The 288,358-nt window shown below is 41.3% G+C and overlaps 3 protein-coding genes across 10 annotated transcripts; all 3 read right to left on the minus strand.

Moving 5' to 3' along the window:
- Window positions 1-11,808: 11,808 nt before the first annotated feature.
- si:ch211-214j24.10 (uncharacterized protein LOC558894 homolog) lies at window positions 11,809-17,481 on the minus strand. Its single transcript, XM_044022753.1, has 4 exons — window positions 17,339-17,481; window positions 14,356-15,144; window positions 13,487-13,519; window positions 11,809-12,628 (listed from the first exon to the last, which is right to left on the minus strand). Exons 1-4 carry the CDS (start codon window positions 17,352-17,354, stop codon window positions 12,579-12,581), a joined length of 888 nt encoding a protein of 295 aa, XP_043878688.1. The 5' UTR covers window positions 17,355-17,481; the 3' UTR covers window positions 11,809-12,578.
- Window positions 17,482-18,430: 949 nt separating this feature from the next.
- LOC122766911 (zinc finger protein 2 homolog) lies at window positions 18,431-27,379 on the minus strand. 3 transcript variants are annotated; one of them, XM_044022149.1, is made up of 8 exons: window positions 27,181-27,379; window positions 23,625-24,712; window positions 22,518-22,720; window positions 22,221-22,313; window positions 21,591-21,686; window positions 21,362-21,472; window positions 20,517-20,640; window positions 18,431-20,108 (listed from the first exon to the last, which is right to left on the minus strand). In XM_044022149.1, exons 2-8 carry the CDS (start codon window positions 23,752-23,754, stop codon window positions 18,622-18,624), a joined length of 2,244 nt encoding a protein of 747 aa, XP_043878084.1. In that variant the 5' UTR covers window positions 23,755-24,712; window positions 27,181-27,379; the 3' UTR covers window positions 18,431-18,621. The 3 variants fall into 3 exon arrangements, with proteins under 3 accessions (XP_043878084.1, XP_043878085.1, XP_043878086.1); XM_044022150.1 differs by lacking the exon at window positions 21,591-21,686 and having other exon boundaries at window positions 18,432-20,108; XM_044022151.1 differs by lacking the exon at window positions 22,518-22,720 and having other exon boundaries at window positions 18,435-20,108.
- A 744-nt stretch (window positions 27,380-28,123) lies between these two features.
- Window positions 28,124-179,571, minus strand: nav3 (neuron navigator 3). 6 transcript variants are annotated; one of them, XM_044020827.1, is made up of 41 exons: window positions 179,250-179,571; window positions 133,074-133,191; window positions 131,147-131,199; window positions 115,790-115,862; window positions 111,060-111,240; window positions 104,747-104,815; window positions 98,809-98,951; window positions 94,149-95,259; window positions 90,672-90,787; window positions 81,654-81,762; window positions 75,718-76,125; window positions 73,748-73,867; window positions 61,206-61,329; window positions 60,112-60,421; window positions 58,899-59,625; window positions 57,333-57,758; window positions 56,491-56,532; window positions 54,695-54,852; window positions 54,245-54,439; window positions 53,748-53,800; window positions 52,722-52,745; window positions 51,348-51,371; window positions 51,106-51,183; window positions 46,417-46,500; window positions 45,296-45,407; window positions 44,941-45,065; window positions 42,404-42,427; window positions 41,805-41,971; window positions 41,495-41,581; window positions 40,501-40,654; window positions 39,273-39,459; window positions 37,444-37,541; window positions 37,255-37,347; window positions 36,603-36,771; window positions 36,120-36,355; window positions 35,694-35,848; window positions 35,319-35,390; window positions 34,632-34,828; window positions 34,358-34,476; window positions 33,318-33,521; window positions 28,124-32,058 (listed from the first exon to the last, which is right to left on the minus strand). In XM_044020827.1, the coding sequence occupies exons 1-41, from the start codon at window positions 179,505-179,507 to the stop codon at window positions 31,939-31,941; spliced, it is 7,323 nt and encodes a 2,440-aa protein (XP_043876762.1). In that variant the 5' UTR covers window positions 179,508-179,571; the 3' UTR covers window positions 28,124-31,938. The 6 variants fall into 6 exon arrangements, with proteins under 6 accessions (XP_043876762.1, XP_043876766.1, XP_043876764.1 ...); XM_044020831.1 differs by lacking the exon at window positions 41,495-41,581 and having other exon boundaries at window positions 75,892-76,125; window positions 179,250-179,570; XM_044020829.1 differs by lacking the exon at window positions 41,495-41,581 and having other exon boundaries at window positions 179,250-179,570.
- Window positions 179,572-288,358: the final 108,787 nt, after the last annotated feature.

The raw sequence follows: 288,358 nt of genomic DNA on the forward strand, positions 1-288,358 counted from the left end.
ATTGAATATTGGATTTTAACTGAATATTATTCAAACTAAATTTAATCTCTGAGTTGGGGATTAGGTAAATTGGATGCTCTAAATTGACTATAGGTGTGAGTATGAGAGTGAGTGGTTGTTTGTCTATATGTAACCCAGCGATGGACTGACTGTCCATGGTGTACCTATCGCCTATGTCAGCTCAGATTGGGACAGCATCTCTGAGATCCTCACGTGGAGGATGGAGCAGTGAAAATGGATGGATTGTTTCTGAATCAGTATTTGTGTTGACATGTATTAAATCTCCTAAAGGTAACTAAGAAACGAAACAACATGTGAAAGTATCTATCATATCATATTCAAAGTCAAGGTTTGGTTTAAGAGAAGTGATGCAATATTGACAACCAAGTTAAATGAAATGAGTACTAACACTACACTGAATTGAACGTATGTGGAGTCATTGCATGCTAATTCACACCAGAGCTAATGCTGCATGAAATGCTAACAGGTCGACCTATGCTAATATTGCTGCTGCATTGTTTTTAGCAAATAACCCACATTAGCTGACTGCCCTCCATAGTCTTGTCTGTAGGTCTGTTTTCTTTCAGAAAAGATGGTGGTTTCCTTGCTCGAGACAAGGAAGTTGAGTGACTCAAGCTGTCTGTGAACCCATGCGCCAGAAGGGGGTTCAAAGAGAAGTGGAGATGAGCCAGTGAAAGAAGAATCCTGTACTGTGATGAGACCAACATCATCAGCAATCCAGGCTAAAGAAGCATGCCATGGCGTCAATCGAACAAACTGGTTGGAATGTTCTTTTAGGGAACATCTTCAAGTACAAGGGAGCAACAGCTCAAAACAGCAGCAAAGGAAAGGATGGACTGTGGACCATGAAGAGGACAATAACGGGATACACTAATTCAATATGGACATTGCATTGTATTACATTGTATTAGGAGGCAACACTACTGAAGTTTGAAGTTCAAATAACACATGGAATGATATGATTGTGAATGGTTTACATACAGAAAAGTGTTTGTGATATAATCTCTGACATTGATATAGATGTTTGAAATCTTTTTCTTGTGCATCAATATTACTGTTTGATAACATCGATAGAGAAAATGTGAATTATCTGACCAATTGGCAAAGGATCATAAAATTAGATGGTAATTGTTAAAATTTTAATGGAGACTTCTTGTCCCAATTGGCTCAAGGATGGGAGTTTCTCCAATTTTATTCTAGAAAAGGTTTCCTAGTCTTTTTCCCACCTTTTAGGAGGGGTGGTTTTTCTGATTGGGAGATAACAGCTGATCCTAGGTTCCCTTACACCTACACTTAAAGAGTATTTGTCTTAAAGAAGTGTGGCTGGAAGGAGATCGACGGATGTGGCTAAGTGTAGCCGAATTTGATTTAAGTAAGATAGATGATTAGTTTACCTAGTCTAAAATAGTTAAAATAATGTGCAAATAGGACATCAAATAGAATATTACTCAATTAGCTGATCCTAAAATTGAAGTTTCAAACTGTTCCTCAAGTTAGATAAAAGACTGAATGAAGGGAATTTTGTTGAAGCAAGCAGGCAAGCGTTATTATGTTGAAGCAACTAAGCAACATAGTTGTGTTAATTATTCTGCATTTTCGAGACTTTACGGAGTCTCGAAGGGGGGAATGAAGTATATGAACTAAGAAGAACACATTAACACAACTAATGTTTAATACTTAAACGTATTAAAGATTTACATTAATAAGTAAACATGAGACAAGAGGATCTCTTGGACACATGACAAGTCAGACCATACGTTGTACAATAGGCATCCTGTATAGGACAAGAAGCTTGAGGGTCTGTCTTGGATATGGTTCGTTAGGAAAATAGATGTCTCTTGTTTGATTAAATGGTGATATTGTCCAAGGTAAAGATCATGGGACAGTATGGCATATCTGGACCCAACTTGTTTTCCAAGTTGTTGTATTATGGAAACAGGAGAAAGGCGGGTGGCGAAACATGTGATGCCTGCAAATAGGAGTGTTAGAGAATCTATATAGTGTTGGTTTTGCTTTTCTGAGGCAGAATTGTTCGGAGATTCGGCAGGAGCACATTCTCCCAAGCTGCTGTGGCAGCTTGGTTCTGACGCCTGACTTGTAACTAAATAAAATCCCTTTGTTCAGTACAAGTCCTGTGTCAGCGAGGTCTTTTTCTGCATCATCAACTCATCACCTATCGTTCAGAAGAAGAAGGAAGCCTGACAAAAACGACAGAGTGGTAAAAAAAGTTTACAAAATCATAAAGTATGTCTTACTAGGGCAGCCAAGTGGAAAGGTAACTTGACTTGTAACCCGAGGGCAGCCGGTTCAAATCCCCACCCGGCCAAAAAGAGCTGGGGTACCCCTGAGCAAGGTACCCACTGCTCCTAATTCTAGTAAAGGACAAATGCAGAGGAATACTTTCCCCAAGGGGATTAATTACATTACATGTCATTTAGCAGACGCTTTTATCCAAAACGACTTACAATGGAATTAAGTACAATCAGCCAGGGGTGGGATCGAACTTGCGACCATGATGTCTTTTCGCACACAGGGTAGGGTCTTAACGACTGAGCCACTCCACCCCACATTAATAAAATTAAATTCTTACTTTTGACGTTCTGTGGTCAAAAGTCCTGCACGAAAAAAACGCAGCTAATGTCAACCCCTACATGATATTGGTGCTTCCCACTGTTATGGGAATTATGTACCTCATGTAATACATGAAGACAAATGTTCAATGCCAAATCATAACATACATTATCTCAAGGCACTGTACATAGACAACATCAAGGAGAGCAGAGAACCCCAATAGTTCACAAAATGAGCAAGCACTAGGCATCAGTGGAGAGAAAAAGCTCCCTCTTAACAGGAAGAAATCTCTGACAGAACCAGGCTCAGAGATGTGCGGTCATCTGCCTCAACTGGTTGGGGTGAAAGGAAAAATGGGGGACAGTGGAGAGGTGGGGGACAGAAAATGGGGGGAGAGAAAGGACAAGAGGGAGATGAGGGAGAGACAGACGAGAGAGAGGGAGACCAGCACCAGATACACAACAACTGTATCAGGTTACAAGTTTATACAGTTACTGATATCGACTTTTTAATTACAACATAATAATAATGGTAACGAAAGCGTAGCCTCGGAAACTGGATCTTGATCCTGCAACCTGCATGATGAGAATACAGAGAGAGAGAGAGGGAAGGAAGGAAGGGAAGACACAAACTAGGGCGAGAAAGAGACAAGGTTAATGACATATAAAAAGTCATAATCAAATCCTGAGTGTGAGAGAGTGAATGTGCGTGTACCACAGGAAAATCCCCCAGCAGTTTAGTTCTATAGCAGCATAACTAAGAGATGGTCCAGGTTTCCCTGAACCAGCTCTAACTATAAACTTTATCAAAAAGGAAAGTTTTAAGTTTAACTTTAAATAGAGAGAGAGTGTCCACCTCCCGAACTATCATTGGAAGCTGGTTCCACAGGAGAGGAGCCTGGTAACTAAAGGCTCTGCCTCCCATTCTACTCTTACAGACTCTGGGAACCACAAGTAAACCTGTATTTTGTGACCTAAGTGGTCTATTAGGGTGATAGGGTAAGACTAGGTCTTTCAGGTATGAAGGGGCCTGACCATTAAGTGCTTTGTACGTGAGGAGGAGGATTTTAAATTTAATTCTAAACTGTACGGGGAGCCAGTGTAGAGAAGCTAACACTGGAGTTATATGGTCTCTCTTTCTAGTTCCTGTCAGAACTCGTGCTGCAGCATTTTGAATTAACTGAAGGATTCTAACAGACTTGTTAGAACATCCTGATAATAAGGAGTTACAGTAATCTAATCTAGATGTAACAAAAGCATGAACTAGTTTTTCAGCATCCTGTAAAGACAGAATGTTTCTAATTTTGGAAATTAGTTTTATGTGTGAATCAAAAGACATTTCCTGGTCAAAAGTAATTTCAAGGTTCCTCACAGTGGAACTGGAAGCCAGGGTTTAATAACTGCTACTTTAAACTTTTGGGGCACATATCCAGTTAATAAGGATAGATTAATTTGAGTTGTTAATTAAAGGAAACACATCTTTAAACATTTTGATGGTGATAGGATCTAACTGACAGGTTGATGGCTTAGATGATGAAACTAATGATGTTAACTCAGGGAGATCTATAGGGGAGAAACTGTCTAACTGTGCACCTGGTGCTTCTAAAGCTATTGTGCTAGAAGATGAGTCAGTCCCAATATGAGGGAGGAGATGATCATTTTTTTCTCTAATTGATGTTATTTTATTCACAAAAAGTTCATAAAGTGATCACTGCTCAGTGTTAAAGGAATAGATGGTTCAGTGGAGCTGTGGCTCTGTGTCCGCCTGGCTACAGTGCTGAAAAGAAATCTATGATTATTTTCTTCAATTAGAGAAGAATAATAGGCAACTCTAGCTTTGTGTAGGGCTTTTTTGTAAGCTACAAAACCATCTTTCCAGGCTATATGAAGTTCCTCTAGGTTACTGGAACGCCATTTTCTTTCTAATCTACATAACGTCTGTTTAAGAGCACAAGTATTGGAGTTAAACCATGGTGCTTGTCTCATCTGATTCACTACTTTCTTTTTCAGAGGGGCAACACAATCTAATGCAGTACGCAGTGAGGCTGCTGTACTATTAACAAGGTTATCTATGAGGGCGGGAGTAAAATCACAAAAGGTACCTTCAGATGTACTGACATATGGCACTGAGTTAAATAAAGGTTGCGCTGTCTCTTTGAATGTATTAATATTATTATCAGACAGGCACCAGCTGTAGCTGTATTTCCTATTTATGTTATTGTAGTTCATTATTGAACAATTAAATGTAAGTAAATAATGATCAGTAAGGAGAGGGTTTTGAGGAACTATGTTTAAGTTATCAATATCAATACCATAAGTTAAAACAAGGTCGAGGGTGTGATTAAGGCAATGAGTTGGTTTATTAACGTGTTGAATAAAACCTATTGATTCCAACAGCGAGTTAAATGCGCAGCTAAGACTATCACGGTCAACATCTACATGGATGGATATGAACTCTGAATAAGGTGCAGGTGGACGATAAACTATGACTATTATAATTGGTTTCTGTGATTTACAACTAGGATGAGATAGATTAAGAATAAGGCTTTCGAACGATGAATATCCTGGTTTGGGTTTGGGATTGATTAATAATCTAGTGTAAAAATGGCTGCTACTCCTCCTCCACGGCCTGAGCTTCTAGGAATATGGGTATTAGCATGAGTGGGTGGAGTTGATTCATTTAGACTGACATAATCGTCTTTATGTAACCAAGTTTCAGTTACACAGAATAAATCAATACAATTGTCAGAAATTAGATCATTTATTAAAACAGATTTTGAGGAGAGAGACCTTATATTTAATAGTCCACATTTGAAAGTGGTATTATTTGACTCTTTATTAAGTTAGAATGTCTAACTCCTCTTCTGTTTGTTATTGGTTTATTTACTTTAGTTTTTGACCAGAGAAGATTACGCTGTCAGACATAGATTGTGCGTACCTACACACAGACTTAACATTAACTGAAAACTATTTTGGCTGGTATGGAAACTTTGTGGGGTAGATAACCGCTGCTGTATGTCCGGCTAGAACATAATATAACCAGTCCAACTTGTCATTAACTTGTTTACTTCGAACATGTGTGGTTTCTGCAAATACAAATACAGACAGAAAATAAACTAAATATGACATGCAGGTGTCTCTTCTGTGCTATGCAAATTAGCTGAGGTTATAATATAAAATAAGTTCAAAAGACGACAATTAGCATCATTCATAACACACATAAACACCCTATGATCACAAATAAGTATTCATATTAAGACACTTACTTAGTAATGCACGCACACATAAGGATTAACAATTGAGAGGGAGAACTTGAACAAAATCCCGTTTTTCTTAACATCCAATAGAGGCATGGGTCCTAGCTTTAGGTGGCCATAAACATGCCTGATTAAAACTAACAGTATTTATGAACTGGTCACAAGGGGGTGCCAAAACTGCACAAACAGAAACAGCCTGGCCTTTTTAACAGCCGCCCCCAAATCTGTGGAGCAGATTTGTGTTCATTAGGCCAGTCGGGAATCTTCGTCTCGTGAGAAGGCAGGTAATTTTATGAGGCGAGCCACCGGTCTGACGAACGTTTTGTCCTTAACTTGAACCTCTGCAGCTCTGACCTTGTCATCACTCCCCCGTAGTATTTTCTTGACAGTTCCGACAGGCCAGAGGGCTCTTGGAGATTGTGGATCGGCCAGCATGACCACAGTTCCAATCTTGAGATCTTCCTTGTCCTCTGTCCACTTGCTACGAGTTTGCAGAGCAGGTAAGTAGTTCTGTGTGAAGCGTCTCCAAAATTGATCACTGAGGATCTGGCTATGTCTCCAGCGTTTTCTACTCAGAAGGTCGGATTCAGGATACACAACCTGCGGTAAAGCAGAATCATGCCGCCCCATCAAGAGTGTGTTTGGTGTGATAGGATCTGGATCTGCGATATCCGATGACACATAACCCAGAGGTTTAGAATTCAATATTCCTTCTATCTCCACTAGCACCGTTCTCAGCACCTCTTCAGGGACAACTTGCACTCCCAGAGTGGTACGGAGGGCGGATTTTATGGATCTTATCTCCCTCTCCCACACTCCTCCAAAGTGTGGGGCCTTTGGAGGGTTAAAGTGAAAGTCGATCTGTTGTGAGGCCAACTGGGTTTTGAGAAGGGGGGCTAGTTCCATGTAGGCCTGCTCTAGCTCTGTAATACCTCCCTTGAAATTTGTGCCTTGATCGGAGTAAACTTCATGGGGTTTGCCTCTCCTGGCAATGAGTCTGTGCAAAGACATCAAGAAGGCATCGCTGTCGAGACTACTGAGGATATCAATGTATACAGCCCTGGTCGTTAGACATTTAAACAGGATGCCCCAGCGTTTCTCAGTCCTTCTTCCCACCTTGACCTCTAGGGGGCCAAAGCAATCCATCCCAGTGGAAAAGAATGCTGGATGGTGGAGTCTGAGGCGGGCTGGAGGCAGGTCAGCCATTTTGGGTACCTCTGATTTAGCTCTCCATCTTTGACATTCCGGACATTCATGCTGAAGCTTGCGCACCGCTTGCCGGCCTCTCAGAATCCAATAGCGCCTGCGTATATCCGCAAAGACTCGCTCAGGTCCTGGATGGTGTAACTGCTCATCGTGGGCCTTTATGATGAGTTTAGTGATGTGATGTGCTGGATCAAGTACGATTGGATGAAGTGTATCTGGATTCAGGTTACAGTGGCGGAGACGACCACCAACTCTTATCAGCTCCCTTTCTTGATCCCACTCAGGCGATAGTTTCAGGAGGCGACTGTCAGAGCGTACAGGTTTAACAGCCTTCAGGTGTTCCACTTCTGTGGAAGCTGTCACTTTGTGCCCTTCTGAGAGCGGCTAGTTCAGCCTGACGGAAATCTTCCGCTGAATGGCTGTCATCTCCCTTGGCCGCCCCGTGGGAATTATGCACCATGGCCTCCAGCAACTCTTGGAAGTGACTGAACTGGTGTGGGTCAGGCACTGGTGGAATTGTGCTGTCTGAAATCTGTCCACAGAATACAGATCTTCTCATCTCCTCAGAAATGTCCTTACTTGCAGCATCTGGTTTGACTGGCCAAATTAATGGGTGTTGCCTTAGGAACTCTGGGCCTTGACTCCAGTGATTGTTCTTTTTGAGGTAAACAAGAGTCTTTCCACGTGTGATGTCATCTGCTGGGTTGTTTTGTGAGTCCACATAGCGCCATGACTGGGGATTGGTGAGCTCTTGTATTTCCTCTATCCTGGTTCCCACAAACACTTTGTACTTACAGGATTCTGACTGCAGCCAAGTAAGAACTGTTGTGGAGTCGGTCCAATAGATGTAGTCGTGTATTTTGAGAGTGAGCTCCTTCTTCAGCACTGCCGCAAGTTGAGCTCCAGTTAGAGCAGCACAAAGCTCTAGCCTGGGCATCGAAAGCTGTTTTTTCGGGGCCACACGTGATCTAGCTGCTAGGAAGGATACTTGTGTACCGCCTTCTTCAGAACTTGTGCAGAGGTAGCTCAATGACCCATATGCTTGCTCTGAAGCATCACTGAAGATGTGAATTATCCTGTTGCAGGTGGAAGGGTTGGAGTTTAAGTTAGTGTAGCACCTGGGAAAAGTGATCTCAGTGAGCTGGGAAAGTTCATCTTCCCAGCGTGTCCACGCTTTGAGCAGGTCCTCGGGTAAGTCAGGGTCATCCCATCCCCGTTTTTTCATCCAGAGTTTCTGCACCAAGATCTTGGCTCTGGTGATATATGGGCTGATATATCCTAATGGGTCAAATTGACTGGCGAGAACTTTGTATATAACTCTCATTGTTGGCTGCTCCCTGACTGAAGGAGCCGGTTTATAGCTCAAAGTATCTGAACGGCAATGCCACACGAGCCCTAGGGCCAACTCTTGTGGGTCATGACTGTTCTGGGTAAACCAGAGTTTTGCACTCTCTGATGTGCAATCAATCGGTAGATGTTCAATCACCTCGGGGTGGCTGGTTGCCCACTGACGGAGTTCAAATCCACCTTCTGCTAGTAGACCCCGTAGCTTGTTGGCTAGTGACTTGGCCTGTTCAACTGAAGGCAGACTTTGCAGCCAGTTGTCCACATAGAAGCAACGTTCAACTGCTGTTTGCACGTCTTCATTGGGCTGACTGTTGTTTGTCACATGGGTTTGCAAAGCGAACGTTGCACAGCAGGGGCTTGAGACCGTTCCGAATGGCAGGACTAACCACTGGTACACTTCGGGGGATTCAGTGTTAGCATTCCGCCAGAGAAACCTGAGGTACGGCTGGTCTTCAGGCAAGAGACGTACCTGGTGGAACATCCCCTTTATGTCGCTACTGATGGCCACCACATTCTCTCTGAATCGCAGCAAGACTCCCAAAAGACTTGAGCTTAGTGTAGGGCCAGGGAGCAGGTGCTCGTTCAATGACAGTCCTTTGTACTTGAATGAACAGTTGAACACTACTCGGTTTTTGCTATTGTGGGTTACCATGTGATGAGGAATGTACCACCCTGGACTGGTATCAGCTTCAGCCAGTTTGATCCTCTTGACATATCCTGAGGTGAGAAGCTTGTTGATTTCAACTTTGTAAGCTGCGGTCCTGCATGTGTCATTTGAGAACCTTTTTTCTGTACTGCGTAAATGGGGAAGTACAGCTTCTTTGGGTGATTTCAGCTGAGGCAGGTTCCCTTTCCACAGCAGTGGTGTGGCGTATCTTTGAACACCATCCACTTCGACCCTTACAGTTTTCCCTGCCAATGTCTTGAGCGCTTCTGAGTCATCTCTTGACCTGGTAACAACCTTCTCGCTACGATACGGCAAAATGTCCTGCTGCCATAAACGTTCGACGTGAGTGAAGAGATCGACTTGAGGCGAGTGAGCGGCGGTGAATAAGCATTGTGAAGAGGGGAGAGAATGCATTAGGTACCTTGATGGGCCTTGTAGAGTCCAGCCCATTTCCGTCTTGACTGCAGCCGGACCATCTAGCGGACCACATCGGACTGGCTCTGTTGGGAGAATGAGGTGTGGATGGTCGGCCCCTATTAGAAGCAGTGGTTGGGCATGATTAATGGCAGGGATGGGCAAGTATCTGAGGTGATGGTATTTTCTTTTGAGAGCAGCTACTGGATAGGAGTGACTTCCTAGAGCTAGCTCTTTAGCTGTAAAAGCATGCTGTATTTGGTAGCTGTGATTGGGACTGGTAGCAGAGGACACCATGAATGACACAGATGCCCCATGAATAGTACAGGCGTCTTGTCGCACAGTGCGCAGATGTAAGTTCTCTGGGCTGCCATGGAGTCCTAAAGCCTGAGCTGCCTCGTGAAGTAGAATGGTGCGCTCCGATCCATCATCGAGCACAGCGTAGGTATTGACTGATGAGTCACCATTTTTCAGGATGACTCGAATGACTTTGAGCAGTACTTTGTTGCTGCTAGTAGGTCTGTCCACGTACAGTGCTTCAGCTGTAGAATTGACTGCAGGGGTACTGTCGGCAGAGACTAGACGGCTGGGTGTGGGGGTAAAGTCTTGACTTGCGTTTACCTCATGCAGCACCTCTAAATGCTTTCCTTTGCATTTCTTACATCTTGCCTTTAGAGTGCATTGTGATGATAAATGCTCGCGACCACACCTCCAGCATCTCTTGTTTGAACGAATCCAGTTATCTATTTGCTCCATTGTGAGGATTTTAAAGTTAGTGCACTGGTTAAGAAAATGCTGAGTTGTGTTGCAGAATGGGCAGAAGTTAGTTGGTTCTCTCATATTTCCCTTGAATTCGCAATTTACTGGTTTCCTCTCTGTCTGCTTCTGCTCACTGCCATGGAGTATGAACGTACTTTTGGGCCGGGCTCCACGTGCTTGCTCCTTCCTAGCAGTAGGATGGTCTCTGCTGGCACTGTTGGTGAACTGTGGGTTATCCTCTTGCACCCTGACTTCATACTCCAGCCATTCTGACAAGTGCACTAAAGTTGGAATGGGTGTCCTGAGAGGGTTAATGTATCTCTTAAAATCTGCTCTGAGATGGTGTGGCAACTTGGTTAATATTCTGGAGACATGTGATCCACATCTTAATTCTGTTTGGCCAATATCACCCAACTGATTGAGCATTCCCACCAGAGCACGTACCTTTAAAGCAAACTTCCTAAACGACTTGGTATCTCCACTTTTGATGTTCGGTTCATCCATGAGCTGAGCAATACGCTTCAGTGCTAATTGGTGTGGCTGACCGTATTGTTCATTAAGAGCGTACATAGTGTCACTGTAAGGGTAAGGGCTGCTGCAGTATGAATCAGCTATTAGTAGAGCCTCCTCCAGTTTCAGATGATCCAGTAGAATCTGATATTTGAACTGTTGTGTAGCATCCCGTGGCAGAAGGTTATCAAGTGCAATCTTAAGACGAGTGAACTCTCGTGGATCTTCATTCACAAAATAGGGAATGGTTGGAGTCGGCCCTCGATATGTCCGTTCACTGCGGGATGGTGAGAACATACGGTGTTGGCTGTATCTAGGGGATTCATATCTGTTGGCAGGTCTATCATTATGTTGATAGTAATTTGAATGTCTGTCATCGGAGTAGGTGGACATGGGTCTTATGTGGTCATCTGTCTGATAGTAATAGTAGTCAGAAGAATAATAACGACTGTTATGACGCTGTGGTGAGGACTCACGGTAGCAGCGTGGACTTAGAGACTCACGGCGGCGTTGTCGTGGACTGCTATACTATGACATTTTGGTGTCATTTTGGACGACATACTAAACTATGACATTTTGGTGTCATTTTGGACGACATACTAAACTATGCCTTTTTTGAGTGATTTTGGACGACATCATTCATATAACATTTCAGTGATGAGGTTTTTCTTGCCTTTTTGTGTCATCAAACCTTTTTTCCTGTTGTAGGTACAGAACTGATGAAGTGGAGGTGACGTGGCGAGACTGACAGACCTCTCGACATAATGGCTTGGAGCTAAAATAAAAAAAGGACACCTCGACTGTGCTGCATTTAGCCTTTTCATAACCAGATATCTGATTTGCTACGGTCATAAGTACTGCAAGATTAAGACTACTGGAGTTTTTTGTGGGAGTCTTGCTTTCTTTCGGGTTGAGGGGGCCAAGCTTACACTTTTTGAGATTATATTTACCCACCTTTGCTAAACACCGTTTTGGAAACATGAACAGAAACTGTTTTTGACTTTCAGCCTGTACAGCAGAAATTAAGATTTCACATGTTCAAATAAAAAGGATGATGGACAATTTTATTCATTTTTATTGAGCAATACCGTTCATTTACATTTCCTCATTCTCCAGTGTAAATTTTCTTCTTCAATAAATTTTCTTTTCAAAAAAATCAACATACTGGACATGGTGACATATCTTATTTCATGAGTAACATTCACCCAATTAAGGAATGAAATTAAAACAAAAAGGAACACAGCATTAAGATCTGATGGGATAAAGGGTGAAATCTACTGTGCCATTGACTACACCCTTCTGTAAACTGAAGACATGGCTACAGAAGTCCTCTGCATACATAAACCATAAAACTCAAGCAGGTACAAGACATTCTGTTCATCATTAACAGGGATAAATTACTCTCATGAGGGTTTCTGCCACAGAAATTGGTCACAACAGATTTTTAACAAAGTGCTTGATTGACCACTTGCTTTACAAAAGGACCATATTTTGATAAAACTGCAGCTTTTTGGGAGGGGGGGGGGATTAAGTTATAGCCTCAGAGATTTAAAAAAAAAAGAAAAAAAGGACCAGCTCTAAACAAATAAGCTAAGATAGCAATGAAAACATCGGATTAATTAAGGCAGGCTCTGTAAGGCATTAAAAAAAGTCCAATGTTGCAAGATCTCAGAGGAGTTAGTCCAAAGTGTCTCAGTGTGGTTTCGTGTGAAGACATCATCCTGAGTGCAGTGTGTGAGAGAATGGGACTCAAAAGTTGTCCGTCTTTTTATGTTTTCGTGTGCATGTCGGCGTGTGTTGTGTGTTGGCTTTGGGTTTCTGGCGCTGCTAGGCTGGGTGCTCCTGGGTGTCCTTGTACCAGATGATCCTTTTTGGATCTGGAAAACAACCAAACAAAAGGAAAATATTACAATTAATGTCAACTCAATCAGGACTTGTGCCTTGCTGTTCACTCTCTAAAAAAGGAACACCTGTTCCACTGCTCATTAACACACATATCTGATCGGTCGTGGTTTGGTAAGACACGATCAGGGTCACGATGCAGACAAGATTTCACTAATAACTTGAAAAATACTTAAAAACGGGATAAAATGTAACATTTTTAAAATTGTGACAGGATACATTTCCTTCAAGTCAGGCTAGATTTCAAGGTGGAAAAGTTGAACATTTGTGTGTATTTACAGTAACTTGTAGTGCCACCACCTCATGGCCTGGAGTGTGGATCAATAGAAGGCAAAAAAATCTTTTTAATGACGAGATGTCGATTCACCTCATCACACCCCTACTAATAAGCCAAATGCTTGGCAGCAACTTGATGCCTTTAGGCTTGATCAAGACAAGCTGCTTAAGTTCAAACACAGAATCAGAGCAGGGGGAAAAAACATGCTGATCTACTGGGACTTTAATGCACTGCCATCTTTAGGGTTTACAGAGAATGTCCACATGAGCAGCAGTCTGAAAAGCTTGTTGACACATTTTGGTTTTTTACAATCAAGTGTAAATGAGACCCCCACCTAGCTGACGTTTTCATGGACCAGAGTTTTGTGAAACAATGTCTGTGTTAAAAATGACTATGTAGTTTGCAAAATCACAACACTGCTGTGGCATGTTGAGGTGTTTCTAAAGAATTAAAGCCCATTACAAAACACAAATCTCCACTGTGGCAGTCTTGAATGACTCTGCTCATGTTTGTCAGCCCCTCATCACCTAAAAATTAACTCTTCATATCAACTCACCTTTTTTCTGTCTGTTACAGGTAGAATTCCATTCTGAGGAGGAAAGAAAATAAGAATTATTAGTAGAGACAATATCAAACTAAAAAGTCAACCTTGCATTGTGTGGTCAAAGCATAGACTATATTAAAAAAAAAAAAAAAGAACTCCCACTGTGAGGCCTCAACTTTTCTGATTCGACCACTGCTATGTCAAAAATTCACAGGCGTTAGCTTCAATCACACTGGAGTTTAACTCATAATATGACATGTGATATGCTTTTTCCACTTAATGAGAAGAATTATTCACAAAACTGACATGTTCTTTTACATGTAAAAAAAGGGCCAGATTAAATAATGTGAAGCTGTCTGGGGGCCAATGGTCACTTGAGACCTTTTTTAACAGTGACTTTACATACAAATGTACTGTTTAATTAAAATCAATTTCCATTGTTAAATGGCAATGTAACCACACAGGAGTGAAAAAATTAAAGAAAAAGAAAATAAATCTGACCGCTACGGGTGGGTTTCGAACCCAGGACAGTGGTTCCAAAGCGCAACTCCTTTGTGAAAGTCCCTCCCTGGCCATAAATAATACATTATAAAACCAAAGCCGGACAAAATCTTACTGAGGAGCCATGATTGGTCCATGTGCTGGACTTTGGAAATGCCTGTTTTAAATGAAACTAGTGATTGAGGCCATTCACTCCTCAGGAAAATGTTTACTGACATTATAAATCAAGTCAAATGAGTAGTAAGCTCATTTTACAATGGACTTCCATTTAAACATTGGAGTTGTTCCCTTGGGGCCAACTGCTGCCCCTTATCCCACTTTTCAGACTTTGTCCATTTTTTGTACATAGTCTATTCTTCAGAGCTCGTCTTACTACTCACCCCTATTGTGATAGTTCAAAGCTTCTACTAGATGGCGACAGCTCAGCAGCAGCTTCCCGTTGCTCTCTTCCACCTCTGGGCGCGTGTTTGGGGTGATGGAGGTAGTGACTGGAACTGGTGTTTCTTGAGGAGCCTGGACTGTGGCTGCTGTATGGATCTGTGGGTCTTGTGACTGTTTAGCGTCTGTGGGCTGTGGTGGGAGGGCAGTGGGGTGAGGGCTGGTGCCCTCTGTGACGGGCCTCGTCTCACTGATGAAACTGAGACCCCACTGGTTCTGTAGCAGTACACCGATGAGGGGGCGGTCCTCCTCCAGCGCTCCAACTGCTGCTCCTGCTTTCACCTTGGAAGCGTAGCTGACAGCAGGCTGCAGCTTGGCGGGACTGTCCTGCACAGGGAAGGCAGGTGGGGGTTTGAGCAGTGACAGACTGTCCTCCACCCACCTCTCTTTTTGGTTAACCTTCTGTGGCCGCTCGCTAACTCGGCTGACTCCCTTTTGACTCTCCCTACGGAGGCTGCGCCCTTTGTGCTGCTGACCCTTGCGGTCCTTTTCCCTGCGGAAGGTGAAGCCGTGCGTGTGACTGGGTCCAATCAGGACACCCTCGGGCGAGAGCTGCCGGGGCTGTTGGTCACCTCCAGAGATGCAACCACCACCACCACCTCCGCAATTTCCTGAGCCAGGGGATAGGCGGCGGTTACGAATGTGGGGCTCTGAGTTAGCGGCTGAAACGAGGACGGCTGGGTCACACAGGTTATCGGACTCACACACAGTGTTGCTGGCTTCCCATGTACCTGAAATAAGCATAACATGTTGGTCACACATCTGCAGTTTTCAAAAGTTGACACGATAGATTACTGCTTGAACTGCTTTGTGTTTCTTAACAATGTTTTCTCAATATGATAACCTAACATTATTTAATTAAATACCCTCATACATTAACTACTTGGTGGGCAGAGAACTTGTTAGATACTTGCAAGACAATGCAGTTGGATTTAAATTATATTTACATTCATTGAACGGTTACTTTAAGGCATTAAAATGTATTTTTTTTCCATTTAAAAACATTAAAAATACAGTTAATTTTTCAATTCAGACTGTACAGTAGGCTCATGATCTTAAGAAAATTAAGAGATCCACAGAAAAACAACACAATGTATAGAATCTGAAATGTATTTACTTTTAATTTAGAGATGTATTAAGTAAACAACTAAATTTAAACCTGCAACTCCTTTAGAGTATTGAGCTGCACAGACGCAAAAGCATCCAGGTCTGTTAGAGTAAAATTCCCAGAGCACCAATTACAGCACCTGTAGTCTGTGCAATGTCTTGTATGTTAGACCAGAATTTCACAACATAAATAAAAGACTATTGTTTTCTTACACGTGAAGACATCTTTTATTTACCAAAGAAACACATCATCTAAATTGTATGCAAAACAGATCATAAATTGCTTTAGAGGATAAATAAGATGAATACTGCAACTAACGATTATTTTAATAATCAAGTAATCTGTTGATCAGTGTCACTCAAACCTGGAAAGGACATTGTCCTGAAATGTCTTGTTTAACCCTAACGAACCAGTTTTAATTATTTCTTTGTTATATAAAACAAAGAAACCCGAAAACATTCACATTTAAGAAACTACAAAAAAAACAGGTTTTAATTCCTTAAACCACTTAAACTTATTAGTCGATTATCAAAATAATTGATTAATTTAGTAAATGGTTAATAATTGATTCATTGTTTCAGCACTAATCTAAAATTATATTTTGACACATTTTGGCTTTAATTTGCAGCCCATATTGTGATTTCAATATAATTTCAATTAATTGTTCAACTCTACTTTAAACTAAACTATGCTACATATATTGGGGCATTCTCCTAGTATAGTGTATGTATATATATATATATATATATATATATATATATATATATATATACACACACATATACACATATACATACATATATATATATATATATATATATATACACACACACACACACACACACATATATATACATATATGTATATATGAAAGAACTTAGCATAAAAAAAGAAATAAGGAGAATTAAAACAACTGCAATGAGAGACTACAGCAGTTGGATTCGTACTATACTGACCTGGATTCAAAACCGTTGTGAATTTTAATGCTTTTATTTCAACAATCCACCTACTGAGCAACGTTTTCATTGTCCTGGTCCTCAGTCAGAAGAGAACCCAAAGCAGGAAACCGGTAATGCTGTCATATCGTAATCGCATTATTCAACGACGTTATCACATGCTTTCCTTATATAGTGTTGCCTCAATAAAAAGTATCATTATACTAGCAAAAATGTCATGTCACGAAAAACAGAATTGTCGTATTCTTTGGGGGGCCGTGATCTTGTCGGGGTGATAAAGATGAAGCGGGGACATAATTCACATGTTACATGAGTACAGTTGGCCTGACCAGCGTCCCGCTCCTCATTAGCACCACATTTCTATGAACGGGTTAGGTAGTTGTCCAGGTTAACAGGCCCATCTCAACATACAAAGATAATTATCCGATTTCAATCTTACACCCACCACAGTCTCTGATTTGACGAGTAACTTTGCTGCCATTTCACGGGATTCTTACGGTTTGTAGCTGCGGAGCTAGCAGCCAGTACCGGAGTTAGCAAACTTTAATTAGCAGCGTCACTGTGCAGCGAATTAAACTGGACTGCTTTAATGGGCGCCATTGCGTTATATGTAGTATAGTTCAAACATGTCCTGAGAGTGGCTACCGTCGACGAAGTGGCTTTATTTGCCGCGTATTAAGAACTCCGATGCTAGCTAGCTCGTTGGCCGAAGCCAAAGTTTCGTAACCCCCATTCAAAGCGGTGAGCAGCCTGCTATCGACAACGCTAGCAAGGTAGCTAACATCGTAGCGGGACAACAAAAAACACCAATGAAAGTAAAGAGTTTCGGTCATGTGTATCAGAAAAGTTGTACAAACTTACCTGTCTTGATATGCATGTCTTTTCGTCGGATGTGTCGTGGGAGCTGAACCGTTTACTAACTTTTGTTTACAGCGTTGGGAGAACGACAACTCGCTGGATGAGTCTTGACTGGCCACCCGGAAGCGACACGAGAATGTGGGTGGAACAGGAAGTCCCTGTAGATAAGCAGTCCGGCGGGAAACGTGGAGGGAAGTGAAATATTTAGCTTGCGTTATAATTACAATCCACGATAACATTGGTCCTTATAGATTTTTCTTTAGGCTCAAACGTCTCAAGTTAGTACTCGTTTTTTGATTGTATGAATTGTATGAATACAGCTACACATCTTTTGTATACTGCTTTTTAAATGTCGGTTGTTTACATTTACACACGCAATACAATGTTCTGTTTTGAACGCCACATCGTTAAATACGTTGTGTTAGAAATGATAATTAACCCAAATTCATACAAATGAGATTGGGATTAAAATTAAAATGTTGGGATTACTATACTAAAGACTTGTTCGCATAACAGCATGACATGAAACCCAACAGCCCGGTAATCTGCCTATTGATGAGTTAAAAGTAAAAGTGGCTAAAAGTACAAATCATCCTCAGTGTGATAATTTAAGTTTTTGGTTTTTTTAAGGGGAAAAGGCGTGTTCTGTAGTCAAGACTACATCAAAGGGGTCACAGGAAGCATCTAAATATTTGCCACTGCTTAAATTGATGTAAGCAATAAAGTAAGAACACCAGGCACACAAGGTTCTCTACAGACTGAAAAGAATATAAAGCAATAGCTGAAACTGTTTAACTGCTTTGGAGGAGACTTCAATGAGTTGTGACTGAACCTTGAGCAAGGTTCACTTTACATACAGGAGTCTTTGTTCTGATGTCCTAAAAGGCCAGATGACCTAAGTATTGACCTAAACAGGAATAACATGCTTAACAATAGTCACAGTGTGAAGAGATAAAGAAGTGGACGGTTGGCCTTCATGTTTCTGGAAGACCACAATGAGTGAACCCAAGTGATGTTGAAAAGGACTGAAGTGGTGCAAGGATCAGGACATCAGCTCTGCTTCATAATGATCAGGAGCCATTTATTTAAACAAGTTTATGATATTTTAGAAAAAAAGTAAAAAAAGGGACAAAAGGCATCACAAATGATTACATTTTAAATCTTCAATATTGTAACTGTTTTAAATTTGAGGTCATAAAGATTGATAACTCATGACAAATAATACATTTAAAGGGTCACAAGCCAAGGAAAAGGCATTAAATTACAAGAATCATGCTCTTGGCAGCTCAAATATTAAATGACTCCACAGCTATGCCTTTGTCTATGTGTGTGCGCATGTGTCTCTTCAGCCTTGTAGATGTAGAGAAGGCTTTCTTACAGAAAAGACAGCTGTGTGGCTTCTCCCCAGTATGTGTCCTGATGTGCATGTTGAGGTCAGAGGAGCATCTGAACCTCCTCTCACAGTAGGAGCAGGGATAAGGCCTTTCTCCTGTGTGGATACGCTTGTGGAGGAGGAGCTCACCAGAAGTGAGAAAAGACTTTCCGCAGTGAGGGCATTGGTGGGGTCGCTCTCCTGTGTGAGTCAGGTTATGCCGGACGAGCGAGGTGGACTTGGCAAACGTCTTTCCACAGTGTGCGCATGCGAAGGGCCGCTCACCCGTGTGTGTATTGAGGTGTTCACTTTGAGCACGCTTAGTTTTAAAGCTCTTGGGGCACTGTGAGCAGCTGAATGGCCTGAAGTTGCTGTGGCTGCGCTGGTGTCGGCCCAGCTCTCCATGAGTGAGGAATGTCTTCTCACAGGTGCTGCAGATGTATGGCCTCTCACCTGTGTGGGTTCTCTCATGGCGTTTGAGGCTGGCCAATTGAGTGAAGCTCTTCTCACAGTAGGAGCACTGGAAAGGCCGCTGGCCGTTGTGGGTTAGCAGGTGCCTGTTGAGTATCTGGAGCTGTGTGAAGCTCTTCCCACACTCTGTGCACGGGTATGGACGGTCCCTGCTATGGATCTGCTGGTGCTTATTTAGAAGCCATACATGGGTGAAGCTTTTGCCACACTCACAGGCAAATGGTCGCTCACCTGTGTGCTTCATCTGGTGTCTCTTTAAATCTGAAGCTCTGCTGTAGATCTTCTCACACAGTGAGCATTTGTATTGTCTGCGTGCCACATGGCCCTGCCTGTGCCTCAGCCGCTCCAGGATGCTACTGAAGCTCTCCCCACATTTCTGACATTTGTACAGACCATCATCTTTCTCTAAAGTCTCATCTGCTACTACAACCTCTGTAGTTAAGTCTAGCGGAGGGTCACATGTCTGGCCACAAGTGGTTCGCTCAAAGTGCAGTTTGAGCAGACCCATCTGTGTGAAGCGTTTGCCACACTGGGAACAGAGGAAGGGCCGCTCTCCGGTGTGAATGCGCTGGTGTCTAGTCAGATCCCAAGAGTTCCTGAAGCCCTTCTTACACTCCTCGCAGGTGTAAGGCCGCTCACCTGTGTGCGTCCGCTGATGACGAGTCACATCTGAGGCACGGGTGAAAGTTTTGCCACATTCCTGACACATGTGAGGGTCAGGTCTAACGTGGATGGGGAAAGGCTTTGGGAACTCAGGGTACTGGAACCTCTTCTTTGGGGCCTCAGTTGTCTCTGCAGTTGTCTCTTGGACTTTGCCAAAGTGCTCTGGGTGACTGTGCTCAATGTGCTGCAGCAGGTATGACTCCTGCATGTGGAAGAATGGACAATAGGAGCAGGCAAAGACCTGCATGGACATCTCCACAGATGTACCTATACAGAACAGAGAATATGCAGAATGTTTTACGTTCGCTGTGTTGCCGCATAAAACCTTGCCACTAGGGATGCAACCAACAATTATTTTCTTGATTAGCTCTTTAGTCAACAAAATGTGAGAAATGTTGATCCGCGTTTCCCAAACTTGAAATGATTATGTTCACAAATGTCTTGTTTTGTCTTCAGACTAAAATTATTAAAATGATTATTTAGTTTTTTTGTTATCTGGAGCAAACAAACTGGAACATTTTCAAATTTAAGAAGCTGGAAAATCTGAGAACCTGTTTTAATGATTAAAAAAAAAACGATTAATTGATTATTAAAAATAAATCGTTGCAGACTAGAGACATTATTTAGTTGGCAAAAACTTTGGATCCCAGATCACACTGCCTCTGGTTTTCTTACCTTGAGTGCCAAGGTGTTCCAGGCATTTATGGTGTTTCAGTAAAGACCTCAGGTCATCAGGATTGGAAAGTGCCTGCAGGCAGTCCTTCAGTACAGAGGGTGCAGAGGTCAGCCATGAAACAGTCTATTTTGACAATAAAAACAAGAATGAGACAGTGAACATGTGATGAAATGTAACTCAATAAAACTTATTTCACATCTACAGTACTGTGCAAAGGTCTCAGGGTACCACCAGCTGTCTGTAATTCTGTGATCACTGGCATTTGGATTGGAAGGATGTGACTGAAAGTTGGTCTTACATACTATCAAGCTGTTAATGAGTTGAGTTGAACTCATACACCATGTGTATATAATGCTCAAGCATGTCTTGAATCAACCTGGTGTAATAGACCTTTTTGTATTTGTTAACATGAAATAGTTGGGCAAACACAGGTTTTACCACTAACATTAATTAAGGTTCCACTCCAGGTTTAAGAGAATCAGAGTCAAGTTATTGTTCAAGTGTAAGGATAGGTCACACTAAATCGTGACACTTTTTTTTAAACTGCATAAATGTTTCTGGATGTGTTCCAATAAGGTGATAATTATATTGTATGGTCATTATAGCATTGCTATAATAACATGATGACAAGATCACCACCATATTGCTTAGAACTCAAAATAGTCACTAATGTTGTTGCCAGTACAACCTGACTATCTGACTGCTTGATGTTTAAGGTAGTATATATATTCAATATTTTGAATATAAGGACAATGGCAGTGACCAGTCAATCAGGTCAAACACAATCCTCAGGAGTTAGTTATGCTACAATAATGATAGCACAAGCTGTACTGTAATTTCCCACCTGGCCGAGGTCAGGTACTGGCAGGAGTTTCTCCATTTTGGAAAGAAGCTCCCACACAAGCAGCTGCGTGTCTGTATCATAGTTGGAACCATACTCTGTAGGGAAAACCTCCTGAGAAGAACAAAGGAAAAAGTGTTAGTTTAAAATCCAGCTATGCACACAGTATAATTACAGAAAACAATTAAGTGCACAAAAAAAAATCAGTGTGGGATTTGTGAAGCTGTTTTGCCTGATAAAAGTGCTCCCTCTCTGCTGGGTCTTTGACGAGTGTTAGGATGAGCTCCATGAAAATTGCCTCCTCAGCATCCACCTCTGCATCTCCGCTCTGAGTATACAGTGACTGGTACTCAATCATCTCCAAACAACATAAGCATATTAATCTGGCTGATGGTTACAGGTTATGTTAAGACCCTGTCCAGACTTGGTATTAAAATCTGTCATGAATGATCCGATCACAAGTGGACAGTCCTAAGTACAGGTCTGAACACACCAAACCAAACTCTGACTGCATCTTAAGATCTGATCACAAAAACCACATTCCGATGTGGTTCAGCTGATGTCCTCTGACCTGCTGCAGTTTCAGTGTTTTTACATTTCACAGTGCCCATATATTGATTTATAGCCATCAGTGCACTACAACATATACAGTAAATGTCCTTTTTTTAATTGTTTAAATCTTCCATGTTACAGCAGCTGGAGAAGGGCTTTGATTCACTCAGCTCCCCCCAACATGTTTTCTCTCTCTCACCTCACACATAAACACATAGAAAACAAACACATCTGTGCAATCAGACTCAAAATCAGACGTAAAAACATCATTTTGTGCAGTCATAGTTTGCATTATCCACTTGTGACTTACCCCTGTGTATCCTGGTGGGCGGATTTGTTCTAAATAAGGCTGTATACACAACATGTTGGCTGTTTTCTCATCCCTGCATAGCTCAAGAATAATCTGAGGAGAGAGACACAAAGATAAGCGGGACTTTTAACATGTCTATCACCGGATCTCTTTTTCATCTGAAGCCCAGTAATTAAAGCCCCATTTCCGCCAAGTGGTCAAGTTTGGTTTAATAGCCCAGGGGTATCAGGGATCCCCTCCTATGGAGTGGAGATATACACTAGACACACAGCAGTCTCTCCGTTGGTCAACTCTTACTCTGGCTCGCAGTCGGAGGAGTAGTCTGCCTCGTTGCTTTGGACTGAGCAGGTCTGGAACTGTGGCTGTTACCAGCGAAACAAACTCGTCCAGCTTTTCATAATCAAGAATGTCTCTCCGCTGAGCCACCTGCCACATGGCTGCAGACAGCAACCTCAGAGGAGGGATAAGCAACCTCAGTGATGACAACGGCAGGAACACATCTGTACAAACACAGGCGTGAGGTGAACAGGGTCATGACAAGCCTCTGTGAAGTGACAGGTCATATTTCTCCCCCCTTTTTTTTATCCTCCAACAAGGCCACATTTGTCTGTGAACTCCAAAATGACAGGACAGATTTTGATTAAATTTTCTGGGGATGCAGGCCATGGTCAGAGGAAGAAATTATGAAAAAGGATATATATGTTCAGCTAAAAATTTCAGTTTTGCTTGGGGAAAAACATTTAACAGTACCTCATATGTCTGCGTTACTGTGTAATTGAATCGAAATCCAAGGGACACTGTGGAAAACTGAAAACTACACTTTAGAGTGATTTCTCTAAGTCAATATATGGTATGAACGAGAACATAACATTGATATTAAGCTGGTACTTCATTGCTGCTCACCGACTAAACCTTATCCATCTCCTTTTGTCAAGGTTATTTAAAATAATTAAGAGAATCAGTCAGGGTTGTTGCAGTGGTGCAGGCAGCTACCAAATTTTACAGAATGACAACGGCACTTAAAATCCTGTACTGTAGTGATTATAAACTCAGCTCTTCCATTTTTCTACACACACATACAGCCGTTCAACATTATATTCTGCATCAATTACATTCTCTCACTCACCAGGAGCTCATAAACAATAACTCATTTAGCTTAAGTTCGCAACTTGGCATAACGATGAGCATTGTAGCATAGGCACTGGCTCAAAGACAAAGATAGTGATAAAACGACATAAAGTGTTTTATTTACTTAACACAATATTTAAAAACAGTGACTGTTTTTTAGGCTTTCACGTTTCAATGTTTATATTGGTATACGTTAGCTAGAATCACTGGTGTTGGCGGGGGAAACATGCTAACGACACAACGTGAGAAAGCTAGTTAAGGTTAGCAGCGACAGACCTGTGTTTTCCAGCTGATACGAACTGACAGACGTGTCCATCATTGACACAACACATACAAACACGTTTACTCGAGTCTCCTCCAAACTAATGGTTACGTTTGTCAGCTGCGCCTGCCGAAGCGGAAACATGCCTACCTCTTTTCAAAATAAAAGTCTTCAAAATACCGAGCAAGCCTGAAGCCAACGAAATGAGAAAGATAACTCTTTACCTGATCAAAATCGAAAAGCAAAGCTATACTTTATATTTTCTTTATGTTATCGCTATATAAAGCAAATGTATGTCGGTAGCCGTCTACAGGATTTAGCTTGTGGCAACTGTGTGAGCATCAACACAGTGATCACCGAATTATATTGTATTGCGTGTATCTGAATCAATCCTTTCATTTACTGTTCAGTTAAAGAGAGAGACACATCTGGTTGAAAACACAAACTCTTTGCATAAAGTGATCACTGTACTGTTGGAGTGTATGTGATAATAACTTATGTTCTGAACTGTGAGCAACTGTGAAGCCTTAAAGTGCTTCAGATGGAATAGTCACCATTCAGCAGGTAGACAGAATCACTTTAATTCCAGTATTTTTCAGGTGCAAACTGTCATTACATTGTTTTTAAATGTTTTCAAAGCAAGTACAATGATATCACTTATCCAATGCTTTGTATTATTTTTTTCCAAAACAGCTCTTCTCTTTCCAGGAGTTAATTGTTGGTGCTGTGGTCTGATATATTTATAATGATAATACTTAAAATAGCATTTTAGTGATATTATAGATACATTTTACAAGTCTTCATGGTGCAATTGCCACTCTTCAATATATAAATATTTCATTTTCCCCCCTCCTTCCCCATGGTAACAACATGATGCAGTCCAGGAAGAAGCAGCAGCTGGCACAGGGTCAGAAGGGGAAGGCATTTTGTGGTTCAAATCTCTGATATGAAAGCAGGATGCCATGGTTTCATGGTCCAAGGCGTGGAAGCTTGAGATGTTATGTCAGATAATGCAACGTTCAGTTCAGTCAAAGCTCGGTTTGCATTCCAGACTAAAGGGCGGGGGCCAGCATGTCCTCAGGCTCCAAAATCCAGGAGACAACTTTAAAAAGAGGGACAAAAATAAAATGGTAAAATCCATGAAGCCTGATTAAAAACAAGTGGCAGACAGTTCAAAATATAGAAAAATGTTACTGATTATAAAATAAAGTAATGAAGTAGTGAATGACAGCAATTTGAACTGAACAGGTTTAGTACATTCATGAGTTGTATAATTTAAGGTCAGCGTTAGTGAAAAATCGCAATCACAGGAAGTTTATCAGCTGACCATTAGATTGTTTGACTGACAAAAATTGAGTCGCAACGTTTTATCAGTTTTCTAGGCAAACAAGCACAATAAATGCTGGTGCCATTTCCTTACACTGTATGTATGATTAAAAATAAACTATTTTGCAACTCAGGTTAAACAGGAAGTGCTACTTCTCTTGTAGCTTTATACATCCAGTAAAAAATATTGGTAAAATTGTTATTGGTTAAGATGTATGTGACTACAGGCCTGTATGTGCTGTTCAACTTAAATACAGCAGAGAAAATCAGGTTAGACGGATGAAATATACTGCTGAGTTCAATGGAAAGTTATTAATTAATTAAGATTAACCTCTCTTCTACATGCATGTTATTATGTGAGCACTCCAACTGATGTACAGTGCATGTACATATATATATACATATATATATATTATATATATATACATATATATATATTATATATATACACATACATATATACACACATATAGATAAATATACGTATAGATGTGTGTTTTTTAAACAGTAGTCCAGTGTTGATAATAAGCTTTCTGAGGCTATTCCATGATAAAATCAATTAAATTATATTTTATGAAAAATTTATCCATTGCGTTCACAAATGTATCTTAACATGACAGATCTTTAAATTCAAATTTGATCCCTGATTTGTGACTTCATTCAATCTATGAGCTTGGTCTGTTCTTAAACTTTTATTATTTAACAGAGTCTGGTCCTCAACTTCTGTTTAGTTGTTATATGCCAATTTATTACCTGTGGCAAGGAGATTTTTTGTTTTCAGTCTCATCTGTCTGTCTGTGAGCAGAAACTCAAAAATAAAGCAGAATTCTGAGAATGTAGGTTAAGGCCAAAGAAAGAAATTGTTGGGTTTAGGTGATGATCCAGGTATGGATCCAGATTAAATTAAAAATGTTAATGTTATGAGGTAGGGGAGTGTATTGACATTGTAGATATCTTTTTACTTGTATGTAGTACTATGATACTATATAATACTATATATATATATATGTATATATATGTATATATACATATATACATATATATACACACATATACACATACATACATACATACATATATATACAATATATATATTGTAAGTCGCTTTGGATAAAAGCGTCTTCTAAATGACATGTAATAAAATATAATAATATGTAATATAATAATATACATATATATATACACACACACACACACATAGAGTATAGATATATATTACAGTACTGTGCTGAAGTCTTAGGCCATTAGATTTGTTGTTTTAGCAATGCTATAATTATTTCTATTTCACTTTAATGGAACACATCCAGAAAATATGTATGCAGGTTTTTGTTATTTAAAAAAAACAAAAACAAAAAAAATTCAGAAAAAACAAAAAAAACATCCTCTTCAGGTGTCAAGTATTTAGCGTGATCTACCCTTACACTTGAACAATAACACAGCTCTGTTAATACTGGAGTGGAACCTTAATTAATGTTACTGGTAAATCCTGCGTTTGTCCTACTACTTCATTTAAAGAAATATCTGCTGTAAAATCATAATCTATTACCCCAGGGTTATTCAAGGCATGCTTGAGCTCATACACATGTTGCATGAGTTAAACTCATTGACAGCTCGCTAATATATAAGACGCATCACTTCATTCCAAATTCCAATAGAAAGACAAATAGATAGATATATAGATACTTTATCGATCCGAGGGAAATTCAAGCATCAAATAGCAGTAACATACATTAGAGTTCACTATATAAACTATATTAAAAATGTAAAGTGACAGTAGAAGTAGAAGTGTTTATACAAATATGACAAGATCATATAATACATATACATATATATATTATAATGATCACAGAATTTGACAACACTTGTGTCTGTCGACTCTATGTATACAAGTAAACACTGTTTTAAATAGTTGTACATATTGTGACTAACATCTCCTGCCATGACATTATAAAATACATCAATACAAACAGACAAGCTTCGACGAATGTGTTGCGAATTGGGACAAACTTCCGGGCTTTGGAAAGTTTAAATTAAATTAAATTAAATTAAATTAAATTAAATTAAATTAAATAAAAAAAAAAAAATTGACAATGATATTCATTGTGTCGTTGTGTCAATAATACTTTTGTAAGTCGCTTTGGATAAAAGCGTCTGCTAAATGACATGTAATGTAATAATGACTAGTAGTTAGTTAATTCATCCTGAAACTTCCGTAACCGCCCTCGGCTAACTAGTGCCACTCACCTTTTCACGGGACTATGAAATACATGACGAGGAAAAACACGATATCAAAGAGCACGAACAGCCAGAAGTCAAACCAGTAAGAGTGTTTCGGCAAAGACACCGCCGCGGATTTAGATTTAAACATTTTAACATCTTCCTCGGATTCTGTTGCAGGAGCTGCGCCGAGTCCCATGTTTGCTTCCGTTTGAGCTGCGAGCCACCCCGGAAACACGTGACCTTATTCTTGACGTTGTTTCCGGCAGAAGAGACACTGCATTGCTGCCCCCCAATGTTCGGAGTTTACATTACAGTTTGTTATAGCCTGTATTTCAAGTAACACTATTCCTATTCTCTTAGTCATTTCTTCTTTAAAATCTCCCAGTATCGCTTTCAGACAGAATATTTTAACGCCAACATTTTCCAGCTTTATGAATAAAGCTCTAATTCCTGCAAAAAATAAACAATGCGCCAGTCCAATACACGTTTCACCACATACATGTTTTTGTCATCGTTATGCTTTCATCAGTCCAGTTGCCAGGTCACAGTGGCCATAGCAAGACAACGACCCCAAACACACAGCCATTGTAATTAAAAATTATCCTCAGTGTAAAGATCAAGGAGACCTGGAAGTGAAGGTATGGCCCCCACCCTGATGTCAACATCATCGAGTTTGTCTGGGATCAAATGAAGAGACATTTGTGTATAAATAGAGATGATTACACTCCACTGTTGCATTGTGTGTGAACATACTAGTGCCATGTTTTGGGACGATCTCAAAGCACTGGGAAACTATTACATGTTGACCCATGCAATAACTCACCACACAATTAATGTACATACTATTTTCTTCTTTCTTTACTTTGGCAGTTTATGGCAACCCAACTCTGATGATCTCACCCCACCCCTGATATACAGATCTCACCGGTTCATCTCACATGGACACAAAAGACAGAAACTCAGCGTGTTGTTTGCTTGTGTGACACCAAATACCATTTATTAGGGCTTTACAAAGACTACAAAATCCTCCAGATGAGTTAAATCACTGTCTCTGTCTATTTACATGATATGTTACATACAAATGTACAAAATATAAAACATTTAAGGACAAATGTTTCACCCAGAAAAGAAGAAAACTTTCTCTCAAACCAGAGTAAATGCTATGGTTTTCAACTGAGATGTAACTGCAAAGGTGTAAGTGGGGAAAAATGTTACCGGTTAATCATCAGCACGACGGTGTACACTGTTAACGGCGTCCAAGCTCTGAACTAATGGCCTACAACAGGAGTGTAGAGTAGCTGAGAGGTTAAATGTGGGATAGCTAAGCTCAGGTTTGATACATAGGTGTAAGTCAAGTTAAGGAGCCACCTGTTACTATGGTAACTGCTCCCTTAGCATGCAACCACACACCCTTGCAGACACAAGGACGGTGAAGTTGGCAACATATATTGTACTGAAATGTGCGAACCATCAGAGGCTTGGCTGTCGAGACACGTGAAGCTAAACACAGGTAGGATTGTATAGGATTGGATTGTCCTGAGGTTGTGACAATGTGACTCGTTGGTCTCTGGTGGGCTTTGACTGACAAGTAGCACCGGTTGGTTGTTGGTAAGTGTATACAGTACGGTGTCAGGTCAGCTTCAGTGCCTCAAACAGCGAACAAGCCCAACGTGGCGGTAAGCTTGGGTTAAAATGTCCACAGAGAAGTGCTTTTAAGAAACAACAGGCATTCATATAGACAGAGAGGATCCAGAAGAGATTATGGCAGGATGCGGGAAAACTGGAAAAGTGCCTATTTTTTTCTTTTCTTTTTTTTGTTCTCAGTCTGTGATGTCAGTGAGTCAACAAACAGTTCACTAACTTTACACCGTTGGCCTCCTGCATAGGCGAAACATCCAATCACTACAAGACACATACCTGTTTCTGACAGCGTGTTGAGTTTTTGCCTTCCTTTTTTCCCCTCCCCTCTGTTTTCAAAGTACAATAATTTACTCAGCGGGATAAGCATATTGTAACATCAACAGAGCAGAATGCATCTTTGATTCACTGTGCAAGACTTAAGTATTTACAACCCACCCCCAACCTCAAAGTGTGCAAAACCAACCCACTCGATAAACAAAGAGAGGACAATCAAAATTTAAAATGGCTTCCGTCCAATACGCATACATAAAGGTAAAGGTCTCTTCTCAATGCATCCCCTTTAAAAAGCTTTAAAACATGCTCATCAGGCTAGAAAACCCAAAACAGTTTGGTTGTGCTCCTGTCTGTTCAAGTGAGCCCAGCTCAACTGGGCGCAAAACAACAACTAAAAAAATACCCCGTCCCTTTTAAATGTTTTTACAATATTGGTCAGTTTTTGAATTCAAATGACAGCAATGACTCTTTTATACTTCAACTGTCAGGAACAAGAAGAAGCGGAGGGTGGGATGAGAGAGCGACCACACACAAGAAGCTGTTTTTCAAGCTACAAGCAGCATCTTCATCATCATCATCGTCCATCAACCTCCCAAACGTTTGCACATTTAAGGCAGTGAGAAAGCACCAGCACCACTGTTCTCATATACAGATACTGAGCTGATCTCTTTAATTTGCATTTCAAAACACTACTGATAGTTCTTTTTTTTTTGGTACCTCATGGATCCCAGATGAACTGCAGACTCTCACATGAGTGCCAGAGATTTCCAAGCAAGACGCAGCCATTTTATATCGTCAATTTTTATAATGATCAATATTTTGAAGTGATAAAACAGTGTCACAGCTCTGTCAGGTGACACCAGTTAATTATCCAGCCTACTGTTGTCCTGTTACTGTCTGAAATTCCCCCATTTTCTACTTAGATCACAACAAGAATTAAACTATTTTCAAAGGACTATCTGCTAAGACCCACCCCCTTTATACACTGTACACTATGCCAGTCAAGCTTTACATTTTCCAGCTCATTCGTTATAATAACAACTGTCTCCTAAAATTGGTCTTTGGCACTTTGACAGCGACATACATTACGTAATACTTTTTGTTCTCGAAAAGTCCATTTGCAACAATGGATTTATATATTTTAAAGCTTATTAGACATCAAAACAGCAAAGTCTTACAGTTTGTATCTGGAGAGTGATCATGGGTCACAACTAGCGCTGCTAAATCTAGTCCTTGCTACAGGAAAGGCTTCAATCAACACCAGCCTTTTTTTTTTTTCAACACTGAGTATCTGAATGTAAGAGCTCAGGAGGAGAAATCCAAAGCTTGACGGACATGAGCGGACAGTCACTGCTTAGGGGAGGAGTTTAGCAAATGATCAGCTGATGCTGTTGTGCGCTGTAACAACATGCTTCAGATGTAAAGAAAGCAGAAAAAAGAACTAAATCTAAGTCCACAAATGGGCAGCTTTGCATTGTGGTGGGAAGTGTTTGGTTATGTGTGTGTGTGTGTGTGTGTGTGTAGATTTGGCAGTAAATCAAAGGGAAACATTGGCACTTGTCCATATTTTGCTTCACAGTAACGATGTGGCCGATGACACGGACAATGAGCTGTCATTGTGCTGGTTGGCATGCAGGGCAGAGAGGAGTGACATGGCAGTGCCTGACACTGATGATGAGGTTCAGGGCAGGAGAGAAGCACCGTGAGGCTCAAGTCATGACTGAGCGTGTGTGTGTCCAGGTGTAGAGGCTGTGCCACCACGGACTGGCCCGACTGAATGTTTAAAAAGGTAATGACAAATGTCAGTGACACAGAGGTAAACAACTAGACAGAAAGTGTCCTGTAGCCCTGAACCTGATTCTAAAAAAGAGTAACTGTCAGCTGTGAGTTCAGCTCAAACAACAAATCTAAACTAACATTACTGAAACTCAGAATCAATTCGATGAATCTGTAACGGCTCCAATTTGTATGTGAAGGATCAACATTCAGCGTTAGAGCTACGAGCCTCAAGTGAAGCCACCAGAGGGCATCGCACCTTCCCTAAAACCAAGCCACAGCGTTGTCCTCCTCCCTGCCTTTCTCAGATTGGACATCACGTACCTCAGAGGTGGTGGAGACACCATGCCTTGCTCAAGGACACTTTGGCAGGCTGCATTGTTGATCAAATGCATGAACTGGTTTAAGCCACGGATTAAAAGGAAACTCCTGCTGCCTATGTGTAAGTGCATTTATATGGGTGTGTGTTTGTGAGAAGCACCTCTGTAAACAAGGAAATACGTGTAAAAAAAACCCCGAAACACAATAACCCCCGCCCCCGCTTGTAAACATCTGAAGATATAACTGGGTTTTAAAAAACAAAAATCCAGTTTTATCATGTCAACCTTTCGCGCTCTCTCTCTCTCATGTTGTAACTCTCTGGCGATTGACGTCTCAAAAGGAAAGTGTGGCTCATCCTAGCTGAGCACAGACTGTGGTTTATGTCTTGAAAGTCAACTGAAGAGGAACATCCTGCCCACACACATATATGAAAAGTTGTATTGTTAAAATGTTATAGATCCAATAAAACTCACTCGCTAACTTAAATATTTCACGTCGGCAAAATAGAAGTGATCCAACTCATATGATTGTTTGTCATTGTAATCAAGTTGGAAACTGCTCTTTAAAACATAGACTTTTGATTTAATATTGCACCATCATTATGTCAAAAATAGGAGTTTACTTTGAAATGGTGGATATACCATTTAGGATAATAAAACTTTTCATATATCATACGTCTATAGAGGTCATGTCTTATAGTGATGGAGGTTTATGTGTTCCCTGGTTCAAGGAGTCCAAGGATCCGTTTGTCCTCAAACGCTGCGCTTGCTCTTATAGCGCCGACTCAAGGGAGGAGTCCAGCTGGTCGTCATGGTGACTGGTGCTGTCACTGTCGCAGCTCTGTGTGCTGGAGTAGTTCGCTGCCTCCTGCAGCCGTAGCAGCATATTCATCTGCAAACACAGCACAGCAAACAATGTGATAACAGACTGTGGGTGGGGGAAACTACAACATGTTAGACACTAAACACAAACACTGATTGGAATTAGTAAAACTAACCAAAGTCACATGCAGAGTATGTCATTTCTGCTGCTCGGTGACGCTCAGTAAAAACATAAAGACTTAGTCTGATGACAGCGGGGAAGCAGGGGAGCGGCGGGGGATCATGGGAAGACAGAAGGAGCTTTGGTGGCAGAATGTGTCCTGATCCATTAGTGACAAACACACACAACTAAAGTACAATAAACTGGCTAATTAGTAGTCCTGAATATTTTCTCGCTCACTTGGACATTTCATAATGTGTTTGCACCAGAGGTTGAACAGAAATACAGCTCTCTATGGATTTTAGCAGTGTGTGTCTTGTAGTTTTTTTGAGAAATATTTTAGCTGACTTGTGGCTATAGCAAGTGGTACAGCTTTCGTATTCTGTTTTGTCTTCACCATCTGCAGTCATTTTGTCTGTAAAAACAAAATGAAAGTCAAATGAACATCATCATTATCTTTTTTAAAATGCTGTTTTTGGGATGAAAGCACTTTACAGAGCTCACAGTGAAGCGCCACAATAAAACTGCAGAAACCTCTCATCCCTGGAAAAGAGCTCATTGTCTCAATAATGCATCTGGTGCATGGCTTCAAGTGTTTCTCAAACCAGTCTTGGCAACACCTGTGCTCATCGTACACACACACACACTCACACACACACACACGCACACACACACACACACACACACACACACACACACACACACACACACACACACACACACACAAGTCCACTTGCTAAATCAAGTCAATTGTTCTTGGATGACTAGCCTTTAAGTCCTCTTAGGCTCTAATAACCCTGCAAATGAAAATTAATTCTCTCTTTCCACCCATTTGCCTTCTCCTCTCTCCCCTCCCCTCAATAGTTGATCCTACAAAGTGTGTGTGTGTGTTCTGTGCTTCTTGTTTTGCAAAAGCCAATGCAACACTTGTGAGATGTTTCTATGGAAACCAGCAATAAATGAGTAACCATGAATTTGCACCATGTACACATTTGCTCTATTGAAGGTAGACATTTGTCGTCATAGCACCTCATGTTCCGCACTTTCTAATGTAATTGCTATTCCACATTATTTTTGTCATCTCTCTGTGAACTTAACTCTCCTTAACAGGCTCTTTAATGGCACAGATAAGTGTGTGTGTGTGTGTGTGTGTCGTGTGTCCTCCTCACCAGTGGGTCTCCCTCAGTGTCACTCTGAGACACTTGCTTGGACGAGGCTCCCTCCTTGGAGGAGTTGTAGCTGTCGTATCCCACGTCCTCCGGCCTCAGCTGCAGCAGTGACTGGCCGTCCTGCTGCAGAGAGGCGGCGTTCCACGGATACGTGTCGTTCACCCACTTGGACGGATCCTCCCATGCTGCTCTTTTGCCGTACAGCTGCAAAGTGGTCAAAGGACAGGGGGAAAGAGGAATGAAGAATGACTCGATTATTAATTGCCAACTATTTTGATCATCGAGGAATCGGTTTGAAGCTTTTTTCATAAATTAAAACAAGATTTCTCATTGTTTCAGCTTCTTAAATGTGAACATTTTCTGATTTCTTTGCTCCACATAACAAAGAAATCCTTAAAACCGGATCACTTTGGTATGAGGACAAAAACAAGACATTCGAGAACATCATTGTTTCCAGGTCTGACTAACAGGGACGACATTTTTCAACATTTTCTGACATTTCATGGACCAAACGATTACTCGATTAATTGAGTATGAAAATAATCGTTAGCCACAGCTGTAGTAATTACACATAAAAGTGTTTGGTGATGTTATATAGGGAGTCATATAGGGACACATCATTTCAGTTTTTGCATCTTAGGTCAATAAAATGTTAATTAATATGACCAATAAAACAGGGACACACTTCCATGTCCCGCCTCACCTGCTACGTTTCATTTGTATATGAGAATTGTGTGTAACTTGCATTATGGAGTGAAATAAAAATGACAGTCACCATGTTTTTACTCTTGTAACCCGACAGGAGAGCAAACAAATGGTAGCGCAACAGAAAACAATATACTCGGTTAATTTTGAAGCCTTTGTTACATGAGAAAAAGTAATTTTTCTTATTGATATTTTTGAAATGAAGTCTCTGAAGAAACAACTGTGCATGTGTTGAAAACAAAGCAGCTTTATAACACAGCTTGTCTTTGATTTCAAATCCTATATTTCTTACAGATCCTGCAGCAGACTAAGCAGAAAGCTCATTTCTGACATACCTGGAGCCCTTCTCGCACGGCTTCCAGCAGATACGGCACCAGAGAGTAGTTCCACAGGTCCGTGAACCAAACACGAGAGCCTTCTACATCCATGGGACAGGACAGGAAGAGACGGGGGCCTGCGGGCACAATGAGTGTTTGTTGAATGGAAAAATAGAACGACCAAAGTCATTGATGATTGGAGCTGAAGTTATGATCATAATATTTAAAGATTGCATTCTGCAGAGCTAGCTCAAATATGAGCCATGCAGTGTGTCCGTATGCGTGAACTGACCTATGGTGACATCGGAGGAACTGTGTGCTTCCAGGAAGCCGTTGAGATGCTGCCAGATCTTTGGGATCCAGTCGATAATCTTTATCAAGTCATTGCTGCGCATGTTTTTATTGATCTCAGTCTCCACCAGCTTCCTGCGCAGGAAACGGCCCAGGAACCCTTTGATTGGCTCAGTGTGGTTGGTGCACAGCACCCACCTGTGACAGAAGGGATCATCAGTGAGGAAACAAAGTGGGAGACTCATCTTGGATGTGCTTGACTTTTTTTTATAGTTTGATTTATTATGTATTTAAGTTTTTTTGCCTAATGACTTCACGTTTGCAAAATCATCAGCTCGTCAAACATAGCAACCACAAATAACTCAGCACCATATTCCCTTTAATTAAAAAGTCTAATTATCTGAGAGATGTAATTATATCACTCCCTGTGGAAAATGGCCTTTAGTTGACAATCTGAGAACTAACACGCTGCTCGGAAATTGAAATCAAACACACTGTGTGAGAGGCGAGATTTAATCAAATCGAGTAAACCCAACCGGTGTCATTTGTACACATCACACAGACCTACACAATATGTACAACAACACAATCAGTTTTTCCCCCCACAAAAAATAAACCACTAATACCACAATGATCTGAACTCAAATAAAGATATTTCAGTGTGGGTCAAAGCTTTGGTGTCACAAACCTGAAGTTGTGGTGTAACTCGAGGTTAGGAGACGAGGAAACTCCTTGATTCATGGTCCCAATAACATACGGACTATAGGAGACGAGGAACAAACAAAACACGCAATTAGTTATTAGTTACCAGGGTGGCTTCTCTGTGAATCCCTGTCTGCTGTGAACCACTCATCAAAGTACGTTAGAATGAGTGACATCTATTGATGACACTGCAAACCAACATTTATGCACGTGCAAAAAAAACGTATAGTTAATATATTCAACTCCTGCCAATAAACCCTCCTAAATATTACAAAATGGAACTTTAATTATAAACTTACAAGCGTACCATTGCACCACAGCTCTGCCTAAATAAAAAAAGCCAGGGAGAGTTCTGCCTCACCATTTATGGTACTTGCAGTTGAGGAAACCGTTGAATATGTCACTGAGTGAGCCGATGTGGTGGAGGTTGTCCAGGACGACCACAGTGGGGAGCTCTGTGTCCGTCTCCTCAGAGTTGCACTGCTCTGCCAGGTTGGACAGGTACTGACGCAAATCCTGGAGGGAGGAGGCATGTGAGGCAGTGTTGGTCACAGTTTCAGTCTCCACTATTATATCTATTATTTTTAGCTTAAACTCTAGTCATTTCAATGAAAGCTGAAGCTAACAAAGAATAGACAGATTTGTAGAAAATCCTTTTTTTCCTCTGGACACATTTTAAGAGGCTTCTTCAGCTCTGGTTCAGTTACGGTAGAGAAGGCTCAGAGACCACACACACACACACACACCACCACCACGACAACATATGACTTGTGTGTGTTCTTTCTACCTTGCTGGAGTTCTGGTCCACGTTGAAGCTGGCCACGTTGTGCTCAGTCACCTCCTGCCCCATTTGGGAAATGATGTACTCGGCCAGCTTGACAGCCAGGAAGGACTTGCCAGTGCCGCTGGGTCCTGAGAGGATGATGCGACGGTGCTCCATCAGCAGGTTGAGGTACCGCTGGATGATGGGTTTTGGGATGAGCGTGTCAAACACCAGACTGTCTATACTGTTGTCCTTCACTCCTGAGAAGATGAAGGAAGGAAAATGAAGGTTTATCGTATAATTAAATAAAGTTCAAGTAAAACCAAGGAGACATTCTTGTGTGCAAACAGTCGATAAATAATTTAAACGTTCACACTGAATTGAAACAACACAGCGATTAGAGCAATAATGGTGTATTTCTCCTCTGTCAAACACTTTCTATGGGACTCAGCTGCATTATTTGCAGCCATCCTTGAATAGAAACTCCTCGCTTCCTCGCTGCCACACCTTTGAGGTTGACCTTGATGATGTTGTTGTCGCCCACCAGGTAGCCGCAGGGCAGCAGCTCAGGCACTTCGGAGGCGTGGGCGCGAACCACCCCCCCCATCCTGTAGCAGACGATGCTGTCTGAGTTGAGACCCAGGGTGGTCAGAGGGTCCACGCGAAAGACGTACTCCTGCAGGGAGGACAGAGGGAGATGAGGGGGCTGCGACGTCGATAGCGCTTAAAATATGTTGCGACTCCAACGAGATCACAACCACTTCACCTCAGTCGGGGAAGCTTACACAGTCAGTCAGTCAGTCAGTCAGTCAGTCAGTCAGAGACAACACTAGCTGGAGGAGTGATTTTTGCACCACATCAAGGCTCAGCAAACCAAGATGGAAAGAAGGAAAAAAAAAATCTAGTCTTTGATAATGAAAACACAAATGCATAGCGAGTCACCTTTTTAGAGGAATCGGAGATAATTGTTAAAGCTACATACAGTTCAAATATTACTTGATAAGACGAAGGTGAGTTTTAGCTTTCTTTTAATGATGAAATACTACATGATTCACTGACAATCACCAGCAACGAAAAGCTACAAGGAACGCCTGTGCTTTTAAAAATGAAACAAAAAAACTGCATCTGTATTTAAGAGCAAAGACTTGTGTTGTTTTACCTTGAAGAGGCGCCGGATGACGCCGTCCAGGACGTCCCACTTGGTTTTTCCACTCACGCCTATCGACCCAATCAGGTACTGGCTCTGTGTGTCCTAAAATGTAGTGCAATGAATAAAAATCACATCACTGATTTCATTGGTTTAAGCTGGAGGACAGTTGAAATGAACGTAAAAATGTCATTCACTGACCTTAGTTTTATTTGGCCCGCTGTTGATGTTAACCACTATACGCACACTCCGGCCCTCTTTGCGTAGATTGCCCTCATAGCTGTCATCTAGCAGAATATCTGGAAGAAAAACTTTCTATTACGAAACACATCAAACTTTATTTAATCAGACTCTTGATTAATTTCCGAAACAAACTTTCTCCCCACCAGCAAATTATAGCTATACATGGACAGAGTCCCAAGAAAAAGGAAGCAAATTTGTTTCTTTCATGTGATAATTACTTTTACATTTAATCATGGTTTTCATCTCGACGGCTCTGTAGTGTTTGTGCTGAATGATAATGACAATATGAGTCAGCATCATACAGTCAGAACCCAAATATTATAACGGAAACATTTCCTGAAATACCACAGGTTTGGGGATCCACAGTGCAGAATGTGATCATAACACAAACCTAACCCTGACACACTGTTAAATGTGTTCTCTAACAAATCCATCCATCCATCCATCCATTCTGTACTGCTTTACCCTCTAGATGAGGAACGTGGGGGGAGCTGGAGCCAATCCCAGCTGAGATAAACCCATGACACATTGACCAGTCACTCTCATATTCACACCTACGATGAATTTAGAGTGTCCAATGAATCTAATCCCTAAATGTGCATGTTTTAGAACTGTGGGAGGAAGTCTGGTACCCAGAGACGTGCAAACTCCACACAGGCAATTGGTCAAACCTGGATCTGAACTTGACTATAAAGACAGGCTATGAAGGTGATTAGATTATTTGTCATGTTTAGGTCCTGACAACCTCAGCAGTCACACTTACTCTAGTTTAAGCAGGCTGTAGCTTTATACTGTATGAAGTGCGTTGTAGGTGTTTAACCAAAACACTTTGAAAAAAACACCAGTATAGTAACTAATGAGTAAACTCAAACATTCCTCGATCTGACCAGTGGTGAATCTTCATCAGCTGCTGCCGTCCGGCCAAAAATAACAAACAACATAAAACTGAAGGCGATGAAGTATTCTCCAATTTTAGTGAGGCTGTGATTTCTTTAATCTTTGATCACAAACCATTAACAAACCAAAGCATAAACCTCTATCCTCTTTTCCTGGGCTCCATTTCCGTGCGGGAACGTTGGTGCATTTTATTCTCAAACCAGAGCAGGCGGAGATTTAACATGTTGATGTTTGTGTGTGTGTGTGTGTGTGTGCATTAGACTCCTGCTGTATGGCAAGCCCTCACAGATGAGAGAGGAGCTGTTTCTACTGTTTCTACTACAGCCAGTACAGAGAGAGCTCATCCATCGTGATGCCACATGAAAACAAACTTCTGTTCTCAGACCTGAGCATATTTGAGAATCTGTTTTGTTGATTTATCTTTCTTTCTCTGGCCTCTCCTGAATATACCTGAACTGTTTCCTCTTGTGTGGACATTAGCTCTCTCCAGAGCTACAAACAGGTAATGGACATTGAAAATTGGGGACAGAATAAAAACATTCTGTGTCTTGCATCTGTGTTATACATATGCACTTATCTGCAGCCCAAAATAAATATATTAGTTTTTTCACATCACAGGTGCATAAAGGCCATTGCACTGCCATGGTAGCGGTTTAATTCTTTAATATATTGAATACACCACCTTTTTGAGAAAACATCCCATTGTGAAACAGCTTTTCTGCGTCATGTTTGACCAATAACACAGGGTGTTATTTTCTGCTTCACTGCCTCCAATCACTCTCACACTTACTGTGGTCATAACCCAGGCCAAACTGCAGACTGTGAACACTGATCGGTGCAGACACTTGAGATGGATGCACTGCAGACAGCGGCACTGACACTGAACTGACCTGACATGATGGTGTCAGTGATGTTGAGGTTATTTAGCGACAACCCCAAGGACTGACGCGAAGAGGACGAGGAGGTGCTGGAGGTCTCAGAAGGCGGCCGGGCGGTTTTGACGGGCGTGGCCGCGGGCGTCGCGTTGCTGCTGGATTTGAGGCGGTCGTTCTCCGCTTTCAGCATCTCTATCTCGTTCTGGTCAGAGAGAAAAGACAGAACAGTGTAGAAAATGGTCTCAGCTTCACATTAACATGCTGCTCACACTGTTTGACCACGGTTGAATCAGTATTGTTTGAGTTTCGGGCTGTAAGCAGCTGTCTAATCTTCAAGGGTCTCTTTGTAGAGAAGGCTAGGAGTCAGACGAGGAGCCTTACATGATCCCTAGATCTGAGCTGAGAAGAGACTATAGGCTTCTACAGACAAGGCGAACCACATCCAAAAAGATCCACTTCACTCAGACTTTTATCGTGATGGTGTTTGAACATGTGCTTCTTTTAAAGATGGCAAAGCATTTCTGAAGATTTCCTTTGAAACGATGGGTTCAGTCATTTATATGATGTGCTTTATTCAGCTTCATGGACAATTAAACAATTTCACTGGATGAAGTGCTGCTCACCTTGACAATGCATTAAGAAAGTCTGTTATTTCACGGAGCTGGAGGAAAACCAGTCAACAAGCTGCGGTTTTCTTTTTTTTCCCCACAATATTTGGATTCACAGAGTCATGTATGGTATTACTCTTTGAAGTTTGACCTTTAGACTGAAAGAAATAGTCCAATATTTTTGGTACAGACACTTTCTTGCTGTAGACATTAGCGTTAATTTATACCTCAGGTTTTTTGACAATAAAAAACAAGATACAACCTGTCAACTTGTTAGAAATGCTTAAAAATGGGATTTTGTTACCTATAGAAAGGTAGGTGCCTTCATCCCTCCTTCTGCCCTGTCAGTAACTCAACTTCCTGAGTGGTACATTAGCTGCATGCACTACTTTAGCCCAATTAGATTAGACAGAAGAGGGAAATGTAGCACTACAAAAGGTCATTTCTGTCTCTATAAGTCTCCATCTGGGCCTTTGATTTTCCTGCAATAGTATAACAAGACTTTAAAGAAGAAAAAAACAGTTTGAATACAAAGTTTTATAAAAAAAATGTACCAACCGATTCTCCTGGCAATTATTCATGTTGCTCTAGTTTATCAAGTGTCAAGCACAAACAGACCCTACAGGTGAAAGTACCTGCATGCGGTTCATGGCCTCTCGGATCTGGTCAAGGTGGTGCGCAGAACTGAGCGCCTCCAAGCGTATATCTGTCAACTTGAGCTCCTTCTCTCTTAACTCATTCTTCAGCTGGAGGATGATTTCGGCCTCTGCCTCGGTGCATTCACACAACCTGCAACCGGGATTACACACAGGGAGTAGCACGGGGTCACCTTGAGGGTTTCACCAAAACACAAAACCCAACCATAGAAACACACACACTGTACACACTTCATAGAAGTGCTGAGAGAGCTAAGGTTTGAAGCTCAAACGAAGACTGTAAAAAAACTGTACAGGCAGGTGCAACATGAAGGTGAAAAAGGAAGTGTGGCATTTGGGACAGCAAATCCTTCACAGTAACAAAACTCCCTCATATTTTCTTATTTAAGCCGGAGACTTTCATAGGTGAAAATTTTGCAGCTGTGATCCCAGCATGCACAGTGTTTTCTTTCTGACTCATACTTATGTGATACTGTATGTACAGTACAGAGATAAAGTTACTTTACTTTTCAGCAGGCAGAGATGTGAAATCCTAACTTCCTAACTATGCTCATGTGCTAAGCTAAAAACACATCCTTCATGGATCACTGTCATTCGAGGCTCAAACACGTCCACATGCCCTGCCCTGCAAACAGAGGTGATCTCACCAGCTCCCAAACAGCACAGCAGATGTGCGCCGTATACTTGCATGGCTTACTGGTTTGATTGCACAGAGCCAATTTGCACTGACGTGAATATGAGACTTGTCACTGCTTCTTCTTATCATTTTAAACCATTAATCCAAATGAATGCCTCTTGTTCTTCACTAAGAGCTGGACACTCTCGAGTTCCAGGTCCAGTTCATGAGCCACTGAAGCCTATCGCCGCTCACATGCCGAGGTTTTTTCGCAGCATTGAGATGCAAAATTAGGTCACACCAAAACACGCCACTCCACATTCAGTCAATGGGAGCATGCCACACAGCGCCTGTTACCGAGATCTGTGCTTGTAGACCACATGACCATTTTGCTTTTTCTTTGGTGTCCAAATAGGGGAGGACTTGCTATCGCAAATGCACTTGCTACGGTGGGTGGAGAGACGTCACAGAAAATGATGAACAGAAGGACAGAGGAAAGGACATAAAAGAAAAAGGGAGGAGTGGTTTAAAAGAAAAAACAAAAATAATAAGGATTCAGACAGTCAACATGTCTACAGTATATATAAGTTTCAACTTAAATGTTACTGACAGAATGGATCAATATATACAAGAATGTGCGCATGTAAGGGGCGGCGTGAGTACTCACTCTGTCGTGGAGGGGGAAGAATGCAACGTGGCGATGCTGCCTTGCCTGTTGTCATGCTGCAGTTTGGGTGAGGATGGCAGTGAGTCTGTCATCTCCTCTGTCTCGTCATGTGCTGACTGGGATTTGGTTTTCTTCTTGCTGAAGGCCTGCTTAAAGGAGCTGCGCAACTGCAAGACCCAAAACACAAACACACAGAGGCAGAGGTGTCAATACTGCCACGCGCCTCTCCTGTCAATTATGGAGAGATGCGTTCACATCTCGCCAGATCAGGAAATCACTCCGCACTGTTTCCAAGCAATGGTCACTGTCTAGACTAAGTAAAGTGGGAAGCAAGGCCGTAAGTAGAGAAAGTACGAGATGGCAAAGGGGAGATGAGGCTTTTTAATGACCCTAGAAATTAGGGCTAAGCAGGCAATCAAAATGAGTGGGGGGCATCAAAGAAGGGGAAGGGAAGGGTAGCTGTTTCCATGCCGACGTTTCCAGAAAGAGAAAGAAGAGCTTGCTCTGAGAGGGAGAAACTAATAGGGATGCGAAGGAAGCTAAGGGAGGGGAGAAATAATCACTGCAAACATACAGAAGACACTCTGGAAGCCACTGACCTGAGCTGGGATGGAATCAGCCACCTGAAGATGCAGAGTACACTCAGCGTTAAGTCACACTAACACACACACACTCCCGCTCGCTTCACCCATCAACATCAAACCCTCTGCTGATTAAAGCTAATTGCCGCGTATGTGTGTGTGTTTTTACTGAGCATCTGTGCAACTTTGTCCTGATGATGTACAATTATTACTTTGGCACGGATGCTGATGATAATGATGATTAGTGTTATTATAATTACATTCACGACATCCTATGCATTTTCACCCTCCTACTAACCCGTGTTTATCGCTTGGATTTTTGATGGCTGCTGATGCAGAATGGTGACTCACATGACAAGGGAGCACAGACTAGATAAACCTCTTCAAATCATAGCGAGCAGCTTTGCATGCTAGTGGCTTCAAATGGCAGGGAAACGCTTTCTTTTTCATACCATATCAGCAGTGCATGGTACCAAACATGGCTTTACAATATAAATACAACGCCTGTATTACAAGATATTCAGGAGAGCCGGAATTAAATGAATCCTAATTATACAATAACAAAACACACAAATATGGCGCATGAATTAAATAATGTATGCTATAGCACCACTAACAACACCTAGTGAATTATGGAAAAGGCTCCAGTCTCAAATGGACAGTCATCATGGTTCTCTTAAATAAGGTTTTAATATTTATGTGTATGCTGGACAATAACAACATGCATTACGAGTCTCTGTGGGGACATTTAGGTTTTTCTTTTTTACTATCTTCCACGGTGACATCAGATATAATCTGAACCATAGACGTTATATGAAAATAGTCCTCCAGTTGCAAAACGAACGTCCCTTTGTCACGGCAAGAACCAGTTACAGACGTCAACTGCATCCAGTCCCACTTACGCCTGTTTTATCATCTATTTAACTCTAAATAGGAACATCTTTTTTTAAAAAAAAAAAATTCTCATGAAGATTAGTGATCGAGAACATTAACTCCTCATGAAAATGTTTACTGATATTACAAATCAAGTGACAAGTAGTCTGATTTTACCATAGACTTCAATTTAAATGGAGTTTTTTTTAATTTCTCCCTTGTGGCTTCCTGGGCTTCACTTTTCAAACCAGACTATGTCCAATTTTGCATACTGTCCTCTCAACTAACCGTGAGTCAAGGCCAGAAGTTTGCTTACAACCTTACTAAAAAGTAGTCGACTGTATATAGTCATTATAGTGTATATTACACGCTTTTCTGCTTACTTTACCTCATACTACCTTGGGTTCAGCTCTGTCTTTTTCAACCACATGTGCAGCAAAGCAAAAATGTATGCAAATGAATAATTAATAGCTGCTTAAATAAGGGACTGATTTGTATTCATGAGCCCGTATTCAATCTTTTTTTGGGTGTCACTTAACATAGTGGGCTAGGATGTCACACTGTGTGGTGAACTTTTGGACTGTTTGTGTGCATTTAATTTCAAGGGCAGGTGCTCTGCATTGCAGCCGACTGAAAACTGGCTCTGGGCCTGGGTGTTTTTGGATGAGATGAAACTTCCAATATGTCATCGGTCCAATTCAGTGAACTGCAGCAAAAATGCTCTCAGGGACACTGCGTTGATAGTGTAGAGCAAAGCAAAGAGCGGCGATGTTGAAGATGGGGACAGAGGCTTGATTTATGGTTATTTGTGGACTAATTTCTCAGAGGAATAGGACATAAAAAAGATGGGTACTGCACTAAGCAAAGGTCCTCTTTGTCTCAAAGGTGTAAGTAGATCAAGGACATTGTAGCAAACTGAGACACCAAAAAAAAACAACAACACCATTTTAGCTTTCAAGAGACCAGTGAGAGTAAACTTTGTGTTGGACTTGTGGTAGAGAAATAGAAACATATCTGTGCTGTTTGACTAAGTGTAGTTGAGTAAGTGAGGGACTGAGAGCGCTTCTGTTGAGACAGCTAGATATTTCACATCTGCTGAGACTTTCCCACTTGTCACAGCAATTCAGTCAACTCTTCCCCAACCTCTGGGCAAATAGCACCCTGGTTTTAAGCTGAACACCAGTATCTGTGATGTTACTTCCCACTTTATCATCTTACCAAACCAATTTGCATGTTGTTGGCTCTGAATATGCCATTTTATGTGCTTCTTGAACGATAAATGCAGGGGGGTTGACTCTACTGCTTGACCTTGTGTCCGTCCTCACCACAGGATGATACCTTGGGTACTCAAGCTGATACCAACTCAAAATGGTAACCTAGCAACCGTGACATGATGGATGGCGACGTTAATATCATTTGACCTATGGGAATCTGAGCACACTATGCACTCTCCAACCTCAGGAACAGAGAATGTTTGCACTACCTCACCTATCCCCCCCAAGTAATGAAGATTTTGCAATAAATCTAACATTGATAAGTGAACTCAATGAACTAATGCCACAGTATGAGATAATTGTGAAAAGAAAACATAGGATGACTTTTCTTCTGACATGTTTTTTTGTATGTGGAATTCAGTTTTTGCTTCACAGAGATATGTCCTCATCTTTGTTATCTCCACCTACCCAGCTCTTCTTCTTCTTCTTCTTGTCCTCGGCATCCTTGCCCAAGCTGCCCATGCTGGAGTGACTGGCTGCACTGTTGATGCTGGACATGCTTTCAGACGACTGCTGCCGTCTTATCCGCAGATCTGGGAAAAAGACAGGCTGGTCAGTTGGTTGATTTCCAGCATTTTTTTTTTTTACTGTTCTGCTCGATTTGATTCAGCTGGGCTTGAATAAGCATAGCATTTTTTAAAAAAAGGTGGATTTAACTTATATTACTGCTATTTTTGCGATTGCATTGGCCCATGAACCACTTTTTCAAACATCAGATCATTTTAGATTCTGGTCCAATGTCCCCTGCTGGTTCCTTCATTACCTTTGTGGAAATGATCAGGACCGTTGAGAGCCACCTGAATGGCCGTCTGTGCGTCTGTGTTCTGGGTCTTCAGCGTCTCTATGGTCTCCCGCAACTCAACTAACTCAGACTCCTGAAGAAAGAGAGAACACAAACATTATTGTGTGTGTGTGTTTGCGAGAAAGAGAGAGAGAGGGGTGGGTGGGCGTAACCTTTGTAGTCAGTAATAAAACAGATGGAACATTTATTTATGAGCAGAACTAGTTATTTTTAAAAAGGATGACACACAATTTGTTGGAATGAACCAATTAGCTTTGTCACCAGAAACAAATTATTAAAATTTTGATTTGGCTTTGCTTTCAGAGGTTGAGAATGAGGGGCAAAAAACAGGGGATGCTATTTTGGTGAAGATAGGAGATTCACAGTGGATTTGCCCCAAAGCCAACACCACCTGCTTAGAATAAATAAAAATAAAGCTCTTCTGTCTGTTAAACAAACACAATCAGATAGAGGGAGTCTCATACTATGCCTTTCCTGAAAACCTACTGAGGGCTGCAGATAGGGTTTCTGCTTTAATTAAAAGTTGGGATGGCCTTGTTTGACAAAGACATCCCACCAGATCCCACTCTGCTTTCATTTATAGGGGATTTAAAAGGTGCCAGGGCTCATCAGTGTGGGTATGTGTGTGCGTGGGTATATGCAAACAGAGGGAAGAATTCACTATATACTGGATGTAACTTTGAACATATTGCAGCTGCTAATCTGCGTTCATGAGTATCTCACCTCCATAAAAGCTAGAAACCAAAGAAGAAGAAAAAGAAAAGCTCACGCTAGTAAAAAGAACATCAATTTGTAAGGAAATGGAGAAATTGGAGGTGGGAGCAGATAAATACTGGAGGATTTCTGCCGAAGACATTGGTTGTAAATGGGGTTTTTAGCCTTTAGGTTTATGAAATGTGTAAACTTTAGGAGAAAGTTTTAGGAAAACTCTTATACGGGTCAGGAACGGAACCTTCAAGGTAAGAAAATCCATTATTCCTCAAACGCTGACCTCAAAATGGGCGGCAGGCGCCGCCTCGTTCTGTGCATGTGGAGTTCACGCACATGCACTATATTTCACATTCAGGACTAAGCCTTTGTACCTTTTGTTCAGCAGTCATGGTGAGACTCTGCAGGCGGCAGGTCATGTTGCTCAAGCTCTTTTCAAAGGCTGCCACCAGGTGAGCCTGTAGAAACACACAGAGACACAGGGATCCAGAGTAACACGTCAATACATTGCTGTAACAACGGGTCTGGGGTAAAGGAATCAGGATATTTGTCAGATCAGAGTTCTTTACCCTCTGGAAAAGAGTTAATCTATTATCTATTAAGAATCTCTTTTGATGATTAAAATGACAAAGTAAACACATACATCTAAAAGTGGCTAAAAATGACGATCAAACGCTGCTGTCACTGTTAATACTAGTGCCATGAACCTGAACTAATACCATGAGGAAAACTCTCAGCAGTGAGAGAAGGATGTTAATATCACAGAGGCACAGGATGCTTCCCCTGACTTCATCTCTCACCTGAAGATGCAGCAACATCAAGCCATCTGCTCTACTGACCCTGTCTTTCGCTTGGGAATAGATTTGTTTGAGTGTGTGTGTGTGTGTGTGTGTACGGCAAACGTAACGTCCCATCCCGAGACACCTGTCAGTCCTGGTGTGTCACACAGAGGTGGGCGTTCTGCCCAGACCGATCACAGACTCTCTGCTCTACACACCCAAACACACATTTGTTACACTATACGTACGAGGATTTTCATTTACAGAATATAGCAGCATATATCTATGCCGAAACAGCTCTGTGCCTGGGAAAATCTAATATAAAAGCTCTTTTACATCAGTTCAGACATCCATTTAAGCAGCATGCACACCACTGTAATGGAGCAAATACATAGAAATGTAGGTTGTATAACGGAAGTACATTTTTTCTCACATATGGATATACTGTATGAAAATAGAAGAATTGAATAGAAATACTGTTAAACTGTGGGGGCTACACTTGCTTTAGTATTAATGATTTAACACATACTAAATAACTGTGGACATAATAATAATAATAATAATAAACAGTATAAGTAGAAGCAGGGTTACAGAAGACATGAGACCAAGACAGCAGGTAAGACACAAATCATTTCTTTATATTCTACTCACTCGCTCAAACTCACAGGACACCAACATTACTCCCTGAGGCACTCCACTCTGCATTTTTTTTTTACTGTGAATCCACCAATACTGTTGCCTAAAGCATCATATAGGCAACACACAGTATGAGCTACACTGAACCAATGAATATGCAACAACAGACCCTGAATATTCTTCTTCTCAATCTTCAGTTTGTACACACACACACGCACACATGCAGTAGCACCCTGTGCCTGTTCTCCTCTGTGTCCCTGGCTGAATCTCAGAGGATCTTGACCTTTAGAAATGCCATCTGCTCCAACACATCTCTCCAATGCCTCATCACTTTCCAGCTCCCCCTGTGAGCTCCAGCCCCCAAACAGCCCACCTGTCCTCCCTGAAGTAACTCTAATGTGTCCTGGTGTTCATGGCTGAACCATCTGTGCAGCAACCGGGACCCGGCAAAATCCTGTTTTCATGATTTTGAGGTCCAGGGTAAAGACGGTCAATCAAACCAGAGAACCGGGAAAGAAAAGAAATCACTGCTTGATGCTACTCTACATTTTGAGGTTCAGTTGGGAGTAGTAGACATTGTCTACTGCCCTTAAACACTACAGCAAGAAGAGGAGGGGACAATAGTAAGGTTGAAAATGAGGGAGGAGGAGAAGAAAAGCAGAGGTAACCTCCTTCGACGTAAACAGGAAGGTAGAAGAGGCAGGGTGACAACAGGGAAAGGTCAGCAGTAAGAGGGATGAGATTAAGAGGGGAGGAAATCTGTGTCCCTCTATGTTGGTTTTGCTAAATAGCTTTTCTTTTAGAAATAGACACAAAGAGGTGGTTCATTAAAGTAACACCAGGAAAGTGTACCAAACAAATATGTTTTTAATGCTCAATGCTCAACTCATTCATACGAGAGCACACAGGATGACAGTAATAAGATTTGTTTATAATTATAGTAATAAGGATGCAATCATAAGATTTGTTTTAAGATCCAATTTCCTGAACAAAACAGAGACCAAGGTTATTAATAATAATAATAATAATAATAATAATAAGTAATTGCATATGCTGTGGCAGAGCAAATGAGATGAGTACAAGATCAGATGACCTCAATCACTGCACATTTCCTCTCATGAGAGAGAAAACAATGATGCATTCAGCCACTGGAGGTTAAGACTGTTTAGAGGATTTAATCCTTAAAATAATACATTTATTTTGCTTCCATATGTACGCACACAAACTGGAAGAAAAAAAAAGAGCATGAAATGAGCGGCAGAAGGATTTTAGTGAGTTAGCCTCGCTAAATGCTTTTAAACTCCCGACAATGTCGCTGATTTTAGTCAAACTATTATACAAATACTATACTATATAAATATTTTAATGCGGCGTTTTCTTGTGTGCTGCTGCCTGTCCTGGACTGGTCTCCCTTGAAAAGGAGATGGGACTTTTCCCTGGTGAAATAAAGAGACATTTATTTTGTATATTTTGACCATTTCAACGTTGGTTGAGTTCAGAATTGTTAAAGGGTTATTTGTTCCCCTGTAGCTTGAAACAGGAAAAAAGGTTGAGGCCCATTTTTATGACACATTTTACGATACACATGTTAGGTGTATCCATACAATAATATACGTCAGAGAGATTAATGTAACAATCACAATCAAATGTAGTTTCTCGTGGACAGATTACCTGTAAGTACATATGCTTTGAAAGTATTTGTCGTGGCGACACTGTGAGATGAAACAACTTCACAGTGATCTGCCTGTTTGCAGGTTTATTTGTGTAAATGTGTGTCTACTGTGTGTGGGTGTGTGTGTGTGTGCAGGAATAGAGATGATTAAAGTGTGTTTCTGGCATGTATTACACGTGCAAACTCACAATCTCACACACACACACACACACACACACATGCTTTGGACTGTAGGTGGAGAGCATGTGAGGGCCACTGGCTGACATTTCCACAGTCACACTCCCCACTGGGAGGATAAGATGAGCTTATAGCACCAACAGCCCACCATGCTGTCATGTACATGTAGATATTGTATGATTCAGTCCCAGTCAGACAGAAACTAAAATGGGAGATATAAAGCACATTGGTATGGGTTGTACGTTTACATATGGCCCGGCACTGTAACCTTTTTTATTGTTTTGATGTTTGCTGACCCTGCAGAAAGCAGATATGATGAGACACTTTTGGCAATATCATATATCCCAATATATTCATATTTTCCTACACAAACCTTACGCAATGCAATCTACTATATATATCAGTCATGGAATACAGTAAAATAAACCACCAAACATTTGATGCTGCAGAATTCAAATTCACGTATTCATACCCTGATTTGCCGTGGAATCATTTATTACGCTTCTGATCTCGTCTCTAAATGTAAAAGTGCGTTAGTGTCTCTTAATTATCTCGCTAAATATTCATAATAAGCTGCATGTGATGTGATGCTAATAATAAAGTATAATCACGCGATTACTTTACTATTGTCAAACTAAACTGAATAAAGGATGAGACGTATTTATTGTGGGTACAAACAACTCAATACATGATTTTATGATGGGGAATAGTGATAGTGCGTTCTTCCCTTTAAAGTACTAACCTGTTTTCATAAATGTACCACGGTGTCAAGTTGAGACACGGCTGAGTAAAAACTGAACTAAATATTGGAGTTATTTTGATCACACTGCCAATCTCCGCAAACACACACTTGAGTCATTACATATGACTATTAGCAATGCAATTAAACACTATTTTGCTAATCCCTTGAGAGCAAAGTAATCGCATTGTTAAGTAACACTGTCAAGCTGGTGAGGCTGGTTCTTCTTTTTCTCTCCACTGACGCATGTACCTGCTCACTGTGTGAACTGTTGGGTTTCTTTTCCTTCTAAAATATTGTCAATGTTGTGATTTGGTGCTATTTAAATGAAAATGTCAAAGCTGCCTTTGAAAGCAACAGAGTTACCACTTCATTATCATGTAGGTAGGACAGACCAGGAAGAATAGTAATCATGTCAAATATTTTGACGACAGAGAGGACGCCGTATCTAATGGTGGAGCTATTTGACTGTTCTTACTTAACTCCTCTATTAACATGCATTGAGTTTCCTCTCTGTGCAACTTTGTGATCAAAGTGTTGGGTCAAAGTTTCAAATGATAGTATTTGTTGATCTGTTGATCTCTGAAGCTCAGCCCAAAGACAGCTGTGAGCCGTGGGTTGGATGGGGTTTCTCACTATTTCACCAAAACATGATGCACTGCAGCCTTGTCAGTTATCCTCATCCCCCTGTTCTCTTTCTGTGCCTGTCTGTCTCGGCTTGATCCTCTCCGCTTGGCTGAATTTGAGAGCGGCTCCAGTTCTTGTTGAAACCCCACAGAAGAGACAAAAGCAAAGATAGTCGATTTGCACTGCATGGTAGACACCCAAACACTATGTATGGAGAAGCACGCAAACACACACACCTCAACCAAATCAAAACACACCGAAGCTGCACAGCCGCTTCAAACACAGAGAAAGGGATTTAGTGGGCGTCTTAAAGATTTATATTCTCTCCACAGCTTTGATAGGAAACAGTTACCATAAAAGCCCTAAGACAGCAGGTTATCATGCAAATGAGCCGGGCTGTTTTCACCCCGTCTTTTGAAGTAAACAAACTCACATTGGCAGACAGCTGAGACGTCAAGGTCGCCACCTTCTCCTGAGAGGCGTCCAGCTCCCGACGCAGTTTTCTGATTTGCTGGTCGGGGAAAGAAAAGAAAGGAAGTGAACACAGAGTTGATGCTCCTGAAAAGAGGTGTTGAACTTGCAACGCCCGTGTAGATAATTTTCGAAGCTGCAATTACAAGATCAACACTGTAAAGACACTGGGGTGAAATGTGAACATAAAGTGAGGGGGATTACCGTGGAATTTTGGACTGTTTGGCCCTTGATTGAAAAGAGAAGAGTATAAATTAACACTATGTTGCATGCCTTCATCAAACAGCATGTGGCCGGAGAGACAGAGGTTTGCACAAGCCACGGCACTGGTTTGCTTTGGGTTAGACTGTGAGCAGCGAAGCAGGAGCTACAGGTAAGTAATCCCTTACCTGGGTCAAATAGTATTGGCAAATACCTGATATTGTTCCTTATATCATGAACAAAAACCATATGTGTCAGTTTACACACAAGGACAACACAAGTACGGAGGTACTCGTATATAGTCTTTTTGATAAATTATGTATGAAATGTCCTTTAATCTTGACACTTTGTGGCATCGGATTTAGATTTCTACTTTGTTTTTTGGAGATTGTTGTTTCTAAACCTCCTTGTTAACAGTGTGTAGTCAAGTCACTGTTCCAACACCATTATAATTAATGTCTCATGGGGATGAAGACAAATACAGTTAATGTACAGGCTACCTGTCACTGACATAAGTCGGATTTAATAGGAAAACAGACCTAAATGGTACTGCAGTGTACAGTCACTGCAATCCATGAGAGAGTTGTCATGAAATGCCACCTATCTGACATGATCTGAACATAGACTACGATGAATTTGCCGTTACTGTTTGATCCAAACTTGAGCTTGAGACACGGATAAACATGAGCACACCAAAGGAAGTTGAACTCGAAAAAAACTCCAAAGATAAAACTGGAAAATCAAAGAATAATCAGTGATAAAATGTCGAATGAGGGCAAATAAAGAAGCCAGATGGCAGGGCATGCATTAGATATGTGAAGTGTAAGTTTCTGTATTAATCAAACTGAAAGACTTATTTATGACCAAGATGAAATAAATGCACAAAGCAATGCAACATAGGGTTAAACCGCTTTAATGTAGAACTTGAAAACCATTTTTTTCCACCATCACTTTCTTCATGTGTTTTTTTTTTACTTCAAAAGATGATCAATGATCCCGGAGGCTTTGAATTAAGATAAACAAATATCACTGTTTGTGCTTTGATTGATACTGTTTTTGACCTCAGATGCTGTGCAAAAAAAAAAAAGGCACACAGATATAAAGACACACAACCAGCAGTCGCCAGAAGGCAGACAAACATGCATGTGATATGAGGTTGTAGGACTCAATCCCACACAGAACTAAATGGAATCTGCTAAGTGAAAAGCTATCTTCAGTGTGCACACAGGAAGGCACCTCACCGCCCACCCCCACCTACAGTGCAGCCACTGAGCAGCTTCATGGTGCAAATATCTGTGACCGCACTGATGTAAAGCAGAGATGTGCTAGAGGGAAACATGCAGACAGACAGGGAAACACATCGTTACCCATCCTTACCTCTGAGTGTGCTTTCTCCTCTGTCTGTAAGAAAGTAGCAAAACAATCTTTCAGAAAACCTTGAACGTTGGCTCTATATCATGTGTTCAGTGGATTAGAACATACACCATGAAAAGCATGTTCATGCCGAAGTTAGGAAGACAAAATGGCTAAAGCAGAGATGAAGAGAAGTAAAACAAATCTTCAATTAAAGAGACATTAAAATGCATAAAAAGAAAACAAAATGACTGAAAATTTACAGAACCAAGACTTGAGTTTGAGCAGAAGGAAAACTTGGACCTTTCCTCTGCAACCTAGTGCAATTAGAAACAGGCTGAAGTGGAAAGCAATCCATTCTTCTCCTTAAAACTAATCTATTACTGCCTCAGCGATTGTGACAAATCCAGAACTGCACGAGTTCTTAGAAATCCAACACTTGTCCACAGTCGTAGGTGCCAAAGTTACTTTAAAAGAAACCATGGATTGATGTTTTTCCAATTCAAAAACTCAAGGTACAACATATTGGAAGAACAAGCATGTGAAATTTAATGCAACACTATAAGGAGCTGGAGGATTTCATGTGGCACTATCAAAAAAGAAAAAGATATGGACCAAAATGAACCTGGAGTTGGAGTTTCTGGTCACCAGGTGGATTTAAATTCAATATTTGCTTTCATTTTAGTAATGTTTTCTTCTCAACCAACAACGTGGGATTTATTTGGGTGCTAAAATGCTCAATTATGTTTCACAGGCTTGCTGTAAACTTTATGGTTCGGTGCTGGAGACGGAGCACACACTGGGCTTTTTCTGAGCGTTTCTCTGAAAACAGCTGCTTGTTGTCTGGAAAAGACTCAACCAGAACACAAAATGTTGCAGGCAGGAAAAGAAAACAGCGAGCGGAACAAGAGTAAAAAATAAACAAACTGTTGATTGGAGCAGCTTTAACTAAGCATTTATACAACAGTTTACCAGTCACAGATAAGTGTGGAAGTGCTAATGTGGAAGTGCTGAGATTTAAAAAGGAGAAGAAGCTGTTCAGCTACTTACTGCAGAGTAGAGTGAAGATGTGCTGGAGACCAGTGACAATGACGAGCCATGGACTGTGACAGCGAGAGAGAGAGAGAGAGTGAGAGAGAGAGAGAGTAATGAGTGTCTACATTTTAAAAACAACAGGGGGAAATGCCACAGATAATATGAAGACATGATATTTGCAATATTTTCCAGTTGAATGAGCACTGTATATGCTAAGCCCCTCTGATGATGTTAAATTAAAAAAAGGCAGAAAAAGCCATGATTTGGCCATTTGACCTCTTTATGGAGGCAACCACCGTCTCTTCAATCGCACATAAAAGCATCAGCACGGAGCAAGTGTCACTCAAGTCACTCACAGCAAACAGCGAGAGCTTATTAAATCGGATATTTAAGTACTTGATAAATGGGTACTTTGCTCGAGTGCCCTTTATGGACCATAAATTATTTTTAAAGGTATGTTAGCGTTGGAGCTTTATTTTGGAACACATTCATTCATTTTCAGCGCCTCCCACCTTCGTCAGTGCTGTCCCTGAAGGAGCCGGAGCGGCTGATGGCCCGCGGGCGATCTTCTAAGGAGGTCGCGCTGCCACCCAGTGGGTGACCCTCTCCATACAGGTCAAACGAGTCCTGGGCAGGGATGCTGTTGGAACGGCTCATGCTGGTGTTGTTTGGTGGCAGGTTATACTGGCTGTTGTTGGTGGGACTCACTGCACAGAGGATAGAAAGAAGATCAAGGTGAGTGTCAAGGTGAATTTGTCATGTATAATTTCAAATGTCACATTTCTGACAAGCTTCATTTTCAAACAAAGTACTCTGTTTAAAATCTGCATTAGGAATTAAGCAATGTTTTGTGCCATGTATGTTTCTTTAGGTGTCCTGTGATGTTTAGGTTGTTTAAATCAAGCACTTGTCAATAATAACAATACATATGCTACAATTAGACTTTATTTCTATAGACTTACACAGGTTTGAGTAGTGGTATTTTCCAATTGCGGTGCAGGTAGCTCCTGGAGGAGACAGTGGGGACTGGCTGCCTGTGTCCTGAAGCCCCCCTGTTGAATGGGACCTCAGCCATTCCTTCCCTTCGTCATTTGAAGTCTGCCGAGAGGACGCCGGGTACCTGAAACCCCCAAAGAAAGTGTAAACCTGTAGCATTTCCAGTGGCATACACATGGATATGTGGAAGTCCAGTGAATTTGATGGAATAATTATGATGCTGATACTAGACACAAGTGAGAATATGCTTATAATAAAGCATGCAGGCTCATCAGAGTGGCGTTCACATGCTTACGTGCACACACTCTCATACACAGTATGATGTAATATATAAAAACACCCTTGTTGCTCAACGCTGCCAAACGCAAAGACACACACTGCTGCTCGCTGTTCACTTCTTCTCTCCCCAGCTCTAAAGTGGCTTGGCAGCAGACGGCCCTTATCACACACATGACAATCCGCCATATTTAATCCTCTGAGGATGATAATTGAGTTTGCACTCATCCCTTTTCAGCAGCGTCTTCCTTCATGCGACCCCATTACTACACTTGTCACATCTGACTCTAATGCCGCGCCTATACTGTATTCTTTCCCTCCAGGGATTGGACGGTGCTAAGAGTGTGCTGACTGGACGACAAAGGAGCATTCATCCCTCGCTTAAGTTGAAATGGTATTGACTGGAAAATTCAGAGGTCAGTCAGTGTTTGACTCAGTATATTTATTGCTGGACACATATTTACATGTCTAAAGGGGGCGATCACTAGTCTAAGCTGTGCAGACAATTTGACCAGACCATTAGAAGGAGAAAAGACGTAAGTTTCTTGAAATTCAACAGGTTTGGTACTGATTCCTGCAGAGGTTTTACATTCAACTCACTTGCCTCTGCTGCTGCAAGAGGAAATGTTATCAGGGGATTTAGGCTGTTTTACGGAGCTGAGGAGGAGGAACCTCCCTGACATAGTCACTGCTTTTTCTGCATTTCTAGTGATGCTTGAGATGACGGATGGGGATGAGGATGCACACAGAGAAGCAGACAGGCAAACAGACAAGCATGCACCTGTGTGTGCTCATTTGAGGCAGTGTTCATACTGCATTACAATTTACTTCCTCACTCTGAGACATCATTATTAAGATAAAACAATTGGCAGAGAAATACCTCGGGGTTTTGGAAAGATGTTTCAATTACATCAAGAAATAACCATATTTCTTTCTACAAAAATAAATTCTGCAAAATCTGTCACTCTGCATAAGATACTGACAAGACTATTTTATGGATGAGTGGATCCAAACCTGCACTAATAGAGCATGGCAAACTGCTCATTTATTACTTTTTCATTACATTAATATCACACAAACGTTTGTCTAACATGGATTACAATAAGTGACTTGCTGAATAGGCTATTTTCTAACTACAAATAAAGCTAGCTTTCAATTTTTTATGGGTCAAGTTGGGTATACTTCAGTTTTAATGACAAGTTTAATATTGTTAATTTGTCACTTATTTATTATTTACTATACTCAACAATCTTTTTATGCTATTGCAATCGAGAAGCCACATGCAGTCGCACAGCTGAGGTAGAGCTACTTCTGATGGGGACTCACTGGTGTAGATCAAGTGTAGGTGCCACACATACTGTGCGACAACACGAACATAAACTTGATACAGCTTGTAATTTGCAAGTGCATGCAGGCTTATGTTATCAGTGTGAATGTGTGGAAGAACAACATGTTACAGAGAGGTCTGACTACACATGTGTTGTACCTCAGTCCTTTTTTGGGGAGTGTGTTTCTGTCAAGAGGCATGCTGTTAAAACACAGAGGATGAGCGGATTAGATGAACACCAGAAAACAACTCTTTCTGTATGGGCTAACAAAAGTAAGTACTAAAAAGTATGCCATATTTTACAACGTTGACCTCAGACATATACATACACATACACAATATGTAAATGGATGTATTCTACGGAAACAACATTAAAGACGCAAGCTAACTCATCACTGTACAACAGACAACAAATATAAACACAAGGGATTTTCAATTGTTTCATTTTTGAGACACTAAACTGATAAGGAAAAATAGACTTGTGCCTCATTTACTGTGTGCACAGTGTGTGGACAAAACAGTTAGAGTTCTTCATTTGGGAATGTGTATCTGAAAGAATCTGAATTACTTCTCAGGAATAGTTGCAAGTGACACTGTCTTAGACTATCTGACAGCAGATGACATTTACGATGCTTCAGTTACCAAATTAAGATTGCTAACGGGTCAACATGCTAGAACTAATCATGATTACTAGCATTTGTTAACATTATGATATATTATAAGGGAATGCCATTGATTCTGTTTCCCTGACATTACATTTGACTTAAGTGAATTACACGTTGTATGTATTCTGGTACTGTTCTAGTTGAAAATACCAAACATAAATCTTCAATAAACTGTGTGCTGGATGAGCGATTTCCCTCAATTATCTTTATTGCTGTTATTATTCAGGTTTACTTGATGGTATGTTTATATTGAAGGTGAGGAGATGTGCTTTTTGTCTCTGTTCTCAAATGAAACAATGAATACGATTCAGCCCAATTGAATTTCCTGTTACTCACCCCTCAGACAGGGTGGACTTGACACTGCCGGTTCGTGTAATCTTTGGCCCTTGGTGGCCCAGTGGCAGATCAATAGACTCAGAGCTGGTGTGCAGACTGGTCATGCTTTGGCAACTCAGTGTGTCCTTGCTGCCAGCTGATGAGCTACAGGCAGGCCAGGGCCGAGCGTTGGAGGGCAGGGAGAGGCCAGAGGCCGGGCTGGAGGCCAGGGAGTCAGTGCACAAGTCTGGGGTTTTACCGTACAGTGGGCTGCTGCAACCACTCATGCCACTAGCGCTGCCCAGGCTCCCTGTGCCAGAGGAGGGTGAGTCCAGACTGGCCTGCCTTGCCAATGTGCCGTGGGGGCTGCCCAGAATTGAGGGGCACTTGCCAGAGTCGGGCGTACCTGGGGAGCTGGCCTTGCTGCTGGCTTTGGTGCCAAACAATCTGGGGGGTAGAGAGGTGGGTGCAGTCATTCAGAAATGCTCAAAGGACAAGTGATGAGCGTCTGCAAGATCCATACTGGATTACTTCATAGGCGTCTTGTACATTCAATTGTGTTTCTGCATTTGTCATAAGAAAGAACTGTGAAAAGGATCAGTGTAGTAGAAAAAAACTGTCTCTAATAATATTCCACATCTTTATTTTAACACCAACTTCAAACTGCAGATAAAACACTAAGTGGACGTCCCGACACATTTGTCCCGTTTGCAGCAAACGCTCCACAACTTACATCTACACATCTGCTTTCACATCTGCTTTTTTTTTTACCCGTTTCAACCCTGTAACTTCAAATAACCTTATCTGTTAGGCCACTCAACGCTGGTCACCTCCTGCATATGCTCTGACAGCTGGTTATTCTGCTCCAGCCTGTCCCAGTCTGTCATCACAATCACACAAAATACATCGATGGCACTCTCACTCTCTCTCTTGAATACATGCAGATTAAACATGTTGGCTTGAAAAATGGGATGGATGAATGTTTGGACACGCCTGATGAACACATGCCTCTAATGAGTCAGAGATTGGTGTGCCCAGAAACTGATGTCGGATCAACACTGGTGAGCTGGATCAATGAGACCTAAATGAAAAGCTATCAGACCTTCATTTCCAGGGTAAAGATATGCTTCATAGCTGCAGAGGCTTATCAAATATTACAAAGATTAACGTTTAATGGCTGTGCAGCTGAGTAAAATCAGTACTTGGTTATGGAACGTTTCATTCAGTCGTTAGACGCTACCTAGTCAGGTCTGATAGTACTGCTTGACAGCTGGAGGATGCAGCATATTAATAATGTTACATTGGTATTAATATATTAATAATGTTTCACAAAGACCAAACAGGGGCAGAAAAATAACATAAGGCAACAAGAAAAATCCCCCAAAGCCACACGCTGCAGCTTTAAGCATCTTATATTTACAGTATATGCAAATGTCTATGCCAAAGAACACATCTAAAACTGATATAGATGAGTTTAAACACCACTGATGAGATCTGAAATATGACAGCGGTGAAGTGGTTACATAGAAACACACATGGTGAAGGACAGAGACAGAATGAAAGCAGATGGTGTATTTAGTGTCTGACCTGCGGAAGGTAGGTGAAGCGATATCAGGATACTTGGAACCTGGCTGCCTGAGGCCTGACTGGCCTGTCGAGGTGGACGTCGGACTGGACTTGGGGGATGTGGATAGTCCTGCTGTCGGGTCCTGGTCTGACACTGCTACTTTCTCCTTGTCTGTCTGGTTTACTGTGATGGGACTGGAGCGGTCTGAGCCCACTTTTCCATCTCTGCGCTTTGCGCCCGTTTGTGCCACTGCCCCACCAGCTGATTTGCCACTGACATTTGAGTCGATGCTGCTGGAGCTGGAGCGATGCCCGCTGCGTCCTGCTGCCGCCCCACTGGAGGATTTGGCGGGTCTGGGCAGAGAGCGGTATTGGAGGGTCACTTTGGAGCCTCCGCAGCTGAGTAGAACGCCGTCATCTTGGGGCTGTGAGCCATCCAGGCTGGTCTTCCGCACACCACCAATGCCTGTGCCTTTGCCAAGTGCAGCTGAGGACTTGGGCGCCTTGCCCAGGGTGGCTGAGCCACTGGCGAGTGTTGCCCCACTGGAGGTGATTAGGGTGCCACTGGGACCTGGAATCTTCTTGTATCCAAATGAGCCTGTAGCAGGTGGGCGTGCAATGCCAGAGGGGGGTTTCTTGCCTTCATCCCCACTGCTCTTCCCTGCATCTGAGGGTGAGCGTTGAATGGCAGCTGAACTCTTGGAGGGTGCTTTGCCCTTCTCTGAGGCCTTGGCATCATCAGTTTTGCCTGTCAATGTGCATAAACTCTTATTAGCATAAATACAAAAACAACATTCACAGCAGATTTTTTTGGCCTGAAACCATCACACAGCGGGAAAAGCCAAATTAGTTCTGGCCAAAAGCCAGAGGTTTTATTTTATCACAGCTCAGCTTCATTGAAAACTAAGATTTATCTGAACAAAACTGCTAATTTTGCTGCACAGACTAAATGTCTTTAAACACATGAAAAAGAACATTATATTATTTTGACCATTTGTTTATCGTTGATACTTAAATCTTGCAACTTAAAAAAGCACAGCTAGCTAACACATGGTGTAAAACTACATTTAACATTTAAAATCGATTCTTATTCAGCTACAACACAAAACTGGTACCTTTGCCCATTTCCTCCTATTTATGAGTCAGCTGACTTTCCTACTGGACCTAATGTCTATCTGTTATGTTTGGTTAAAAACAATACATATTTAAAAAAATAAGAGCCAGTCTCACTTACCTGGAGTTTTGTGGGCAGCAGAAGTAGCCTTAGTCCTGGGTGGTGTGATGCCCACCTGGGCTGTCATTCCCCTCCTCCATGAGCCTGTCTGGGACATCTGGGCCAGTGCAGCAGCCTTCTGACCTGCCTCCTCATACTGACCCTGGGTTTGGGAGGAAGGGGAGGATGACGAAGTCTTCCAGCGGGAGGAGCCACTGCTGGGGTCCATGCTTGCATCCAGCTCCTCCTCTACCTTCTTCAGGTCCTCAGCTCCGGCCCAACTGCTGCTCACCTCCTGCTCTGCATGCTTGGACCTGCTTCCTCTCTGCGACTGAGTGGTGGTCAAAGAGAAGCATGTCAAAGACTTTAAGAGATGATTAAAGAATGCTTCAGTAAAATAATGAAACTAACTTTTACAGAGGAGTTTAATTTAACACAGTTAACCAAGTTTAAAAAGTTCAGAACTATTGTCAGTCCACACAATGAAATATATTGCTAGTCCCTGGACAAGTGGAGCAGCAGTGTGTGTGTGTGTGTGATGTCATGTCCATATTTCCTTTTTCGGGACACATGCAAACACACCCACACACATAAATACATACACAACAGTGACAACTCCAGCCTACCTTGACAGATGGCCAGTCTCCCTAGCAACACCAGAGTCTCTTAAGAGCACAGTCTGTTGAGCATTTCATGATTGGCCAGTAATACTTGGCAGAAACAAAGCCTTATGAGGAGAACTGAACAATGGCCTTCAGACCACAAATAATTCCCTCTCCTGTGATTTCAAAGCTCAAACGGACATTGGCCTCGCTTTCATGCCAAAAATCTTTAAAGGCTGAATCAAAAACGATCAGGAATCAGAAACTTATTTTTGGAAAATGAATCATTTCGATCATATAGTGGTATTTTGTTTGTCCACTTATGTTTTTTCATTTAAAGATCTGTGGCTTAACATTGCACTTTCACAGGGTAGAAAAAGATTATTATATATATATGAATAGCAACTTTAAACTAAAATAAACTTTAAACTAAAAATCCTAACAGATGCCACAGGACATCAGATTCCGTAGAGCTGAGGAGTTGAACTTGCACTCAAGTGCTTGTTTCCTTACCTGTGCTCCCTTGCTTTTGCGTGATGAGGTAACAGCAGAGTAGGCAGGTGTGTTCAGATCATCCGTGCTGATGTTGTCCAACGTGTCACTCAGACCACTGCTCACCGAGCTGCTGTCGTCCCAACTGTAAAGGGAAAGAAAGGAGTGGTTAGTAAGGTTCATGAAGCAACATCAGTAGCAGAGATGATGACAGTACTGAATCTGCTGCCATCCTTTACTGTGGTGAAACCTTTCTTGTAAATATCAATGTGGGATCTCAGACAAAAGTAAAATGCTAATATTTTTCTCATTGTCTAATCAATGGCTCTGCTAGTCGACTTGTAGATCATTTTTAATTGCCCAATTTGTCTCCTCTTTCTTGGGACCCACTGACTTCTGGGTATTTGAATTATTTTTGAGGGGGGAAAAAATGGTATTGGCTCATTAATCGTTAAGCTTCTCATTAACTCTGAGAGACTGGAGAAATAAAAGGATCTTCATTAGCACAATCATTATTTCGCCGTTGTTGAAGGCGGACAGACGCTATGAGCTCTCTAAATGACGAGCATGTGGATCAGACACTGATCGTTTCCACACAGTCTGTTTAATTATACCGGAATTACAGCTCTGAAAGCTCATCTTTTGCAATTGGACACAGTAAACCACCTTCGATAACTATACATCATCTCCTTTTTTTGATTGCACTGTTCTCGCAATTCGCACAACAAATCCAAACGAGAGGTAGGAGTTTCATTCAAAGGGAAAAAGAAATGGACCCAGACCCAGTCACGACCCACGACATGACTCACACAGGCCCACAAGTTCATCTGATCTACATCAAAGCAGCAAGTAACAGTTATATGCAAAGAAGCAGTCAATTATTGCAACAACACATTACAAATGAGTTTCACTGACTGATGTCAAACACCCACTACATTTGAAAACGTTTTTTTTTTCCAAATTAAAATAAAATAACACTCCTAGAAGCTAATTACATTTTTTCAACAAGTAATTTCAGGCGCACCATCTATAATTCATGGGAGACAAGATTGTAACCTAAAGGCAGACTGAAAATGAGAGAATAATTACTCAATTTTGGAAGGCTCACAAGGAGGAAGTGAGCAGGCGAGCAGCAGATGTGTGGAAGAATACAGTATCTGTCAAGGGAAGACGGTGGTGTTATCTGTTATACCGGAGGAGCTGCCAAGCTTAAAACAAGCATACCTTTCCTGATGTAAATTCAAAGGTCCGTGGTACATGCAAAATTGATAGACGGTCTATATTCGACCGACATCTGGAAAAAAAAGAATGCAGCGGAGTGGAGACAACCTGTAACCCAGTTGTCCACTGGTGCAGTGCAGAATTGATTTGCTCTACAGGAAAGTGCATCATTAACCTTCAAAGCAAAAACCTGACCAAGTCCATGACTCAATAAAATGACAAACTGCAGGCTTGTGTATAGTATGTCACATATGAAATGTTTGGTGACAACAAAACATTTCATTTTTGTATGTTAATGTGTGCAAACATCGCTAAAATTAATGCCATTACAAACACACCATTTAAAAACAAACGAAAAAAACAGGTCATGGGTCTTTGTGTAACAGAACATTATCAGTCTCTGATCAGTCATTATCAGAGATGGATGTTTTTAATGGAGGATCTTGTTTTACAAAGACATGAATGTTCAGTATCCTCACTGCCAGTGTCTGCTTTTGAGCCGTGTTTTACAGCTTTAGTGCTTCAAAATAAAAGAGGTTGCTGCTGTGCAGTCGGTGAAGCTCTGATATCAAACAAGTCTTTAATTGAGTGTGATTCTGCACACACCAGGCTTTTCAAAACAAAGCCTGTAGAAATCAACGGCTTTAACACAAATCTTCCTTTAATCACTTTTTCCTCATCTTTTCTCGAGGCTTTACTGATCCCGTGGCTTTGTTTTTAGAGTGAGGGCATCTTCATTACACAGCAACCAACTGCTGCTGACTTGCTCCAATAAGAATAAGAAGTGCTTTGGTGCTGGGCAGGGACCTTGTTGGTGACAGCAGTTCACCTTAACAGTCTGATCAAGTTACGTCTCTGAAGTGACAGGAGCGTTGAAGTGCACGCTGGTGCTTCCTCTGAGAACACCTTTCAGTGCTTAACAGACAACAGAGGCAGACGCAGCCAAGTTAAATGATCCAAACAAAAGGAATCAGTCTAAAGTGACTTGGCTATGCACTCCTAAACTATACAACATATGAGAGAAACGTGTTTGAAAGCTGAAGGTCAGGAGAAAATAGGGGCTCAGGTGGTTCTTAATGGGTGGTCTGCCCATTCAAGCTTCTGAGAAAGTGAAAAAGGGATCACTTCACTCCTATCATGTTATGAACAAAATTAAATCCAGTGCTGTGGATTTAATCAATGATGAAACAACGGGGAAAGAATTGACACACAGTGCAGCAGATGGCTGTGAGGAAAACCATCAACTTAAAATTCTTATCTAAACATGAGAATAATCAAGTGAGGCTTCCTTAAGCGCCAACATATCTCTCACTGCTCCAGGGTGGTCTTTCTAATACAACGCTGAAAGTCTTCTTTATGGAGAATTAATCTCAACTGTGGTTAATATGATTAAACAATTTTCTTGGGTAATTTGTGCCTAATTAACACAACGGCTCACAGTGAGCGTCTTTTTGAGTCATAATAACAAAGTAAAGATGCCCTTTAGCTTTTGCAGCCACATCAAATGCTTTTATTTAAGGACACTCAAGCTACTTAGCAAACTGGGATAGTTTAAGTTAACGCACAGGTTACTTTTATAGAGTAGTAAGCTTTCACTATTTATAGTTTTCTGCAAAGTACATGTGGATTGTGTGTGCACTGTTTTATTAACACCACCAGGAACCATAGAAAGCACTAGGATTCTACTGAGGAAGGCACTTAAAGGACAGAGTTGTTTGCTTTGTTTACACAGGTCACTGACCTTTATCAAGACAGAGACATCCTGCAACTTTTGAAAATAGCATGCAGAGGCGGTAGTTGTGCATTGCACCAATGTGTCGCCATACTAACAGGGTCATAAGATGATAAGATAATACTAAAATATAGCAGGCATTGTATACCTTGCTCGCCACTTATTTTTATTTTGTTAGCCCTGATAAATGAACACCAAAGACAAGATATAGCTGAGGCCAGCTGTCATTAACCCATCAATATTGGAACTCATCAATATTGATCGAAACCCCCATACGTTTTTACGGATATAGGACAGGGCAGACCTTCAGTGCCTCAGCCAATCCTGTGGTGCTGCTTAGTGAACAGTAATAAATGACTCTGGAGACAGATAGATAATAGATGAGACTGGGGCTGCTGGAGAAGAGCATACATGAGCTTTCCTGGGACAAATGCTGACGAAATACAAAGCCCGATACTGGCGAGCTTAAAAGTGACATACCACTATACCGTAGACACACGTCATTCAATCAATCGATTCCCCACTCGTGTTTTTACGCTGAAACAGTAGGATGGTAGTCTAATTAAATGGCATAGACTTGAGGCCGACTTGCTAGATTTACAATGAATGCTGTGGATGAACAGGCTCCTCCCCCTTAGATATGGGGGCACCATTTAAAAAAAGGCACAGGCAAACTTGATAACCCCGCGGTGAGGGCGGGTGAGTTGATCTTTTGTGTCATAACGTCTTAAATTAACAATGTAGAGAGCAGATTGCTTGAGAGGAAGCTGAAGTGAAAGCTTCTCTCTCTCTCTCTGCTTTGGAAATGAGGCAGTGAAATGGGCAGCAAGTCTTCTTTGAAATCCACTTAAAACACACAAATATTTTCCTTCTTATGACACCACAACGTGTATAGCAGGGTTGTTTGTAAGTGAATTCTTCTTAAGTCCCTGGACCTGTTGTGGAAAATCTCAGTATGCAATTTTACAACAAAGTGCTGCAGAGGTGCCATTCGGAAGGCAAGTCAACGGCAGCAAGCAGGTGAGAAGATGTGACTTCACCACTGCAAGAGTGCAACAAGTGATTTTATTTGAGATTTTATTGTCACTCTAAAAAATCCCTGATCCCTGCCTGCTGTTACACAGTTTGTTTGGAAGAACATAGCTGCTCCCATACTGTGCTACTCAACCATGCAAACATGATCTCATTCAATATTCAACACACTAGGCCTTCAACTGACTTAAGAAGAAAATGCTCGAAGCAATATATAAAAAAAACAACCCCAGCAGTGAATAAATGTGTTTGATTGTTTTAAAGTACATGCACTTGAACATTGCCTCGAGATGAGAAGATGCAAACACCTGACCTCTTGTATAACAAAGGTAAACAGATTGTAATGCTATTTAAAAGCAAAAAAAAAAAATGTGGGATCTGTTCAGATATTTCAATTATTTCATAATTGTAAAATATATGTAAACCATGTGGATAATGTCATTTTGTCATTCTTTGATGGTCCACAGTTCAATTAGCATTTTTATAAAAATAGAGAATTCATTGGCGAGGCCTCTGCTGCTGTTTAACTGTCAATGAGGTGAATTGCTAAGCTGAATGTGTGGGTGTGCGAGAATATTTACTTTAACATTAAACATATTGAAATGTATTATAATCATATTAACTAAAAAAACACACACACTGAGGTCAAATGAAACTCATCCACTTGACTACAGGATTGTAAGTTCAAGAGCAATAATTAACTGTCCACGGTAAGTTCAAATGCAACAAAGCCACAACAACGTCCCTTTCAAATGACACAAGAACAAAATGTGAACTGGGTGTTTCTGTACAGTCTCACTCTCCCATACATGCATACAGGATATACACATAAGGAACAGAGCTCTGTAATGTCCATGGAACAACCATTCTCACTTTCTATGTACAAAAATCACAGTTAATGCAACAAAATATCCACACAAAAGAATTTACACTCCCTCTCTACTAAAGCACAGAGACCTGCTTTGACTCAACACACAAAGATGTTGGTTCGAGCTTTGTTGTCAGCTCACCTGTAATGGGTTGGACGCTGCCTGTCATCTTACCACAGAAGTGATTGTTAGTTCCCCTACTGCAGCCACAACAACTGGAGGTAAAACCACAGGAGGCAGAGAAGCCGTGAGACGAGTCTGAGTCCAACGAGGAAATGGAAAGGAGACAGAAAAGAAGAAAGGACTACTTCACTCTTCCACTTTCACCCCTCTGCTGCTGCCGGCTCTCCCTCCCTTCTCCTCGTCTCCTCGCCCCTCCTCACCAGGATGGGCCTGTCAGAGCTGAGGGAGGCAATCAGACCTGCCTTCAGCGGTGGGTTACGGAGGGTTAATTAAAGGGGGATGACAATGCACAATCAAATGAGTGCTTCGCTGGACGAGAGCCTGCAGTCCCTCGTCTTTGTCGAATACCTCTGACAGGAAGTGATCTTGTGCATAATACGTAAGATGCCTCAGAAAAGTCTCAGCATATAGCCTCATATTGGGACATTATTCATAACTCTACTCTCTCAAATACTCAAAGACCCCAATGATGGCTGATGAACACGGCTAACCATCTTTATTTATCCAGGAAAGTTGAGGTTTTTCACCCTATTTCAAAGTCTGACAAATGTATCACAAGCCTTTTGTCATCATTTGGACATTAAATGCCACCTGCCTCCTACTAAACCCTAACATTAAACAAACTAATATAATTAGAATCACCACTGCGTTGTGTGGCAAAGCAAATCAGGCAGCTGCCCACACAGAAATACGTATTTGTTCGCGGCGTCATTTCACAAGGAGAAAGAAATTGTGAAATCCAATTCAGCTCAACAACAAACTCGGGTTAAGAAGAGGAAAAGTGACCTTGGATGAACAGAATGGAGAATGTTTCTGCTGTCAGGCAGTGACAGACGGCGGAACATCAGCGCTGCTTTGTGACGCTATTGAAGACAACTATAGGCTCTCTACTGCAATGCAGTCGAAGATGACGGCAGAGTCTTTAGCTGCTCAGAAGCAAAGGGGTTTCCATGCTAATACATCCCTGTAGGGGTTTGGTCAAGTCTGCTGGCAAATGTGCAAACAAAAGGCCGAAATAAATGCTCCCAACCCACTGCTAACTAAATCATCAGCCTCCTCCTCCTTTTGGATGAGGAGACCAACCCTTTCCTTACCCAAAGCTGAGTAAGCTCTATATAACTCTTCACAGGGTCCTCAGAAATAAAACATAGACCAACAGACACAAAGACAGATCTCTGGAATTATCAGGATAGCAAACTGAATGGTTTGAGACACTGGTTGCATAATAGGAGTTTGCAGTGAACTATTTTCCCACATGTTGGCAGCAATTCATATCTTACATCATTGCATTTAATCATATACTAGTAAAAATGTAGTAATGCTCTATCATGTTCTGAATTGTTATTATTATTATTGGACTAATTATGTCATAAATCAAATCACATTATCACAGTTAGATCCCAAAATGGAACAGTCTCACAGTGAACTCAACCGTGTTGGCAACCAGACGGTCAACAACCTGGTGAGGTTAGGAGTGGAAGGGATACGTGAGGCATCAGAGGATAAATTGGCCGTCTGCTTCAGCTTTCTGTGGCTGATCACTTGGCAAACTGTTCACCCCCCGCCCCCAAAACCTTCCATCCTCAGCTGTTCTGGCACAGATGACCCTTTATCTGTTTAGGATTACGGTATTACAAGTTGACAGACAGAGGCGGCATATTGGCAGCTGTACCAAGCACCTCAGCCCACGTCAGAATCAAACCACCAGTGATCTTGGTGTGTGTCCAGAATCTATGACGAGTACCAGACGACCAGCTGTGTCTCTGCAAGAAAGAGACACAGCTTTGCCACAATTAACTGTAGAATTGTTCTTAATTGTACGTCAATCCTGATGCTTGAAACTTGACAACCGAATACAATACACTACAAAACGCGTTTCTCACATTGCAACCGTCGTTTACAAAGGGAGAAAACCTGAACAGGATGTGCTGTGTTTGTGACATATTAGACTTTCCATGATGCAGACGCGCCACAAATGCATCCAGTGATAAAGTGGTTGGATATATAATAGATAGAACTTCAGAAAGGCTGGACTCTTGTAACTTTTTGACAACACTGCACAACAGGGTCTCAATAAATGAGCAAGGACGGGCTCTTTGTCGATTGCGATTTTCATTTGGACTGAATAGGTCAGAAACTTTTAACCAAGACGGTCTTAAGCTGTCCTCAAAATCTATCTAATTAGCAACTATCACAAGTACGGTGAATACAACTTCCATGAAACCTTTCGGTTGATACTTTGATTTCAAGGTTTAATTTATTTTTGTAAATTCAGCACGGCCTATTAATAAGTGTATGTGTAAGTGTAGTGATAAGAATTGGCTTTAACCTCATGCAGACAATTCAATCTGTTAAATGGATCCTCAGTCCAAGTAAACCCCTCACAGGCACAAGCATAAATAACCTGCAGGTACCCCTCTGTTAACACAGCCTTTTAACCAGACAAACTTTTATTCGATTAAAAGTTTCAAACCAGCAGAGCGTTAAGACTCAAGATATATTGGCATCATTGCGTGTTATGGAGGGAACTGCGCTCATTCTTATAAAGCACTACATCACTTCTTTGTTAAGATCAATGGGCCACTTTCCTATTCTCTCCTACCATTTTCCTCACGTCGCGTCTGATGCAGTGCTCTAGTGTAACTGCTGGACCTATAGACAAACATTAAGACAACCTTAAATTGTTTTTATTTACAGACACACCTCTTTTAATATTATTTAGTCTATTACATAACAAATGATAAGCCTTATGCACTTGGTACATACAGTAATCGAAGGCATCATGACAGGCTTATAAGGTCATCCTTACAATGAGTCAACATCTCTTTTCCCCTAAATGTGATGATGATGATGAATATGGCATTCTTCATACAGAACACCATAGGAAGGGATGCTAATGAATGATTGTTAATGTCTTATGTCACCTTTAAGGTGAGTCACCACAATGGCATTGCTGTTTCCGATAAATCACAGCAGCTCTGGGACAGTGAATGTGAATAAGGGACAATTTACACAGTGTACAGATGCCTAAACAACGACAGGGCAAGACAGATAAAGAGATAACGTCGGGGATGATAAACCAGTAAGTTCAGCACTCTCACTAGATGTGAGACGGAGATAGAATTTAAACACCCCAGGGTCTTTAACTTTTTAAACAACTCTTTTTCTCCATTTCTTCAGAATTCATCTCAATTTTAACTGGCAATTAAAGTCTTTCAATGAACGTTTTAATTTAACAGAGTCAATAGCAAAGATTTTCAAAAGTGGAATTTTCCTTCTGAGCCCCTTTGAATGAATGGATGGACAGCAAACAAGTGACAAGGGATGATATGCATTTGTATATCCTGTGCTTCATTTAGGTGGAATTACTAAAGAAAGAAAAGTACATAAATTACTAAACAGTTTCGAACATTTTAGTGAAACTCAAAAATCACTACTGTTTGAGATGCACAGTGAGAGATAGGGCCCTAAACCGAGATGAGCTACACAGAAACTTGAAAAAATTACTGATTTTGTTGCTGTTTGTGTGGAAAAAAAATATCTCCTTTAAAGTCTCCTCAATGCTCACGGCGGTGCTGACGAAGGCAAAGCAACTGCACGACGACTGTCACAGAGTGACAGCAGACACGCACACATACACACACACACACACACACACACACACACACACACACACACACATAAACACATGGACAAGCGCACAAACAAAGCATGTCAAGTGCGGTCAACACACCCAAAAAACACAAACTTGTCTCTAATCTCCCAAAGCTTCAAAAAAAATGCAGAGCCAGCTGCCACAGAAAGAGAGAGAGAGAGAGAGAGAGAGAGAGAGAGAGAGAGTGAGAGGGAGAGCAAGATGCTAAAAGCGAGGCCCTGTTACTTATTCATGTCTCGGCTGAGAACGGGGAGCCTGTGTCAAAACATCCTCCTTAGTTGTCTTTTCTTGAAAGTAAAGCCATGAGTATGAACTCATCTATGTTGCATGACACTCAGGAGGGTATTTTTAGAGAGAGGCTTTTAGCCAGGGCTGAATTCCCCATTGTTTTCAAACAGAATCGGAACATTTCCGATTCAGCCGCTCTAAAACAGATGGTTAGTTAAAGCAAAATGAAAAACACCTCTTCACACACAGGTTCTTTGCCGAAAGGTCTTTGCACATAAATGGTGACGGGAGAAACAGCACAGAAGTGAAATAAGATGAATTTGATGCACCCTTTCCAGTCACACTAAGCTTGATGCATTTGAGAAAATAAAGCATCTGCTGTCCAAAGGCCATGTTGACTTCTCAGCCTTGTCTTCGCCCTTTGAAGACAACCACCTTCAGAAAATGACACGCATTACTTCCTGAATATTTTGCCAAGCAGCAGGGACACCCACGGAGCTGATCTGAGCAAGAAGATGAGCTGAGCAGCATCTTACAGCAGTTAGAATGACATCAAGTACACGTGTCATGTAAGGTTTACCGCAACCAACAGAATCTAACACGGCTCCAGCCTCGCCATTGTCTGTGCCACCTGCTAGCTATGAGTCTTGACCCAGTGAGTCACTTAGATGCACTTCCTCGGGGGCTCTGTTGGTCGGGTGGGGTGGGGATGAAGCTGCAGTGAGTGGCAGCCAGGGGAGTTGTTATGGAGCGGGAAAAGCGTGGCGCGAATAATGAGCCCCATGGGAGCTGGGTTTGTGTGCGCAGACCAGCTCCCACTTTCTGCATCTCTCCCTGCTGCTGCCAGTTGACTAGAACTGGGAGTGAGGGATGTGGTGTGTGTACTTGTGGAAGGGTGAGTTTATACTTGGTTGAGGTTTCGTGTGGCTTTGAATTGTGCGTGCTACCATCTCCGTTAAAATAAGAGGAAGTTCAAAAGAAGGAGGGAAAAGTGCCATGTCATTGCTCTGTATTTCTTTCCAAATTAACAAGGAGCATTTCAGCGACACATTGCCAATTTTTTGCTCTTCAAGGCGACAAGAGCACAAAAATATTTCTCAACAGCAGTCCATGAACATATTCTACACTAGTCTACCATGCGAGGCAAGTCCTCACTTTGCTTCGAGATGAGTTTACAGCTTCAGTGCAGAGCCACTATCGGCTCCTTTGGCATTCCTGCTCGTATTCTTATACACACACAGTTGTGCGATTGTGCTATTGTACTATTGTAAATGTCCAGGTACATTTAAAGCAGTAGAGTCCCCTTTCGAAATTTGTCATTGGATCTTCTTGGTGTTTTCAACTATAAGGTGACTGCATGAAGAGCTGTGTGGAGCTGATAGGCTTGCGCACTACAGCTTTAATACACCACCAAAGGACACCCAAATGAAGACTATGTAATATCATGTTATAGAGGCAGTGGACAAATGCCATGATCAGCTGAATTAAATAAATCTGGAAGAGAAACTACACAATTCAGATTTTGACTCTCTTACAGCCGCAGAAGAAATGCTTGGCATGCACTTAACTTTCCGAAAATGTTCTTCAAAGTCAGTGAGTACGTATTGTTGGACTTGAACTTGGGCCTTAACTTCAGGAGGGTTATGTTAAAAAAATAAATAAATAGAAAAAAAGCTCCGGGATACAGAGGAGAGAGGATCATGGAGGGGAGTTCCTGTCTCACAGAAGAAGCTATAAGCCAGGCTGAGGTGTGAAGCTCAGTGTGGAAATCGCTTTGCAAATGAGTTTTTTTTTCCCCCTGTGAGAGTTGACGTGTGTCAGTGGGAAACGACAGCTCAGCTTCTGACAGCCACACGTCAGAGGGAGACAGGAGTTAGCAGTATGTGTATTTGTGTGCGTGTGTCCACGTGTGTTTATATGTGCAGAGTTTTGTAATGGAAAAGGGATGGAGGAAAACGGGGAGGAAAACATGGTACCACAGCTCAGATTCTGATCCTATCTGGAGTCGGTTGCCTGCAGGCATCTTAAGGGGAAGCACGTGTCAATATTTTCTCATTTTCCCCGGGGCCCTGAGCGCTAACACCAACTTTAGCTGAAAAAAACTGCAATTTTCTGGATTTATGTCAAAGCTAGGTGAAAGATACTTAAAGAGAAAAAAAAAACATTAAAATGCTCAGATAGAACACAAGCGGGGTGAAGCTGAGACCTGGCAAAGTTCACTGGGTTCATGTTAATTCTAATCCAGTCTGAGTGTCAGAGTCTGACAGGCAGATCAGTTTGATACTGACAGGAGCAGGTCGATCGCATACTCTGAACCTCTAGTCAGGTCTAGAATGTTTTGATACTCGACAGAACACAAATATGATTGGACTCTGGCCTCTGGCTGACCGAGCTTGACAGACTGTTGTGACACAAGCACGTAACCAAGAAGCAGCGGGGTCGTCTGGGCTGTGAAACAGGAACCAGGACACAGACACAGCAGGAAGCATTCACATCTTCAGGTCATTTCCTACTCTCTCTCCATCTTCCTGATGTAACCTCATTCACTACACTGAATACAATCGCAAATAAACCTGATAATAACTAGGCGTGACATTTGTATTTATTTATTTTACTGACTTGTTTTTACTCCCAAAAAAGTTGTCTCAAAGCATCCCAGGCCTCCCACTCCTCTCAAAACTGCCACTCATTAAAATCTTGACAGAAGTTGAAGCTGTGACTCTGGGAAATGTCACCGCATTAGTCGATTCCCAGCAGCCTCTCTGAAGGCTTGCCATCACAATCTTGGCTTGACAGCTTCAAATCGATACCACGTCTTGGATGTCCCTGCAGTAAGACGGTGACCTGACAATCACCTCAGAAAGACTTTAACTTCTTTACAACTCTCCGCTCGGGGCTTACTCTTAGTTTCGGTATAAATTATACTTATACTGGACACAGTTACATCTGTGATGAGCAATCTTCTATAATATAATAAAACATCTTATCTAACGACCTCGTTACCTAATACACTTTCCTAATGCTTGATATGATATTGTTTCTGTGCTCTAAAAATAATTAGAATGTTGATATTCATACAGTTCTCTAGACGTACATCAGAAATAAAGTTGTAGTCTAACCTAAACCATACAGCATTCAAGAGCTGGATAACTCAAGTGTAAATGTTCCCATTCCCTGTGATTACTTGCGCTAGGTAGCTGTCACCGTGGCGAATGCTTCACCTGCCATTACATCAATCCCATTCAATTGGCCGGAAGAGGACGTGCCTCCAGTTTCTGCTTGGAAAAGCTGAAACACCTTCAACCTTGCTTTCAATCATAGCACTGGGCATGGCTTCTCTCGCGCACATGCATCACTGGCTGCAAAGCACAGCCTGGTGCCTTTGCCCATGCAAACGCCCACCAAGCTGCAGGTGACAGTGCAGTGATTTTGCAAGGCACTGAGGCTTGCATTATTCAAGCCACTGTACGGTGGAACAAAATGCCTAAAGTGAAAATTAAATTGTGCAATGTAAACGTGTGCAAATTTGGATATTTAACGATGTGCTTTCATCCATTAAACGTGTCCTTGGATGAAAATCTGTGCCGTCTGTACACATACATTCAACAAAAAGAACCGTATGAGTGACAGACTCCGTCTTTACCTGTCGATGTCGCCCTGCATCTCTTTGCTTCCTCTCTGGGATACGTCTCGTGAAGACGTCATGTCTGATGGTCTGCCCGTGTTCCTTGCATACAGATGGAGGCCACCGTCTGTAATGTATCTGTGAGAGGAAAGCCAATTAGAGGACGTACATGGCCGACCTTATACAAGCTACTTAAGTGTTTACTTGTTTTTTTTCTTCATTAACAAAACAAGAGAAAAAGGCTTGTTTGATTGGTAGTTTATGGGACTAACCAGTGCTGAAATGATTTGAATCTTTGAACAAACAACAGAGGTGCAGTGAGTTTGCATATCGGGTGATGTGTTCGTATATGGCCGTGAGTAAGTGGGAGCACTAAAAGCTACCACCAGATAGCTATCAGACATGGTTGATAGAACATGGGGACCATTAGTGTTCAGCTAATTAAGCTTATAATTCAGCTAATCACCTTTCCCTCCTGATCTGTTGCTATATTTTTTTGCCTGACATGTCTTTAATGCGACGGCACTCCATCGTTCATTAATTATCTCCCCCTCAAAGACAACAAAAAAAACCTTCTTCTTCTTCTGAGTCGTCACCTGAGTCTTAGTTTATCCGTGTGTAGGCTGAACTGCATTGAACAGCACACACACACCACTTGCTCAAGCATCTCTTGCTATTAAATGACTGAAGGTCAGAAGCCCACACATTTGTCGTCATAATGTTTTGTGCAGAGACACTGACTTGTCTGTCTTCAATAGATAATCTTTTATGTGAAGCATTCCTTTCAAAGCATAACCATATTGTAACCTTGGTGGATGCTGGCAGGTGATTTATATGGATGTGCAAAGCAAAAAAAAACTTGGCCTTGACAAGTGTATTAATACACAGCTAACTGTGAACAGAAATGTGTCACTTGTATTCATCATGCTTCAAAAGACTTCTGATAAGTGGTATTTTAGGTATTATAAATGAAATAGATGATGCAGAATGTAGTGTATTATAGAAAGCAAAGTTGTCAAGCTAGTAACTGTTACTGTATAAAAAGAAAACATGTATGTATAAGGTTGTATGTACATGCAGAGAATGCGGTTTCACACCACACCACACCATGCAGTGTGATACATGCTCTTATGAACAAATACCAAAACATTGAAATCTGATGAGGCCAAATATTCTATCTTGTAAGGGATGCTTTGATACCACTTATGTCCGATCATTTAAAACCAATACTACAGCCTTGAGTATCCACCGATTACAAATAAGTCACTACAGCTCATATATTTCCATAGCCTGTGCTTAATCCAGTGATTTTGACCAGTATTGGACTGATACTCCCTCCCTAAATCATATTTGATTAATCTGAGAAAAAAAGCCAAAAAAAAAGTTGTTTGATAGAGTTAGACACCAAATAAAGCAGTCTTGTCACTGCCTGGAGGTTGCTGGGCAATTAGAGGACATAACTAGCTTCAAGATTCCAAGTGCAGTCTTTGGAGACATTGCGTCTATTTTAAATCTACGTGGCTCAGCTTTGTTAACCAGCCAATGGCTAACACTGGCTGACTGTGTATAAACATGTATGTAGTATTCCTGTTTATTATTATTATTGTTGTTTAAATGGAAGTCTATGGGAGACTTCTCACCTGATTTTTAATGTCAGTAAACATGTTTCTTCCAGGTTAATGGTCTCAATCACAAGATTCAGGTCTTCTTCAGTAGAAAAGGATGTCGCTTTTTAGAGGATATTAGACAATAAAGACGATAAGATGGAAGACCCTATCCAAAATACACTGCTAAAATTTAACTCCACTGTTGAAAGTTGCTTTAAAGTCTGTAGGAAACGTGGTCATGCCGTTAAAAATTTGTTTATATCAGTTAACACCGGGTAAATATGGTATCATGCCTCATTATCAGCACTGTTGTTCATGCCATTGAAACAGCAACCTGGAATTAGTCAGCGTGTGTGGAAGCTAACATGCTGTTCATCCTACCCGTTGGTGATCTCATCCATCCGGTTGCTCTTCCCTAGGACGTCCCCATCACTCATGTACCCTGCCACCTCCATCTGCTTCCCTCCTTCCAGCCCGCCTCCTCCCTTCTCTCCCTGCTCCGCCCCCCTCGCCCCTGTCACTGGAGCTCGTCTCAGGGGGGCGCTGAACACAAACCTGGTGGAGTCCGAGTGCCCACTGTAGCGCCCTGTGGTCGTGCCAGCGCCCGTCGTGTTGGTCCTGGGTGCAGCGTAGCTGCTGGGCATTGAGGGGGCATCGCCCGCCTGGAGACGTGGGGTTTGGGTTTGGCCCAGCCGCCAAGCCATGGGGGAGGAGCGTGCAGTGAGGGCTGGGAGACTCCGTCCATTCACCTCAGTGGTTACTGTGGTGTCAAAGGTTGTTTCTAATGTACTGTAGAGACAAAAAAAGAATTTTTGAAGGGAACTGTTAAACTTTGTTCTTAAAAGCTCAGTTTAGAAGATCTTTGATAAAGTGCCTCACATAGACCCGGAAGCCTTCGATGAACCCATCATATCAAGTGCATCACCGTGTGAAGGGCAAACCATTCAAGTGAAAAGATCAGCTATATTTTCAGGAGAGAGCTGTCAAAATAAGTGGAGTGCTGCTCCCATCAGATCACATGACTGTGTGTGTGTGTGAGCACATGTGTGTGTGTTTGTGTCACCTTCCAAAAACACTGTTTTTGTGAAAATGAAAACCCCCGTGAGAGCATACTGTATGTCAGTCCTTCTTGGTACATCACATTGAGACAGTTGTTGGCAAATAATCTTCAAGTATTTTCATAAATTATTACAAACGATTATGAACATTGTACAAAAAAATAACATTTAAGGATTTGACAGGATTGTGTCAAATGACAGATATCATTGCAGCTGAAACATGATTAGTCTTCTGGGATAGGAGGAGAAAAAAAAACATGTATTCTGAGCGTTAGTAAAATGTTGGCAAAGAAAAGAGCCAAGACAAGGAATTAATGAGGGAAACAAAGGCTAATGACTCACTGTACTTGATCAACCTATCAAACAATTTTTCTTCTAATACTGGAGAAGAATCCAACAATGTCACCTGCAACATACAGCTTTTCAACACATGCCAAAAAACCTTGCCAGTTCTTTTCTCCGCTTCTCTTCTCTTCTTTTCTTTCTTTCTTTTTTTTTTGGCATGAACAGAAGGCAAAATCAAAATGATGGGATCAATTCCTAAGTGCTGCAGACCACACACACACCAAGCCCGTGCAACTTGATACATCATTGCAGCAGCAGCAGCAGCTCCTCGCTGGAGCTCTCTCTGCTGGGAAAAACCGTGCACTGCATTCATATGATGAAAGATATCAGGAGCTGATATAAAACCAGAAAGAGGGCACTGGCATTTGCCCTAAGCGTTTGCATCAAATGTGCGTTCTACTCACAAATAACCCACTGTAGACGGATTAATGGGAGTGTTGCATGGCATTATAATAGACACTGCCCATCCAAAATGTCTTAATGTCTACTGTTATGATCTGGTGTTGCTTCAGTGGGTCAGGTCTCGGTTCATCAACATTACGTGCCCAAAAATGAGGTACCTAAAATTACAGAAGGAGCAATTTTTGTGCATCTTCCAAGACGACAATACTAGGATTGATTGGGCTCAAATTGTGAGACCAGAGTCCAGACTTTTTGAGAGGGGGCTGGACAACACTTCACACAGTCGTCCGACCTTAATTTAAAACACATGATGTGACATCGTATAAGCTTATATGCATGTTATATGCATCAGAAACAAAAGGAGGCATACCTGAAGGCGTGAACACTGCCATGGAAACAGGACTAACACAAAGCCGAAGTGTAAATACAGCCTCAGGTGTGCCTGTTGTTACAGACGCCGACACTACTTCCACAATACCAGGGTATGAGGGGTGTGTGGTAGCAGCATTATCCACGATTAACCATGAACAACCTATGCTTTATCGTTTGAATGATTCTGTGCCGTGTTTTGCAGATGAACTGTGGGATGAGACACCAGCATGGGCGTTGGCCTCCATGTGCCTCTGTCCTCTATTATGTTCATCAAAAGCAATGTCTCACACAGAGAAAGGGCAGTGGACTGCGCCACTGTGATGCCAAGCAACAAGATTAGAGAGTCAGGGATGCTGACCAGATTCACACCACATCTCTATCAACACCTCAACACACACACACACACACACATGCGCGCGCTCACAGACAAATATGGAAAATGCAGAAATCAATTTGCTACAGTACAAAAATCATTAACCATTTGGACACAATGTGTTGGGCTATAAGAGCTTATCTTTACCTTCAGGCAGCAGAGAGAGCGAGAGAGAGAGGGAGGGAGGGATATGTGCTAAGGTGCAACGAAAGGGAAATGCCTACCACATATGAACAGATAACCAACAGTCAACAAATAGCCTCTAGCTCACATGCGCAAATATTACACAGAACTTAACGATCTCGGAAACTTTTGACCACGTATCCCCCGAAAACCCTGCTGTGTTTTGAGGAGCTTTACTTCTCGAGTCTATCTGCTGTGAAGCAGAACTGAAAGCAAAATAAATCCTAACAGAGGGAGACGACTTTGTGTTCAGCCAAGAGCTCGGCAGAAGAAGAAGAAGAATCCATGTTCACAGCAGGGAGTTACTTATTGCTGAACGTTGCTGGATATAAATTACACTGGATCCTTCTCTTGTAGCTGCTAACGAGGCCTGAAAGTTTAAGGTGTCAATGTTCACAAAAGCAGTTGAATTTTTTTATATATATATATATAGTTTTATATATTGGTCGTATAAGTGATCATAAAAGATAGGAGCAAGTGATTAATCAGCAGTAACAGGAGAGGGAAATGAAAACACTGTAAACCTGCAGTTCACCTCTAAAGTAATAATGATCTACGGCAGGTTCACTGTTGGTATTTTAAATAGACTCTTCTTCTGACTACAGTGGTGCAATCAACTGCAGTCTGGAAGTTTATGAAGACCATAAGGGACAATATGACTAAGAAGCCAAGTCACTCCTCCATCATAGATCATTATGTCAAGAAGTGCCTTATATGACCTTCTTTGTTTTTGACCAACAATTTCTTACAAGGACTAACACTGCTGCAATCATCACACATCACTAGTACATTTGAGCGTAAAACATCTCCTACATTGCTATGAAATGAATAATTGAACCAAGCCATGTAGACTGAGTAATCTAAATATAAACACACAATAAACAAGTCCACAGGGTGAAACAATTATGTTCAAATGTCATTCAGCAGCAGCTGAATCTCCATGGGACTCGTTTGGGGTTCCTCACAATAGAGCAGACAGAGCAAACAAGAGACGGAGATTTCCCTGCTGCACGACGTTTGTCCTTGAACGTTAGAGACTTACATGTTTTTCTGTCCAATTCCGACGTCAATCAAAACTATTTTTATGGTTGGAACTGGAAAAAAAAAGGTCTATCTAGGTCGTGCGGTCAAGAGTATGGATCGCAGAAGACGCAGCACACGTGCTTTTCTGAAGAATGTAGTGGATGTGAATGAAGCTGCTGCGATTGCTGCAGCCCTGTAGTAAGGTCAGTGCAATGTGAAAGGGAAACAAGTCAGTATGTTTCCGGGAACATTCAATTGTTTGAAATATTTTTGAAAACTGTGCATCTAAAGTTACCATAAAAAGCCAAAACACACGATTGCAATAACCCCACATGTAGTTACATTTAATCACGATATTTATGATTTAAAATATCTGATGTGTTACGTTTGGGAATGTACAGTTTGTGATGAAAGAACAGACGGAGGGTTCTTTTTGTGCAAAACATCTGTCTCCCTTGGTCTCTCCATGAATTCCAACATCTTAGCGTCATACTATACATCATTTGTCAACTGTAATTTACAATTAAAACACATCATTGTGGTCTTGCCAACAATAAAATGCAATAAAATATAATGAAATAAATAAATGAATGATGAACCGCATCATTCCTGATGAATTCTGAAGCCTTCAGCCTCGCCCTGTGTCAGCAGGATTACTCAAAACCTACTCAACGAATGTACTTAAAACGTAAAATATAGCATTAACCTTGGCAGTGGTATGCACTTTATGCCTCCATCTATTTGGCTATGCCTTCAAAAAAGTGCTAAGAGCATTTCGGGTTAGGGTTATTTATCCCCTAAACTATAATTATCAACATGTATCAATTGTATCAATCACACATGCTTCTCAGAGTGCACATGTTGTCTGCTCATTTCATCCATTAAGTGGCCAATATATGGCTTCCACCACTGATACAATGACTTTGTTACTGAGAGAAAGTCTAAAAATAATAACAATGGAAATGTTTGAAGATGCAATTCTAAAGAGCAGAGATGATCAACATGACAGTCATGTCCGCACGAGCGCAACAGTGATTAATTACTTGCGGAGAGTCAGAGCGTCATGGTGATTTCAGCCACTTCTTATTCAGGGTAAGGGATTAGGACGGACTGGCCAGGATTTTGTCAAATGTTTAGATTAGAGCTCGATGCGGTCGCGCACTTAAGCTCCATCTTCACTAACTGTACCTCTACTAATCACGGAAAAACAGTGTGTGACTCAAGATGGTTTGACGTGTCTTGTCTTGATTGCAGCCCCGTGAGATGACGCGGTGAGACACTGCACTGCACTGATTGTGCTTGGCTAACATTCCTTTGACAAAAAAAAAGATGTAGAAAACAAACACACTAGTGAACACAGACACACACACACAGACACACACACACACAGACACAGACTGCCATCTGTCATGGCTGTCGGCAGCCTGGCCATCTTCCATTTTCCACATAGGGCAAAACACACAACAATAATTGACTGGAGGAGAAGGAGAGAGATGAGCAGGGAAGCACTGCCTGGGGAGCTCACGAAAAACAATGGTTACCATTTCTGTCTTAAACTGCAGTCACTACACTGTTTGTTGTTATTTTGTTGCCCATTTCTCAACAATACGGTTCAGCCCTTTAAGGTGCTCTCCTTCCATCAGCTCCTGAATGTACATCGGTGCCCGCGGAGGACGACGGTGACGCCTGTGTTTAATTAAATCCCGAAATGTAGGGGAAATAGGGGGGGAAATCATTCATACTTGGGAGATATACTGTAGTTCCCCGATGAATCTGTGTGATAAACTGTGTGAGGTGAGTCAGAGGTATCAACACAACAGAGCTGCATTTATTTGAAAAGGACAACGGGTGCACGATAACACTTGACTAATTTGAGCTGACACAAAATGCAGATTACAGAGGAAGCTTGTCTTTTTTTGTTTTAACTACCCCCCCCCCCTTTTATTTGTGATATTTTCAGTGACTCAGTCATGACATATGTGTCTCTTCTTCGGAATGCAATATACTCATGTATGATTCTATTTGACGGTTATCTCAGTTAAAATGCAGCAGCGCAAAATCTTATTGTGCAGAACAATCTACTTAAATTAAATTGATTTTATTTTATCTTTTACGAGTGGAGCCTGTATCCTGTCTCCGTGCATCACGTGCTATTGTGGGAGCAGATAACAACAGACTCAGGCTACATCTCACTAATTCATCTTCGTTTTAGAATCAAGAAAACAAATGCAATTGACCATTGATGAATGCAAAATACTATGGATAATATAATATATTGGTAAGTACTGCTGACATTCTATTTTTTTTAATAAATGTGTCTAATCTATGTGGAGGACACAAATTCTGATTTTCTCACACTTTTTCATACATAGAGTGAAAGGAATTCTAAAAAAAACGGGGGAAATTAAAAATCCTCTGGATGAAGATGGTTTTGGTTTCCAGTAAAATCATTTTCAAAAACATGTAAGTATGAATGTAAACGGATTGTAAAGACAGGTCTGAACTGTCAGTTTATCTGTAAAAGAAAACGTTATTACGAGTCAAAGAGTGTGTGTGCCCACCTGTGGCTGATCTGAGTCCCCCGTAGACTGGACATGGTTTCTTCGAGGTTCTGTCGCAGGTCGGCGATGTTCTTCACCGTCCTCATGCGTCTCGTCTCAGGATCCTCTCCTGAAGACACATTTCTTTTTATAAGATTTACCAAGACACTTGAAGTTACACAGACAAACACACAAGGACACACGCACGTCCCCATTCAAACATTTCAATAAATCAACTTGTACGACTGAACATGTCTTTTTTCACTCTAATAAGTGGACACATTATTTTACACAGCACTGACATTTTCCCTTCAGGCCGAAAATATTATAGTGCCACAACACCACACACTCAGTCGGCTTTGCCTTTGCTGCTACTTCACTCCGCCATTGTCTGTCTCGCCCTACAGCAGCACACAGCCAGAAAAGCACTTCATAATGCTTCATACCTCTCAACACATTGCTGTGGTGTGACATTAGGTCTTCTCCGAAGAAGTGCCGCTAACAAGCGAAGGGTGGGCAACATTTCTGAACTGTGAGCCAAGGGCACACACCAAAGAATCTGCATGTCTGCTCCAATTAAGCCTCTCCGTTGGCTCGTCAGGCTCAGAAACGGCAGCAGGGTAATTAAAAAGCGAGATGACACGGAGGAAGGATGCAGGTCACGCGGCTCTCTGGATCTTCCTAAGGTGTTTTTCAGAGGAAAACTGTCTCCACTGTGAAGATGAGTGATTCTCTACACGGCGACTTTATGGTGAGATGAATGCCAGGAGCTGTTTTCTGTCACTAGGTGTTGATTTTGAGATACTGACAGCGAGTCGTGGTGATTACTATGACTGGAGCAAATGGGAGCAGTAAGTGGAAGATTTAAAAAAAAAAAAAAAGGCCCCCAGCGACTCCTGTGGCACAGCTCAGTGCCAGCAAGAGAAAAATGGTTCAGGTGTTGCAGTGAATCTGTGCCGCCAACATAAGTTTACAAACCCGATGCATAGTTGCTCTTCTCACAGACACACACTGCACATTGTTTCCTTTTGAATAGACATCCACACTTTGCAGGATGGAACTCTATGTGCACATTTTCTCTCCATTATTTCTACAGTTCATATATTTCCCCCATGATTTGAACAGACTACTGTGACACCACCAGGTTTACCAGGTCCAAAAAGTGACAGACACACACTTAACTCATTTGAGTAACCTTATTTCAAGGGGAACTATTCTTAGGGATGTCCTTTACTTGCATTTCATTAGGTGTCGCTATGTATTTGCCCTGTTTTACATATTTTACATGCTGACACAGCTGCTGTGACCATGTTGGTCCTGTAGGGAGACCTTGTTAAATAAAAGTTACATTAATGACTCAAAAAGCACCAGGACAACTGAGCCACATGATCATTCACATAATGAAATATCCCTGGGACACAAGACAGCTTAGAGACTGAGAATGATACGGTTAAGACATTTTTTCCTGCACATTAATTTAATGAGAGGGATCACAGTTATTGTATAGTTCCTCTATTTCTGTAATTCGTCTTCTGTTTCGGCCGTCGTCTTTGCTCTCGCCGCCTCTCAGGGACTCTCAGGGACAGGACTCTTTTCAAGAAAAGATCCAATTACAATCCCATTACAAAGTGACATGAGGAGATCTGGCCTCAGTCCTGGACAAAGATCTGGTCTCCATCATGAAGATACACTAGATAAAACATCGAGAAACAGTTTGGAAGCATGATGGTTTGTTTTTGTGTGGGAATATGCAGACAGAAATGCAGGGCTGAGGTTTCACCTGCACTGTAGAATAGCTAAGCTGAACCAGAATGCAAATTTGGGGCTGTCAACTGATAAAAGTACATAATGGTGATTAACTGCACGTTTATCGATAGTTAACTCGCAATAAATCACAAAAATAATCACATATTATTGTAATAGCCTTATCAGTGGAAACATATATGCTTGCTTTATGCAGACTTATTTTTGTTGTGCAGATGAAAGATGTTATCTGTGGCTGACAGTGTGGGGTCCATTATGATGCAACTCCCACTGCCACACAAACATATATATATATATATATATATATATATATATATATATATATCGTCATGTTTCACTATCTACCAATCTCCTCCTCTGCTCCATTTCACTAGTGCAGCTGCGGCACTAACATATGCAGACAGACTAATATGATACAGACAGCGTGATTCTGTGACAGAGCGAACCACCGTCGCCTCTCTCTCTCTCTCTCCCCTCGACCTCGCAGCAGAGCTGCAGCCTCCTACATTTAATTATTTCACGAGATTCACTGTATACCCTTGATACTTGGAAAAGGAAATGTAATGTTCATTGTCTCTCTTTCAACTCAGCAACTCCAGTTATGGATGTTACTGAATCTTTTGTCCATACCGTAGTGATTTGTTATTCCACCTGTAGCTGCTATAACTGATGTAACTATTTCTATTTCAGTATCCAACACTGCAGAAAGGTGAAGAGTCACACAGCAATCATTTGGATTCAAGCTGCTCTCCAGATCTTGGCCCAGGAAGCGTGCGCCGCAGCCAAACTGGCCAGTGAGGGGGTTTGAATAGGGCATGCATGCACATGGGCACACACACAAATACACACATGTAAGCTTGTTGAGGGGGAATTAACGGACATAATTTAGTCTCCAACCTAAACCAAAGGCAAGGTTTATCCTTTTATACAGGTTGTAAGACGATGATCAAAAATCTGTCCAAAACCACACACAAAATGAAAGTCTTCCAAGAAAACAATAAAATCCACTATAGAATTCAAATAGCTGCAGATAGAGACTGAAGCATTTGCACACACACACACACATCCTAGTAGGTTGTGTGTGTTTTCCCCGGGTTTCAATAATGCATGCAGACAAATACCGATGCCCCTCACTCCAGGTGACTGCTGTTACTCAGTTACACAGTCATCCAATGGTAATGCACGCACATGCGAGCCCACTGTACAAAAATGTACACAGTGGAAAATACAACTCGCCACAACAATACGCTACCTGCTTCTTTGTGGAGCTGTGCCACAGATCAACCTTGACGAAGCCTTTGTTGTCAGTTACCGCAGCGGCTCCCTCGTGTACACAAACGTACACACACACACACTAATGTACAAAATGATAGACGTCTCTATATCCACGTGCAATTTTATGGCCCTGTTAGTAAATGCATTTGCTAACCGGAGCAGCACACCAGAAGCTTGTTAATACATATTAAAGACAAATACTCCCCCCGGGCTAAAAGCACAGACTCTACCTCAGAAGCTGCTGGAAACTGTGAGAGCCAGCTTTGATGGGGTGAGTGAGTTTAATACAGATATAAATGACTTCTCAATACATACATAGACTGGTATATTGTGATTTTTCAGGAACACAGCAATCAGCCAGCTGACGACATTCCACCTCTTCCTCCTAAAAGGGTTTTGTTTGAATTTGGCCAATTATTCACCATTACGGAGATGAAAATGTCCTCCAATGAGCATTGAATGCTCCTTTAAATTCAAATCAAATTCATCAATTAATACCAGGGTTCCCATTTCAGTGGCAGCCATACCAGAGCCACTAGCACGTTTATAGAACTTTGTTGCAGGTGTTGTTTCTGATGCTTCCAGTTGCAAACATGTGGTGGTTACTGAATCCTCAAGCATTAAGGTGATTATGGTCATGAAGTTCTCTTGTGATTGTTGTCAAGGACACATGTCCACCTTCATCCTGGAGAGACCGATCTTCTTGGTTTGTCGTCCCAACCTGTCCTCCAACTGAAACGTACATATAGGTCATTTTTTCAACCCCTGAAAACGTACATATAGGTCGTTTTCTGAAAACGTGACTATGGGTCGTTTTTTTCAAACCCCTGAATGCGACGTAAAGGTAGTATTTTCCAACTCGAATATGCACAGATGTTACTGAGGGTAGGGTTAGGGCAAAAAAGACAGGGTTAGATAGTAAAAATAAAAAATAAAAATATTAAAAAGGTGGTATAGTAAGGGACCGAACCATAGTCGACCACGCTCCGGCGCAGCGCTCTCGCTACTGAGCTGACTGCTGGTGCTGACAGCGGCGAAGCCACTAGATACAGCGTCTAAGGCGGAAGTGGTTGCTGTATATATATATATATAACCGCTAGGGGCGCATGTTTTGAAAACGTAAATATAGGTCGTAATTCCTGCATACGACCAATATGTACGTTTTATTGGAGGACAGTCTCCACAGGACTCCTCAGTCTTCCTTTTAAAGCACGTCGCGATCTCTTGGTTTTAGTGAGACAGCTATCTCTGCGTCATATCATAGAGGTTTTATTATTCACTTGCACGTTTACTTCTTTGCGTCCACTTCACTCCAAGCCAAAGTGAAACCAAAAAAGCACTTTAAACTGTGGGCATTATGAGTTACAGGGACTATGTCACAGATACACTTCCAATATTGGTCCAAACCAACTTAAATTAAAGCTGAGTGTTTGCACTTCATGTGCAAATCCATTATTCTACTTCTGATTAAATGTGCTGCAGAGAAGAGCCCGACGAACACTACAAGTAGAAAAAAAAAGTGCCATACGCACTCTAAAACAATTACTTGTGTGCATATATATGGTGTGGATACACTTACAGATGCGCACACACACACACACAGTCAAAGGTGTAGTAATAAGCTATTGATCATGTTGGCTGTGTGAGGGAGGTGCACGTATAAAAGGCAATGTAAGAGGTGTTGATTTGTCATTATCTTCTGTGTGTGTCTTTTATGCTGCGTCATGCCTAAACCTGGCTAAAAGAAGCCAGCAGTAATGTGCTCTATGCCAGGAGCTCACCTTGCTGTGCTGTGCATTTTTACTTTGCTTTATCTTCAAAGTCACAATAATAATTTCTTCTGTCACAGCTATAGATGAAAAAAAAACCCAAACAGCAGCTCCCCTCCCTGTTTCCTTTCCTCTGACATCAAAGCGAGGTCGGTACATGGGTCCTCGTTCTAAAAGCACATAATGCACAGAGATGTTTTACACCAAACTCACATATGCTGCGTTCTGGTAAAGACCACACCTGTGGGTATAGGTTCTTACACTGAGAGGCACAGTGAACTCAAATTAAAGCACACATAGTAAGTGCGTTATTAACAGACAATGACAAGGAGTGACGTAAAGGATGTCTACCATTTTTGACTGCCTGTGTAGATTCATTTAAAGTAGTTGTGAGGGAGGCTAAATTGTGTGTGTGTATTAAGGAAGGATGTGTGTGTGTGTGTGTGTGTGCTTACACAGCTCTTGCTTTCTTAAATACGCTCTTAAAATGCTAATAGTGTGCTCTAAGAAATAGGCTTCTGCATCACAAGGATTAAGAAAATAACCAGCTTATTAAAGGCGCATTCTATCACGCCGTTCTCATATTCTGCTCAAGTTAGCATTTTTTAAACCACAACGTAATGACTTGAGAGTGAGCGCACGTTATTTTAAATGAAACTAATGGAAAATGACTTCAAGTATTTTCAAGAAATGTGATGGTTGTTGTCTACATGATGTATGAAATGACACATTCATGCTGACTTGCTGGGGTTGGTTGAGACTGTATAGACTTACGATGGCGAGTTTGCGTGTGCAGAACTTTCTCCAGATCACCCAGCATGGTGAGGATCACCTCCTTATCCAGCTGAGCCGTTCCCTCGCGAGGACCTCCCTCTGAAACCTCCTCTTCTGCCCAACCCCCCCTGTCCCTCTCCCTGTCTCCCTGCTTCTTGCCTGCTCCTTGTTCCTCGACTGAACGCCCACTGCTGCCCTCTTCATCTGCTCCTGCTGCCTCTACCCTGGACTTGCGCTGCGCCTCCGTCCGTGGATGGCCACTGTATGATGCCCGCTGTGGTCGTCCGCCTGCTGCCGTGCTCCTCCAAGGGACTGGGATGAGGGAATGCTCGGATTGAGAAAGCACCTTAGTGAGGGAGAGTGACAGAGATCGAGCTCTGGTGCCCCGTGCACCTGCACCCCTTGGCACCACCTCCTTCCTGGGGCTCCCTTGCAGGCTACCTCCTGCCCGTTGCATGGAACTGGAGTGCGATGAAGAGTTCTGAGGTTGGGAAACGTGAAATGGTGGCTCATCAAGTTCAAAAGAGTAAACCTGCTGCTCACCATCACTGAGCAAGGTCAGGTTAGTGAGTGAGCGCTGCTTGAGCCGCAGGTTGAGGTTGTCAGGGAGCGGCTGGGGAGGCCGTCGAGCTGGGCTGCCTCCCTGATACACAGAGAACTCCGCTCCTCTCTTCATCTCTACTCACTGCGCTCCCCTCCTGTTTTTCAGATTACCTCTTTACCTCCAGTGGCTGAACGTATGCATGCAAAAGGTTCCACCTGTGTGTGGCTCTCCCTTTCACATCTTGGCTGCACTTTCACAAAGAGAGCAGAGGGAGAGAAGGAGGAACCGGGGGACAGTGGAGGCAGAGAGATGTGTCCCTGTTTCCCACGCCACCTGACTGAGGTCCAGGCTTCAGAGAGCCGCAGGGCGAAGAGCAGAGTAAAACCCTCCCTTCCAGATACGAAGGTAAAATCCAGATCCATCGTTGAGGTAGCCCATGCTCATCGTCAGACACCAAGGCTGGAAAAAGACACTTACTCCATCCAGTCCATCTCCACTTCTCATCCTGTCTCTCCGTCTTCTTGGCTCCTTCCTTTTGCCTCAGCACAGGCAGGGGCGTGGATGAATGAGTCGCTACATCTCTCACCAACACATTCCCTTTCGCTCTCTCGTCCGTGCTCACACTCTCATTATCTTGCCTTCGACTAAACGAGTTTCTTTTCATTCACTCTTATCGCTCCCCCCACCTTCTGTCTCTCCTTTAATTACCACCTCTCTGCCACATTTCTCCTGCCTCCCCTCTGACTCTGTCCTGCTCTCCTCACAGTGGAAAATGAACGGGTGGTGAAGCCGGCAACCAGGCTCTTATAGCTTTCTGTCTGCCAGTTCATTCCAGCATGCAGCCTGCAGTTTTCTCTCTCTCCCTCTCTCTCTCTCTTACTCTCTCTCCATCTATCAGCCCTCCCTTTCTGTGATTATCACCCTCTCTTTTCCTTAATCCCTTTCCATTGTCTCACTTTTTGTTCAGCTCCCCCCTTCTCCCTTGCTCTTATCTGTTCTCCCTCACTCGACCCTCACCCCCTCTCTCTCTCTGTCTCTCCATCTCTCTCTCTCTCTCTTCCTTGCACTGTGACAGTGAGTTGTTTGGACAGTGCACCTGTAAGATTGCAGCTCCCGCAGTTCCCCGCTGGCCGCCCGACTTAATTAAATGCTATCTTGAGGAGTGAAAGCAGCGAGCCCGCAGCTTATCGTGGATCAACAGTGAGACCGCAACCAAAAGATTCTCATCAATCAGTCTGAGCGTTATTAGTCACAGCTGTCCTCCACACATTTCCACACATTTTCACATCCCGCTTACCAATAGCTGGAGGACACATGAGGCGGTCACTTCATACGCCAATACTCCGCAGCAACCATTTTACGCAAATCTTTGCAACGTTATCAATACAAATAAAAACACTCATTCATGGAAATAAAGATGTATGTGCTTGTGCTCTTTTGACGTTTGAGTGTGTCACTGCTGATATTGGTTCAGCCCGTATATGTAGCAATAAGCAGCCTTGTCATGCGGTCACTGTGGCATACGTACACTTGAACGTGTCCATTTATGCCGCTCAGTTGGAAAAACAGCGGATGTGAGGCGACCGTGAAACGTGTGACAACAAAACGCAAGTGTTTGAAATGGACCTCAAACAAAGGGAATTGGTCAGGAGTGCAGTCTAATTTTATCTGCCAAACGACGGCCTTTGGAAAAGCCACGAGAGCAAAATGTCTGGAATGTCATTACCCGACCTGACATCCCAAACCTGTAATCACGTCCTGTTGTTTGTGCACGCAGAGCTTTATAGACAAAGTCTTTCTGGCTTCACTTTGAACTTGACATCTTCTTTTTTTTTTTTTTTTTCTTAATCAGCTGACCTTTTGTTTATTGGATCATTTATTTTACTTAGAGTAACAAAAAAAAGCGTCTTCGCAAATTCAAACAACAAGAACACAACTTTTGTAGGAAACACAAAAAACAAAACTCCAGCACTAGAAATCCAATCGAAACAATGGTGTGGTCATCTGTACCAGTGGTTTGTGTTTTGATGGTGCTGCCTTGTTTTAAACTTGAACTCATGCAGCTCCTTGTCAGCAGATGGAGCTTGTGGTCTGAAACTCTTGACCTCTCAGCTCTAGACGCTCAATTACGCAGATGTCCACTTTGTGTAATTAAAGGACAATGAGGATGTTTGCAGTCCTCCCTCTTTGCGAACAAACATAAATCGAAGTTTAACCAGCACTATTCGACTACGTGAGTGATGGGATTGCGAATGCATGTGGGATACACAGAGAGGCTCGCTAATAGATGATGGCAGTCAGCAGAGCTGTAAACAAAGGGCCACAGATGCTACCTATGTCCGTCCGTCCGTTCGTCTGTCTGTCAGCACTGACCTTTTCCTTACTCTGCATCAACTCGGCACAGAACAGAGATCCCACATTAAATACGGACAAGGTCAGGTCAACATACTGTACATCCAACACATTCCCTTGAACCAGCAACAGAAACCAGTCAACCGAGCCTCCAATGTAGCCTTGAACAATCTCTTATTCTGCACCAAAAAACAACAACATTTATGTGGGGACACCTTAAATGTTGTAAACCCCAAACCTTTGAAATGGGTACCCTCTTGTTGAAGACGATGCACTATAATTCACAATATAAATGACCACATAATATAGCAATACGAGTGAACTAGTTTAATATACAGACTTCCTATTCAGGGCAGCACTGCGGCAGGACTGAGGTTAACCTTTAAATAAATACAGGCTGCACAGCAGATAAAGGTAAACTGTTGCTCTATGAATACATCTGAGTACAAATTCCGATAATAACAAAAGAGAAATGTAAACATCCAAAGGCATGTGCCCATTCACACTCCCAGTCAGAGAAACTGGACCCATGCACGACTGACTGTTGTTGATCAACTGTACCTGATATTTCCTCCAGGCACTGTTTGGCTGTCTTGCTGTACACAAGCTCTCCCTTGGTGGGGCTGAGGCAGGGGTCAACTGGGGCCACCATGGTGCAGTCATTTTCTGAGAATGTCCTGAAGGCACAGAAAACAAATCATGCACGGCGGTTATCGAGACGGGCTGAAGTAGTCGCCGGTGCTCTTTATGACAAAAGATGCTCCAGGACGAAGAAAAAAAGCGTCGCACACTTTAGCTCCAAGTGCATTTTTTCTTTGCAGATAACATTTCAGTGCTTAGGTATTTTCTCTCATAGTCTACAGGCATAACAAGTTAAAGTGAAAAAGTCACATTTCCAAATCATTTCCAAAGAATGACAAACCACAATGGCAGTTAAAATAGTATATATATCTTTTTCAAGTCAACATGTCAACCCTATATTTTCCTCCATCAAAACTGTTTTTCACATGAATTGTGTACCCTCTTTTTGTGAAGACAGGATTCCATCTTAACTCAACATTATCTTAAGAATTACAAATGTTATTCTATCCCATTAAATAAGTGTCATTTGTTTTCAGCCTTGTATAATATTAGTGTAAAGGAATGAAGAAAAAAAACACCCAAAAAATACTTTCACATGAATAATTAAGCATCACATAAAAATTGTATGGTCGGCTTGTAAAGAGGCTAAAATGGTATATAGCTGATAATAAGTCAGACAGATGCTGGTGATGGAATTTAAGGATTATTTTAGGTGTTTTTTAAGAGCAACAGCCAGAATATTTTCCTATATGGGCTGAGATTTGTTTCTTCAGTGTTAGAAAAGAGTTAAATTTCCGAGTCAGCTTCTAGTCCCAGACACATATTTAACAGATGGACACCTCAAAAGGAGGAGGGGAATGGTCTTGGATGAGATGCTTTCTGTGAGTGGTGTGGAGTGTGTGTGTGTGTGTGTGTGCTTGTGCAGGAGTGTGCAACAAATGTGTGTTTGTGTGCATCTGCTTCCCCTCCTCAAGCCCGAGGTGCATGTGCCTGTATTGTTTGTTTGCTCATCTGAAGAAACAAGTACCGAGTCCAGAACACTTCATGAGATAACTGTGCTGCACACACCAAGAGCAGAACACAAAACCATGCATGTGCAAACGGGCAACAAACAGACCAACAACTCAACACACAGACACCGAGAGATGATACACATTCAAACACGACGCATGCACACGCACGCGCGCGCACATACGCAATGGAAAGCATGTAAACTTACCACATGCTCGTGAAAATCTTGAAATACGCACAGTAAAACTTGCATAAACACATCAACAGATCTAAGCACAGACTGCTTCATTCTTTCCCTTTTACACAGACACGACATTCACACACACACACACGATGCTACCACCACCTGCAGAGCTGCAGATAAAACGTGGCCTCCAGTTTGACAGACATTAGCTCGTGACTTCAGCTGAAGCTTTTCTCTCCTCACCTCAGTATTTTCACAGAGAGACACAGACAGAGATATTTCACCACATCTGCTGCAACTTACAATGTGGAAATACCTAGTTTTGGCACACATGGTAACCGATGCAGTGACAATTCATTATTCAATATGATGTTACTTCCATAGGGACGGTTTGCTTCTCCCTGCTTCTGCAACTGTGATTGCGACTGCACCAGCAAAAGTAATTCCATCTGCTGTTTCATCAACAGATAATCTGAGGAGATCGACATCCCACTGCCATAAATGTGCTTTGTTTGTAAGGTGAAAACTAATCAGCACTGAGCATCAATTTTCATTAAATTTATATGAGTATGTATCGTGACAGAAATCTGGATTTTTGGAAGGCATCGTGTTCAGTTAGCAGCAGCATAGACGATTTGTGTGTGTTCTGAATTGTTCCATGACCACACTGGTCTGTTCAGCTTTGCAGGAACAACAGCTTAAAGTGTATAGAGACAAAGATGCTTAATTGGGCCGAAAAGGATGATAAATTACAGCGCAGCAGGAGGTCTTCATGCTGACATGCTGACGACTGTGGCGAAGTTCAGCATTTATGCGGTAAAATTAGGCAGATAATGATGGAAGACGAGGATACTTAACATCTGTATCTGATTATGTATTTCTATTATTGGTTAAAAAAAACAATAAATAAAACAAATGTTGAGTTGGAAAATTGGTTCAGAAAAAGGTATTTTTTACAAGCCACTGTAGAATTTCTTGCTTAACTCTACCCACTCAAATAACCCAAATTTGGACTCTGCAGTTTGAATTAATGGCAAACATGGCAGTGGGTGCTAAACTCTAGTCCATGCAGAGAAATATTCGGTTGGAGCTTTGTGGATGACAGATGGTATCATCCACTTCCACTTTTTCCTACACTCAATATTTCTCTGTTCTCTTTTTTTGCTTATCGAGTGGGCCGCCTGCATCTTTATTTCTGTCTTCATAAATGACAGTCACTATTACTCACTCGCCGCCCTGGAATGATACCCGCAGCAGTTTAACTTGCTAAATGTGTGGGATTTAAGTAAGTCTAATGCTTCGAGGAGCCGCAGCTGAATCTGGCAGCGCTGACGGTGCACAACAGAGGAGATAGTAGAGAGAGGAGAGGAGAGAAGAGAAGGGGTGAAGGATTAAGCTTTGTTTAATGGGATTCCTATATCGCTCTCTCTTTGAGCACAAAGGCTTCCCAGTGATTTGGCAGTTTCTCCTGGATTACCTCAGCTTTTGTAGGAAAAAATTGTCCTGCTGGGCAGATTTACCAACTTCCAATACCTCTGATGGCTGTAATGACAGGGAACCGTGCACCAGCTTGCATGCATCAAAACAAGACTGGTTGAATGAAGAGCGGGGGAATGTGTTCCTGAAAACCACCAGTGGACTGGACTCTTGCAGAAAAGATGGAACACAGACAGTTAAATAATAGGCTTTGGAAAGTACCAGGCAGCGGATGTCAGTTTATTCAGTAATGGCTGTCGAGGGATGTGGAGGCGAAACCAAGATGCATAATGCCAGCTGATCACGTCAATACATGTACGAGTGACTGTAAGCAATGGGACTGTCACTTTTTTTTTTTTTAAACGCCTGTTAGTACAATAAGACGTGATATTGAAATAAGAGGCACAGTTTTGTTGTGCTGCGGTGACACACAATTAAACTAAATTATCCTCCGGTGCAGACAATCAAATCATCCAAATATTATTCAAGGGTTAGCATGGCGCATACTATTTGTTCAAACTTGTTTGTTTTTTTGTTTTTTTTATCAAAAAAAGAAACAAGCAGCCCCAGGCGACACACGTGTCTTAGTATGTGCAGGTATGACTTTAAGATTCAGGGTAAATAGTTGAAAAAACTCTATAGGGAAACTAACTATGGTAAAGCATCGAATCATAAATGTCTGGTTGGTATACACACACACACACACACACACACACACACACACACAGACACACACACACACACACACACACACACACACACACACACACACACACATATCTCACCTGTACATGAAGGGGGCCACAGTGGCAGTATTGGGATGGTTGTGCTGCTGCTGCTGAGGAAGCTGAACCACTCCGTTCCCCCCCAGTGCTCCTCCACCTCCTCCTCCCAGCATCCCGCTCGATCCAGAGAGTGCTGAGGTGCTGGTGGAGGAGGTCATGCTGGTCCGTTTTCCTTCTGGGCCACCGACGGAACGCTGCATATAGAAACTTCCACCTTGCCCTCCTTTTGTCATTTTCCCTTTCTCCCCCTCTCCTCCCCGTATGTTGCCGCTGCTGTTTAAGGCAGCCTGACTTTGGGTCTGGGACTGACTCTGAGGCTTTGCTGTTGTTGTTGTTGAGGGAGCTTTTAGTCCTGGCTTTGGGATGCCAGTGGAGGCGCCACCGTCTTTCTTACCCGACGATGGCTTCCCTCCCTTGGGGATGAGGCTGGCAATTTTGGATGTCTTTTTGTTGGAGTCTGCAGAAAACTCACGCTCCTCTTTGGGTGGAGAACTTTCCTTAGACGGTTTCCCAGACTTGCTTTTGTCTTCCTTGTCTTTGTACCTAGTGCCATTGGCAGATGCTTTTGAAAATGAGGAGGAGGGGGACGAAGAGGACGTCTTGCTTGGTGGCGTGAGGGACGATGACGGGGTTTTGGTAGGAATTTGCTTGGCTGTAGCACTGCTACTGCCACTGCTGCACACTGACCCTGTGGGTGTCAGTCCGTCCTCGCCATACTCGGACAGGTCATCCTCCTCCTGCAGAGCCATCTCTGCGACGGATGGCGACGCTCGCGAAGCCGATCTAGGGTTAATCATGCGGAACTTATCCAGCATTGACCTCTGGGGGCCGCCCCCAACTGTGGATCCCATTTTTGATCCATCAATGCCATGAGGCTGAAGTCCTTCTGGGGACTGGGTTGAAGGAGTGGTGGAAGGTGAGTGCGTGGGGCTGGCCAACATTGACGAAGTGGCACTGTGTTTAAGGTTCATGGACTTGCTGCGCCAGGACTTGCCGGCTGTGGGTGAGGGGATGGCAGAGGCCAGCTGCTGCCCACTGAGGCTGGTGGGAACTGTTCCACCAATACTGCTCCCATTCATCCCACTGGGTACGGGGATGCCCCTCACTGCTTCTAAACCAATCAGAGAAACAGAGAGGATTATTTGACATGGCATCTTTAATCACAATTAAGACATTCAAAACAACCATAATTTGATGTTTGCTGCAGTTCTTTCTATTCTGTAATTAATATGCAAGACTCATAATGTTATATAGTCTGAAACAAGTGTAGTGCAGGTAAGGATTTGGAGCTCAGACAATGGCAAACTTTCAGCATAATCTTTAGAAGTCACATTTGAATTCGCTGCTGACTTCCTCCTTAGTTTTACACACATTACAACAAAGCAAACCTCGAGAGGATTTCAAGCTAGTGATAAATGAAAGAGGATATTTTCAATTGATGATATCGGATAGGTTTTCAAAAAAAAAAAACCCTCTACTGTTGTCATTACACTGATAAAATAATAAGGAGGTTGCATTGAATGTGCTGTATCATCCTGTTGCAACTTTCACCCCCTGAATTACACTCCTACAGAGGCCTGTCACAGCATGTCTGCAGGCGGATCACAGTGGTTATCAGGGAGAGACCATCATGTTGTAGCCATGACAACGGAAATAAATCCCACCACCTATGTTTACCATGGGTAGAACCTTTCTCGCCTGAAAGAGAACCGTCTCCTGTTCAATTTCACATTTTATCTTGGACGATCAACATGTTAAATAATTGGGTCTGATTTGACAACTTATGGCAATAAATACTGACCTGAGCTCATCATTCACTGTCTATAAACAGCTGTGTTGCAGAAGGAAAGAGACAAATGGAGAAACAAGTGAACCATGCAAAGTCCACTTAAGAATGCTGAGTATACTGTGCGTCTATGCCTCTAAACCAGAAATGTCTCCCCGAGTGTTTGTTCTCATTGTGACATAAACTGCAGCTTTTGAAGAAACCTTTGCTTTACAAAGAAAGAAAAATCAAACATCAGACACAGGAAAGCCTCTCCTGCCGTGAGCGATTTTGAAGCCTCTTTTAAGAAGAAGCCGTGCTGATAAATAGCAGGTAAAGGGACGGGCAGAATTAGACATTTAGCAGGAATAGAAGGCTAGGAGATGTACTGACAGTTTGAAGTTACACACCATTAGACAGAGGGGTCGGCATGGCTGTCATTCAGCACAGTGAGCTGACTGCAGTTTAAACCCCTGCAGGCAGGTGAAGGGGGTGAGACAACCAACTTCCATTTCTAAAAAACAGTTGAACCCTTAAATAAGGCCTCGAATGCGCCCGTGTACCATGCAGTGAAAAGTGCAATCTGTCAGGTTGGAAACAAAATGGAACAAAATGGAACCTGGAAAACAGCTGTGATGATGAGAGCATGTATTCAACTCCCCGTGTCTTTATTCAACACATGCAAATCACATTGACTTCTGGGATTATTTCTTATGTTATCAGTCCACTTGAGCTTTACAACAAAGTGCTCGCTCTCAAAATGTGTAATTATCCATCAACATGAATAACAATTTACGAATTAAAATGAACAAATTAACATCGGGTGTTTGACACTGGATACGTACGCATATAGTGTCATTATGTCATATAAAAGTAAATATAAAACATCATTTAAACCATTACCTTGTTTAATTCCTTGTCAGTATATCTTACAGTCTACCGTGGCATATTTTACAGCAATATAAAACTTCATTACAAAATGACACTGGGAATCACAAGAGTCCTACAAGATTAACATTTTCTTGGTCTTCAACCATGAACGCTACATGAACTTATATGTCCTGGTCTCACACAAGTATTAACTGTTGTGCCCCTGGATTTTGTCTTTGTGTGTTGCATCTGATAATAATAGAATAAAAGGGAGGGTGTTCCAGTGTGTCCTCTATATTACTCCTCAACTGAACTCTACAGATGGTGTGATAGTGTGGGCTCCAACAAGGCAGTTTATGGACGTGAATGAAAGAGTTTGCAGTGTGTGCATGTGTCTGTCTTTTGACTGATTAATTAACCCTGTCCTTCCAGACACCCCGCCCCCCCAACACACACACCAGCTCCCCTTTCCACATGCCAGAGGCTTCTCACAGCATCACCACATTTTTCACTGTGCAGTGACTTGCCATTGTCATGGCAACAGACAATGTTCTTTTTCTTTTTTTTTTGCCTCAGTGGCCAAGGACCCGCGACCCTGTGCTAACACAAACACATATACCGGCCGGGCTGCTGCTTCTGCATCTATACGTGTCATATATATGCTGAAACTCAGAGGCACGATGGCAAGATTAAAGCAAGTAGGTCTGTTGAAATAACACACAAACCTCTCCACATCACATTACACCACTGTCAGATAAAAGACATTATCACCTGGCAAGATAATTTGATTGTATATGGGACTGTCAGACCAACTACTGCTTTATCTATGTACCTAAATTAATCATTGTTTGAATTGACGTTTAAACACTGATAAAAATGAATCACAGGTTGATATTACCATTTATGGGTATGCAGAGTGTTTTGTCATTAATGCATAGTAAAAAAAAAGCACTGTTTGTGCAAATTGTTGTCTTCTTTGTATACATCTAAGTCTAAAGTCAAGTCAACATGGGCTTTGTATTTACACAAAGGCCCAGACTAGATGTTGACAAAATGATTAAAGCATAACACAAAAGAAAAAAAAAAGATGCACCGCATAAAGTGGTAAATGGTTCAACCGTCAAATAAGACAGTGTAAAATGTGTCAGGCAAAAATGAAAATACCCATTAGAGAGACGATGAATAAAATGGCATCGTGTATCTGTTTCCCTGTCTTCCCTTCTGTATACTACCTGCTTTTTGGCCAGACGTTTCTGGCTGCATCGCTGACATTTCGCCACAATTGATTGTTCTCCCTCTTCTCTTTTCCTTTCTGACCATAACAGGGTTTCATCTCCCCCTGCAGTGAAGCCCCAACACCTGCTGTCTCATCTCAGCAGACTGAAGGTATCTCTGGCACAGAACCAAGTGCACTGTGAGAAACGGCCCGAAAAGGATGCATCACCGAAGAATTAAATGAAGATGATCGACTTCATTTTTTACTATTCAAATGACTGTGAGCCGTTAGACTTCATTATCATTACTGTACGGAAGCCAACACATCATGATTATTAATGTAAATGAGCCAAAAGTAAATCTTGTGAGAGAGCCATTAAAGTAACAGAGGCTGTTAAAACAACTATTTACTTGTAAATAATACATTTTTCCTCTTCCTGTTAACTGTCAGTTCACTAATGTGAGACTGTTTCTCAAAAACTAAATGACTCTCATTAGCTTCATCATGCTTGGCAGAGCAGCTGCCTGAATTTGGCCCTTTGGTCATCTCTAAAATGGCTCTCGCCATGCTGGGAAAATGCGTCGCCGCCTCCATTTATTGGCGTCCATTGTAAGTTGGAATAAAGAGAGTTTGGGGTGATTCAGCAGGCTGGTTAAGACTGGTGAAGCAAGCTTCGCTGCTCTGAGTCAGTGGTGCCATCATGTGGCTGGGATGGAGAATATAAAATGGGTGTGACTCTCTACCGTCCAACTCTGTGTGCACTGTATTCTGTGTGTGTGATGAAGCTGTGAGGACAGTGGCTTTCTTACCTCGGTCATTTCCACTGGCATACTGAAGAGGCTTGCTCTTGTCGATGCTGTTGAAACTCTGGCTGCGACGGTTGAGGTTAGAGGAGCCGGGGCTCCTGGAGGCCCCGCTGCCTGCAGCAGGTACCCTAGAGGGCCCCGGTAACCTGCGGAAAAAGACACTTTTTAAAAACTTTTTGTTGTTGTTTACAAAAACGGCTTGAGGCAGAGCTACACCTGTGACAGAAATATGTTAATACAGTCATGTTAACTGACTTCACAGTGGCACTAAAACAAAAAAGTGATACCAGAGATGTATTATTTCTGTCTTCAGAGCAGGTTTTTAATAAATAAAGACTTCTGTTGCTAGAAAATGCCCATGTTTAACACATATGTACATTATGTATCTGTCTTCTACTTAAAGTGAGTTCATTAATGACGAGGGGCCAAAACACAAAGGGTCTCCTTCAACTGACATTTGAGCATTTTCCTATGTTGCCCTTTTAAAGAATTATAATCCTCTTGTCTTCAGTATTTCGTTGCTGAACCGTGGCAGAGTAGCCAAACAAGAAGGACTTTCATACTAAATATACAGCGACTCTGATAGATATTTGGTCGATTTGCATATACGTCAAACCCGTGCAGTCTCATACAAGCTTCAGCTGAACTTTTAAATGGACACAAAGTCGACAGTGGATTTAAAACAGGATCATATCAATTAAAATTGAGGCTTGTATGTAGTGCAGGATACAGAGCAGAGCTGTATGTATTAGAGTGTAAAGTGAAAATACATCAAAAAAATTGTGTGTGTGTTCCCTTGTGGGTTGATGGGGGTGAAGTAAGTGAAAAACTTTGCCTCCACTCAATTTATATATGATTCATCACTACATTTTATGGGAGTAGAGAAACGTATGAAAGCTGCAGTATACTGTTTTCAAATTCAAATTTTGCAACTTGTTTAAGGACCATGACGGTCATTTTGACGACCTCTTCTGCTTCAATCTAATTCTTTTTTAGATTTTTTAGGAAACTGTTCCAAAGATCACATTTTACACCACCGTAGTGTTTAATATACGTTTTTGTTTTCTCACACGTGCACACACATAAAGGATGATGCAGAGTGGAAGCGAGTTGCTTGCATCAGAGTGATGTGGGTTTTTCCATTCATAGTCTAGCGATGTTTAATAAGAAAGATGGAAGGAGAAGAAACCTTGAGCCAAATCAAAAAATGTGCTCCCTTTCTGTCTTCCTGTCCTCGTGTCTTTTAACCATGATAATCAATTCGCTACGCTGAATATGTCACTCGCGTCTGTGTTGCAGATGCAGCCGAGATGCCGGAGGAGAAAGTTTATTTATGATGGAATCCTAGAGTGGTCAAACACTCTTAGTGGTGGAATGTTCCATTTTATCCCTAAGGCCTTTACATAGTAAAAAAAGTTGTGAGTTGTGAACATGAGTGACCAGATCAATAGAAGAAGCTTTAAGTCAGGGTCTTTTATTTCCCTGGAGTATCCCTCCTCATTTTAAAATGTAGGTCAGTTACATGGCAGAATTAAAAGCCCCTTATGTTCCTTCCAGAAACATGTATCTGCAATATTTTTTATACCGAAGTGAACACGAGATGACATGAAAAAACATTTTTTGAAACATTTCTTTCAGAAAAGAACAATGTGTTTTTTTTCTTCTTTTTTTTTAGAATTTTTTACAATAAATTAATTGGATTTGACTGGGAAAACTGAAGAAAAAAACATTGTATATTGCTGGTCCCAGACAAAATGCATTGTTGCTTTTATAAACTGCTTTATCAGACTATTAAACGATATTACCAAAAGATGCTCCTGATACAACAAATGCTGCCAGTATGACTGCTGTTAACACCAAGGGCAATGCCCCATGAAATCACTATATTCTATCCCAAAATACAAAAGTAACTGAAAAAAACAGCTCAAATCATAAAGTACTGTATCCTGGGTCTCAGGAGGTGCAGGTCTCACAGTTCACATGATGCTGGAATACTTCACCCATTTAGCATTTAGCTTTGTATTACTAGAATAGGGGTAGTATTTTTTAAAAATGGTGCTCCCCTACCTCAGTTTCTCCTGAGTTGAGAAATATCTTCATTATTTTTTTGTTACGTGCCCACCGAAACTGCAACGCTAATTCCCCACTTTTTAGACCCACTTGTAGGGGGACGGACCTCATTCCCAGAACGTAAACAGTGTCCGCCATATTTGCTAACAGTTATGCTAACAGGACCAAGTGTCACTGGTGGGCACGTAACAAAGAAAAGAAGGAGGATATTTCTTGACTCTGGGGAAACTGAAGTTGGGAAGCACAATTCTTCAAAAATACTACCACTATTCTTTTAATACAAACCTAAATACAAATCACTGAAGTATTTCTTTAATTGACGGTTAATGACCACTCAGCATCTCTTAATGCCCCTCCTTAATCACAGTGGTCTCCAACTGATCCTGCTCCCTGTTTATCTACTCAAATCAGCTCAGCAGGTCAATTGTTGATATCAGGTCAAGTCAAATTATATTTTCCTAATCATAACCAAAGTATCACAGATCACAAAGCTGCCTCACGGGGGGGGGGTTAATCTGAAGAGCATTACAGGCCCTTCTGTCCTTGGATCATGTTCACAGCAAATGCAAACATTATTTTACATACGTGATGATAAAAACATAATAGGCAAAAACCTGCTGATAAGTAGCAGAAACAATGGCAGTTGTGAATATTTCATATGCTGCTTTTACACTCTACTGTACATCTGCACTGGTGACAACAGACTGCAGACAGCAGTGTGTTCACAGATGCTAATCCAGGTCTCAGAGCGGAGACTTGGTGCTCTGCCTGGGTGATCTCACTGAGCTGCAGCCAGAGGAAGTCCCTCAGCTCAAACAGATGGACTGCTACAGTAACAAACACATATTGTAATAGAAAGCCAAAGAGAGCGAGAGGGACAGAGGGCAGAAGAATGCAGCAGAGCAAACAAGAGAGCGATCGAATTGTGGTGTTCAGAATGAAATACAACCCCTTCACACATGCACTGATAGTGGTGTTTTAGTGGAGGGAGCTTTAGAAAGAAGCAACCGGGAGTAAATTAAAAATGATCAATAACAACATTAAATGAAAGAAGAAAAAAAAAGAGGACTGGGAAGATGATGCAGAGAGCAGGAGAGTCAGAGGACACTCGCTGCAGATGCAGACAACAGAAAATGAAAGATGCATAGTGGGGGGAAAAAGGAGAGAGATTGCAGCAATTCAGTCCCTTTTATCATCAGATTCTTTCATCTTCCAAAATACATGTGATAATGCCCCGGCAGAATGGCTCTGTAGAGGAAAATAAGATGGACATTCTGGACAGGGATTTTGTTTTAGAACAGACTTTGGTGACGTGTATGTGTGACAGAGATCTCCATCCTGCAACTGGAATGAAGAGGAGAGAGGAGAGGATCTGGACATCACATTATTCTGCCAGTCAGTCACTGGCTGCTGCAGACGGAAGAGCATTTTCTATTCATTCTCTGCCAGGGTCTGTGGCTCAAACCAGCACCTACACATCCGTGTCTTTTAATACTACCCTCTGTTTGCCAGAATGCAACGCAACTGTCTGGCCTTCACACTACATTTGAGGTAAAGTTAAAGCACCTTCAGCTTACGGCTGCAAAGATGATACACTTTTGACAGCATGTTAGTCCAGTTACTACAAACCATTTACTGTATTACTTAATTACCTTAGTTATCTTGATGACTACTTCTTAATGAACTACAGTATGTGGTAGGACATAGGAAGGTACACTTGAGGAAGGAGCGTCTGTTTGTGGAGCACAAAGCAAAGGAGTATTTCTATTCCCTCTTAATGGGACGTCAGTATATTGCGAAGTAGGTGCCAAAATATGAACCACCAGCCTCCCACTCCAGAGGCACTCACTTTAACCACTCTAACTTTACAATGTATTTTCTGGGCTGATATGAATGTGCATTCATTTCTGTATTCTTTACATTTTTTACATGTTTTTTAAACACTGACAAAGGATAATGTAGCTCTGTGTTTACTGTCAAAGATTATAAGACCTGAGTGTCTGCTAATTATGTAATAACATAAATGGAGATCAATGACAGCAGTAAAACTGTATGTTTGCAAGTAGGATTTGTACTTGATAAAATAGTGGGATGGTCCTTTAAAGGCTGCGTAAGTTCATGTGGATAAAACTCTTTCAGTGTCATCTTCATCAAAGAAAGCTACAGGTTGCTCAAACTCAAGAGAAACATAAGAATTAATGACATGAAGTACAAGTGCAACCACTATGTGGATCTGAAGTATAAATGAAAACGCTCGGTTTGGTGGGAACAGCTTCTAATGCTCCAAACACAAACGCTAACCAAACAAACACTGAACCATTATACGTCACTGCAGTCAACAGAGAAGTACAATTATAGCAAAGAGCACTTCCCCCGGGAAGATAATACAGACAACACAGTGGATATGTTTTCACACTTGTTAGGACAAACCAAAACAAGTATAAGGAGCAGCTCCTTTAGCTCAAGCTAACAAGCTAAATATTATATTAAGATCATATTTTAAATGGCACACAAGAAATACATCAATTGTAAGAAGTGATTTTTTACTTTCTTCAGTAACAGGAGGTGAGACAATGCTTAATGACCTCCACTGTTTTCTTTTTGTTTTGGTTTGTTTTGCTGTGTACAAATCTCTATCAGAGTGCGGGACTTATAAAAGCAATTTCTGCAGCATTGAGGATCGATGTCGGCGATGTGATGTCGGGGAGATTACCACCCATAGGGTTGGAGCTGCTGGCTGCAGCATTTTTGCCATTGCTCAGTAGCGGCTGGAGAGGAATTATTTGGACAAATGCAAAGCATTAGACAACTGCACTCTTGGGTGTGCACATGCTGTGTGTGAGTGGAGAATTGTGGGTGCATGTCTTAGTATATGAACATATGTGTTTCTACCTGTGAAGTTATGGCCATATGTGTACATGACATGTACGTGTGTATGTGTCCAAATCTGTGCAGACTATCTACATTTCTGTCTGTGTGTGATACTGTCGTCTCGAAACATCAGGCCTGTGGTTCCCTAACTCTTAGCTGCAGCACAGAGCTGACACCGAGAGTTTACCATCAGTGGAAGCTGATTTAACAGCAGCTGCTTTGCCAACGTTTGCAAAAGAGAGATTCTCAAAGGACAGAAAGGAACCCTTCAAGTGTAATAAATAACCTCTCTAAAAAGCTTTGCATTCGATTCTTAATTTCCTTATGGTGATTCTGGCAATGTTTGTAAGGGTGTGTGTGTTAATGCTGTGTCAAACTTCTGTAGCTGTTACCTGTCAGTCAAACCGTGACTTGTTTTCTTAAGTCACTTTGGTCGGTGAGTTTTAGGGTTTCTTTTCTCTCTTTATTTTTTGTCAGAAATGAATTTAGCTTAATTAAGACAACATTATTTACTCGAGTTCTGTACTTGCTTACTTGCACATTACTAGAGTAGCATGGAAAGAACTTCTCTGCTACCACATTTACATTTAAATGTGTCATTTTGAATGCGCCGGTCTTGACGTTAATGAGAACGACTCCATGACAAAACTACAACGCCAGAAGATTATTTCCAGAAAAGCTGAAGTCACACTGCGGGTGTTCAAAACTGAAAAGGTTATGTTTAATAAGCCTGATAAGTCTTGGGCTAAAAAAGGTACAAGGGAATGTTATAATTAACTCCTATAATAGATCCTGCAAGTATGAGCTGACTGGTCTGGTGACAGTGTCCTTTAGGAGAAAAACAACACTCAATCACTTTCAGCTGTTCTGTGGCTGACCTCGGACTTCCCTTTGATGGTCACACAGTATAATATAATATAATGTAAACGGTCAAAACACAATGTGACGAGCAATTCAGAATGTGGAGCGCTGTATGGATGACGTTTAGTGCTGTATTTACCTTGTGTTCTTCTTTTGTGGTGACCCTATTCCACTGTGGCCCGGAGGACTTGCATATCGTGCTGTCAGACTGAGGAGAGAGCAGAAGGGAAGACATTATTATACTCTTAAGACAAGTGGATCTATGCCTGAATGTGTAGAGGAGGTAAAGATAGAGGGAGCAAGAGAACAGAGACTTTATGAACTGGATCATGCCACCAGATATTTAATGTGATGGTTTTTTTTCCACACATGTTTAATACCACATACGTATGACTAAGCCAATGACATCCATTTACAGAGCCGCCGACATTAAACAGCCGGAAAAAAACTTTGGCATTCAACTTCGTGGCTGCACCGTTTGAAGAAAACCCCTAGAAAACACAACACACAAGGCACAGCACCAGTCACGTCACAGTTTATTGCCCAACACTCACTGTTAGTCATTCACACAGGAATTAAAATGGGCCGTTACAGGTGGGCTGTAAAACGTTTGACAGGAAGTAGTTAAGCTAATGTAGAGTGCTTTATGAACAAAGAGGTCATCATATGTAAACCCACCCTGAAGTCAAAGACCAGTTAGGAATGCTGTGTGTGAATGTCTAAAGTGTAATGGCCTGTGTGAACTATTACGACTCACAACCATGTGAGTATCTCTCTCTCTCACACACACACTGAACAGACTCTCTATTGAAAGTTAATCTCTCTATCATAGAGGTACAGTATGCATATTATTTTTAGCTCAAAGACATATTTGTATGGCTGATGTTGTCACAAAAACAACTTGTGAAAAAGCATGTGTTATTTTCCGTAGAATTGACGACTTCTGTTTTCTAGAATCATTTGAACACACACAGAATGTACATAAACACAAGCTGTTGGCTTCATTTTAAATGTTCAGTCAAACCTCCTGCTGACAATAACCTGGTTTCCATTCAAATTTTCCAAACCTTTGGCAAAAAAAAGAGCACATCTTCTACTGTTGCGCCAATACTGACAAACTAGTTCACCAAGATCAGGAGTAGGTGCCGCAAAGTGTAAATACTGGGTCACAACAGGCACAAATTGATGAGGGAAACAAAGGCTGCCAAGCATTTGCCTCTGAGGCTGTTGATACCTGGCTCCGTGTCATTGCTGCCCCCCATCATTTGTTGTAATAAAACAGGTTGTTAGCTCTTAATCAAGAAATACTGGCATTTCCTCATCAATCCACATATACTCTGCCTCGACGTATTCACATTTTCACAATATAATTGTAAGTAGTGATAGCAATCGTAAAAATAAAAAGACTACAATCACTCAGAGAATTCATTTCAAAAGCAGTTTCACAGTTTTATCACAGAAAATTGACCATGCGCGAGTAAGTATCTTGCCTCAAGTAATACTGAACATTGTATCAAAGAATTCTGTGTTGACAAAGAAAAGCCTTTAATACCAAGATGAATCAAAGCTTATTTTAACCCATACCTTCCACAGGCTGAACACACACTTGAGTTTCTCTTGAGGAGAGTTGAGACACAGACCAGCTGTAGTTCAAGAAAAAAAAAGCCGAGCAGTATTTGAAAACAGTCCTGTACAATGAGCGGAGCTGCACTTTCAGCTGCAGCACGGAGGAAGCACCCAGCACCAGCAGCCTGCTCTGACGTTCTCCTCCTCTGGCAACGAGGAACAAGTCTGTTCTCTGTTTTGCGATTGTGGGCTGCTGATTTGTCGTTGGTGAGTGACAATAAAGTACCTATACTGTTTGGCTGAATGACGCACTGCAGTCATCACATCACATATTTTTTTTTTTTAACTTTGCATTAAACCCGATTACGAACAACTGCAGATCGCTTTGAATTCACAACATTGCCCCTCAGCAGAGTGAATGTAAAACAGTTTGAGCAGTGAGAGACTACAACGTAATCAATCATATAAGCAACTGATGCTTTAAGTAGAAACTTTAAAAATATAGCACTTTAATGAAAATAATTACACAGCCTAGGATAAATTCAATTTTGAGAGAGCTCATAAGTTGTGATATGAAGCATAAATTAAGTCAATACATTGGTCATTTGTATTTTTTTTTCTTATACATCTCGATGTATAAGAATGTGGTGAATGAAACACACACACACACTTATTAGTATTCATATCTCTCCCTATGGACAATGAAATTCCCTTTTAAACCATCTATGCTGAGGTGCCGAGTCATTGTGTAGAAGTAATTGACCTTGTAGGAGGAAGCCAGTTCATGGCAGTTCCCTATTATAGTGGCGAGTGCCTCTGGATCATGCTATTAATGTACTATATGATACATGACATGTCCGCGTTAATGGTGCCCGGCAACTAAATATGTTCCTCCATAACTTCCCAAACCCCTCACTGTTCACATCACAGTTCAGTTCCAATAAGTTGTTATTTTTGTTCTGGTCAATGTCCTAAATAGCACTCTGCACATGGTTTGTACTTCTTTTATACATAGTGCAATGTTTAATGAGGGAGGAACAAGGGTTTAACGTCAATAAAGGCTGCAGAGGAAAGCTTGTAGCAGCAGACAACACTCTTTTTTGAGTGGGTGAAAATATTGTGGAAAAAATGACAACTCTTCCCGACCCCTCCTCACCAAATATATACAATTCAATGAAGGTAGTGGTGTAAGCAACTGCTGTCCCAATGAGTTAAATACATGCAGCATAAAACCTTTTGTGATTGACATCTTTAGACTAATTGAAACAAATGTTTTCAATCAAATCAGAAAGATTCTTATAGCCCATAGCAGCAAAAATCATGAAATCCAAATGAAGTAGCAAAAGTACCAGTCCATGCTGAGCTACAATAAACTAAAAACTATTAGACTATTGGAAGCAAACTATTTACCAGTTCATAATCCATTCTCCTCGTATCACCATGTGACCTCCAAAATAATCCAAACCTTTGGGGTTACTGCAACACTACTACTATGACTACTGCACACACACAGCTCAGCCTACAACTGTACCTAGGAGACGAGTCAGGCTTGGTCAGGCTGCTGCCTCTACCATAAGGCAAACGACTCTTCCTGTCGCGAGAAATGGCGGTGGGCAGGCGCGAGGAGCGCCGGACCAGGGGGTCAACGTGTTCACCCCGGGACATGGTGAGTTAAAGAGGGAGGGTTTGCTGTGCCCTGCCTGGCTGGGGGCCCCCTGCCTTCTAGAGCTCTGAAAAACTCCTGTGGCTCCGGCCTGTCTCAATCTGACCAATGGGAGTTCCCCTTTGCCACGCGCAGATTCACACACATCCCATACCCTATCTAAGACATCAGTTAGGCCAGCAGGTGCTGTCTATAGAAAGCTCAGCATACTGCAACTGTAGATGTGCACCACTCCAAATATGTGTCAGCGTGGGAGTGTGTGGGAACGTGCGTCTCATCAGAAAATGACAAAGCGTAACTAATTTCAAACATCCAGTCCGGTGCTTTCTCCCATATATTTTACTGAAGCTACTCAGTCAAGTTTTTCCTCTCCGTGTTTTGAATTGTGGGTGATGAGGAAGAGAAGCGTTATTTGTGTGAGCTCAAGCAGAAGAACATGAGACGCCTCTAATATAATTATAAAGTTGATATGGTTAATAAGAGAAAGCAAAGGTAAAAACAAAACAAAACGTGACGCCATTCAATTTGTGCTGTGGTCTCAAGTTATGCAGCGCATTCCTCAATTTCAAGCAGTCTAGACACAACAAACAAGATGCAGGATGTGGCGTCTCTGTGTCCCACATATCTGTACGCAATACTGTTCTGAAATATATTAGTTTTAAAAGGCCAGCATCTCCTCTCAGAGAGACGCCATACGTTTGTGATATTCAGAAATGAGAACCACCAATGTTAGTTGTTGTTGTATAACCTGTTCTTCATTGCCCCAAATGCACGTAGGCTGCGTCTGAATCTGATGTTCAGCCATGCGACATGTGCAGGTAGTAAAAGTGAAAGCAATAGTCGAGCAGGACCAGGTCAAAGTCCCACAGCTTACACACATTATAGCTACAGTGCACCGTGAACATGAGGAGGGCCATTTCTATACTTGCACCTTAGTTACTGAACGTGATTTCCATTGACGATGGAGCAAAGTGTTCATTTTAGCTGCATGTCATTTCTCTATAAATAACAAGACAATGGATTTGTCAATCACTTGGTAGCATTTGACCAGAATTATGGATCCAGTACTGGAACAACTGGTTAAAACCAAATATTTATGACTCCCTTATCACAGTCCAAGGCAAATACATGCAGATTGTGGATTAATTGAACACTCTAGATTAGCTGTGGGTGTGTGAAAGCGAGTGGTTGTTAGTCTGTTTGTTGGGTGTACCCCGTCTTTTGCATCATGTCAGCTGGGATTAGAAGCTTACTGGAGAATAAAGTGGAACAAAAAGAATGAATGTTCACCGTAACAGATTTACAGATTATAGAGGCTAAATATTCCTGCAAAATCTGCAAAAAAAAAATCACAGATTAATGACTGACTTTATCACTGTCAGAGCCAGTTTGGGTTCCAGACCTCAACTGTGGCCTTCGGCATTCAGACGTGATTAACTCATCAGCCCGGGACAGTGAGAGGACAGTGAGACATTAGTGGAGCTGCAGACAGCAAGGGCAGAGGCTCTGTTTTGGAAATGAATTGAGCCACTTCACAGGGATCAAAAAATGTGTAACCAGACACACACATGTTTGGTTGAAAGACAAAGAGAATGGCTTCTGGAATGACTTTATGAGTGTGTGCATGTATGCGTGCACTTACTGCTATTGTATTATTTATTGGGGGTGACGCAGTGCAGAGCAGTGAAACTTTGCAAACTTTGCTGTTTGGTTTAATTTGTGTGCGTGAGGGCTCTCCACCTGTTGTGGTGGGGAGAGGCAGCTGTGCCCTTCATTTACATGCACAGTGCATTTACGACGTACAATGCACTCGTCCAGACAAAGTAAAGCTGGAGCTCCTGACAATAATATCCTCTTACTCATTTCTCGAGACTATCTGCTCTTATTGCACCGATTTTCCACACTGTACCTAAACGACCCCTGCCCCCACCCACACACACACACACAGATGCACGCAAAGCATGGCTAAACAGAGTCGTAACTTGATCTAGTCAGTAGGAATGTTGCTCATGTATGGCATGTCAGGCCGTCCTTTAGACGCTGCTCTAAGACCTGCTCCATCTATTTGCATCGCACAGGGAAAGACCCCTGCTTTTCCTGCCTTTTACTGCTCAGCTGTCAGTATACCTTGCACTGTACGATTATTACAATGTATAATAATACTAACAATAATAATAATGACCAAAAATGCCACTAATAATGACAACCTTAACAAAGTGAAAACATCCTAAACTGTTGTGTTTTATTGTCCATGTTTAATTTTTGTTTCTACTTGTCCGATATCAATACCGATATCACAATCTTGAATATTTCCGATACTGATACTGATATCAGTCCACATCTTTTAAATTAATTAAGTTTATTAAGGAATCTACTTAGACTTTTGAGCTTACACCTAACCATAACCACCATTTGATATTAGATTTAGTGATTGTGTCCAGTATCAGACCGATACCGCGTATCATATGTAATATCGGCTTATCCATATAAGCAGCCATCCAAAATTCAGCCTTTTACAGTAATGATATGTTACTTTATTTCACTCTGTAGATTTTCAAGCTAGTCTTCTCGGCTGACGTTTCCCTCATTACACAGAAGTATTCTGAATTTGCTTTTTAGTAGAAAGCTAAAGTAAATCTGTCTTTTACGTGTCAGCTTGCTAACAGACCTTAACATAAAGACTGGAAACTGAGGAAGACTGAGCCAAAATCAGCAGATAATTAATGTGATAAACACAAGTGTAAAAATGGGGATGTACTGTATGTGCATTATTTGTGACCTTCAGGCAAAGCTACAGTGGGAAAATTGTTAATTGCAGCATAATCATGTACTTTACCTCTCTGCCACTGCAGGGACATATTTTAATGTAGAGATTGCATTAAAGTGCAAAAAAAAAAAAAACAGCTGATGCAGCAAAAAACCAACTGAACATTTAATGAGAAACATCTTTCATGAAAGCTGCTACTTATTTCCTCTGAAAATCTGGTCATATAGATTTATGGTTTACAAAAGCTCTAACTGGACCCAATTAAGCATCCAAAAAGCAATAAACCAGGCAACCTCTCTTCCAGCATGCACCCTAAAAATAATGGGTCAGTTAATGCAAACCAGTCACATGAGATTACCACACTGACCTGTAGACTACCTCTGCCCCACAGGAGACCCAGCAACGTTCCACGTACTCCATCACAACCACATGGAGCACCGACAGTGTAACACATACCTGGACTGCATCTCTTGTGTTTGTCTGTTGAGGCTGCTGGCGGATGGCGCAGTGCTGCTGGTCTGCTGGCTGAGCTCCACCAGGGACTGGTAGTACTGCTGCTGTTGTTGCTGCTGCTGCTTGTAGCGCGACAGGATGAAGAAGAGGCCCAGGATGCTCTTTAGGTTGCCATTCCTGATCTCTGCACAAACAAAGACTGATGTGAGCTCATCATATGACTTCCTCCTGCATTGCAAATGTATAGACACAAAACACGTTTTGATCTTCACGTGGCATAGAGCAATTGTTGCATGTAAAACGTGCACATCTTTTGTCAATTTATGAGAACCAAACCAGGGTCAGTGTTTAAAAAAAAAAAAAAGAAAAATGCATTTTCAAGACCATTTATTGTGTATTTCAAACACATTGACCATCATTTGGTGATAAACAGCAGCTGTTACACAACAAGCATAAGTTTTATGAGGGCAGTTATGCACTGGCTTGGTGGAGTCATTTTTGAATTCTGCACGAAGGGACACTTACTCAAAGAAGAAGAAGCAGTTGAATTAGATCCAGACATGAGCATCTGCTCACACACACAAGCTAACACAGCTGGGTAATTTAGGGGTGAATCTCAGCATGGGAACGGCCAGAAATATTGAACAGGATCTTCATTTACAGTTCTGCTTTGGTCATGAAATAGGGAACTGGTATACAGTTGCTATTGCCACAGCTGTGGGACACTGACAGTCAGAAGCACCACAGCTCGGGCTATTGATATCAGCATTGCATTACTGTAAGTATAACATGGATGTTTGGAGACTCCAAGAAGTTCTAGCCCTGCAGGTGTTTCCGTACGGGTCCTTTCTTTTAAAAGTTAATATTAAAACTTTTAAAGAAATAAATGTTGAGTTTGAAAGCGCAGTGGAACTTTATCTCGGCCAAGTGCTAATCTCACCCTCAAAAGATCTCAGGATCTCAAGTTCCTCTGAGACAAAACTCAAACAAATGCATCTCTCACACATTCCTGCACACACAGCTGAGATGGGATTCGCTCGTCTAAGAGTATAGGGGAAATTGATTGCTGTGGCTAACGCACCCATTTGTGAAATGGACTTTTCATATCAAACCCCCGGTGAATGCTGGCACACACACAGAAGAACAGGAAAGATGGCAGCGGCTGACGCAGGGCTTTTAACTCCATTTTTCAATCTGGAGAGGCTGAAACGTTTGCTGTTTGGAGTGTTGAAGTTAGAGAAGATTAATCTCTTGGGGGGTGTTTTCCATTTTCTAACACCCAGAGGTGGTAATTTATACTGGGCCCAAGAGAGGGCCTAAACAGCAGTGTTTACTATGCTTTAGAAAGACAATCATTAAAGACCAAAGGGGTGCTCTGGACTGGAACGAGTGCATTTAATAGCAATTATACTGATGTGGACAAGAAGAAAACAATATTTCACTGATCCCAAAAGGGAAACTGCATGCCTTAAGGCCAGGCTGCACTTGTTGGCCTTGTGTCCTGGTAATGAATATGCTTGCATCATAACATTACTGACCTGCACATGTTATATAGAAGTGTAACTTGAGTAGAAAGATGAAGTCAATTGCAAGTACATGTTTCATTTGTATGTTTATTTTGGGAGAAACTTCATGTTCCTGTTTTTATAGTTGGTTTGTCTTTTTAAGGACTCAAGGTTTCTGTCAAATGACTGGTGTGATTTCTTTCTTTTTTTTGATACCGCGATACAACGGTCAAAACCTCATCTACAGCTTTACAGCGTGTCTGCATATTTCTCCATTGCACATTACAATGCTGTCCCCCTCAGTGGTTTTTGGTTTGGATTCACGTCTGGTGATTGTGGACGTCACTGACATTCACTGGATTCACTTTCGTGTACATGTACATTGGCTTTTTGTGGTCATAAAGGGCTAAATAAGGTCAGCAATAATACTTAGATGGATTGGGACATGGGCCCCAAAGTCTATTATATCTTATTTAGAGAGGTTCCTTTTTTAATGAGTCACAAAGCATATATAAACTTATATTGTGTCTTCACCTATTTAAGGTGTAGTCAAGGTATTTCCTTCATAAGTAAGGTCAAGGTAAGTCCTTAACATGGTTTTCTCCTTTCTGATGTTGCTGCACTGAGTTTCTTTTAATTCCTTTGATTTCAAATAAATGATTTAAAATAGGTCTTGTTTGCTAGACCAAATCTTCTTTCACAGCCAGGTATTTTGGATTGACATTAAACAAAACTTGAACCTAATGCCTTACCCATGCCCTAGGCCTGACCCTTAATGCAATTATGGTAAATTACGCAGCCTAAATCTTGCTGTCACAGCACATATGAGCGTTTAAGTGGACTAATGAAATTAGACCTATTTTGAGGGGGAAAAAAAGAAAAAGAAAATCACCCACTGAGATCAATAAGCATGGACTTTATTGTGGCGAGCAGGTCATACTGAGGGTTAATTGCTAACACTGAAACCACGAGGAGCTTGTTCTGCTTAGATCTCCGTTGCAGAAAACCTGCAGTGCATAGACGCTTTAATAACTGCTCACGGCAGCCCATTATCAACCAGAGGAAATGTGCGTCCGAGGCCTTTGCACCTGCTTCTGCGCCTGGAAACAGTAGAGTGAACTTCCTGTGGATAATTATCACATTTCAAGTCATAAAAACCTTTTTGCTGCTTTTGATATACTTTTGTAGTTATGGGATCATTTGTGGGACTCCGTTTAAGTTAAGCTGATGCTTCAGGTCCAGTTTAACGAAACATGTGTTTCACAATATCAGCTGAAATATGGTAGTACTTAGCATTAAAGTTCAACAAGGTTCAACATGTTGAGCACATGCAGCGGCTATAGTGAGTTAGCATGTTAGCATAAGGACTGAACACAACATCAAATGGAAATTAGTTTTGCACAAATTGAACTATATATAAAAATGAATGCATTTCAAAACAGGATGCATCATCTGGTGACCATGAATATAAAGTGTCTTCATCACACTATCATATAACATTTATCTCATCATATTCTAATGATGCAGGCTTTAATCATTATTCATCTGTGTCATTATTATCTTTTCATTCATGAAAAAATTTATTTGAATCTATACCTATGGAGATACACCCTTAAGATGCTTTTTCTAGAACTCTGGCTCACAACCTTCCACCAGTGGAACACAAGGGGACTTCTAAAAGAGGTCATTATAACAAATAAAATGTTAATGTATGCACATCAAAGATTCCACTTCATTTTATTCCCCTGCCTTGCTTAAAAAAAAAAAAGAAAAAGGTATAAAGAGAGCATATGGCAGCCAATGAAACCCAGGAAACTCTGGGCTGATTCAAGATAATAGAGGGGAGACATGGCCATCTCACTGAACTATAACAAACGCACGTGCGCTGTTAACGCCACAGGTTGAGACCCCGAGTGAAAGATGGACTGAGTGAAGAGTGATGATGAAAGGCAGCAGCAACAGCAACAGACTCGGAGTAACCCAATAGCCCATATATTTACAGACCCACTTTGAAATTCCAGGTCTAGTGAGTCACCTTGCTGTTTTTAGTGCTGTCGTGGTGGGAAGAGAATTGGGAGCTATTGGTCAGTGTGTCAGGCACACTTCTGCTGCTGGGGGGGTCAAGGGCACATTCACCTCCACAATGTTTAAAGAGGGGCAGAGACAACATGAGGTCTCGGCAAACGCAGGTCCTAAATAACGGCGGGAGGGAGTTTCTCGTCTGTTATAACGAAAGTGACAGCACACGTCCGTTTGATAATGCGTCAGATTCATCTCTGACACCGGTAACATCGATGTATTTCAGCAGAATGACACATGCTCGACAAAAATGTACGTACCCCAACTTGTATTATGTATAATATGTATGGAGAGGTTCTTAAATCTTAAAGGTTTAAATCTCACATGAGTATTTGGGCAGTTGCATTGCCGCAAAGTTACAGGGTTGATTTCCTAGAGTCATTAAAGTGCAAATTTTCATTATTTTTCTCTGGAAAGGAAATCTCTGCTCTATAGGGACTGGTATATAAGCACTTAGCTACTGCACTTTGACAACTACCTAATAAATGGCAGGTCAGGTGTGGGCTGTAGAAATCAAGTGGCACACATTAAATGACAGTGCCACACAATAAATCAGGTAGGATTTGAATGTTTTGCAGCAGCTTCTTACATGTAATGTAGTTAAAAAAAAAAAAACCCTGAGTGCAGTTGGATTTATTTATGAACTTGGTAAAGTTAAGTGTAAAACATAGTCATAAAACCTAGTTTGGAACCATACTCTGTTTTATTTTATTTTTTTTACCTTGGCCTTGTGAGACAATTTCAGTGTATCATTCAATTTTGGCGAGCAGTCATCTGTCATATAACACGTGCACCCTGATGGGTGGAAGGCCAATCCTTCGCTGCACTTTTTATCCTCACATAATCCACTTTGATGCCCTAATGATAACCTACAGTGCCATCGCCAACGCTGCAGATGGAGAAACTGTGCACCCCTGCCATGATATCATGCCATGGCTGATGTGAAGTGTAATGCTATGTCTTGGAAATTGTTTTTATACTTTGAGAAATGGAAAACTACCCACAGCGAGTTGGGTGACGCTGGACCTAAAATCCTTTTCCAGGTCTTGAAAATTAAAGGGAGATTAAACAGGGAGGGATTCTGCTGAGCCACTGATTCAATTAAGGGTTTAATCGGACTTTGAATTGCATATTGTTCTTTCTTCTTACCTTCTGCTGAGAGCCCTTGTACATTCACTCCTCTGGCGTCCAGGAAACTGAGACAGGCGTCCACATTTTCAATCTGTGGGGAAGATGGCAGACAGTCAGCACAAAGGACAGACGCTGCAAGAATGTGCCTATCGTTAACATTCAGTGGGTCTAAATGTCTCGGGGGAGAGGATGTGGATGATCACTGTTATTACCCATAAAGCACATCATTGTGTGGTCATTACTCGACCCCCTTGCGCCCCCGGGGACCCCGGCTGTGTGTCATACTGACCGCAGTGTGTGTCGCCACCTACACAGACCGGAGCACGTCACACGAGCGCGTGCTTTGCCAGGGACATGTGTTATGTGTGGTCAATACACACATTTGCATGTAAACACAGTGTGTGTCAGTGAGTGTGGATCCATCGAGTCCTTCTCTGACAGTCGACGGTGATCACCTCCGCAGACCAGTATCACAAAGCCTCACTGAGGGTGCAGTTATGAGGGGAATTCTTGCATTCCTTGACTCAGGCCCATGGGTGGCTTCATTAGCATGGTGGCAGCAGCCAGCACCACTCAAGAGGCCTTTATTATTATGAGGTCAAAGGTTGGGGCGCCCGGGTTTGCCGCAGTGTGCCAAGGCCACACAAAGGGTGAGCTGGGCTACTAAGAGAGACGTCCAGTGGGCAATGATGATTCATGAGCTGTAACTTTTTCTGAGCTGGCTCCGTCTCTCTGTCTCTTAATGTGTTCTTTGACTGTGCCTGTATCACTTTATTTAAATGAGAGAGACACTTCATAGGACCGGGATAATGAGTCGTAGCTGCCCACAGCCCATTTCAATACTTGCTGATTTGTCTTTTGCTCCCATTGAGCTGAACTCAATTGTCCTCAGTGGTTTAATAATATGTATTTCGGTGGCATTTTACAGAATAGAGACAATCAGCGCTGCCTTAATGGTCCTAGAAAGGCAGAGAATGACAGGCATTTCACGGTTTGCTATCTCCTGGGCACAATTAACTCCAGTTATGAAAAGCTCAATCATCAGAAACTTTTTGATTGAGATTCCAAACTTTTTTTGAAATTGAATATCTTAAACAAATAGACGATAAAGCACCGCACATGTAAGTGAACGGGTGCCGTGTTGCATGTGCCACCTCTAAAATAGAAGACAGAACTCGACAAAGAGGTGGTCCTCATTAAATGCTCGGTAATCTAACAAAGCCCATGTGTCTCCAGACATAGTGTACATACAGTATTTCACAACAAGGGGGACTCATCAAACCATCAACTACAGCGCAATAGCATCATAAAATCCTAAATGTTGTTTATGTTGCTCAAGGGCACATCATAAACTTCCTCCCATTCATTCTCTCTCTCTCTCTCTCTCTCTCTCTCTCTCCACAGACTGAAATGTCAACACACGCTGCATTACCAGAGACCTTGAAGTCACATATGAAGCCTCGCACCATCTGCCTGACACCACTCACCTCCTCTTCTCATTTCCCAGCAACCAAACATATTTCCGCCAGCAGTCAGCAGACCCTCTAACATGTGGGCCGCCATATTTTCTTCCCACATGCTACACACAGACTGACACATGTGGGCCTGGCTGCTCGCTCCTCTGAATATACCACATGCACAGTCTCGGAGGTTTGTATGTGGAGAGACATGTGCAGCGCAGCATCTGCGAATGTATTAATTAAGACCGAGTGGGATGATGACATGAAATGCTGAAAGCATATAATCGTAAAAAAAAATATCCCTAGTTGGAGACAGATTTCTGTGTGTCGTTTTTTTTTTGTGATGAAACTGCCGCCTTCTTTCTCTAAGCCTACAAATGGCGATCCAAGCAGAAAGTCTAAGGCTTTTAGACGAAACCGCTGTTTGCTTAACTTTAAAATGATGCAAACATGTGGAACGATGATTGAAGGCGTTGATGATGGACAGGCCATTAGTGTTCCACAGGGTTCTGGTGATGTTTAACTGCTGGTTTGGTGGGTGGTTTGGCTTTGTGGCATCGCGCAACAGTTTCCCGAGAAGCCGGCGTGATTTAATTTTCCAATGCCGGCTGGCATCAGACAGATCCACATAAGCCATTAAAGGCAATTTGGGCAAGGGCATTTTTGATGACGAGCACTTCACCCCAGTCATGAAGCACTTAAGGAGGCAGGGGAAAAGGATGCAACATGTTGAGGAGTGACAGGAGGGCGGCACATGAGCGACATACGCTGCGGTAAGACAATCTGCCACTGAGCATGGAAGAATAATGAGGGGGGGGGAGCTGTTTCTTCTGAAATAATCACTTCCAATTAAACAATGTTCCATTTAGAGAGCCACACTGCAAATCAACACATCACATTCAAACAAAACACAGACAGCTGAGCGGAGAACAGCGCGTGCTATACGGCTGGTGTGAGAAAAGGCTTGCTGCGTACAAAACCACACTCCCCTGGAAACACGTAGTCATTTTTTAAGAGGCACAGACCGGACTGTAAAAGATGACGAGGATAACGTTTGAATTCACATGTACGAGGAAACAAATCTGTTATAGGGGAATTCTGGCTATGTACAGTAACAGAGGTTGGCTGGAATACAGTAATCTATGTTTTGTCCTTTGTAGGAACATATCACCTTGTTTATCGTTGGCCATCTGCTGCTTGTGACCATGCAGCATGCCTGCAAAGACATGCAAAGTGTTTGCAAATGCTTACAGTACTTAATAAAGGGATATTTAGAGCTTGGAAAACATCCACTGCTGTTTAGGTGCTTATCAGACGTATTGAGGTGCACACTTTTTTGGACCAGTGGGTCCTGAACCTAATGGTAATTGTACAAAAGGTGTTTAATATTTCTTCATGCACACAGACTCACTGCAGAAAAGTGACTGCATATGGTTTGAAGACGTTATTCATAAATGGGTGAGAAGTTTTTTTTTGGTGTGTATGGAGTTTGCATATTCTCCCCATGTGTGTGTACTGCATGTTTTCAGACTGTGGGAGGAAGCCGGGAGAAAATATGGGGATTAGGTAAGTTGGACACTTTGAATTGACCTGTCGGTGTGAGAGTGAATGGTTGTTTGCCTCTATATGTGGCCCTGCTATGGACTGGCGAACTGTCCAGTCTGTGACCCTGTCTATTGCCCTATGACAGCTGAGATTGGCACAGCACCTCCCACAACATTACATGTCATTTAGCAGACGCTGTCATCCAAAGCGACTTACAATACAAGGTGCATTTCAACATTTGGGTACAAACAACCCTCCTGGAAAATAAAGTGGTAGAAGATGGATGTTTGCATTTCGCAACCTAGGAATTTATGGTACAACCAATGGCTGGCAAAGTAACGAGGGGAAACTGTCATTGTGGGTTTCATTATTAAGTATATGCTGCCATTAGTGTTTCGGTCTCATGTGGACGATTACCTTCATCATTATTTTCAACAACAAATTCCACTCACTCAGACAGACACTATACATACAGTGGTTTTGGGAATAATTGGTTGCAGCTCAACTAGCAAATGGTTCACATGGCAAGACTATAAAGTTGCCAGTTTGTCTTTTGCCATTTATATATCTTTAAATTTGTCCCTCTTCAAATGGAAAGTTAATTCCAGTTCACTGGTATTCTTTGTGGCAAATGACTCAGCTTTTTTGTCTGACTTAACTCAGAGGAGCGTCTAAGTGAGGGTACTCCTGGTTATAAGAGTACATTTATTTACTCTTTCCACTCCAGTGAGACACGGTGAGTCACCAACACGAGACATCAGCTACATCTGCACGTTTGCAGCGTAATGTGTTCACAAGTCTTCGGTAGTGTTGGGCCAATTTTTAACAGTATCAAGTGACTAATGTACGATGACTGAGATTGGAAAGTGTTATCCCTTAGATGCAACTGTCAAATACAAATGGGCCAACACCTCAATTACCACTTCCTGCGGGATAGAAAACAAACCTCCATTAAGACGGGACTGGAAAAGCAGGCGTTAGCGCTTCACAGCACATGGGAACAGCTCAATAATTAAAGGGTTTCCGTCCAAATGGTATATTCACTGGAAAATGCAAATCCATAAGTCAGGTTTTAAAAACGCTGATGACTCAAGCCACGCATGGGATGACTCAGTTGACTTCTAGTTTTTTCTTTTCCAAGTTGTTTCACTTAGAATCCCGTGCTTATTCTCTGAAAGCTGTCACTTATTATTCATCTTTTTCACACCCACATGAAAACAGAACTAAAATCTCATCTTGTCGATTGGAACCTGCGTCAACAATGAGGAACTGTGAAGTCTGATTAAAAGTGAGACTCGAACTAAAGCTAATAAAAATAAAAACTGATTTGGATTTGCTGTACTGACACCACTGTGTCAAAGTTTGCTTTTTTTCTTCCATGTGACAGAATGTCAAGCAGATAAAAGCAAACTATTCTGCATCTATTAATTTTTCACAGCACTTTGAAACCTAATGAGACAGAGCTTCTCACACGACATGACTGGGATGCTTTCTTACAGCCCGAATGTCTTTTATTGATCACTGCTGCTGAGTAGAGCTGCTTGGAAAAAATGTAATGTTTACACGCAGGAAACGCCAAATTCTTCTGCTTTCATCTGCTGAAGGACGTGGCAGCTTACAGTACTTGACTGCACTGTCAGAATGTCAAAGCATCACGCTGCTCTTCTCTCACTCCATCAATGCTTTCGTCTGTGCCACACTTCCCACTGGAGGCCTGACACTTGTGCCTCCACTGGTCTCATCTGTAACAGCCCATTGAGTCCTCTCTCACCCTGTCCTGTCGCTCTCACTGTTTCAAAAACAGGGCAGCGGCTGACAGATGAGGACTCAAAACAGATCAAATGGGCAGAGCTGAAGATCGGCTGATAGGCAGAGGGGAGGCAGCAGGTTAAAGGATCCTGTCTAATTATGCATCGTGCCAAAACCTAAAGAAGAGAAATTGTTTTTCTCATCAGACAATGACCAGGGGAACTGTTTGATGCCGTTATTACTCACAATAACAAGTGGGGGCGAGCTGATTCCATTCTCTAATGCTCAATATAACTAGATTGGATATCGATATGTGAGCAAACATGACTTATTAGTAACAATATTAGCATGTTTGCACTGCAAACCACACATAAAGATAAAACACAATAAAGCAGTTGGTGTATTCAATGGGAGAAATGGTCCTAGTGCCCCCAGCCCACTTCTTTCCTGCAGCCCTATTGTTGACTTATTTTAAAATAAACAAGTCAAAAGGGCAAAACAAACGTGTGTAATCTTGTAAAAAGACTGTATCGGATTGATAGCGGGAGATACTCAAGGCTGTCATCTGTATCAGCGACAGCCAGAAAAAAAAGTGGTATCGAAACATCACTGCTGGCAATCCCCCTAAACTCCCTTATCTCCCTTCTTATCTAAAATGCTTGAGCTGTTTTGCTCATTTTTAAAGAGATCACGAGTTTGACCCACAGGCTTAACCTCATTCCCGCAGATTCAACAAAGTGCACATTCAGTATTATGCCCTGAACTCTTCTGTAACTAAAAAAAATCATCCCCAATTAGATTCAGTTTAAGTAGCCAGGCCTTCAGAGATGAAAAAAAGTTGGTGTAAGTTGATGTTTATCACATCAAAGCCCAGCTTGTTGCACATAAATTAAAACATTTTTCTTCAAGGATTTTTACAGCCTGTGACATAACTGTTTCTCACAGGAACTACATCAGCACAGTCAGAACATAAACACATGTCACAAGCAGGATCTGCATGGCAACGCAAGCCTATATCCGTGGACGTCTCGATTATATATGGCGGTCGAGTTTAAGATGTTTACGGCATCAAATGACTTGGAGGGCTTCCATGTGGCTTCATGCGTCTGCTGCACACACACAGGGTGTGCATGTGTCCACATGAGTGGAGGCTGTGTGAGGGTGCAGCAGAGAGAGAGAAATAAAGAGGGTGAAGAGTAAAAAAAAAAATGTTTCATGGACAACAGTGACCAACTGGATCACGTAGAGTTCATCTCTGTACAAAAACAACAATATATGAATAAAAGAGATGTTAAAGAGATGTTGAAATGAGTACAGTCCATTAATTACAGGTAGAAAATGAAGTTCCTTGTATGTATCATTGTCCAAAACCACTGCATCTTACACTGCAACAAAAACATTCTAGTCGTAAGATTCTACTGAATCCAATTGCAAATGGATCACCACCAAAATTCCGTTTGGTCATATAAATCCCTAACCGTAACCCCTATGCAACCAAAGTCAAAGCAAAGCATAGGTCACCAACGCCCCGTGAGTGACCTATGCTTTGCTGCCCACATCTCAAAGACGTATGCCCATGAAGGTGACTGATCTGAGCTCAGAGGGAGGGGCTTAGAATGACAACAACAAAATGTACATATCAAAAGTGTTGAAAGATGAAACGATGTTGACGTGAGCATTTATTTAAGTAGCTGAGATTGAACACAAGCATTTTCTTTTGTTTTTTAAGCAAACACGAGTCGGAATCCAGTCCCGACTCGTCTGACTTGTGTCTGTCTGTCACGAAAACATCATACCAGGCCTGTTACTGACCATCCCCGACATTGTGAAGAGCATTAGGCTGTCAAACCTGTCTGAGGCCGTCTCCACCAAAAGGTCAGTGAGGTTAAGCTGCTGACTCTTAAGGCATCTGTTTGCATAACCTGGAGACCATCTATGGTGCAAGGTGACAGATATCTGCACAGCCCTGCAGCGGATGGTGAACATTGTTGTCCTGCTAACCCATAGTAAAACAAATAAGACACAGTTTTTTTTAAAGCTACAAATGAGCACCCATTGCTATGTGAGGGCTACTTCAGGGAATTGTTAAGTGGGCTCATGGTCCAGCTCAATAAAACTAACTGTGATAAAGGGAGTACCGCGAAAGTATGATGAGCTGCCTCAGTCGTAACATACCTGAGTGAACCTACTATGAGCCATTAAAAGTGGGGAAAATGAAGCAGGGGGTAAAACTGTCTGGAAAATGATCTTGTGTTATGGTGTTGAACACAGCGCTACGGCGCACCATAAGCATCTTTCGAACGCGCTGCAGTCCTCTTTAAATCACTGCCGTGGCTCAGCTCGTATACCACACGTTTTGACACAGCGTTTCCTATTTTGCAAGTTAAATGTTGAAAAAAAACCCACAGAATGATCGAGAACCAGATACATAACTCACAATTCGGAAATTCAGCAGTGTCATAAACAATGACGTGACAGACCCAGGGTTGTTTTTCTTTGAGTTTGGTGGATTATTGCACATTGTGTAGAGTATGTGGCGTTCACTGTTGTGTATCATATATTGTACTTATGTGAAGAGTTATGTCTGCTATTTTGACGGGGTCCCACTTGTGGCAGTTCGTTTTTTTTTATCTCACTGGGATTTCCTGGTGACATAAAATAAAATGGCCATACTTTCGCTCTCTCCTGGGTGTCCAATAAAACTGTGCTGCGGATTTTACACCAGCTTTTCCCAGATGTTAAACATCAGATACAGTTTCCTCTGCTGCAGTGGTCAGTCTGTGGTCATAAATCAGGCTTGGCAGCTCATTTACATTCCTCTCCTCCCACATGTTGTGCCACTAAACAGTCATATCAGTGACCTGTTGTTGGTTCTCTTCTATTTCACCTGTGCTAAACCTCTTTGTGGTCCTTTAGGACAAACAACAGCTCGGCCATTTGAGCATGCAAAGCAATATTATAGGGCTGAACAATTTGGATAACATTGGATACAGTAATGTGCAAATACGTTAGGCAGGTGTGGAAAAAATAAGAATGCTTTCACGAATATAAATGAATGATATTTTCCAAAATCGAAATCAAATCGTTATTTGGTGTGATCGATGACGCGCTAAATACTCAACTCAAGTAAGACCAGCTTTACTTGTGTCTTTATTGTGATTTGCTAATGGCTTTATTTCAAATTGTAATGATTGAATTCATTGTTCAGCCACATAAGTTGTGACATTTACAAGTAAATGTAGTTTATGAAACAAGTAGTAACTCTCTTTTACAGTGGGACGGATGTAATCAGTGGACAGTGGACTTGTAGGTCATTCTTCATATCCTTTTGTGAGTTTGCTTTTGTTTAACTCTGCACAGTCGACAGAAGCTGAAGAGTTCCGTTTTGACTTCTCGGTACAGAATTCACTGCATTTATGGGAGAATGTGTGAAAAAGAAATCTTCACCAAAGCCACAAACTTTGACTTTTTGAACAAACAAAACATAGTTGTCGAGCAGACTACAAGGACCTTATTGTTCAGACGGTGAGGAATGAGAGTGATGTTCAGTGATCACTTGCAGCCATGGCGCTTGCAATGGTTGGCTGGGGGAGGATCCAGCTGGCTTGAGTTCACTGAGGGCAGGGAGATGGGAAGCTACTGTAACAGTGTGAGGGGCAGTGTGCTGGTTAGAGTAAAGAGCGAGTGAATGAAATAGCAGGAAGAGCAACGGAGGATGGAGAAGATAAGAAATGAAGGAGGTTTCTGATCTCTGATGTGTGTGTTTAACAGAAACAAAGGGACACATTCCCTGTTCACAGCAGCTATGGACGGAGGGAAACAGCGGAACGACTTGATTGTTTGGTGTTTTATTGCTCCCCAATTGCAACATGCACACTTAATAAAGGGACATTCGCAGAAATGAAGAGCGGCTGTAGCCCGGTGTTCAGCAGTCAAACAAACCCGGAGCTTGATCGAAGGTAAACAGTCCTTCACAGTGCCAGTTTAACAAGGCGGCACAGCATCTGCCGATGCCATTCATTTATAATGAGTGATTAACAGCTATATTGTAATAAGGTTCTGTTTATGGCACTAAACACATTAGAAGGTCAACCTGTGTTCCACAACACAAAATAAATAAAGTGGGGGGAAAAGGGACTAGGAAGAGGATTCACAAGAGTCAGAGAATGAAGGGATTAATGTTCACACATTGTGGGAGTGAGTTTTACTACAACAGCTGCTGAGGCAATTGAGCAGCCATACATTGAAAAGTGGATTACAGTTCGACTCCCTTGGAGCTGGCTGTAGACCTCCCACATGATTCACCATGAACTTCTTTCGACACGAATTTCACTGGACTTCATGCTTTTCGACAATATGCCGTGTTGAAAACAAGGCAAATGTGTTTTGGCCCAAAACAAGACGACAGAAACAGTTGCGCCAAAAAAAAATAAAGGATACGACTGATTTCATTCAGGGCAATCGATGTTTTTGACTGAATTAAAAGCTGAAATGTGTATTTTGTGGCTGTTATTTCCTTGAATTGTTTACCACTGAGACATACAAACTGCAAAAAAGAAGAGGGGTTGACTGAATTCTATACTCTGACTTTGAATAGCTTTCGTTTCAGCCGTCCACGTTGCCCATCTGCCTTTGCCCTCTTTAGCCTATATTCTCTGCCAAACACTGGGCATGCACAATGACATCAGGGCTGTTTCAGAAGCCCAGAGCTCCTATCATCCAGTTGTCGGTGTGTTTCTAGACCAACCGAGTCTCATAATAGGCAAATGGACTGACAGCCAGAATCAATGACATGAGGAATAGTGTCACACAGATGCCAGTTGGTTTGGCCTTTGAGGGACCCGGGCCAGGGAGTCAAATTAGAAACATGCTTAATTAGAAGTGGAGATCAACAGCGAGCTGTGCTGATGATGATGATGATGCGCCAGGCTGGTGAAGATGACACCACTGAGTGGCTCATGCTATTCTGTCCTCTTGTGAGGCTTCGTGTGCAGGCAGCCAACAGATGGAGCCCAGATGAGACGAGTGGTCTTTTATAGTCTCTAAGAAACCCTATACTCAATTAGGCCACAAAGGCAGCGCACCGATTCCAGACATGCTCCTAAGACCAAAATATTAAACTGTCTACAATAACTGACTATGCACAGGCATTTAAACACACAAAGCTCACAGTATTGGAGTTAATTTTTGGATTCAGAAGCTTAAATGTGTAGTATCAAACACAGTTTCTTGCCAAGAGCTTCAGCTTCAACGCTACGGTTGTGAAACTTCAAAGCTTCACAAATGAAAAGCTACTTGAAGTAGTTGATATTTAAAGTAGTTATTTGTTCGATCGCAATCGCCCCTGCAACACAATCCTCTGCCAAAGTGATCTCAGCATCTTTGTATTAACAATGAACAGTTTGTTTTCCCTGACATCCTCCGATGAGGTTGTCAGAAGCCAAACAGACACACGTGCGCACAGTCTGACAGAGAAACTACACCGTTATCCATATTGCAGACAAGTGCTACGTGGTTTGCCTTTTGTGTATAAGGAAGAGGATGTGTGTTGTGAGGCTTTGATATTTCTGCTGAGCGGCTTTCTTTCCCTGTCTGTTGCCTGCCGCTCGTACATCTGTGCACGAATTAGGGAAATGAAATAAACATTCCTTCATTTGATTTAAAAGTCAGTCTACGCACTGATATAACGGCAGTAGAAGATGGATGGATCTCATTTCTTTAGATGTCTGAGAGACACTGCAGTGTCACAGAGTGTGAGGTTTGACATGAAGGAGGGATTACAACGAGAAATGAATGAGGTGTTTAAAGATTCACACAAACTCTAACTGTGGGTCTCAACTCACTGTTAGCATTTAGAGTTTTACGTCGTAATGACTTCTAACCAAAACACCATAGCAAAGTCAAATTCATGTGTTGTAAATATGCAAGTAATCACAAACGGTCTAAACTGAAGCGAACATTTTTTTGGCGGTTATGTCACACTCCCGCTCCTCTGACAAATTGAATCCACCAAAGCTGCCTCACATCGCCCTCGAGACACTGAATCACATTTGTGTGTTGTACATTTTTATAACTCTGCTTCTATATATCGCTACAAAGCTGAGAAGCAGTGAAAGGAAAAGCACATGAAAACAGTGGAAAGATACAGAGACAGACACTGAGCTACACAGTGTTGAAAGCCTCTCGTGCCACGCTTCTGTCACTCCTCATTCTCAGCATCTTCACTGGCTTTCACAGTGGTCTCTGACGATTCCTTCTCGGACCAAATATGTGGTTGGGGAACAGCTCCGTATTCGAAACCCACCCCAAAGTCCATAAACAAAGTTCCCAGCAATTATTCTGTTTCCTATACAAATGCATCCAACCAAAACCGTCTCAAACCAGGACGTTTTGACCGGTCTGACCACAGACAACAACACAATTTGCATTTATTTATGTTTCATTTTGCCTTCAAAAAAACCCTTTTGTTTCATTAGTGCAAGAGGCTACTGTGCAATATGGCTCCAGTGGAGCTCTGACATTTTGTTATAGTGATTTTCTTGTTTTTAGTGAACCTTAAGACAAACTGTGAGAAAACTGCAACAAGACAAGGGATTTAGAGGATCTGAGAAAGGAAACAACAAACTGTTAGTTAACCGCACATTACTACACACGATTACTTTGGAGTCTAAGAAAACATGTACTTATATCCATGTGTGTATGCTACACATGCAGGCTTTTACTGTACAATGCAGCAGCAATGAGTTCAAATGTCAGACTCTACACATTGATCCTTCCCAGTGTTGTAATGTAACAAAGTACAAACACTTTGTTACTGTACTTGAGTACAAAATTCACGTATCTGTACTTTACTTTGTTATTTATATTTCTAGCAACTTGTACTTGTACTCCACCACATTTAGTCCTCTAACTATCTTAGTTACTCGTTACTACCAAATAAAATCAGAAGAAGAACAGTTGGAAATGGTCTGTATTTATATAGTGCTTTTCTAGTGTCTTGCTCAAGGACACATTATAGACTAGCAGAGCCAGGAATTGAACCCACAACCTTCCAGTTGAACGACAACTCTCCTTAGCACTGAATAGATTTTTAAAGACTAAAGTACATTTTACATCAGACAAATAACCTTTGATACTCAATTACAGTAAAGTAATATTATAAAAAGTAATTTTCTGGTTTACTCAAGTATCTCTTTTAGGTGCTTCATACAAGACTGATGCTTCGAAATCAGAGGAAGCAGAGGAGAATGACGTGGGACGTAGGGGGTTATTCACACTGCTCTTAAACATGCTCTCCCATGAGTCATTGGGGCAGACAGAGGTGAGACCTCTCAGCCTCATACTTTTAAAAAAAATACTTTCCTGTAGCCAGTTTCATGAGGTGACCACCTTTCGGGGTTTGAAAAGTTAAGAGAAACATAAGAATTTAGCTTGATATGATCTGCCACAACAGCTTGTATCGGCTGTTATGTGAGAATTCCTTGCACAGCTTTCTTGGCCTTTACACGACAGACACATCGGCCAAGTTTTTCAGTCTGATAAGTTCTACAGGAAATGATTGTCTTTAAGTGATTTGTGGATCAATCGCATTGCGGTGGCCAGTTAAGAGAAAAAGTGTGTATGATTAGCTGGGAGGTTTGCAGATGCTGCAGATGCTGCAGATGCTGGTGCTGTGCAGGATCTAGCAGCTGCTCAGCTGGCCTCAGTCCACTAACCAGACCAGCAGTTAACAAAAAAAAAACTGGCTTCTGACACCAGGCTCATCATTTCAAGTCCCAATGGGAAGAATCAGTGCAGACGACGTAAATCAGAGTCATCTGCTCCTCCACTGACAGCTGCTGCTACCGTGATGTTTCTGGCCGAGGTGTTGAAGCTACAGGTGCTACGTGGCCTGTGGCCGGTCTCCAACTTTCACGGCTCATGTTGTCCCGATGCAGCCAAAAGTTCTTCAGTTTTCCTCGGGATGAAGTAAAGGTTGTCAGTAAATAACCCAGGTCCCACATTGATATAGATGCACATGCTCATGGGATAAATGAAATTGCCAGTATGGAGCCACAAGGTCAGAAAAGTAAATCCAGGACTGGGCAGTTTTGATAACTGTCATGCTCCATCAACAGCAGTGACTGACAGCACGTGGAATTGTGGGGTTTTATGTGCTTGTGTTCATTCTAAAAAGTCAAAAAAAAAGTGACAAATATATCAAATATTGTGACACGCCCTCTGTGATATGAACATTTCTTCCAGGTTAATATAACCACCAAATATTTAACTTGCCACAGTGTGGCTACACAATGGATGTTGTGGGTGTTTGGGCGCGTAATATGATTCTTTCCCTAGACGCCCCCACACTGTAAGCAAGCGTGCTTCCTCAAACTTAATTTTCTGAAGCTGGCCAGACCCTCTGTGGTCTGAGCAGGTGGTGGATCAATGGGCTTAGTAAGTGACTGAGACAAAGAGAGAACTGCACACACACTCAGACACACACACACACACACACACACACACACACACACACACACACACACTCGTTGCTGGCATCTTGAGCCACATGCCTGCAGTGCTGCAGCAGCTCGCCCCAGTAATTGGTGCGTCAGTCTGGACTCAGCTGTTTCAAGCCGGGACCACAATCACTTTTACGTGCCAAGAAAAATACGTCTGCAGATGTTTATCTTCCCAGAAGTGGTGGTGACACACTGAGCCCACACAATGACATTAGAGTCCACATGACCTTTACATTATCTCCCTTCCTGGTCCTTTAATGTTGTTTTTCTAAGAGAGTGCACCGCCTGCTTACACTACAGCTGGACTCACAAAACAACAAAACAGCTGAAATTGACTTGACCGTGTGAACCCAGCTGTGAATTGCACATCACAACCGTTACACTAACCTGTTGAGGGATATGTGCATATGGACGAAAAACAAAATACTGCATTTAGTGCTGTCAAGAGTGTAAAAAAAAAGAAAAAATTGAGCGATTAATTAATTATGATCTGTAATTAATTAGTCTAATTAATCTCTTTTTTAATCGCACCTAAAAATGACTTAAAAAAACGTGAGGTATTTTCATTTAAATTCATTATTACATTATTGTGGCAGATGAAAAGATTGATATATAACAAAAAAAAAAAGTGGCTTTATGAAGTCATTTGTTTTAGCCACTTACATTCCCGCTGTGTTCTTTTGTCAAAGTCCAAATAATTAGAAAATACAAATTCAAAATAAAACATCAGGTCTCCAGTTTAGTTTGGCGAAGAGCTTTGCTACGGCTCGCTAAGTTGCTAACGTTAGCTGTGGCTGCACTCGCGACTGGGTGCTTTGCATTGACGTGCTAGGCTAAACTTGAGCTTCGGTGGTAAGCAAACTCCTTCTTACACAGACACCTTTATTCATATAAATTAGATTAACGCGATTGAAAAACATAACGCGCTAAATATGACTGCGATGAATTCCTCGCAATTAAACGCGATAATTTGACACCCCCGATTGCAATAAATAAAACAGTTTCTAATGAATGTTTTCTCAAAGAGTCACAACGACTTATACACAACATCACACACTCCTCACCCACCGTGTCTTACAATGAAAACACGCCACAACAGCCAAACAGCTTTAGTCACTTTTAATGGCAGATGCCAGGGCAAACCGACACTGCATAAACACTTAGTCAACTCCACTTAAAGTGAGGGGTAATTATCTCAGATTGACGACAATCAGCAGTTGTATGAGCCGTCGTCTCATTAACGACACCGCCAGCATCACTCATGGCACATGGCAGCCAGAAATTCAGATTATTGAAAAAGACAGTACATCAAGTATGTCAGGGTTTGATGTTTTCAAGGCTCTTTGCTCGAGTGGCAGTGTGGTCACACCATTGAAGCGGAGATGCTTCTGGTTTGAGTGGCTTTAATCACAATTGGCTGCTTTAAGGCAGGGGTCTAATATCAACAGTGAAAGCGTCAAAGTGACAGTTAACACTTAAAAAATAAAATAAATAATAATGATAATGTCCTCCATTCAAACATCGCAGCAAATATTCATTATATCCAAAACATGTGCGAGATATCACGTTCAAAGGAGCTTCTTAGTGCATTAAAGCATTATTGTTTGGTCAGGGCATACAAACTGAAAAGAGGAAAAAAGTAAGTTATATATACACATATGTGTGTGTGTGTGTGTGAAATATTTAAGAAGATGAGGGACTCTGCAGGGACTCTGCAGTGCCCATGAAACATTTATCAATGAATTGTTATTTTATGGACCTTTCATGCATTTATTCGTGTAAAACCCTAATCTGAAAAATGAATAGTTGCTATAGCTGTCGCAAAAAAGTAAACATGACAGACGAGCAAGCCCACCATCGTTCTTAGAGACGAAGTGGCGCTGCTGTGCATCACCTGAGCTCTGTAATAATGTAGTGCAGTGTGATCTCCATCTGTAATAAAGGATAATTCATTCATTTCTAAAGGTTTATTTTAGTGCGTCTCCGTTGGTTGACTCGACAAAAATACAACAGTGAAACTTACAGCTCGGCAGTAAAAGTCAGCACCTCACACTTCAAGTAATTATTCCTTTACAAACATACCATGCTCCCTACAAGAGTGGATGAAACTGAACACTCACCATTTGTGACTGGCTCCTCGGGCTGCCATTGATGTCCTCCACCTTCTCATTTGCTGTACGAGAAAGTAAATGCAGTTAGATTGTCTGCTGTTGTCACATGCTCAACTTTCACATCCAAAATTCCAACCCCGTTCGTTTACGTACACTAATCCACGAGGAAACCTCTGTTGCAAAAAGCATCAGCGCTGGTGTGTGTGTGCGTGTGTGTGCGCGTGTGTTTGTGTGCGAGCATGTGCATGAATGTGTCAGCGGTGTGTGGCTGTGTAATGCCGAGGTGCAGAGCGACGCAGGAGAGGTCTGGGAAGGAAAGCTGCCTAATTCGTCAGCTGCCGCTGGAGAATTACTGACAGGCCTGCTTGGCCTCATTGTCTGTTTGGGCGAGAAGGGAGGGTAAAGTTTCAGCGAGAGAGAGAGAGAGAGGGAGCGAGAGAGAGAGAGAGAGAGGGAGCAAAGAAGGAGAGATGTTGAGTGAGTTGGAGAGGAGATAGTAATTCCCAAAAAGAAAAATGTTCTACACAGTGATGCAGAATGATACAAAGAGAAGAGGAAAGACAAAAGACAAAAGAATACAACACAGGTGAGTCTTAAGGAGGGGAGGGGTGAATGTTAAATTACCTAACCCTGAGAAACACAGAGCATTTTGCTGCTTTTTTCCATGTCTATGTTAAAACTTACTTCCTTTTTTTCAGCACAACCTAGGCAATCTGATGTCTTTCATTTTCACCAACTATATAAACACACCCGCGCAGAAAGTACTCAAAATGTTTAAAATCAGACTGAATTTGCGAAATTGGGAAAAAGTGTCACAGTTCACTTGGCTCGTTTTTATGAACACAAAAAACAAAAGCAGTCTATTTTGGGACTTCTGACGGAGGAAAAAAAAGGATATTTAAAGAGTGACCTATAAACACACCCCCCCAGGATGTCCATATAAGGAGTTGTGCATTATCGTCATGGCAATTTACCATGGGTGCAACACCAAGGGTTAAAATGTATATGCATGTAGATGTTAAACAATCTTAAATGTTAAACTATCTATCTATCCATTTATCCATCCATCCATCCATCCATCCATCCATCGGCAAGTTAAATCCAAAACTTTTTAAGACTTTTTTTTAAAATGATCCACTCTACACAATATTTTATACTCTAGTAGAATATTTTGTATTTTTATGTTTTTTATTTATACATATCTGCTTTTTTCCCCTACATTTTTTATTCTAATACTACATTCTAACACCCTTATGTTCTACTGGGGATATATTACATATTTCAAATGTAAACTACAAATCATTTTAATAAAAAGTTGAATAAAATCCTGCAATTCCACAGTGTGACTGAGGCTGGACTGTGATTACAGATGTTCGAGTGGAACTCCTAACACACTTTCTGCGTCGTTGTAATTTGTTGCTCAGTCATGTGTCACTTGGTTGCTCTGATGCGTCCGGAGCTAGAAATCAATGACGTGAGGTGTAAAAGACAAAGAGAGCAAGGGAGAGAGAGAGAGAGAGAGAGACCTAAAAAAATATGAGTTGAGGACAAAAATGGAGGCACAAAGAGAAGCAGGGCACAAGAGAGGAGGCGGAGGAGGGTGAAATAAAAGACAGATAGAGAAGAAGAAGAAGAAATAAAGACTCTCTGTGCTCTTTTGGGAGACTCACACTTCTGTACCCCAGGGCGGCAGAGTCATAGATCTCTATAGCAGGCAGCGCTCCCGCCCAGCACCCATAACAAGGACTAGCTGCTGTGATTTGGCCCAAATATCAGACTGAGGTGCAGATTCCCTCTCACTCACCACAACAAGGAATACACAGCAGAGAGCAAGGGGGGGTTTCTAAATATAGAAATCAACTTTTTTAATACTGCTAATAATTAATCTGCACATCATGAATTTGGTTCTGTCCTCTGTGTGTGTGTGTGTACCTACCTATGATCTGGATGATCTGTGCCAGCAGGACTCCATCGGTGATGTCCTGGCTCAGGTCCTTGATGAGGCGTGGACAGCCAGACTTGGCCAGGTAGTGATTGGCCCAGTCTGTGTAAATCTGCAAAGAGAGAAACAGATGCACTGTCAGTGTGTGTGTGTGTGTGTCTGAGAGACAGCGACAGAGACGTGATGTGTTCGATTATAACCCGACACTAAAAATGACCTGTGTTCACAGTGCACCAAAATGAGCAACTATCAGTTCTTTGTGTGAGTGATATGATGCAACGGATAATATAAAGTCAGACTGCTCGAGTCAAAAAGCTGGTTCGGATGCGGTGACAGCCATTTACATCTCAAGACACATGGCCTAACAGTGCTTTCTGGTGTTCATATCATTACATGTAAAGTACATGTTTGATTTAGGGATGTTTCATGTTACACATCACATTTGTTCGGACTGTATTTACTGTAACAGTTCAATTCCACTTGAATGTTGGCATAACATAACTGTTATATTAGCCATGCCTGCAAAAGGTTCCACTTTAATATACTTACATACCATATCAGAAGCAATAATGATGCGTAAAAGACACTCAATAATCCTGACATGAAATGAAAACAGCAAGACTTTATTTTCTGAGCTGTTTTAAGAACTCAGATATAAAATACAAAAAACGAAAAGGAATGTTTTGACCACAATGCCGATTAAAATCTTTTAATGACAACCTGATGATCTGATGAAGATCTCCCTATAACAGGTGGGCTCACTTTCCCAACCATGTTTGTCAAACTGGGAAAGCAGCGTGGCGGCTAATCTCGTACGCACTGTGTCACCTAAAACCTCTTATCAGCCGCTTTGTCTTTCATTTGAGCCCATGAGCCAAACGACACGCAGCGCTTAGTCTGCGAGACGACAGACTGGTCTCGACAGCTGCCGTGGAAGATGTGAATCACATTTGGCCCCATTACAGCAGACTTACTGTAAATTGAGGGTTTTTTTGTGCGTGTGTCTCTGCGTGTGTACAAAAAGTGTAAAAACTGAAGAAGCTAAAGGGAAAGATACTTCCCTCAACCCAAGAAAAGGGTGTTTTCTTTCCATTCACACACTCCACTTTTTAAGGAACAGACTGAACCTGAACTTAAAGGGCTGCAGTGCTCCCAAGTGTGTGGAAGGTGCATTTGATTTCCATATGACAGCCATGTGGGGACATCTTTCTTCCTACTGAAATGAGATTCTGGGAGGAAAAGGAAATCTAAACCCACCCATATAAGGAAACTGACTGCAGCTTGAAACTCTTTGTGGTATTGCTTGGTAAAGAATAACTGAGCAGAATTCATTTTTTGCGGGGGACAATTGGAAGAAAAAATCAAAAATAAAGTTCAGATTAAAATGCTTTTCCTGTCCGTGAAATATGTGACAGGACGCTCACATCGTGGTGTTTTTTCCACAAACAACATTTCTGTAAATAGTCACGGCTTCTTGCCATCTTACATTTCCCAAGGAATTCCCCCTATAAAAACTTCCTCATGATGAAATGATCCTTTTTTCCGCTCATTTACCTCACACACCACTCTCAATTAAAAACATTTTCATCCCGCCCTTTCTTCTGTTTTATTTGCCTACTTTGAAGGCACCGCCTCGCAGAAGTCTGTATCTGTTGTGGTTTCTTTCAGCGACTTTCTCCATGATGAGAAGTCGTAAAAGCGTAAAACCCCAAAAAAGAGGGCCATATAGTCATAGGGAAAACACGCACACACACACACACACACACACACACACACACACACACACACACACACAGACACAAAGGCAAATACACATCTACTAAAACCTGCTTGCAAAAAAAAGCACATGCACACAAACAAATGTACCGCAAATGCAGACCACATCCCGTCGGGGGGCAAGTAAACAAACTTGGGAGGAATGAGAAAGTGTGTGTGTGTGTGTGTGTGTGCGCTGCTGCTGACAACGACAGTCATATCACGCTGCAGTAAGTCCGACAAGGCTCAAACACAAACTGTCGGACAGCTGAGGTAAACAGAGACGTGCGATGAAGAGGAGGAAGCAGCAGCCTGGTGCCACTGAATACTATACGTCTTCCTCTTTCCCTGCACAAGGTGTCGGTGTCTCTGTAGAGACCGTAGACTACTTCAAACATGGACATAGCCTACCTGTGTGAAAAGTGAAGCCACCAGAGGGCGACTGGGTGCAAAAAGATCCTACTTGCCAGTAGATTTATGATGTCTATAAGCATTTTCCTCAAGCGTTTAAGGGTCTCAATCGCTACTTTCGGGTCTTCTGCAATAGAAGATTGTGTATAATTTGTAAATGATGCTGCAGTCGGAAGAAAATAGACGTATGAGTGGACCAAGTCACAGCAAGAGATTGTTTGGCATGCGAGTCATCTCTCCGGCAGAACGTTCATTCCTCACAGTTATTAACACAATTCTGTCCAATATTCCGATTCGTACACGTTTTAACAAATACGTGAATATCAAGAATTCTGTTGCTGCCCAGTGAGATGTCATGTATCAGTGTCTGCTAGAATCAGACCTGCAGAGGTGGATTCCTTCATCTGCTGCAGTGGCGCCGCTCATTGTGTGGATCACAGCATCAGTGGACAAAGTCACAGCTTCATTCCTTTGCCTTTGGCATATTTGGCTTTTATCAACAGGCCGAGGTTCCACATGGGATTTTGGCGCAACATGAAACTGCATATGTATATATATATATATATACATAGATACTGTTAATCCTACAGGTGTAGCACTTGAGTTTTTCTGACTCCACAGCTACACAACATTGATAGGTTCACTTTTCCTGAAAGGCGCAGTTTCAGCCTGCAGGAATACTTTTTTTTTATTTTGAAGCAGCACGTCTTTGTGACTGCTCGCAAATATGCAGAGGGACTTTCTGCTTGTTTTGGTTCCGTGGACTGTTTTTGGAACAGCACGAGCTGTAAAATTCAGTTTGAAACTAGAACATGTCTGCTCGCAGCAGAAACTGTCACGCTGGCAAAACACTATTCTTTTCAGCCATTCCACAAGACCTGCCTCACTTATGTGATCACAGACGGCGTCCACAATGTTGATTCATTACTTAATTGCACAAAGAAATAGGATTTTTTTTACCAAATACACTGACACTAACATAAAACAATTCTACCAATGCTTGAAAGATGGAAGTAAAATATTTAGAGTGAAACAGCTGCAACGAGATTGTTGCTGCTTCATAAAAGTTGCCCCACATCTACGCTTGGACACTTTCTGAACTTCTTTGTGAGAAGATTGGTTTAAAAAAAACAGCACAAGGAAAAAGTAGACTGCAATAGAGCCAAGATGTCTCCAAGTCCTCCTACTTCCCCCTTCTACTAGTTTATTCGAAAACGGCAAGAATGAAGCAAAGATCTGACTGTGATGTCTTGGGTTCACACTTGACCTGGGGCCTGTGTCTCCTGTCACACTCTCTGCCTCACACTCATCTCTGATTCTCCTCTTTCAGACAAGGCACAAAGTTCTCAGAAGCCTTTTTTTGTGAGCGGCTCGTCTCCACCGCCACAGATCCACTCGCTTCTCAACTCCTCGTTGTCACTCAAGAGTTGAGGCTGTCAGCCTTCCTGCAACCATTCCCCTCTGCTCCTCTCTCTCTATCAATCCAGCGCTCTGTGAAGAGCTGATGCCGGCATGCAGCGACAAAACATCAGCAGCAACGCCACCTTCAGTGGAACTGGCTGAGACCACCACTGACATCATAGACATACAGAAGAGGACACACACACACACACACACACACACACACACACACACACAGAGAGCTACTGAAACAAAAGCATGACACACATTGATCTCCCCCCCTCCCGTTGCCCACCGCCTTCCTCTTTCTTTCTTTCGGCAGCCAGCATCAATCAGCAAAAGTCCAGGCTCTGTGGTGATGTTATCCTCACTGATGCCACATGAAGTATCTTTCCTCCTCTTTCTCTGTCCTCCTCCTCCTCCTCCTCCTCCTCCTCTCTACTTCCTCTGCAGATACGTCCCCTCTGTGTCTGGGATCCAAAAGGCTGCCAACAAACGGCCAGCTCTCACCCTGGAGGAGATAAACTGTCTTCAACAGTCCTGATCACAATGCAGTGACTGGAGCTACGCAGGTACTAATGAAAGAGCCTGCAGTGGTGCAGCACAGCCTGCAGGGGGAGCAGAATAAAAGGAGAACCCCGAGAGGCTGAAGAGAGAGGCGACGGGACAGGGAGGAACATGAACTGTGCAGGACTGACTGTATTTATGAATGTACTTAAGTTGCACACTGTTAAGGTATAGGCTCTTTAATCAGGGCATCTTTCCAACACTGTCTAATAAATAAAGAACTTAATTGCATTGAAGGGCTTTGAGCATGCACAGAGTCAGTGTGAGGATATTTAGCTGTGTAATGCTGTTTGAACCAGAGAGGACGTCTCCTCTGTGGCTGCATTGGCTGAAAAACCACAGCTTGGCACAGCTCGGCCACTCCCGCTTGGATCCTAAATGTAATTAAACACAACATAAAGCCACGTTAAGTAAAAGAGCAACGAGCCAACATAGTCAATAGGGCTGTGACGTGTTGAAGCTTCTCATCATGATTCCCTGCATCTCTGTGTCTGGTGCCTGACAGACCAAGTGATGGAGGGATGGAAACAGCCAGCAGCAGAATATCAGCGTCGCTGCCAAGTCAGTTTATGGGGCATGTTTAAAAAAAGAAGAAAGAAAAAAAAAAAGACAGCAGGAAGTCGAAGTTTGACCACTAACTTTAACACATCCCTGCCAATAAAATATAATGATAAAGGATCCCCTTTGTGTGTTTTAAGACATCATCTGCTTTAACCCTTAAACACAGAGCGTATCGCTGACGACGCGTTGGCACAAGTGGAAGAAATCTGTACGTAGTTTCCATTTTTGTCTTGTTTTTGCACACTGAGAGACAAAGACTCTACAATGTTATTGTAAATATGTTTCATACTGTTCAGATTTCAAGTTGAACATGCAAAATCTGTGGTCCATTTCCAACTGCAGTGTTTTTCCTCAATTTCAAAACGTTAAAACCATATTTTAAAATGCAGTTTATTGTAAACAACTGCCAGATATTGAAAGTTATTATGAAAAAAAGGGCAAAAGCACTTAGTTACAGGACATTTTCTGGTCCTTTTAAGGTTAAAATAAGCGGGACATTATGAGGCTTAGGTGTTAAAGGGTTAATAATGTATATAGCATGTAACGTAATATGTAAACAAACGTCCATTACATCCAAACTAATGCCAAATGAGTTACACAGTGGTGATTAAGTCTATCGGCTCGACACGACCGTCTGTGTTTAGCAGTGTTTAGATCTTGTGTCGCTTGGCGACCGTCCGATGAAACTCTGGCTCCAGCCGGCTGAAGAGTTTAGACTTTTATAAAGTGAGGATGCAAATGTGAATATTTGTCTCTGATCATTAGATGACTGTCCTGCTCCTGGAGGTGACCTACAGTGAGCATCTGCTTAGATATTTATATGGCAAAAAAAAGTAGGAAGAAGAAGAAGGAAAAAAAAAGAAAAGAGAAAAGAACTCTTTAAAGGCAGATGGCCTCTTTCTGTGTCCAACTACTTTATCTAAGCACATGGAAGCCATTTCCACAATGTAAACCTTTTTGCTGTTCCCTGGGATAAGTCTGACACATCTCTATTCCCTCTGAAACAATCATTATCTTGTCCTGGAAGCAGAGTAGAGAGGCCTCCTTCAAACCCACCTAATCCAGAGGTAATAGCGGCAGGCAGCTCTCCAACAAGGCTCTATTCCAATCTTGTGGACACCCAAGTGGAGAGTTTATACTTCTGAGGTATACAAACCACTGACTTCAGGATTGTTTGTTGCTTGCCCTAGTAGTGAGACGGGACCCGGAATAAAAAGTACTTATGTGAAAGCATTCTCACAAACAATAAAAAAGAAGAAATCTAGAGGCAGTAAACTGAACGTTCTTCACTGCAGCAACCAAGATGTGATCACTAAGAGGATTCAGGTGTGAGAAAAGGTCCAGTTGTAGTTACGAGAATGATAAACCAGCTTTAAACACACAGTGATAAAACATGACGAGAGAATAGAGGTGATTGTTCGAGTTTATGCACGAGTGGGACCACAAATGAGGCTTATGAAAGCAAATCAATTCACTCTGTCCGAGACTAAAACGGCTTTGACTCGTCAGCCAAAGTCTTACTCAACATTTCCTCAGAACTGAAGAGTGTGCATCACTGTTTGTTTTGCTTCATTTGTCCGAAAAAACAAACTGATTAGGGAAGTGTGTTGCCTTCAAAGCATTGATTACGGCGTCATCACAGTCATTCGACAGATCCCTCCAAGAAGTTGAGCTGCTCTCACACAAAAAACACAAAACTCCAGACAACTGACCCAGTGACTTCACTACGTATAATCAACGGATGGAGAACAGACGAGCAGCTCGAGCTGCTAAAAACTGAAACATTCAGTGCCCGCTTTCTCATGCCATCATCCGCCAAGCCACTTTGTCATTTCAGGGCAAATCCTAAGCTGAAAATGACATAATTGCACGACAGAGAGGTTTGGATACACGGGCCAACGTTGGACCTGCTCACACTCGTCAGTCATCACTGATCTGTTGGAGCACAGTGGGGGCTACAGGCCAAGCAGGGAGCGAGACAGAGGGAGAAGATGGTCAAAAAAAAACCCAGGAAAGAAGTGACAGCTGAAAAACAGCTTGATAATGGATGGGAGCGAATGAAATTTCAAGGCAGACAGGAGAAAAAAGACAAAAAAGACGCGTCTGTTGACAGATATAGAGTGTGTATGCTGTCAGTGTTGTGGGCACAAAATCATTTACATCCTTTTTATGTCGGACGTGAGTGAACAACACTGAAATATCCAGTTCACAGAGCGAGGAGACGAAAGTCTTTCTACCTCGCCCACAATAACAAGGCTAAAACTCTGAACTCTGATTCAGGTTGACGTGATGAAACTCTGTCAGCTGTGAGGAAGCTGCAGTCATTTTTATACATCCTCCAAACACACATCCTCAAACATTAACACGCTTCCTCTCTCTGCCAGTGGCCCTGACCCCGAAACCAGACAACGGAGGAGTAAGATTTACAGCGCCTCTCTTCACCCCTCCCCTCCCTCTCTCTCTCTCTCTCTCTCGGCACAACAGGTCATTTTAGTTTACACAGCTATAAAACATTAAGGTGAGTCGCTGAAAACAAACTGTGAGTAGTAAAATGGAGAAAAATAAATCAAGTTGAGAAATGTTTCTCCAATGTGTTTAAAAAATGGGCACGGCATCAAAGGTCCTCATTCCATGCAAAATAAATACGTATCTCTAAGAGAAACAAATACAATTTCAGTTTGGAGGTGGCCACTGAGAGTGCTTTTGAATTCACCACTGATAGTGTACATGGAAACCTCTTATTCTTCTGTTGAGCTCTTGAGTTTCGACAATCCGTGAACCAAATGTAAAGGATGTTAGGTCACTAATCTAATTTCACATCTCTGTACATTTACAGAGAAGGATCTTTTTGTTGGTGGCGTTGCAGCATTTACATTGTGGACAGCTGCCTCTTTGCCTTAATATTTCCCACGCGACTGATCGCACACAGGCATCTCTGCCCATTGACCGTGTCCGTGCAATTTCCGCAGATTCAGAAATGTAGAGGGCATTTTTTTTTTTTGTGCTGACAGTCTAGTGCAGGTTTTAGTGCCGACGTGGCGGAATCTCTCTGCTGCAGATCAGCAACTGTTCATGAAAACACAAAGTAGTTAACGCCACTACACAATATGTCCTCTGCTGTGAGTGTATATATATATATATATATATATATATATGTATATATTTATTTATTTTTTAAATATTACAGAAGGGACATTATGTTAAAAAAGAGAGTTCTTATCTTATGTGGATGACTTATAGCAAGAACTTATTATTAAAGGCTTTGCACAGCCTGATGATATTACAAAATGAAGTGACATTTACAACGTTAAGTTCAAGTTCCCTTCCGTCTACTGATGTTCTCCAAATAAACACGTTTTATATATACTGTATATTTTATTATACATTAAAACCACAGTCATTTAATGTAAGAAATTTTTGGAAATCATTTCTTTTTATCACTGTTATTTGAAAGTTCGCCTGTCTACAGTACTTTTATTATGGAGATAAAAATACTAGACATCCCATAAATAAACTCGACCAAAGTGGTGTGTTCAAGCCATCGTCTCTGCCCTTAAATTACAGACATGTAGACTGTTACAGACGCTGAAGTAGTCGCTCTCCCACACGCACACGCACACACACACACACATGCAGAACGTGTCCTCACATTAAGGTTTATGAGACTTTGGCGCATACGCATACACTGAAGAGCAGTAGCTCACCTTACCATGGTAACCACAGCATGGTGAGGCAGCGTCTGGCTCGGTGGCTCTGTGGCCATCGTGCTGGCAAAGGACAATCCGGACAAACACACACACACACAAACTCTCACTTCCCTTTCACCCCTATTATGTGCTTTACAAAAATCACCTTCCAAAAACAAAACAAAAATGGATCTAATCCAGTCAGATAATGTATGAAAAAATGGCTGTATCAAGGTTTTATAATCCAATTTGGAAGTCCAGTCATCCATTTGTATGTGGACAATGTGAAGTACGACTGTTCACACCTGGATGATCATGAGTATGATCAGATCTGGTGGGGGAGGGAGGGGAGGGGAGGTTGAGAGAATACAAATAAATCAATGTATGGGTAGAGATTAGTGTAAAAACACCGTGAGACTGCTGTTAGTCAGTGGAGTTCGGATGAGGACACGTCCACCTTAATTCGGATCTAAGGACACATTCAGGATGGAGGGTTCAGACCTGCAGTGAGAACACTCGGAACAGATGTTAACACCAGGCCTGAATGAGGTCATAAATAGCCAGCAGATATTTGTGTGAGTTTAAGAGGAGCCCTATGTTAATTATCTAGACTTCCTACCACGAGCGTAGATCAGTATTCAACGAGCTGCATTATTTTACTGTAGTGGTAACAGCTCTAATTGTGGCCCTGTGTTAAACAGCGGGCAAACTTCTCCTGCTCGGAGGCGGTGGACCGAACACTTAACAAGCGTCCTAGGGCTTTCCGCTGACACCCATCTATTCCGAGGCCGCCCCTGGGGCTCTGTAATCGTTCCTTTGGCTTCTTTTAGCTCCGCCCACTCCGAAACATACAAATAAATCAGGAAAGGCAAACAGGCTGCTGTGTGATCATCGATGTGCTGCTAATTCAGTGGTATAGCACGAGCAGCGTGGACCCGCCGGATGACGCTTTTTATCTGTAATTGCCTCGTTCCAGAGACTGTCCCACTAATTCGTCCACATAATGGCGCGAAGTTCTGCCAGAAATGCAAGGTTACAGGTGCACAATAACTTTCTTATCATGACCAAAACCAGACCGCACAGAGGGTTCAAATTATTCTATCAACCCATTCTAACAAAAACCAAATGATGAGGATGCGATCTGTGTCGGCGTGACTCACCACTGGCCTACACAGATTAGTCACACTTTCTCACAGCATCTTGCCGGTTTACTGTTCATTAAATCAAGATGAGTCAGCTGAGCGTGACTGCGCTGTGGTTGCCTGATGGTGCCCACAGTGCTCCACTTGGGATTTGGAGGCACTTTCACTTTCACAGCCACAATTATTTCTGCCAGTGGAAGCTGTGTGTCTCACTGGACAATCGCACCCTGATAAAATGGATTTCATTTGCAGTTGAAGAGCCATTTTCGGGAAATGACGATTCGATGGACAGAGAGGGGGGCCTTGTTATCAGCCCTGCGCAGACCAGAGGTCAAAGGGTTGCGCGTGTTTAGAGAAGAAAACACTCATAATTACAGCCGCTGCGCTTGCGCTAATCCAACAAAGCCATCTACAGCATGCAAGCAGCAAACATCTTGATCAGGCTTTAGCCCTCACTGGACAAATCTGGCCTTTGCAGTTTGTGTACAAACCATAAGATGATAGAAGCACATTTATATGCAAGTCTGCCATCTGCTTGTCGAGAAACAAATGAATGTAGATTGTTAGATTAATGGGCTTTTGATTGGATGCTGGCCAGACTGCCCGGAGCCAGTTTTTTTTTATGAACAAACCTCTCAGAGAAAGAGTGCAACACGGTGACACGACGCTCGGCCACATAATAATCAGTACGGTTGTTGAACAGCTGATTGTTCTGCTCACCACTGCATTTGAGAAATTATGAGCAAAGTCCTTATCTTTAATAATAAGACAAGGAGGTGGTTGAATAGGGGAGGGTGTCGTTTGTTTCATGTGGTATGTTTCTATGGTAGTTGTTGACTTGTTTCTGAAGTTGGCTATAACAGGTATAAAGGTATACAGTTGTTGATTATGATAGTGAAAAAATTACAGTTTCAACGATATGTGTTATGGTAAAAAGTTTTGTATGGAATCCTTTTATTCTTTGCCACTCTTCCAGGGAAATGTGGCTAAAATAATCTCAGTTTAATATGGTTGACATTAGTTTGTCCAAGAAAATAGCAGCTGAAAATACAATTCATTTTCTACAGCTGCCATTGGAATTTATAAAGATAAAGGCTTCCTAAAAAATGCATTGTGCACAGTGCACAATGTTTTTTTAGCAACACAGAATTCAAAATAATCACATGAGTGCGCAAAAGATTTACAAACTTAAATATTATTTACACACTGATGAAGGATAAAAGGACAACTTCAGTTATTGCTCATATAATCCCCCTATAGTATATTTTTTGTCTTCCCCACTGCCTCCAGCAGAGGGCTCTACCACACTGACCACTTGCCTTCTCACCCAGCGGCAGCATCAGCAGCAACTGCCGTTGGTGAAGCTGCTGGCTGCTGAGACGCAGTCACGCGGCTGGTATGAATGAACTTAATGAGTTATTCAAGGATCGTCTGTGAATCAGCGTGAGTAAGTGAAAGCCAGGATGGCCGACCACTTCAAAAAGCAGAGTGGCTCTGGCTCTTTGGTAAGTAACGAAGCATATTTCCCAGTGTTGTCTGCAGCCAATAAACCAGATTCCAAATGTTCACATCTTTAAGGAAAAGATGATTAAAAAGACACTGGTAAATGTGAGTGAGTGTTTGCATGTCTTACCTGAATGTCAGCTGTTAACTAATAGCTCTTTACAGCAAAACAAAATCAAGAACATAGAAAATGAAATGGCGAATAAACACCTGATGATGTGATCTGAAAGGTGAGAGCGTGATAAAGACAATCTTCTGTGCATATTGGGGAATAAAATGTCGCACACCTGCCCCCGCTTCACTGATTTTGGTAATAGCAAAAGCCTGGTTCAAAAATAAAAAAAACATGTTTTCATTGTTTTAACATTAAGTTGTTGAAAAAGGCTTTCTCTTGAAGTTTTTTTCAATAAATAAATCCTAAAATAAAACAGCTGCTTCTCAGTAAATTGTCTTGTTTTTAATTGTCAAAGCACATGCACAACACTGTTCCGATATAAAGAAATCTGTGGTCCATGCCAACGTATATTCTGCTCCTAAGACGTCCAGTATAGGACCAGTGATACTATAGAGTCAGCAGAGACACACCCATCAACAGTTATTACTTAATGACTGTAATAACGTCGAGGTGAACTCGGAGGGGAAACAAGAAGTGTCCGTGTTGCTGAGTATGAAGGAACCATGGGGAGATTGGGGTCATGACCCCCCAGGGTCAGAGACTGAATGAACCCAATTGGCTGTCTAATGGCGCTGTCAACACGGTTAAAGAGGATGACGGACTCTTCACTTCTACACCAACCATTATGTGTGCACACAGCACAACTATATATGTATATACGTATATATATATATATATATATATATAGCTATAACGTTTAATTTCCAATGGCTTCAAAAGGAAATGAACATAGCATATCTTAAGGTTGCAGTTGCTTCACTGACACTGATTAAATTTATACATTTTCCCACACCCAACATTAACATCTACATAGTTAATCGTCTAGCTGCTAATTCAGTGGAAGAGGGACCTGCCGTATGATGCTTTTTATCTTTAATTGCCTCATTCCAGAGTCTGTCCCGTTTATTCGTCCACATACAGCATAATTACAGCAGAATTATCACCTCATTTCTGTGATGGGAATCATTCATGTTACCAGTTACAATTGCAAGTCTCCTTTGATTGGATTAAACTTGGGTTGACTGGGTAAACTAAAAGCACTATTTTAGAGGTTAAGACAATTGCAAAGTAACACTGGTATAAGCAAGTTATCAAACAACTTCTGCTGCCTGAAACTAAAACTGTGTTTTTTCAAATGGTCAGGAAGCACAACAATCATCCCAGAAATCACCTTAACAAATCAGATTACCTCTCCTTTAGACAGGGATTCCAGTAACAGTGCAGCCCACACAACCTGCAGCTGTCACACAGGGAGGCAGACACAGTGTAAGAACACAGGTTAAATAACTGTGCGGTTAGCTTGGCTGCTTGTACCCATCAGCGCTGACATTTCTTGTAAATGCAGTGTGGATGTGTTACACATCTGGGGCCAGGGGTTTATGCTCGGGCCTGAGTCACAGGTGACTGCTACTGAGTCACGGAATCCTGCGTGTGCTTTCATTCATCCCCGCTGCATGGACCATGTTTTCTCCTTTCATTCACTCACAGACAGTGAGTCGCTCATGCTCTCCTTTTATGTCAGTGTTGCCAATTGCCCTTCATTGCTTTCTCCATGTTTTCATCTTCATTGTAATTATGATGTATGTTTTGAGTTTTCGAGATCGACTTGTACTTCACCTTCTGCTACCAGACTATGTAATAGAAGTGAAACAAATATGTAATAGACCATGAAAAATAACTGAAACAAACATGTAATAGAAGTGTCACAAACATGTAATAGACCACGTAATAGAATTGAAACAAATATGTAACAGAACATGTAATAGGAATGAAACAAACATGTAATAGAATGGAAACAAACATGTAATAGACCATGCAATAGGACTGAAACAAACATGTAATAGAAGTGAATCAAACATGTAATAGACCATGCAATAGGACTAAAACAAACATGTAATAGAAGTGAAACAAACATGTAATAGACCACGTAATAGAATTGAAACAAATATGTAACAGAACATGCAATAGGACTGAAACAAACATGTAATAGAAGTGAAACAAACATGTAATAGACTATGTAATAGAAGTGAAACAAACAAGTAATAGACCATGTAATAGAAGTGAAACAAATATGTAATAGACCATGTAATAGAAGTGAAACACATATGTAATAGACCATGTAATAGAAGTGAAACAAACATGTAATAGACCACGTAATAGAATTTAAACAAATATGTAACAGAACATGCAATAGGACTGAAACAAACATGTAATAGACCATGCAATAGAAGTGAAACAAACAAGTAATAGACCATGTAATAGAAGTGAAACACATATGTAATAGACCATGTAATAGAAGTGAAACAAACATGTAATAGCCCATGTAATAGAAGTGAAACAAACATGTAATACACCATGAATAGAGGAGCTTAGCTCTTGTGTTCCCGTGTTGCACATTTGTTTTACTAAGACTGAAGGAGGCAACAGCAACATTGTGCTAGAAAACAGGACGCTTGCAGAATGAATGAAAACACAAAGTCTACTGCAGTTCAATGGGATTAAGCTTCTTGTACCCGCCCGCCCCCATGGTTCTGCTGTATACAACAAACACTCCCTCAGTCGGATGAAAAATACAGCACACAAATATTGCTACGTTGGTTCTGTCCACAAAGACCAAAGAGGCAGAACAATAACATCAACAGCATAAATCACCAAAGACCTAAGCGCTGCAGCTTTCATTTAACATTTTTCTTTTAAACTGCCGTTTCATAGCTTCATTATATAACATCAGATTTTGTTTTCATTCTCCATTCTCCCCCCCACCCCCTCTGAACTATAAGAACAGGCTGTTATATGCAGCTGTTACAACAGAGGTTAGAGTTCACTCGGTCTACGCTCTGTCAGGATTTCCTTCTTTTGCTTTTCTAAAAGAAAGGACTTGTGGAGCTGCCTCGGCCAAGAGGGAAACAGCCCAGTCTTGACAGATACACAGAGACTGGACACGGCCAGAAACGTGTGCAGACTTCCACCAATGCAGTGTTAAGGATTTCCTCACTCGTTTCCTTGTCACTTCTTTTTTGTTTTCCCAAACTGATGGCTGGCGATATGAAGCAACATGTGGGGTCCCCTACACGCTGAGCCTCTGTGGGTTAATGTCTAATGTCTAACAATGTCTAACCCCAACCCTTAACCTAACCCTATCCTAAACCCAATTCTGCCCTTAAATCCAAATCTAAACCCTCAAAAAGCCATGTAAAGTTGTTGTTATCACAATTCTTGTCCTCTCAGCCTCCTACAGACATGTATACCCCCCTCCAACCCAGCCACACACACACACACACACACAGCTCCAGGCTTCCACTCTTTCAGTAACCCCACACAGCTACAAAAACAAAGTCCAGACAAAAGGAAATAAAGCATGCATGGTTTCTTGCGCAAGTGCGTGCTCAACAAGAGAGCATTTGGACAAGAACGAACCAGAAAGCAGAAAGTGAAGCGAAATGAAGTTCTTTATCAAGAAAAGTGCAAGCAAAAAATGTGCGTGCATGCATACAGTATGTGTTTCAAAAGTTCAAATTATGACCATGAGATCTATAGAAGTAAGAGTGGGAGGGACAAACACCTGTTGTCAGACGGGCTGCCGCGGCGACATAAATGAAGGACAACAAAAGGAAAAGGAGGGAAGCACATTTTATTCTGAGTGAACCTGCAGGACCTCAGCCAGGGCAAAAAGAAAACACGAGCAGCTATTTCTGAGGCGAGTCATTTTCGCAAATGATTCCGACTTTCCAATTCCCTGTGATTTTGTTTTTTTGTGCTCCTGACTTCTATTGTTTGGCACTGATTTGGGGGAAGAAAGTACCTCCACACAGCATTCTGCTTCAGGACACTTGTGCTCACTACAGTGACTATGGGAGAGCCCAGCCAATTTCCCCGCATGCAACTTCAAATGGGTTCATCAAAGCATTGTGTGTGTATGTGTGTACCGTCAAGACCAGTGAAAGAACTACAACCTTTTCACCCTCTTTTCATCTCAGCCTTTTCTTGTTGGGATGAAAATTTGAGACGCTCTGGGCGAATTGTGGGTCACATAAAATCTTGGGGACCTTTATCACCGAAGAGTGTTTTAATCTGACACACACGTTAACACACACACACACAGGCGCATCCCCTCTGCCTCTGTTCAGTCGAAGATGAGTGACTATTAGCTTGCCTGGTCACCTCAGATCCTGCACAGGACGGCTGTGCAGGAAGGACCCATGGGGTGAAAGACAGGGTGATCAGCTTACAAGAACCCAGCAGTTGACAACATTATTTATGACCCATCCCTAATGGATTTTGAGTGACAGAAGTTTCAGTCCACTGGCAGGGACAAAGGAAAAGAGAAAAAGAAAGCTAATGCCCATGAGGATGATGGACTGCTTTCGTAACGTACCCCTCTTGGGTTGGGCTGGGTGGTGAGGGAGCGCCGGAAAGGGAACAAGAAGGAAAAAGGGTCAAGGGAAGCGACATGAGGAATACTTTTCATCTCTCTGAGGAGTGGGAGTGATGAAGAGCGATGTGTCTGCGTTTTTTCCAGTCTATTTGCCCTGCGTCTAGACCCAGAGTCAACGGGACAGGCCCAATAAAAAAGGCTGGATATTACAGAGCGGAGTCTCGGTTAGGCAGAGTCCAAAAATACTGATGAAAGGCTACACTGTGGAGTCGCTGAGGACACTGAACTCTGACAAAGAAAAAAAAAAAGGATCTTCCAAAGACCACACGAGTAATGCATCTGATTTTTCACTAATGCTCCAGATAAAGCTGAACGGGTTTACTGTTACATTATCCTTACAACAGCTGTAAACACAACAGGAGCTTAACATTCCTGCTGCTGCAAAAAAGTGACAACTCAACAACACGGGAAGCAAACGGTAACTAGAGCAAAGTAAAGACTTTGTCGTTGACTTTTAATATAAATAGGGCAATTAGAAGCTTTCAACAACACGGGGAAGACATTTAACACCTCCCTTCATCCTTTCCATGAGGTAAAATAAACATGACAATTGGGTATCGAGGTATGCCTTTAAGAGTGTTTGAAGTCGGCACGTATTGGAATGTGCATATTTTAAAATGAATAACAGTCTGGGTGTTTGACGCTGGTTAATGTACATCTGTGATCAAAGGGCTGAGTGGACTGCAGCTTTCTGCACTGTCAAAGAGTGTGACAACGACTTTAACTCGGTCTACTCCTTTCCTGGGAGATGAGGCCGATGAGAAACAATGGGATTCAGTTCCCATTGTGGCATGGGAAAATAACCCATGGACAAAAAAGAAGAGAAATAACACGTCACTTATTTTTTTTTTTTATCTGATTCACACTCAGCACAGCTGGATATTGTCCCTACACTAAACACTGATTGATGTGTTTGTTCTTATTAAGCTGAAACAATCCTTTGGGGTGCAGAGCTCCGACCAGATCAGACACAGACTTAGTAATCTCGCTTCACACTCCCAGAGTGCACTGTGGTGCACGTCACAACACACTATCTGCAGAGCCCAGGGGTTTAGTGCTGTTGTGGACTGATTGTGTGCCTTGCAGAGAGGAAATTCTAAAAAAAAAACAAAAAAACATGAGTGTTTGCGTGGATATAAAATGGCTGTACAAGTGTAAATGTGCACATCATGTGCTGCATTTTCAGATTTCGGGCCAAGTGCGGACCTTCATTTTAAAACAATGTGACCGCGTGCCAAAGTCACAATGTGCAGCAGCAGCAGCAGCAGCTTATGTGCACTAAAATCCAGCGATCCTGCCAAAGCCACACTACAGAGGTTTTATAATCAACATCAATATGCAGAGTCGACACTTAAGAAAAAATGAGACCTCGCCGGAGAAACCAAATCCATCATAGAACACGAAAAGCCTTGACACGTGTGTGGGTAATGTTTCACTTTACAACAGAGCGACTCGCTGCGCCGTTAGTGGAGCCATTATTAGCCCGACAACATGTTTCCACTCAAAAACTCTTTTTTCTTTATCAGACATCAGCGGAGGCCATGAAAGAGTTCAACCTTCAGATGTGGGTGGTTCAGAGCAGAAAAGTACAGTTTCTATTATGCATGCACACGTCACACTGACATCCTACAGTAACACAAATATCGTCACATACATGTACCAATCCAAGAGTTGAAATAACTCCATTAACAATACAATTGACTGAATGATTTGGGTAAGATATCTAATTTAGATTTTAGCGCCACATATTGTGATTTCAAGTCAATATTCACTTCAATATTTACTCTATTATAGATTTAAAACCATTTTGATTTGAAAGTTGTGAAAGTGAACCACACAACCTTTGTTATGTCTGACTTACGGAGGGAAGCCGAGATAAGTGGAAGAAGCAATGGCTCCTCTATCGTCGCTGTATCGCTCTCAGCTGCCTCGCCAGTGCAGAGAAGCGATGGTGATAGCTGGAGTGTTAAGTATCCAGTCAAGTGCCGATACCTGCAGTGAATAACAATCAGGTGATCCTGCCGTGGCTGCAGTCTTTTGGAGAAAGAATAATGTAGAAGCAAACCAGTAAGTGCCTGTTCTAAAGTAATAATCTGTCCGTGAAAGTACTCTGTGCTCCTGGAGGAATAAAACATTATCTCAACTTCATTATCCAGTGAAGTGAGACATTTCCAGCTGGTATAAGTGATATGATTTGTCTACCTTTAAGCAAAGTTACTCACAGCTGCTTTAATCTAACACATAGTTACACGTAAGTTAATATATCAACCGGAGCTGCAAGTTGGCAGATGTGAGGACGGACCTTAGAACCACAACATAGAAGAGAAGTATCAGTTAGCCACCAGGGGTCAACTGCACTGATTATAAAAACAGCAGTGGCGATTCATATATATATATATATATATATACATGTCAGTGAAAAATGTATGTAATATATACAATAATAATTATGAAAAAAGGTCTATGGGAAAATTAGCAACCCTTTTCCTGAGGAGTTCATTGTCTCAGTTGCTAGTTCAGGTCGTCTTCAATAGAACACAATGTCAATTTTGTAAATGAGGCACCCATTTATAGGCCACATGGTGGAATAGTGACAAGCAATGGAATGGATGGTGACCAGTCCAGGGTGTACCCAGCCTTTCGCCCCGTGTCAGCTGGGACTGACTTCAGGGACCCTCATGTGGTACAAAATGAATGAATGAATGAATGCATGTTTCCATTTGTAAGAAGAACAATTATAAATGATAAAGCATGGCACATACAACAGGACATAACTGTGTTGGACAACTGGTATTGTCCGAGAGGTGTCTGGTTGCAGGTGACGTCTGTGGCGCCGGTCTAATTATATATCTCAAGGTTTCACAGTGGGAGTTTATTTAGGAATTGGAAGACTACATTTATTTTTTATATACAGTAGAGTCTAATGTCAGAGGTCATTTTCCTGGGGATGGGGTTTATTTGTGTCTGATTTTCAGACAAAAAAATACACTTTGCTTTCCAAATGTGTCCCCCATGCCTCCCATATGCACCCGCCTCATATTTTCTCCTCATTTCATCTCCCGTTAGCTTCACATCTCGCGCTGTCTCCTCTTCATCCCTTTCACATCATTTCATAGAAACGCGATCACAAAGACTTTGCGTGATCCCTGGTGGGATAAGGAGGGAAGAAAGGAGGGAGGCAGCGCTGTCTCATTTTGCTTAAGCGACGGCGGGAGACGATGAGAGAATCAGGTGTTTCGTCTGGATGATATAATGTGGCCGAATAAGCAAAGGGTCACAGCTGGGTTGTGAGCTGAAATGCTCTGCCGTGTTCTGCCCACATCTCTGTGGCCCTGTCAGTTGTTGCTGTGATTATTCTCATTTAATAACAGTAATCGTGAGTAATCACGCTCTTCTTTCTTTTACCATCATCTCAATTTCGTTTTCTCTTCATACGTGACATATGTGACAGCTACTGTGAATGAAAAACAAATTCCAATAAAAGGGTTTGGTTTAGACAGCTCAGAGACTGAGAAGTCAACAAGAGGCCACAGGGGAGATCCCAGGGTGTGTTTCTGATTTACCTTCTCAATATAATGTGGCGGCTCCACGGGCCAGCCGAGCAATGCTTCTGGGAAGAGATAGCAATTCATTTTGTTCACGGATGGATTTCCAACCTGCGCCATACCCGACTGCAGCTGCAGATTTTGACATACAAATATACAATATAACTTATACTATTTCTTCGAGGCTATAATCCAAAGCACCTTTGTGTAGGAAGGGTGGAGTCTCGGTGGGAATCAAACCCCAAATGCCATAAATCAGTGAGGAGTTTTGAATTTCATAAAATGAAAACCATCATTCCCGTAAACCCCCTGCCTTGACTCGGTTTGTTTTAGAGATGAAAAATAAATGTAGGAACTTATAGGAGAGTTTGACGACAGCCATGTGCTTTCTGATCAAACAGTAAATGTAAGATACAGGAAAAGTGAAACACAGCTGAAACTTCTGAAAGCTTTTCTTTTCTACTATAAACAATTCATTCAAATACAGTTACAGCCATTAGGGATGTACTTCATCTGAACTCATAATAGAATCACGTTTGCTTTACTGTATCTCTGCACAGTCTTAGGTCAGTATACAGACTGGAAAGGGCCCACAGCAAACCTGAATCAGTCTAAATGAAACAGAATCCACCTAACAGCACCTCTCAGCTGTTTGTTCAATCCGAACAGTAAATGAAGTGTGAAAATGGCACGTTGTAGTGTCTTTTTTTTTTCTTCTTCTTGTGGTTATGTCTCAGACTACCTCTGACTCCAGGAAGCTACGATGACTCGCCAACACATAGTCTGGCATATAGTCCACATCAAACCCACAACTTGTCATTTTTACACGTCGGCTTTTGTGCGTATTTTTAAGCAAACAGGATTCAACATTTTAATAAGTGTGCTTAAGAGGTGGTGGTAGGCAGATTGTGTTTGTTTTGGGCAGAGCGAGGCTCACAGTTTCCCCACTGCTCTGCAGCCTTTCGCCCTTAGATAAGCAAACCAACTCCTGGCCTGAGCTACACGTTAGACTTATAGAAATAAGAGTTGTATTTATGCTCTCATCAAACTCAGCAGGAGGCAAATAGGCTTGTTGACCAACGTGTCAAGATACACTATTCTTTACTAATCTTCAGTCCACAGTCACACATGCTCTTATAACCAAGCGTCTTTCTTTACCTTTGCACTCAAATGGTCAAAATAATATTTTCTTATGATAGAAGAGAAGAGAAGTAGAAAAATGAACATGTAAAATGTATAGAGTCCGAGAGTAGTCTAGCAGTAATATGCTTGACTGCTATGCAGTAGCCGATTTTACAAAAAAAAACCATAACACTTTTCATAAAGTATTTGTTATTCAAAGGCTTTAAGCATATTCATTACCATTAATAACTGTGCTCGTCGGGTAAAAGTATTTTTCCTCTCTTCAAAATGACAAGAGAGTCTCGTTTAGTAGAAAACCCAATTTTAAATAAATACGAGAGCATTTTCTGGTACCATCTGCAGATGAAGCATGTGCTTCAGAATGGTTATTTTTTATTAGTGTTTCCATCTCTCTCCAGAGCCGTCTCCAAACTAAATGACTGTTTTTATGGAGTCGCTGTGTTGTTAAAGGTACTTTTTCGTCCTTGTCCCTCTGTTCGCCTCTGCGCCTTTTCCATGCCATCCATCATCCTCTGAGGTCACCGCAACACTTTTGGCAGGAATATTCTTGGCATTGCAAAAACAACAACAACAACAACAATAAAAGCCTTCATCTGGGTAAAAAAACTGAACTGTGATTGAGTACATAGAGCAAGGGAAAAAAAATCTGCTTTTTGCGAAACCATGATGATTTTATTTACTTATTTTCTTTTAAGAAAGTGGGCAACCCCCTAATTATTACCCAAAACCCAGAATGTTCCATATGGCTTTGAGGCCACGTGACATTGAGACGTCTCCGTCTTCAGAATGATACTAAATCATCAGAAAAACAGTGAGTCATTTTCACCAATAAAAACTGCTATCCCAAAGAGGACTTTGTAAACGATATGCTCCTCTCAAATGGAGGGTTTTGAATGTGAGGGCCCCTGAAACCTTAGACCCCTGGCCACTCGGTTTTTGTGGTGCGTGTCAGTAATTCCTCCCCTCAACAGGGGAGAAAGTGATATTTTGAAGCCACAGGGGAATTGCCCCCATCACCACAAGCTTCATCTTCATCTTACAAGTCTAATATACGGCGGATTCTCCAAGGCTGGGGTGTGGGAATGTGTGGCTATATCGAATGAAGAAACTTTTCTTCAAAGAACGAACTCAGCCAGCTGATGCACACACGCACGCACGCACACGCACGCACTTGCACGCATGAAAGTTGAGCTTTCATTTCGAAATGTCTGTGCAGGGTTAGAAGCTCTTTGATTGGAGTGGAACTGGATCCGCACGGCTCTATTTGGTGACCAGTGCCTCCACTGGAAGCAGCATCAACATCTGGCAGGACTGGTTTTAACACCCAGTTCGAAACAGCACCTCCGGAATGACTGCTACTACACATTTTGCAGCTTGAAATCATAAAAGTGAAACTTTAACATCCTTTATGACCTGCCTTTATGAAGGTAGCAATGTCCCTGTAGTAATAGTAAAGAGTCTTTGCGTAATCGCTTTAAACCAGCCACTAATCTGAGTCAGATTGGTAAGATTAAAGCCAAGTTCACACGACTACGAGACTTTCAGGGTCATAGGTGACTATGAATTCAAACCACATGAGTGACCAGCAGCGGCAGAGGTCACACACTACACGATTCTTCCCCAGTTTGGAGACACAGACTGATTTATCACATCACGGAAACATGTACGAGAAGTGACACTGGAAATGAGGTGTGAAACCAGGATTAATTATTTATAATACAGGATTGTTTCTCTTTTTTCTCCTTGTGTCTGGCGATGTCTATTATATTATATAGTTTATATATGTTATAGTGATTATACCTCATCAGGAGTAGTCTTTCAAAATGTTTATCTGAAAGTCTGTTTCTTCTGGGGGTAAGCACAAACCTCGCAGGCTGAACAGCCTCTCCACCGGTGCACCGTGTGAGTGTTGTATTTCATCAACACAACTTTCACTCGGGACACTTTGAGGATTTCTCACTCTGAGCCTGATCTCACGTACTCAAGTACCTCTGAGTCTGCGCTAAAGGACATTGCGTCTTCCTCCTCCTCATCGAGAGGAAAAAAGTCCTTCTCTCAGCTTCTCGGTTTTTATTCTCATTATTCTCATTCTCACTATCATAATGGGATAGTGTGTGACACTCGATCGAACTTTACATTTCGCCAGCGTCAAGGCAGCCAATAAAGCTTCCCTACTCTTGCTTGCCATGACGGCTCTTCATGCTAAGTAAAGTAACGTTGTGCTGAATTGAAAAAGGAACTATGTTTCATTACTAAATTTTCAGTCGTAGTGCGTTACATCACTTTTTACCTGAAAAAAGTAGTTAGTTTTATACACGACACTTCTCATTGGCAAATTATCAGGATTAGAGTTGTGTGAACTCGGATTTTGCTGCATCTAAGGACAGGTTACGCGTTGTAAAATAAGTGCAATCCTAACTTTTCTTTGTTTGCTGTAAAAGTTTGAGTTATGTAGTTGTGGTCAAAAGTGTGGTTTCCAAATCAGGGAAATGTGACAGAAATGTACAGGTGAGGAAAGTCTACTGACACACAGTAGCTACGCTCAGTGTCCTTGAGTGAGCCACTTAAAAAGCCTACATCTGCAATGCGTTCAGTGTTAAGTGGATTAAAACTGAAACTATAACGCAAAACATGTTATTTAGAGACCTCGCCGCCAATGCAGCTCATATATCACATTCACACTGTAATTTGTCACATGTGGTCGAAAGCATCAGTGCGCCAAGCTTTGTTTTGACATGAGCCTGCTGTGCGTCACGTACGTTCACACATCTCAGCCTATGAAGTTAACGCGCAGTGCTGGTAAACATTTGCTGTTGCACACACGCCACATTTCTCAGCAGGCCTCTAGGTGCTGCCACTTGCAGGAATGTGTGTCATCTCGGGGCTCCTATAAGTGGAGTGGAGCAGTGGAGTATAGTTCCCACAGCTGTAGTGACCTCTGACGGGTCAGGTAAACACCGAGTGACCTTCAGTAAATAAAGACAGCTATTTGGTGAACGCAAGGCTTGTCAGGACCATCGTTATCTCAAGACCCATCTTTGAAGGAACTCTCTTCTTCTGCACAAAGTACTAATACACACTCCTCATATAGGGTTTGACCTAGTAAATATAGCAAATATGAGTATCAAAGATCCCTGAAATTCTTCTTAAGAAGATTAGAAACCACACCCTGAAGATGTTCAGGTGTATCTTGCACAACATTGCGATAATATAATCATCTGTCCTCAAGAGAATGGACCCCAATCTCACCTCCACAAGAAAATCTGCTGTCTGTAAGGTTCAGTCTCACCCACCCTCCCACTGACACAGTCAAACTATCACTCAGAGTTTTTTGGCTGGATGTTTGTCTGAAAACTTCAGTGAGCCTTGCCAGCATGCAGGTGACCTTTCACCTCCAGAATTTGTCAAACAAACTTGTTTCTGAGACCGGATAGGTGCCTCGCCTTACCGCTGAGACCCAGAGGAATGTGGCTGCCCGCAGAAGGTTGTGCAACAGTGAAGCACATCAAGCGGCGATAGGGTCAATTACCTCTGTAAAGCTCTGAAGGCTGTCAGAGGGCTCGTTGCAACATGGGATTGGTGGCATTTTAGGAGCCGCCACGAGACAAAAGTTTGACACACGGTGTCTCGGTTTTCCGTGTTAGTCATGAGAACGGATTTGTTAAAGAGAGACAAAAAAAGAATTTGTCTCTCACATGTTATATTACTCCCATATTTTGTTACACAACCATTTAGCCACAACACTGAAACCAGCGACTGGCTCAATTATTGTCGCTGATCAGTAAATATAAGCGGGGAGCTCAAGGAAGTGTTGATCAATACTGACACAGTGATTTAGGAACAATGAGACTGTTGTGTCTCTGAACATTACTGCATCCTCTTGAGCCCATTGTTCTGGCACGGATTCATCAAATACAGACATCCACAGAGGGATTATAGATGTCCTCACTCACTCCCCACTAAATACCCTCTGAGGCATTTTAAGGTAACTACTAGATGGTTTTACAGGAAGAAAATGCTTTGATTTCTTTTGTACTTTTTAGGGAGAAGCACAGTTGGATCATGGAATAATGAATACAGGTGAAATAGTCTTGGAGAACGGAGTGCAAAAGCATTTAAAACATAGTTTACATGGCATAAAATGGTTGGAATGAGTCTTATGACCACTTTCTAATTAAAACTATGCAATCTCAAAAACCTCCTCTGATCTGTGTTACACCTGTCTGTTGGTTGCTTGTTGCCACTGACAGTTCTTCCCATGCAACAGATCTTCCTCAAAACTTCGGGACTGTCCTCTCTGTGTTTGATGATGTAATTCGATGACAAGCACTGAGGCGCTGAAAGCGCTTGCAGCCACAGGGGAGCTCTTTTCTCGGGGTTTGCAAACCACCAGCTGGTCCGTTTGTGCAGTGACAGGAGGACAGAGCCTCCTCAGAGAAAGCTGAGCACATGTCTGTGTATGACTGACAGGAGCCGGTAAACAAGCGCCCGTGATCGCCGCTAAACACAAATTAGCTTGCCATGAAAGACGAATGGCAAATCTGTGTCATTTTCAAATGGGATTAAGTGCCGAAAACAAACTGGAGAGATCTTTGCAGACGCAACGTTGCTGAGCTAATGAAGATTTAACAAGGTTTTTTTTCCACTTCTTTGCATTCTGAAAAAGCAGAGGCAGAAGCGGGGTAAGCATGTTTGTTACACATCATTAACCGCTGTATTATGTGATGTTATACATTGCCACTAATGCACTGAAACTAATCACCTTTCCTCCAGTGTCACTGATAAGCTCCTTCTATCTCTTATCTCTAATCTCGACTCCGAAACACTATCAGGCATATGCCTCCAATAATGTCTCATTAGGATATCAAAGTCTTTATGGAGGCAGTTTATCTCTTCCCAGCCAGACCCAGCTAATTAAATCCAGAGTTGGATAGTGATCTAGTAAGTGTATCAGTGGATTAGTAGGGCCTGTCACCACGGTAACCCACGAGGGCTGAAGTTGTTTCCTGAGGTTTGTTGCTTTCAAATGACTCTGTGAAGCATCTTCGCTCAATATCTGCCTGATCACCCTTTCTTCCTGAGGCGAGTGACTCCGCGCTGCGATTCATCATCTCTCCCAATCAGCAACAAGCAGGAAATTAAAACAGATGTAAAGCATGACTCGTGACCTACTTTTTTTCTCGGCCATTATCAGCTTTTCTATGTGACAAAAACAAATTAGTAGGAAAGATGACCAATGGGTTTGTCTGTTTGTTTGTTTTTCTGCGGAGGTTTAACATCCTGCTTTTATTTTTTTTATTTTTTTTCCTCCTTCCGTTTGCTAAGCTAGACTCCCTCTGCTTTTGTTTATGTCTTTTACGTTCCTGTTTTCCTGGCTCTCATTTGGGAATCGGATGATGTGAATGAAAAGCATCCACCTCTGTTACTGTACGCCTCAGCGTGCCAAAGACCTTGAAATGTGGGTAGGGTAACTTTGGCACAAAGGTCGTACGGCCTGCCAAGATCGGGACCTTGAGAAGTTGGGCTGTTGTGGTAAGACACGACACGACCGCACCGGGAAGTTTGTGATGTGGGGGGGAGGCTGGAGTGGCGGTCTTGACTGACCACAACACCAATGTATGGTCAGAGAGATTGTCAACAACTGCAGTTTCAAGGAGAAGTCACTGTATCAGTGTCCTTTTTTTTTTTTCCTTTTTCTCTCTTTTTTTATGCTGACTATGTGCAATGAACTCTATTCTCTTTGCTTTTGCTGCTGGTGGTCCCCCATTCATTCAACATTCTGCCTCAACACAGTTATCTCAAATGTAAAAGGCGTTATTAGTCGGCGAGAAATGATTCTCACGTGAGACAATTGTAGACTGATTGCGGGGGAAATTACATATTTTAAAGCCATTTGTCTTGCTTTCACTGTCCATGGCGAGTTGAGATTTTGAATGCAAATCCATGAAACCCTCTGATCATTTCCAGTCTTCTCTCCTCCGAGCATTTCCTTTCTCATGAACTTCGACAGTGTTGACTGCTACTTATCCCCAGAGCATCTTCCCTTTTTTTTTTCTCTCCTCCTCCTCCTCCTTTCTCTTGTGAGAAATGGGCTTTTGTATGCTTTGAGAGCAGTTGGAACACAGGAACTCCTGCTGGCTGGGGCAATCCCTTCTGGATTTCATCTCGGTACTGGTGCGAGCATAGTGCTGAAATCGCATGTTGGAAGTGTGATTAATGACAGAAACTCAGGGGCCCATTGGAGGGTGGGTGTGCAAGATCAGCTTGATACTACGGAGGGCCGATGTACTATACAGGGTTAGCCCACAACACCTTTGAAAGTATGTTTTGTCGACAATAGTTTGGGCCGAAATTCTCTCCAAATCACGTGTGCAGTAAGTAGTTTCAGTGACTCTTCTTTAAATACTATCTCCCCCTTAGCTGCTGTGTTGAACCACCAGGTGTGACTGTCTTTACTAGGATAAGTAGACAACCATAAGCCAGGTTTGCTCAGCACTGAACTGGATACAAGCCTGTAAACGAGCCAAGCGGAGCTGGAGCGCTTCCAAACAGGTGCAGCACTGCCGTCCCGACAGGAGGCAGGTGTGTGTGTGTGTGTGTGTGTGTGTGTGTGAGTGTGAGTTGAAGGGCTGGAGGGAGGTTTTGTCTGATATGATTATTGTATAATCTTATCGTCTTGGGAACTGGTCCTGATCTGCTGCTTCCTGCAGTAGTGGGGGAAGGGATGAGGACAGAGTTTGAGAGATAAATGTGTCTGGTCTAAATGAGTGTTCAGTTCATGTTAAAGTTTTAGGTCAATATCTGAAAATCTGGCGAAAAAAACAACCTAAAAACATTTTAAACACGTGTAGTCAACAGTTTTTATGGTCTGTTAAGTCTAATTTATGATGGCATTTTATGGCTCCTCACATTAAATATCACTCGTGTCTTCTCTTTATTTACACAATTCATGTTACGCTGCATCTGTACGTAGATTGAAAGAGCAGTGACATGCAACAAGAATTCCTATCTGTCAAACGGGGGTTGCAGCAGTATATGTAAACACCAGTGCTCTTCCGTATTTCAGGGCTTATGTGGTGGAGTAAAGGCGTTTAAGGAGTTATATTGAGAGTACTATGTCTATTGTTCAATAACTAAAAGCAGACACCATGTTATTAATATGTTTTTGAAATAACTCTCAGTTAGTTACTCAGATAGAAATAATGTTATCCTTATACAGGTGAGGCTGATTGGAAGCGTTTGCTGGTATTTTTCCCCTTCTTCTTTGTTCCACTGGTGTTTTCATGCAACCCATTTGCTTTGCGCTAACGCCATTAATAACGCGTTTAACTGACAGCACTATTATAAATATATAAAGGGGACAGAGACTGCAAAGTGTGCAAGAGACTACCTTTGAGTGTGCATCGCCAGTTCACTATTCAAGCAATACATACATATATAGTAACACCCACATCTCAAGCACTTCAAAGCTGATGGGTGCCAGAAGCAGAACGACAGTTTATTCATGGGTCAGTTAGTGCAGGTGGGATTCTGAGGAATCCAAGCCGACCACTGAAGGAGACTTCAGAGGAGGCGACCAGGAGAAGAATGTCAACAACGACAGCTTCCCAAGAACACACACGCTAGCGATAACCACTATATAGGTGAGTGTATGTGTGCGTGTATGTGTGCGTGTATGCGCGCGCACGCACAATAAATCTTAAGTGACACTGTTGTCTTTGTACAATATCTTCTGTTTCACATGTTTTCATGCACATATTTTAAACTGCTATGTTTGCCTTTGCGGAATATCTCATTTCGTGCGCGGAGCTCATGCACGTGCACACACAGCGCGATGCCTTCAAGGTATGCGGCTGCAGGAACACACCGCCACTCGTAAGACTACAGTCTTGTCTTTGAGAAACACCTCCAGACTACTCCCAGAAAAACAGGAAAAGTCTTTTTCGGAGAGTTTTGTGTTGAAAACAGCAGCCTGCAAACTCGGGGTGTAGCGTCACAGTGCCACTTCAAACGGGGATGTGAAGGGAACTGCCTGTCTGTCAGAGCATGCAGGCTGAAGCTCCAGTGGAAACAAGCACATACAGACACACACACACATGCACGGTTGTCCCACTTTTCTTCCACGGTTTAAGATTTAACTCTTCACACTCCAGAATTTTGCCGAACAACTTTTACATCAGGAAAGACTCTAAATAATATGAGTATACATTTGCTTCATTGAACGTGTCTGCTTAGAGTGCAACAAGAATTTTGACTTTCTTTTCCTGCTCCTCTGATAACAGAGCGAGTTAGAAGGTTATCTTTCAGCCAGATGAGACTTGAAGATTGTGCAGCTGAATCTCACACACTTGGAAGCTGTGTCTGTGTCTCTTACTGCGCCCAGACAGATACTGGCCAGCCAGACGAGGACCTCCAAAGAGTTGAGTTATTCCTGTTGCTTCCTGCTGGGACTGGCCTCCACCTCACAACATCAAAGCACAGGCAAGCTTCTTTATCACAGGGGCAAAGTCACTGAAGTGAATCCACCAGCTCCCAGACACACACACACACACACACACACACGAGAATTTCTAGATACAGACTGACTAACACACTTACAAGCAGCTTTATTTTGCCAGTATGTCTTTATTGTTCAGTGGTGTCGATAACAGATGAAGGTAAGGGGCCATGCCCCTTTTCACTTGGCGATGGAACTGCTCTATCACTGTACATGGTATCAGTAACGAGACTACACCGCAGTGCTACTGTTTCTCGTAACTACCGCACTTTTCATAGTCCGCAGCATTATCTCCCTCCAGCTCGACAGGAAACTGTCTAATATTAGCTGAAACAAGATGTGGCAAATCACCAATGTCTTATGTTTTAATTGCTTCATATTTTCCATCCTTCATTCAGACTAAATCATTAGTGTTGTACAAACTCTGATGAATGTTTTTAAGGGGTCAGTTGGGACAATAGCGTTACAGTTTTTCCTAGTTTTCAGTTATAAAATCATTTAGATTAACCTGGGGGATAGTTTATAAGCTTTTTGTGATCTCACTGCTCGTTTCTTGCCCCATAGATTTATCTTTTGTTTTTTTAACAACTCAGATCAACTACAGTATCAGTGTTATTGATAGAAATGGCGGCCAGAACTACAAAAACACGACCAGAGGTGTACTAAAGCCGACGTGCCCTTGGATGTGTGATGAGGTCATTTGTAAGTGAAAACACATGATCGACGACACGTGATCTCCCCCACTTTGAAAAGGCAGTTAGAGCCAATGCATGGATTCGAGCATTACCTTGCTTCAGGTTTGATTGCTTAACTTGCGTTTAAAGAAAAAAACCACGGCCATGTGAGTGCACATACTTATTTAATTTCATGCATGAACGAGTCGGGCTTTATTGTGCCATAACCAGCCATTTATTCTCCATCTGGTCTTATCAACACATGTTTTTTTTATGATTTCTGTGATTTATAGTGTGATTTTACTGAGTTTTTTTTTTTTTTAACAGTGCTTCTATTAAATCAAATCTGCGAACAAATGTTGCACATTCAGAACTGAACTGACCAGGTCATCGAGCCAAGTTGGTGTCCTTCCATATAAAATATCTACTAACTGGCAATCAAAGTAATCATAGATTCCCACTGTAAAAAGCTCACCACTAAAACAATTACAGTATAACCGCATCTAAATTAGCCCCATGGCACCCTCCCTCAAAACACGATTCATCAAGAAATGTGAGGGAGAGCTGTGGTCTGCATTTCCTCATGACTTGATGAAATGCCTGGACAAAGTCGGAAACGGCTTTACGGACCGAAAAAAAGAACAGCCTATCAAACAGAGGTCATTTTGCTTTGCGCGGTCTCTCCGCATGAACAACATTTACTCACAGACGCCAAGACATCCCACAAAATATTCCAATTAAAATCACACTAATCAAAGTTCTTGCCTTCATCCTATTATACAACAGGCCTGTTGAAAAATCCCTCTCTATTATATAATACACTTTCTTGCAACTGTTTTCCAATGGAGCGCTGTGTGAAATCTGTCTGTGCTGTGGAGGCAAAGTCCACGGAGGTGCCAAATCTTTTTGAGCTGACCTGAAAATGTGCAAAACGAGTGGGTGGGGCTATAGTATAAACAATCCTCCTCGCTGAAGTGTCGTTGGAAATGAATATCAGTCAGTAGCCTGAGCCTGCATCACTCAACAGTGTGTAAAGGTCCTGAGTGTGAGCAATACAGAGAAAATATTGAGTCAGAGAAGAGGGAGAACCTTAAATCAGGGTCAATGGGGTGTGAAATAAGGAAAAGCTCATTTAATCTGAAAGAGACAGTGACTTTCATTTGGGTAAAGCAATCCATACCGGCACTGGTAAACAGAAGCTGTAAAAAAAAAAAGTGACACTAGTGTTTTAATTATAATTCAGTGCGGTGTCTGTTTAGAAATATTCCTTTTGACGGCCATTCAGGATCACAATGCAAACAGTAATGTGTAACTGAGAGTAGTTGACGATGACAAGCAAAAGGTTTTCAGATTTATACTGCACACGATCTCCACTACTGCTTATAATTTGATGGTGGTTCAGATTTAAGTGTAACTAAATCCCCTCTCCTGCAGCTAACTTCCTGATTTTGAAATCTACGTGGTGTTCTATGCTTCACGTGGTAGAGAGAGGACAGCTCTGGCAATTAAAAAAAAGGGGGAGGAGCCTGGGACAAGGAGCCTCGTGCTGATTAGACAGGAGAGTGATGAAAGAATGCACCAGTGACGAAAGAGTGGACTGAAATTTGGTGTTTGGTCAGACAGAGGCAGAAGGAAAGCTAATTTTCATCAAAACATGTATCATTTCAATATTTTACACTAATCTGTGAGGTTTTACACCTGGATCAACAAATCACATTATTGTATACCCATATAAACTGCTTTTCATCTGAAAACAGGTAATTTCGAGGTTTAGATAAAGTTAAAGTGTGACTTAGAGGACCTACACGGTGTCTTCTTAGATTCTTTATAAATGGTACCAAGTATAACATCATCTCGAGATTGAGTCTGTTTTCAGCACTTGAGAAGTGTGAGGATCCTGAGCAGAATTCCAACCTTTGCCTCTTCTCATTTTTCCAATTGTCTCTTATGTTTGTCTCTGGGGGCGGGGCTACAATGACAGCTTCAAGTCTGTGTTTGTCTCACTGGAATGAGCATGGCCTCAAGGGTGCAAATGCTCCATGTATGTGCCTTTCCACACTCTTTGTCACATCTATGTAAGTGAGTATTATTTCTCTTAATGTTCACTCAACAAATTAGGAAACAGCGTGTTGTAGACAAGCAGCAAGAAAGATGAGTTCCAGAAAACGTGTGCAGTGTTTACAAGGCTTCACAGGGGGGTCTGAAACTCCCAGCAGCTGACCAGTGTAAACAGTCCTAATGAGCCCATTAGTGCACGGAGCAGACGACCACCGTGTTATCTGTTCCTCTGTGGCCCAACGTTTTGTGTTTGTGTGTCATGAGAAAAAGCTGAAGGAGAGATTAATGATAAATATTCTGTATGTTGGAGTTGTGAGGGCGTTTGGCTCTGAAAGTTTTTACTTATCCAGAGTTGACTTTGCTATGTATGCGTTTTCAGCAGAGCCGCACTGCGCACTCACAATGCTCCACACTTTCATGTCTGGAAGTCTTCATGTGTCGGCTTCTGAGCAGCTGCAGCACAGAACTTAGATGTCCAGTGTTTTGCTCAAGGGCACCAATGTAGTCTTAACGGCTTTTTTATTAAAATGATCCAGCCAGCCAGGATTGAATTCTCTAACCTCTGGAACTACCCTTCTCTCAAAGCTTTTGCAACTGTTTGAGGAGAGCGGCTGTGGGAAAGTGTGTGTGCATGTGCAATATTGGTTATGTGGTATCAAGGGAAGGGAAAGTGACAAAATAGTGGAGAGAGAGAAAACTATTTTACAGTAAAAATTGCTCATTTAAACAAACGAAGAGGTTTTAGCTGGGTGCAAGCAAATAGAAATGGAAGAAATGCCAATTTCTGGCTGCCTCAGGGTGAGTGAGACTTACTAAAGCCTGCAAAGAGCATTTATACAGGAAAACGTGCAAAGAATGGGCTTTGCTGACAGACTTCATGCAATTTTTCCAGTGAGGACAGATGGAGGCTCGCCGCTAAAGAGAACTAACTGAAAAGCCTGTGCAGTATTGACGCACGAGGGGCATAATTTCCCATGTCACAGAGCATCAATAAATATGTTCAAATATTTAAACAGATTTCCTCTAATTACATCCCTGCTGACCTCTGGATGCGATACTGCCTTCAGGGCCGACCACTTCAGGCTCGTGTTGAAACAACCACAGATGTAATTCTTCAGGTTAGGCGTCCAAGTTCGCCCAGGACAGTATTATATGGTGTACAACTTGACATGGATGGCAGTGCTCACCGGCTCTGCTGCGACATCCAAGGCAAACATACTTTTACCAAGTGTGGCTAATGTTCCGACCCAGAACATTAGATGAAGTGTCATATGCCGAGGACAGACAGAGTGCAGCCACTGAGAGAGCTGGCTGCTTTCTCAGCTTGGTGTTAGGGCTTGGCAGATTTGAGGACAGCGGTGGAAAATGGACCCATAATTCGCTCCTAATGTTCCCCTTACCTTTTAATAAACCGACTGTCTGCTGACAATATGACTCATTAATGGTGAGTATCCACTCCACCCTATCCATCTTTCCCCTGACCAATGTCTATGTGTTTGGATGGTGGTGACAAGTCATGCCAATACTAGTAATGTGTCATTGTGTCATTGTCTCGATGTGTCATTGTCTCCAATGCTGTTTTAAGTGTGGTTGATTGGAAAATCCCAGCTCAGATGAATATGGAGACAAACAAATGCTATTTTACAACACAGCTTTTAATACTAAACCAATATATAGTATTTGTCAAACTACACTGTAACACAAAAACGATAACATAAAACCACTCCAATGAAAAGTTGGCTTTCATTCTGTAAGAGCTGACAAAAGCACCAAAGCAAGGTTTCTCCAAGAATATTTCACTTGTTAACACCATACTGCAACACACACAAACACACAAAGCCTATCAATTGATCAGTTTTTCCTTCCATCACAGACCTGCGTCATGTTCCAACTGCTCCATTTGGAACCATTGGCCCTTCACAAGATTAAAAGTCCAAGTGTGCATGCCATGCAAGGCCTGCTGCTGCTGGAGCCAAATATTGAAAATGTCAACTTCCTGGCAAGCAGGGATCACCTTTAATCATCATATTGTAACAGTACTTTCCACACAAGCTGGAGCAGAAGGCCTGCAGTGTTTTCGGAGGAGTCATGACGGTGTGTGCAGCTACGATGAAAACAAAATGCGTGGAGTAATAACTTTTGGGCAACTAGTCAAATATGGCTTTCAAGAGAAGTCCCAAACCCTTACACAAGTAAAAGTCTGGGGTCTTGTTCCCACCCACACGCTCACACTACAAGGTGCTGCTCTGACATTTTACTGGAACGTCGGTGAAAATGTCAGATGTTAAATGGGAATATGTCCAAATGGATGCTTGCGCCTCGTCTTTTTAGGGCAATTGTGGCTCCTACTTGACTATGTGAGGTTGTGTGTTACTGTGTATAATATACACAGTGGGCTAATATAATATAAGCTGGTCATTGTGCTATGGCCTGCCAAGTCAAGTGTATTTTGTAGTGTTGGTTCACTTACGACTACACTTGCTACTCATTTGAAATGAATCTCTTGTTTTTAACGAGGATGACGTCTGAATTTGCATTAAAGCATGTCTCAGCAGGACTATACCATAGAATAGACGCTATAAAAGAGGTGTGATCACATGACTATACGGATATCCATGTGTAGAGCAGTGCAGTTTATCCAGACTTTAAGCAACCTGTTGAGTTCATAAGAAGCCAAGTGCTGAACGATGAAGCATTTGGCTCATCTGGTTTTCTTAGACAGTGATTGCATAACCTGGAATTATTAAGAAAGGAAAACCACACACACACACACGAACCATTGGGCCATAAAAAATCTGTTAGCAAGATGGTGTTTGAGCATACTAAGCTGTAAAAATGTCTTCAAGTTGCTGTGCCAAAGGCAGCGGAACACACCCAAAATGGGGGTGAAGTGGGTTGGTATAAAGCGTAAACAACTTCACTATTAAAGTGTTACAGCCCGTCTTTGCAGCGCCAAGTGCTACTCTGGAGTGGAGACCTGGGAAAATGAGGCTCTCACACACACCCACACACAAAAAAGCACATATTCCTGTCTCCCGTTCCACACACTCGCCATATATTTGTACACGCAAGACAAATACACAGTACTTGCATGGTTATTGTTAACAAGCGTTAAACCTTCAGCATCATGTTTCTTTTAGGCCATTTAACAAGGCTAAAAAAAAAAAACTGCAGTAACCACTTTCCCGCCTGTTTGGAAACACATAAATAAAGAGAGCTTGCTTCACATGGAGATGTTGCAACAAAACAGCGTCCAAAAATTTAATTGGATGGAAAAAGAGTTTGGAAGTTTCTCACTGGGACACTACAAGATCAGTCCAAATGGGAAGGGAGGAAAGGGGACGTAGCTTTACAATCACACCTTCACTTTCCCATTCTCCTCACCGACTCTCTCTGGGTCGGGTCAAAGTAACAGACATCCTGTTAGACTTAGCAATGCACTGTTGTGTCAAGTCTGTTCGGCAGTTTGGCAGGTCCAGGTAACCGAGTATCCACTTTAACCTTCACTCTGAGGAGAGAGGAAGTGAGTGCTGGGTGTAGGGTAACTGCTGCCGGACTGATCCAGATATCAGTCATCAAGTGCACGTTTGATTGATGTGGGAAAGGACATTACCTTTCAACCTAAAGGTCTCATCTCACTCTCACTCTATAGTGTGCACTGGGAAAAACGCTGTATAGTATTGACCAGCAGACAGCCAGAAGACTCCCTTGAGAGCAGCCCTTGCTCCTGCTCATTCAGCACATCTGGGGAGCAGCATAGTGACCATGAGGAGCTCTCAAACATCCTAGTGAATAGCACCGTCAGCACAAAGGACCGACCCCAATAGCTCCAGTTGACTTAAATGTAGTTTGCCTTAGGTCTACTGGCAAACAGAATTGGGGTTTTCCTCCTGTTGCTTTACACATATAGTCCCTGCAGATTAGGCCGAGCACTTCTTCCTAAAATCTCAGATATCAACCCCACACACTGGAGGACGATACTACTTGCTTGTGGATCTTGTGTGTCTGCTGCTGCACTTCTCGGCTGTATATTTTGAACTCAAATTGGGTTTTTAAGGTTCAAGTCCATTTCTGAAAGACACATGTGGCTTTTCGGAAACTATCAAACTCAAATCTTCACAGCAGAATGCTGGAACCTACAATAAGGGCAACCTCACATCATAACATGTTTAGCTAAATGTGAAAAACCAACTAGGTAACAAATAGCCTGCAAGACTGACCGAAAAATAATAATAATAATAATATTCCCAGCACAGTAAATACTGTATTTTTTATAGCTTTCTTCTCCCCTCCCTGTTGCTCATTCTCACACGGGATCCTTATGGCACATAATGTGTGTGTATTGCTCCCTGTGCGAGAGGATCCTCACTCCGTCAACACTGTAACTCAACTCTTCTCCCCAAGACTAATGGCCCCTGTCAAGCATACGGAAATGAATATCAGCCAGCACCAATCTGCTGACAACGAGGGAAGAAGGGGCGATGTTCGCTGGCCCTCATTCTGCCATACACCTCACAATCATGGAGGCATTGTCGTCATTATAGATGAATCAATACATTCATTACATATAATCAAGTCAATGGAACACAAGAGTGAGAAAAGTGTATGATTTTCTGTTTATGAGATGATATGAAGTTTATAAAGATTCTTCACTTGCCTCCGCATCTCTGATCAGGGATCAGTTTCATTCAGTTATCTTCACTATCTTGGTTGTGCCTTGATGTGCAACATCTGGCCCACACTGTGTCCATATCACAATCCCGAGCCTGGCATATAGCTTTAGCTCCCACACTCAATCCACTTCCTCTCCGTCTTCTTAAGCTCTCACGCCCTATTGCAACTTTATTCAACTGGCCTGACTCCAGCTGTAACCAAGAGAGAGATATTTAGTTCCCTAAATTATGATGTGAGGCAGTGTCTCTGACACAACTAGCAGAATTTCTTCTCTCCCCTCAGACTCACACTTTTCTTCCCCACCATCCACATTTTTGACCCCCAACTCCTAAATGCTTGTCCTCTAGGTATCTTACCTGCAGCTGTTCTCTCCACAGGGCCGAAAAAAGGAAGCCAGACACAGAGAGTGATTATGGGTTTAAACCTGAATGGGGTGCCTGCATCTGCTTCCAATCCAGCAGGAAGTTAACTCATACCATCCACATCTTCTATGAGTGAGTCCCAAACAACAGAACAGTGCCGATACTGTTGGCTGCTTAGCCAGGCTTCTTTGAGAAGTTGTACCTGTGCAACAACAATTCTTATACTCCCTTAATCCTCAAGGGTGGGATGATCTTAACTCTCCAGTCAGGGCAGCAGACTCACACAGCTCAACACAATCCAAGGTTACACAATTCCTTTTTTTTTTTTTCTGTGTAAGCTTGACTGTTCACACGCATGTTCTTACTCTTTTACTCATGTACATATTCTTCAGTCAATATCGATATTGAAATATGAGATATCGGTTGCTTAGAATGAAATGTCATTTAAATCGCTCTAGCGTTTTACAGTCGGTGTGCAGCAGTGGCTATGATCTCCCCAGTTCTAATCTGATACTTTTATTGTGTGAAATGATCTTTCTCTCTTCCTCCATCATCTCTAGTGCTGACTTCCTCACAAAGTCATGGACTTAGAAAAGCTGATAGACTTCTTCAAATCTCAAAATGACCCAGATGAATGAAAGTACAAGCGTATCTCAGCGTAAATCATTTTGATTTGGATAAAGGCTTCAGGAAGGACATGGCACGATACAAAAGCCTCTTGTCCTATCACCACTGGGACAGCTGACTTTGGTTGGACGAGCTATTGGCAAGTGGCTCATCAAGCATGTGAACCTTGGTAACTACTACAAGGAACCACTTGTCCTCTCATTACAACTCCATGTCATGAGTCTCTTCAGTCTTATATGGCTGACAGTCCCTCCTCATCATAATGGGATTATATGAGAGAAATTGTTGGTCAAGCATTCACACATCTCTCGTATGGGCTAACCTCAACCGTCAACCAAAGAACCAATTATTGATGCAATGACCTACTACTGTTTACACGGACAAAGACTCCTCTTGTATGTAATTCACCTCTGCTTTACCATGTGGGGAAGGTCATTATACTATTAGGAACATTATCCCAAAAACAAGTATAAAAGTAAATAATGTTTCCTAACAGGAATAAGGAGGAACTTGTTCATGGTGATCATGCAGATTACCGGACTCAGTTTATGTACATATTTAAAATCTATCACTGCAGATGTAGTCCAACAAACCCGCTGCTTGTTTAAGTGACAACGATCACAGTCACTGACTCTGGGAGAGAGACACAAAAAAAAACTCAAGGATACAAGTTACAAGCAAGTTTCACGTGGGAGTAACAACAAAAGCAGCAAGAGCCAGTAAATAAAAACCTAACACTGATGTGTGTCATGAGACTGATCCTGTGAGGAAACATGCCCTTGCCTGAAACAGCAGAGCTTTGTAAGCCATGGGGAGGAAAAGGAGAGTGTGTAAAGGGAGGGTGGTGTTAGACTTCAGGCTCCACATCTCTTGAGACACTGTCAAGGACCAACAGCTTGGGTTAGAGAGTGAACCAACTTTATGGGGCAAACTTAATAAAGTGTAACTACAGTGGCAATAAGGTTGGGACGTTGAGGTAGAAATGACTGTTTTTTTTTAACGGACAGGCACTTGGTGTATTAGTGAAAAAGGGGCCTGCAGCGTAGAGAAACAGCAGAAATCAAGAGAGCAGAAGGTTGACAGAAGAGCTCGGACCATGAAGTAGTCTACAGTAGATCACTAATGGAGCGTAGACCTCACATAACTAAAATTATAATGGGGTGCCACAATTTATTTTCTTGATCTACCTCCTACTTTTCTAGGTTGTGGTCTGTGAAAACCCAGGATACAGAAGATTGATATTAAAAGTGATGATAATCATACCTTGGAGTGAGAGACACTTAAACACACTTAAGTCAAACATTAAAAGACTGTCAGAGAGGACACACACATGAACACAGTGTAACCACACAAACCACATACAGAGAGAAGAAGTAGGATCACGGACTGCGTCCAAGTCCTCCTTGCTCAAAGACATAAACATTGAAAGCTGAACCACCGATCCTTCCCACTACTGAAAAAACTGCTTCATAATTTATGTTACTGTAAAAGACCTCATTTAACTTCATTTCACTTTTTTATTGACACAGACGCACAGACACAGACACGCACCCACAAGGCTCCAGTTGCAGCTCTGCAACATGCAGTTTCACACTCCATTTACTGTTACCAAAAAGGCCGTGGACAAATCAAATGCTGCCTCGGTGCCCTTCAGGACGGCCAGGGGCTGCAGGGGTCACGCACAACTGACTCATCCAATGACCTCATGGCTGTATCAGGATAAGGTCCTGCTCACGCCTACGTGATCTTTCCACGACTGCGAATCTTCAAGAGCTACCGTGTGCGCGCCAGTGAGTCCAGCAATCAAAGACAACCTCTCTGCTTTCAATACATTCCACTATAACCATATTTTAGGTTGGTCTAAAAGAGTTGGCATCTGTAATCTTATCATTACTTCTTCTCTTTATTTTTTATTTATATTTAGTTTTATTTTTTTTAATTCAAGGGGGGAATGGGGCAAGGGTCAGTGGTTTGGACTAACTGGGACCATCCATATTTAACATGCACGCACACATGGTACTAGCAACTTTAATGAAAGATTGCATGTAAAATCTTAAAAAAAAAAAGAAATTGCGGCTCAGAGTAAACATAAAGAAAAAGCGGATTTAATTCCATTTGGCCTTTTAATGGCTATTGCATAAGAATTGCACATTAAACGATATATTAAAACATAAAGCAGAAAACTAATGAACTTGTGGGTAATGATGAGTCTCAATGTAAGGGCTAACCGCTGTTAAAAACACGTGTGCTTGCTCTGTTAAGCGGCCTGTAAAAGCGTGTGCCAACAGAGGGCACAGCAACAAACCGCCACCCAGTAACCCACCAGAACTAGCTTTTCATCCCACCATCTGTCTCCGTGGGTTGGTTTGTGTTTTCTATTTATTTATGAAATACATCCCATAGTCAACCCTTTAAGTAACGCAGGGGAGGATGATTGATGCTGTTTTTCCAGCAACATGCCACAAACAATCACACGTGCAAATTGAAACCACAGTCTTTTTTCTATGCACATTTTAGTTCATTTTCCTCGTTCAGGGTTTTTTGACTGTACAATAGATGATAAAATCCCATAAAAACTTATTTGCCTGCCAAAATTATTGTATTTTACGTGACATCCTGACACAAATAGTAAACATATATTATATTGAATAACGAAGTCTTTCATCAAATCTGGAAATGAATGACTTATACTTAAAAGAGCACATAATCTTCAATGTCACTTGTTTACTGTAAACTGTGACTAATGTTGTTCTTTTGGGAACTATACTGTAACTGGGCCAAGAGACTATATAGTTCCCTGTATGTGACTATGTATTTACAGTTGCTCAATCTACCACCCCCGTTAATCCCAGATGCCCAGGAAACCCTGTCATCAGGTTGATAGCTTGTAATCTACCTCTGTTGCTGTGTAAATTGTGAGTCAATACCACAGAGACCACTCGCTTGACTCATCAGCAGTCGTTCCTCCTGCGTGCCTCAAAACAACTCTCTCTCTCCAGCTCACACACAGACACTGAGGGTATTGAGATGCGTTAGCATGCCTGCACCATATATGCTTGACTGAACACTTTTCACACCATTGTTGTGACTTTCCCAGAGAAGAGAAGAGAAGAGAAGAGAAGAGAAGAGAAGAGAAGAGAAGAGAAGAGAAGAGAAGAGAAGAGAAGGTGAACTATTTGCTCAGAGGAGAAAAGGTTATCTGTGACAGCTGGGAAGACAGAACTGGGCCAGGTGTGTGTTAACTCTGTCCTGCTGCTTTTCTCATTATAAATATCTCAAAGGGAGCGAAAGACAGACAAAAAATAAGAAGAGAGGGAGAGAGGGGAAAAGGGGGAGGTGGGGCATGGTGATGAAAAGGATGGGGGGAAAGATTACAAAAAAGAGGTGTAAAGGTCAAAAGGAAAATACCAGTAAGTAAATTGGAAAGAGTGGAATAAGAGAAAGGCTCCAGTCAGGAGAGACAGAAAGTTTGAGGCCAAGGAAGTACTCAAAGAGGAATGCTGGGAATGGGAATGAACAGAAAGACAGTGACAGGAGAAGAAGGCAAGGGAAAAAAGAGAAGAGCTGGGAAGAGGTGAAAGTGGGGACGGGTGGAGAGTAAAGAAAGGAGAGAGGAGGCTGCTAAGAAAACAGAGCAGATGGAGAGACTGTTGACAGACAGCTAAAGAGAGGTAAATGAAGACAATCGGAGGTGGACGTAAAGGTGACACACCATCAACACACGCTGTTTGTGGAGGTGTGTGTGTGTCTCTCATACATACTTAAAAATGTATTATAATTACATAAACCATAACAAAAAGAGACTACAATGTATGGTTTACAGGAAGTTACACGCAAAAGAACTCCTTTTATGGCAGAGCTGGGGAATTCAGATGTGTCCAACCCAAACAATGTCCAAGTGTTCAAAAATATTTAACTATTTCTGGAATTAAGAAGAACCTTCAAAATTCTTATACACTGTGTGTGCACTTGTATAGATAGGGGTCAGAATTAAACTATTTCTAATGTAACATCCATCCATAAAAAAATCAATGTATCTTATGTAAAAGGATATTTAAATCACACAGTTCTGGTAAACGGTTTTCAGACTCAGTGGAGTCCCCTTCATAGCTTCTACTGCTAAACTCTTGTCGTTTATTTTTTTATTGTTTTGCAGTAAGCCTTGTTTTGGAAGTGAACACTGTGACTGTACTTCCAGGGGAAGGTATTTTTAACTGGTGTGGCTTCACTGTACTGTACTGTAAACACCAGCCGCTCTGTGTGTTCTCCCTCCAAGATTTAAACACAGTGACCGACAGCAGACTCCCCACGGCACAAAAGGCAATGAAATACTGAGCGTAAGACAAAAGGCACTGGGAGAGGAGGGAAAAAGAGGACTGGAAAGTATAATATTGTCTCAGATATTTTCCCAATTTCAACACAGGGGTCATTAAGGAATCTCAGCTCTGTGGCAGAAGTGCACAGACTAATGCAAACAAATGTGAAGAGTAGAATCGCATTAGTACTTCCTCAGCTGCCACATATGTTCATCGACTCTGTTTTTTGCATTTCCTGACTTAATTTGATAATCTTATGGTTCAGAGTCATGTGTTAAACCAAAACTCTCTGCCATGTTTCCGATTTGGTTCAGGCCAAGAGATCTTGGCTCATGAGACCACAGACCATCGGCTACAATGCTGCTACAGTTGCAGAGACAAACCCCTGCGAGTGCTGCACAGCGGCAGAAGAAAGACAGCAAAAACTGACACTGACAGTCATGAGCTGCCTGCTTCTTTTCTGTTATGGGAGGTCAACGTTTTTTCGGCGATAAAAGCCTGAAGAACACAAAGGTGTGTTTCAAAGCTAGCTGGTAGAAGGGCAAATAGCAGCACTGCTCCTCTTCTGGTTTATGTTCATAACTCCATCATGATGACATTTTCTCCTCCACACGGATACACAGACCACCCATGACTATGGCATGTTCAAACAACCCACACAGTTCGTCCATATCCAAAACCCCCAAACCCATCCATGTCTCTACTGGAGCAAGTAAGAGCCCCTCTCGCTCCCCGTGTTCTCTTGGTTGTTTTCGACCACATTCAAGTCAATGGGCGGCAACAGCAAGTCCTGAACAAGACTCGGAAAGACAGCGAGAGCCCGCAGTGACCACAGATGTGCTGGAATCATAAAAGCATCATAGTTTAAAGTTTTTCAATTGTTCAGTAGTCAACTGTACAAATGTTGTTTATAAGATTTAAAGTGGACACCAGGGTGATTGACAGCTGGTATTGTGGGTGACATTATGACTGGTTGTCGCTTGGCAAAAATAATTGTGTGCAAAATACTGTACATTTACAATGAAATATTGGAGACAACCCTTGCTTAAGGAATGACTTTATAATAGAGTTGCAACTAATGATTATTTTCATAATTTTCATAATTTGTCTATTAATCGTTTGGTCCATAAAATATCAGAAAACCTTGGAAATCTTGTTTTAATCATGAAAAGAGCTTCAAAGCAATGAATCGATGATCAGCTTATTCAGCTCTACTTTATATAAGAGCAATACAAGTAGAATCCGGGCGACAGAGTTGAAGAGATGGCACTGAGCCCATCATAGAAAGGAAAAAGAGGGAGGGAGGTACAGGGAGATACATTCTATACACCAACATTGCTCCCTGTGGCACTAAACCCCACAGTCATACCTGGAATACACATATATTGTTGCCTTAAGCATCACATCAGGCCACAGTATGAGTTGCGGGAAAACAAGGAATATGCAACAACATGCACTGAATAAGCAGCAGGTTGTTATGCTCCTTAAGTGAGGGGAGTGTGTCTGGCACATGTAGCAAACAACTTCCACTAACACCAGAGGCAAACAGAAAAGCAGTCTGCAGGATTGATACTGTACAATGACCAATGTAAAGACAGTGCCTACATACAACTATTGTACTGAAAGTGAAATGGGGAACTCAGTTTACTAAGTGATGGTTTCATTCATTAACAGCTAAAATCCAAAAAGAAATTCATCAATGCATTTGCAGCTTATCAAATATGTAAATAAAATGTCACACAGACTACATCTAGATGTGTAGCATTTGAACTGAAGCATCAATGAGTGCATGCACATCAATAGATCTATCCCATGTAGACTGTACGCAGTTCTTCAAGGATGAATGAATCTATTCTTCTGTCATAATTGTGAATTTAATTAAAAGGTCGGAGGAAATCTTCAATTCTATCTCTCGCAAACAGCTCTAAATTACACAAAGTCCTCTGGGCTATTTGGGATCTTTTACTGTTGCCAAAACGCTCGATGCACAAGATAAGCAACCATCGGTGGTGGCGGTGTTGACACTTCATTAAAATCCAGTTGACTCAGATAAGCTTGTCATTTTGCAGCGCCAGGGGCAGTGACTGATGTGATGTGTCAGCAGAGAGCGCAATAAGACGAGCGAAATGTCTTTCTTGTTCTCTTCTTCGTCATGGAGTCTTTGACAGCCTGGATGACGCGGGGAAAGCTTGCGGAGACACTGAAAACTTGAAGAAACTCCAGATGTGCAATGCTTTTGCTCACGAGAGCCGCGCAGCATAAGCATCAGTCATACAGGAAGTCATGGTGCGTGCCATTAATTGTATTTGAGGAATATCTGCATTTGCAGGAAGTTGATTTTATTTTTCTGATAGTAGAAATACTACAGAATCACCATCTACACCAACTCTAACCAACACTGACTGACATATGAAAGCTATAGACTGTGTGCTAATTGTTTAATGCAACATAGAATACTTTTACTTTTCAAATTCAGCGAATGGTTCAGTTGTTCACAGAAACAATGCATGGGACACTCCTCTGACAGTAGCACTTGTCATCTCCTGTTTATATGAATGAGAAATGATCTATTGCATAATACACTGTTGATATAACTACTTCTGACCACCGTCCAAAATGAGTCGTCTCGCAGTTCGACCCTGTGCTGCACCACTCCTGGGCATTTCCTCTCAGCGTGTGACAAGTCCTTTCCACTGTTTTATACCAGGGTGATGTCTTTAAATGTAAGACCTCTGAGGCCAAACACAGTGGTGGGTGCTTGTTTCACTGGACTGTCTGTCTTCAGCAGACATCACACCAAAGGAAAAAAAACAAATCCCTTTGCACCTCATTTATCTTTCTTTCACTTCAGTCGTAATCATTCAGTAGAGGCACAGCGACGTTGTCAGTGAAGCTCATTCCAATATACCTTAAATATTCAAACACCACCCAGGATACAAGGAAAGGATGGAATAAACAAGCCAACACATACTGGCAGTATTGTGTATATATATATATATATATATATATATATATATATATGAGGGGGTTGCATGCTGTCATGCACTGCACACGTACACACACACTGACTGTGCTATGCTTGATCCCATTTGATCATAGGACTCCATGTAAAGGCGTAATGACAGCATTTACTCCACCTTCTCTGCCCCTTTTTTGTCTCCAAAAAAAACTCAGTGAAGAAAGCTCTCTAAGCACTACACTGCCGAATTAGACAGACTAATTACCCCCCTCCATACCTCCCATTCCTCACCCACACTGACAGGCTGGGGCAGGCAAGACATTTCTGCCTGCCTTCCAAGCTTTCCAGTGACAGGGACTGTAAGGTGAAGTGATCGCACACTTCTGGCAATGCAGTGCTGGCTCTGACCAGTTCGCTCAATTCTTGGCGAGGGCTCTGTGGTGCAGTTCTGAGTGATGAGATGTGAAGTGTGGGGGGAAAAAAGCACAAATGGTTTAATTTGTGAAATTCACTAACTCACTGTTTCTAATGACTATTTTAACCTTTTTTCTTTCGCAACCTAGTTGTGTTGACAAGCTCAAAGTCAAGCAGAAGTTGTCAGTTCAGCACCAAGTCAGGGCAGAAGTTTTGGACTCAGTCACGGACATGCTCACGGACATGCTGGGAGAATTTAGAGGCAGGGGAGCCTGCTGACCCGTGCTTTGATGTCTTCTGCCCACGTTTCCTCTGGGTCACGAGGAAAATCAGCAGCTTTGTTCAGTACCACAAGTCTGAGAGCAAGGAAAGGGAATCAGGGTCAGGGAGTTTTAGGTTTTTTTTTTTTTGTCTCCGTCAGGAAGTCTTGTAAATGTAGAAAAAGGCAACAGTGGGTGGAAACGAGGGGAGGAGAGCTCGACTGGCCAAACAGGAAAGTTTCAGTTTGTGCTCTGACAGCTCTGGATGTGGGACGGGCCGAGGTGCTGCTGAAACTATTTGGCGGGGAGGTTTGAAATCCCCTTCCTTGTCAAGATGGACCTGCCCTGCATTCTCTGTCGCAGCTCAGGAAACTGAGCCAGACATTCCTTCAAAAGGGAAAGAGCTTGGCACACAGAGGTTTTCATACGGTGGAGCACTTAACAATGATCTCTCGGCATCCATTAACCATCTGCAAAATTTTGACAATGTTGGAGGTATAAGCTTCGGGAGCATGGAGCAGCAGTGGTGATCTATCTGAAATGTTATACTAAAGCATTAAGGCCTTCTCAGGTAGCAGTCGGTGCCTCTGATGACATGGTTCACTGCACTGGTAGGGATTGCAATAGTCTGGACTTAAAAATTTGAACTCACACAATCCCTGAACTTTCCATTCCACACACACACAGATTAGGAAATGATGAACAGAGTGAATGGGAAGCAGGATGAGGTAATACACTGCAAGCCATACATTAGTCATCAAGTTTCCCCCTTATTTGATGATCACAAACCAGCGACATCATCTCACCGGAGCACAGATGACTCATGACTGTGTGCCTGGACTCATGGCTGTGTTGAGACACCTGCTAAAACCTTGGTGGAGAAGCAACAGACACAGGCACAAGGAGAGCGAGCCGGACAAGCCTGTCACTGTTGGCTCTTTCATCCCTGACACCTGTGGAGTGCACACACACACACACACACACACAGAGTCCATCTCCACTAACCTTGCAGATTTTGCTCTCCTCTGTCTCAGCTCTGGACTTCCCCTCTGATGTCTTTTCCTGCCGGTACTCGGACTTGAGTGACAGCTGGCAGGAAAGCCCTGGGGCACCCTCACCTGCCCTGATCTCCTGCTGCCGGGACATGTAGCCCTGCGCGGTGGCTGCCCTCACCGCACTGGGGATGGGAAGAGCCGTGTGCACTGGTTTTGTGCCCACAGAGGAGGGTTGCCTGAGCTTGGAGGCTACACCAACCACCGGCATGGTACGTCCCAGGCACAAAAATAATAACACGGGAGAGGGAGAGAGGTCCAAAAAAGTATAATAAGGAAAGGGAAACAAATCTGCAGTGTCTCCAACTGATATTTGGCACTGGAAAGGAAATCTAAAAAAAGAAAAGAAAAAGAAAAAAGCAGCAGCTGCCTCTCAGACTGAGAGGAAAGCAACTGCGATCATTCTGTAGCCTACTGCAAGCAGGACTCACAGAAACTGAGAAGGGTTCTCCTTTCCTCCTGTTCACTCCCTCCTCCTTCTCCTCCCACAAGCAAGTCTGCTCCCTCCCCTTCACTCACTCGCGCTCTCTCCCTTTTTGCTCGCTCACTGTCAGAAGCGTACCACAAGCTCAGCCAAAGCAGCTCAAGGTGGCATGAACTCCTCTGGATGGTAAAAGCACCAGTCGGCAAAACAGTGATTACAGTGATTACACGCGCGCGCGCGCGTGCATGCGTGTGTGTGTGTGTGTGTGTGTGCGTGTGTGTGTGTGTGTGTTAGAGCGTGTACACATGCTGCCACTGCTCCTCAACAGCTCTCTTCTCTCCCCCATATTAACTGCACACACTGAAATAGATGTACAGCTAACTCTCCCTCTCAATAAGACAAATAGTAAACTGGGAAAGGAGGAAAACCTTGTACATATGAAGAAAATAATTAATATATGTATATGTATATACATATACATACATATATATATCAAGAAAAAAAAAATATATACATATATACAGATACATATTAAAAAAAACATGAGGGTTGGTTATTGTAGTGTAATGTGTTTTTATCACAAAGTGAGTTAGCTCAATGCATTTTACATCAGTATAAGTGTTACTGAATTATCACCCAGCCTTGTAGTAGGAGTTTCTCTTGGTTACTATTGTCTTTATTACTTTTTAACAGGCCAAAGAGAAGAACAAAAACCCTAATATATTGCAAAAAGAAATGTAGCTGTTAGTCCTGTCCTTTTTTTTTTAAAGAATACTCAGTCACCAGTGATTGAATCCATTAAACACAAATATAAATACAATAACATTTCCTATAGCGTACAGTATGTATATGGCACAATAAACAAAGTGGTAATTGATCTATTAATTTAACCCCTGGGGTCAGCTTGACTGTGTCACTGGGAAGATGGTGGAGGGTTTATATAATCAGTTTGTTCTGTGGACGGCGGACAGACTGATTTAGGATCAGCGTTGTGCTGCAGTGCAGATATGAGCAGCTTGTAAGTGTATATGGTTTGCTGATGTTGCAAATAACTGAACTTCAGAGGCTGGGAGATCTGAGAGTTGTGTACAGACACTGAGATTCCGCTATCGCAGCTGAATGGCCAGTAAAGCCCTGCATTTGAACGACTGCATGTACAAGTTTTGTTTTTCTTCATGTGTTTAACAGACAAGATTTATGCTCACACGTTACTTTTGTTGCTAAGTCATTAGTGAGTCATTCATTCATTTGATCATTTTTTAAGTCACTTGCCCAGCACTATTGACACTGTTGATACCAAAACATTATTAGTGGAGGGTGAAATGCATAAGTGATCTCGACTAAAAGCTGTGAGCCGCTGCTCAAAGTAGCCGCAAAACTGGTTTCAGGCTGCTCGTCTGTGACAAAAAACAGACATGTGCATCAATGTCTAATGTACGTGTACGTGACTGGGACAACAGGAGGCGGACAGCATCTCCCATAAACAAGACAAAAACACAGTTAAAATACACTTTGCTTGACCCCATGATTTTTAAATCATGCATATCACAGTAAAATCTCCTCAAGTGGTTCTTTTGATCACGGAATTTTTTTTTTTAAAGCTTTGTTCTCAGACCAGTTGTTTCCAACAAGAGTTTGGTGAAACGGCAAATTAATTAGGTGCAGTAAGGCAGATATATATCTATGACACGGGATCCACGCAACTACTACAACTGCAAGTGTTCCATCAGATGTTTTCCTGAGACGCAGATGAGCCATTCTGCATTTGGACTGAATTAACCAGACACAATTTAACATGTCGGCCCTTTTTTCCCCCCACTACTTTTTCTAATGGCTCCCTGCTTTGTGCAAGACATAAAAGGGAGTGAAAGTTTTATATGGAAAGACTCCATCTGTTTCAGTTTAGGGGACAAGGAGATGTGCCAGAGTCAGAGGGGCACACATTGTGGTGTCATGACAAACCGGAAATTTTTAACACATCGTTGTCTAAACAGAGTGGAGAGGAAAGTAAGGAAACCAAACACGGGGACTGTCTCAATAAATGTCACCTTACCACAAAACCATTACACCTAATATATTGTCTTCTTGACACTGTATGACAATACAGCATCTGGACAAGACACTGACACACGTAGAGTTTTCACGGCCTCTCTTTTTGGCAGTTGAACCTCAATTCTGAAGTGTACGAGAAGGTCAAAAGTAAATAAATTCTTTAATACTGCTGCTCCTCGCCACAGGTTGGCACCAGGTGCTCCAGCATGTTTTCAATCATATACCAGGGGCTCTCGTGAATAGACTAAAACAACAGGATACCATGTGAATGAATGGCAAAAGACCAAATCGAACTCGGACTACTGCTGCCTGCCGAGTTACACGAACTGGAGAATATTTGGCGGGCTTCCAGCCTCCCAGGACTGCAAGTGTTGGGAAATGGGTCTCTTACGACGTCTCCTCTCGGAGTGCAAGAGTTGAAACAAACGTTTTGGAAAACCCTCATTCTTCCCCCTTGACTGCTGTCAGTTTCTGGAGAAAATCACCTTACACTGCAGAATAATTGCACAGTTGGAATGAGAGTCTCGACTACCTGCAGGTAAGGAGGCCAGCACTGGAAGTTCCACATTCAACAACAGTGAGTTGTTCCAAAGTCAACATCGGCAGAGGAAATCTCAGGTTCAAGTCTATGCACACAAATGTGATGCGGCAGGTCATTACCCTTATGTTTGGCCACCAGGACCAACCACTTCTCTAAAAATAGTGCCCTGGCCCTGGCTGTGTTTTGGTTGAAATGTGAAGAACAGGGTGAGGGAAAGAATGGAATGAATTTAAATGGAGAGGGATGTGGACAAAAGGATATTAAATGCTCACACTGGAAGCAGAATTTCAAATTTTAAATATACGACACAGCCAAACTGCAAGGTAATGAGTGCAAGACCACCTTGTCCGAGTCTTAGTCCAGTCAGATATTAGATTCTGCCCAATTATGAAATTGAGTTGGAACCACTGGTAACCACAAAGAAATGGAAAGGATTACAGCAAACTTTACGATACAGTAAAAGTACAAAGGTATGCTGTGATAGCAAAACAATAATCTATAGATGCACAGGACTCCATTCTCAAACTCTACTGACCAGAGAGTTTAAGACCAAACATGACCACTGATGTGCATCCTAAAGAGGAAGACAGCTTCACGAGAAGCACAGATACAGTCTTGTTAAAAATGCCATCATCTTATTTTGCACAGACATGAAAAAGACTTAACCACACCTAAATTTAAGCTCCGGTGACTATTCATGTGTAGTTGTGGTTTCGCTGGAAACCAAGAATAGGTTTCCAGCGAAACCACCACTAAATATCTGGTGGAGAGGCAGCGCATTCCAGCTGAGGGGAGGCTGAAGATGGAGGTGGTGGTCAAGGAGGGAAGTGGATGAAAGCTGGGAGGCTGAATGCACTAACCATCTCCACATACCACGGGCCGCAGCCGAAAGCAGCATCGTATTATTAACCCACACTTGCTAAGTGTAGCTCTCCTCAGGTAGGACCTGTCACAGTAATTTTGCGGCGTGTAATTGAATAAACTCGTCCAAAATAACAGCCCTGTCTGTGATTCAGTTTTCCAGCAGCAGGTGCTGTGTGAAAGTATTCTTAAAAAAAAAAAAGGCATCTCTCCTGCGACGTCACCTTTGTGATGTTTGGTTCAAAGTGCTGACACTATTTTGCTGATGGAAAGAAAAACAAGGCCGATACCGCTTGAAGCAGGAAGAATAACACGGATATTTTCGGGTTATGGAATCGATCGTGTCATGTTTATTATCTGTTTCAGGCACTGGATGAACAGTCGCTAGACTGCTCTGTTTGGTGTGAGTGTGCGTGTGTGTGATATATATATATATATATATGAAAGATACCGCCCGGTGTCAGATGACGTCAGCACTAAGGTTGCGCTGTGGCTGTGAAAACAAACACGCTGACATGTTAGAGATAAGAAAGGTCAAGCACCTTCCACCCTTGTTGCATGCTCACACACACACACACACGCGCACAAATGCATGCACGCACGCACACACTCAGGGTTTAAACATCCCCTGGGGGGGGGGCAAGACAGATAGTCACGCATCTGGCCCTGTCTGCACTCTGAATGCTATCAGTCAACCGCACATCAGACAACATGGAAAATAAAACAAACACACTGGTGCTGGCACACACACACACACACATAACAGAGAGGTACCCGAGCAAATGCAGGCATGTACGGCGCCTCAGTAAACACGCTCAGCTCAGTGAGCGTGTGCCATTAACTTATATCATGCATGACCTGGGAGGACATAAACATGCATTCACTTTCATCTCCCCTCTGTCACTCTGTTTGTTTCTCAGGGAGATTCCTGCTCCTCAGTCAACCTGCAGTTGTACACATAAACAAACACACACAAAAAACCTGAGAGCATCATGGGATGTTCCTTATTTCACCCTATTGTTGAGATCACCTGTCAATATTCAAGGATGCAAACAATTAAAGTAAACTTAAGGTAAAAGTATTGAAGGAATTTTCTTGTATTGTTTGCTGCAGGCTGTGTAGATACTGCACACAACTAATGTAATTGACAGTACAGTAGTTGAGAACGTCTATAGTACTGATTCAACACTGTATTGCTGGACTATCAACGATTATTCATGAGACAATGCTTTCAGAAGTGCTTTGTGCTTTGTTGAAGAATAGGTCTCCCGTAGAGTAAACTAAACTAAGTGTTTCACGTTGTTTGAATAACAGCCTACAAAAGTAAAAGAAGCAAAGCAAAAAAAAATGTATGAATCAAAATGATGCTTTCACTACTGTTTTTTTTTTTACCCTTCCATTAATCATCTTGCAACCCCTCACATTTTCTGTGACCCTTTGGAGGAACCCAACACCCAGCACTCTGTTAATACTCATTCCTTGTGAGTTGCTGTGTGTCCTCAATAGTTCATTTGTAAAAAAAAAAACAAAAACAAAAAAAAAAAACACACAGCCTGTTAGATTTTGGGCAGAGAGTGGGCAGGTTTGAGGGATTGTGGAATTTGAAAAATGCCCTGTTCCAAGGCTATGTAGTTATAAACAAAACATTAAAAACAACTTTGACGAATTAACAGTAATTAAGGCTTCCTGAATTCCTCGCACAGCGTGCTGTTTAAAATGCCATGTGGCGGGCTAATACCCCTACTACAATGAATCAAAGGGAGCATTTGGATATACTCCGGCCGCGGGACTTCCCCCAGTGCTGTGGTTGGGACAATTCTGGCTCGTCCTGTCCGTCCAGTTCTCCTGCTGTTTCCTGCCCAGCCTATCTTACACTTCACTTCTTGTTCATTCATTATATATTCATTTGACTTAATGCCTCTCCATTACACTTGCTCATGTATATATGCAAAGCTATGCTACCTGCTGCGCTCACACCGCACTTATACACTGACTCACAGTCAACACCTTTGAATCTCCTATTGATCCATTCTCTCATTAAGTATCCAGACTTTAATTCACTCATTTTGTACTCATAATCTCATTCATCCCCTCATATCCGCCTTGAATACATGTCATTCTTTGATTCAATTAGCTAGACAGTAATCTGATTGCTTCCTCCTGAATGACTTGCTTTTGCACTTTTCATTCTCTGTTTCCTTCCAAGCGAATGTATCAACGTTCCCAAGCTCATTTCATAACAAACCACTTCCAGAGTCGGACTATGGATCAAAAGTCCAGTCTTTCATTGACAGGCTTCAACAGAGAGACATGTTGGTTAATACTTTTCCATCACAACAACCAAGCTTCCCTTACTTCTCCTCTGCAAAGCATACACTGTACTTTAACACTTGACAAAATGGTATAGGCCAAAGGCTGTAATTCCTTGCGGCCTATTTGGCGTAAATTATAATCCCATTTATGACCATCACATTCCTTTCCCTTGTGATTCGCTACGGTCTTCCCCACATCCACCCTGCATCTCAATGTTTCCCCCCTCTTGCGAAAGACTTGTGTCCCAGCAAATCTTGGATTTCACAGCTGGAGTTGATAAAGTCCCGAAGAGCCGAATGAGACGCTCGCCTAAAGGACAACGAGCTGAGACAAAAGAGGACGCCTGTGTCCAACAGAGGGCAGTATCAAAGCACAAATGACCAGAAAACAAGAAAGGCAAATAAACTACCTTAAAAAATAAACACTTAATTCATACTCATCTTATCACAGACAGAGCAATTATTAATTCAATTTGAATGTGAGTGAAATAAAAAAATGAATTAGTGCAATTTGAGTCTGATGACTAGCACAAACCACACAGAGACAATGTGGCACAGTGCTCTATTGTTTCAGGGTTAGGCCAAGCCAATACAAAACTGATATGACAAGAATGTTGGCGCACTCATTGCTATTGTTGGTAAATTCAATTTTAGTTTGACGGATCAAGCACAAAATGTCATGAAATAGCGTGATATTATTGCAGCAGTAAACAGCATCACATGTTTCTCTTGATTCATTGCAGGGAGTGTTGTCGTGTTTCGGTGCTTTCACAAGTCTGCAGTCGACTGCAATCAATTGTAGTCATTTAGTTATAGAGCCAGGTGGTGAAATGCATTCATTTGCGATCATATACTTGCTCTGTGTCACAAAACAAACACAAAAAGTTGTTGTCATTTGGGACAGGATTTAGCCAGACTTCCAGTCTACAGTCTCTGCATTACAGCATGTTAGAGTTTAGCAACAACTAGTCTAAACCTGCACCTGATGTTACTGCATGAATGCATTATGAGTATTTTTTGAACTGCAAAAACACTACAAGATTAAGATGATCAGGTTTGTGGTCATTGTCAGTCTCAGACGACAAACTTTAAGAAACTTCCCCACAGGAATGCCTTCTCTAATATGACCTTACCTTCTCTTGCACCCTCACAGCCCTGTCTCCTAACATTACATATACGCCTATACAATATCAACTGACTTGGGGAGCTTGTTGACTTCTCATCAGATAAACACATCATCTGTGACTGGCCCAGGGTTGCATTGACTCACTTGACTCGCTTAAAGAAGTGGGTTAAAGGCACCTGTACCCCAGGATGCTGGCACTTGGTCAACAGAACCAGATGTGCATCGTGTGGTTCGTGTGGCATGGTACCTACACAAATGTACCCATTAACATAAAAGGAGAACGCACGACACAACATGATAACGCACAAAAAAATGCAGACAGAACCGGCCTGCACTCACAACATCTCATTATGTTTAATGTCTACTCAACAGCAGCGGCTTGTTAAAGATGCCTTGAAACAAAGCCTGTGGCGCTGTACTGTACTGTACATGCTCACTGTCTTGTAAAATGCCGTCCAGTCATTACATACGTTTTTCAAGGAAAAAGCAGCTGGCGGGCTACCTACCTCTGCTCCGTTTAAATTTATGAGGCGATGAGGGCTAGGGTAGAGGAGAGTGAGGACAGTCATCTAATTGGTACGCTCTGACCCTCAAAGCGACAACTCATGGGCTCTCGGGGAGATTAGGATCCACCTCCGTGGCTCCATGAAAACGAGCGAGCAGGAAGTGTGTCTACCTATGCTAGTATGTGCGTGACAAGACAGTGTTGACAGTAGGAGTTCCTCTCCTCTGACACTAATGTGTCGGCTGAACATCCTGTTGACTGATGGCATATTGAAGCAGCCACTGCTTATGCTTACTCACTGCTGTACATTTCATTGCTTAAAGCTGCAGTGTGCAGCCTCTGTTAAGTCTTCATTAAACAGAAACGATTTAACATTATTTGTATGCTGTGTCCTTTGTCTATAAAATTGGGCTCTGTCAAGCAATACTATCAGACCTGGCTAAGTTATTATATATATATATATATTATAGTGTATACAGCAGCAGAGCAGAGGTGGGCTAGGGCAAAAAGCATTTGTCCCATCGAACTGCAGATTAAAGTGGGCTGTTTGCAGCCATCTCGCTTTACTAGAGCAGCATTTCCAGTGACTATATGCAAGGTGCATCACTTACAACTTACGCAAAATATAAGTCAGCTTTTCTCTACTGGGAAACGTGGTCTTTTTAAAGGTGACATAGAATGCTTGTATCACACATATATGTTAGTTATGGAGGTCTACTTACATATATGAACTTGTTTTCATGATTAAAAACCTTCTAAGCGCTGCAAACGAGCCGATGAATCCATCCGATATCAATTTTTATCAGTTTACAGTTATTTTAGTAGTTAGCCCTGAGGGATTCAACATGGCCTAAAACGGCGCTTAATTTTTACAGCATCGATTGATGTGAAGTTAATGTAAAAATTATTGCTTTCTTTTATATTTTTAGACATAAGTGTTGTGTTAGAGAATAACATTTCGCTGGTGACCAACAATGAAATACTTGGTTGCATCTGTTTTGCGCGCCCCATGGTGAGCCACTTCTGCTTACCAAAGTGCACCATGGGTAACATCACCACATGAAAAGCTGTAGGAAACAAAAACTGTTTCCTACAGTGCAAAAAAAGTTCAAGTGGTTGCTGTTTGGTCACTACCATGACATAATGCCATCATTTTGGATATAGAAAAAAGAATGGTATTTGCCATCTCAGTATTCAATCAATTGTGCAAGTTTGGGCCAAAAAGTTGTCTATTTCACCTTTAAAGAACATAAAAACATGTAAAACTAGCAGATTGTAGACATAAAGCATGTGGAATGTTTGCATGTGTGGAACGGGGTGATTTATTTTAAATAGTGAAGCGGAGCGACTGCCGATGCCAATGATCTTTACACTAACAGCCAAAGTCTGTGGTTAAAAGAGAAGATAGTGGTGTCTAAAGTGCATATGTGTGTGGTCCTTTGAGTGTGTTTACATGTGAGACTCTTTTCCTTGATTTCAGTGTGTTTGATGACAGCAGCTCAAAGCCTAATGCTCCTCGGTTTTAAACTGACCTAACCTATTTGAGGATTCACTTACAGTTAAATGGGAATGTACACACACTCATTTTTTTTTAGACCAGATTCAAATATGCAGCTTGTGTGACTGACTGAATTGGAAAGCACAAATGAGATTGAATTGGTTTGCATATTTATTATTACAATTCTGTCACTATGATATTGCAACTTTTTCTTGTTGAGGAAGCCTGCCTACAGTACAAATTGAAAAAAATATCTGATTAAAAAGCCAACAGAACGGAAGAGTTTTAATAAAACATGAACATGATGTGTATAAAGAGACAACAAGGATAACAAATGGGCTGCTGGAATTTGGAATTGAAATAAAGGCTGACTGTGCTGACCATAGGGTGAATAAGGTCTGGAAAAAAAACATATTTCCGTAGCATTCAGAAGTCATGACATAAAACACATGAAAGCTCCAGATTTGTCATTTCTAAACTGTTATATTTGGCACTATTCAGCAATCTGAGACTACTGTGAACCTACTATGAATTAACTTAATGGGTTCTCCTGGTGCGGAAAGGTGGAGGAGGTGAAGGTTTGACTTGGGGTTGCTGCAGGTTTTTGCATTGTACAGAGAAAGTCATGTTTTACGCTGGTGAGAGGCACTTTGTCATATTGTGAGAGAAATATGAACAATGGTGACTGTGAATGCAGCACCACTTTCTACATCTGTCTCGTATGCACTGCTTAATGAAATCATTCTGCTTTTTCTTTATTTTATTGTATGATCTGCAGCCGAGTCAAATCAATGTATTGCTACATCAGCTGGTTGGAGGGGGCATTGTGTTGGCTGTGTCATCTGTTGACAAGGTTTGAAAAACTGAGGTCCGTTGCCTTGGCAATGGGCAGAGAATGCCGTTTCCCACATAAATCGAGTCTCTGAAGATTGACTTCCTTATAGTTATGCAATCACAGGTACAAAACCATACACTCGCATGAACATGCAATCACTTTTCTGGATACATAAAGGCAGTAAAGGCAAAGGACAGAGAAGAGGAAGGCAGTAATATAACATAATACATAATAATAACAATGCATTGACAAGCCTATATATAGCCAGCACCGCTCAGCATGAGAGCTGAAGCCACACTTACAGGCAGAGTTTGCATCTTAGCTTCAGACCTGCATAGAGCTGTATTGAGCCTCATGTTCATTTCAGAGAGCGTGTTGATACCTAAGGTAACACAAAGTTTAAAATATCTATTTGGTGCATTAGGCCATGACATTAACTCAGTCATGGTTTGAGGATTGGTTGGTTCTCATGCAAATACGTTTTTTACTGCAGTGCAAAAAGCTTTGTTCCCCCACATCAGTCACAATATTTTTTTTTAAACTGCTCCTGCGTCCTTCACATGCTGTTTTATTCTTTTACACCATGAGGTATACACAGGGTTTTAAACACACAAAAAAGGCCTCTAATAGAAAGGGACTGACTTCTTTCCCATTGTGGAGGAGTTTGTCTTTCTGTTTTTCCCTCTAGTGAGTCATGTTAGTCTTCAGAAACAACCCAACACAAAACAGAATATAGCACAATGGAGAGTACTGCCATGTCAAAGCGGTTAAACTTTGTACGTGTTTCAGCTGTTTGAACGCTGCATATCGCAATGTCACACTGAAAAAAGGTACAGAAGTAATGAAGATGGCAAAATGACGGATGTCATGTTTACATTACCACTGATTGGAGCTGGAGCTGATAAAACCCCACATTTCTTACGGAGACATTTGACCTGGATGTGAATGCAGTGTGTATGCATTCCCATAGCAAACAAAAGCCAGATGCTCGCGGGTGTTAGCGGGTTCTCTGACCAATGGAGAAGGAGCTTTTACCCAATGGATGAGCTTGACATCCGTGTGCGTTTTGACAGCGGAGCTTGCCTTGGTAGGAGTGACTGGGAGGACGTGCCATCCTTATTCTCAGAAACGGTCTACAGTACAAGTGGTACTTTGACCAACGCAAATGCTAATGTCCCAAAACGACAATAAATCTTTTAAGTTGTCATGTGGAGACTACAATGAACCAAGTCTGAGAATCATGAAATCCTTCTCTCTGCTTTGTGGTGGAGACGCAGTGGAGGGGTGATTTTGTCAAAGTGATATAGCAGTGGGGAACTCATGATTTAGCAGCAGAGTAGCAGCTGGCGCTGCACTGTCCCAACACTCACATCCCAAACACTACTGTGGATAACCACTTGCAGGGAATGCTATTGACACTTTTCCTGTGCACAGATCCAGGAGCTACTTATATGTAAAAGTCATTGGCAGTGCAGTTACCAGTACCACAATGTGATTAAAGGGCTAAATTGACTTTGAAATCATACCCCAGAGTAACACAGACTTTATTTTTGTCTTGTAGCTGTGGAAGTAAATCAAACTGAGGAGGAAAGAGTGAGTTGCAGGGCTGCCAAAAACTGCTAATTCCTTCCTACTTCCCTTTACTGGCTCCTTGCCTCCAGACAAAGAGTTGAAACAGAATGTGCAGATCTGTTGGTTATGCGCCGGCTGAGTTTAGACCTTGATTACACCGGGAGTTAAGCAGTTCTTTTCACAGAGGACATGTCTGAGGGTGCAGTCACCTGGCTAGCGTCCAGTCTCAGGTTACGATTGGCAACAACCAACAACAAATGTGAGCAAATGAAAACAAACAGACAAACATCAGCTAGATTCCACAGACATAAAGCATAGCAAAAGTAAATACAAATATACATGTATATATATCAAAGTGCACAAAGGGTAACAAATGTGATTCAGTCCAAGGGATTTACTGTAAGTTAGGTTGACTCAGCCATTGTGGGTTGTGTGCCTCTTTGAGTCAGTTCTTTATTCCTGTTCCTCACACAAAGTGGATTAAAGACAGACAATTTGTTAAAACAAACCCTCGCTTGCCAGAAGTGATGGTGGTTATTACTGGATCCCTGCCACGTATGGAACTGTTTCCATTATTGTTCAGCTGGCTGTGTCTCCCTCACTGAGCGATAGGTAGCTCATGGCGAAGATTGCTGAAACTTTATCTAAACTGGGACAGGGATGCCATCTGAGCAGGATTATTACAGTAATGATAATGAGGCTTTGAGGTTTTTTGAGAAAGATCTTAAGCTTTAGGATTTGTGATAAATCAATTAGTATATGTGCCAGAAGACTTTTTGCAAGAAAGACATTTGTCTCACTTTTATTATTACTACTATTACTATACTACTATAATGTTTAATATTCCAATTTATTTTGTTAGGAGCTACAGGGAAAAAAACAAACAAGCATCAAATACAGAGACGGACATGGATTACTATGACGGCAGTCAAAACCTTTATAAGCAGTCTGGTCACTCCTGCTATTCACTCACTTCTCTCTTTCTTTCAAATAATCTCTTCATCCCTTCATGAGGCCAATTACCTTCTGTTACCTATGCTGTTACCTGGTTTTTAGACAGAAGGAAAGAGGAATATACACATTAAAATCACTTGAACTACATGTTTTAGTTGTTGAGGGCAGTGAAGATAAGGCTTAGGCCTCTTTGGCTGTATTTGGACTTTCTTAAAGAGCTGAACATGTGGCTAAATTCTGAGAGCTTTGCGCATTAAGCCCACTTCTCTTGCTCAAATTGTTCTGACGGAAAACCAAACCGGGCCTGAGAGCTGCCAACAGCCAGCCGGCCAGCCGTTCAGTACGATCCTGCTTCACTCCCAAGTCTCCACCCCCACGACCACATGCACGTTGTCCAATTAAGGTCCTCTACTCCGTGCTTTGAGCCCAGGGAGACTGCCATAGGCTGCCAAGCCCCAAACAATCTGGTCAGGGGAGTTAATCTCGCTCTCTGGGCTTGACAGCCCGTGGTGTGTGACGCTGCGCGCTCTGACACTTCATCATCAGTGGGTGGGCACTGGCGCGTGGGCACACGGCTATAAAAGGCCTGAAGTAGTCCGATATATGCCCCACTCCCCCTCCTGCCACTGTGTTTGGACCAACTGCCAGTCTGAGGAGAGTGCGTGGACATGTTTGTGTGTGCGTCCGCTGGAGCATGATGGCTAGACTTTACACTTGCTGCAAGATTGTGAGCAGTGTTATATACATACAGCAGACTCCTGCCAGTAAACCATAACACTCAGCCATAGTGAAATGCTGCTCTGCTGTGAAAAGAACGTTGCCCTGGCCAACAGGCAGCTATGCTCACCACTGCATACTGTCATATTACACAATCGTGTGCTTTCTATTTTTACTGGTATTTGATTGTGTTGTTAACATTCACAGGGGTCTCCACTGATTTTCAAGACAAATCAAAACTTGTTGAGGCATTAATGTCTTTGTAAAAAGAGGCGTCACTATTCAATGAGAAAAAAAAACAAGCCGGAAGTCTGAAAGCTTGACAAAAACATGCAGAATCTCTCTTCCTTGAGATGTTTTCAGACACAGCATGGACCTTTATTTGCTCTCTGAGGTTGTGGAGTTTCCTCCAAACCCTCTGAGAAACTGGGGCAGAGACGCACAATGCTCGCTCCTCCAACTTTTAAGCTTCCACTGTCTTCTCCTATTTATCGTAGGAAGCAGTGGTGCACTGCACGAAAGAGCTTTTCAGATGCGCCACTGGTCATTGGTTCAGTCATAGCTGGGTTCCTACAGTTTCCCACACGGACTGTAAATGGATTAACAGCAGAGATGACAAGTGTTCACGTGTATGTGGATCCATTTATATATTATATTAGCATTATAATTTCCTCTATCAACATTCCTGCCCGAACCTCAACTATAGGCTTGACTTCCACATGGCCTGAGGAAGTCATTACTGGACTGCTAGTCGTTTCTAATCATAGCCTAGTGGCGATATTATCTTTTCAGATGGAGACTGATGGTGGAACAGGTCCTTCTCTTGTTTTTTGTTTTTTTTTTTGCTTCAAAATATGAATTCAAGATTTGGTTGTGGTAGTGCAGGGTGTGGAGGGCTGGTTTTGTCAAGAAGACGTAGGGCAATGGAATGATGTGGGGATCGAACCCTGTGGCTGTTCTCTACGCCATTGCTGAACTATTTTTCCACACAAACAAATAATGTCACGGCACCTGTCGGGAACAAGCAGCAGCGAGCTGAAAGAAAGCACGTCCTGCAGTTTCACTGTAAGAGAAGCAAATAATATATCATGCCCAAATATAATGCTTTATCACCTATTTGACAATGTAGGATTGTGTAGTTCTTTTTGTGCCATGGTTTGAAAGTCAAACGCTATGTTGCTTTAAATGGGACCAAAATGTAGAAAATGGACATCATGCTGTATAAAAGAAGAACGGAAACTAGTGATTGAGACCATTATCTCATTAATTAAATGGTTATTGACTTTATAAATGAAGTGAGACATACATTCATTTTCTCATAGACTATACAAACTGACTTCTTTTTCTAAATAGTGAAATCAATTGATTTGTTAGACATCCTTGCTTCAGATAAGAAGGAGACACATTCAGGGGTTTTTTTTTTATTGTGATATGTAATATTAATATTTTTGAAGTCCAACAGGAAATGCAGCGATTGAACCATGCAGAGTAGAAGATGGATCGGCCGAAGGGGAGATTGAGTTTGTGATGAGCTGCTCTGTAGATGGAGTTTACTGAAGTGGAATAAAATGCTTTGCATAGTAGTTTATGAAAGTAAACAGCTGAGTCATGGTAAGATCTGAGTGACTGAGAGAGAGTGCGGGTGATCGGTTGATGACAGATTTTCTGTGTGTTTATGTGGAGGTTTACATTTATATTTACAACTGTGTCTTGTGCAAGTGTACGGCCTTTTTGTTTTGCATTGTGGGTACTTAAGAGTTCCTATCCTTTAATGGATGTGTAATGACTCTGTGTGATGCCACAAAGAGGAAAACTGGAGCTGAATCCAAGAAGTGGTGGAGAGTAAGAGTCATATCCTCCCACAATACATAAAGAAACAGTTGTTGTACTAGCCACTTTGAGAACCAGGATAAACATTTGTCACCAGACCTTTGTCACATTTCATTTAATCTGTCGTCAGCATAAAGAACAGATTGGAGTTATAGCTCGGCAAGTATTTCTCATGAAGCAGTGCTGCTGCTGTGGGTGAACAAATAATCTCACTGGAGTTCATCCGGAGTAGGTGGAGTCTCAGTGGACTTTCTCCCTTCTCTCATTAGTTATTAACAATCAGACTAATTCTGCTTTTGGTATGAGGTACATGGTTGGTTTGAGAATTAAAAAAAAAGCAAAAAAAGAAAAAAGGATTGTGTACCATCCCACTGTGGAAAGTAAGCAGAGGCTGCAGCATCCACCCACCCAGCTGGAGAGTTATCCCATGACTACTGGACTGTGAAATTACCACAAATACAACAGGACGAGGAAAAAAAAACACACACGCATGTTTTACTGCCTCTGTACCGAGGGCCAGAAATGTTAATTTCACAAACAAATTTCCTTCCAGAATCTGCAGTACAGAGATTGGGGCATTAGTCTTTTTGTGGTTTCTGTACAGGGACAGAAAACAAATAAATAGACTCCCTGCCCTTGCAAGAGTTGCTTAAAAAGGGCAATTAAAAACACAACTCAGGCTTGATGGAGATACAAGAGGTAGTGAAGTGAGGAGGGGAAGGTGTGAGGGAATGTTAGGCAGATAGGAGCTGCCAATCAGAATTAATGAAATATAAACTTTTTTCATTTCTGCTTCTGGGTATTTTTAAACACTTTGGAGTGGTTTGCTGTGGGGACAGTGGGAAGTTATTCTTCTCCTAATGACTATTGCTAAATACCCATTGGAGCCAGTGTGGAATGGGTCTAATAGCCCAGATGGTGGCGGTGGTGGAGGAGGGATGTGGATAAGAAGAACGGATGCTATTGGCCTGAAGCAGCAGATCAGCATCTGAATACTTGCAAAACTGGGTTTGGAGCACACCTACTCATTAAAGTAATAGCAAGCTCTTAAAGGCTGACGTATGGACAAATGGCTGTGGTGAAACAGTGCCGTAGTGGGTGAAGGTCACAGAGTACGTCCACGGGATCAAGGAATCCTCTGCACGTCCTGCTATGACCTCTTTATTCCGTAGCAGTCATTTTGGTTTCCGTCCGATTCCTTCTATTTCATTTGTGCCATAGAACAATTTCGCAAATCACCTAGTTTTCAGGGATCATGTTTCCTCTAATTTTGTGTACCTAAGCGGGCTGGGCCTGGCAACATATAAAGTCATGAATAAGAATGAAATCTGTTTGTGTCTTACTTGTCTTCTACTTTTCTCGTAATACGAAAGAGGGTGCTCTTTACCATGAGAGACGGACAACGGTGCGGCTAAACCTCAGTCTCAGCTGAGAATCCATACAACTTGAAATCACAGTTAAAACGTGGAGATAAGAAGCAAAGAAAAGGTACTGAATACAAATAAATAATCAAAACGAAAATAATCTTTCCTCCTTAATCCTAATGAATGTAGGTTTTTTCAAGGTTTATACTATGTTCTACAAAATAATCAGATAAAAGGTGAAATGAATATGTTTATGGTAACTCCACCAAAGTACTTGAATGTCAATGGACAGCTTGAGGACAGAGCGTCTCTCAAATGCTGGAAAAGCTACAACTTTGTCTCACGAGTTACAAGTCAGTCACAAGGTCATCACATGCGCATGGTACAGTGGTGTGGGCCTAAAGTGAAGGCTACAGTACACGGGAAAACACACACAGTCTCTCGGAGCGATTCAGCAGCTTTTTGGTGTCCTGCTGAGATGTCGCAGAAGTGTGAGAGCTGCTGTTCAGAGGCTCAAAGCCAGAGGGACATCGGGGGGGGGACTCACAGTGACTCTGCACATCAAAGCTGTGCTGCCGTAAGCTGCTTTTTGAAAGTCACAGTCTGTATTCACTGTCCTCCTGCTCCCTCGATGGTGTGGTGTGTGTTCTTCTGCCTTTCTTTCTTTCTTTCTTACTCCTTCCCCCTCCCTTTCTACTTAATCCAAAGAGGAGGAAAAAAGAAGGAGAGACAAAGAGTTGAGTGGGCAAAAGGCAACACAAAGCGGCCTGTGAGGCTACTAAAGCAGTCTTAAACAATATGATTAGCATGTGACATTTTGAGTGTACATCTATAAACCCATTACCAGGATAGTGTGGAACTCAAACGAGACTATTCTTTATAATTCCATGGGGCATTGTAGCTCTTAAAATCAGAGCAAGCTAATTCTTGAAAGCTCAACAGGTCCATAAGACTAAGAAATAAATAGACAAACAAACGATGATTCATGTTAAATACTTGCGGACTTTGAACAGGTAGGGAACCTCACTTCTTTATGGACCACATTCTAAAATCAAATGCTTTTTTTCTTCTCATGATTATCAATGAAGCGATCAAGTACGGACTTCCTTCATATCGGCTGCGGCCACATTTAATCAAAACCTGCTGTTTAGACTTGCATAGTTTGGGTTTGGAGGTTATTATACGACCATTAATTCTGTTCCCTCAACAGACAGAGTGCAGACACAGCACCAGCAAGACTAAAAAGTAAAGGGCTGAATTTTGTCGGAAATCAAAGTTGCAACTTCCCCTATGTTCATATTACATGAATGTCAGAAATACTGTGTGCATGTGTGTGTGTGTGCGGATTGGATTTGTTTAAATTCACGTGGCTGAAACACATGCTAATCACATATTTGTCTTAATAGTATAGAAAAGTACTAATGAGAGAGTTAAACATCACACATGTGTATGTGCTCTGTAGTGGAGAGACTCAGTTTTAATGATGAGGAGTGAGTAAATGGATTAGTCTGAATGCTTCCGGATTAGCACAAAATTCACCACGATGAAGCAATTCTCACAAAGAGGAGAGAGACATCATATTGCCATTTACCCTACATTGTGTACATTGTGTAGCGATTATGGCCCATATTGTGGATCGCCGGTATCACAAGCAGTCATACCACCACGTGTCACAGAGGATCTACTGTAATGAAGCAGCAAAAACAAATTTAGGAGGTCATTTTAATGCCTTGCTACATTGCCCGCCCCCCCCTTTCTTCTCCTTCATTAATATTTCTATCACATCCAAACAAAAAGTACTGCTACTATTACTGCTGACTGGGAGAGGATGAGGCAAATGACCTTTTCAAAGCGGTGCAGAGCAGGGCAATATTTCGCTGTCTGTCAGGCCGCTGATGTGTTTTCTGTTATCTCTTTGTGGGCAGTTTAAGGACAGCACAGCCACATTTTAAATGCATAAATCACTCAGCCATAAAACTCATTATTGCGTGCACGAGGAGTGTGTATTTGTGTAGGACTGTGTGTGTGTGTGTGTGTGGTGGTATGGCTTCTGACTCTGGATTTCTCCCAAAGATCGGAATATGTTCTGTTTTGTTTTTTGCCTTTTTTTTTGACAGGAAAATGATCAGCCTGGTGACCACGGTTAACAGATGGAAATAATTAACAATCTCACATTCACATTCCATCAGTGCTACATGGACTCTATCATTCCCAAAGGAGCATTCACCATGTCAGCAACTTTTTTTTTAAGTCTCAAATGAAAGAGAAATCTTCTGTGCACACAGATACAATCTTATACTGTGTATTTGAAAAAAAGGACGTCGATTTTTGTTTTTGAAACCGGAAGTTTGTGTCTCGTTCGTAGCTACTGAATGATACTAGCTGTCACTTGCGCTGATTGATGTCCACTGTGCCTTGTTCTATCATCTATCTTGCTCTAAATTGGAACCTAATTTACAAAACTGACATCAAGACCTAAAGCGACTGAGACCATCAACTTCCTCAGATAAATATTTACCTGCACTAGAAATCAAGTTTTCCCATAGACTTCCTCTCAAACTAAGTTCTTCTCACAGACAGCGGAGTCACCCACTGGAGACTAGAGCTGCATCTAACGATTATTTTCATAAGCGATTAATCTTTCGAATATTTTCTCAATCAATCGATTAATCGGTCCATAAAATATCAGATAACTTTAAAAAGTGTTGATCGGTGTTCGTCAAACCTGGAAATGATGATGTTCTCAAATGTTTTGTCCACAAACTAAAATGATTAACTTTTAATGATTTCTTTGTTATCCAGAGCAAAGAATTGAAGAAAATACTCACATTTAAGACGCTTAAACTATCGGAAATCTTGTTTTAATCATGAAAAAAGCTTCAAACCGATTAATCGATTATCAAAATAGTTAATAGTCATCAAATAATAATCGATTCATCGATTAATTGTTTCAGCTCTACTGGAGACAAAACGCTACTTCTATCCAACCTCTTGGGCCTCAGTTTCTAAACCATTAGAAAATGTACATTTTTACAATCTAAACATACAAGCATATAGAGATGTGAAGACCTAAACAAAACAAGGTGAGAAGGGGGGGCTTAAATTTGACATCAACCAAAATAAACTGCTAAATGCTTTTAAATAACAGAGAGTCCTCTGCTGCTCTTCAGCAAATCTGTCAGAGCAGGAGACAAAAGCTTTAAGTCATTTTTCTTGTTCTTTGGCTTTGTCTGGGACGTTCTGCTCTAAGTGTCTTATAATGAACGGTTGGCCAACTTGTATATGATTCTGATTATGGTGCTTGGATGCCGCTCTGTGTTTTGCTGTTTGTCCCGGCCAAACCCGCCTGTCCAATCTGGTTGAATAGCACAGCATGAGAAAGTCCACCATCTCAGTCCGGCAGCGACTGATGCGTCTCCTGTTGCTATTTTTTCTCTCTTCCTTTGACCCTGGTAGCTTCTGAGAGTTCCCGTCAGATGGATAATAGATTATACAGTGTGAATGTTGAACATATACTGTATATATATATATACATATATATATATATATTAGGGATGTAACGATTACCGGTATGACGATAAACCGCGGTAAAATTCCCGACGGTTAGTACTACCGTTTCAAATTTTAATTATCGTTAAAAACGTGATTGATTACCGCAACTGATGACCGAAAAACTCAGTGATACTGCTCATTTCCTGAAGAAGCAGCGGCACCTGAACGGCACTCGCTCAGAAGCGGGCGCTCATGCGCAGTTTCCACTGTCCTGTGACAACACGGCTGAAGCCACCTGTGCTCCAGAGATTTCCCCCCCAGTAAAAAAACAAGATCAGAAGTCAGGGCATATTTTGCATTTTTAAATGATGTCGACGGTAAAATAATTGAAGACAAAAAAAAAACTCCGCGAAGGGGGGTAACACTTCCGTGACCACCACCCACAACGTTTCAGCGAGTGTAAAGTAAGTCAACAAAAGCGGGATTTCGGAATAGTGGGAAATGTCATGGTTTGTCTGTAAAACGTTCCTATTTTCTCAATAAAGGAAACCTAAGTTAAGTGTTACCTAACGTTACTCCTGTAAAAATACATGTTATTGGGCGCTATCAGCGAAAGCGAGTAGTGTGTGCAGACGACACGTACCGTAGCAGAGCAAAATATGTTTGTTTCTGTGTTTTTTATTTTATTTTCATGCTGTGTACGACCGCTGCTACTTAATTATTATCCGACAGAGTGAGGACCTGTGTGTGTGTGTGCGTGCGTGTCAGTCAGTCAGATGATAATTAATAATAATAATCATCATATAATATAAAATATATTTTTTTAAATAAAACTTTGTTAAAAGATTTCAGTGTGTGTGTTCAGTACTTTTTGAACACATCTAACAATACCGAGATAATATTGATAACCGTGATAATTTTGGTCACAATAACCGTGATATGAAATTTTCATATCGTTACAGCTCTAATATATATATATATATACATATATATATACATATATATATATATATATATATATATATATATATATATATATATATATATATACATAGGTGATAATTGGTGTCTACACTACACTAGGAAATACCGACCTGAGAGCAGAAGAGAGTTTTTTTTGACTAAAAAAACAAAAAAATGATTGCTGTATACATTTTCACCAACTAAGCAGACAATACAGTGCAGGAGTGGCTTTGGATATGCTATACTGTGATTACATTTATAAATGCTTCAATCCAGCTCCAGAGAGGCTCGCTCTCCAGCGTTTCCAAGCCTTAAAAATGTTAACGTTTGAAAACATTGTTTAAAAACACAGTTTATTTGAAAACTCAAGGGCTTTTATTTAGTCTGGATGGGCAGGAACTGAGACCTTTGAACCAAACCCCCGACTATCAGCAGTGGAAAGAAAAGCTCAGATCACACTTAATATCAGTTTCAGTTTCACCTCATCGTCAGTCTCGGAACAAAAACACTTACTCTTTGCCACTGATGTTTCTCATTACTCGTACTTTCTGAAACTAAGCAAAAGACGTGGGGAGAAAGTGTGCTTCTCTGTTTACACTGGCAGGAGAACGACGGCCGGGCCTAACCGGTCACGTGATATACATTTTTGAATGTGTTAGGAATTAGGATGGATATGGGAATGAAACATTCTTTAAGACTGAAGATTATTTTTTTCATCTAAAGACGCCGTTTTCAAAGAAAAACATAATACTATGGATGTAGCCTGTATCTACTACAGCATAACCAATATGTGAACATAGCCTAAGTACACAACTATCAGGTTGAATTGAAGAATACTGCATTTTATGATTATTACTGTTGCATTTGACTTTTACTACTGACTAAAAGAAAATATCTATTTTATGATCCCCCACATAACTAATTTGCTGTATGTTGTTAATACAATTTGTTCAGTGTATTACTTTTAAAATGCTGTACTAATAATATTTGAATGCTTCCTGATGAGGGGTCACACGGTGATGTAGTGGTTAGCACTCTCGCCTTGCAGCGAGAAGACCCGGGTTCGAGCCCCGGTTGGAACAAGGGCCTTTCTGCATGGAGTTTGCATGTTCTCCCCGTGTGTGCGTGGGTTCTCTCCGGGTTCTCCGGCTTCCTCCCACAGCCCAAAAACATGCAGTGTGGGGATTAGGTTAATTGGACACTCTAAATTGACCATAGGAGTGAGTGTGAGAGTGAATGGTTGTTTGTCTCTAGTTGTGTGTGGCCCTGCGATGGACTGGCGAACTGTCCAGGGTGTACACCGCCTATCGCCCGATGTAGCTGAGATTGGCACTGCACCCCCCGCGACCCTCTGGTGGAGGATAAAGCGGTTAGATGATGACTGACTGACTGCTTCCTGATGACCAAAGTGTGAGGGAATGAGAATGTGAGCCCGTGTTATGTTCGTACCCACACAGTTGCCCTCAGGCTTCTGTGTGTGTATGTGTGTGTGTGTGCAGAGAGTAAGTCAGACTGATATGCAGGAGTGAGGAGTGTTAGAGAGCGAGCAGTGAGTGAGGACAGACATCTGATGGCTTCAGCGGATGATAAGCAACATAGCAATAAGCAATATGAAATGCCGCGTGAGTGGAAAAAAATGGCTGTGAAGTGACGAGCTGTGAACATGCTAAAAGGTCATTAAACACGCGTGCAGGCGACATGAGGAGGATACAGAAAGAGAGTGAGTGAGTCAGGATGGATTGGGTCACCTGTTCAGCTACCTTCATCAATGACAGGGAAAAGACTGAGGGTATAAGTGTGCCGGCATCAGCACAAGAGCAATGGAGGTCAAATGCTACCTTCTCTTCTGTTTGAGCAGAAGGAATGGAGACATTAGATCAGGGTGACTTGAGCAATTACTGTCGAGTGACGGAATGTTCCTCAGCAGATAAGTTTCCGCTCCATTGGTGGACTTCACGTGTCCACAGACTACAATGACTGGGAAGGATTCGGCAGATGAATCTGTTTACGATCACTTAGTTAGGCTACTCTGAGCAACAACAAGTGGAGTGGCACCACCAGCCCCTGCTACAAGGACGCAAGTGACTGGTCTAGAAATTAGATAGCTTTGCTTGAAATAAAACATATACGTATTGCAACTCACCGAGTTTGTTATTTGGCCAAACGTGTTTGATTAGCATATAACCCAATGATGGTACTAGAAACAATCATGAGTGTATCATGAATAGTTCAGTTAGACATTTAAACAGGAAATGCTGGAGACTGAGTCACGACCTTCCGATTAGAGACTGACCCATATACAGTAGTTCCAATAAACTGGATTAGTAATTTCTATGGCATTTCAACCGAAACAAGTTTGTGGTGCTAGATTAAATCTCACTGAACCCTAAATTCATGTCATAGTACTGTAAAAAACAAACAAACCGTGATTGTTGAAATATAGTTTACTCTGAAAAGGTCTGACAAGCTGCCAACATAGCTGTTGCAAACACTTCCATCTTATCTACTGGTGGCCTGATAAAAGAAATCAAAGGGGGAAACTTCTAAATGTTGTTTCTTCTCTTCACTGAAAACCTGCTTCTCCTCTTTCTCTCTGAAGTGTTTCACTGATAGTTCTAGTCAAGATCCTCTCGTCCATCCAAGTCATGCACTCCATGTACGTTCCCTGCTTCCTGGTGATTGATTTTTCACTTTTGACTTATTCAGATCCATCATTTTCTCACTGTCAGTTAACATGGAGTAAATATGTTAAATGTAGCAGAACACGGTTTAGTTTCTTCCTGGCATCCTCGCGTCATCTCTTCGGTTTGTTCTATGTGTCACCATCTGCGGTCGTTTGAGAAAAGACAGCATCTCAACCCGACACACTGACTCTCCGTGAGTTTGTGAAACGGGATGATTGGGGCACAACCCGCTCATTAATCACGAAGCCTCAGTCAGAGACGGCCTTGCTGTAAATATTAGGTGATTCAATATTACTCTCATCGTCATTATCCGCTATTACGCTGAGGAGGAACACACACACATTCTGATTCTGTGGCCCCAAAATGCTGTCTGGGCTCTAGATGAGGAAGTAATCACTCGACTACAGTGTCTGAACATTTTCAATACAAGTGAGGGCAGCAAAACCGCCAAAGCCACACCAGAATGAAAAGGAGAGTGTAATGGGCAAAGTCATTTGAGTTTGATAGTTGCTTTCAGCTGTTCTTGTGCTTTTGCCATCCAAAAATGCACTGGAGCCGTTACAGAGGTGGAAACACACTTCGTTCTCCTTTAAAAGTCAACATTTGTGTGAGCAGTTTGCCTTTTAGTTGTGTTTGATACACTCAAGGAGCTGCTGGCTTTGTAAACATTTTGAAATACTTCAATGGATTTGTTTTCCTACATTAGTAGACATTTGCAGTCACTTTGGCAGAAATAAGGCAAATAAGAGCAAACTAAAGCAGACAACGTTCCAAGTATAAACAATCTCTCAAGACGACACATCTACTTATATTCATTATTATTCTGAAGCGGTGTTGTTGTAAGCGGTAAGATATAAAAAAGCAGGTTAATAATGATTGATTAAAAAACAATGGTTGGTAGTGCAGCAGGACTTTATACAATTTATATATATAAAATTCAAAAATATTGTCTCGACCATCAAAAAAAGAGGCATGCATGTGCACACACAAACTCAAACAGACTCACACACAGACAAGAAAAACTCTGAATGAAGCAGTTCTCAGTCATTTTACATTCATGACAAATTGTGACTGAACGCTACCCTGCCACGTGTGTGTGTGTGTGTGTGTGTGTGTGTAAGGAGAGAGGGTAAACACTTGATCACACAGAGCAATTATTTCTTGCTGCACCTTTGAAGAACCACATCCGAGAACTGCAGGGGAAATAATAAATCAGCTTTTTTAAATATGAATATTTAATATTCACCATTCAACAACATTTAGTCAGGGTCTCAGTTTTAGTGGATCTAACAGTGGGGGGTGGCTTACGCAGATGTTGCAGGATAAATACAGGATCAGCGCTGTATTGAGGGATTAAAACTGGTTTCACACACACACACACTAACCCAAGCACACATGACCCATTATTCTCCCAAGTCACGGTGCCCTTCCTTTCCAGAATTATCCACAAGCTTATGAGTAGAACCTTGAGAAAATGGGAGAGTAGGTACAGCAACAAGAATATAGGTTTTTCTATACAATAGTACACTGAAGAAATAATTGAATAAGGAAATTGAGAGGTCCAAGCAAGATAAATGGATATTCATTCATGGCTTCTTGAATGCATGTATGGACAGTGAGTTTGTGCATTGCTGCATGCTCACAGAAGTACTCTGTCTCATCCATTCAGAACAGCACTCATTTTCATCTGACTAAAGAGCAAGTAGATAGGTCATAATAATCTCCAAAGGACTGTGTGACATAGAAGACATCACTTAGCAAACTTGGAAAAACCCCCAACAAGATTTGTTGTTCCTCAATAAAACAACACAAAAGCTGAAGCAGAAATAACTCACACAATCATGATTTTTGTTTGGAGCTCACCTGTTTGGCACGCAGATCTGCCTTTGATGGAACGATAGGGCTGGCAGCAGGGGTGGCAGGGGCACTACGGCTGCCCCCAGCCAACATTAAACGCACTGATGAGAGCCACTTCATAATAGCAAGGTGAAGGGATTTCACTCTGACCCCAGAAAAGGTGTCCAGAGGGATACAGAGAAGTTAAAAAAAGCCCTGGAGGTGGATAGAGAAACCGGCATGGAATGAAACACAAATACCTGGAGGCTTGGGCTCATTTAGTCTCACTGATCCATACGCACATGTCCATCACATACTGACAGAGATCAAACTTGTAGTAACATACAAGCACGCGCGGATAAGCGCTAATCCAACACACATGGATACAACCACATACACACACCAATCTGCCCCCACTACCCCAGTGACATACAATCCTTCCTCCATCGTTCGTATGACCATCTGTCACTTTCCTGACTTCCTCATGTTCTCTAGCTGCATACATTTAACGAGTGTTGTGCAACCCTATCAACACATACTGTACACACGCACACAATATTTTTGTGATTGCAGTACTATTGCAGTTTTGGCTATACTGTTGTTGTTGAACCTTTGTTAAGCCTGCAGTTGTAACAGTAGCCTGCAACTTTTTTTAATTATCATATATAATATACTCCAAAAAAACAAGTATCTAATGTGTTACCAAAATGGAATTGTTGTACCTTTTGCTGGTTTGGTGATTCATGGTGTGTCTCTCAGTTAATCAGAGTAAGAGCATGAAATTCTTAGCAGGAATTAAAACTGGCTACTTTAGAGAACTTCAATGTACAAATACAAATCACACCAGCTCATCAAACCATTAAAGTACTGCCAATGGCCAAAGCCTCCATATCAGACCTAACAGACTGAAGATCAACATCATACAATTAAACCAGACAGACTGCTTTTTAGGCTGTGCACGTGCATGCACTGTCCTGTCACAGCAGTAAAAATGTGGGGTGTTTCTTATAACCATCACTGATGTGGTGGCATCAAAACAACCACAATAATGACAAAAAAATCTGTAAGATATTCATGATTGAATACAACTCTTACACATGCATGTGTAAACCATAAGTAGACCCCTTGCCAAGGAGCACATATGCAAAACAGGAAGGAATAATAAAAAAACAGTTATTTGTTTTATGTAATTTGGTAAAGCCTACCTTGGGAATAATCAGTACAAATAGTCATGTTTGAGTGCTTGCATGGTGTGCTATTATTTAAATCCACATGACTGCGTCTTTGTGAAAACCACACTGATTCCACAAGGTTTTATACACTTCATGCTTTTCATGTCAATTCTACAGATCCGAAAAGCAATGCGGGGTAACAAATGTCACAAAGTTGTACAGTTTGAAAGATGATAATCCCCCACGGGGTTTCACAAGAAACTCCGTGGTACTATTGCTGGCAGGAAGACAGTCGGCAGATGAAAGGTAGTTCGAAGTAAAGTGTGTAGCTGTGTGCGTTAATTGTAAATGTGTGTGTGTTAGTGTGTGTCCAGCTTCCCCCTGTGGCCTGGCTGGGTGGGACATGGTGATATGTAGAGGCCTCAGCTGATGTCTGTTTTGATACTGGTGAGGACAAAGCTTTGACTTTCTTCATCTCTTAATCCCTCGTCTCACTGTGGCATCCCATATGGCCCCCGGAAACATTGCATTTGAATGAGTCTGAAAGTGTCATTTGTACAAAAGCAAGGGTTGCTGAAGAATAAGACGAATTATTACGTCAAAGCAGATCAAGAGATGCAAAGTGACAAGCATAGCCTACTTTTGAAGGCCGCTGAATCATGAGCGAGTGTGTGCATCTTTGTGCGAGTGTATGAGTGTGTGTGTTCACGAGTCTATATCTCCAAACAAGGAACTGTGCCTTTGGGAGACATCAACTCTGTCTCATCTCCAACGCAGAGACATTTCCAGTAACAAACACTGATGCAAAACATGCCACCGAGCCAGACTACAGGCTCATCTACAATGCACTCTGCTTTCATGTCTTGATTTGTGATGCAACGTCCCTGTTGCTGTAATGAGTTCAATATTACACTGGGAAGGATACAATTAAACCTCCGACGAAGCTAAAACCCCAACAATGGCTTTGACATGAGCTCTGCCGGGGGCAGAGACACATATGTCAAGTGGTGAGTCTGCTTCAGTGGGCGGCAGAAGGGATAATAAAAGTAGTGTCAGTTGTGGTTTGTCAATGAAGAGATCACAATATTGAAAGGAGAAACCACAAAAGCACACATGTAACACACTCATTTTCACATATACAATGTAAAATGTAATCATTTGAAAGTGGATAGTGAATGAACATTGTGTCGTGTTTGAAATGCTGGAGGCTGATTATTGATATGCTATCCCTGCTGTCCTCTTTACCGGAATCATTACTGAATAATGAAATCATGACTTAATTGGTACCTTGTAGATGTGCCTTAATTAACATTTTTATCGAACATTTTCCCTTCCATGTGTGTTTTTAGAATGGTTGTTTATATTTGAAATTTCTTTGAGTGGATATACAGTACAATATTTTAAATGACCACACTTTTACTATCAATATCTTCAAGTATTCTTTGCACCCGTGAATTCTGACTTCTATTCAGTATAGTAACATTACATTTGTAAACAGTAGTTTGTAAATCTTACTGTTGTAAATCTAATGTAGCCTGAGATGCAAAGTGCAGGGTCAAAGAAGTCCATGTCCTACTTGTGAGTCTTATTGTTGGGATCACAAGGTAATAACAAAACATGATCTCTGAACAAAAGAGCATATTGCTGGTATTTGCAATTAATTAAGGAGATTTTTGATTCTGGTAGCTTCAAATATATGACAAAATGAAGGGACCCTCCTGCTCCTAGTGGAACCGATGTCATGGACAGTATCACAAGTGGAGGACAGCTCTAAAGGTTTGCTGCTTTGCAAAACCTAAAGCAACATTTGAACATGGCTCACATGGTGGCTGCATAAGGAACTGTGACTCTTAAAAGCCTGAAGCTACATTCTGTCGACAACTGACTTAAAGCTGCAGTTCATCCAAATGAACAAACAAACAACCGAGAACTTTATCAGTCTCCACAAATCCCGACTACAGACCAGAGCCACAATTTTGGTCCAGACATATAAACATTAAGATTCAGTGTAAACTGTACTGTCTGCCATGCCAGCGTGAGGAGGATGATGCAAGGGTAAAGACACAAACACCAATCCCAAAGTGAAGGGGGGTGGGGGGTCAAATATCATTTATTATGTTGATTTTTTTTTGTCAGTAAATGACCTTTAAAGCCATGCCCACAGCAAATGTCATTGAAACTGAGAGAGAGAAATGCAAAAAGAGAGGTAGGATGGAGGAAAAGGTGCTGTTATGACCACTTAAAGAGCAAGCACAGGGACTCCTCCACATTCCTTCCTGCTCCCACAACCCTCCCATGTTTTCAGTGCTCACTCAGTTCTGAAATGCCCCAGTGGAGACGACTGCTTTTATCCAACTCCAAGTGGCCTGGGAGAAAATCAAGAAGGCCGTAAATGTCTCGGCGTGAGAGAGACAATAAAAACTAAATCCTTGAAGACAGAAAAGGGCTTTTCCAAGGCAGGCAGATCAAAACTCCCTACTCCACCCTTCGACTTGAATGTGCTGCATATGACAATTGTTAGCTTTGCAAAAAGAAACGTGTGTACAATGTAAAGTCTTGTAGATCTGAAAGACAGTTTCATTTAAAGGGAGTAGACATTGACTTCACATTCATTTAGGCTGTGGACCTGAACCTCTGTACATGCACTATGCGATCTTGAGACATCTGCTTTCATCGTGTGTTTGCCATGGCCACAATATGCCCAGCTAAAGTTGCATAGTGTTGCTTTAAGAATCTCAGACTGAGCGCTGACTTCTTCTCAAATGACACGTTGAGACGAAACAAAGACGAGACCGACAAATGTGTCCTTGAAATGTAAAGAGTGAGTTAATCCCAGAAGCCACTGGGATATGGAGAGTTTTTACTTGCCCAGCTTCCCTACGTGTGAGGGCTCTGACCTTGTCATTTCTTTTGTTGAACTATAATTTGTCATGGTCCTGCTAGTCCCATTGTATGGTTTAGAATTTATGCCATGACATTATGGGCTCTAGTATAACAATCCAAGCACATGGTGTAAAGTGTATGGGGCATTGAGGGACGTCCAAATCTAAGTTTGCTACTGTATTGTAATGATGGAAGAAATAACAGCCAAATACTGCAATGCCTACATTAGACCTAATGTCTTTCCCCACTACCTCAGTACAGCAATGCACTTTTCCTTAGATAATCATAGAAATCAGCACACCCACGGGTGGTAAGACTGGTGCAAGTGTATTAACTTTTTAAACAACATGGCTGCTGGTCAGGAAAATGAAAACTGTCTGTACCGTCTGCAATAAACTAAGAAAACCATGGGTTTTACTACTGCGTCAAACTAAACTTCAGTTGAAATGAGTTTAGTCTTAATGTGTGTTGGTCCACACTTCAGGGTCGATGCTGTGTGTGTCACTAAGTGTTTGCATAGCAGCAGTAAACCACAGCTCAACCTAACAGAACTCATTTGCCAGGCCCTTTAATGGCCGATAAATCCTGTCACCTCATATAAAATGCGACCAGTTGCATCTTCCATATATCCCAACAAACACACATGCTGTTTCTTCACAGCTGAAGCAGAGTGATAAATAACCCACAGCTTGTCATGCAGCATGAAAGTGAGGTAGCCCAGGTGGGAGTGACTGAAGGATGATGTATAGCAGGGTCACGATAGACCACTGTAAAAATGCACATAAATAATGAGACACCAACATATATATATATATAAAAAAAAATATATAAAGAGGGACCTTGATGAGAACTTAATTTTCGAGGGAGATGACTGGTGTTGCAGTGCAGCTTGGCTGGAGATTTTCATGACTTCTCTTATCCTGTGCCAAATGATTTAGGGGCCAGTGAGGACTTGAAATGTTTTTAGAGGCTTTTTACCCCCAGCAACAGCATTTTTGGAACAAGACAGATGTAAACAATTACTGAGTAAAATGCTCATGACAAGGAGAAACCAGAGGGGGATTAGCTGAGTTTCATCTCCAGAGTTTAATTGATACATGTGCAAAAACATGTTTGTTTGTTTTTTTTATTTGAGGAAATGACGCCCTTCGCTTGCCTTTAAAGCTTTATATCTCACATGGTTTGGCTCGGCTCGGTTGTGAGACAACTGCTGTGCTTTGAGACTACCGTTTAGAATGAAGGGGCTCTCCTCACGTTGACGACTGTGTCAATCAAAGGGCGAAATAAGTGAGAACTTCAGCTGAGGCTGTCACTGCCAGAAAATATTGAATTTGTGCCAAAGCATGCGGCTGCAGGTAGACAGGTGTGATAACCTGATGATTGATGAGAGGAACAGTAACACTGGGGCGGGAAAGGAAGAACACTTGGTGATGATGGGGGGAGATGAACTGACAGGAATATGACCAGGATATAACACAAGTCAAGCTTATCATTATTATGTTATAATATTGATCCAGCAATAAGTTTTCAGGATCAGACCAAACGTGACGGTTACAACAACAGGTTTTCTGCCAACTGGTTGCCAGTTAAACCTGCACAACTCTCAAGTTATAAGAATACAAATAAAATAGAAATCCTGATTTCTTTCATCTCCTCCAGTGTTTGCTGAGCACAACACGTTCTTAGAATAGATTTGGGTAATTACTCCCCATGCCGCCTGAATAATTTATCCCCACTTTTCCCTAGAATAAGCCTGCAAAGTTTCTGCCAAAATTAAATCTGTAGTAAACACTGGCTCTCATATGTGCAGAGAGAATGAGTTGGCATTACAGGGTAGAAATGCTGCATAGCATTTTGCAAACCAGATGTCTGGTTTATGGCACGACAGAGGCAGAGAGGCTTGGGAGAAGGTCATGAGGTACAGTACATCAGTGGACAACAGGAATTAAAAGTGTGTCACGTGCCCACAAGAGAGAGGAAAGAAGCACAACACAATTACCTGCATCCACAAAGTCACCTATAGTGGAGAAAACATAGCAACAAAACCGCATTAACATACAGCTGAAGCTTTAGGCAAAACAGTGATTAGCAACACAACGATGTTGTGTCAAAACAGAAGGTGAACAACACTATTGCACTGTTTCACTGCCAACTGGCCTCGTGCCATGTAGCCTTCACCTGTAGAGCTTTGACAGTAAATCTTGTGTGATAGTGTGAAGGTGGCTTGTTGTCAAGCAGGTTTGCCCTCTTGGTGCATTGTGTACATATCAAGGAAAATGTTTTGTGGAAATGAACTGCAATGTGTCACAACATTAAAATATAATTGCTTCCCTGTGATTGAAATGCGATAGGAGTGGGAAACAAATTGAGTTTCGGGTTCAAAAGTTCAGGTGAAGCAGAACAATGCTTGGTTTTTAAAATGTTTGGTTCTTAGATTAACACACACATCAAATTAACAACATATTTTTTCTCTATTTTCCAATATTTTGACTTCACTTATCATAGATAATCATGTGTTTCAGGAGAAACTTCATTGTCTAAAAAGCATATGTGCTAGACAGCATGTCCTTGTGTATAAAAGCCTAATTAGTCATGGTGTATATTGTTGTTCAGCTTGACTGCCTGTTGTCTGAGAGGTCTCCACATCCCCTTCTGCTTAGTTGGTGAAAGTGTACCGTATTTTAATTTGACGTGTACTATGTTGCCCACTATGCTCTTGTCAGAAAACTCTGACAAGAGTTGTGAAAATAAGTGTGAGGGGGTAAAGGGGACACAAATGACAAAACAGCTGCATATGAATGCAAGTCTTGTCACCACAAAACCACCACATGTGATTTAGTGAAATCAGGACATGGGTCTCTGTGGGTAAGAAACATTAGTGTTTTTTGATTGGATTAACTCAATGTGCAGCCTTTTGCTGCAGTAACAGCAGGAACTGTGCAAGAAGACAGATACTAAAGAAAAATGCTTTGACAACACAAACCACAGGATCCAAATAAATGAATGCAACCGATGTCAAAAACAACTTTACCAATAACTGATGGATAAAAGATGCCCTGCTTCAGGGTAGAGAAAGGAAAATATAGTTAGCTCCCTCTGTAAGGCCCACTGTCAATTTTTAGCAATGGGAAAGAAGTATATTCTTTGCATATTGTTTAAATCAGTGTTATGCTTCATATAAAAAACAAACAAACAGATGGGAGTTTCTCCTCTCCAATTCTTTCCTGCACTTTTAGTAAAAGTATGCACAATCTAGGCAGCTCAGCGTGGAAGTTTGGAAATTGGAGTTGCAACTTAACCCAAACGGTTTTAGTCCAAAGACTAAGAGGGACATTGTTATCCTTTTCCCCCCAGTTAATCATTCTAGTTTACCAGTAATCTTTGGTCACACTTTGTTTTCCATGGCATGACAAACACACATCGGTAGAACATCATACACAAGCATGTGTGGTCCTGAGTTGACTTCCTTTGTGTTTTGCTGTTTTGCTTTGAGGTAAATCAGGTGTCTGCAAGAGTGGATGAGTTTTTAAGTGGCTCTGGAGACATTGTGGGACAAACAAGCAGCTAGTTCCTGTCTCAACAACCAAAACCTCAGACTGTGCTTCACATACGGCAGGAATTTAAGCAAAACGAGAGAGTGTCTAAGTCATCCATCTGTGCACTTTGTTTTGCATCTGACTCTTTGGTACGTCTACCAAAGACTTCATCAATACATGGTTCCTAGTGGGTCACTGAGCGTTTCTTTTTAGCAGAAATAGATTATTTCACACAAAACACCATTTTCTGTTTCCACTGCTAAGTAGCTAAATCCTGACCATTTACTTAATTAGAGGGGTGAGCTTTCACTCACGCTCTCAGTCCCAGGCAGCTGCCAATCTATAATGAAGAACAAAAGCGGCACATCTGCTGTGGCTTTGGCAGGAGACTACCAAGTCAGCCTCAAAGCAAACTCCAACCTTTTATAGTAACCATAAAACGACCGCACTCAGTGCTGGGATAGAAAACAAGAGGGGGAAAAAAAATCATATTAATAATCTGGGTAAACAAAATCTGCTGGCTGTGCAGAAACACACTCAGATGGAAGGACAATTGAGCTTTGAGGCAACTAAAGGACAAGTATCAACAGGGCTAATCCACCGGAAGCTACAACTCATGATTCTTCCAAGTGAGGAAACTGGATCACCATCATTATATCTGCGATATTTGCAGCTATGGAAAAAAGTAAAAACAAGCAAACTAGACAAAAGTCTTGGCATGTGAAAGATCTTGCATGTCAAACAGATTTCAAGACGTGAGCCAGTCCAAAGACTTACAACACAAGAGATATTTACTTGGATATGTGGGTTTGGCTTTGGCTTATGGCTGCCCATAAGAAAGAAGCTGGAGGATCAGTCGTATCACATGAGGCAGTTCCTTCATAAAACTGATAGTGAGAGAGAAGATTGGACAAGGCAAAGCTTAAGTTTGGCTCATTGGAAAATAAAGCAATGAGGTCAAAAGACAAGAGTCAAATAGTGAGTCTTTAACTACTGTACAAAAAGTGTGTACCAATCAAATTAAGTGTGAGAGTACTCACTGTTCTTTCAGTTTTTCCTTTCAGAGACAAAGTCATATTTTTGACACCAAGTGGTAGCACTGAGGTCAAACTTAAAATGTTTGCTTTTGTGGACGTTGACCAAATGTGGACTGGAGCTGTCAGCTCATCAGCTCATAGTTTAGGGGCTTCTGATTGGAACATCATTAAAGCACCATTCGCAGGGTCACGTCTGGGAAACAGACAAGTGCCATCCATCACGTCCAGATGAAGACGTTCCCAGGAAACGTGTGGTCAATCTGCATTTTTCACTGTCAGCAGTCATTTGCTCAGTATGCACTGGCTTCTTTCAACAGGCTGCCTTTTGCTGTGCCTAAGACTGTGATGTTGTAATACCCTACTGGTTGGCCAACGGACGAGATCAGCTACAGAGCACCACATGCATTAGGGTAGTTTCGTTCATTGTCTTTGCCAAGGACAGTAATGCAGGAAGTATCTTATTTAAAAGATCACAAATGTGCCATAGCAAAGCAATGCTGCTCTAAAAAGCAAAGTACCCATATCAATAATCACTTCAGGGAACTCTTTAATGGTTTAAAGTTTTACTTTAACAGTTACAAGTGCATTTAATATTTATTCCGAGTGGGAGTGGGCATACATACAAAAAGTATGACTAATTAGGCTTCCAGGGAATTATGAACAAAAATTGAACTAATGTGTGATTTAGCCCTAAAAAAACAAATACATTAGTGCATGCCATAAAAAGGAAGAGGCAATTATATAATAATAATAATTTGCTGCATCATGTAAAAGTTAGGCCTGGGGATCATTATTGTTTGGCAACTGAAAAATAACATACACGTGCTCAGTGGCAAATATACCTGCCCGAAACAGCTCGTCAAGTTAAGGCAGGGCACCATGAGAAAAGTTCTAATTTGGAAGTGCAGCAGGCAGAACAGGAAGCTGGAAAGCTGAATTTCTAGGCTACATTAAGGTAACACCAGGCCTTCACAAGCAAATCCTGATCCTAAGCTGGAGCAGCTCTCCATCCCTCAACCCTGCATAAAATGAGATAAAGCAAGTTCATCCCTTCCAGAGATGATACGCTCACGCCGCACCAGGCTGAGCTGCGTCACTAACACTAGGCCATGATTTGCAGGCAACATAGATGTCTGTTTACAATGTCCTTGTAGCTTGCAAGAGCGGCGTTATATTAACACCATTCCTCAACAACACTTAAACGTTAGAGTTAGTGGCATCTAATGGTGAGATTGCAGGATTTGACAAATGGAGGACTCGTTCGCTCACCCCTTCCTTTCCCAAGAGAATCAGGAGTCTACAGTGGCCTTCACATTCCAAAAAGGATGTTGGCCTTTCTTTGAGTTGTACACTTCCACTTCAAAATGTAAAACACATGCTCTGGCTGGGTTGCCAGTTTAGGCTGCGAACATTGTAGCACAAGATGGCAGTTTCCATAACGGTACAAATAAATGGCGTATTCTAAGGCTACAGAAACCAACAGTTATTCACAACCAAGGCTCAGAGGACAGTTGGGAAAAAGTATGCAATTGGTTGTGGCCTATTCCATCTTTGTGTAGCGCTAAAGATCCTTTTGAGTTACCTTGATTTAACTTAATGACAACATTGTATGCCATCTCCTGAACACACACACACACACACACTCTCTGCGGATTCATTTGTGTCAACTGAGCCTTTTGATTAATTCCCTCTATTGAGCACGAACCCATTTACTGTTGCTTGTAGCAATAAGTATGCAATGCCCACAACATAAATAATTATTGCTAGGTCTACAATTTCATTTTACAGTGGCATTGTATCGAGACCAAGCAAAATATGAGTCCACTATGCCTGAAAGGTATGGATTAACATAAAGGACCGTTTCAGCTAATAGGTGTGATACAGTTATGGATAAACACCACGGTCCAATTATTTACCCTCTGTTTGACTGCCCATTGTATACTACACTCTTTGAGACACATCATCACATCGATTAGCTGACATCCACAGATCAATTTGTTAAAATGAAGGTATATCTCCCAGTAATACTTTCTCCCAGAGACTTTATCTGGGGCATGGAGAGAATTCTTCACAACTATCAATACTCCCCTGTGCCAAAAACACATTTTGTGTCTGGAAATAAATCCTGACTGTGTTGTTGATTCTCGTCATCAGGATCAGAGAATTGATTTTGCTTGAATGTCAAGCAATACCTGTGGGTTATAAATGGCAGTTCTCAGAAGTGAAATGAACTGTTTGTGTTTACATCAGAGGCAGATTACAACTGTCCCCCTCTTTCTATCCTTTTTCTGATAACTCCAATAAATACGTTCAATAATTCACTAGCTGGTACAGATGGTACCTGCTGAGCTCCAGGACAAACATTTATCTTCTTGGGCTGTGCAGAAAACAAATAACAAGAGTTTGGCATTTAAGGGGCGGTGAGATTTTCTATCAGGTAAAAAAAGTGTTGGAATCTCTGCATCACTTCTGTCAGGATCTTCACATTTTAAATGCATCTTTTTCACTTCTTGTTTGTATTTCTCACTGAGCTTCCACAATGTCCAAGATTCAGTGTCTGTTGCTTTTCTGGAAAGATTGTGGGAGACTGAAAGAGGATGTTACCTTAAAAGTCCGCCATGTGGGCTTGTTTTATGCCAGCAATCACACACACACACACACATACACACACACACTCATTTCCTCAAAAATACTTACCCCACACGCCCAAACACTACCCCAGCAACACACAAACAAAGATGTAAATCCATCCGGGAGCCCAAATGTTTACAGTGCTCTGTTGCCAGCAGACTGACGGTTCACATTGGCTTTGGCGTCCTCCACTCTTTCACCAGAGATGCCTTTCAGTTGTTACCTGTGGTTTTGTTACTCAGTCATTTTGCAGCTGGAGGTCACTGGGCTGCTTTGCTAATCAGCTGTTTGGAAGTGGCCGGCGTCGGTCCCGACGATGGGCCATGAAAATGTCAACAAAAACACTGACCAGTGATGTCTTGTTCTGGTTTTGCACCAGAGAAAATGGCCTGCTAATAAATGAAGCAAAAAATAAAGATGGTTTAGATGATTCCCTTCTTTCCTCCTTCAACATTGGTTTTTGAGTTGGACGGTGCAACAACCATATTTTGACAATGTGCCCCTTCTTGCACACATGCAGTCCATTGTTACATGAATACAATGCTTCTGAATAATCAGGTAAAATAGTGCATTTATCAGCAGATTCTCCACTTTATAATTGACTCAATTGACAAAGCTCTACTTGAATTTAGTCACATTATTTACTTTGTTTACAGTGTTGTTCAGCTTTTTATACGGTCTGTGTCATCAGTGAAATATTTTAGGTCATCTGATCTTTCTTTTGAATATTTGCTCCTTAAACAGATCACAAATTGGACCCAAGGAACTGTATCCTTCTCTGTAATTTTAGTTTTTGACCCTGGCGACATAAGCCAGTTTTTTTTCATTGCCTCATGAATATTTTTGTTCAGCTTATGAAGTTGAAAGGGCATATGTAGTGAATTCATCTGTAGTGATTTGAGGGCCGCAAAGTCAAAAAAAAGGAATAAAACTTTGTTATAAGACATTTCTGATGTGTATGTGAACCAAGTCAATACTGTCCATAAACAATTAATAATGGTCAGTGCAAAGCCCAACATAAGTGTTGATATGACTCAATCCACTTTTCTTTATTTTTCAACAAGGAATCATTGCATCAAGCGAGAAGCAGACAAAGAAAGGCTGCTTGTTTGACTCTGAGGTTGAGGAGCTTGTGAGAAGAGGTCAGGATATTGTTGCCGCCTTGCACTGTCAGCATGTCACCAGTGTGTCACCACAATAATTATGTGCTTCACACCTTGATAAATTAAAGCGGAGATAACGCTGTTCATTCATGTAGCGTGAATCAATAATCTGGTTTCAGTTTATCACCTCATCTTCTGCATCACCAGTTTCATGGCTCCGAAGTGTGCATGTGTCAGAGGTGGGGCACAGTTGCACACATTTTCCAATCAAGTTCTATAGATCCTAACTTTTGTGTGGGGAGGGTCGTATGAGTGTTGCACTTAATACGACTAACCTGAGATTTTTAACTTAAAATCTAAAAGCTGTCTGCAGGGGCTTTCAACATGTAGTTTGTTTTTGACTTGTTTTAATGGCTTACAAATAAAGGTATTGGGCTTGTCAACACTTGCTGTTGCTTGTTTTTGGTGCTGTTTTCAAAAGAATCCCACTCAAGTCCACTTAAAGCTGCCAGCATGTGATGCTGCCACTGTTAAGTGCTGCAGTTGAACTGTCATCCCACAGCCTTTGTGGTAGGCCTGCTGACATCAATATGCTCACTCCTGTCATTTCCTTTGACATTCTCTGTGACACAGTCATTAGGCAGCAACATGACTCAAGCTAGCAGATGATGAGCCTGTGGCAGATCAGGGGGATCGGGCAGATGAGGAGGTTCTGAGAGTTGTCTGAACAGCTGTAGGTGGATGATCACTGAATCAAAGAACATCGATGCACAGCTTGGACCACACTCACTTTTTTTGCTTTCTTGGACAATGGTTTATAACCAATTTCTTATTAGTTATCAAAATTATACAGCTATCTTCAACATGGCTTCTTTTCAGAACTTACATTTTCAGTCACTGAAGGTCCGTCTGCTGCACGTCTGTCTGAGATGCAGATTCCGAATCACTTGGGATGTTTTAAACAAAAACAAACTAAGGTCACAAGGTATTGCTCAGAGATATGTTATAAATGAGCCAGAGTTAGACTGCTAAATGCTGCTTAGTATAGTTGTGAACCTAGAGGGATGGGGTGAAGACCCCTCACTGGTCCTCAGCTACCCCAGGGTGTCTGGAATTATGTAATGGGTTGGCAGCAAGGGCTGAATTTCTATTTAATAATAATGACCAAGGCTTTTTGAACATAACCCATCTGGACATCCACCCAGTGGTCAGAGGGAATGAAGAATTACATGCCCTGACTCCTAAGCTTCATTTGCCTGGGGCAGAAAAAAGTGACCAAAGAGGAACAAACAAATGTCAGTGACTTCCAAAATGAAGTTTTTCCTCATTAGGAAAATGGATATGGTCCCAAAAAGGTGCTTACAGAGAGGGAGGGGGAGGGAGAGAGAGAGAGAGAGAGGGGGGGGTGTTCATGCAGATCCTTTTAAGGAAGCTCAAACACTCGCAGTTCATTTGGACAGCCAGCCTAACCTCCATAATCTTAATCACAATCAGTTAACTCTACCCTTAACATATAACCTCAATTTAAATCTTAGCCCTAAAGTTAACCAGTTCCCCTGAAATGAAACTTGCCTTACTCTCCACCCGCAAACTATGAAACTCCAACTAAACTCAGACCGCAGCGGACTGTCTTGTCTCATTCACAAAAATCTTCACAGTGCTCACACATTACTTTCACCTGTCAAACACGACTTCAGCCATGACTGGTTTACAACTATCTCCTAAAGCATGTGTTTTAAGATTAGCTTTAGTAGCTGCATACTGTAGATAAGATTGTAGCACATTATTTTGGTCTCTTGAAATCCCACAGGAAGACAAGCTGTGACCCAGTTTGGATTCTGAATCATGATTATATAAACTGTCACTCTTTTCTGCAGCTTCAAGAAAAAATCTGAAATTCTTTGTACACACAGGCATGTACATATAAGACATTTTGCTTCAGTTCTCTATTATCTAAAAATCCAGACTGATAATGGTGTAAAAATTCAATAAATATAATTTAATATGTTTTAGATTTGGCTTTGAACCTTTGATTCAATTTCTTATCAACAACACAACCCTAAGCTAAGCCAAACAAATCATCTCTTTCTTTTGATTCAAACCACTGAATACTTACTCATCTTTAGAACCCAGCTCTACACAGACGGCCTTAACCCTTTGTCAAGAAAATGTGCAAGAAATAGATGCATGCACCTTCATATCATATTAATCATAATCATATTTTTTACAAAACTTTATGTGTTTTTATATTGTTTCCCATGAAATGAAGGGTGCTGATTCAAGATGAAACATTTTTGTGTGAACCGATAAGTCAGTCATCATCTACCGCTTTATCCTCCACCAGAGGGTCATGTGCCCAATCTCAGCTACATCGGGCGATAGGCAGGGTACATCCTGGAGAGTCCTGAACCGATAAAACTGATTCAAAATTACAAACATGTTTGAATATAAAATCCAAAACACTACACACTTTTTATCTCTACAAACTGAGTGTAACTGAGTGACCACAGCTCCTCTCTACACTCCCCTCTTGTGGTTACAGGATGTTTCAGGTTGTCAGTGCGTGAAGTCAAGCTTCCCTGTTCCACAGTAACACCTGAATTATTCAAATGATGCGTGAACTGCTGTATGCCTGGGTCAAGGAGAACACGGTATGAATGGGTTGTGACACTGCTGCTACACACACCACCTGCTACAGCTCTTATAAAATAAACAAATCAACCAATAAATAATATGACAAAGGAGGTATTATTACAAAGAGGCGAACAACTACCACATATAACAAATTCAGGAAAAAATAATATAACCACTTTTTTTATTTAATAAAAAAAAAGTAGAATCTAAAAGTACATAAGGAAAATTAACATGAGGCAGGTGATGAGGAAGTGCCAAAACTGATTTAACGTCAGAGGTTTTAGTTGAGATAAAGTCAATAATATGGGTCAGATTCGACGTGTCAAGCAAAAATTCTATAGAGAAGAAGATAGCGCAGATAAAAAGATATGAGTTTGCTACTGTACTGCTGCATTTTGGCTTTATGTGCAGCATTTGATACACATTGCGTTCACATTGGGACGGAGAACCCAAAATCATGATGCTGTTGCCATCATCTCATCTTCATCTCATTTCATATCATACCATATCTTGTATTCTGGTGCATTGAATGAACTGAACAATAGCCTTAATCCAGGATAATCTGGATTAGCCTAGAAAAAAACCATTCTGAATCAAAATCAGATATTGTGTTTCCATGCAGATTACATTATCAGTGTGTTTAACAAGCCTGAATGAGGAACAAATCCTTCAGTCTCCTGAGTCCCGGTGCAGACCGACAGTGTTAAGGAGACAGATCACTGCACACTGAGTGGCATGCATGTAGTGAGAGAGGAGGGAATCTGAGAGAGGATGGGCTGTGACCTATATCAGCGCTACACACACATCCCAGTCAGTGGAGATAATGAACCCGAATCTCTCGTATTTAATTTCCTACTTATCTTGTGTTCTTGTTCTGTGTTCCTTCATGCATCTCTTCATTCTACTCTACCTCTCCGATTAAATGAACTACTTCAAAGTTCAACTCGTGAATGCTGATCAATGCTCCCTTTATTGGGATTAGATCAGTGCAGGATCAGAGCTCACAAACCTCGACAGAGGCGTGGCTTTTCATCTCAGCAGTTGAAAAAGACTAAGCACAGCACTATGTCTCATTTCAACAGGAGACTGATAAAAATCAACACAATGGTAGCATGTTAGACTTCGTTAAATGGACTGCATGTACACTCGTGCTTGACAAACCCCCGAGGCAGTGGCATTTGAGAGGGGGCACCTTGAAGAAAACACTTGACGAATAATTGTCAAATAAGAAACACAAACAAGTTGTTAAATGTGCCATGAGTAATGGAATGTGTTTGGAAATGATAAATTGACCTTGACTTGCAATTCTATACAAGAAAAAAAACCTATTGATCAATAGCATCCATGTCTGGCACATTTGAGTGCAGACTGGATTCACAACATTGTAACTGATAGGCAAACTCCTACCAAAGCATCTGCTGGTGAAATGAACAGACAATGTGTGAGGATTGGTGAGAGGTGAGTTTCAGGTTCCCCCGTCTTCTGAACAGCTCTGAGATTGGAATACAGATTGAAAAGGAGCCGGGTGAGAGAAGGACGATCCAAGTGCATTTAATGAGCACAATGGCTCCACAGAGTGTGAACAAAGGGTCTTTAATGCACCTGAATGTGTGCATTGAGTTGCGATGAGATCATAAATTAGTGGATCAAGAAGAAAAAGGTGAGGATTGAAGAGAGGAACGGGATCTTATAGGGGCAATGAAGGACAGAGGGGAAAAAAAGGAAAGGGTTGTATTTGCCTTTAGGGTTTTGTTGACATCATGACAGCAGCAAGCAGGGTAACTTGTGTGGACAGGAAAAAACCCTGAGGGTTGGACATGTGTTTCTACTGAGAACAAGACATCCAGATGATATAAATGCCATGGGAATAAAAACATGTAAATGAAGAGTATATAATGCATTATGCTACCATCTTCCTGCAATGTCAAAGCTAACTGCTGAGGTTCTAATAGATTTTAAAAAGTTGTGTTGTATTTTTTCCCCTGTTAATCTGACTTTTATTGGTATTCTGATCCTGTGGGCTACATGGCTAAACCCACAGGTCGTGTACTTGGTAGTTTTCAGATTAAGAAGTTCTTTATTTTTCCTTGGCCCTGCAGCCTGCTGCCATGGAGTAACAGTGGTAAAATGTGGTCAGCCACTTTTGGACTCTGAGGGAATGGTCAGTTCCTTCAAACACAAGCTTGCATGGAAATTGTGGCCAATGCTTCTGGCAGAATACTTTTGAATCAAGTGCGTCAGAGTACACATAAGTAATACAATGTCAGCCCAGAATTGCATCATGAAATAAAAGTCTTAAAGCATAAAAGAACAACAAAGAAGAACAATAATTCAAAAGCAGAGTTCAAATAACCAACAGTGCAAATAAATGAATACAAAAATAAGAACAAAAAAAAACATGTCATCACAAATAACATGTGCCACCATTTTTGCAAGTTGAGTGCAGCCAGGAAGGAAGTAACCAACACGTCTTGTCTTGCTAGAAATGCATCTGAAGGTATTAGCGCACACTGCACATGGAAGGTGAACGCAAGGAAAAATCAGAATACAGTACATGACAAAAACATAACCAATGCAAACTCTTGTGTACACCGCATGGTGCAATTAAATGATGAATATGGTTCATTGTTGTCATATAGCAGCAAGTGCGGTAACAAAGATGCTTAAATGGACGATGTACAGTATAAAAGTCTAGACTGTTCAGACGTTGCTTAACCCAGGACCACAGACAACCCCACTGCTCTATTCTCTATTTTATAGTGGTGTAACAAGCACTACCAGGCTATAGCTGGATAACCAGGGGCTATCCAGCTATCCAGTTTTACTTGGGTTTTTTTTAACCGTAATTCCAAAACAATCAGGGATAGTTACGATAACGTTATCACATGGTCAACATGTCCAACATGATCCCCTTAATAATCCACACTCATCACTCGCATGACTGCAATCGGTTTGAGCTGAAGACTTTGTTCATCAGGGACACACGGTGGTGTAGTGGTTAGCACTTTCGCCTTGCAGCGAGAAGACCCGGGTTCGAGCCCCGGTAGGGCCTTTCTGCAAGTTTGCATGTTCTCCCCGTGTGTGCGTGGGTTCTCTCCGGGTTCTCCGGCTTCCTCCCACAGTCCAAAAACATGCAATGTGGGGATTAGGTGAATTGGACACTCTAAATTGACCATAGGAGTGAGTGTGAGAGTTAATGGTTGTTTGTCTCTAGCTGTGTGTGGCCCTGCGATGGACCGGCGAACTGTCCAGGGTGTACCCCGCCTATCGCCCGATGTAGCTGAGATTGGCACAGCACCCCCCGCGACCCTCTGGTCCCCCCAGTCAGTCAGACTGACTGACTTTGTTCATCAACCAAAAGACCTGCATTATTTACAATAAATAATAAGCTGTCTACTGACAAGCCTCAATAACTTCTACTTGTGTACCCTCAGGGGGAGGACAGCAAAGACAATTGTGTTCGAAACACATTGTCGCACAACAAGTAAATATTAGAATTGAAGGCTAATTATGTCAATAACACAGAATAGACTCTGGTCCTCAGATTAACTAACATTGCAAAAGCCCTTATCCGCAAGTGTTACCCAATATAAAATAACACTGTATTACAGCAATAGAGAAGAACTAGAGAAATACACAGAGGGAAGGAGGGAGTATTATCAAACATGCATTCTGTTCTGTGTGAAGAGTGACAGGGCAACAGAGAACAAAGTGCAAGAAGAAGCATGAGGACAACAGAGGCAGGGAGGAATGGAGATCGATCAAATCTGAGAAAGAAGCGAAGTTTCCATCTACCTGTAAGACACTTCTCAAATATGTCAGATTGAAAATGTTACTGAAAAACGTTAGACAAAATGAAGGAAATAAACCAGCTTTCAAACCATACATGCCTGAAAAGAAGTGATATCGCAAAGTCAATGGTAGAACATGAATTTGGCAGTTTGCTAAAGCTGTAACTCATACCCATAAACGTATGTATGTATATACATATATATACATAAACACTAAACTGTATATAAAAAGGAAGGCACAATGAAAAACAGACAAAGTGCAGGTTTTCCTGAAGCCCCTGAAAATGCAGCCTTTCACAGACTTGGCAAACTGCTGGGCTGTCACACTGCAGGTGACCCCAAACCAACCCCGAACACAGCAGGGGCAGCGTGGGGCAGCGTGGGGCCACTGTTGGGGTTGGAAGGGCAGAGGAGGCAGACACAGGGAGACCACAGTGAGGCTACAGTTATGGTAAAAGAGAGGGATCAGGGCTCCACAAGAGCAAAACCACAGGCACTGTTGGTTGGTAGTGTAAGAGAGGGAGACGGTAAGGGATGGAGGGCAACCATGTCCAGTGAGGATGAAGTGACCCAGTGCTGAACAAGTGTCGGTCAAAGCCTGACAAGGAAGCAAGTCTTCTGTTCATGTGAATGTGCAGCACGAAACACACATACCACAGTCCTGTACCTGCACACAAACCAGCAAGCAAGGAGGTCACGCCACTGAATAGAACGACTGGATTGTATGCCAGAGTAGAATAATAAAACTTTGACTCAAGCCTCTCAGGAGCATTATTCCTTTATTCATGGCAGGGAAAATACCCAGAATGCTTGTACTGTGGTGAAGGCTGAGGGAAACCGGATCAGGAGCTCAAGCTGCAGCTCAGTGGGGGATGAGGTGTGGGTTCGGAAGCCGGGTCTTTAATGAGGTGTCAGACTGAATGGTCCAGCAGTGATACACCCATCCAACCTTTGTGTGGCCTGAGCAGCACCCAGGGGAAACCATCAGGGACCATCAAACAGAAGCCACAGTTGTGCAAAAGCTGCTCACAGTCCATTACTGGCCTGGAATCAGACCATGTGTCTCCTGCCAAAACCTTTCAATATCAGTAGCCCATGTTTAAACGAAAGGATTCTGCTGACATGCTCTTTTGTATAACAACTTGTAAAGATTCTTAGAGTCAAAGAGGCAAAAAAAAAGTAAAGTTAAACTTGTGAGTGTGAGTGAGAGAAAAGTAGAAGAGAAGAAAACTGAATTCCTTGTGCCTGAAGACATTATATATAGTGTAAAACAGACTATCCTTGTCAGTTTTAGAAAAGAAAAAAAGAAGCACACAATCTTGGTAAAAGTAGAAGCAGAGATGGATTTGAGATTATGACGATCAACTGGTTTTAACGTATTCTGAATGGGACCATTTGGAAATCTTAAAACACAACATAGCTGGAAAACACATGATACAAAATACAGCTCAGATAAAATGCACCATGGAGAGTTGAATATACTGTGCATTCCTCAATTAGTAAAATACTCAAAGATTAGTTAGTTTTCTAATCCAATTTGAAAGGTTTAAAATGTTGGAGATGCATCATTGTATTAGGTGTAATGTTACCATATGCATATGACACCAGTAACCCCAGACATGTAATTGCCTCACCTGTCAATAGATGGCAGTGTTCTGTCTGTGATGGTGAGGGGAAGAGACCCCTGCAAAGAGGGAGGCTGCAGTAATAATGAATCTAACCTTGGGAGACAATTGCTTGGCTGCAAATGATCCACCTTCAACAGTGGGAGGCAGAGATTGGGTGGAGCTGCGCCTTCTCCCCACAGAACAGCAGATTAACATCATTTTACAGTTATATTACAGGCGTTTAGCAGATGCTTTCATCCTCTGTGACAAAAGGGGCAGGGTAAGCTTTGAGCTGCAGCTGCTGGTTTAGGAACTAATGGATGGAAATATGGGAGCCTTCACTGTAAGACATTGTTGAACAGTAAGCTGATAAGTAGATGGTGTAAGTCATCCAATTTATCCATTCTACATGTTTAATCTATTCAGAGGTAAAGGCAGAGGAGGGTGGCCTCATTAACATCTCTCATGCAAAGTAAAAGAGAGAGGACAAACAAGAGTGAGGGGACATGGTGGCAGCAGAAAAAAGAATAAGAATGAGGAGGAAATTGGAGCAGGAGACAATGAAAGACAGAGCAAAAATAAGGAGGAAGATTTTTGCAGATTGGGAAAGCTGGGGAAAAGGTCAGCAGCATCTTCAGCACTTCTCCTTGATAAACGAAGGTAAACAGTGGCCTGGATAAATCCTCTTATGTCCTTACTTACTAAGATGTCAAGTGTTCAATCACTGGGTCTATATATGGGCTCCTGTGGGGCAGCGAGACTATAGCTGTGTGCAGCAAGCACTGGATTAAACAACAGAAAGCCAAAATGTCAGATCTTTGTGGAACATACCATTGCCATGGTATGTTCCTGGCTTTAAAGCAACTCCAAATTATGTAGGATTTTCACCTTCAAATAATGTCTCCAAGATTACAACAGTTACATAAAGAACTACAACATTCTCCCTTACGATATGAGTCCTCTCGTACATCTTGTCATGAATCAAGTGATTCAATTGTGTTACTTTAATACCGATGAAACATGACTGAGGATACTTCTTTAAATCAGGGGTTCTCAAATGGGGGTCCAGGGACCTGTGATAGTGCGTGACACACTGCCATTAAAAGTCTTCAGCCTCATCCATTACATACACTAAACAAAAAACAAAAGGCTTAAGCGTTCTTCAAAGATAAAACCTTTTTTCCAACTGTGAATAGTTTATAAAAAATATTTTTTAAATCAATCACTCGTCAAATTATTCCAAGATTCAGTTACATAATGATTTTTAGAGTAAGGAGTGTAATGGGAGACATGTGGAATAATCATGGTGTAGTAACAAAAACTACAAGGTTAAAGGTTTTGGAAAAGATTAATAAAACAAGTTCTTTTGTTTCAAATGTAAGGTTTTCATGTCTCTCACACATGTAGCAGCAATTCTCCAAGAACACTAAAACTACAGGGTTTGTTTTTTATATCCATCATTATTTGAACATTTAAGATTATTTGAATCAATGACTCGCCAGCCGTCATTTCTGTGCAACGCCTTATCCTCCTTCACGATTCATTACCTTTCCTCAAACTGCTCGGACCAACATCACCTCCCACTATCAGCAGGACCAACTCACCACAAACTGAAGGCTGATGTTTATATATTTATATATAATGGCTGGGTTATTCTGGCATGTACCACAGTCCACCCCCTGCACCCCATACCTCCAACATGATAACAGGATGCTGAGAAATGCTTATGAAAGGGCTCAGCCACACAACACCACAACCACACACTTAAACCTTGGCACAAAAAAATATGGCTGACAAGCCTCTGGCGAGGCTTTTATGCTGACTTTCCATTCCTCAGCCATTTCATAACCATCAACTGTCATAAAATGTGAGGAAGCGCCAGAGAAGGAGACACTTCCTGCTCATCTCTGCTGTGACTGCATGTTAATAAGAAGGGAAATGCACTTGGTCAACAAATAACCTCATCAATCACAACGCTCTGTAAATACAGTAAACTCATCAATCTGGGACCAGTTCATCAGTATATGAAGGGTGCTGCAAAAGTGATACAGAGGAAAATAACTCAGTGATCCGAAATATTGGACGTCCGTTCACCGTTCCAAGTGAAAACCAATACGAATGCAGTAACAGAATAAACTGTCTGTGTTTTACCAACTCTAACATCAGGTCCAAGCCGCTAAAATGTAAACTGACAGAATATTAGGATCACAAGAAACATAATACCTCGTATCACATTACTGTCTGAAATCAAAATCACACAATGTGACACAATCGGGGGAAACAAGCTGCATCATGTCATGACATGGGTTTTATGTTTTTAACTTCGATTAAGTAACCTTAGGAGAAGTCATCACTTCTCTGCCCCCGGTTTCTCTTTTTGAGATGTAATCTGTTTCTTGAATTTGTGATATTCATTAAAACGTGCGCTACAGACCTCTTGGTCAGGTCACCCTGGCAAATGAGATCTCTATCTTACTGGGTCTTTCGCCTGGTCAATTAAAGGTTAAATAAAATGAATAAAAGGCAAGATAGGAATAGATATGACCCAGCCTGAGGGGCACTTACAGCTGAGGAAGTGACAACAAATAACATCATTTCGGAAAGGAGATTTCCAAATTTTATAGAATGCGGAGTGCGAAAAATTCATTAGATATTCAGGAAAGCACTTCCTGGGTGGTTTTAATTGGGAGTACATTGAGAGCACACCTGCCATCAGTTCCCTCTGATTTCCACAAAGCCAGAATAACCTCACTTATTCCTAATTGATTAATCCTGCAGCACAGCCGGAACAATGCCTGGAGGACAACACTCTGGGTGTGAGTGTGTGTATGTGTGTAACCTCATACATCAGTTTATGCAGTTAAACCTGAGAGGTGTGTCGGTGCATAGGCGCGGCCTGAATGTGACTCACGACACTAATGAGACCTTTAACGGCTCTTTAACAACAGGGTCACAAGAACATGACCTCACTGGCATTAATTGGACACGCGAGATTATGAACGGAAAGTATGAAAATTGCCGGCTACTAGACACATACATGATGAACTGTACACTGCTGTTCCCCACCTGGAGAGAAGTGTCTTGCTACACACTGGGTCAGAGTTCAGAGGCTGCACCAGCAGCTACCGCAAGACTGCAGGCCACATTTGCCTTGAAGGTATAACAGAGACAAGGTAAAGTGAGAGTTAAAAGTGATATAAAGAGTTTTCCAGTTCAGTCAGATGTGAACCTGTGGTTGCACCACTGCTGGTCGTCCGCTGGCTGCAGTGGTCAGATGGTATTAGGGCTACATGAGAGAGATGAATGGCTGCTGACAGGCTGAAGAAAGACCAAAGCATACATACATATCTTTGGTTTTTAGTTGACATCTTTGAGTTGTTGGAAGGTGGTGGAGGCAGTGATTTTGCATGCATCTGTGTGTGTGTATATGCAAGTATTGGGAAGGTTTACACTGGTGGAATTAACTGCTGTGGTCTCTGTCCGGATCCTGAGTTCATGACCCTCTTCTCAACAAGCTGCTCTTTGTCTCTTTTTGCCTCTAATTTGATGAGCAGTGTGTCTGCCCCTACTGTTTCACTTTCTACTATTATTTTTAGTGGTACTATTACAACACAGAGTCAGCAAAACATATAGTTAACTTGTCAAAATGATGAGGTTTTCACAGTTACTATCAAGAGGAAAAAGCCTAAAATCTATGTAACACACAGCTTGATTAAGTGCACAGAAAGCTGCATGGTAAGACTGAGGAGAAATTCAGTATGTATAATTTATAGCAGCTCCATGCTATTGGAAAAAAAAAACTCAAATAGCATACCAATTAAGTTATTTTCTCTGCTGTTCTGGAGGCCCCGTGATTATTTAGATAGAGGAGGTGCAGAGAGGGTTTGGCCTGAAGCCCGACATCAAGCCCTGGGGCATGGAGATCCTCTCCTTTGCTCCTCGTGACCACTGACGTCTAAAGTTACGTTACATAGAGCTGCCTCCCTTCCTGCATCACATATTGTGAGACTTGTTTTACCGCCTGTTTGTTTTTGTTTCTGGGTGTGTGCGCGACTTTGGGTTTGCGTGTGTATCTTCAAATAAGTACACGGAAACTGCTGAGATAGACATATATATTTTTCTCGGTCCAAACGCGGCTTTTCATCAAGTGTCAGTCCAATTTCTATGTTGAAGTTAATTCCTGTGCCCTTTTAACTTGTGACCAACAGTGATCGACAGTTGCTGACATTGTACCTGACACAACTGGATTGCCTAGATGTGGTAAAATCCAACTGTATGGTACATTAAGGCCTAAAAAAATTTCTCCAACAAGTAATCCATCATGTTCTGGAGGGATTCACTGTCATATCACTTACATTTAGCTACATGTGTGCTCTGAAACCACTTTCTAACAACTTGAAATCATTGTGAGAAGAGAAAAGATATTGAGATATGGATAACACTGAAGGCATAGCGCTGGGATTTTAACACTGGCACAGGAACAGTTACTCGTTTTTGTGTTGTCAGTCCGTCTCTGTTTAGCTACAACCTACAAGCTTCAATTTTCCTGAGGAAAAAAAAAGACTGCCTTAAGGGGAAGCGACAGACTGCTGCCCCATGTGATGCTTGGCGCCATCATTTGGCGACTGGCACTGCCAATCTGGGCCCCATCATGGGACCCACCTTTAGAAAGAAACCACCCACTGTGTGGCACAGATGGGATGTTGTTGAGATGGCACACTTGCTTGGTGCATTGATTCACACTGACCTCATGTTATTTTACAACAGAAGGGGAATCAAAATATAATTCATTCATAAGAAATATTTTCAAACTGACAGCAATAACTCTGAGGTTCTTTTTCGCTGGTGCCAGAAGTGAAAACAAATGGGTCTGTTGTGACTCGACCATAGTTATTACCTGCATGCAGAATAATTGTAGTATAACAGGACAGATGCATTTGAAGACACTTCTCTGCAGCTACATGTTCCTTATCGCTGCACTGAGAATCAATTCCAGGTCCGTGTCACTCTACATACAGGATGGAGGTTGTTTATTCCCCTACAATGCAATTATTTTTGGACGAGGTGCCTGAGTTCATGTTGCACAAAGCTGCTGGGAGCCAAAACAAGATAAAACGTGTATAAAAAAAAACATGCCAACAGGAGCCCTCAGAGAGCACAGACCTACACGAAGGTTCAAACACTTTGTCATCTGCGTTTGACACAACGGCATCTGAGATTTTTACATTTTGAGCCCCTGAATCCAGAAGACTTTCTGGACCTGTATAGAACCTAAGCTACTTGATATATGCCATTAATTTTGTGCGTGACTTCCAGTTTCCAGGCAATTCAGACAGTTATATCATTCATGCAGGACTGAAGAGGCCCATTGAAGATCCATTAGAAGTAATATGGAGCGGTTAAAGAGTGTGTCCCCCTCCCCACAGAGGGACACTTCACCCAGCTGAACAGGTGGCTGTGTGTGTGTGATTCTTAGCAACATATTGTCTTTCATTCAATTCATGGCTTTCATGTCAGGTTACAAGTGTGCTTTTGTTCCTAAAGAGTGTTTCAGTGCATGCCATACTCTATTAATTCACTTGTCACCTGTGGGGGAGTGTCTGCCCATGTGTGTGTGCATGTGTGTCAGTCATTTAGCCACCAGACTCCTCGGTGGCGTGATGCTCACAGCAGCAGCCTTGTTTAGATGCTTATAACCATTGCGGGATAACAGGGTGCCAGTGGTTCTCTGTCTGTCTGAGCGTCAACCGTGTGTGTCAACATGAATCATTACACTTCTCATCTCTTATGCTGCCTGCGGATACACAGAAACACACACAGACACACACATTATCATCCCAATGTGCTATGTTGAAAACAAACTGTGACCACCCAGGACATTCACTTTCAGCACAACAGCTGTCTGTTGGGTCATTTTGTATTTTTGCTTCTCCTTTGTGGCAGATGATGGTCAGAAGACTAAAAAGGCTTCATATGTACAATCCTGGCCTGAATATAGGTGACATTTACAACTGTTTGATAGGCAGCCAACTGACTTAATGAAAGTTGTGTGGCATCTTCAGGGACCTGGCAGCTGTGTTGAGGTGAGACACCAACTCACTTTGTGTGTACACAACTGTGTGCAATATTATGTTTGTCTTTCTAATAAGACTGAGTATCTGAAAGTGTGTGGCATTATCCATATTGAATCATTATCACACCTCTTGCCTCTTTATGATTGCCTGCTAGAATTCAAATGAGAAAAAAAAGACAGGCCACAATGAACAGCCTGAATGTTAATTTGATGCTGAAGGAAAATGCCTTTTCTCACTTAATCAGAATTTCCCATTCGTTCTTCTCCTATGTATTTTACCGCGCGAGCATTACAAATATTGCAGTAGCAGAAATGGCTGAGGGAGGAACTGTGAACTGATAAATATTAAACACTTGATGTTTAAGACAATTAATAATACAAAAATAAATCATTATTCCACCATTCCTAGATGTTGTAAACCATTGGGAGACACTTAAACTCATGCCAGCCTCACGATCTGAGACAGAAACCCACAAAAGATCTTGTAAGAGACGAGCCAAAGACCAGATGAGTGACTGGAATTAAAAAGCAACCCATACAGATACAGTATAGTCTATGATATCACATAACAGTAGTCTGGTTTGGGTTGACATCTGAATGTTTGGAAATGAAAAAAAAATGGAATACTTATTTGAGGTTTAAAGTGCCATGAGATTACACATTGGAAACATGTGTGGTCCCAGTATGAATCAAACCTCTAACCCTGGCAGAGTAAGCACTGTACACTGGGTTTTTTTAGAGGGAAAACAGTGTGTGAAGCAACAATCAGTACAACAGTGAGAGCAGCAGTGTGCGCAAACACTGCTGCCCATGTAAAAAAAACATATTTTTGTCAGTGCAGCTGGTGTTCAGGTGAGATGGTTTCAGCAGTATGAAGTAAGTAGTTTATAAATAGATTATTTTCAAAAATCAATAAATCTTGAGATTTTAGTGATTAATTTATTTGTTGTTTGATCTAAAAAAACGTCAGAAATCTGTTTTTTAATGAGTGTTTCCCAAACGTCATGTTCTTAAATGTCTTGTTTTGCGTAAAAAAAAACAAAAAAAAACTCTATTATTAATTGCAGAAACGATTCACATTTAGGAAGCTGAAGAATCACAGTCCTTTTCTTAAAAAAACACTCAAAACAATCAATCAATAATCAAAATAGTTAACAATTTAGTAATTGATTATTTATCAAAAATTGGACACTCTAAATTGACCATAAATGTGATTGTGAGAGTGGGTGTTGTCACTATATGTGGCCCTGTGATGGACAATGACCCCACAGTCTCCATAAAACAATCTCCAAAACACATTTATGCTGTACAGAATACATATAATACAGCATAGGTCCACCCACTACTGCAAACTATACTCATCAATAGTATGCATGCATAAAGTAACTTCATAACTCTTTCTCTGACTTTAATAGGACTTCCTACTATGCTTGACATACTATGTAGAATAGCTGTGATGTGATGTAAAGAGAAATGAGACAGGAATGGACTGTGAAGAAAAAGTGATTTGGGCAATAGTGATGTGAACAGCTTGTCTCACTTTGGCCCCGTCTCTACAGATCAAGGGATGCAGACAGTGGGGCAACTGTGAAAAGCAATAACCCTGTCAGAAGCATGAACAACCACCTCCTGTGGTCAAGACACAGAGAAAGGGTAGATAAACAAATACTTTACAAAAGAAATCCGCTGTGACACATGGTAGAACTGAGCCACAGGGAGCTAAGTTAACATATTGTAATGCCAGTTTAATAACAAAAACTATGAAATTAAGCTTTCAAATGACGAATGTTGAGGAAGGAACAGAGATAATGCAGAGTATGAGAACAGGACATATTATTTTCAGTGAACAAATATGTTTTAAAGTTTTATTTTTAAATTTAATGAAATGTTTTTTTCTCTTTCCAGACACCAAGATTGCTCGATACGGCCATCAAAACATGAAATAGACTCAGATTGATAGACCTGGTGGTTTCTTATCTTTTCACCTGATGCCTAATCCTCTGTCTCCCTGTCTCTGTCCAGCACTCTGTGTATCCATCTTTGTTGCCCTCTTTTCGGTGACTCGTTCCTGTTGTTCTAACGCACATGGCTACACTCATGCACAAAAGTAAATGCCAAGGCAGCTCACCTTCACGCTGCCCACAGGTGATGCGTGCATGGCATTTTGTCAACATGACAGCTGAAGACAGCCATCATAAACTCCTTCTGACAGAGGCAGATGGTCTTATGGTTCACTATTTGATACACCACACTGAATCACAGTCCAGTTTCTACACTCCGTCAGTCTGCACAGCACTCCTCTGTGTGTGCAACAAATGCTACATGGTGTTGGTTGTCAGCTGGCATGTCGCAATGAGCCTTGCTAAATCACTTAGGTGCATGTCATTGTCTGGGTTTTTGTAGCGTACAAGCACAAGTTACTGTATTCCAGGAAAAGAAATGCTGAAATCTGGTCTGCTGGGGCGACTCTGCCTTCTACTGTAATGTGTTTCTCCTTGGTGGTGGTTTGGAACATTAACATTCAAAAGTGAAAGCTCTAGAAGCCACTCTTTGTCTTTCAATGACAGATTATAACCCAAGGCCAGTCTAAGTTTAAGAAGCATCACCATTTTTCTGTGAATAATCACCTCAAGAGCAAACCTAACCATCTATTAAAGAGTAAAATCTTAAGCTTCAGTAGCCTCTAGAGGTTGCAATGTTCTTTCCATTGTGAGATTTTGACAAACCCACTAAGTGTTCTTAAATCCCTACTTGCTGTGAGGTTAAAAATGGAAAGTTTTACTATGCTTTGAGGGAAGGCCTTGGGGAGACCAAGGTCAGTATACTTAACAATTTAATGGCAGCGGTAGATTAGCTTGGTCATAAGGGGTCGTAGAGATCATGTGTAAGTACAGTTGACATTTTGACCTTAGGACATAAGGGACTAGCAATATTAAACTCTACAATCTTGCACTGACTAATTGTCTAATCTGTACAGTATTAGTAGAGGTTCCTTGCTTTTAATTAAGACTGTGGATGAACTGAATCAACTGTTTATAGCTGTTTTGACACTCCGATCTTTGGTGTTTGCCAACTTCTGTATAAAGTATGCCAGTGCTCTCTATTTCCCCAACTTTCTTAAATCTAATTTGACTAGATTTTGAAATAGAAAACGCTTGGTTACTAATAGTAAAACACTTCATTGTTATTATCATCGTGTAGTTTTAACAGGGGATAGGACTGTGAACAGCATTTGCTCAGTGTATCATTTGTTGCTATACCGACTGTCCAGCTAGAACCAGTACTGCTGATAGCGCTATAATAAGGATTCACCCTTCTTCTTTAACCTTTGGATCGACCTGAATCACTCTTACTTTGGAGGATGTTCCATATTTAGAATCTTTAACACCTTACCTCAAAAGCAAAGGAGACATTAAAATGCAGATGAATATTAGTGAGGGACAGTACATTTTCTCATTGACAACTATGACCCTGCTCTATTTCAAAGAGGAACAACTATCCCTATTGGTTTACTTATATATTATATATTTGACAATGTAATTAATATAGCAGGAGTTTATTAACTGCTGCAGTCTGCCTTAACCTTGAACAGCTCTGCTGCTGATAAACTTCACTATGGACCATCCTAGTGACCTCGTACATCCAGTCTTGGATTCACTCCAAAAATCATTCCCCTGAAGAGTTAGCTTTCCAGAATAAAGAAGACATAGAGATCCATCAAAGATAAAGTAGGGCTGAGGAAGATGGGACAGTCAAGGAAAGTTTATCTATTGACTGACTAGAAGGTTTGGCTACATGCAGGTAATCTGGCATACATTTAATACAGTGAAAGCTGGACATAGAAAACTGGCACTGGTGTGCTTTCAACGGGTAAATTATTCCACTTTGGCCATGGTTCAGAAGCAAATGATCAAAGCTGATACGTATACTTTTCAGATAAATAATAATAATAATAACAATAATAATAATAATAATAATAGATTTTATTTGTATTGCACTTTACATTTGAACAACAAATCTGTACAAAGAGACAGAAAACAAGGAGTATGGTGGTGCACGGTAATATTAAGCATAATAAATGATGTGTTAGTGCCACAAATGGAGATAATAGAAAAGTGTGTTTTTAAGTTTGGTTGTGAGTATTGTTCCAAGGACAAAATGATCAACTCTGTTAAATACATCTGACACAATACTGCCTTTCATCCATGATGACTTTGCTGACATAGTGTGTGTGGAGCCGAAACACTAAAGAAATAAGGAGGACTTATTGACTGACTGCATAAATTGCTAGCACTCTTTTCTCTCAGCGAAAAGGCCCAGGGAATGAGTGACAAGGATTGACTGTGTATTCTCCATCAAATCTCAAATAAGCTTGTAATCTGTCTAACGCCATGAGAGGTGACTCTGGTGGAATCTGGATCCAATGATAATGAAATGCCAAACCGGGCCCATTTTCCAGGTGAGCTCCACTGAAAAGCATGAAAGGTCCTCTGATAACTCACATGGGTGACCCTCTATCTCGAGAATGCAACTGTGCAACAGCAACGTGTTTCACCTTCACCTTTCCTCTGAAGCATGACTTTAATAGAATCTCTGGATTTGCATGTTTTTATACAGTACATTAGTAATTGGAAACAGGCAAAGCGTGTGGCATCATGGCCCATGTACAGTCCTTCCCCAGCCCTCATGAATTTTTATCACCTTACAAGGAAGACATGAACCTTTTTGTACAACCAGCAGCCATCACACCCTTTCATGTGTGACCTGTGATCTATATTTCTACTGGTTAATCTGGGATGTTGGAGGGTGGGGGCTCTTTATCGGGGTGGGGGTGAACAAGCAGGAATGAGACAGTCCAGATACCTCAGTGAAATAGCTTGTGTCACTGTTGGTGTGGTAAAAACAAACAAGTGTCCGGCCTGGGTGAAATCGCATGGCTTAACTGTCATTTGAGTGGTAAAATCTGCAAATGAGCTCATCTTGAGCGTGTGTAATGCCAAGCCTCAATTCCATAAAGATGGATAATCCCTTTACAATATGCAAAATAACCTAAAGGGATTATAAAAAAAGAAAAGAAAGAAAAACATGCCAACCAAAAGAAAGGTGGGGATGTGATGTGGCTGTGGGAGAATAAAAAGGAGTATTTGTTTAGAGTTTTTGATGAAAAACTGAGAATGTGTCCATTCTGTTCTTGAGTAACAAGGTCACTCTCAGGTTTTAAACAGAACTTTTAGAGGAAAAAAAACAAGAAAGCTGATTAATTGACTCAGGCGTAACACTTTTCTTGCTCTATGATCAGCAGTAACTACTGCACGCAAAGCTCACAGGAAATGAACATTGAGAGTAGTCGCTGATGCCCGAGCGAAAGAAGATTGCTCTGCATTTAGGGTGGATTAATCATTGTGTGTGAAAGTTGAGTTAAACATATAGTGAATATTCACTATAATCTTTGTGACAGGTGATTGCATTAGGAAAGCTTTGAAATTCACACAGGAATTAGCTCATCAGAGATACAAGACTTGTAAAAACTGTATTTTACAGTATTTGATTGGAAAACAACCAGACACAGCCTTAAGGAACATTGACAGTATGGCAGACCTAATGGCTCCCTCAAGATCAATCAATGCAATTGTTCATTTGCTTGACTAAAATGACCCTCTGAAAAGAAGATCCATTTGTCATTCTGAAAAAGAAAAGAAAACTCAGGTACAGTTGAGCCAAGAGGAGCTGCGTGGTTGTAAAGTACATGTGAGTTGTAGTTCAGAGATAAAAGTGAAGAACCTATGTCCAGATAGAAACATAGCTTCAGCAGATATTAGCACAGAGAAGATTTCTCCTGCTCTAGTGGCCATGACTTCATAAATTCTCTATACCTTTGATTAAACTCGCCAAGTGTGAGTGCAAAGATTCAAATCTATGTACTGAGGGACAGAAATGTCTGTGATATATCACTTGCTGTCATGTCTCTGTAGGGTTTTATGGAGCGCAAATGAGCCCTTTCATATTACAAGGCAGAAAATACATTGCTTAGTTCACTCTGCAAGGTCACTTACCTACAGCTAACACATCATGTGCATCATCCATTGTACGTGCCTGAAACTGGATAAGTAGACATCATCATGCATTATTAAGCAGTTGTGGTCTATCAAACCTTAGTGCCTCCCCTGAGCAACTCTCTGACTTGTCTAAAATGCAAAAGAGATGCAGGTAAGTCTTGATTACAATAGTAGGCATAGAGAAGGACATGTAGTTTATTTCTCCCAACAGTGGCGTTTGGCAGAGCTGCTCTATACTTCACAGTAACAACTGGCATGAAAATAGATGTGGGACAAAACATCTGTCACTCACAAGGCTGAGTTCTCGATTGACCGCCACCTGTCCAAGCTGTTTACGAAAACTGAAATTCAATTCACGCGAGTCTCTCCCGTGGAAACCAGCCAAAAAGAGCATTTGTCCTCTAATGGGTTCTGGGAGACCTGATTAGTGTGCAGGCGATAGGGTACCTCTTCAGGTGATGTTGTATTATGAAATGATGATTTCATTTGCTGCCCTGTAGCAACAGACATGCATTAGGTGAAGTGGAAGGGGGTATCTGGTGGTATTGCTCTTCTTTATCCTACTCCAAGACAAAGACAAAACGAAACGTGAAATTTCCCTGAAACCACTATGTGTACTCTGTCACGTAAGTGAAATGAAGGGTGAAAGTGAATCCATCAACAAATTAGGTGTTAATAGTAAGAAAACTTGATTTGTTGTGCAGTTCACTCAGCCGTCAGCCTGGTAAATTAATAAATAAAAAACACTATATGACTGTTTATTTAGTGTATATAGTGAATACATGATAAAAATAAGATCTTTACAAAAAACTGCTAATTTTATTCTTCCATGTCACTGAAGGTCTGTTGGAAAATCTTAATTAATTGTTACGATCCTGTCAATTCCTCTGGGGCTTTGTCCCTCTGTGTATGCCGTGTCTGTGTGTGTTGCAGGGGGCGGGCGTAATTGGACTGATTGACAGGCCTATAAGGAGACGGATCATGTCAGATGACCAGCGTCATTTTGTTTTTCCTATTGTTCCATAAATAGCTCTACTAACACAACAGAGATGTTTGGAAAGGGGGCAAAATTAAAGTTCCATAACATGACTTTATTTGAGTATTGTGACCAAGTAAGAGGCCTGATGGGTGGGGCAAGGGCTTTTAAAGGGGCAGCTAAGAGTGTATGGGTTGGTTATGGAGATGGTAACATCTGCATTTGCAAGGTCAGCTGTGGATTTTGGTTTGTTGCATACGTTAAGAATTATTGGAGAACACTTCATTACTTTTGTCTAAAAATACATTTTGGTAAATATCAATTTTTTCCTATTTTTGTGTATTTTTCCCACCTGTAAATATTTTTTTTACTGTGTTCACCTTGGGAATTTGGGACATTAAAAGGGCCGCATGTTTTTCTTGTATTAGAGGAGTTATTAGAACAACCCCGCGACAACTATAAAAATATTGGTGATTCATTTAGTAATCCTTTAATGATCGATTAATCGTTGCAGTCCTACAAAATAACACAGAAAGGTCAGTGCCCAGTGACATGAGGCGACGGCAAACGAGAAACAGATCGCGAAACGATCTCATCACCAGATGCCCTTTCATGAGCAAAACAAAGCAGCAGAGGCAGCAGGGACGTGTTCAGCGGGTGACTCGATATAAAGTGCAAGATAAATAGTTGCTTGACAGTGGCATTTTTAAAACCCCATGGCTTTCACATAAACACTAAACAAACACTACAATGGTTGAATCTTAAACACTGATGCATATTGAGGACATTTTTTCTGCAAAATGTCAGGCAGTAAGATGACTTTTCACACATGATGTACACCTGTGTTTATTACAAGCAAGAGCATTTTGCACCTGTATATGTAAGCACATTTTACTATTTTCACAATTAGTCAAAAGCACTTTTGACTAAACTTACACTCCCACTGGGAGTGTAGAAACTTACACTCATCAAGTGTAAGTTTCTACTTAAATAATAGTATGGGTGCTTGATGGGATACACAACTGCTGTGGTTTTAAACAAGTAAAAGCATGTGTTGTGCATGGTTCTGCCACGGTCAGGTATAAGGTTAAGACCAATCACCATGATAAAACTGTCATTTAGTTGTGTGGTATGACATTCTGATGAGCTAAATGTTGAAATATAAACAACTGAGTTCACACAATTCTGATTTAAGCCTATCACCTCTACACAACTCTCTCTAGGTTTCTCGGGATAGCAGTGTTAAGATATTGTGTCACCCAACTAAAAAAAAAAACACTTTGCACAGTGATTAGTTTTATGTCAAGACAGATGAAGGCAGTGAGGCACCAGAAACATTTTGTTAGTGGAGTGAGACAGTGTGTTTGAAAAGTTTCAGCAATCACTTCTACTGCTCAAAAAAACCAAACATTTTCAGATCAACAGCATGCAAATAATATTATATTTCTTGTTATAAAGACCAAGCAGGCAGAATAATAACATCCACAACTAAAATCACCAAACGTTATGCAATGCAGCTTTAAATAAGAACTATAGACGTCCTTTGAAAATTCTCAAAACAGATCCAAATCCTCAATTGACTAGTTCAATATCATTTACTACCATACTGTCTCATGTCTGGCTGTAATAACTTCCTTTGGCCTGCTCTGCAGTCACTTCATGAGCTCTACAAAGACCTTTGTGAAGGCCTCTTATTATTCCAGTCAGATCCTTGCAGGATATCTTCAGTAATTACACTGAAGCCGGCATAGCAGGTGTCTGTATAATGAAAGAACAGGAGCGTGCACTTATTTCCACCATGCTGAGGAAGCAATGGCTCATGAGGCTTATCTATTTGCATAATGAGCGCAGATCCGTGGACAGGCAAAATGGGAGCAGCCCCTGAGTGTGGCCAGCACAATGTAGCCAAAAGACTACAGGTGAGACAAGAGTGCAAAGAGAAGCCGACTCAACGGCGTACCACTGCTGACTACCAGCAGAACAATGTAATTGGACTTAACAAGTGTCAAACATAATTTTAGCAACAGATGAAGACAGGTGTGCTAAAGCCCAACTCTGGGGCGGCAGTACATTTGGAAGAACCTGACTGACAACCCATTTGCAAATCCATTTCTCGGCCTGTCAGTCTGAGTGCGAGGCACAATGTCATTGCAGCACCTCTGTGAACAACAGTAATCTTGTTCCAGTGTCAAAACTACTTGGTAAAATGTCATTTCAGAGCAACCCTAACAAGTTGAAAGTAAAAAGTTATTTCACTGTTACAAACACATTTTGATCAATTAATAGAAAGTGATTGCCTGAGCAGAGACTATACAAACTCTTTTTAGTAAACATACAGTATAGAGACAGTTTAAAGAGACACAGTTGAGTGGAGATTTGGATACCTAAATAGACCGGGACATAGGACAAACACCAGAAGCCACTGACATTCACTGAACTCCTTTTCTTGTTTATAAAACCAGGGATGACTTTTGCTTTGTGAAATGAAGCATATTTCATACACTGCTGCATTCGATTGGAAAATTGTAAAACTGCATGTAGGCGGGTGTGCAGGTGTTTCTAATAAAGTGCAGAGTGAGTGTCATTGAGAATCAATAGTGTTAATGCTTTCCTTCCAATTGTTGGTTTCACTAATGAGTTCCTGTCCACGAGTAAAGAGAGTGCCTGTGTTTGGTTTAATTTAAGGTTGGAATGAAAACCTGCAGACCATTAGCTCCATGGCACACTGTTACCCTGGTATAGGGTTTACCCTCCTAGGCTCTGGCATTAGATCCTTCCATGCACATTTAATATGGAGCATGCTTAGTTGATTCTTCTATTATTGCCATAATAGATAACCATTACATTACTGACAGCTGCAACGTTGCGGTTTATCTTGCACATTCAAGAGCAGGATGCGATGAATTAACTGCGGTTGGTGCAGGGACAGTGAAACGAGAAATGTCCTTTATTTATTGTGAGTGAATCATAATTGCTTGCTTGTTTAGAAATCATTAATGGTGTCATAGAGTGCCAAAACCACCCAACTCATTGGATTGTTTCTCTGCAAAACATCACTAACACAGCTCTTTCTCTCTTGTTCAGTGTAATGATTTTTGTCATTAATCAATAAAACAAGTCAACTAATTAATTTTCATGTGGAATTAGGTGCTTGTCTCCTTTTGTAGTCCATCATGTGAAAAGAAACAGGATAACCCACTGGTTTGATCTCTGTGTGTTGGCCCTGCGATGGACTGGTGACCTGACCAGGGTGTACCACGCCTCGCGGCTCCAGTCACCCACGACCCTTATGTGGAGGATAAAGAGGTAGACAAGGAATTAATGAATAGGATAATTTCTCAATTGTAGGCCACTTTTACTGTGAATAGTTGCAATATTAAAAAGCCACATTGATTATAGGAAAATTTGGAGTTGTATTCCCTCACCAGACAAAAGAAGCCTGAATGTGGGTGTAAACGTAGAGCCATAAATACCCACATGAACCGGGCAAACAACTGCCACCTAATACTGTAGGAGTCTATAAATAAACAGACCACGTTTGGCCTTAAATGATTCAGCTATGGAGACAGTGGAAAGAGTGCGTGTATTAGTTTCCACTTTTCGTTGGGAGAATATAAATAACGTTAATGCAATTTGAAATGGGAAGTAGCTCTACCCCACAGGAATCCACAATCATCTCCGTGCTTATACCACAGATGATACCATTTTTTTCATAACATTTAAACATTCAGTGTTCACTTTCATTTTAACAATGAGGGTTACTATAATATATATGACAGTAGAAATCATGATGGAATGATTAACACAGATGTCACAAATGTCATTAGAGATTCATAAATAGCATTGCATTCCAAATGCAATATCTTTTTTTTTAGGACAGGCTGAATCCAAATAAATGCTGAGGAACAAAGTGCAGCTTTACCACTGACAATTTGTATTGGACACTATAACATGCCTGAGTCTCCAACTGAATACAGTTTTGACCCTTAATCTTAAATAAAGATGAGGAATTAATATGAACCATAACCCATATGATCTCCATAACCCCCCAAACTTATCATGATCAGGCACAATTAATGCAGATGCTACTGCTTACATCTCTTTTCACATTTGCAGTTATACTCCACAACACCAGGAATCAGGGTTCAGTGGTGCCCCAAGGTCAACAAGACTGCACTCACATGTTGCTTAAAGACTTGACAGTGGGCATGCCAGATGCTTGGTGCAGAAGACGGTGATCAGAAGTTAGGAGAGTGGCGTCTATCAACTTGTTTGTGTGTATGCCATTGCTGGGTGTGCTCTGCCTGACAAAAAACAACTCTGTTTGGACGGCGTAGTCTTTCAGCTGAAACATATTAATGTCAATTTAATGGCTAGCACCTGTGCTACAATATTTGCATAATGTGATTTGATTGGGCAGCACTACCACATGAAAAAGTGAATGAGCAGTGTTTCACTTAATGCCTCCATCACGTACACAAGAGTCCCCTTTAAACATACTGTAGGTGATTGCCAATCACAGATTTCATTCTTGGCAGATTTGCAAAGTATAAAATGGCACCATGCTCTTGAAAACAGGACATTTAATGGGGAGACATTCAGTATATCAGTTGTTTCACAACCCTGTGATGCTTAACGATTATCACATTGAATCTTGGTAGACCAATTCATTTAACAGTCTTTTATCGCCTGTAAAAATTCAATTAATCTTCTGATTCATAACAATTTCCAAGGCTATTCCAATGTCTACCACAACTGTGAAAGTCTTTCCAATTCAGCAATAAAAACATGATAGAGAAAAAGTGAACGACCACACATGCTGTTATAGTGATCAGCAGAAAGATGCCATGGTCTCCAACTTCCTTTCTCTTTTTGTCTTTGTCTTCACCCCCGGCTCTTTTTCCCTCTGCACTCGATGGGTGGGAGGCAGAGATGTTCAAACCATTAGTGGGCTCTTAGTCACACTTGTAAAGCTGATCGCAAGTGGAGGGGTACGGTGTGAAATTTAAATTATGGCACTTATTTTAGAGTGAAGACACCCAATATGAAATGGTAATTTACCTGGCCCTAAGTTATACACAAGGAGGGGCCACACAAGGACACACTGATCAAATGTAGTACATATTATATATTATTATATTACATATTATTCTGAGGCACTAGTTTCTCACAGAGAAAAAATGTAGAGTTGTTGAATCCCTTTGTCTATGCTGTATTTAATGAATGTAATTCAAATACTTAAACTCTGATTTAGACCTGTACAACCCCTGAGAAAACTGAATGTATTTAGTGTAGGGATGCAACGAAATGAAAACCGAAAACCGAAACAAAGATCCAATCTAATATTATATCATATTACAGCTATATAGATTAATATTCATGCTTCAAAGAATAAATCAATTAAGAATCTATGAAATCTATGATTATCTGATATGTTCGATCTCATCAACGAGGGTGCATACCCCTCATTTGGTGCAGACAGATGGACCTTTTATTCAATGCACCACTCTCCAGCCCTGGGCAGGGCTCCTGCGCTGTGTGCTTCTCCGCATCCAAGCAGGCTCTCCACATTCAACGCAGCCTGGATCATTTCTCTCATTCACACATTATTACGAGTACAGTTGCGATGAAGTGCAGGGGATCCGGAGGATTTGCATGCGACATCACAATGTTTTGTCGATCAAACTCTTTCAGCCGACATGTTTCGGTCGCCGAATTTTCGGTGCATCTCTAATTTAGTGTGTTCTGGGCTTTTAAAAGTTCTACAGCTAAACAATGGGCTGCCGATTCAGCTGGCGTGTCCATGTTGGTTCATCACCTCTAAAATAGTCACACTGTATTAAAAATGTACGAACGTTACTTTTAAAAGTAACTATGTCACTCTTATCTGGATGTGGCTGTTCAAAAATCTGCTGTGATGGAAACATCTCCATGATCGAATAATAGCAGTCCTGTCATATGAATCTCATTGATAATCTTACAGAAAGTAAGGAACCCCACAGTTGAATGGTAGCATCTACTCCACATTTAGTCTGCTACAATCTTGTTACAATCTTGTTAATCCCTCTCACAGTAATACTTTTAACCCGGTTAAAAGTCTGTTGTTGTCTCGGGGCTAGAGAATGCTGCTGTCAATGCCATCCTCTTCCTCCTCCTCTACTTCTTCTTCAGGTCTTGCTACTGCAGTTGCATGGCTTACTCACAGTTGACTGGCTGTTACACTGATAACCACAACTGTTAAATTTATGTTTTTAATGTAGACAATTGGCATCATTAGATATAAAAGTCAGTGGAGAAAAGTCTGTGGTTTGAGAGTTTACTGAGTAAGTTGAGGTTGTTCATTTGTTACAGAAACAAGGAAACAATGTCTCTTGTCTTTGATAGACAACATATATAAGTAGCAAATATAAAAATATATACTACTCTGTATGTCTAAAGGTCATTCATAAGTTACAATTTTGTATGGAGCAAGAATCAACTTACAAAAGCATGTGATGCCACACTCAGATGTTTTATTTGGCATTTAACCCAACATAAAACCTAAAGCACATTTCATGGCCTTTAACTGTCATAATTCAACAGTTTAACTGTTGTATTGTATGGCAACATTATTCCCAGTTAATACGATGTGGTATTTAAGAGCCTTTTCTGGACAGCAGCTGAAGCACAGACCTCAATGAACCCTTCCAATCATTCTGCAAATAGCTGGGCAGGGAAGACGAGGGAGCTCTCTGTGAAATGAGAACAACTGCAACTTCAAAAAAATGTTGCTTCTCATATGGTGAACAGAATCTGCTCTTGTGCATACTCATTAAAGATAGAACCAATAGGAAAGGTCTTAAATGGATTTTAACAGCTTTTAATAGATTTTTAATATTGTTCCCTGACTGCACTGTGTATGACTCTTTCAGCACATGTGATCTTACTCATATCCAAAACATCTACATCAAGTTCTTCATTATGTAACCTGTAGGTGGTGTGTACTGCAAAGTGTGGAGATGTTTGGATGAGTTGATAGCGCTCAAGAAAAGAGGTGAAGTTGGAGTACAAAAAGGAGACAGCAGAACAAACAACAATGAACCCCGCTGCCAAGGTGACACCACATCTCTGACCAGCTCTCTGCCCTGTTGTGCCTTCAATCCTGTTGATGAAATGCCGAGGCCCAGTGCCAGACTCTCTCCTCACATTGACAAATGTTGAAGAGATATGTCAGATCCCCTGTTGTTTAATTGCCATGCAGGTCCCACATTTTGAAACACAAAGAGTCTCTTTCAGCAACTGATCTACAAAGACACAAGCTGCACTCACAATGTTGTGATATCCATTGAAGAGCCAAAGCTATGTCCATATTTTTGTGGAGAGACCCCACACATTAACCATGATGAAAAAAAGAGTTTAGCAGATGAACAGACAACCTCGGGACTTTAAATATGGACACAGTCCTGACCCAGACTACATTACACAATTACCGCCGAAATCTAAACGCTGACAATGCTGACATGAAAGTCGAGTGGAACGTTTAATGAACACTGAGCATGGCCATCTTGTATTAATAGTCTGAACACACACGATTCCTTTCCACCTCCATGGCCTTTGCAAATGTAATTAGTTTCCAAAATGATTCACTGGCATAAAGTGTGGAGAAATGCAAAGGACAGAGAAGGTTGAATGTTGTAAGTAAGAAAGAGTACAGAAGGAGTTCAGGGAGATCATTCTCAAAGGAACCTGAGCAAGGGGCAGCAGAGTATGACTGAATGAGAGCTTAAATAGAGACTGTGAGATATGTGCGCATACATGTGTATGTCTCTGATGTAATGAATGTGAGGAGCATGGTCATGGATTATATAGAGTAAGGATAAACATCTCTCCACACTGAAGGGATCAGTGTGAAAGTGCATAGGAGTGTCACTGTAATTCTCACCGCTGTCACACTGCCTCCTCTGGGCTGTGTGATTTCTGAACAGATATCAGATTTCTGCTGCAGTCAGTCAGTGTGATTCTTTGAGATAAAGGCTTTACTGAATGTTTTTAGCTGTTTACGAAAAAGTTTCGTAATCCTCTAATCTTGGAAGATGTTGGTTTTGGCTGAACCACAGAGGCTCAGAACATCAGCATACTAAAAGGGAGGGACTAAAGTGACGGTAACAACAATGGTGGCTCCTAATGCGGTTAGCCTGGATGGTGCAACAGCACTAGTTAGATCACAACCAGAGAAGAGCAGCACTGAAGGACTTTCTCCATTCAACAATTGTTTCCACTTTTCTCCAGACTGGCTTTGGTAACCCTGATAGACAGATGGTTTATCTAATCACCTGCCAAGAATATTTAAATGCTCCTGCCCATTTCCAAACAGTTTCCAGCAAAGCCTTTACAGATGGTTCTGTGTATTAACCATCTGCTCCATCAGGTTGTTAGTCTTTAGTATTGATGAAATTCCAAGACCAATGAAGGATTTCAAATCAACCAGATTAGGTGCTTTGACAATGTCATCTGTGCCAAAGATTGTCTTGTTAGAATATTTAACAACATTAATTTTTTATGTCTGGTAGGCAGACTGCAAATCACTACGCTAGTTTTTTAGGTAGAAAAAGAAACATGTGTTTCTTTTGGAGAAACTCTAATGGCACATTTCCACCGGCTCTACTCGCCACACCATGCCACGGTTTCAGTAGCGTTTCCACTACTATTTTTAGTACCTGCTCAGACGAGGTTCCAAAAGTGTGCTGAGTAGAAACTATGCAACGATTGGTCAGACTGCCGGCCACTGACTGGCCAGAGTGCCGTCACAAGAAGAAGTACTTAAAACTACTTAACAATCCTAAAAACGTGGGTTAATCTCCAACAACTACCAGAGAAATCTCTACATTTTTATATACAGAGGAGTCTGGTGTATTCAGGGACAGTGCCGGCTATCCCGAGCGGCATCACAGACCGCTGCCGCTGTAGTCTGTGGAGTAGGAGGCTGTGCTCCAGAGACCTGTGGACAGAAATCAAGCCGAACAGTGCCAAACTGTAGATCACTTAAAACTACTTAACAATCCTAAAAACGTTGGTTAATCTCCGACAACTACAGGAGTCTGGTGTAAAGTCATTAGTCACTCGTGTGTGTGTGTGTGTGGCGTATAAAACAAAGTGACCGCAGTTTCACTCAGCCGCGCAGTGATGACTCCGCCCACTTTAAGTAGGTACTTTTTGTAATGGAGATGTAACCTAATTGTGCCGTGTTGTGCCATGCCGTGGCGAGTAAAGCCAGTGGAAATGCGGCCTAACAATCTGCTGTGTATGTTTTAATGAATTGCAGTGTTATTAGGGAACAACAATAAACTTAATAACTCAGTACCCTACAATTGAACAAAACAGCCAGCCGGTAACTTGTTGGTCCCCTTCATTAAACTGCATTTGCATTCTTACTGCAACAAACATTTTAAGTGGATACGGACATGAACGTCAAGTACATTCACTGTCTCCAGATTCAGATATCCATGTGTCCAAAAGAACACCAAAGACTTCAGACCAAAAACTGACACTTTCAACATGTGTCTATCATTTGCAAGAGCCCATTCTTATAAATTTCATGAGGAGACATGGGTTTCATTGAAAAGCTGTGGTTTACTTGAAAGTGGACAGTTTGAACCAAAACAAATGATAAAATAAACTTTTCCAGTCTTTGTTATTGAAACAAAACAACACACTTTGCAGGGTTAAATCCAAAATATGTATTGATTGGTGTAACACAGCAATGTAACTTTGATATTTGAAGGTTTGTATTATTTCATGTGGTTTTTTTTTGTTTGTTTGTTTTTTGAACAAAACACTTTCTGTTCTCCCCAATTTAATATGTGGTCTCTCTTTCTTTGTGTATTAGTGTTTCCAGAAGTAAATTGACTTTCTGTCTATCTCTGCCAAACCACAGGTGGTACAGGTGAAGGCTAATGCCCTGCCAGCCCAAAGTCTGGCCATGCAGCAGGGGACCGCAAAGAGAGAATAAGAGTTTTTTATCTTTTGCTGACATCATAAGGACTGGGCAGCAATTTCACAGTATTTATTGTGATACAGGTTTCTTCAATACCAATATAACAATGATATACTCTATATCGATATTATGTTTGTGCAGATTGCAAACAAGATGCAACACATAATTATTAGATGTTTTTTTTTCTGTAACAGACACATAGAATGAAACCTGCCACCCGTGTTCAAACAACGCCACAACATTAGTAATGTTTCCTTTAGGTGATTTAAAATAAGTCTAAATATTTTCACATTTCAGTTTGTTCACTTGAGATTATTAGTGATCTACAGTCAGTTTTGTATGATCCTTAAGTAAAACGATCACTTCTCAGGACTAAAATAACATTACTTGCCTAATATGGTGTTTAATTTTAATTATTGTTTTCATAGCAATAACTGTCAGTCTGTAGCAGGTGTTAACTTTAGGAAAAATGATCGTAGGAAATGCTGCTTAACAATGACGATACAAAAAAATTGAAAAGGTTGAACTTGAGGTTTTAGCATACTGTAATATTTTGCAGCGCTTTCAGCAGCTTATTACGGCTTTCATCTTCAAAAATAAGTTGTTTAAGGAGGCAACATTGACATAACATTTTGAGTAAGTTGAATTCAACCTGATATGTTCTAATCTTAGTCATCATTTCTAAATGTCTTCATACTAAAAGCAATGCTTACGGTCAAATGGTAGTAAAACTTTTAACTCTCATATTTTGGTTCTGGTCTTGGAATGTGTCAGTCACCACATTCTCTGACAGCAGGTGAACATTATTCGCTCTTCCAGCTAAGTGCAGGTCTGTCACCCACAACAGGAGACCATGCAGGGAAGTGGGTCCCTGTTAACACCGTCTGCCTCCCACACATATGTTCCACCAGTCTACCCCCAGGAAAGAAATTATGCCTCAACAAAGAACAGAGAAAGTCAGTGTGGCACCTCACCACAAAAATCAAAGCAGTAGTTTTACTGAATAAAAGTGCAACAAAAGGGAGGGATTGATCTATACTATGAAAAATCTCGATGTTTTGTGTGGCGATATTATAATCACTCTTACTGTTAGAGCTGTTGTGTGACTTTATCAAAATATATGATTTTGCAAATACTGAGTATATCGCAATATCGTGATAATATCATATCGTGACTTAAATATTGTGATAATATCATATTGTGGTGTATCTAGGCAATTCCCACTCCATGCACTACTGTCATGTTTGCCAATGATAGCAGGTTGGAGACATTGCTAAAGGTCCAGAGGCTGGCCTGATGATGGTTCTCCAGCAGAGTCAATACCAGGATGATGAAACGAAACAGAGGTGCTCTGTTGGAAGCAATAAAGGCAATTTCTAAGATGAAAGAAAAAACTCTGAGGATCAATGTGTGGTGTGTGTCCTCTGCTGGGAGGTAGAGTGAATGTGCCAGATTAAAGGTGACAGTATGGTGTTACTGAAGCATAACTGTAGGACCAAAGTAAAGGACTGGTCAATCAATAGTAATCACAAACATGGCAACAGTCATGGCCGAGTTACTGCTGTGATGGTGTTAGACACTGTAACCTTGTGTCCTTAACTTATAACACTTGCCTTGTGGTAATTTGGCTGACACTCTCAAGCTTGTATGTACAGTATCTTGGACATGGGAGTAATTGTGCAGCTGTAAGACTGTGTTTTTAGTTTGTAAGAACTCGGCCCACTCTGCAATCGGAATGAGGCCCAGAACCTTGCTGTAACAGGGGTCATTTCATGGCTTATTGCCTAACTCTTGTTTCATCTTGCAACAAGCATGTAGCAAGGGTCATTTACATGGCTGATATACACCATCAGCTAGCAGCAATAAGAACAAAGCAAATTAAATGAGGTTGAAAACATCCTTGTTATCAGGGAGGCAGTTTTTGCATATCCCCAGACCCATTATGTTTGGATTACTATGCACTAAATCAGATATTTGCCATTTGATGGATAGTATTACGTGAAGTGGACATGTTGCTGCATATCGATAGGTGTGCCACATGGGGACATCAAAGGGGACTGTAAAGAACATATTGTTATTGTTTTGTGTAATAAAAAGCTGTCCAGTCAGAGCTGTGGAAAATCTGGACAGTTCAGCACAGCATTCTTTTTTTTTCTTTTAATCTGTTAAATAATGTAGTGCTGTGGTTGTTGGGCTGGGATTATTCAGTTGTTATTGTCACCACATGTGTTTAGCTGTGTTTTGTTTCCCAGCATTGTTTTAAATATGCACTGAATGCTGAATTCCATTGTTCCTTTATAAAAAAGGACCAACTATCTCTTAAGTACAAACTCTGGTTACTCTGCAGGCTAAATGCTTTATGGTTCTTTAGCACTGGTTCTCTACTAGCCCTGGGAAATGTATATATGTGTTTAATTAAAGAGGGCAGTCATAAATATGCTTAAGTCATCACATGATGTGTGTGTTCTCTCTGATGTGAGTGGTGTGTAGTGTTCCACATAAACAAATAAATTAAATCAAACAATTCCTCAGAAGATGGAAATTATTTTGAAAATGTTCCTAACAGTATGATGCCTGTAAGTATTATATGCAGCTCTTAAGCCATTGATGAAAGCTCTTGAAATAGCCTCTTCTCTTGTGTTTCCAATTTTAACGTGTTGAGCAGTGCAGTCTGGTATCTGCATAGAGGTTACTGGCTAAGAGAAGATACAAAGTCAAATGACAGAGAATGATCTATTTCTCATTCCACAGCTGTCGATTGTCATTTCCAAAATGGATACTCTCCATCTCCATTTGGCACATCTGTTGCGGATACCATTTAATATTTTAAGTTAGGGCACAATTTTATTTCTCTTTCATCTTTGTTGTTTGCCAAGAATCATGACAGAGTCTATTAACATTGTTAGTGAATGGAAAGATATTTATGGAATAAACTTCTAAGTTGTGTCACCATCTTCTGTCAAAGGGTCATTTCTAACTTTTCCAAAAGTCTTTTCCTACTTAGTTGTCACTGTTTGTTCCATTGAGATAAAACGGTCTCCAAGGAGCTTCCACAATCCATTGGTGCCTGGCGTATTGAAAAGTTGGTCCTCTGTTGAACTTTCAGTGACATTTAATCACACTAACTTTTTAATGCCACTATGTCTGTGTTGTCAGCCCATTGCAGTTGTGGTTTCTTATACTGCAGCCCAAGCTTTTCTTTTCCTTTGCATTTCTCTCACAACTTCTTAAGAAACGAGTGATCACTAAAATGCAGCCAGATGTTGGAAGTGTCTGAGGTACCATTCTCACTTGAATGAGACTAAATTCTACTCTAAGCCAACTGGCACGCTGTTCATGAGGGAAGTGGTTCAATTTAGTCTGAATAACCAGGCTTTAGTGGTAGATGAGGAGTGGCAGGACAATCTCCAGGGTTGCCAATACACAGGCAATTAGTGTACACACATCTGTTGCTGTGGACTACTTGTCAAACTACTAGATTTGTTAACTGGTAAACAGGGAGGTTTTGATTCTGGTTCTCAGCACACACACATTCAGAATTTAATATTCTACACTGTATACTGCAAATGATGGAGTATTTTGAGTGCCCCACTGTTGAAATTTAAGACATAAGATCTTTAAAGGAAAAGAAGGTAAAAAGACCAACTGAAGCTGTGCAGAAGAATAACAACCGACTGTGGAGTCTCTCCAATGTCATTAAAACTTGGACAATTAGTCATTTAAGTGGCAACACATACTGATTTAATTGTAACAAACTAATTGGAAGCAGTAGAGACCAGCAGGATTCTGTGAACAAAGTCGAGCACCGACTAAATATACTGTAAACATGCTGTGTACATGTGGAAACAACAAATACTGTATTTTAATGGTGCCTTTACTATAGTCTTCAACCAGAATTTAAAAAAAAACAAAATGCTATCTCTTTCTATTGTCAGAGACTCATAACACACAAACAAAACTACAGCTCCTCTACAAAAATGGGAAAAACGCAGAGCATCGCAGCTGCAGAGATTTCTTTAGTAATATAGATGCAAGCCAAACACAGACTTACAATTGATACCCATGTCATGATGAGTACTTGATAATGTAGGGCAGTGAAAGAGTCAATGGTCCACCTCATTAGATGATTTCAAAGTTGAGGCCATAAGGCCATCCACACACTATGAAAATAATAATGACGCTGAGAGGCAGCCAACATGGTGCGCCAGCTAAATTAGAAAATCACATCCAATTAACACTTCAAAGTGAGGCATCACATTCCCCTGGGTATGAGGGCAATGACATTAAAATGACAATATCACAGAGTAAAGAATAGAAGTACATTGTTTCTACATCTTTGTGATTTCCATTTCACCATTGTTCTCTCAGGTCAAGCCTATTGTCTGGTGTTCTCTTTTATTTTTACACACAGACTTATTCAGTCTCCTCTCTTATCAAAACATATCAAAATTAATATCTGAGTCCGGGAATTAGTTTTGCCTGAGCTGGGGCTTAGTAACATCATAGAGGTATATACAAGCTCCATGACTCATTTCCATGATTTAAGGATAACATGAGTCATATCGATCACATAGCTGCTTTTGTAGCCTGTACTTTTTTGAAAATCAAAATGTGCAACCCTCAAAACACAGATAGCCAATTATTTCTATTTTAAAAAATAAAAATGTTGACGTGTACATCTCCTCAATTCACCTAAACCTAAACATGTTTTTGTTCAGAACATCTCTGCATAGAGTTCTCATTGAATGCATTGAGCAAAAAAAATGTTTGAAAGCTTCTTCTAAATGTAACAGCAAATACTTTTCCACACCATTACAGGGGGAAAGGTCTGACAAGTCATGTAGCTGCATTCTGTAAGAATTATGAACTAGCAAATTGTTTAAATTACAAGAGCCTGGGATATTTGGTTTCTGAAAGGCCTTCACAGATTGCCTCTTAAATAAGGAGGTACTGCAATCCAGGCTGGCAAATATCGCATTGTTAAATATTCTTCATTGCCTACCACAACAGACCTTTGTTTTTACATCTTCTACACTGAAAATAAATCTATAGGGGAATTCCACTTGATGGTATTTGATTACCATTAAAATAAAACTCTCTGTCTCTGGCAGCATTAATGCTACATTTTTCATACATTCTTCAGAGAGACCACATTTAGAACTGACATTAACGTCCATCCCGAGTGATCTAATCACAAGTGGACAGCTCCAAGTGCTTCATCAACACATCTTGAGATAAAATCACTCAGACCACATTCGGAGTTGGTCTGTGATGCATGTGGCCACATCCTTTTACATGAATGCAAATGTGTCCCCAGAAAGGAATAAAGGTTGCCTTACTCTGTGCTGCTGCACTTCCATAACAACAGGGAAATCTATTTCATTTCTCAGGGCCAATACTTTGATTCATTTGTGGCCTCTATTTTTAAATGGTTACTTTTATTCCATAGTAGAGTTGAACACAGGGCATTGGTGCACTCAGCCTCTCCTGACCCTGCTCTCCCTCTTTCTCTTTCCCTGTGCTGACACAAGCACACCCACGCCAACACATGAACACTTTGAGAATGGACACAAAATTCTGTCTTCGCAAACAGAAATGATGCTCATGTGTATTTGCACAAAGCAGGAAAGTAAGACCTAATCACTAGTGGTCAGAGGAGACGTATTCAGGATGCATTCTAATGCCAGGTCTTACAGTTGTTCACTTGGGATTGGATCGCTTAGAAGGGATGCTAATAAAAGGTCTGATAATTAGCAAACAAGGTGTTCTCAATAAGAAAGTCTATGTGCTAAAAGATACAAAATAGAGGCCAAATGAAATGCATAGCAACCAGCCAAAATAGTAAATAATTAAAATAATACCCAAAAAAGCTCAGTCTAGGCCTTAGAGAGTCTGAGAGAGAAGTCGATGACCTAATCTTCAACAAGGTGTAAAGGTATAGTTTTCATGTTGTGTTTCATGCCCAGGGTTAGTCCTGACTAGGTGAGTGAGGTATCAGGTTTTCTTCACCCTAATCCCAGTAAATCCATGGACATTACAAATCAGTTTTGCTCTTATTTGCTCTTTGGTCATGATAGTTGATTTACTAACTATATTTATTGCATCATTAAATACATTCTGCAATATTTCAAAGCTCTCCAAAGCAGGATCATCTTGTCTAACAGACTGGAATAGAACCACGGTATATCCCTGAGCCAAAAGGCCCACAAATAACACCAGAATTAAAAATGAGAAATACTGCTTTCTTCTAGGCAGCACATTTATCTGAAGAGGCAGAGAGAGCGTTTTCATCCAAGGCCAAGCCCTGGTCTCTGTGATCAGTCGGCCATGTTGCGGAGGAAAGGCTTATTATGTGGTTGTGTGTGAGCCTTGTTTGTTGTGACCTTGAGGGCTCTTCCCATGGTGCAATAGAGTTCTGCAAAATGAGAGGAGTGACCACAGGATCCGCCCCAGGGAATAAAAAATAAAGTGACCAAACAATGTCAAACTGTGCATTTTCTCCCATGTTTTGGTTTAGCCTGCACAAACACGTCCACAGTATCACAGGATTTTGACACATATTACAGTTTCCCTATCTGCCTGGTTATGTCTTCATCTTCTCCCCCCTTTTATCCCGTCTTGTTCATCCCAGTTCAGATTTTTCTGGGGCTAAACCACAACATTTCTGGAAGCTACATCAATACTTAAGTCTCAATATGCATCTATCTGCACAGACTCCGCTGTGTTAAATCTATAAATGAACTCACATCAAGGACCCACACATTTCCTGCTTGCAAGCTAACTGGCAATTGTACAAAGAACAGACCCTTTCCTGCAATCACAAAAACTAACCAGAAATACCCCTCAAAATGAGGGCAAGAGGGGCCCTTAACACAGCTGCTCTGTTAAGTATGTGGACAGAGGGAGACATGTGGTTTACTTTAGCCAAAACTTCCTACAGCACTGAGTTAGAACCCAACACCTGCACAGTCTCCCCACAAGTATGTTAACGAAACCTATAACTGTCATCTGATATTTTGAAATATAATTCTGGTGAACACTTAAAACATTTGTATCTTGTGAACATAATAAAAATCTAAACAAAACTAAAATGTCTCTGAAGACAGAAGGTTTTAACATTCAATGGATATACAACAATCTAGCTTTTAAATAAGAATCATCACTTTCTGGTTTCAAACAGGTGTGCAGCAATCTGTTACCTTCACTTCTGACAATGCCCAATTTACAGTCAAAAATAGCACAGCCTCTCCTGTCAGCTTGTCAAATGGAGCGTGGATTTGTTTTTGTCACCTTTCCACTGCTTGTTCAACACACTTTTTCATTGTGCAGGTACACACGTCTCTGTAGATGATGAGACATCAAGACCAAAAATAGTTGGAGGGGCTTCTCTCTATGCCGATATCCATCCATCCATCCATCTATTTTCCACCACTTTATCCTCCACATGAGGGCCGTGGGGGGCTGTGCCAATCTCAGCTGACATAGGGTGATAGGCAGGGTTCACCCTAGATAGTTTGCCAGACATTTAATAAAATTCACTAGAAGCCCCTATACGTCTGAACCTCGCCTAGTCAGAATGCATATTTCCTCTGACTGGGTCACACTCTATTTCCTACCTTCCATCTACAGACAATTTTAGAGTTTAGTCAAATGCAAGGGTTCTGGGGATGGCCCAAGAGCATTTTTATATTCCTATATCAAACAGTTTTTGTACATTTATTTTAATTAAGTGTGATTTGTGATTCATTAAATGCTCTTTTTCTCACTATACGTTTAGCACCGAACAAGTGGCTATTTAGAATAATTGAGTATTTATTTATAGATAGGAAAACGAGCCAAAAGCTCAGTGGAGTGCAAAATACAACTCTGTTAGATGCCTCATTCCATGAGCTAGGATAACTTCCTTGCTGGATCTTTTGCTGCTTAATTGTACACACAGAGGATATAACAAACATGACACCAGTGGAATGAATGCAACACTGACCCCCTGTCCTCTTTGTGGTTGTTACAAGTCTGCATCAGTCATGACCCAGTGCGTGTGTCTCTCAACTTCCCCCCGGGAAGCTGGCCCCTCTTAGGAGTCCAGCTGTTGTGATAATCCTGTTATCTGCCTTTAAAGGTGCAGGGGAGGAAATACCGTCGGAATGTTGATGCAGAGCACCATGTTAGTGCCAGGTATCTCACCTGCTTTCAAGTGTGTCAGGTTTAACTTCACAGTAATACTAGATCAGTGCAAATCCATTTGGATGCCATCCAGACACACATGCATGTAGGTACACTCACACCGACATTGTTACTGCTGACAGCTTGCTTCTTGACTTGACTTACAACGCCACACTCAAGGGGTACAACATTACATGCTGTGAGGTGAACATGCATAATGCATGAAAACATCTACCATCAACATGAACTCAAAACTCACTCATGTGCATAGGTTTAGAGCAATGCTGATGCCATACAAATCAAATTATTAGACACTGCAGAAACACTTCAAAACAAAAAACTTCACCTTTATGGCAAAGTTTTCTTTTTGTAGCTGAAATACTGCCACTGTAACAATTCACTTCCTGCATACAGATTTACCAAGAGTATTTTCAAGATATGTTTTGCATAATTGTATAAACCAAATTGTCCATTTTACTTTCAAAGTTTGAGGGGGTGGGGGGAGTTCCCCCAGATGAATTGTTTCAAATTGAAATGGCCAATGTTGCTTTATAGTTTCATTCTTGCACTTCGACCACAGACAGAGACACAGCAAAGGTCTCAAATCACAACGTAATTACCATTTTTATAGCTTATACTATTGGTTACAAAGTAGATCCCTTATTCATAGGATGTTGCTTCTCAAGCAGGGATAATGGGATTCCATTTGAACACCTTGCACCCTGTTTGTGGCCTTGTCTCCTTTTACGACGGGGTGATATTTCAGCATACAGGGCTGCAAAAGACCTCACATCACGTAAAAAGGATTTCTGCGGTGCTTTATGGCAGACATAGGCATGCACTCACTTGAACATGCTGCATGGAGGTAAAGGCAATCCATCTGATTTCCCCATCTGACTGTAACCATGTCTAAAAGCTGTGATTTAAAACCGGGTTCTAACAGATTAATGCAGCTTGATCTCTGTGCCTGTAAAACCAATGTGGAAACTTGAGGCAACAAGAACATCTAGAAGGTGAGCATGCCGCAAACAGCACACTTTTAATGGTACCCAAGGATTTTAGCGATTACCACTGATCACTACTTGGCTTGGGGTGTGTAAGTGATCTGGCTGGGGTACCTCACAATTGCCTCTTTCACTGGGAGAAGAAATTCAGGTAAACAAGGAATAATGCAACTTGAATAAAGCCCCTCTACAGCTGAGAAATGAATATGATTTTTACATAAATGTGTTTGTGTGGGGTTTCCTTGCTGTGATTCTGTATCAAGGTAGTCTCACCCAGAGAATGGTGTACAGTGCTGTGTCAGTGCTAGCTTAGCTGTAGTGGTGTAGGGTGCAGAAATGGAGCGGTTTGCCGTTTTCCTTCAGGGTTTATTCCTCTCTTTCTGCCTGGACTCTTGCGCTCTCTCCCAACACAGTTTGTTTTTTCACTCTTGCCAATTTAATTCCCGTGTTTCTCACAGTCTTTAGTTCGTGTCATTTTGTTCTTTTTCTAAATCCCTTCGGCATATCCCTCTCTCTCCCTTCTCACTTTTTTTTATCCTTCTCTCCCTAACTCTCTATCTGACCAGGACATCACCGCTCTCATCACTTTGCCTCTGAGGCTTATTTCTATGAATGCCATGCTTGTGACGATGTCCTGTTTTGACATGTTTTCCCTTCTACTTTATTCAGTGGTCTCAACCCACTAATTTCTTGTGGAATGAGCTGCTGATGTACCATCTTCAAATCCAGTGTGTGTTTGTATATGTATTTGACGGCTGGGTTGGTGAGGTCTTTAAAAATGTCACCACAATTTCACCATAACCCTAACCCTATAAAGCTGCCGTGTAGAAAGATTTGTATGAAGAGGAGTCAATCTAACAAGAATCCATGGTGGTGACCATTATCTATGTAAAACATGGTGGGGTGATTCTGCAACACACAGCAAGATTTTATCTAAGAGTCTAAAGGTTTTAAGTCCTTTCAGCAAGGCTTTGAGGTTCAGTACAACACAGACAACTTTGAACGTGGGCAAATAAGTTTTATATTGACTGCTGTGCCCACAACCACGACCTGGCTAACCAACAGAAAATGAACCCAAACAAAATGACTAAAGGTCATAAAGCCAGCAAAAAGACTCAGACACAGTTGATTGATGACAGACAAGAGAAGATCTATCTTAGGTCTTACAAAAAGCAAGGCAGTGATTTAACTTCTATTACACTCATTAAGAAGTATTTGATTTTGCTCTTGAAATAAAATCATTTATTGAGAGGTTATGGATATTGAAGGCTTTTATTAAATTACTTTCATGATTGTCCATACTGTATATTCCCATATGCATATTAGAACAATGCTTCTTTCCTTTTCCTTAGGTCAATTTAAGGATGATATCATGAGAATGATTCAGGTCATGCCCTGTAATGAAGGTTGTCTACCACACACCAACTACTTTCACATGTAGCAGTCTCTAGCATTATTTCTTCCATTTCCTTCTCTCCTGACTGGCTATTTTTATTCTCAATGATACTTCAGCTCCTCTTTTACATGCTCCTCCTGCAGCCACAGATTACAGCTTGCACCTCGTATTTTTTATGACTGAGACCAGAACCACTGTCAGACAGAAAAATGTGTGTGTGAACCATGTTCAATGTTAGTGAAACTATTGTGTTAACCATGAAGACACAAACTGGAATTTTGACAAAAAGATAAAGTGGATGAGTGTGAAATACAACCTCAGAATATATGGGTATACATATACCCCCTGGTATACATTCTAATACAGATTTCCCTCCCAGCCCTAATTAAGGTGTAAAAGTCTAGACTAGAAATGATTTTAGACTTAAAGACTTAAATCAGAGTGCTACATACTTTTCCCATTGCATCCTCTACTCTGACATCAGCACAGTGATACAGTGGTATGTATCAAATCCCCGCAATACGAATCAATGGCATTAAATTATTCACTCCTTTTTCACCAACCAGCCCCCCCGGAGTTTTAAAACAATCCATCATACATTACTGCCAGTGGGGCATATGCAAAACAACACCCTCGGAGGGATCTATTGGTTGAAATGGTTGAGATTATCTCAATTAAATATTTCCCAGCATGTGACGAATGCTCACAGGTGACTGGGCGATGAGAATACTTCCTGGAGAAGCCTTAGCAACACAGCTGCTGCCCCTGTCTGACCAAACACAACCAATCACTGTGTGCAAATTATCCGTTTGAGTCAGGAGGGCACCATCTATCTGAGAAAAGGGCTGTGAGTAAGAGGGGGAGGAAAAGAGGAAAATGAGGAGGAGGGCGAAGGAAGAAAATATTGTCAAGGTGATAGAAGGAGGGGTGCCTTTCCATTTGTAACAAAAAAAGACTTGCAAAAGAGGGTTTTTGCTAACTGTTTTTTCTTTGGAAGTTCATTTGTACTAAAAATGGATGCTCACATTGGCAGTCATTGCCAAGTTGGTCAACTATAGGAATGAAAAATGTAACTAAAGGAAATCTATTATAAATGCAAAAAGGCACTTAGACACTGTGGGAATTTTCCATTCCCTGCCAAGAGTGAGAAGACTGACTCTACATCTGCAATGTATAGTTATAGCAGAGACATCATACAGCAGAGACAAGCCACACTCAAGTAATTACAACAAACACATGCAAGCACACACACAAAAACACTGTTAAAAGCTCAGAAACATTAAAAGCTCAGACATATGAATAGGACAATTAAAAGTCTTCCAGGTGCTTATTCTTTAAAAATGTCTGTCTCCTATACGAAGGTTAAGTGAGAGAGGGAGAGAGACAGGGAAGGGAGTGAAAGAAAGCTTATCTTTTGCATGCCAGATCTTCCAGACCAAAACAGTGCCCAAAGTGCACCAAATCAATTCCCTCACCAGATAAATATTTCATGCGACTCATTGCTAAATTTCAACATCAAAGGGTGGTTCCTTTACCGAGAAGTCAGCTCCAGTGTACAGTATGTTCCAAATCCAGAAAGCTTAGAATTGTACAAGTGATTAGAAATAAGAGAATAAACACAGATAATGAATGAAGGGTGAGCCCGACTCTTTGATTTTAGTGATCACATGGATATTTTAGATTTTTACATCTACTGCATATAGCCCTTCTTCCTGTGCATTCTCTGAATAAGGTATACAATGTTTCCTGGCAGCACAATCAGCAATATGACTGTGGATTTAAAGAGTAAAAAAAGAGCACACCCAGATGGCACTCGGGCCTAAAAGGAAGGGGAAAAAAATAGTAAAGTACAATCATCTTTTTATGAGAGATCCTAATAGTGCCACAAATGTCAGACCTGATGTATTATTGCCTGTTCACTGCACTCAGACGTTCCCTGGGTTTCGCCTGGACAATCATTACGTGTATCAAAAGCACTTCATTAAAGGAATCAGGTCAACGTAAAACACGGAGAGACACAGAAGAGTGTGTGTGTGTCAGTAAATGCAGGTAGGTATACTGACTCTCTCAATGAGTTGTTGTGGTTGTTATTCCTTTAAGTGCCAACTCTAGTCCTGAGTTTCATTATACCAGAGTTTATTCACAAGAAAGACAATTTTCATCTTGATTCTGAATATTTTGTCACATGACTTTACAATTTAGACGCTTTTAGCAATCAGACAGACATGCCACTCCTAGTGTCCACAAAACCCCCCTCAGAGCTGCGTTGAGTTGGGAACTTGCTCACAGTTACTGTATCTAAAGCACCTCTGCCTTCTACTGAATGAGAGGTTGCATAGCATATTACTAAAAAAACACCAAGGACTCAACATAAAAAGCATCTCAAACGGAGAGTAAATATGTGATTTCAGGAGGGGGTGGGGGGCATGCCCTGCACTGTCATGTCACATAGGCAGAGATGAAAGACTGGAGGCACTGAGAAGGAGCTAAAACTCCACCCCCCTCACCCCCCCGATCGTCTTTATAAATAGCTATTAGGAGATATGGAGCAAAGCAGCCACTGGGAATTCATACAACAGCAGCAATTGTACTAACATATTCAATTTTTTTTTGTAAAAAAGAACAACAAGCCAGCCGACAAAAACAAACAAACTTTCATCCTTTGGCTTCCACTAGTACATACAAGTGAAAAACAGCAAAAGCCAATCCACTTTTCTCTGAAGCAGCAACATGCATAAACAGCACATTACAGGAGAAGATCAAAGAAGAGCACGTTGAAGCAGAAGAGGAAAAAAAACAGCAATTTTCCCTACCTTCTTCTGGTCCTCCAGCTTTTGACTTGTTGACTTCTTGCCATGCTTGCTACCTTCCGGTACATCCATCCCTGGTCCAAATAAAGAATATCTCCAGAATAAATTCACGGGAATAACACTGAAGGGAATCCAGGTGGCTACAGTTTGCCGACAGGGCCCTGTGTCCGGCTCACGCCTTCACCCGGACACAGGCAATCCATGGCAGGTGGTGGTTTGTATGTTTTGAGTAAAATATGTTGAATGTTATCAGAGATACAAAGTATTTGTTGAATAGGCCAAAAGCCAAATCGGTAGCAAAAGGCTACCAACAGAGCATCATGGTGACGACTGGAGTAGAGAGATCAGTGATGAGGATGTTAAGCCTGCAGGTTGTGTAGTTTTCTCATAGGACTGCAACTTCTTCTTTAGGTTGCTTTTTGTAGTTCCAACACAAAGTCTTCCCCGATATCTGAGGACAGGAGAAAGAAAGAGAGAGAGAAAACATGTGATTCAAACAGACAAAAAGCTAAAGAAAAAAGAGAGAGAGAAGTAACATTTTTTTGCTCTTGCAATTAATGCAAATCTCTATGCCTCTCCAAAAAGTAAACATTCCCCTTGGTGCAGCACTGTACAAATGATGAGGGTATCTACATATCAAAGTGAATGTTGCCATGGCGCTCAAAGAAGGAGAAAGACAGAGAAGCCTCTACTACAGTACAAGCTGTTGATTCTGCTCTGGGATTTTTGTTTTTTTGTCCAAATGTTTTTCCACCAAAACACTGAAGGGGAAGAACTGAATCATGTTGAGGATGAGTAAACGTGTGACCTAGTCCACACATGAAAAGATAACCACAGGATCAGTTGCTGGGCCCTTTGTGGACTGTACAAGGGGTCAAACCTTTAACATTCTGCATAACACAGTACCTGCCTTGCATTATAGCATGATTTGTGATTGGAACATCAAACCTGCCAGTGAGTGTTCTATACCTAAAATGTGGAGCCTCATAACTCTAATCCTAGACAGGCAGTGTGGGGAAATGATTTACTGTGTTATTACAAGGCTTAAAAGCTCATTTTTACACTAATGTTTTTTGTTGTGGAGTGAATTAATTTCACTTTAATAAACAATTTATTCAATTATTTACCATTTTAAACAAGTAAGTTACATCATTGAAAAAGTGTCAACTTCTACCAGTGACTCTTCTTAGTTACTGACTGTAAGCTATAAGGCTGGTATGTCAGAAAATCTGCTGACAGGCTTTGCAGGGAAAAAAAAACAGGGATGTGAGTGGTACGGCCCAAACAGTATAAGGAATTCCAAAAATGATTCCAGTGGCTGATTATACAATCAAAATGCGAATAATAAATACCTTTCAAACATTAAGTCTCATTTTTTTAAGACAAAACTAAAAGTGCACAAAACAGCTGTGATGCCCATTGTATAAAAATACTTAATACTTTAATCTGTGCAAAATATAACAACAATTATTAGACAGTGACATAATCACTGTACTCTATTGCAAATGCACAGACATTTCCACACACAGAAATACAATTGCACTGTCACTAAAATCAATAACTCTCTGCACAACTCAGCAACTGAGTTGGCCATTCAAATGCTCCAATAATCCCTCAAGACAAACATGCTGTGAGACACAGAAAACAGACCACCACTAGGCCATTAGGGAACCTGACCTTTGTTCACCTTTCCCTCTCTTTTAGCACTAACCTGAGCTTAATACATTTCTTTGCCATGACTAGCCTGGCTCCATTGTGCCATGTAAACCTGCAACCCTGTCAGTTACTTTAGGGCAATCATGTCAAGTGTTGCCAACTCCGAATTGGTTCTTAGGGGACATCATGAAGCGTGTGATGGAGCCCAGTGAAATTTTCCACGAAAACTCAGTCATAGCTTCTAGCAGTAAGCTGTGAAAAGCTCTCCTCTCAAGTACCATGGGGATGCTGTTCCATTATATAGTAGCCTCAAACAACAAGCAAAGTATGGGGAATATTTGCATCAATAAGTGATGAGAAATATTCAGCCACTGAATTTAATTATTTTGGCATAGGGATTAACACTGTATTCCAGAAATACTGAATTTGCTAAAAGCACAGCTGTGTTGCCCCTAGACTTTCCTATTTCCCTCAGCAGTGGAATTATATCAGGGACTTTCCAAACTAATGCATACTGCATAGCTAATTTGGTAATTTATTTTCTTCTTGAATATAGCAAAAGAAACAATGGCATCTAACATGGCATGTTTTTTTGGTTGCTGCATAAAAAGGATAGCTGACACTCCCTGTCACAGGGTGACAAGCTGGCCTCCTATATAGGCCACTAGGGTCAGAGATTACTCTACATTCACTTTGCCTGGAAGCAACAGCAGGTGCATAACACCTTGAGCAAGGAAGCATGGACTTTGAAGGAGAACAAAATAGTATGACATGGCGGCGGCACTATACATCTTGTATGGTAGAATAGAAAAAATAGACGACAGAAATCTTATAATATATCTTTTTTTTTTAATAACATTTCCTATGCCAGTATATAGTAAGGCAATAGCTACACTGTGATATAAACACATGAAATACAGTTGTCAAGGTATCACAAGGTTGATGGACAGTCTACAACTCAAGCAAAACTCACCAGTTTTTTACTAAAACAAATGCATTGGCCAACTACTTAAGAATAGTGACCAAAATGAGTAATGGTGGCATGGAAGAAAAACGAAAAAACGTTTAAAATTTTAAACAGAAATGCAATATTCATTAATTCCTATGCGCACACAGGGAGCACATCCAAACTCCACAACAATGCAGAGGCAACAATGCCAGTCACTGTAACACCGTGAGGCACAAGAATGCAATATTTTAGGAGGAAAAAGATCTTTCTAATGCTTGTTATTAATACTGCAATTTCACAGGCCATTTTTGAGCAGATATTATGACACGGTAGAATAGAAAAAGCACAGGTGTTTCTAATAACATTGTCAGTGGTTGTGTTGTACCGTCATGTGTTAGTAAGTCATGACTGTTAATTAATGTCATTAATTGCAGCTGTGCTTTTTCCTATTTGTCATAATTGTACAGGTAAATAAATTGTTTCAATTCAATAGGGCATTGTTTTATATGATGGACAATAATAAATGGGTTTGCTTGTTGAACAGCGACGCAATAACAACAATGACAACCATAAATGTCAAATGTTCGATATTCTGTCCAGTGGTTACCATATTGCCAGATGTTTGTATAGGAATGAAGTTCCTATACATGTAGTTGTAATGCTGTTTTTGTAATATGCAGATAAACTATGTTGGTTACAGTGATAAAGTATGATAACACAAATTATTTTGCAGTATTACTGCTTTAACTTTTTTTAAAAAATATAACATTTCATTTGAATGAACTAGCTTGCAGCTGAAAAAATATTTAAACACATGTATTGAAACATTACATTAGAGGCTAATTTAATGACATCCATATACTCATGCCACTAAAAGTGTTGGCATTAAACTGAATATGTTCAAAAGAAAAAACTACTTAAACAGATGTGTGTTGCTAGCTTTGTGCTGTTACACACAAATGTCTGCCATGTACTTAAGCTAGCATGTGGCTAGCTTAACATTCTAGCCACATGTCAGAAACTCACGTCAAGCAGACGAGAAACAAATACTCACCACTTTGTTGGTCTTTAAAAACAGGCAAAAAGGTACATCTCACTCTTATTAGGATTATAAGTAACAAAGTAATAACAACAGAAAACCTGGCTCACTCACATAGCTAACATGAACTAGCTAGCTGAGTACATCTGCCCATCACAGGAGTTAATACTTTGACTGAGAGTCACTGACCTCAACCGCCTACACACTCTTAGGCTACTATAAGGTATTGTAAAGTTCTAGCTGCAATAAACAATACAACTTCACATTGCAGTGATGGTTCACAAAATAAATACATCAACAAACTACTCGTTAAAAGATGTTACATAATAAGTCTGCCCCCACAGATATACAGTGCGTATATATATAGCGCGTTAATTTTGGCGATTAAATTAAATAATTAAACGCGTTAAGAAAAAAAAAAACGGTTAACGTTTGTTTACTTCCGGTGGCGACGTGTGCAGACAAACGCGCCTCTTTTGTATTAAGGTGGTACCTGCACTTGTTTTTTTCTCACTTCAAACACTAGTGACATGTTATTGTGCAGAATAAAGTTACTGTCAATAATTTGCATGTCATGGAGTGTATCATTTCACTGCAGAAAAATTTAGATTTGCAGACATAAATCTGTCTGTGATTGCCATTATTAATTATTTATATTAATATAAATAGTTTAATATAAAATTATTTGTCATAATCTGTTGAATGTAAACCCCACATCTACCGGTTTTGGTTAACAGGATGGACTTGCCTCTCACAAAATATGCATGCAACTGAGGTGACTATGTATTTATTTGTCTATGCCTGGCCCATGTCCTATCTGCTACTTTATGACTGAAGCCACCCACCAGGGGGCACTCCAGATGTTTTGGCTTTAAGGGTGGGCCTGTCACATCATCCATCTTTTTTATTATAAAGTCTATTTCAAAACCATGCATGCCATTTAAATAATTCCCAATCAATAAAATCTATATTCCTCTCCATCCATTTGACATTGATTTAAAGACAAATACTCAGACATTCCATCTTGCCGCTTGACAACAGAGATGCAAATAAAAATGTCTTTTGAGAAACATGCAATACTGTATACTGTGCAGTATTGTGTGTTTGACACCACATTGTGTTAATTTTAATTGGCATGTAGCAGCAAACAGTCAAACGTGATTCAAATTGTGTGTTTGCTCTCAAAGTAAAAAGCTTGAGCAACAAAACACCTGCTGAAATAATCAGAAATGGAATAAAACTTTGGGAATCATGTTCCTATGTTTATTGTTAAAGGGAATGTTAACGTGAGTTATAATCCCCTTTGGTTGTGGAGTTTTATTGGAAGCAAATCTCCATATAGTGTATATGAGCAACAGCCGCTGCGGTTCCATCACAGCCTGGTGCCTAATCCCACCTTCAGTATCTACAGCTGCTCGACATTTCCCCCCTTTCACAAGCACTTGGTATTCAGCGGGTGTCTGTAACTCTCACAGTGGTCAATAAAGTTTGATTCATGAGACCTGGGGCCGTAACTACACACTGCCGCTTTAATTCGAGGAGATGTAAATGATGGCCATAGATCCAGTCTAATTTCCTTAGGGAGCAAAGAGGGGTTGGGGGAGCGTGAGCCATAAATTATCACCTCAACAGGTCATAGGTCAGACATAAAGAATGCTCCACCATCACATTAAAATACTATCATGCATTATTTCAACATTTGACAACATTCATTTTATTTTTGCCTCACAGCCAGCCAAAACAAGAGAAATGCTAAATCAGATTTTCCTCCTGAACAACCGTTGCTATGTTTACTTCACACGACTCACAACTACTCAAATAAATGTATAATCTATGATATGTGCGTATGATCTGCAGTGTTACTGTAAAATGTAATATATTACATATTCATTGTCACTTGTGTTAAAAGTAAAACGTTGTATTATAATATTACTTTCTTTGTAAAGTAACGCATTACAATATTGTTGCATCACATGCCACCGCTTACAACTTGTCACTGTCATCTAACTGAGAGAGGGTTTTACTATGAGTCAAGCTCAACACAGCCAGGCTTTCTTTCAGTGATGTGGTTCAATATAACTTATGGGAAGAAAATGTTGATGGTGTAACTCCAATTTCACAAGTTATGTAATTTATTACATAAATTGTATTTAAATTTTATCATTAAATAATGAGTTTTGTGATTGCAGTAGAACTTCTTAAACAGATCTCACATTATAATTGCCACTAAAAGACACCGGGAAATTTTAAACACTTTAGGGCAAGTCATGATTAAACCAAATTTTATTGAAACCTTTAAATCAATATTTTATTAACTGCACTTATAGAAAAACAAGACCATGAACTCATCATCCTTAGTGTTTTATACATATGTCCATTCATCATCATTCAGTGTTGGATGATAAGAGCTATTCAGCATGAATGTCAGTGTCTGTTCACCTCGGATGCTTACATTATCTATTATTCTGGTGTCATCATTGTTAACTGAATAACATATGGAACAGTTTCTTTATCTGAGAGGCAAAAACAACTACTTAGTTAGAAGTGAGAAAATACTGATGACATTGTTTCACAAGGGCGCGAATGACAGCTACACAGCAACACATTCTGCCTCTATCTGTGTGTGCCTCATATCTGCAGCAACACACAACCAAGGATGATTTTCTACCATTTCAGCTCGACTGTTGGATGTCATGTGACGTGAATTTGGGGTTACACGTCATCGTAAAAGCAGTAATACTGCAAAATAATTTGTGTTATCATACTTTATCACTGTAACCAACATAGTTTATCTGCATATTACAAAAACAGCATTACAACTACAACTTCATTCCTATACAAACATCTGGCAAAATGGTAACCACTGGACAGAATATCAAACATTTGACATTTATGGTTGTCATTGTTGTTATTGCGTTGCCATAATTTAATAAGCTCCACACAGGGGTCAGTAATAATAGTAATAAATCCAAAGAATGCAATAGGGATCCACATTATATTTGATACGATCTCTGAGCAGCCCCCTTTGTCAAAATGTCAGCACAGTGACCATTTTAACCTCAAAATTGTATATATACAGACCTAATACTGTGGTAGGTATACATCCAAAAGGTAGGGGGCATGACTATTATGGTGTTACTAAACAAGTGGAGGCAGAGAATAACACAAAATATTGAAAACACAACCATGAATACACCAATTGATTATTATTATTATTTCTTTTTTTTTTAAAACTTGTATAATGACAGCTTAGTACAGTATAGTCACATCACAGCAGGGCAATGGGAACCATATGGGAGAACAAAGAAACCAGATGCTACAGTAAATATTAATGATGTGCAGAGTGTGTATTGTCATAATAATATAAACAGGCCTGCAGGGGCCACATGCATGTATAGGGAGTGTGTAGGTGTCTGCGCAGTCCTAATGCAGGTATATTTATGATAGGAAGTCTTCTATAATGCCCACGTCTGTGAACCTTTCCAGGCTCTGGACAGTCAGGCTCCGAGTGTGTTTACTTTCCAGTTTGCTGCATCAGCCACAGCTGAACATATAGATACTAAAAAACCTGTTGTGGTTGGTCCACGGAATGCTTCTTCCCATTATTACTTACAGCATCCATTCCAGGAAAGGCTATCAAATGGAAAACAGGAAGCTGCAACGGGCCATAAAGCTCGGAAACATAAAAGTAAGTATAAAAAGTAAACAGAAAAACTAAATCCCAGACGTCCTGCGAGATGAAAATTCTTGAGCATATACAAAAACATATGCACTCCACTACAAAAATGATTAAATAACTTCACCTGAAGACAGAGTGCCTTCGCTTTTTCTCCACGGTTGCCTGCAGTATCAACATCTACGAGGACTTCTGGGATTTTGTATATTTTGACGTGAATCTCAAAAGAGCACCAGTCGGTTCAGCTAAAGACATTCAGTGCTTTCTTTATCGCTTGTAAACTTAAAAAAGAATTGAGGTGTAATACAAGTCCTGCATCTATCATCTCCTCTGAAACATAACATTGTGCCTATTGTGCGATCTATCAATCTGTCCATCTTTTCATCAAAATTCCACTAATCTATCTATCTAGAATTCCACATATAGGGTCTTTTACTTGGTAACAAGGAACAACCTACACCGAATGTTTTTTTTTTTTCCTGTTGTCACGGTAACAGAGGAGAGAAGACCCCACTGTAAGTGTGGGTGTGTTCAGTGTATCCTGGCTCCATTATCACCACTGTGGAGGTGAAGGATGACACAAGAAGCGGCAGCTCATTAGCTTGAGGAGCAAATCCTGCACTGTCATTTTTGTGCTGTCTGTTTGTTCCACACACTCACCCGAGTCTGACATTTTCCCGGCGCCTTGCTGTTTATTGTTTGCAAGATATGAAACCTCGTTTGGCTGTGACAACAAAATGATTCAGCAATGATACCAGTATTTTCGCAGCTTAAGTGGTACTTGTCAAGCACCTTTGCTTGTTTGGGGTTTTTATATCTCACAGTGGCAACGGCCTTTAACAATAACAAAAATATGAATCAGTTTAAAACAAATGTACATGACACTAAAAGAAATAGAGCAATTATGAACTTTGCTGCTGCAAGGAACCAGCTCACTATTATGTCTGAAATGCAGCACGAGATCTGTAGCAAGGAAGCAAACATAACCAAGTAATAGAGCTACAAAACCTGCAGATATAAATTTCAACATATTTTACCCCCTATAAAGAGGTAGAGGCAGAAGTATGCCAGGGTATTTATCAAGGTGATGGATGGGTTTGAAGTGAAACTGCAGGAATATTTTCCCATTGTAGCTGTGTCTCAATTCAGGAGCCACCTCCTTTTTAACAGTGCTGATGATGTCTCTACTCTAATGTCCCGTTTCCAAGGTCCTCCAAACACGGCTGACAAATGAGACCAAGCAAAGAAGGACCCAACAGGTTATACAATTCATTGGCACGATTCATTGCCACCAGAGACGGATGTTTTGAAAGGAGACTGTTGTGGCCAACGATGGCAAAACGTCAGAAAAGCACACATCTTCGCCCTCATTGACTGGCAAACAATACCCATGTTAAATGACTAACTATCCTAAAAACTATTATGTGCCATGAGTGATCTGTACTGCGTCCATTTGCAACCATGTTGCTAGGCAACAGCAGTAACACGCGGGGTGGACCCCACATCGACCAGACCTTTTCATTTTGGCCCAGCGTCTGTGGTACACCTCCTCTGGAGGATGCAGCCCCCTGAATTGAGACAAGGCTTGTTACAATATGTTCAAGGTTATTTAATGATAACTCAGACTTAATGACTGACATGCAGGGTTTAATTCTTTCTTATCAGAAAGAATATTTTCATAGTTGTGTGTCTCATTGTAGATTTTTTTTGTTCTTAGACACATACATTTTGCAATGTAAGGCCACTGCTAATGTACATACAGCCTCTACTACACTTCTCTTTGTCCTGAGAGGGATTCCTCACTTGTGAATTGACATGTGAACACAGGTTGTAGAAACTAAAATTGGACTAAATTATTCAGAGTGAGGCTCTGCCTGTTGACACCGTAGTCAGGTTTTTCCATTAGTGTTGCATATTTGGGGAATACGCGATATACTTGGTGAAATGTGTTTGGAGGAGATAGCACATTAACGAGTCGTAATAAACGCAATCACCCTGCATTATACCTACAGTAAAAATGTTTGCTATTGCCAAAATGTTTTTTTTTTTCCCCACGCACAAAACATTCAGACTCAATCAATTGTGTTTAATTTCAAGTATTTCATCTGCCTGGCTGAGGCATATCCATTCCCCCCCCCCCATAACATCATCCCTGTTTCCCCTCCTTGGATTTGTCTGTTAAAAAAAAATAAATAAATAAACTTCCCACCTTTCCATTCATCCGCATTACCACTCAGTTACATTTAGATTACAATAATATGCTTTCACTTAGGCAAGCCTCCTCTGCTGCATGAGCCAAACCCATTCTCCACCCTCCACAGCCGTCTGTGTGGGGGCATTATGACGGCACATAATCTTGTGATATTGTGTCGGGATTAGCATCAAATCTCATTATGGCTGTGGTGGATCGCAGGGAAGGGAAGCATGGAGACGCGGAGTTGGCACTGCAGCTCTACAGATGTGTTGTTTAGGTTTTTAAGCAGTGCAAGAGCACATTGGAGAAGAGAGATGAGATCCGGGGGTGTGAAATCTCAATTTCACATGATGGAATTTGGCAGGTTAATTTGTTATACATTAAATCTGCTGTGTGGGTGTGTTCAACAAATGCACAAGGCACAGCTGACTGGGACTACATCCAGACTACTGCATTTTAATTGAAAATGGCATTTTAACATAAGATACATAAATAAATAAATCTGTGTCCAGATGAGCATTTTAACTCTGTTTCAGAAGTAATCTGTAGTCATACTAACACACCTTATAATGCATTTGTAAACCATTCAGGTACAATAGGCAGTTGATTCTCTCTGCAGTTCTTTGTTGAGTGGCAGAGGGTGAAAAAAGGATTTATTTTTGATAGTTTGAGGTGAAACTAAAATGGAAACTAGCTGCTTCATCATTTCCCAAGGTCTCTGTTTTTGCTCATCTATACCAAAATATGGCTTTTTAAACGTAATAATTTTTGGAAATGAAAACCGAGTGGTTGCGACCTGAGACAAAACCCATCAAATGTGCAAAGGTTAACAGGTAAAAACAGGACGTGTTGCAGCACAACACGACACAGTCTAAAAATAATTAAACCACCCCCATCCTCCTCCTTCAGCTCACCATGCCTCACCCCTCCACAACAAACACCCGATCTCTGTTTGCATTTTTCCCCTCCTCCTTGCGCTTCATAAACCACTATTTTACTACCCATATGTGATAATTGCCTCAGTGATATATGGCCAGCACCAGGGTAGGGCTCAATTTTACTCCATTTAAGATGGGGCTACAGCAAAGTGGTGTTCAGGGGAGTGCCCCACCCCTTGTTGAATAAAACTAATTGTTAAGCCACAGTCATATTTAGACACATACATTACATCCCCTTTTCCAGAGAGTGGAACAGAAACACACACCCTTAATGCCCTTAGTTCCACATTGTATGAAAACAAACACATGAATTCAAACAAATGCACACGCACACACACACGCACACACATACAGTATATATACTCCCTCTCCCGCTGTGGTGCACCGTGCTGGTTATTGAGCCTCCGGAACGTCACTAAATCACAGCTAGGCCCCAGCAGAAATGAGGGATAACAGCGCACGCATGTTGCAACCATTGATTGCCAAATGCATCATCTTTACACATTCCCAACAGGGCGTGGAGTGTTGGGGGAGGGACACCTAAACAGGGATCGGGGTGCTGGCTTTTACACGCAGGCGACGGTTGGGGAAGTCTGTTCTTGCAGTCGCAATCCAATTGTGCTAGTATCATCAGGCATGTTTTTACAGCCCAGCGGAATTGAATTTCCAATGCTTTGTGTGGCCTCTGAACAAAACCATAATGGTCCAACTACTTAATTTGTCACAATGTGAATCTGAGAATCAGCATGTGTGACAGATATTAGCACTGAAAGGAGCAGTGATTATTGCATCTGATTACATTTTGAATAAATGATCATTATTTGTTATTTATTGTGTCATTATAACATGATAACAGTGATTATAGTAATTCCCTATAAGCCTCGTTTCCACTTATTATTCTTTGACACTTTCCTTTCTCTCATGCACCTGTAAGTTCAAAGTCTCACCAGTTATAGTGATGGTTGCTGGTCTTTGAAACAGGGGATGCTCATTTCAGGCCCAGTTATTTATAAAAACATCCTTACATAAATTATTTTTATTTACAGTACAATATCGCTAGATCACTAATCTGTTTAGCAAATCTGGCAAATTATTTGTATTGTGTAGACTATGTGTCTACAGACTTCCCTTGCAAAATCCACAAATAGATGTCCCATAGAGAACAGTTGAAGGTGAGTGTCAAGTCATTTTAATGCGGAGGCTTCTACGGGAATATGAAAATCACGTAAGCTGATCCGTCACCTGTATGACGGATCTTCTAAACGAAATAGTGACCACATTTTAGCGCACATTTAGCATTGAAATGTAAATACAACACATAGTTGATGACATTTTTAAGGAAGCTGAGCTTCCCTTGCTGTCTTCGAACAATCACCACTGATCCTCAGTTATATAAACAGCTTCACCAAATCCATCCATCATTACAAGATCATAAAAACAACCCAGTTATAGACACAAATAATCAAGCAGAAAGGTGGATAAACTGAACAGGGAGAGCTGGGTGGATCATAACATTTGATTGGTTACCAAGGAGACAAGTGAAACCTTCTACCAATTATCAGATCAATCAACAAACTTTTTTTTAAATAATATTGAAATGATATACAAATAAATCACATACATATTTGTATAGTTTAAATGCTATTTTCAGACCATTTGGAAATAATTCACAATTTTCACCTCTTTTCATTACTCATTTTATCACTTTAATACTTTACTTTCTATAATAAAAAGTCATGGAGGAGCAAAAGTGATTGGTGAACCGCCCAATCATACCAACTGCTGTTATATCTCATGCGATCTCATCACAGAACTAAATAAAGCTTTGGATTAGAACAGAGCAACTGATAAGCACCACCTGATTAATAAAGTGTTAATCGCTCAGTTCAGCTAATGACTAATAAAGTGTTAATGCCTCAGCTAAACTCATGTTACTCCAACATAATTTCTCTCTTCACTGCTGATGAAACCTCACATCATTCCATTCACTGTGGATTTTGTGGTTGCCATGGTCACACAGCAAGCAGATGCTGTAGGGGATAATTTAAAAAAAAAAAAGTTAAACCATCATTAACAAAACACAGCAGCAAATAGTTGTGCCCATTCTTAAAAGCAACAGCCGCTATCCCAGGAAGGCAAATACCTTCTTTTACTATACGAAGCCATTAATTATACAAAACACTGACGTCTGAGGTCAGATTTAAGGTGCTCACAGCATTAAAACGTCGGCTTGTTATAGAAAAGACATGAAAGGTGCTGAACCAGTGGTGAGTTCATCTGTTCACATGCTTTTTGCTGGTGAATCACCGGCTGTGTCATCTGAGGAATTGATTGTTGTAAATAACACCAGTTACTCCTTTGACTTTACCTTATGTCAACCTCGTTAAATAGGTACGGTGACATGAAACTGTTCATTACATGAGTATCGCAGTGAAAGGCGCGGCTTTGTTGGAGTTTATGGAAACACAAGAACAATGAACCTTCAGAACTCCAAATCTACATCATCACATGTATTTTACCCTGTCAATTTAATTCAGTTTTCTACATTCCAAAAAGCATAATGAAATTCATAATAATACAGTATCTTAAAAAAAAGTATTGAAATGTAAATAACTATACTCTCAAAAGGAGGGACATGTACCACTATCTCCACAGCTGGGACAGACAATGAAAAGTGCTGAATCTGATATTGACCGGGTTGGCAAATATATTCAAAAATACGATTCCTTGAGGAGTAACTGTCGCTGTGACTTGGGTAGTTAATGTGTAGAATCTTAGCACTGATTCAAGTGTGTCATACTATGTGTGTGCGTGGGGGTAGAGGGAGAGAGAGGTGAGGTGAGGTGTGGTGATCTAGGAGCAAGAGAGGACCCTTCAAGTCTCCAGATTTCATTAGCCAGACTGTGATGTACTGCTGTACCACGCACACAACTTCACAGAGAGAGAGAGAGAGAGATGAGATGTTAGTTTCCCAGCCTCCTCCCAACACCCTCCCCCACTCTCTCATCTTCATCCTCCTCCTTAACACACCTCACACCCTCCATCAGTCACATCCATCACACAAGACCTCCACAGATGGGCCAGTAAACACACGCACACAGAGCTCAGCTAAACATTTCCTCTCTTTCTTACTCATACACACACACACACACACACACACACACGCACACACTCCCTGGGCCTGTATCACAAACACACAAACAGACTTCCATCTGACACATTTTAAACAGCTCAGAAACCAAACCAGAAACCCAATTAGTACTCTCAATAATTAACCACATCAGCGCCGCCTGAGAGACAGTGTCTTATACTCGCACAAGCAAAGCAACATATGGGTTCAGGCAGTGGAGGTACAGGAATAAGGGACGGTGGGGGACTTGTGCACTCACTTCCTGTAGTGTGTTAAGTCTGCTGCTAATTTCCCCATGTTTCTCATCAATATGCGTGGGCAAAAAAAAAAGACCAGCACTTACGAACCTCGCCCCTTTGCGAGATGCAAGGCTGTGACATGCAGGATTAATCTAATTAAAGAAAAAAAGGTGAATCTGTAAAAAAAAAAAAAAAACTTGGTTACAAAGGAAATATGAATCATGTGGCCAATCAACAAGTTGGTCCCCAAAGTGACACATGCATAACTCACCTTTATATCTCCAGCCAGGTACTCATTTACTGGAGGATTCAACTCAGAAAAAAAGAAAAATCCCACTCAAAATCCAGCTCTTGATTTTTCAGAGTGTTATCCAGCATTCCATACATACATCACAAATCCAAACCTGTCTGCAAGGTGAGAGAAAAAAAAAAATCCAATTATATCTTGTTAACCCTTTCGTCCTGGACGCAAACTCTTTCTTCTTGTAGCCTGAGGAAAGCTGCCTGCTGCCCCTCTGTGTGTGCGAGGGAGTAGTTGTAGTTGTAATAATAATAGCAGCACCAGCAGCAGCAGCAGCAGCAGCAGCAGCAGCAGTAGTAGTAGTTGTTGTAGTAGTAGAATGAGGTGGGATGGATGGTGGAAAGAGGAGGGGATTGATGCTGAGTGGCTCACATCATGAGAGAAGTCGTAATCTCTGCACCGGCATCCTCTCAGCGAGGGAATCGAACCGCCAGAGAAGAAGAAGAAAAGGAGGAGGAGGTGAGAGGCATGAAGGCAGGCAATGGTGAATGAGTGGAGGATGCAAGCTCCCTCCCTCCCCTTCACACAGCTGAGTCTCTCTCTCTCTCTCTCTCTCTCTCTCTCACTCTCTCTCTCTCTCTCTCTCTCTCTCTCTCTCTCTCTCTCTCTCTCTCTCTCTCTCTCTCTCTCTCTCTCTCTCTCTCTCTCTCTCTCTCTCTCTCTCTCTCTCTCTCTCTCTCTCTCTCTCTCTCTCTCTCTCTCTCTCTCTCTCTCTCTCTCTCTCTCTCTCTCTCTCTCTCTCTCTCTCTCTCTCTCTCTCTCTCTCTCTCTCTCTCTCTCTCTCTCTCTCTCTCTCTCTCTCTCCTCTCTCTCTCTCTCTCTCTCCTCTCTCTCTCTCTCTCTCTCTCTCTCTCTCTCTCTCTCTCTCACTCTCTCTGTGCACGAGTGTGTGAACAGTGTAGACACACACTCCTACCCCCGCCCTGCCACAGATTGCATTGCACTGATGAAATTTTAATGGTTCTTTTAGGAAGAATAATGAACATGCTAGTCTCTGGAGTTGGGGTGTGTGTTGGGGAGGTGTTCTATACTCCACACATGCCTACAGAGGCGTGCAACATACAAGCACGTATGTGTGCACAGTATACCAGTGTTTCTTTTCTTTTTTTGTTGCCTCTCCTCTTACCAACACATTCACCAGCGCATACTCCCACTCATACACAACCTGCACACATTCGCCGACACACTCCTCACTTGTACATTTGCACACCACACACTGAAACACAGAGACGTGCACATGCCACAGCTCACGTTCAGAAACATCAAACACTGCTACTGACACACACACACACACACACACACACATATTTCCAGTCAGATAGAAGAAGCCATCCTGAAAACGCTCCCTTGGTGCACGCACGTGAACACACACACACACACACATGCACACACCCAAGCAGAGTGGAACAAAGAGAGCAGCAGAGGCAGCATGTGGAGGCACCGGCAAGAACACTGTGGTGGGAGAAGAGGAGTGAAAAGTGCCAGAATCTTCAAAGTACAGTCAGTCTACATCGTGGTGAAGAAATAGATTCAAATGATAATAAAATGTCACACAAAGTATTCAAAAGCCAAGAGAAAAACACTTGCATCTAATTGGTTTCCATTCAAATCAAGCGGAGTAAAAAAAAAAGAAAATAATAAACACTGTGTCATCACAGTGTTCCTAAGCCCAAGATGACATGTTTAAAATCTCCTTTGAATAAGATAGAATTATTTTCAGCCTCTAATTGATTATAATTATTCACAGCACCTGTCTGTGAATAAAAAGAGTCACACTAATGTGTTTAGAATGAAAGTTGTTATTGACTGGCATCCATGATGGGTTCATTTATTTTATAATTATGTTGAATTTAATTTATATTTAGTAAAAACCAAACACTGGCAAAATCATTATTAGAGAATCTAACTCAATGTATTGCAATAGTGGGTGTGGTGAGATCACATCACATAGAAGTGTGGCAACAACCAAAACCCACATATTCTCATTCAAATGTTGCAGTCCCAGTTTACCACAATCAAACAAGGGAACAACAGCAGAGATAACCGGCTGCCCCGTGCATTTTAAAATTCTTTTATTTGTTTTTAAATCCTTAAATGGTCTTGCCCCGCCTTACCTCTCTGAGCTGCTTAATCCCTACACTGCTGCACGGTCTCTGAGGTCAGCTGATCAGCTGCTCCTACGGATACCCAGATCACTGTCCACTGTCCAAAAAAATCTTAAAACCCATTTTTACTCTTTGGCTTTGGACCCAGTATGAGACAATGGTTTTTATCTTTTTTTTTAAATATATATAGTTTAATTGTATGACTTGTTTATTTGTGCTGTTTTACATTTTCTACAGTACTTTATTTTTTGTTTTAGGGCACATGTTTTTATATTCTATTTGTTTTATTTGTCTCTGATGTACAGCACTTTGTTTCAGCTGTTGTCGTTTTTAAAGTGCTTTACAAATAAAGTTGGATTGGCTTGGATAAAAGCACAATTGAAGTCCTTGAATTTTTGTTTGTGAAATTGTGAAATTAAATATAAATCAAACAGAGCGAGTTGCCCTTTTTTCATGTCTAAGCTTCAGTCTCTCACTAACTGGCAGCCTTCAGATAAATACCGCCTTCTCAGTCAGGAGCAACAGAGTGATGAAGCTGACATAAGTGGAAGTCCAAGGATCAATGTGTTTATAAATAAACCCTTGCAATATCTATGCACCAGTCATATTCTACTGGTAAGGAAAAAAATATTTCAAAAAAATATTGAAAAACATCACTTGACACGTCAGAGACTGAGCTGCTGTGATGAGCAGTGGTTTAAGGACAATATTGACTTTAAAGTCAAGCAGCACAAGGTCGAACCTTGATTTTTAATAACATTTGCACCAGAAACATGCTTTAAAAGAAGAAGAAAAAAAAAGTAAGACAGAGCACATATTCAAGTCAAGCAATAGATAATAGATCATGAGTAAATGGGGATTGAACCTACATCAAACCCAGGATGGCTCGGGCTCCTTCACTGTTGCTCCTCTAACCACAGCACAGACTAAGTTCCTGAAAATACAGAAAAGATTTTGTTACAATTTAACCAAAGATGTATCTCAAATGTGATGGTAATCTTTCTCAACCAATTTCTTCAAATGTTTGCCAACTCTCTACTCACAGTCATTCTGGGTGGAATAAAATCAGGATGACTACCACGAGACGGTGGTTTTCATTTCTAATACGGCGTAGAATGTCTTATACTGCAGATCTTGCAGGCGATTTGTTCAACCACAGTCACTTTCATGCCAACTGCTCCCCCCTGCAGCTCACAGCCACCCCACAAAAAACAACCAAAAAAAAAACCAGGACAAGGCATTAAAGCAACCTTAAGCACAAGCACATAAGCTGTTTTCTGGAAAAGTTTCCCTTCAACTGAAATGAAGGAAATAAACTCCGAGTCAACTCTCACAGCTATGAAGATAGCTCTCATCCCTCATGTGAAGGTCCTTTATCCCACCTCTGCAAAGTTCCGAAAAAAATCAATGTTGGAAAGTCGTGATTTAAATATCGACTTTCATTCCCAGTTAATTCTCAAGAGCTTTACAATGTAAGACTAACTGTTCACAGTGGTCTCATAGACACGCACTGCCACTTTAAAGTTTCCTTTAAGACAAACTCCGTACTTGAGGATCCAGAAGAAAACAAGGCTGCTGAGTGTGTGAGGGAAGTGTTTGAGGTCTGTCAGCGATGATGGGAATGCCATGGAGACGCAGCTTGAAAAGGCACTTAGGAGCCAAGCGGGGGTTTGATGGGAATAGTCATGATGTGTGACACACGAGTCATCCTCCATCCCGGGACACAAAATCAACAGCTTACGAGGTTAAAGCTGTGTGGAGAAGCTGCTACGAGATTTACGATATTAAAAAAAAGAAAAGAAAGAAAAGAAACAGCGCTTGTATGATATTAAAAAACAACATGGCAGATTATATTAAGGTGGGAGGTGTATTCTGTCTGACATATATGCACTAGTGCTCCTCTGGGGACACGAGAACAAAAACACCAGCTTAGACAGGTGAGAGCAGTCTGGAGAGAAAATAAAATGCTAAGACTGCGATCGTAAACAACCGGTAATATTCTCTTTGGTGGAGGCTATGCTCATTTGTCAAACAGTATTGAATTCATAAAACATGTTGTCACATAACCCAGCCGAAAGAGGCAAAGTATAAACGCCGAAAATGGTCGTAAAATTGGTTCATTTCTTGCTCCAAACAGGTTGACACCCGACAGCGCGAAACCAAATTAAACATAAAGATAAATGATCTCGCTCTCTCATAAAGGTTACTTTCGTAGCATACTGAAACGAATAGCTGCCTGGAAGGTGGAAACCAAAACCAAATCTGAATCTAAATGCTAATGGTATGATTTGGAGAGTCAAGTGAACACAGCCTGTAGTGTATGAGTTTAGAAACATAAGGTTTGTTTGGTGCAAAAAAAATAAGCCAAATCCAATTAAGAGGTAGTTTCTGGGCGTTACCTAGCCCTTTTTTTTTTTCATCATCCATGTCTTAGCCTCTGGGTTCAGTGAATAAGATGGACGGAGTCTGAAGAGTTGCAAAATTGAGAGCAGTCATGCATGAGTCTGGGTGTGTATTCAGAGATAAGGGTTTCCATAACTAAGAGAAATATGTGGCGCCCCGTCTGCAGGTCCATTAATGACATCAGCAGCCTGAGCACTCCTCTGACTCTCACTCTCCCTGCCTGCTCAGGTGAAGTTTTACACCACCGCATTTATGAGACATCGTAATGGGAGGGTGCAGCTCGAAACAAATGGGGGCCGATTAAATGTAAAGGCTTGCAGGGCATGCGGCCGATAAGATGGCCAACATAAAGAGTGAAAAATATAATGATGCCTTTTTGAGAAAACCAATTTCTAAACCTTTAATTGAAACAGAGGTGACTGTTAGCGGCTTATCCAGAAAATTGAATATTGACGGACCACGGTGCTTTATTATATTAACACAATAAATCATTCATTTTCAGCATTAGCTACAGTGGCCACAATAGCAATACAGTATCTATTCTTAGTTTATTTTTTTTCAAATGTGTTGTTCAGTTACATCTTATTCTTCTATTCAACATTTTCAGCAAAGAATAGGAACTGTTTATAACACAGAATCTTCAAAGTGGTTTCACAACTTGCTTCTGTAGAATTCCACCAAAGTATTTATCCTAGTGGAAATGAGCAATAATTAACAATAAACATTAAGATATCAAACTAAAACCATCATAATTCTTGGTAATTTAAAACTGCCTTTTTACATCAACAGGATACACAGCCTGGAAACATGCAGGTACTGAGGGTTCACATATATCAAGGTGTCAAAAGAATCACATTTGAACAAATATGGGAATTTGTTGTGGATTCAATTCTAAACTAAACACACACAAAAACACACCACAGGCTCCTCTGATCATTCAGGAGTATGGGAGGAATGAAACTAGAGCAATTTGAGAGACAATGGCAGATTCCTTTGAAATGAGGCTTTCATCCATTCAGCCTGACACGTACTGTACTTACACCCCCAAATCACAACAACAACACAGTTTGGTTTTCTTCTTTCAAAGAAAACATGCTTCATTATCCAGTCACTTACATGCCCAGCGCTTGATCTTCAGTGATACACATCAGGAAATGCGTCACTGGTAACGTATGACAATCCTTCTTTATCAGTCCCATAATAACAGCACAGAATGCCCTTGTGGCAGTTACAGCTGTGTAGAGCACAGGGCCATGTAGAAAGTCATCACCCACTGGTGTTGTCCATTCATCCTGTTTGAATGAAAACATGGCAGGGACATGACTAACCTCTGATGTTGTTAATTAACCACAATCACCATGCTTCACCGAGGCCCCAGCTGTTTCTGGGCAAATATGAACATCGAGGAAAAGCTCTCTGGGGGGAAGTGGAGCCCAGAGTGACGGCTTGTCACCACTTCCTGATTGGCTGGATGGATTTCCTGTGTGCCACTGTGGGAACTCAGGTCTGCAACAGTACAGGATTTTGAAATGACAGCTCATCATCACCTGTTAATTTGTGTGCTCCACAACTGGTGAATGTTTCCATCGTGCAGAATTTCAATTTTCCGTCCTGTCTCATGTGACTTCTCAGATCCGTGCAGGATTCTCCATTGTTTCACTGTTCCAATAAAGACAGACTGCACAGATGATAAACGGTGGAATAACTGAGCACATTAATAACCACATCGTGTACCAACGGTTTGCATGATGAAGGCTGGCCTCTCTGATAATAGACAGACATTAGCAGCAAGCCAGAAGGGTCGAGACTGAAGGCTATAGCAGCTACGTGAACCGCCCCAACACCCTGCCTCCACCACTCCTCCCTACCCCTCTGTTTTATTGTTACATCTCATTTTCTCCTGATCCATTCTCGTGACATTGGTGAGCATATGCTCAGGTTGAGGTCAGGGACGTGTGATGGTATTAGTGTCTTGAGGAAAATGGATGGCTCCTCTGACTGTCAACAGTGTGGGGGCGGATGGTTGTTTAGCAGCCTATTGATTCACATAACGGAGTCCTATTAAATAAATCAAGAACGTTGACTTTGTTTACATGGTAAACCTACAATATCAATGTGCCACAGCTCCAAGAGTGACAATACAGGTCTGTATGCCACTTAGTCATTCCATCACTTTGGCACCAAGAGAAATATCATAACTATTTAATTGATAGTTGCAGAATTACATACAGATATGCTTATCTTTAGACATTTAATCAAGCGGCGTGATTCCAAATTTTAATATTGAGTATGAAGTAGAGAGCTGTTGACCATGAGGGACAGTCACACACCAAGTTGATCATTAACACAAACAATGGCACCACTTAAAATGAGATTTTCCTAAATAAGGCCGATAACGAACAATGACATCGAACAGACAACAATGGAGGACAACCAGCAGCTACTGTTTGTCTCGACAAGACGTCAAGCTACACTTTTCTGTCGCCCAATCAGCTGACTGTCGTGGGCCCAGCTCCAGCTGTACCGTGCCATTACATCAAGGGAAGGGTCCCAAAAAATTGAACGGTCGGGGACAGTTATTTTTGTACTGTTCCTAATGGAAGTGCAAAAAAAATATGTGCTGTACCAAACCAAACCATTCCACTCAGTGCAAACATTAGTGATTTCATCTCAGTGCACACCAAATCCATCCATCTGGGCCACTATGCAGCATCCAAACAAGATCGACTCAAAGGATTCATCTGATTTGAGTTTGAAAAGGAGGAGTTATCACCTAATTAGGGTCAAAGTTAGTCTTGACTCCTCTATTTTAATTAAATTATGAATGTAACCAGCAAAAATGCATACTATAGGGGCTTTAGTGCACATTTACACGTGTGCCTGGCAGCTAAGTGATTGCTTTGAGGATTTCCACGGGCTGTTAGCAGATGTGATGTGAGCCGGAGCTGCTGGGGCGACGGTGCCGGAATGGTTTTCTTTTGTGTGCCGCTGTGTTGACGACACAATGTTTCATCAGAAGATAAAGCACAAACAGCATTTATTTGCTTTTACTGTGCAGCGAGCTACGTTTCAATGAAAGCAGCAGAAGGGGCAATCAAAACTGTTGTGTGTGCTGACAAAGTAGGCAAAGATTGGCTAAAAGAAGAAGGAAAAAGCAAATACAGTGCTGCAAAAATGGGATTAAAGGGCAGGTAAAGGGGGTGATTTGTATTAGGGTTTTTTCACACGATGGTATAATTGGGCAAGATGGGATGTGAAGTGATTCATGGTGGAAGGGGGATGTTCTGTATCTATGAGGGCCGTTAAAGTGTTTTAAATGGCTGATTGACCAGCCTGCTAAACACAAACGACTAATTCCCAGTGAGACCTGCATCCCATACCTTCCTTCTCAAAAGACCTTAGTGCCACCATTGTGCATGGGGAATATTGGCAAAGATCCCTGTGCATAAGCACACACACATACACACACACACACACACTAGATAAATTGGCTCCCCTGACGAGCAATTGTTCTGTAAAATGGTAGGTTACCATGATACAACGCCGTGGAAGTGGGAGTCATAGTATTTGTATTAATTCCTTCACTGCTGGTGCAAAACATTAGCAAAGATGTTAAATTATGAGCCAGATTATGCACTCCCTTTAGCTAATGAACAGGAAAATGGAAAACTGCCTGTGTGTTAGATCATTTTTACAGTTAACTGGTAATGAAGGCTGGGTTGGGTTACTTTGCTAAATGTTTCAGAGCATAATATGGAGGGGAAACAAGTAATTTTATGTAAAATGGAATTGAGTCATGTATCTGAGAACATGCCTTTAATGACAGGGTGGAATGAAACTGATACTTAATTAGACTGGCGTTGGAACATTGAATAAAGTCTGGAAAGTCACGTATAGTGTTGACAAAAAGCTAATTACACACAATGATATGGAATAATGCGGAGATGCCTTCCCCCCCGGGGTCACAGAGAAACAACAATAAATAAGACAAGCTAATAAAAGCTACATCAAGAGGATTAGCACTGCCATGAATAATTGAAGACGCAGCTTAAATACCTTGTGAAGGACATGGGTCTCAGTTGCCTTATACTGTCTGGCTTATGTGAGGCTTCTGCCGAGCAAACAGCATCATTCATTCATCATTCATCCTTAATTCTTGTCGGCGTATTTGCTTGAAACAGTCCATGATTCAATTGCCTCCACAAAAAAAATGTTGGTCTCAAATGACGTTGACATCATTTGCCGATCGTTTCATTCAACCAAATTTCAAACCCAGCACTTTGGCTGTTGACAACTCCTGAGGTTAAGTGTGGTTACATTTTTCAAACCACAATAGACGGACGTCACTCATCTGAAAGTCAGGACAAATGGTCAGGGTTGTACTAGAACTATATTGAGCATAAAATGTCCAAATCAATTAAAGACTGTGAAGGAACAACTGGGTCATTATTTCATGTCGTTACCTCATGGTGTTTAAGAGAGTGAAGAACATTCCTGTTTCTACCTTTCTACCACAAACTTTAATGTTTTTTTGTGTCGGATACCGATACCAATATCACAAACTCCAATGTATGAAGCAGTTAACACATTTATGCTGAGTCATTTCGAAGACACAATTGAGACATAATCAGATTTTACATTTTTATCTGTCCGATATCTGATCCAGTGATTTTGACCAATATCGTACCGATACTGATACTAACCAATACCGATTCCACCCATTACACAATATATATATATATAATAGTATATTTAAGAAATGCAGTGTTGACACCACCAATTAGCCAACCCCCAGCTCCTAAAAGCACTCAACCTTGGGTACATCCTGTCATGATGTTGAGTGTCTGAGATTTGTGATGTGAGCTTGCCATAACAAGCAATCAATCACCCACCGGGAGCTCATTTTGCTGCAAAAGAACCAGCTCAAACAAACAAAAGAAACTACACTACAGTCACAAAACAGGCAAGTCTTTCCACAGTGGTGCAACACAAGCACACAATTGTCTTGACCAGCACATGTGTATTTGGCTGCACAGCTCGCCACAGAAGTCACATCATGTGTATCCTTTTGTCCGAGTTACACGACAAATGCATCATCTTCAATTTAGGCCTGGAAGCCATTGGACCGCTTTTATTATCAACACAGACAGACAGATTGTGTGGCATTATGACACCAGCTGTCACTCAAAACACAACGGCCAATCAGAGCATGACAGTCACACTGTCTTTCTTGACTGCCAGACTGGAAGGGGGAGGGAACAAAAAAATGGACAGAAGATGCTGGGTTTGGCTCCATAAATGCATTTAAAAATTTAAACTCTTTAAACATAAAAAAATTGATTATTGTAATTACTATCAATATTATTAGTATGTTGTGCAGACACCAGCATTTAAAAGGCAGGCTTGTATGATCAACATTGACTATACTCTTAGATATGAACCCTTTCTCACTTTTACACATTGGATTTTATTCAAATTCAAGAACAATCGAAAACTAGAGAGATGAAATAACAGCCTCTGTGATTTTCTCATTGCTTTGAGCCCTGAATGAAACACAATATTCCATAATGGAGACTGGAGAACTCTACAATTTCATCACACCAGAGCATCAAAATCTAGTTTTTGCAGTCTCAGCAGTTTTAATATTTTTTGTCCATTCTTTTGTTTTTAAATATAATAATGTATCATTTATTCCCTACCAAATAAAAGTACAGTGACTGCCCCTTTTAAGGGCTTCATATTTGAAAGAAATCTTTCATTCATCAAATTACAGTCTGCCAGAAAGGTTGCAGTGCTTACATGAAACAATGATGTTCCTCATGTGGGATCCATGCGCCACAATGAGGCAGTAGGAGCCTGTGCCTCACCTACCAGTTCAAAATCAATATTCCAAAGCAAAACATCTCCGGTTCCCATGAGAGACCCTATAGTCAATAAGCCAAAAATATCTGTGGGTGAAATTATATCACCAGCTGTTGTGTGTTGCATTCAACCTGATCAGACGCAGATTTAGTTGACAGAAAGAACAAAATAGCTTATGAGAGACACTTTATTAGTGTGGACTGTAAACATTATACCCACAAACATTTTTCTGCATTTTGGTGACAGCAACAGTGCTGAAAAATGAGAATTTAATGCATGCCAAAGAAAGCCGATCCAATACAGAGCCAGTAAATGAAATCAGGATGGTTAAGGCCAGTCATGCGTCTCTGCATTACAGGGAACGGCACCTTATGTGTGTCAGTCTGCCTGTCACACAAAATGAACAGCCCAGAGGTTGTTTGGTGCAAATTAAATTCCAGTGAGGGGTGAATTTACATTTAAAAAAAAAAGAAAAAAGAAGCAATCTAATTAAACTACCACACACGCTCATGTATCTTAAATTACATGCCAACACCATGCTAATGCAGAAAAACTAGGACCAGTCACCAGTCTTCATGCACATGGCTGCCGGGGCTGTTGGAAAGAGACACCGCAAAGGTGATGAGCAAACACCGCGAACATGCTTATGTGAAACGAGATTAAAGCAAAAATCCAGCCAAGTAATTTAATTTTCACAGCTTTGCCTTTGATTAAAAAGGGTTAGTCATTTTCGTTTTTTGCATATTGTTTCTTACCCTCAGTCTTACCTGCCCAAGTGACACGGTGCTAAATCAAATTCTCTCGCTATTTTGGTACCCAACATCATGGTTCTGTGCAACACAAAGACAGAGATCAAATTCCCCTGAAGAGAGGAGAGGAGAGGAGCTGTGGACTTGTTGATGTGCTGGATGAAAGCTGATATTGAATTGTGTTATGAGAGGCCACCCACCGCTGTGATGTTGTTGGAGCAGGTGGGCAGCGAGGGGAATCAGACGCAACTGCTGAGCCTTTTAATTCTGACTCACAGAGGAGATGGAACGCGACAGCAAGGTGTGGGGACAGAAGCAGGGTGACACAAAGAGTCGAGAGATGACGTTTCAGTGTGAATTGAATTTGCTGGAGACTTGGCATCTGATTACTTGCTTCACTTGGACGCACATTGTGGTTTAAGCAAACCAGAACTTTTGGTTCTGATTTAAATTCACACTTCTAACAAACTGTGCCTCATTATCTTGAGTGACTCATACTTCTAACCCTTTATTTGGGTGCTGTAAAGTCCTGAAAAAATGTCCATAATTGTTGGAAAGTTGGAAATGGTTAATTGTTTTTAGCTAATTATGTGGTTAACAGCAAGGACTTACTTAGTTCACATGTCACACAAGGAGTAGGGGAAACAGTCGGCTGACTGTAGTTGAGAAATCTGACATTTTTAAAGCATTTAAGACTTTTCTTTTTAGCTTTAGCTTTTTCTCATTCGTACACTGCATTTAAGCTGTCATATTTTTTATTCAAATTGTTAATTTTATCACTGTATTATAATTGTATCCTATTATGTATGAGAAAGGTGCCATTAAAAAATGTTTCAGCCTCCTCAAAACTCAAAGGATGTTTAGTTTGTCCCTTGTGGGCTATTGTAAAAAAAAGTGGTCCAAAATGGCAGTCTCTGTAGGTCTACTTTCACCTATTTTTACTGATGCTTAACTCATTTTACACAATGGACCTTTAACATTGCTGCATATTTTCACTAAACTCTTTCTACATACAAGTACACACACAGTACATTAGATGTATTGATCTTATGTAGCACGATTCAGCGTGTCATTAAATGTCAAATCAATTTCTTTGACGATATATTGTTTAAAGAGACTGGGGACAACTTTAGAGTGCCCTGTGCCTCCAGGTGTTTGGTCAGTTACATAAAGACACAGCGGTAGCAAGTAGCCACAGAGTCGATCCGGATGAATGATTTTCTTTCCTCATCGTTTGGAATAATTCAGTTCTTTGGTGCCGTCGATGGAGCTGTCATCCCCCCCCCAGAACGAATGGGAGAGTAAAATTGTGAAAGGGAGCAATATAAAACCAGATCAGTGTCAGTTTTATTACCTCGATGTTAAAAGTTTAAAATCAAGTGATCTATTTCATGTTTAATACCTGATTTT

The sequence above is a fragment of the Solea senegalensis genome, linkage group LG3, assembly GCF_019176455.1.
Source record: "Solea senegalensis isolate Sse05_10M linkage group LG3, IFAPA_SoseM_1, whole genome shotgun sequence".
NCBI classification, from domain to species: Eukaryota; Metazoa; Chordata; class Actinopteri; order Pleuronectiformes; family Soleidae; genus Solea; species Solea senegalensis.

What these genes read in the sequence shown, in the direction of transcription:
- si:ch211-214j24.10 (XM_044022753.1), bottom strand. An exon ending in TTTGAACTATCACAATAGGG is followed by an intron (nt 13,520 to 14,355) that starts GTGAGTAGTAAG and finishes TTTCCTCCTCAG; the next exon opens with AATGGAATTCTACCTGTAAC. An exon ending in CTGTAACAGACAGAAAAAAG is followed by an intron (nt 12,629 to 13,486) that starts GTGAGTTGATAT and finishes GTTGTTTTCCAG; the next exon opens with ATCCAAAAAGGATCATCTGG.
- nav3 (XM_044020827.1), bottom strand. Translation starts at nt 179,507, where the DNA reads ATGCCGGTGGTTGGTGTAGCCTCCAAGCTCAGGCAACCCTCCTCTGTG. An exon ending in CTCCCCAAAAAAGGACTGAG is followed by an intron (nt 54,853 to 56,490) that starts GTACAACACATG and finishes TGGGGGTTTCAG; the next exon opens with GTACCCGGCGTCCTCTCGGC. An exon ending in ATACCACTACTCAAACCTGT is followed by an intron (nt 54,440 to 54,694) that starts GTAAGTCTATAG and finishes TCCTCTGTGCAG; the next exon opens with TGAGTCCCACCAACAACAGC.
- LOC122766911 (XM_044022149.1), bottom strand. Translation starts at nt 23,754, where the DNA reads ATGTTTCCGCTTCGGCAGGCGCAGCTGACAAACGTAACCATTAGTTTG. An exon ending in CAGTACCTGACCTCGGCCAG is followed by an intron (nt 20,641 to 21,361) that starts GTGGGAAATTAC and finishes TTGTCAAAATAG; the next exon opens with ACTGTTTCATGGCTGACCTC. An exon ending in GGAACACCTTGGCACTCAAG is followed by an intron (nt 20,109 to 20,516) that starts GTAAGAAAACCA and finishes TGTTCTGTATAG; the next exon opens with GTACATCTGTGGAGATGTCC.